The 288,358-nt window shown below is 37.2% G+C and overlaps 12 protein-coding genes, 2 long non-coding RNA genes and 1 other non-coding gene across 24 annotated transcripts; 5 read left to right on the top strand and 10 right to left on the bottom strand.

The window, feature by feature from the left end:
* Window positions 1-12,996: 12,996 nt before the first annotated feature.
* On the bottom strand, window positions 12,997-18,520 carry LOC128231198 (vesicular glutamate transporter 2-like). 3 transcript variants are annotated; one of them, XM_052943696.1, is made up of 13 exons: window positions 18,434-18,520; window positions 18,088-18,170; window positions 17,481-17,558; window positions 16,844-17,217; window positions 16,508-16,741; window positions 16,265-16,352; window positions 16,058-16,153; window positions 15,641-15,786; window positions 15,239-15,388; window positions 14,701-14,833; window positions 14,436-14,589; window positions 13,926-14,016; window positions 12,997-13,501 (listed from the first exon to the last, which is right to left on the bottom strand). In XM_052943696.1, the coding sequence occupies exons 5-13, from the start codon at window positions 16,619-16,621 to the stop codon at window positions 13,334-13,336; spliced, it is 1,140 nt and encodes a 379-aa protein (XP_052799656.1). In that variant the 5' UTR covers window positions 16,622-16,741; window positions 16,844-17,217; window positions 17,481-17,558; window positions 18,088-18,170; window positions 18,434-18,520; the 3' UTR covers window positions 12,997-13,333. The 3 variants fall into 3 exon arrangements, with proteins under 3 accessions (XP_052799656.1, XP_052799654.1, XP_052799655.1); XM_052943694.1 differs by having other exon boundaries at window positions 18,088-18,255; window positions 18,434-18,516; XM_052943695.1 differs by having other exon boundaries at window positions 18,088-18,249; window positions 18,434-18,493.
* Window positions 18,521-27,618: 9,098 nt separating this feature from the next.
* On the top strand, window positions 27,619-27,691 carry Trnav-aac (transfer RNA valine (anticodon AAC)). The gene has a single exon. It is a non-coding gene; the product is annotated as a tRNA-Val (tRNA).
* Window positions 27,692-28,373: 682 nt separating this feature from the next.
* On the bottom strand, window positions 28,374-40,139 carry LOC128231197 (uncharacterized transporter slc-17.2-like). Its single transcript, XM_052943693.1, has 12 exons — window positions 40,079-40,139; window positions 37,508-37,595; window positions 36,718-37,034; window positions 36,209-36,442; window positions 35,801-35,888; window positions 35,553-35,648; window positions 33,285-33,430; window positions 32,796-32,945; window positions 32,496-32,628; window positions 32,006-32,159; window positions 31,683-31,773; window positions 28,374-31,493 (listed from the first exon to the last, which is right to left on the bottom strand). Exons 2-12 carry the CDS (start codon window positions 37,575-37,577, stop codon window positions 31,317-31,319), a joined length of 1,656 nt encoding a protein of 551 aa, XP_052799653.1. The 5' UTR covers window positions 37,578-37,595; window positions 40,079-40,139; the 3' UTR covers window positions 28,374-31,316.
* Window positions 40,140-49,766: 9,627 nt separating this feature from the next.
* On the bottom strand, window positions 49,767-57,191 carry LOC128231664 (uncharacterized transporter slc-17.2-like). The gene is made up of 10 exons (XM_052944719.1): window positions 56,867-57,191; window positions 56,531-56,764; window positions 56,287-56,374; window positions 56,072-56,167; window positions 52,003-52,148; window positions 51,595-51,744; window positions 51,349-51,481; window positions 51,083-51,236; window positions 50,664-50,754; window positions 49,767-50,215 (listed from the first exon to the last, which is right to left on the bottom strand). The coding sequence occupies exons 1-10, from the start codon at window positions 57,161-57,163 to the stop codon at window positions 50,048-50,050; spliced, it is 1,557 nt and encodes a 518-aa protein (XP_052800679.1). The 5' UTR covers window positions 57,164-57,191; the 3' UTR covers window positions 49,767-50,047.
* A 9,863-nt stretch (window positions 57,192-67,054) lies between these two features.
* On the top strand, window positions 67,055-68,899 carry LOC128231665 (uncharacterized). The gene is made up of 3 exons (XR_008260413.1): window positions 67,055-67,350; window positions 67,693-68,104; window positions 68,348-68,899. It is a non-coding gene; the product is annotated as an uncharacterized LOC128231665 (long non-coding RNA).
* Window positions 68,198-69,149, bottom strand: LOC128231666 (uncharacterized). Its single transcript, XR_008260414.1, has 2 exons — window positions 69,074-69,149; window positions 68,198-68,444 (listed from the first exon to the last, which is right to left on the bottom strand). It is a non-coding gene; the product is annotated as an uncharacterized LOC128231666 (long non-coding RNA).
* Window positions 69,150-72,280: 3,131 nt separating this feature from the next.
* On the bottom strand, window positions 72,281-89,348 carry LOC128231663 (uncharacterized transporter slc-17.2-like). 3 transcript variants are annotated; one of them, XM_052944716.1, is made up of 13 exons: window positions 89,239-89,348; window positions 86,011-86,098; window positions 85,221-85,537; window positions 84,712-84,945; window positions 84,298-84,385; window positions 84,050-84,145; window positions 77,524-77,669; window positions 77,035-77,184; window positions 76,735-76,867; window positions 76,245-76,398; window positions 75,923-76,013; window positions 75,605-75,731; window positions 72,281-72,351 (listed from the first exon to the last, which is right to left on the bottom strand). In XM_052944716.1, the coding sequence occupies exons 2-13, from the start codon at window positions 86,078-86,080 to the stop codon at window positions 72,314-72,316; spliced, it is 1,644 nt and encodes a 547-aa protein (XP_052800676.1). In that variant the 5' UTR covers window positions 86,081-86,098; window positions 89,239-89,348; the 3' UTR covers window positions 72,281-72,313. The 3 variants fall into 3 exon arrangements, with proteins under 3 accessions (XP_052800676.1, XP_052800677.1, XP_052800678.1); XM_052944717.1 differs by having other exon boundaries at window positions 72,285-72,351; window positions 75,600-75,731; XM_052944718.1 differs by lacking the exons at window positions 72,281-72,351; window positions 77,035-77,184 and having other exon boundaries at window positions 72,497-75,731.
* Window positions 89,349-102,211: 12,863 nt separating this feature from the next.
* Window positions 102,212-114,553, bottom strand: LOC128230162 (uncharacterized transporter slc-17.2-like). 6 transcript variants are annotated; one of them, XM_052942208.1, is made up of 12 exons: window positions 110,768-110,803; window positions 109,911-109,988; window positions 109,249-109,649; window positions 108,913-109,146; window positions 108,669-108,756; window positions 108,454-108,549; window positions 104,573-104,718; window positions 104,165-104,314; window positions 103,918-104,050; window positions 103,652-103,805; window positions 103,233-103,323; window positions 102,212-102,791 (listed from the first exon to the last, which is right to left on the bottom strand). In XM_052942208.1, the coding sequence occupies exons 2-12, from the start codon at window positions 109,951-109,953 to the stop codon at window positions 102,624-102,626; spliced, it is 1,704 nt and encodes a 567-aa protein (XP_052798168.1). In that variant the 5' UTR covers window positions 109,954-109,988; window positions 110,768-110,803; the 3' UTR covers window positions 102,212-102,623. The 6 variants fall into 6 exon arrangements, with proteins under 6 accessions (XP_052798168.1, XP_052798171.1, XP_052798170.1 ...); XM_052942213.1 differs by having other exon boundaries at window positions 102,650-102,791; window positions 103,274-103,323; XM_052942211.1 differs by lacking the exons at window positions 109,911-109,988; window positions 110,768-110,803 and adding an exon at window positions 114,428-114,553.
* Window positions 114,554-118,998: 4,445 nt separating this feature from the next.
* On the top strand, window positions 118,999-173,655 carry LOC128232593 (uncharacterized). The gene is made up of 12 exons (XM_052946248.1): window positions 118,999-119,099; window positions 119,288-119,323; window positions 122,415-122,451; window positions 127,356-127,491; window positions 133,700-133,838; window positions 137,502-137,677; window positions 143,530-143,684; window positions 154,358-154,454; window positions 163,434-163,521; window positions 170,322-170,483; window positions 171,058-171,145; window positions 173,022-173,655. Exons 1-12 carry the CDS (start codon window positions 119,094-119,096, stop codon window positions 173,252-173,254), a joined length of 1,353 nt encoding a protein of 450 aa, XP_052802208.1. The 5' UTR covers window positions 118,999-119,093; the 3' UTR covers window positions 173,255-173,655.
* A 4,832-nt stretch (window positions 173,656-178,487) lies between these two features.
* LOC128229718 (uncharacterized) lies at window positions 178,488-183,386 on the bottom strand. The gene is made up of 2 exons (XM_052941523.1): window positions 182,980-183,386; window positions 178,488-182,850 (listed from the first exon to the last, which is right to left on the bottom strand). The coding sequence occupies exons 1-2, from the start codon at window positions 183,309-183,311 to the stop codon at window positions 181,533-181,535; spliced, it is 1,650 nt and encodes a 549-aa protein (XP_052797483.1). The 5' UTR covers window positions 183,312-183,386; the 3' UTR covers window positions 178,488-181,532.
* Window positions 183,387-185,856: 2,470 nt separating this feature from the next.
* On the bottom strand, window positions 185,857-222,655 carry LOC128231582 (clustered mitochondria protein homolog). Its single transcript, XM_052944595.1, has 34 exons — window positions 222,499-222,655; window positions 216,799-216,977; window positions 214,553-214,724; window positions 213,958-214,101; window positions 212,954-213,066; window positions 212,556-212,710; window positions 212,177-212,255; window positions 211,826-211,976; window positions 211,492-211,628; window positions 210,878-210,969; window positions 210,558-210,660; window positions 210,296-210,416; window positions 209,280-209,371; window positions 209,016-209,056; window positions 208,727-208,781; window positions 206,836-206,914; window positions 205,637-205,742; window positions 205,361-205,466; window positions 204,991-205,099; window positions 203,023-203,150; window positions 202,552-202,629; window positions 202,114-202,257; window positions 201,779-201,940; window positions 198,185-198,239; window positions 197,841-197,931; window positions 197,334-197,520; window positions 196,944-197,135; window positions 196,634-196,714; window positions 196,110-196,235; window positions 195,842-195,927; window positions 194,907-195,036; window positions 191,456-191,590; window positions 189,054-189,127; window positions 185,857-188,869 (listed from the first exon to the last, which is right to left on the bottom strand). Exons 1-34 carry the CDS (start codon window positions 222,611-222,613, stop codon window positions 188,668-188,670), a joined length of 4,020 nt encoding a protein of 1,339 aa, XP_052800555.1. The 5' UTR covers window positions 222,614-222,655; the 3' UTR covers window positions 185,857-188,667.
* Window positions 222,656-225,870: 3,215 nt separating this feature from the next.
* On the top strand, window positions 225,871-241,939 carry LOC128232876 (AH receptor-interacting protein-like). The gene is made up of 6 exons (XM_052946657.1): window positions 225,871-226,006; window positions 234,175-234,354; window positions 234,687-234,861; window positions 235,542-235,728; window positions 239,811-239,953; window positions 240,451-241,939. Exons 1-6 carry the CDS (start codon window positions 225,908-225,910, stop codon window positions 240,657-240,659), a joined length of 993 nt encoding a protein of 330 aa, XP_052802617.1. The 5' UTR covers window positions 225,871-225,907; the 3' UTR covers window positions 240,660-241,939.
* Window positions 241,940-252,617: 10,678 nt separating this feature from the next.
* Window positions 252,618-254,042, bottom strand: LOC128231101 (uncharacterized). The gene is made up of 2 exons (XM_052943521.1): window positions 253,352-254,042; window positions 252,618-253,210 (listed from the first exon to the last, which is right to left on the bottom strand). Exons 1-2 carry the CDS (start codon window positions 254,040-254,042, stop codon window positions 252,618-252,620), a joined length of 1,284 nt encoding a protein of 427 aa, XP_052799481.1.
* A 2,201-nt stretch (window positions 254,043-256,243) lies between these two features.
* On the bottom strand, window positions 256,244-269,793 carry LOC128231729 (ras-related protein Rab-35-like). Its single transcript, XM_052944864.1, has 6 exons — window positions 269,657-269,793; window positions 266,567-266,617; window positions 266,083-266,206; window positions 263,778-263,902; window positions 259,709-259,833; window positions 256,244-259,549 (listed from the first exon to the last, which is right to left on the bottom strand). Exons 1-6 carry the CDS (start codon window positions 269,706-269,708, stop codon window positions 259,415-259,417), a joined length of 612 nt encoding a protein of 203 aa, XP_052800824.1. The 5' UTR covers window positions 269,709-269,793; the 3' UTR covers window positions 256,244-259,414.
* Window positions 269,794-271,203: 1,410 nt separating this feature from the next.
* On the top strand, window positions 271,204-285,401 carry LOC128233021 (retinol dehydrogenase 12-like). The gene is made up of 5 exons (XM_052946874.1): window positions 271,204-271,752; window positions 282,785-283,027; window positions 283,288-283,441; window positions 283,667-283,818; window positions 283,957-285,401. Exons 1-5 carry the CDS (start codon window positions 271,398-271,400, stop codon window positions 284,313-284,315), a joined length of 1,263 nt encoding a protein of 420 aa, XP_052802834.1. The 5' UTR covers window positions 271,204-271,397; the 3' UTR covers window positions 284,316-285,401.
* The last annotated feature ends 2,957 nt before the right edge of the window (window positions 285,402-288,358 follow it).

Here is a 288,358-nt window from a genome sequence, read left to right as displayed (position 1 = left end):
GTGTAACGTAATCAGGTTCATAGCAGGAAGATTCCGTCTGTAAACGTACACTTGTAATTAAGTTTTGATGCTTTCAATGATTTAACGCAAATCGACTTCCCTATGTCAACATGGATAAGCATGAGCTATTTAAGAAAAACAGGTAGACCGATAAACTAACCTCTGGTGGGACTCGGACCCGCAATCCCCGGCTTAGGAGGCCAATCCCTTATCCATTAGGCCACGGAGGCGGTTTTTGTCGTGTATGTTAGTGTGTTTTAAATATGGCAAAACCATTCCGCTTATTAAATGAACGAAAGGTTCTTGCTATAATAAAAGTTATGTACTTGGCTGTGACCTTTCTGTCAACAATAAATGCCGTTTCCCGGTATAGTGGTTATCACATCTGCTTTACATGTGAAAGGTCCTGTGTTCAATCCATAGTGGAATCTTAATATTTTGAGGACTCTTTTTCTTTGATTTTGAAGAAACTATCTAATTTAAAATCAAACAACTTTCAAATAAAGATATACAATGAGTAGCGCATATGATGGAAATCAAATATTTAAGGATTAAAATTCGATTTTTTTTGCATCTTATTGGGGTATGGTATGCAATGGGGTTGTTCAAAATGGGTGAAGTCCGAAGGACAGCTGGAGTTATGAAAAATTACAATAAAACAAAAAAAATATCGCCAACTACAAAGTTCTCATTTTATATCGCGATAATACGCGATACTAGCGTTTGTTAGTCTCGAGTTTTCAAATTGGAGGGAAATTCCAGTCAATTTACTTGTTGAGCGTTATGTTGAAGGATCAGTTGGTATATGAACCATGTTGGAATTGCATTGTCATTTCTTTGGAAGTTAACATCGGATGAAACCACAGTGGCGGTGGTTGGGGTAACGTGTTTAGCAATAGGAACTTTCGCGGAAGGAAAGCCAGAGGACGCGAGAAGACTTAGGGTAGAACTGAGCTCTTTCTTCTGGACGTTGCTTGGTGCACTACAATATGTTACTGTTTCATTTCCTCGATTTCATGTTTTGTCAGATGCTTTATTTTTACCAAATGTCAATTCCAAATTCCAAATAAGTCGTCATCATTGTGATTTAATATTTCTTCAACTGTACCATCCATCATGGATTCAAAATCTACATTAAAATCAATCAAATTATCGTTGCTCATTTTGTTTTAACTGCTTTACTGCAGATTTTAGTTTTGCAGGTTGCCGATAATTAAATTATCACGATTTCATTGAAAAAAAATAGTTCCATAGTAAATATGCCTCGCACATTAGTATTATTGCGCCCAATGACATGACAGAAGTATCGAACAAATGCACGCGATTTCGATGGGAAATGCCATTGCACTTTATACAGAAATAATGTGAAATTGATAAACAACAACCATCGTGAAGTAATGAAGTGTAAATGTACATATTTAAGTATAGTAGGAAGAACACAAAGTACATTTGGATGCTTTGAGAAATCCGATCATGAGTTGTGGCACGTTTGCATTGTTTGTCAATTATTTTAGCAAAGTTGCAGAGATGGAAAGCTATGTCTTTAATTTCAGACAATGTCGTCGTTTGTTTAGCCTGCACTTGATTTCTCTTTAATCTTGGTCATTCTTGTAGGTCCCGTTTGAACCAAAACATCCGCCCTCTATTCTGCCCCAACGGCCCCCACTCGCCCAGGGTGATTCCCCAGTACCAGAGCCCCTTCCATCCCAACTTATGGGATGCATTTCCTGAACCGTCGTCTCATCTCTTCTGAAAATATAATAATTCAATTATAAATGCTGTATTTGGTTCCGAATACTGTGGTGGCTGCTGCCATATAAACAATTATAGCTATCATCGGAACAGTAACAACGTCAATGACGGTAAAATTACAGCTAGCCAGCAGGCAGATGAAATCGCTCTCTCGATATAAACCGCCAAAAGTTTAAACTATGTCAGTAACATGGTAATACAATTTTCGAGAAAACATACAACGATAACAGTTTACCCTCCAGTGCCAGCTGCGCACAATACCTCCATATGACTTTGTTGTTTTGTTGTTGTTTTCTACTTTCATCCACTGGTGTGACTACTCCATCACCATCAATAGACCAAAACTCTTTAATATGTCGATGACTTGATTTTATTTATTTTGAATTGCAATTGTCAAATCTTTCTTTCAATTTTCTATCAAGTATGTAATATCCTGTGCTTTTTAATATGACATTTGTAGAAGTACTGCTTTGGTAAAGTAAATATGCAATAATTAAGCAACATCATTCTTTTAAAATGCTTAGTAGGTATCTATGATATTTTTTATACCAGTTAACTTGCACTTTTATTATGTTATTTTTATGGAATTTTATGTTAAATAATTTGAAAGGGTTATTGTAAGTATCTGTAACGCATTTTATGTTACATTTAAAATATCATAAACACAGGTATAATTCTTTGTTTTAAATAATGTTTAAAATAGTTAAATATTTAAAGTCATACACAATGCAGGAAAGATAGTCAGCGAACTAAATATGTCGCCTGCTTCGAGCGTACTTTTGTATTTGAATTATAATTGACAGAATGGCAACAATAACACAATACATCATTGTTACATTTGTTGACTGAGACTATGTATGTTAAATGATTAAGGTAAATATGACAGGTTGCGGATTTGCTTCATGCTCAGGCTATTTATTCAAATTATATTGGAATTAGCAGTGAACTATTCAAGGTTCAAAAATCATTTTGGTATGTGGCATTCAAAAAAGAAAGCATTTTGTTAATAACGGATGTGCGGGGCAGCTTCACTCGTGTGTGTAGCGATCATTAGCACGCGCGGGGCCTGAGGCCGTCGCGCCGGGGCTTCCCTTTTATATTTCTACAAGAGGCGGGTTCACAGCTGCGTAGCCGCCGTTTGTGCCGAGGTGCATGGAAAACTGGCAATTTTCGCCAAGTATAAAGATAGCGACAGACTTTCGTGCAGCCAAAATTATTTTACAAAGTACCAACACCTCGTCGCCACCGCATTATACATGATATATGACCACGAGACGACGAGCACTCGAATATCTTTCTACTCGGTCTGATCTCAGTCATCAAAACGCTTGCTTTATCAGCCGTGATTTACAATTCTCATTGCAGGGGGTATAGGTTTCAGAAAAGTCCAGAATATTACCACTGTGTATCAAATGCCGAACATTCTGAAACTTTTATCAATCCTAACACGTGTATTGATGGGAAACTCTTTTATGGGATTCAAATGTTTAGTGTATTATCTTTTTAATTTCAATATAATTGGTAGTGAAGGTATTTTAGGAGAATGTATTAGTGATAACGTTACTGACCAATTAGACTCCTAAGTCAGGCAAGGGAGCTACATTAACATCGCATTTTAATTTGGAAGTTTTGTAGTCGGACGGATCTCTGGATTTATTGCCACTAGGTGCATTGCCATCCGATTGATAATTCTGGATTAGACAGGCAGTGTGTTTATAGTTGTGGTTCCCTTGCACATCTTTACTATGCACAACACGTTGGATCTGTAGATCTTGATTCAGCTACTTGGCCTGTTCGACGCGCCGCGCTTCCCCTCCAGGATAGGATGGGCCGACTTTCATATGCAGATGAGCGGCATGATCATCAACTTCCTCCTGCTCGGTCGCTCATGTGTCTTCAATGTATTACCGTTTTTGAATCATTAAAATGGTACTTTCTCGTTTAGATATATCCGTACAATTTGTAAAAGTTTAAAAGGTTTAGTTATGAAGACCTTCTCAAACCCCAAAAGGTGTTAAAAAGCCACATTGCACTCTAAATTTTGAAATGGCACAGTACACTTACTTTTTGTTTTCGCTGAATGCTATTTTAGCTTAAAACAACGTTTGTATTGGAAAATATGCTATAAAACAGTTATTTGTTGATATCATAATTGAAGCTAGCTTAGTATTTAACATTATATAAGAGAAATCGTTTTGCATTCTATTTTTATACATGGTGGAGTTTCAATAATTCTGATTTCGGTTTTAATCAGAATACCAATTAAGTGATGTCGGATTCATACTTCTGACAAACTTGTTGAAGAATGAACGACGTTTAAAACCAAATGTATCATTACACAAGAAACACACAACGAGGGGCTATATAGGATTCGTGGTGGATGCATCACGTAGCAAAACTAATGTGTACATCTACCTCCAAAACTCACACATACACTCATGAAACCTAATTCGAATGCTGCTTCGCGCAATCGATTTGTTTGGCATTTCACTCTGTAACGTTTGGATAGCATGTCCCTTTAACTATTATCGTTTTGGCATAATAGTACATAATCTACTTTTACTATCATTAAACAATTGTTTAGCAGCTTTAATATTGTAGAAGTACGTCTAAAAATGTGAAATTGGTAAAATTGCAGAAGCACAATTAAACTTTGCACAATATGTCCTTCAGTTACGAGTATAGAAAAAAGTATAACATTTATAGTGAAAGTGGTTCAAGCGGTAAAACTACGAAATAAATCTTGAAAAGTTATACATTTTATTGGCTCACTTACTCATGATAACTGATGGTTCTTTAATGCAACCTTATACATGTGAAAATCATGCACTCGTCTCCAAAAACAGTTTACTGTCTGTGGGTTCTATCTCACTTTCAACATATTCGTGTCCGGACCAAGGGACGAGATCGCTGGAAGAGAACATCCCATAGACGAAGGCTCCTAGCACTGATATCACAGACGCTACGACCAAAACGACACGCCATTCCTCGCTTGTTTACTGAAACATATTGTATAGCGAAAATGAGCCTATGCCTGTCAAGCATGTGTTTAAATATACTTGTGACAAGATTGAATGCGAAAATCGTATTATTTTTTTAAAACAACAGCAAAACAGTAACAAACTGGAAATAAATTCATAGGAATTAAAATGAGGAGTCTCACATTTTCGGTCAATTCAGAAACGATAACCGGAACTACGATCCCCTGAATGCTGGTAACTGTGTTGGACACAGCAAATAGCAACGAAGCGAACCTTTGTGGAAACGAAATTCTGGTTAAAAAGTGTAAAAGTAGTTGTAATTGAATTGTTGGATTAAACACGAGATGAATCTAAATATTTTCATCCGTTACTTTATCTGATGAAAGAGACTCCTTTTAAGCAATCGTTAACCGTAACGTATAATAACAGTTTTGAGTTTTACTCTTTTTGTTTCAAACTTATAACAAAGACTTTTTAATTCGCAAAGAATGGAATGCTAATTACCTTGGCGACATGTCGACCCAGTTGCACGTATATCCGGCGCCAAATTCAAGGCCTTCCAGCATGGTACACGCACACAGACAAGCGTTCAACAGGCCTCGTTGGTTACACGTGAGAAATCCAGGTACACACAGAAACACCGCAATGCCGATCGAAGCTGAAAAAAAAGTTGGCTGAACTATGCGGGGACGACCTTTACATTTCGCGCCATATTTCACAATTAGAAAATTCGATCGACGGTGAAAAAAACTCCTTAAAAGGTAAGGATGTTTGTCGAAATCTGACACTTACAAAAGTTGAAATATTTTGCCTGACGTACAATAAAATACATTTCTTTAAATAAATGGCGCCACAACTACTATTGAATTCTTATTCTGATATTAAGAGTCGCGGACTACGAAGGTATTAACTAGTGACGCTATTGAACGTTTCATTTCACATCGTATTCCGGAAATGCATTGTGTCGGAATATAAGAATGTGTAAAATAGGTAATTACCTGAGACCTGAAGGAGTTTTCGCACATTCGTTACGGAAATCCAGCCTTTTGCGTGTAAACTGTCTGCTCCGATACCGGCGAGAATAACTCCGACCAGCATGGAAATCCACGGCAGGGCAGAGTACAGGCCATTCTGAAACAGTATGATTCATTACAGATAAGCTAAAGTGACATAAAAAGAAGCTTTGATAACAACAAAGCAAAAGCAAAACATGTGATATAATGCAGACGTGCTCTTACTGTATGAATGTCAAATTTGAGCACCTCCTTGAGGTACTGTGGCAAGCAAGTGAGTATGAGGTAGTATGTGCATTTATCACAGGCATGCGTGTATGTTTATCAGACATTATATCAGTATAGTTATATACTCACGTTTTTCTTTCTTCTCTTGTTTTTTAATCCTAAATGGCACCTGGGCTTGAAGGGCAACAACATAAATCGTTATGCGAATAAGATTCATTACAATTTTGGCTTAATTTTACACAGTAAGTATGTGTTAATTTCTTGACTACCACCTTATTCACTTACTTTCATTGACAAAATTACATTGCCAGACAACACTATGAACTAAATCTAATTATAATGCTTCTTTTAGTTTCATAAATAAACAAAACACTTACTCTACTTGATAAAGCGTCTGGACAGGCAACTGAATACATGTAATAATACATGCATTCAAGACTCTATTCTATAACACGAAATATATTCTATCGAAAAAGAGCATATTAACTCACAAATCATAGCCATATTATGCACCAGTCAATTGTAACCACCCTCCCCCCACCCCAGGTCCGGGGGTATACCGCGGATAGCCGGGCCGTGTTATTACATTACAGGTAGTCCCGCAGTGCCGGGTGAATGCGGTGGCTTTGTCTTGGCGCCAAAAATAGCGGGGAATGGGCCTTACCTAGGGTCCCTGGGGTGAGGGGGCATTTGGCGGGGATTTGACCAGCAGTTCGTCCCCGCAGTTCGGGGATTTTGCCCGGGCTTGGCTGGACCGAAAGTCAAAGTCCCCGCTATTCCCCGGACCAGGGGGGGGGGGGTCGTGGTTGCAATTGACTGGTGCATTACAACAATCGTTCATATATACAAATATTTGTCATATTGTATTTGAATATCAAACAAGTTTTCATGCGCCCAAGCCCAATCTCCTTCAGTAAGCAAAATTAGTTGACTCGTCAATTTGACTGTCCTTAGCTTAATGCCCAGTTTGACAAAAACATGATTTCCTCTTGCAAAACTCAATATCACCATTTAGTGGTTAATCGTTATAACTTTTACCAAGGAAATTATTTTAAATTTTATTCGTTAGACCGAAATAAGAAATTTACAGATCCACAGGTCTAAACGCGGGCGAAAATTAAATTACACGTCGGTCAGACGAATATATGTGTACACCAGTAAATGCTTGACTTAATCTAGGACCAATAATATACTTCAAGATTAAACCTACCGTGAATATAAAATATCGACGCCCACCCATTGTCGAATCCATGTAAACAAAGAAAACCTAGTATATCCTGCAACCGTTCTATGGTTTGTCCTGTAATGTCATTCAGGTATATTAATGTAACACACGTTGTTGAGATTTAAAAAAAAAGATTTAAAAGTGTTATGTTTTGTCAGGAAACAACCTACAATAAACAATAAATTAGATGTTTATAAAACCTAATTGTTGCATTTTAAGTACATAAACCTATCCACTGTGTACTGATAAAGCGAGTTCTTTCATTAGGCAGCGCCCACGCTCCGGTTAAGGCGTACCATCCTGCTTTGGCAATGCCCTGAACATAGATGAAACAATAAATTATCATCATCATCATCATCATCATCATCATCATCATCATCATCGCAACCGCCACCACCACTACCACCACCACAACCACCACCATCATCATCATCATCATCATCATCATCATCATCATCAATATCGCACTTCCAGTTGTAGTAATGTTACTCATTCTTGCTTTTCAAAATGTAACATTTAATCCAAACACTAAGGTAGATGAAGTGATATAAACCAACGCATGAAATTCCAATCGCGATTCTGTCGACGAAAACAGCATATGGGCTTGCCCTTGCTATCATCGGTATCAGCAGAGTGCCCAGGGACGCTAGGGCCATTGACAAGCCAATCACTATCTTGCCACCAAACCGAGTGGCCATCCAGCCGCCGGGGATCTGCGTCACCACGTAGCCGTAAAAGAAACCGGACAGAATCAGAGACTGGGTCTTTTTACTCCATGATTCCAAAGTAAAAATGCCTGTTAAACGCAGTGGCTAATTGCTAATATGAGTATTTTATAAACCTTTTTAAACAATAATCATATATTAACAAAAAAATAAATATTTCTTGAATTTAAAAACAGTATAAGTTTAATTGAGACTTTTCTTTGATAAGTGCAATAGTAATTTCAAATCAAGCTATTATCATTATACATTATAATTCAATAATCAGAAGATATACGGTGATGACCTCTGATGAAAATTGCTCGGCATCTACTGACTCACACGATGACAGGTGACTGTTTGCAATGCTAATATTTGTCTGAATCTGATACACAGAGGTTACACGCTGTATTCGATCCGTCCAGTTGATATTTATTGTTTGATTTTGACTGAATAAGGCGTGTCCATTAGGGAGCTTGGCCATACACACGATTGCGACACTCATGTTTGTGCTGAGCCCATATCCAAGATCCCCGTACCGGAAGCCCATACAAGCTAGAATGAGTCGACTCGGACAGCAAACGCCATTTACCGGTACCTTGTCTGTCGGTAGGTGAGAACTGTCTGAAATTAAGTCGATCAATGCAGTATGTAAGAAACATTCAAAACGGATATTAACGGATAGAAGAAGTTTATTAAGGTACATTACATTCTGAAGATCAGTCAATGCCCAAGGATAACAAAATGTCTAGAATCATAAGAAAGCATATAATATAATAATGAAATAAATATCATAGGGACTAGCAAAGTAGTTATTAAAACCAGAAATCCTTGTCATGTGTAAAATTCTTATTTCATAATTTTGACCTTTTGACTTAATATTTCATGTAGTAAAAAACATCCATCTTTGTGTTGATATATGTATACATCTATAAATTACTAATCCTTTTTACGTTTTTTGATTGTATCCTAAACCTCATATTGTATCATGAATCGAGAAACATATCTATTTTTAAGCTACTCGAATAAATGGTTTGAAATTTATGTTGAAATCAGTCTAAAATACCGAGAACAGCAAAAAGTAATACCATCTTTGCTATCGTCCTGTTTTTTTCTTAACGATTTCGTATCCGGTACCATCGATGGTGTTCTTTGTTATTTGGCTTATATTGCAGACCTGAAATACAATAACAAAATAACTTTCCACGCTTGATGAAAATAACTGTCCAGTGAATATAATGCTTCTTAACGCATATCAAAACCACAGAATATTTCATTGAAAAGATTCACATGACCATGACTTTCGACTTATTTTATTTGAAATCAATAGTGGTCATGCACAGACAATGAAAAATGTGTATTAACTAATTTTGAAGACTTTATACCAAGTCGTTCGAAGTTATTAATCGGAAACGCCTATAATTTGTATAGTAATAGTAGTATATTTGTACGGTTACCATGATATTTGACAAAATATATTTGACCAATGTGGTAACCAAGTTTGAAAATTCTACACCATATCGATTAAAAAAATATTGATAGGAAACGAAAGTGTGACGTCGACGACGATAAGGACGAAAACGACTTCGAACAAAGTAATCCCGATGTTTCAGCCACATGCGACACACAACTTTATACTTCTCCTTGCAAATGAAATGATTGGCAATCAGTCACACAAATCATGTTCATATTGCAAGTTTGCACCGAGGACGAAATAAGGCAATACTGTCCAAACTAGTTACTGCGCTGCGTTGTTATTTGCATGTTACCCTGGTGTTGAATATAAATCATATTTGTTTGCGTTATAAGGATGCACTTACACGCACAAATCGAACATTTTACGAAAATGAACGGAACTAAACGTGTGTAATTCAGAATATGAACATGCCATTGGATGGGAGTTCACACGTTTCACACAAAAATTGACCTCGGGAGTTATTAGAAGGACTTAATGTTGATAGCAGCCGTAAAACACATGCACATGACATTTATTGTATAAGGATTAACCATATTATTTTCGTTTTCAATGGATTGTTTGATGTATAAGTATAATTCATCAGGAGTTATATCTAATATTTTATGGCTTTACAAAGCTGAAATCAAATAAAACAGATTCGAACCGCAAATATCTTAAGCGCAAACGACATAATAATAACTAGGGCCTGTGAAGATCCTGTACGTAATTTTTCGAACAATTGGCAATGGCTTCAAATTTAAACATTCGCTTTCCTGATACCCGTCTTAAACGTGATCTATCTGAGGCTTATGTATAAACGTTTTGCTTCTGAGCTTGTTTCGGTAGTTTTTCACATGAGTAATGAATAAAAATTGAACTGCTGTCGCTTTTTCAAGATGATTATTATTCATTTACAAATAAAAGATTGCAGATGCGGTTCCAGATTTTGACGTTAGAGGTGGCTCAACGTCGGACGAGCACCACCTTCCCGTGGAATCTACAAAACTAGTGTTACTGGGGATTTGCGGGAAGTCGTGCATTGTAGTGCAATTTATACCTATTTGTTTTACCTTATTGACATGACCTGAACATTTGGACAATACAAGGCACTCCGCGGGTGCGACCCGACCTCCAATGGATCCGTTAGTCCATTGTGGAAGTGTGACAAACTAGTGACGAGACTAACAACCACAGCACCAACGGGTGCATTTATTTTCATGAGTAAACTTTTCAATGATAGATTTTAACAAATTGATTAAAATCTAATGAAGCTTTTAAATAAAATAAATCACAATCTTGCATTCTCAAGAACCGATCAAATAACATCCATCAAGTCAGAATAATGCTGACATAAGTATATTGTTTTGTCGTCATCATCGAAAAACTTTATAGAAGTTCTTGCTTTAGTGTATAACAATACTTATTTGCGCTACTTCCAGTTTTTTTTAAAGAATATATCATATCAAAACAAACATTCTCAACTTTTCCGAAGGTGTTTGCCTATGTGTATAACAGGCTATACAATCAATAAGACAATTTTGTCAGTTTTGTCTCAATTATGCTAAAAGTCACACTGGGATACGTTAATGTTCATTTGTCAAGCAAATTGTCAACAGAAAATAGATACAAGAAACTGCAAGTGTCACCTCGATCTCTTACTCTAAGAGTGTCTTTGTGACTTCTGGCACTACCGAAGGAGCAAATTTAAACGATATAGAGATTGTAAATCATCTTCAAGAGAGGAATCAACCTTACAAATCATTCAGGCACTACCACCTGAACTATGAATACATGAATACAATTATTGTATCTTGTTAGATATGTCGATTCAAGTCTTTTTATTAAGATTAAATTGCTTATCCTGAATATTCATCAAACCAGCGTAATTGATTAAACATATCAATTATATAGTATTTCAAATCTTCTTTTACATCGACAAGTTTATTTAAAAGACCATTAATGCGAATTTGACATCACGTCTATGTCCACTGTACTTACAGTATGTTGTTCACCGTTGGTAATCAATCTAATCATGGTTGGACAATGACTTATTTAGAAAGTATAATTTAAAGCATAAACTGTGTAAGCATGTTAAGACAAAATGGTATAACATACCTGTGCCAGCGGATCCACTTTCTTATTAATTATTCCATTAAATGAAAACGACATGTTTGAGTGTTCCTTTACAACACATACAACTGTACTTAGGAAGCAAGGATGGACTATATACATAAAACTACCTGTTATATCATACCTCGTGTAATGAATCAGAAACTACATGTACACACACTTATTGTGTATTTGAAGTTTTAATATATATGAAAAAAGCTACAGAAAGCTTAAGCCAACTGTCGGAGTTATTAAAATTGGTACTGAGGCTTTGTTTCATGTTTTATACGTTTGTAAGTAAACGTATGGAAGTAGTTTACAATGAATACGCTATTAAAATGAACATGCCCTAGTGGAATGTCAGAAGAATACGATCCATTAAACAAAAATACTGTCTGCAATACAGGCACTGATCGGGAGAAAAGCAGATCAATAACATACTGAATGACATAGTTTCAAACATATCAATCGCGTTTTACCTACCGAGCTCAGGATCTATGAAATAGTTTAGTTTCAAACGTATCAGTCGCGTTTTACATACTGAGATCAGGATATATGACAAAGTTTCAAACGTATCAATCGCGTTTTACATACTGAGATCAGGATATATGACATAGTTTCAAACGTATCAATCGCGTTTTACACACTGAGATCAGGATATATGACATAGGTTCAAACGTATCAATCATGACTGTTTTATCCGAAAGAAATAATAGTCATTTTTACCATGACATACGTACCTACTATGTTTGAAGAAAAGTTGTAAAAATTCACTGCTCTTAGACGAATTGTTCAAGTAAAAGTTACCATGCCATTGACCTTTGATATTATGACCAGGAATGGTCATCTACTGACTTTTACCAATGTGTATACCAATATTCTACAGCAAGTCGTTTAAAAGTTATTATCGAAAATGACGTGTACATAGTTTTCCGTTTGTTTAAGCCACGGTTTACAAGCCACACAAACATGATACATCTGCTTGCTTGTTTTTCACATACGTATTGAAAAAGACTTATTGTCAATCGAACAAAGCACTGTTACATTGCAAGTGTGTACCAAAGACAAAGACATCTTATATTATCAAAACTAGAGCATTTAGACGAGTGATAATTAGGGTATACACGTGTTAATAGGAATTTGATGGTCACCTTTGGCTACAGTGTAATTGATGCATAAGTCTTCTTCAAAATCGTCATGTCCATAAATCTTGAACAATAACATGTTCTCACCCGCACTTAGATCCGTTTGCAGTATTTGTAAGTTTGACGAGCATACGTCAAAAGTCGAAGTAAAACAACGGCCTAACGGGTCTCCATGTGCATTTATTTTTATGAGAAGATATGTGTTTATCTTGTTAGATAAAATAAATCACATTTTTGAACATCCAATCAGATGACAGTCACAACGTCAAAAAATGCCGCGGACTTAAGTCACGTCATCATCAAACAAGGCCATTAAAGTTCGTCATTCATGAATAAAAAAGGTTTTGGTGCTTCAATTTTAATAACTTGTTATTTGTCTTTCGCTTTTATTTTTTTCTGATATTATAATAGTCAAGAACACTTTCTCACTTATAATCACACAAAGAAGACCTAAGAATGCCTTTATTACCCGAAAGGAATATAAAGAGCCCATGCAACTAGTTACGACCTAAAACATGTTTTATCCGGAGCTCATAATAGCCACATAGTGTTATTTTATAAGGAAATCCACCTCACAATATCGTTTCATAATATATAATATCAAAACGAACCATTCTCACCTTTTCAAAGGTTTTTTGTCTTAATTGGCCAAAACAAGATATATAAGACACTTTTCAAGAACCATGCAAATGTATGTGTAGATCACGCTGATACACTTCATTGTCATAATTCAGACATTTGGTCTTTGTCCAGACTAATTTCGATTTCAAACTCCATTCTATCCGACCATGGAGCGAGTTCACTGGAAGCCAAGAGGTCATACACGATTGTACCAAATACAGAAACCCCAGCAGCAGTCAACAGGACAATACGCCACTCCTCACTGCTTTGCTGAAAGAAAATAAATTAATACGATTTATGTTCTCTTCACTATGTTGAAAGTCTCATATCATAATGGTTCACTTCAAAGCAAATTTTCTATTAAAAACCTGTAATTTTCAGTGGTTAGTGAGCTCGCTTCTCATCTAAGCGACCCGGGTTCGATTCGCGTTCTGGGCGCTTGCTAGTTTGGTTTGTGGTCACCAAGTCGGAAAAGTAGGTTTTCTGCGGGTATTCCTGTTTCCCCACAGTACAAGACCACACTCCCAAGTAGCAACGTGCCATCGAGAGTGATTAATTTAAGTTACAACAACATGTTTCACAGTGGGTGTAAAAAAGTTAAACTAAGTTTCAAGTCATACGATATCTTTATTCCAAGAGTGTAATGATTAATATAAACTATTTTAGTATTATAAACATGAATTAAATAACTCACATTTTTTGTGACTTCTGCCACTACCAATGGAACAAATATACCAGGAATGGATGCAATTGTGTTGGAGATCCCGAATAAAATTGGTGAAAACCTGAAATACAGTAAAACTTGGACAAGTCAGCTTTTGCATATATATCAAAGTCGATATCAAGGTCTTACTTAACGATGGAGAGAATGAACATCATCCACCGGAGTGGAAAACAACTTTACAAATCATAAAGGCTATACCGGCAAAACAATGAAAAATGAATAAAATAAAAATAAATAGAAAGACCAACAACAACAGAAAGCAAAAGAACTCAAGAAAACAAAAGACAATGAAAACACAAATTCTTTTTAAACCATAATTCAACACATGTAAGGATTTTCGTCTTAAAACGCTTAACAAAATAGAACTGGGACATCCGATCGTTTATTATGTACTTAATATCAACTGTTGACATTTTAAAGAAAAAATACATGCATATTAAAAGGAACTACAAAACGCAATGAGGACAACGTTGACGATACCTGGGCGACATATCGACGTATGTACTTAGGTATCCACTTGCTGCTCCAAGACCTCCGAAGAACGTGCACAGACACAGGAGTACAATCACGAGATACCTTTTCTCGCAGGTAAGGAAACCAGGGACGGATATACATGTTGCAACGCCTAGAAATGCTGTAATATGCAAACAGAGCAAAACTCTTATGTGACTGATTCATAGTCAATAAGATATGGAAAACATGCAATGCTTTATAGATGTTGACAATAAAAGGTCGCACTTCTTACAGACAGTCTGTAGAAGTTTCCTTATTTTGGTGATAGAAAGTAGTTTCCTCGTCCTGATTTGGTCAGCAAGAAGTCCCGAAAGAGCTATTCCCACCATCATACTGAGGAAGGGCAGCGACGAGAAGACCCCATTCTACAAAGAAAATGTAACCTTTCTTCACATCCATTCTGCAGAGAAAATGTAACCTTCTTCACATTCACTCTACATAGAAAATGTGACCATTCAGAGAAAATGTAACCCTTCCCCACATCCATTCTACACGGAATATGTAACCATATAGAAACAACTGTAACCGTTCAGAGAAAATGTTACCGTTTAGAGAAAATGTAACCATTCAGAGAAAATGTAACCATTTAGAAAAAATGTATCCATTTGGAGAACATGTAACACTTCTACATATCAATTATACAGAGACAATGTTACACTTTAGAGAAAATGTAGCCCTTCTTCACATTAATTCTTCAGAGAAAATGTTACCCTTCAGAAAAAATACATTTCTGTTCTGACTTAAGACAAGCATATCGGTTGTGTACTTACGCTCTGAATGTCAAATTTTAGAACTTCTTTGATATATTGAGGGAGACACGATAAAATGAGGTAAAAGGTCCACGTGTCACAAATATGTGCGACCAGAGGTCCATATATTGGTGTATACGTGACGATATCCAGCCAAGGCACTGGGGAAATCTGGCAAAAATGAAAAATTTAGCTTGATTGTTAAGGCATTTTAAGCAGCGCTAAATCTCAATCGATTTCATTTTCCGACATGTGTTAAGGTTATGGTTTTAATGTAAAAAGAGTGGATGATCCAAGTGACCCAAAACTAACGTTATAAACAAGTTCATGCCATCAAGACAATATGGCCATCATAACTGAGAACCAAGGAACAAAACTATACTACAACACATTACTACTAATGAATATAACTAAAAGCGATACGCCTGATTTTGCTGGGGTTCTGTTAACGGATTCATCTAAAGTCTTTCTCAAAAGCTGTATTTCTGTTTCATTGTCTTTGAGGTCACTTCTTGGAGTTTCTTGCACGATAAACCACCAACAAACAACAAAAAGTACACCGAACGCACCTGCAATTCATAAATAGGAACGGCATGAATAGCTAAGAACATACATGCAGCTGAATGAGATATAATAAAGTAATGTATATTGAAATAAGTTTCTATATTCTAAATTTGTTTGTGTAAAGGGAGTCAAACGTGTAAATGTTTCATGAATTATGTAATTTCGTTTTTTCTGTGAAGCAAAAGACATTAATATTTTGAATCTATTTGGAACTTCAACATTATCATATTTGTCACACAATCGTGTCATGATCAAAGGTGAACATAAACAACTTGCCGTATATATAGAATATAGACCCCCATCCGTTGTCGAATCCATACACACAGAGAAGACCCGATGACGTGTAACCAATAATTGCACCAAGAATCTGACCTGCAATGTAGAAACAAACTCTGTGGTGAAACATATCGACGTTCAACTAGCTAGCAATTATTTAAAAAAAAATGCAACCGAAGAGTCAGACTGTCTAGTAGAAGTACTCACCGAACCATACTATCGAGATGAATCTCGTTCTTTCATTCTCACGCGCCCAAACAGCCGTCAATTTGAACCAACCCGGTAGCGCTAGACCCTGCATTAATATTACACCAAATTAATTATTGTAGCTTGGTTTCAAAGCATGTGGCCAATATATCATTTATCCTGTATGTATAAAATTTCTTTCCTTTCGATAAATGAAATACAGAACACTTACTTTTAAGAACATAGAGACGACAAATAATTTACCACACTTATTCCGATTACGACCCTTGCAGCAACCAATGTGTACGGGCTGGTCCTCGCAAGGGATGGGATGAGTAATGTGACGAGAGACCCCAACCCCATAAACGCACCAATCATCAACTTCCCACCGAATCGCCCCGCTGCCCATCCACCGACGATCTGGACAAAGATGTAACCGTAGAAAAATCCTGATAGTATAAACGATTGTGTTCTTTTGTCTCATGAGAATTCCGCATTCTGAAATAAGAAGTAAGCCAGTTTTAATGTGCAAATATTCGTAAAAATATATTGGAAAAATACAAAGCAAAATCAGACACGCAGGTAAAAATAAAAACCAACCTCTTTATAAGATTCTGATCCGATCTCAGCGCATTGCAACATGTCGACATTGACAGTGATTGTAAGAAGATTTTTTTCATTCCCTTTTTCGGTTAATTGGTCAACGTTATCCTTAAGTTGAGTTTCATTGTGTATTTCTGCGTGCCCTATGTCATAGTTGCCACTTTTGAGAAAAGAAAGATCGGTTGCATTCCCTTCACTGAGCGGCGATGTAACATCACTGGAGGACGTATTGTGGGTAGTGCTGGCCATGCACACTATCGCAACACTCATGTTAGTGTTGAGCCCGTATCCCAGGACACCAAACCACATACCCATATACGCAATTGTCCATCTCTTTGAAAGACACGCGGCCTTCTTTGGTTTCTTAGATTCTTCAACAGAAGTACTTACTAATGACACATATATAACATTTAAATGCACATGTAATTATGCTTACCAAAGAGCATAAAAACTCTTGCAAAACAGTTCACCGTCACGTTTTATAATTATTTTTAAGATTTAAAATCACTAACAAACACAAGATGATGCGATGTTATGTTTAACTAAAGTAATGTATATAAATCGTGGAAAAGAGGTACAACACTGACAAAATAAAGACGAAACTGATACTCGCAATTCTGACATATGATCTCACCATTCAACAACCCCTTTTCAGTTTCAAGGGCCCCTTCTGCCATACGGGATATGTACAGGCTTTATACGACTGAAGAAACTGCAAGACAACGGAGAATGTCAAATCAAGCACGTGCTGCAGTGCAACTGTTACCATTTGAATAGTTTACTACTTGAATGCACGCGGTGGAAAAACATATCTTGATAAGGAATAGGATAAATCAGCTGATGAACAGCTTGTACGTTGATATATATTGTGATATCAGCATGACAACTTTTGGGCATAAATATGTTAAATTCACCGCAAAACTCTAAAATTCCTTATTTGGAATATTCAAATAACAAACATTACTTGTTAAAATATACTATTCATATCTTATTTCAGATCTTTGATTTCCACTACAGGTGTGTTTTTTGAAACTACCAAACCACAAATGCAACTTTAAAACAACGTTAACATCAACATTCCTTATAATAAAAACCTTCGCCGTTTGTAATCAATCGAATCATCTTGTTTGGAGTTCAACTACTAGTATGCAATTACTAAAATCCAGATTCTCTAAAAAGGAAGCATAAAAGTTCTTCTGTCAACCGTAAACTATATGAGAAAATAAAAGGATATAACATACCTGTTTCAAATGATCCACATCCTTCTTCGTTCTTCCGTTGAATGATCACGACGCGTTTATATGTTCTCCAATGAAGCATACGTCTGTATTTATATGTTATAATGTAGAAACAAAGATGGGTTGTGTACATCTACCATGTATCTTATACCTCATGTAACGGATCTAAAACTACATATATGTACATAAATTATTGTGCAACTTTTATATAATTTAAGTTTTAAGCCAGTGTTTCTGGAAGAAGATTTAGAAATGATATCGGTATTCTGGCTTTGTTCGTGTTTTATACATTTCAACTTAAATGTGCTGATACATTTTACAATTAAAACAATAAATATAATACACATACCCTAGAGGAATGCCAGTAGTATACGATCCGTTAAATGGCAATGCATAAAATACAAATATTTATGAGTTCAGTGTACATCAATGCTTACTATTGAATAACAGGAGAGTAAACATCATATCCCATACAAACATTGAGAAAGAAAGTGGTATCGGAAGAAAACCAGATCAATAACATATTAAGGTCAGGATCAATGATGAGCCGAAAACAATAGATATGACAGCTGCTTATGAACTGAATGTATCAATTAACATCCAATAAAAGAATGCAGTGTTTTCAACGTATACAAAAAACGGAATAAATCTGAATAAATAATACAAAACATGGTCAGTGAAACAAGAGTTCATTGGAACTCGAGTCTAGTGTTGGCTTAATCTTCTAAGCATGGCCAAAACCTCACACTTGAAAACAAAGAAGGATAACGCAACAAAATAACTTATAAACTGATCTATTTATTACAAATTCTCAACAACCGCATATCAACATTACCTGAACACGAAGGAACAAAGCCGGAGCAACAGTGTTAGCTTTTAAGGGGTATAATAAAGTAATTCAAAGACAACTATTAGACAAAGCTTAACAAGGTTTAAAATTATGTCTTCATTTAGTCTAATAAAGAACTTATCATTGTACAAACCAGAAGAAAAAACAATGACAATATTATGAAAAAATGAAAATAATATATAAATGCTGTGTAATATTCTTCGGGATGTAAAACCGAAATGAATCAAACGTTAAGATTTGCAACGCAAGCACAATATCAAACGTGTCCTGTTCGGCGTCATGGTAAAAATGTCCTTCTGGAGTTAATAATCAGTGACGACTTTTAATTATTTTTTTTAATGCGATTAAGCCTATAGAGTGACCTACTCAATTAAATTGTATTCGGTAAATGCGTACCATGCTCTTTGCAATGTTTTGCAAACTCTTAGACATATATTTATATGTTTTCGAATGGGTACGGTACACGCACGTTTGGTAAACCTTGACGTTTAACGTATAATTCTTAAATCAAATGTTTGCTATAGTAACATAGCAACATTCTTTACAATATGTTATAGTTCAGTAGCTTTTCAAACACTTTCGTATAGCTGAATTAAATTTGAATAAAATTAACGAACACGTTTGGAATAGAAAACAATCTTCACTCATGCAACTTCAAATGAATGTTGATTAGCATAGCCATTTTAATTTCGAAACAGGGCATAACAAATCAGTTGAAAAGTAACCCTATATGTCTTCTAATTCAATTCAATAAGCAAATACTACTTGCTATCACAAATTGACACACATATTAACAAAGATGATAACCTTAAATAATCCTAACAATCTACCATATTAAATTACTAAATAATATAATTTATAAGACCATTTAATAGGTTAGGTCCGTTCAGTCCAACCATCCGAATCTGAACGACTATTTAGCGCCTAAAAGCACCCTTGTAGAAGTAATAACATGCGAACTTCTGGACATTACATTAGGTCAGAGTAAATAATTTACCTTTAATTAATAAATTTAAATGTAGAAAATTATATTTCAGTTGAAGGGACGCCCACTTTTACCGTATTGGGCGTTACATTTCAGTAGAAGGGACGCCCACTTTGACCGTATTGGGCGTTATATTTCAGTTGAAGAGACGCCCACTTTGACCGTGTTGGGCGTTATATTTCAGTTGAAGCGACGCCCACTTTGACCGTATTGGGCGTTACATTTCAGTTGAAGGGACGCCCACTTTGACCATATTGGGCGTTACATTTCAGTTGAAGGGACGCCAACATTGACCGTATTGGGCGTTACATTTCACACCCACTTTGACCGTATTGGGCGCTACATTTCACACCCACTTTGACCGTATTGGGCGTTACATTTCACACCCACTTTGACCGTATTGGGCGTTACATTTCACACCCACTTTGACCGTATTTGGCGTTACATTTCAGTTGAAGGTACGCCCACTTTGACCGTATTGGGCGTTACATTTCAGTTGAAGGGACGCCCACATTGACCGTATTGGGCGTTACATTTCAGTTGAAGGGACGCCCACTTTGACCGTATTGGGCGTTACATTTCACACCCACTTTGACCGTATTGGGCGTTACATTTCACACCCCCTTTGACCGTATTGGGCGTTACATTTCACATCCACTTTGACCGTATGGGCGTTACATTTCACACCCACTTTAACCGTATTGGGCGTTACATTTCAGTTGAAGGTACGCCCACTTTGACCGTATTGGGCGTTACATTTCAGTTGAAGGGACGCCCACATTGACCATATTGGGCGTTATATTTCAGTTGAAGGGACGCCCACTTTGACCGTATTGGGCGTTACATTTCAGTTGAAGGAACGCCCACACTGACCGTATTGGACGTTACATTTCATTTGAAGGGACGCCCACTTTGACCATATTGGGCGTTACATTTCATTTGAAGGGACGCCCACTTTGACCGTATTGGGCGTTAAATTTCAGTTGAAGGGACGCCCACTTTGACCGTATTGGGCGTTATATTTCAGTTGAAAGGACGCCCACTTTGACCGTATTGGGCGTTAAATTTCACACCCACTTTGACCGTATTGGGCGTTACATTTCACACCCACTTTGACCGTATTGGGCGTTACATTTCACACCCACTTTGACCGTATTGGGCGTTACATTTCACACCCACTTTGACCGTATTGGGCGTTACATTTAACACCCACTTTGACCGTATGGGCGTTACATTTCACACCGTTTTAAGGCTTGAGACCACAAAACTCTAATTGAGTACACGTGGAGTTGATAATCATACCAAAATGTACTAGATTTCAATGAAAATCACTTTGTGAAACATACCTGGAAACATGTTTGATTTACAAAAACAGTTTCATGTTTAGTTAACAGTAAGAGTGCGTAATATGTTGCGTATATTAACAGTAAACACACTTATAAAACACGGATATGAAAGGAAAAACTCATATAAACTGCAAATCTCCTGGCAGTTCTGTGTTTGACTTAATTGGAATAAGATTGCATAATAATTCTTAAAATAAGCTTCTACAGGGAAGGGAGCACAATTATACAATGCATAATCAATTCACTTTTCTCCCTTCGGTACTGCCCCAGCAGTGAAAATAGCTCAATTGTGAATGAATGAGCGAGCGAGGGAGTGAGTGATTGAGTTAGTGAGTGAGTTATTGAGTCAGTCAGTAAGTGAATGAGTGATTGAGTGAATGAATGAAAAGAAAGTTTTGTCGGCAAGCGAGTAACCAATAGAAGGATTAGTCGCTCAAGCCCTTCAGCACTATCAGAGCTTTCATTAGAAAATGCAATTTGCCGGACGGACACACTGTGTATAGAAAACCCGTATTAACCTAAGACCCGAAAGAGTTTTTGCATTTTCGTTACTGAAAAATCAGCCTTTCGTGCAAAAACTGTCTGCTCCGAAATCGGCAAAAATATCTACGGCCAGCACGGAAATCCATGGCAGGGCAGAGTACAGGTGAGTCTATACCAGTAAGACTACATCAATGACAAGTATATAAAAGGGACACAAATAAGTGAGTAACTATTCAGAGAAAATGTAACCCATCTTCGCATAAATATGTTAATCACAAAGGCTTACACTATGAAATATAATTTTGCTTCGACCGAAAGACAAACACATCGGTTGTGTACTTACGCTAGCAATGTCAAATTTGAGCACTACTTTGATATCTTGGGGCAAACGAGTCAAAATGAGGTCAATCCAATCCATATCCATCCAAGGCACTGTGAAATTCTAAAAGCGTGAAACAAAGTAGTTATAAATCACGCTCGATTCCGTTTTATCATACATTCGTTTAAGTTGAAAGTTTTAATAAAAGGACAGTGATGATCAAAGTGACACAAAACTCAACTTTGTACAGTTTAATGCCAGCAAGGTAAAATGGTCCTCCGAAAAAACTAGATCAAAGTTTTACTGCAAACATAATCAGTTAAGAATACAACTTAAAGCAATACCCCTGCTTTTGCCGAGGTATTGTTGACGGATTCAACTAAAGTCATTTTCAATAGCCGAATAGCTGTTTCTTTGTTCGTTAAAGTCTTGCCGGGAGTTTCTTGCAAGATAAACCACCAACAAACGACTAAAAACAGACCAAACACACCTGCAGGTTATAGATATGAACGAGATATCTCTTCATACGACATACATCGAATTTGAATGAGTAACGATTGTTGAAATATATATTCAAATTAGTCACAATATTTAAATAAGAGTAAGTAAAGGAAGTTAATTGTGTGAATGCGTCATAAATTTTAAGTTCGTATTTTTCTATGAAGCAAAAAACATTGATCATTTGAATGTTCAGACATCGCCAACCACTATGTCGGATGGTTGAGACGTCAGCAAATACTTCGATATAAAAAGCATTCGATTTAACGGAATTACAAAGCATATCTAACTTAACCATACTCATTTAAAAAATATCGACATAACTAAAACATCGAGATAGCAGAATACGACATAGCGAGTCTCGATTGTATGTTAAATTAAACAGTATCATATATGTCACACGATCGTGTTACGACAAAACATGAACATAAAAACTTATATATATATATAGAATATAGCCCCCCCCCCATCCGTTGTCAAATCCATATACGCAGAGAAGACCCGATGATGTGTAACTGAGAATTGCACCAAGAATCTGACCTTCAATGTTGAAACAAAACTCTCATTTAAAACAATTGCAAGCAAACTGTGCGAGTTAATGCTCGTCTAGTAAAAATACTCACCGAACCAAACTATTGAGATGAATCCGGTATGTATAGTATGTATGCACTGTGCTGTTTGTGGAGTTTTGTGCTGTTCTTCCATGTTTCTTGTTTGTGATTTTTTGCCTTTGTGTTCTAGTCTTTGCCGTTGACCCAGTGCCATTAAACCGGGTTAATGTTTTAACTTTTTGCCACTGAGCTTGTTTCTGTAGTTTTTAACATAAGTACTGGTTCTTTCATCCTCAAGCGCCCTTTGTGTCAATTGAACCATCCCGGTAGTGCTGGTCCCTACAATCAATATTGCACCAAATTGATTGCTGTAGCTTGATACTAAAGCATGTGGCATTTTGGATATCTCATATATCCTGTATGTATTATCTTTTATCCTGCCACATGCATACAAATCGGTCCAATAACAATATGCCATTTATTTTTTTGTTAATTAGTATGGTTGACCATGTGATGTTTTCTACAGTCAGTTAGACCGCGAAAACGGACTTCTGTTATGAATGGATTCTCACTTACAACAAAAATTAAATATCTCTTAGCCGGTGCAGTCTTTACACAAATGTGCAGCCTTCAACTATAGTTAATTCCATTCCTGTGGCGAATGGCAAATACAACAGAAATGAATTCCTAGTTTGTCGGTGCAGTCTAAAAACCCAAAACTTTACTTCTTAAGGCCAAGTTTAAAGAATGGTTGGTATGATAATCCCCTGCTACTCAGGCTCATTTAGGGTTGACACTTTTAGAGAAGATAATATCATTGTATCACTAATTCATATAAATAATATGCATAGCGAATGTAATAGTGTAGAGCAAAATCACCCCGGAAAAACTACCTTCTACTCATTTTTGTATAGGTGGATATAATCCCCCCTAGTTTTCAAAATTTCACATTTTTTATTTTATAACACATATCTAATTTACACTGAATGTATTTATTATCTAACATACAACATAGTATTAACAGTTAGTTCTCACGGTTTTTAATTTATTGCCAAATTAAAGGTAACACTTTAGTTTTTAATTACTATTCAATGTTTGCAAGTGTAACAAAGTAATGCCACCTAAATTTTAAATTTACATTAACATTAGTATTTAATAACAAATTGTACATATAAAAATATGAAAATAGCACATTACTATACATAATGAATTGCAGATTTTATGTTTGTCCGCCTTGATAAATTGTTGGAGGGGATTATGTCCACCTATACAAAAAGCGGGAGGGATTTTGTCCGGGGGGATTTAGTCCGCCTCCAGCGAATATATTGATTAAATAAACCGATTGGAAATAAGTAATTGACAAATAAGACCGATAAGTTTTTAAATAATAATATAACATATACATTTAAATCCATTTCAAATGAATTGTCACCATTGTTATATCCAAATTGTGATTCATATTAATTGGCTATTATATATAACATGTCCCTTATTCTTATTCAAAGGCATTGTAATGATAATATTATTATCATTTGAAAACAACAACAACAAAAAGAAAATATAAATTGTCCATTTCAATAATAAAACCTCTATAACTGCAAAGCTGGACACTAAGATCGAAGATTTGATAAGCAGCACAAGGCAATTAAGATAAAGATCACTACGCAGAAGTTGTGTACTATATACGATTTTTTTATCTATTTATTTATTTATTTATTTGTTTTTTTTTTTGGGGGGGTGGGTGGGGTGGGGGTATGACTTATAGAAGGCATTAACTAGGCATTTAATATCAACATGAATCAAATCCAATGAACATGTGCTGACGGTTTGTAAACACTCTTGATTTTGAGCCATGACCTGTGTAGTTTGTGAATAATTGTTACATGATAAGAAAATGTTTTAATTGCAAAAGTGTTAAATATTTATTTAGTAATGGTTAAAGTCGCAGAATCATTTATTTTGTGTAAGTACATACTAACAATCTTAATAAAAAGGTCAAGAAAGAGTCGATTGTAGGCTACTTAAAACATAGAAATATACAAATGAATGGTCTACAATCATACAGACTGATAATAGGATAGTATAATATATTACTTCAATTTAAAAAATGTGGTTTGATATCTTACGTCAAATGTGTATTAAATTGCATCTTTAAATCGATCCATTTTTATCCGGGGTTTACCGAGTTTTTCTGGTTAATTTCAAAGGAATAAACCTTTCTGAATCTGAAGACCTAGATTCTATTTTAAACCGATAGTGTATAGATCCCCAGCTACGGCCAACATGTCAATTCAGACATATACATGTATCAATTTTGAATTCATTTTGATAATGTTTGCGTATTCTGCTTTTTATATTCGTTTTGTTACTCGTCGATATTAAAACAACTGCGTTTCTTTTATTTCAATTGCGTTATTACACAAAAATGCAGCGGATTTGCACTATATTGACCGCTCAACAGACCATGAATACTCAATACAGCGATGCTTATAGCAAGCTACTTAATATGCAGAACGCAGCTCCGTAACTAGATAATGAAAGCAGATTGATAATGTTTAGTAGGCCATTGAACACTGCAGTACCAACAGCACTTTGGTCGATACGCCTGTGCGCGCATTAATTTGTCGAATGTCAAAAATCTTATGTTGATCTTCAGATGGCAAAAAATACCATAACTCCTGATTGTAATATTCTTCTGTGCATTTATACATATTGTTCTAATGCGTCTGTGTACTTTATCTCAAATGCATAATAACTCTATCAAGATGAAATGAGAAGGACAGCTCAAATTTTAGTATAATGTATAATATATAATGTATACAATATTATTGTAGATGTTTGCTATATTGAGATTTGAAGAATAGAGATTTGTCATTGGCTTTCTGCGGAATATGCATTGCCGTAAATCATTACAATAATAATTCCAAACAAATGTTTTAACAAAATACATAAATATTAAATAATCAGAATATATATGATGATGACCTCTGACGAAAACGCAACTACAGACTCACAAGATGGCAGGTCATTATTTGCAATGCTTATGTCAGTCTGAATTCGATACATAGGGGTTATTCGCTGTATTTGATCCGTCCATTCAATATTACATGATTGACTGTGACTGAAAGATGACTTTGCATTCGACGGTTTAGCCATACACATGATGGCGACACTCGTATTTTTTCTGAGTCCATGGCCAATAAACCCGAGCCAGAAGCCCAGAATGAGTTTACTCGGACTACAAACCCCACTTACCGAAACATTGCGAGTGGCGTCTCTGAAACCGGGATTCATTATGTTAAACCCAGGTCGGTGGATTAATATGCATCTAAATTCCGCGATGAAAAACCGGTCGAGGAAGCTTTTGGTTCGAGCTCAGGTTCGGTATTAATATTACGTGTACAGAAGCTTACCAGTAAGTTGTCTTCTACGCTTCTATATGCGATATATAAGAAAAAACAGGTGCCTTCATAAACGAACCACCGGCGAGACTCGAAACCGCGGTCCCGGACCTTTGAGGCCGATGCTATATTCCCTTGGACACAGAGGCAATGATGGCAGGAATGATTGCTTTAATACAACTATTGTACTTGGCTTTAACGAGTACTGTGTCCGAGGTTAAGCTTAACACGCGGAAAGTACTGAGTTCATTTCTTAGCGGTAACAAACTATTTTGAAGTCATATTTTTCTTTGACTTTTAAACAACAGTATATCAAAGTTGCTTCGGTTTTTGGCTATCACAAAAATGGTTATACTGCGAGTAAGAAAGTTTGTGCATGTCCTAACTATTTTGAAAAAGCATCGCTTGCGCTTTTGGTTTGAATTTCCTTACGCGTAAAGTGGAATGTTTTTGCGAACGTAATCAGGATCATAGCAGGAAGTTTACGTCTGTAAACTTACACTTGGAACTAAGTCTTGATGTTTACAATGGTGTAACGCCTATCGACTTCCCTATGTCAACATGGACAAGTATGAGGTATTCAGAAAAATAGATAAACCAACAAATGAACCTCCAACGGGACTCGAACCCGCAATCCCCGGCATAGGAGACCGATGCCTTATCCATTGGGCCACGGTGTGTTGGGTAGTTAATGAGTAAAATGGTATTGCTATAATAAAAGGTATGTACTTGGCTTTGAACTTTTTGTCAACACTGATTGTGGTTTCCGTGGTATATTGGTTATCACTTCCGCTTAACACGCGGAAGGTGTTGAGTTTAATCTTCAGCTGTAACATGATATTTTGCACCGCTCTTTTTCTTTGATTTTTAATGGACAAGCGAACCTCCAGAGGGATTCGAGTATTAAATATATAATCCCCAGCTTAAGAGGCCGATGCCTTATCCATTAGGGCCACGGAGGCGGTTGTCGTGTATTTTAGTATGTATTAAATACATAAATAAATTGTAGAAAAAACTTTTCGCTTATTAAATGAGCGATATTTTCTTGCTATATCAAAAGTTATACACTTGGCTGTGACTTTTCTGTCAACAATAAATGCCGTTTCCGTGATATAATGGTTATCACATCCGCTTAACACGCGGAGGGTCCTGAGTTCAATCCTCAGCGGAAACATACTATTTTGATGGGCTCCTTTTTAAGATACTATTTATCATTCAAAATCAAACGACTTTCAAATAAAGATAATCAATAAGTAACGCATATGATGGAAAGCAAATATTTAAGTATAGTACGAAGAACACAAAGTTCATTTGGACATCCGATGCTTTATAGCGATCAAACTTGTCTGCTATTTAAAAATTCGATTATGAGTGTGACACGTTTGCATTGTTTGTCAATTATTTTGGCAAAGTTGCATAGATGAAATGCTACGACTTTAATTTTAGACAATGCCATCGTTTGTTTAACCTGCACTTGATTTCCCTTAACCGTGACCATCCTTGTAGGTTCCGTGGGAACCAAAACATACGCCCTCTATTCTGCAACCCCCGCCCCCCCCCCAGCCGCCCAGGGTCTTTCCACAATACCAGAGCCCCTTCCACCTAACTTATGAGATGCATTTCCTGACCCGTCGTCTCATCTCTTCTGAAATAAAACGACTTCATTTATAAATGTTGTAATTTGTGGTGTCGAATATTGTGGTGGCTGCTGCCACATTGTTGTGGGCTAGCTCTGGCCCTACGTGTATTACAGTCCTGGGGCGGACCTTAGGCTGATAAGTCACAAACGATAATAACCGTTAAATATTTATTCTGTTTACTATGTAAACATCAACATGAAAACATGTATAGTAAAATCGACGTTTTGAAATGTTAAAATGTTGTAATTATATATGATTAAAGCAGTTATATTTCCATGTCAACCAAATGCTAAAACAGTCAGCCATCAACCGCCTTAAATTGATAAAATGTTTATAAATCTTTAGAAAAATCTGACAAATTACTAAAACGCTGTAAACCAGTTCCACTTATTATTTAACTTATGTTCTTTAATATTTCTTGATTCTTTTATGTTATAATTACTTTGAAAAAATGCCGAGATGTAAAACGCCGGCTTCCTCCACGAAAGAAAACTGGAGAACTCATGAGCAAAAATCTACGCTCCTTATATATGTCTGATGCAGACTACTGCATCGACTCGTAGATCGACACCATAAAAGCGCATCGACTACAGCTGATCGATCTAGGAAAATGCGATCGATCGCCTAAAATTGAATCGACTAGTAAAACTTTGATCGGTCTAAAAATAGAACCGCTGAAAATATATGCTAGAATATACATTTTTGCCGTAAGTTTTCAGGGCTTAAGCAAAGCAAAATTACAATACAAGGTAAAAATTAACAACCTCTAGAGTTTAAACTTCGCGGTTATAGCAACCTTGGTAAAAGGATGTGACATAAATGTCAAAAATCAATGAAACAAGATGGCTGACTGACTGACTATGATATTGCAATAAGTTGCTATGAAACAGACACAATTACGTGAAATTCCTCATGTTTTTAAAAGTTAGAAACGAAGTAATATAAGTCTGTTACACAATATAGCTAAGTTGCTTGCATGTTCTAAATCGGAATATACGTTGAATTAGCAGGAAACAGTAGATGAAATGCCGGGTGGAGTAATTCTACAAAGTAAACTCGTGTCTATAATTGGGTTTAAAATTAAGTTACCCCATGGCGGACAACAACAAATTTGACATGGCAACTGTGAGTACTTTAATAATAACACTTTCACTTAATATATCTGTACAGTCAGTGTCACAACACCGGGGCACATCAATATAAACAATCTTAGCTATCCACGGAACATTAACAACGTCAATGACGGTAAAACTACAGCTAGCCAGCAGGCACATGAAATCGCTCTCGCGATATAAACCGCCAAAAGTTATGTCAGTAACATTGTTATAAGATTTTCGAGAAAATATACAACGATAACAATTGACCTTCCAGTGCCAGCTGCGCACAATACCTTCATATTACTTCGTTCTTTTGTTGTTCTTTTCTACTTTCATCCACTGGTGTGTCAAGTCCATCATCATGAATAGACCAAAAATCTTAAATATGTTGATTTAATCTATTTTGAATTGCAATTGTCAAATCTTGCTTTCAATTTTCCATCAAGTATGTAATAGCCTGTGATGTGCATATTTATATGGCATTTGTAGAAGTACAGCTTTGGTAAAGTAAACATGCAGAAAAACGCAAATCATTGATTTAAAATGCGAAGTAGGTATTTATGATGGTTTTTTTATACCAGTTAACTTGCACTTATGTTGTTTTTAGATCTCAGTCATCAAAACGCTTGCTTAATCAGCCGTGATTTACGAATATCATTGCAGGGGATACAGATTTCAGAAAAGTCCAGGATATTAACACTGTGTAACAAACTGTGCAAGTTTGCCAAACATTCTTAAACTAATATCAATCCTAACACGTGTACTGGTGGGAAAGTCTTTTATGGGTTTCATATATTTAGTGTATTATTATTATTTCAATATAATTGGTAGTGATTGTATTCTAGCAAAATGTATTAGTGTTTACGTTATTGAACTGTTCGACTCCTAAGTCAGGCAAGGGAGCTACATTAACATCGCATTAACATCGCATTTGAATTTGGAAGTTTTGTAGTCGGACGTATCTCTGGATTTATTGCCATTAGGTGCATTGCCATCCGATTGATAATTCTGGATTAGACAGGCAGTGTGTTTATAGTTTTGGTTCCCTTGCTCATCTTTACAATGCACAACACGCTGGAGCTGTAGATCCTGATTCAGCCACTGGGTTGATTCAGGATGGGCCGACTTTCATATGCAGATGAGCGGCATGATCCTCAACTTCCTCATGTGTCTTCAATGTATTACCGTTTTTGAATCATAAAAGGGTACTTTTTCTTTTAGATGTATCCGTACAATTTGTAAAAGTAAAGAAGCTTCAGTTAGTAAGACCTTCTTCTCAAACGGTGTTAAAAAGCCACATTGCACTCTTAATTTTGAAATGGTACAGTACATTTACTTTTTGTTGTCGCTAAACGCTATTTCAGCTTAAAACAACGTTTGTATTGGAAAATAGGCTATAAAACAGTAACTTGTTGATATCATAATTGAACCTAACTTAGTTTTTAACATGATATAAGAGAAAACGTTTTGCATTCTATTTTTATACATGATGAAGTTTCAATAATTCTGATTTTAGAATAACAATTAAGTGATGTCGGATTCGTATTCCTGACAAACTTGTTAAAGAATGAACGACGTTTAAAACTACATGTATCATTATACCTGAAGAAAAACACAACGAGGGGCTATATAGGATTCGTGGTGGATGCATCACGTTGCAAAACTAATGTGTACATCTACCTCCAAAACTCACACATACACTCATTAAACCTTATTCGAATGCTGTTTCGCGCAATCGATTTGTTTGGTATTTTACACTGTAACGTTTTGGGTACCATGTCCCTTTAACTATTATCGTTTTGGCGTAATAATACATACTCAACTTTTACTATCATTAATCAATAAAATTCTAAAACTGTGAAATTGGTGAAATTGCTGAAGCACGATTAATCTTTGCACAATGTGTCCTTCAGTTACGAGTAGAGAAAAAAGTATAACATTTATAGTAAAAATGGTTACGGCGGTAAAACTACGAACCAAATCTTGAAAAGTTATACTTATTTTTGGCTCACTTACTCATGATAACTGTTGGTTCTTTAACACAACCTTATATATGTGAAAATCATGCACTCGTCTCCAAAAACAGTTTACTGTCTGTGGGTTCTACCTCACTTTCATCATATTCATGTTCGGACCAGGGGGCGAGATCACTGGAAGAGAACATCCCATAGACGAGGGCTCCTAGCACGGATATCACAGACGCTCCGACCAAAACGACACGCCAGTCCTCGCTTGTTTGCTGAAACCGTACATATTGTAAAGCGAAAATGAGCCTAGGCCTGTCCAGCATGTGTTTAAATATACTGAAGACAAGATTGAATGCGAAAATCTTTTTTTCTTTCCATTTAAAGAAACACAAACAAAAACACACAAAAACACAGTAATATACAGGGAAGTAATCCATAGGAATTTAAATAAGGAGTCTCACATTTTCGGTCAATTCAGCAACGATAACCGGAACTACGATCCCCGGAATGCTGGCGACTGTGTTGGACACAGCAAATAGCAACGAAGCGAACCTTAGTGGAAACGAAATACTGGATAAAAAGTTTAAGTTAAAGTAGTTGTAATTGTTGGATTAAACAAGAGATGAAGCTAAATATTTTCATCCGTTACTTTATCTGATGAAACAGACTCCTTTTGAAGCAATCGTTAACCGTAACGTGTTATAACAGTTTTGGAGTTTTACTCTTCTTATTTCAAACTTATTACAAAGACCTTTTATTTCGCAAAGAATGGAACGCTAGTTACCTAGGCGACATGTCGACCCAGTTGCACGTATATCCAGCGCCAAATCCAAGGCCTTCCAGCATAGTACACGCACACAGACAAGCGATCACCAGGCCTCGTTGATCGCACGTGAGAAATCCAGGTACACAGAGAAACACCGCCACGCCGATCGAAGCTGAAAAAGATGGGTGAACTATGCGGGGACGACCTTTACATTTCGCGCCATATTTCGCAATTAGAAAATCCGATCGACGGTGAAAAATATCTTTAAAAGGTAAGGATGCTTTTCAAAATCTGACGCTTAAAAAATTGGAAGTATTTTACCTGACGTACAATAAAATACATTTCTTTAAATAAATGGCGGCGTAACTACTATTGAATTCTCATCATTATGTTAAGAGTCGCGGACTACGAAGGAAATAACTAATGACGCTTTTGAGCGTTTCATTTCACATCGTATTCCGGAAATTTATTGTGTCGGAATATAAGAATGTGTAAAGAAGGTAATTACCTGAGACCTGAAAGAGTTTTCGCACATTTGTTACGGAAATCCAGCCTTTCGCGCGTAAACTGTCTGCTCCGATACCGGCGAGAATAACTCCGATCAGCATGGAAATCCACGGCAGGGCAGAGTACAGGCCATTCTGAAACAGTATGACTCATTACAGGGATAAGTTAATGTCAGACTGTTAGTTAAAGGAAAACTGCTAATAAACAAAAGTAGTCGTATTAGTCAAAGTGACATTAATGGAAGCTTTGGATACTACAAAGCAAAACTAAAAAAATATATATAATGCAGACGTGCACTTACTGTTTGAATGTCAAATTTGAGCACCTCCTTGAGATACTGTGGCAGGCATGTGAGTATGAGGTAGTATGTGCATGTATCACATGCATGCGTGACCACTACAGCAATGGCTGGAGTGTACGTGCAAATATCCCGCCAAGGACTGGACATTTTCTGAACAATACACAATGTGAAACTTTTATCCAAGTTACCGACAAAAACGAATAAACTCTGTTTACAGTTAATGCATGTAATGTTAACAGATAACGAAAACAAAACTAGAGTGGGACCGACAGGTTCTAAATAATACATTGACACCTTATAAATCCATTGTTTACATTTTTTGTTCTATATGCGAAAAGATATATAAGAGGTGCAACAATATATTGTTCTGAATTGACAGTGATGCTAACTGGAAATTATTCAATAGGTCACCATTAGGAAATATCTAAATCGGGGTTCTAAATAAACTATGAACTCGTCACAATCGAGATGTAATATATTGGTTCAAACCTTGGTGTCAGACACAGCACGTTCCATTGTCCGTTTCAAATTGGATCTGATAAGCACATATTCAATTTGGCTTATCCTGGGATGATTTTCTGGTCTGTCGAACACGAGGGAGCTCCAAGCCGCAACGAATAGAACTCCAAATGCTCCTTAAAGTTCCATTATGTTTAAGTGATGTAAACTTATTTATTTGTATGCATATGTAAATGATATCTCTTAACATTTTGAGCTTTTTACCCCGGAAGTCTATTTTTTAGCACTTATCGCAATAACAAAATGCAACAAAACCGAATGTATAATATAAATTTAGCGCGCACAACGTCATTACGAAGTATGCATATCACATGACTTTCTGAATACCTGAAATTTTATGTGGCATCATGCACTAATAATTGGCGTTTTTCAACTAAGACTTTTTTGGTTTAAATAGTTTTCTCGGAAATGCATCTGAAAACTTTTATTTTATCATTATTTAAATAATTGACATCGAAAGTCACAAAAAAGATAAGTCATACGAGAAAAAATATTTTTGTTTTAGTAGGATGCGAAGTTCCCACGCCGGTATAGTCAAGACAAAATAGTAAAACATCACCTGATCCACTAATATCAATCGAGGTCCTATTATTATTATCATTATTTAAATATATGACATCGAAATTGCACAAGAAATGTCATAGAATAAAAATATTTTTGTTTAAGTAGGATGCGAACCCACGCCGGTAAAGCCAAGAAATAAATTGTAAATGACATCACGTGATTATGTCAATCAACCAATCACGCAACAATAAGGCTGTTGACGATAATATGGAAACTGTGGTATTTAAAAACAATATTTGAGCAAATATCAACATTTGTCGAAGGGTTCCAGCTTTTAGTACCCTCCGTATGATTTGCCACACTTTTTTTCGCCATACACAAAAAAGCGATTTTTTAATGAAAAACATTGATAATTTTTCATATGAAAATAATTGCATCACGTTTATTTTAGAGACAGGAGCTTTATTTTCTATATGTGAAATTCATTTGAAAATGTTCAATATTCGTCTAGTTTCTCCTGTCTTATCCGGCAACTGCTTAGCGCTATGCTCCGCCCATAATCCACCTCAGTATTTAGTGAGTCAGTAATCCAGTTCGTTGGTATTTCCCACTCATTTCTTTTTAATAAGGAATCGCATGGACCTCGGGATTTTATCAGACATTATATCAGTATAGTTATATACTCACGTTTTTTTTCTTCTCTTGTTTTTCAATCCTAAATGGCACCTGGGCTTTAAGGGCAACAATATAAATCGTTATGCGAATAAGATTCAGTACTATTTTGGGTAAATTTAACACAGTCAGTATGTGTTAATTTCTTAACTACCACCTTATTCACTCACTTTCATTGTCAAAGTTGCATTGCCAGACAACACTATAATCTATATCTAATTATAATGCTTCTTTTAGTTTCATAAATAAAATAAGACTTTGAAAATACAATTACGCTACTCGATAAAGCGTCTGGACAGGCAACTGAATACATGTAATAATACATGCATACAAGACTCTATTCTATAACACGAAATATATTCTAACAAAAAAGAGCATATTAACTCACAAATCATAGCCGTATTATGCACCAGTCAATTGTAACCACCCCACCCCAGGTCCGGGGGTATACCGCGGATAGCCGGGGAAATAGGCCGCGTTTTTACATTCCAGGTAGTCCCGTAGTGCCGGGTGAATGCGGTGGCTTTGTCTTGGCGCCAAAAATAGCGGGGAATGGGCCTTAACAAGGGTCCCTGGGGTGAGGGGCATTTGGCGGGGATTTGACCGGCAGTTCGTCCCCGCAGTTCGGGGATTTTACCCGGGCTTGGCTGGACCGAAAGTCAAAGTCCCCGCTATTCCCCGGACCGGGGGGGGGAGGATCGTAGTTGCAATTGACTGGTGCATAAGAACAATTGTTAATATATGCAAATATTTGTCATATTGTTTTTTAATATCAAACAAGTTTTCATGCGCCAAAGCACAATCTCCTTCAGTAAGCAAAATTAGTTATGACTCGTCAATTTGACTGTTCTTAGCTGAATGCCCAGTTTGACAAAAACACGATATCCTCTTGCAAAACTCAATATCACCATTTAGTGGTTAATCATTATTACTTTTACCAAGGAAATTATTTTAAATTTTATTCGTTAAACTGAAATAAGAAATTTCCGACGAATGAATGTGTACACCAGTGAATGCTTGACTTAATCTAGAACCAATAATATGCTACAAGACTAAACCTACCGTGAATATAAAATATCGACGCCCACCCATTGTCGAATCCGTGTAAACAAAGGAAACCAGAGCTAGCATATCCTGCAACCGTTCCTATGGTTTGTCCTGTAATGTCATGCAGGTATATTAATGTAACACACGTTGTTGAGATTTAAAAAAAGGATTTAAAAGTGTTATGTTTTGTCAGGAAACAACCACCAATAAATAATAAAGTAGACGTTTATAAAACCTTAATGTTGCATTTTAAGTACATTTACCTATCCACAGTGTACTGATAAAGCGAGTTCTTTCATTAGACAGCGCCCACGCTCCGGTTAAGGCGTACCATCCTGGTTTGGCAATGCCCTGAACATAGATGAAACAATAATTCATCATCATCATCATCATCATCATCATCATCGCCACCGCCACCACCACCACCACCACCAACACCACAACCACCACCACCACCACCACCAGCCACCACCATCATCATCATCATCACCATCATCATCATCATCATTGCCACCACAACTACCATCACCACCGCCACCACCACCACCACCACCACCACCATCATCATCATCAATATCGCACACACAGTTGTAATAATGTTACTCATTCTTGCTATTCAAAATGTATCATTTAATCCAAACACTCAGGTAAATGAAGTGATATTAACCCACGCATGAAATTCCAATCGCGATTCTGTTGACGAAAACAGCATATGGGCTTGCCCTTGCTATCATTGGCATCATCAGAGTGAACAGGGACGCTAGAGCCATTGACAAGCCAATCACTATCTTGCCACCAAACCGAGTGGCCATCCAGCCGCCGGGGATCTGCGTCACCACGTAGCCGTAAAAGAAACCGGACAGAATCAGGGACTGGGTCTTTTTACTCCATTCAAACTCCGCCGTCTGAAATCGGAATTATATAGTTAACTTTCGCTCGTTTATATTGTTGTATCAGAGTATCAAAATAAAAGTCAAAAACGCCTGTTAAACGCAGTGGCTGATTGCTAATTTGAGTATTTTATAAACTTATTTAAAAAATAATCATATATTAACAAAAACATTAAAAAACAGTATTAGTTTAATTGAGACTTTTCTTTGATAAGTGCAATAGTAATTTCAAATCAAGCTGTTATCCTTATACATTATAATTCAATAATTAGAAAATATACGGTGATGACCTCTGATGAAAATTGCTCGGCATCTACTGACTCACACGATGACAGGTGACTGTTTGCAATGCTAATATTTGTCTGAATCTGATACACAGAGGTTACACGCTGTATTCGATCCGTCCAGTTGATATTAATTGTTTGATTTCGACTGAAAGAGGCGTTTCCATTAGGGAGCTTGGCCATACACACGATTGCGACACTCATGTTTGTGCTGAGCCCATATCCAAGAACCCCGTACCAGAAGCCCATACCAGCTAGAATGAGTCGACTCGGACAGCAAACGCCATTTACCGGTACCTTGTCTGTCGGTAGGTGAGAACTCTCTGAAATAAAGTCGATCAATGCAGTATGTAAGAAACATTCAAAAAGGATATTAACAGATAAAAGAAGTTTATTAAGCTACATTACATTCTGAAGATCAGTCAATGCCCAAGGGTAAAAATATGTCTAGAATCATAATCAAAAGAAAGCATATACTATAATAATGAAATGAAAACCATAGGGACTAGCAAAGTAGTTAACATAACCAGAAATCCGGGTCAAGTGTAAAATTCATATTTCATATTTTGACCTTATTGTTACTTAATACCTGCATGTAGTGATGAGCATCTATCTTTGTGTTGATATATGTATACATCTATAAATTAGTAAACCTTTTTACGTTTTTTGTTTGTATGCTAAATCTTTCTTTGTATCATGAAGCGAGAAACATATCTATTGTTAAGCTACTTGAATAAATAATTTGAACTTAATGTTGAAAATCAGTCTAAAATACCGAGAACAGCAAAAGTAATACCATCTTTGCTGTCATCCTGTTTTTTCTTAACGATTTCGTATCCGGTACCATCGATGACTTTCTGTTTCATTTGGCTTTTATTGCAGACCTGAAAAACAATAACAAAATGACTTTCTACGCTTTATGAAAATATCTGTCAAGTGAATATAATGCTTCTTAACGTTATTCATATCAAAACCACAGAATATTTCATTAAAAACATTAAATATGACCATGACCTTCGACTGTTTTATTTGAAGTCAATAGTGGTCATGTGCAGACAATGAAAAATGTTTATTAACTAATTTTGAAGACTTTATACCAAGTCGTTCAAAGTTATTGATCCGTAATTTGTATAGTAAAGGTTTCTATGATATTTGACAAAATAACTAATGACTACTGCGGTTACCAAGTTTGAACACTCAACACCATATCGGTAAAACATATTGATAGGAAAAAAAGGTGACGTCCACGACGACAAGGACGAAAACGACTCCGGAAAAAGTCATCCTTATGTTTCAGCCACATGCGACACACAACTTGATACTTCTCCTTGCAAATGAACTGATTGTCACACAACTCACGTTCACATTGTAAGTTTGCACCGAGGACGAAGTCAGGCAATAATGTCCAAACTAGCTCACTTAGACGAGTGAAGTCACTGCGCTGCGTTGTTATTTGCATGTTACCCTGGTGTTGAATGTAAATCATATATGATTCCGTTATAAGGATGCGCTTACACGCACAAATCGAACATTTTAGGAAAATTAACGGAACTAAACGTGTGTAATTCAGAATATGCACATGCCATTGGGTGGGAATTCACACGTATCACACAAAATATTGACCTCGGAAGTTATTTAAAGGACTTTATGTTGACAGCAGCCCGTTAAACACAAGCCCATGACATTTATTGTATAAGGATTAACCATATTATTTCCGTCTTCGATGGATTGTTTGATGTAAAATTATTATTCATGTCTAAAGTTTTATGGCCTTACAAAGCTGAAATCAAATATAACAGATTCGAGCTGCAAATATCTTAAGCGCAAACGGCATAACCATAGGAAGGGCCTTGGTACATCCTTTACTGAAATTTTCGAACAATCGGCGATGTCTTTAAGTTTAAACATTCGCTATTATCATACCGTCATAAATAGGATCTATCTGCGGCTTGAATAAAGATTTGTAGTCTGTAGTTGTGCATTGTAGTGAAATTTATACCTATTCGTTTAACCTTATTGACAAGATCTGAACATTTTGACAATTCAAGACGCTCAACGGGTGCGCCATGACCTCCCATGGATCCGTTAGTCCATTGTGTAAGTGTGACGAACTAGTGACGAAACTAACAACATCTGCACCAACGGGTGCATTTATCTTAATGAGTATACTTTTCGATTCATTTATTAAAATCTAATGAAGCTTTTAGATAAAATTAACCACAATCTTGCATTCTAAAAAAACGATCAAACGACATCCACCATGTCAATATAATAAGTAAAATGTTTTGTCGTCATCATCAAAAAATTTCATGGAAGTTCTTGCTTTATAGGATAACAATACTTTTTTACACTACTTTCAGTTTATCGTTAATGAAAATATCATATCAAAACAAGACCTTCTCAACTTTTCCTAAGTGTTTTTGTCTCCCAGTGGGTATAATAGGCTATACATAACACTTTACGAAAGACGCGCACACGTATGTGTAAACCAAGCTGTAAAAGTTCACTCTCAAAGTTCAGTCATTTGGGGTTTATTTGGGACTAATAACGATTTACAACTCCATTCTATCCGACCGTGGAGCAAGTTCACTTGAAGCCAAAGGGTCAATACGACAGTCCCGAATAAGGAAACCCCAGCAACAGTCAATAGTCAATAGGGCAATTCGCCAACCCGCATTACATTGCTGAAACCAAATAAACTCATACGACTAGTTTTGTCTCAATCATGCTAAAAGTTTCACTGGGATATGTTAATGTTCCATTTTAAAGCAAATTGTCACACGAAATATATACAAGAAACTGCAAGATCTCTTACTCTAAGAGTGTTATGATTAATGTAATCTATTTTGGAGTATTATATACATCAATTTAATAATTCACATTCTTTGTGACTTCTGTCGCTACCACTGGAGCAAATTTAAACGATAGAGAGATTGTAAATCATCCTCGAAAGAGGGAACAACCTTACAAATCATACAGGCACTACCACCAGAACTATGAATGCATGAATACAATCATTGTATGTTGATAGATATGTCAATTCTAGCATGACATCTTACGTGACTATGTTTATTAAAAATTTTATTAAGGTTAAATTGCTTATCTTGAATATTCATCAAACAAGCGTAATTTATTAAACATATCATTTATCTAGTAATTAAGATATTCTTTTACAATGACAAGTCTATTTAAAAAAAAAACATTAATGCAAATTTGACATCACGTCTATGTCCACTGCACTTACAGTATGTCGTTCACCGTTTGTAATCAATCTAATCATGGTTGGACAATGACTTATTTAGAAAGTATAATTTAAAGCATAAACTATGTAAGCATGTTAAGACAAAATGGTATAACATACTAGTACCTGTGCCAGCGGATCCACTTTCTTATTAATTATTCCATTAAATGAAAACGACACGTTTGAGTGTTCCTTTACAACACATACAACTGTACTTAGGAAGCAAGGTTTGACTATATACATAAAACAACCTGTTATATCATACCTCATGTAACGAAACAGAAACTACATATACTCGCATTTAGTGCGTAAAGTTGAAGTCTTTGAAGTTTTAAGCCGACTGTAGGAAGGATTTAATATCGGTACTCAGGCGTTGTTTCATGTTTTATACGTTTGTAAGTAAACCTATGGAAGCGTTTTACAATGAAAACAATAAATAAATGAACAAACCCTAGTAAACTGTCAGAAAAATACATCCATTAAACACAAATACTGTCGGCAATACAAGCACTGATCGAGAGAAAAGCAGATCAATAAAATACTGAATGGCATAGTTTCAAACATATCAATCGCGTTTTACATACAGAGCTCAGGATAGATGAATAGTTTCAATCGCGTTTGATATAAAGAATTTGGAAATTATCTGACAATCTAGATCAATACATGAACACATGCACTTCAATTCAAATGTCACACAATGGAAAATGAAGAATTTGAGATTTGGTAATTCCAATAAAGGAATATTTACACATCAACTTCCATTCCTTAAATGAACTGCCTTTCGGCAATTGCGGTTATCATCCGATGAACGCAACATCTTCGGATATGTTCGGATCGCAATTCATCGCATAACAATATACATGAAAATTATTGATCTTGTTATTGTTTGTATTGTGTCAGCAGATCCCGTAAAATATAAATCAACACTTAAGAAAGTGTTAACTTATGATATTTCAATTGTATTATGTCATCTGTGTTTCAATTTTACGTTTAAAAGTGATTTCAAGTGGTCTTTTCTCGCATTATTGTGACGTCATCTGATAAATGTTTTCGGTTACAGTCGGGTCGTTCTATTAACGGAATGGATAAGAATGGATTACTGAAAGGTTTTCTTAAATGAAATAAGGTATTTTTTAACAATTCTTGAATGAAATAATGAACTATTTGTGTATATATAAGCGAGGAATTGCGGGATATGAACGCAATTAGGCAGGTAAATATACGAGTGGAGTCCTTCGGACTCCACACACTTTGACTAGACCAATTGCGTTCATATCCCGATAATGACATGAAGAAATTGCGGGATTGATGTCATTATCGGGGTATGAACTCAATTGGGCTCGTCAAAATGTATGGGGTCCCAAAGGCCTCTTCCTCCATACGGGAAATGTACATGCTTTCTGCGACTAAAGAAGATAAACATAGGTCTGGTTTAAGCCTTCTATACGTACCCCCCCCCCCCTTAAATCATTGTATAGTTCACATCTTATAAGCAGCACATGTCAATTAAGTTAAAGATCTATACATAGAAGTTGTGTACGTTTTTTTGTGTGTGTTTTTTTTGTTGTTTTTTTTGTTGTTTTTTTTTTTTTTTTTTTTTTTTTGGGGGGGGGTGGAGTGGGGGGTCACTTATTGAAAGCTTAAACTAAGCCTTTAACTACATGTATGTGGTAAATTTACTACTAGACACTTATGTTTCTTATTGTAGCATTATTTCTTATCTGGAATATGCGTAATAAATTAAACAGCTCATTATATCTTATTTCATGTCTATTTTTACCTCGACAGGTTTATTATTCTAAAGAAATAAACAATTAATGCGACATTATGTCCATGTCCATGGTACTTACAATCAGATCGTTAATCATATGCAATCAATCGAATCAAGGTTTGATTTTATCTACAAGTATGCAATTACTTATTTGCAAATTCCCCCCCCCCCAAAAAAAAAGAAAAGAAAAGAAATAATTAATGATGATGCAAAGCGTAAAATATGTGAGAATATCAAGACTAAAATCATACCTGTGTCAATGGATCCACATTTTTATTTATTCTTTCAGTGAATGTAAACGACACTTGGGTTGTTCCCCCAATAAAACAAATGTCCTTTTGATATAATATCGTTGATAAAATGCATGCCATAATTAAGAAGCAAAAAGGATTGTACTCAGCTACCTTGTATACCATACCTTATGAAACGGATTCAAAACAACATACAATTATTCGTGTGCTTTGATATCAATATTTGCCCTAATTCCTGCTTTATATATTTTAGGATAAATATACGGACGAATTTTCCACTGAAAACAATATATATGATAAACATACCCTAGAAGAATGCCAGTAGTATACAATCCGTTTAACACAAATACTGTCTAAACTAAACGCCCTGAAATGCAGACATTGAGTGGTATCGTGCGATAAGCGGGCCATCAAAGCGCTTAAAGCGTCGAAAGGATTTCGGCCTGTCACGTTTTGTGATTATAGTTATGTTATGGTAAAACAAATAAATAAAAAAACAACTAAAGATAGAATATGCACACTAATTAATTCCCTCGAAGATACTTTTAGATTTTAATGCCGATACTCAATTAAATAAAAACCCTGGAATATCAGTCACTTGAAATAAGCATTTAATATGTTGAATTCCCAGATAATTACTAAAGTGTGGAGTAATATGCAATTGAATAGAAACCTTTTTCTGGAACTTTATTTTCATAAACAATGCACTTACTTACTTAACAAAACTTACTGAGTCGTATTTAATTTTGTACCAGGGTATGACCGCTAAACCAAATGCATCCATCAAATTGCGTTGGACGTTTTAATAAAGTTAATGTTTTATGTTTCTTTGTACAATAACATGATCCGGGCGCAAAGTTCATCTGGATCAAATCACCCACATACTATTTTTTTGCTGTATATACTGATGTATCTTAATATTGCTCTCAACCTATGTCACTCGTGGACAAAATGAACAGATTTATATCAGTGGTCTATAAATATGCATTTGCAGCATGCTCAAGTCTCTTTGCTGTAATTCCTGAGACAAACCAAGAATTCTTTACACACTTTCCATTCCATTCGGTATTACATATCTATACTCACAAATTGCAGCTGGCCGAAACCTGTCAACGCTTTAAGGACTTTCATTTTAATTGCAAAAGTGTTTAATATGCAATAAGTAATGGCTAATGGTTGCTAGTATGTTCTTTCGGAAGTAAATATTTCGATGCGACACAGTATAGCATAGCCATTCACTTTTGCTGTAAGTTCATAATAACAATCTTAATGAAAACAAATGCCAAGAAAGAGTCTATTGTTTTTCACATAAAAATTAATGTATGCTATTTTAAACATAGAAATACACTAATGAATGAATTACAATCATAAAAAAACTGATTATAGGATAAAATAATATATTGTTATACTATTACTATTAAATTATTTAAAACATTTTGGTTTGATATCTTACGCCAAATAATTATTTAATTTCATCTTCAAATCGATTATTTTTCCGCGTTTTACAGTGTTTCGGGTAATTTCCGGGGAATAAACCTTTCCGAATCTGATAACCTAGACTCTATTTTTGACTGATTGTATCTAGATCCCCGGCCACGGCCACGGCCAAAATGTAAACACAGACATATACATATTTTTATTTTTGTTCAGCACGCGTTCATTTTGAATCGTTTTGCTCATTCTCTTTTATATTCTGTTTTGTAACTCGTCGATATTGAAATTATAGCGTTTCTATGATTTTGATTGATTTATTACGCAATCACGCCGCGTATTTGCACTGTATTGATGGCCCAACATGTCATGAATGTTCAATACAGCGCTACTTTTAACAAGATACTTAATATGCAGAACGCAGCTCCGTAGCTAGCTAATGAGAGCAGATTGGTAATGTAAAGTAGATCATTGAACAACGCTGTACTAACAGCACTTCGATTGATACGCCTGTGAGCGCATTAATTTGGCAAATGTTAAAAATCTTATGTTGATCTTCCGATGTTCGATTTCGATGTACTGTTATTAAAGTCTACAGGCCTAGCCGCGTACAGACTAATTGCATACTGCGGTCAGGATCAAGTATAAACAGCTATAAGCCGAAAACAATATATAAGCTATTTGCTTTTTACTTTACTGGTAACTGAAGGACATATTGTACAAAAGGATCCTTTTGTTTCACTATTATTAGACTATATTTGGTATTACTTTAGAAAAATTCCAACTAAGGGACTAGTTCATAAAAAGTTTCCACGTTGCATGATAAAATATGAAGTTTAGTGTGTTTTATAAAACTTAACACTTTAATTGATAATGAAACCTTAAACTATAAAAGCTCTGCTTATCATTTTGAAAATTTTGATTTTAAATACCAACTCAATCATAACAACTCGGCCATCTCCGGCAAGCTTCGAGATAGATACAGGCAGAGGTGTTCCGATTGATACCAACTTCCGCCCAAATAGATGGAGGTTACACGGTACTATTACAATATCCTCTATGTTTGTAAACCTCCTACGCCGTAAGCTCCCTTGGCGACAGCAAAAATGGCGAATTTTGAAAAATTAACATTGAGATTAATTGTTTGTTTTGAAAATGTCATTCGAAAGAATGAACCCCGAATAATTCCCTCTTAATGTATAGTATATTTTATCCCTGTTTTATATACTCATATGAGTGAAATGTGTTATAAAAACTTATACACTATATAAAGCAAGGAATTCACATAACATGCCGGTACAAATAAAAGGTGAATTTAATGCTATTGAAATCTATGTATTAGACCATTGACTCTTATTTGCTCCAAAGAAACGTATGTATATTTTTGGTATAATTTAGTTTTAACCGGAGGATTAGCTTAGAAAAAACAGAGCATCTATAATTCCGGGCTTAAACTATTGTAACAATATTATTGACCATTATGTCCTTCGAACATATGTACACCCAACATAAAAAATATTATCATTGAAATAATAACCATTTTTTGGTTATCTACATGCACGTTTTTCTTCTAATTTCATTGCGCCGACTTGATGCTATGCATCAACTTTTTTCTTGTTAGTAATTGACTAAATGTTTCTTTTTCATTTACCCTTTGCCATTAAACGGGGGTTATTTTTAAACTTTCGACTACTGAGCTTGTTTCTGTAGTTTTTCATATAAAAATTGTCATGATGAACCATCATATTTGAATTGATTTTTGTCCATTCAATTCTAGCAAAAATACAATTACTCCTGATTGTAATATTCTTCTGTGCAATCATTATTGTCATGTGCTTTATTATTTTTTATATATTTGTTATATTTTTGTTACATATTCTTCTAATACGTTTGTGTACTTCAGCTCAAATGCATAGAGGCTCCATTAAGTTAAAATGAGAAGCACAGCTCAAATTTTAGCAAAATGTATATTATATACAATATTATTGTAGATGTTGTTGTATATATTAAATAGATATTCAACAGCAGCAGAACTGCTTGTTATTTAAAATGAGGTGAAAGACTTTCAAGTTGCTTTAACATATATGAAAAACAATATCCAAGAACCTCGTACCAGAAGCCCAAACCAGCAAGAATGGGTCAATTTAGGTATTTCATTAAATCGTTCAAAACTTATTTTAAATTTATACTTAATTTATAACAAAATAACCGGAACATCAATAAGCACTACCATCTTTGTATCGTCCTGTTATTTCATAAAAAAATCGCGTTTAAGGTACCTTCGCTGATTTTCTTTATAACTGACCATATATTGTGGACCTGAAAAAATACCAAAAACCTATCTAGGCCTCATAAAAAAGTTTAAAAGATAAATGCTTTTTAACGCGTATCATATCAAAACAACATTATATTTCCTTTAAAAGTTTGATTTCTTTTTTACCTTTTGGAAGCATATCATGCTTTTGATTAAAATTGTTTCTGTATAACTTTATAGACGAGAGCTCCGCTAATCTAAAATGTCGCACGAATGGTGCGCCTATACGCATACTAGTAAGTCACCATGACCATGAACTTCGACTGTTTTACCCGAAAGAAATAAAAGTCATTTTACCATGACATATGTTCCTATTATGTTTGAAGAAAAGTTGTTGAAAGTCATTGCTCTTAGAAGGATTGTCCCAGTAAAGGTTACCATTCAATTGACCTTTAATATAATGGATTAGTCTCTTAGCTTGCATTAGTAAACTGTACACCTCATTTCTGAATAAGCGCTTGACTGGATACCTTGAAAATAATGACATTTTAGCCGACAAAATGGGTTTCGAACCGATAGGTCGTGCGAGGACCATGTGTTTACTTTAAACAGCATTATTAAAAACAACACTCAAGTATATACTGCATTCATCGATTTGAAACGCTGTTTTGACTATATTAACAGGGACATGCTCTTATACAAGTTACTTATTAACGGAATAGATGACAAACTGTATAATTCAATAAAGAACATTTATACAAGTTCGGTTTCAACGGTCCGTATAAATAACAAACTGACAGAGTGGTTCAGCTGTTTTACTGGCGTCAAACAGGGCTGCAATTTGTCCCCGACATTATTTGCAATATTCGCAAACGACCTTGTCCGCGAGGTCAATGACCTTGACCTTGGGTTCCAGAAAGGCGACCGGAAACTCGCCATGCTTCTATACGCTGATGATATAGTCCTAATGACCAAATCGGAGGAGGATCCTCAAACCATGCTGAATCAAGTCCATGACTGGAGTAAGCGATGGCGCGTGCTAATCAATGCCAGCAAATCAAAGTGCATGCACTTCCGGAAGGGCAGAAGTCAGCGCAGTAACTTTGTGTTCAGGATCGGAATTGATGTTCTAGAAACTATGGATCGGTATAGGTACCTTGGTGTGATTTTTCATGAAAAATGTGACTACGCATTTAATAGTGAAGCATTGGGGAAAGGGGCCGGCCGCGCACTAGGGTCCATTATTAGCAAAATACATAATCTTAAAGACTTTGGTTTCAAATCTTTTGAAAAGTTGTTTAACTCATGTGTCACGCCAGTCATGGACTACTGTTCTTCAGTATGGGGCTTTAGAAAGTACCAACATTTAGACAACGTACAGCACAGGGCAATGCGGTACTTCCTCGGCGTCCATAGGTTCACCCCCATCCTTGCCATGGCAGGAGACACGGGCTGGCTACCGAGCACCTATCGGCGATGGCGGTCTATGATTCGAATGTGGAACAGACTTAACCTGATGAGCGACGACAGAATTACTAAAACGTTGAATATGCTACACACAATACTAACAATAACTGGTCAAATGAAGTTAAACAAGTGATGGACGTCTTAGGCCTTAATGACTACTTCGAATCTAAGTCTACGGTTCATTTATCTAAGGTTGATGATCTTCTGAATGACTTTTACGGTAGAAAATGGCAAACGGATATACAACAGGTTCCCAAACTAAGAACATACAGATTATTGGTATACTTATGATCGGAAGTAGATCAGCAACTAGGGCAAGCCCGTAGTGGATATCCTATTACCCATCATTTCAATCAAGGAAAACATAGCCTTTTCAATATTTATTTCATTTTCATTGTCTTTATCTTATGTTTGGAAAATAATGGGCAAGGCTCGGACGAAGAGTAGATAAAACATCAACGGTTCTGTCATGGTATATCTATGATCAGATCCGACCAATCTATTTAAATACTACAAATTGTCCATAAACAGTTCTTTGAGAGTTGCCAATCGCCGAGCAAAAGAATATGCTGATGAAGCGGTATACTACTCCCTCTGAATAATCAGCTGCTAGGTGTGATTGAAATTTAAATCGTCAGAGCCTTACCAGAGAAGAAGAAAAATACAAAGCAAAAAACAAACAAAAAAACCCGAACAAAGCAACATCAAAATATTGTAATGGCAAATAGCAAAGGAAACACAATAGGAGCAGCACATCTTGAATTGGAATCAGTCAGCTGGAATTCGGCATGAGGTAGAAAGCCGAGAGGTCAGCCCGATGTACACATGTATCGAAAAAAGTATCATTCATAACATATATGCATGTACGTAGGCGAAGCTTGGGGTTTTGGGAGGGTGGGAAAAATAAATCAGAATTTAATATAAGAGCTGCCACAGACTGACCTTTCTCTCACGATAGTCAGAGCAAAAGAGGCCTGAATAACCATGTGCTTTGTAGGGGGCGCGCACTGCGGCCAATCAGAACAGTGTACTAAATTACGTCATGTAATTGCTGGCGATATGGTTGTAGAGCACTATTAATTAGATGTATTACCATGATACCAATAACGAAAGCTATCCTTAAAGGGATAACTTGAAGTATTTAAGGACACATTTAATGTTGAAATGTATATCAGCTTAAATTTGTGCAAAAATAAACGATCTGTATTGTGTCAGTTCAGGTGTGGAATTCTACCACTTAGGATAGAAACAGGTCGGTTTGTCGGTGAACCTGTAAAACAAAGACTTTGTAGGCACTGTGAACGTTCGTCCATTGAAGACGAAAAGCATTTTCTGTTTGACTGCAGTCTTTATAGTGAATTGAGAAATACGCACTACAGCGATATTTTTAACCAGGACATCAACCTAAATGTGAATGAAAAACTAGTTCATGTGATGTCAAATTATCCACGTAGGCTTGCCAAATTCCTGGTACATGCCTTTTTTATAAGAAGAAATACTTTGTATAGATAGACTTATATAATGCATGACGTAGAATGTTGCTATATATTTTATAATACATCTCCATGATAAGTACTAGCGTTATCGCATTGATGTCTTATTTATTACTATCTCTGACATCATAATTATTTTATATTCAATTAGCTAATTTCCACGGCTAAACTATACTGAAATTCCAATATTTGCTATTGTTATAATAGTGCACATCATATACTCATGATATCTGAATGTTTAATATTCATATATGTCTGTTTTGTATTAGTATGCATTCTCTGAATTATTGTAACCTTTTTCTAATTGGTGACCTATATGCCCATTGGGCCGGGTGTTATCTGTTTGATACTTAACTAATGAATTTGTATTATGTTTATACACATGTCACGGTAATAAACAATTTACCTACTTACTTACTTACTTACTTACTTACTTACTTACTTACTTATAATTACTAAGAATGGTCATCTACTGACTTTTACCAATGTGTTAACCAATACTCTACACCAAGTCGTTCAAAAGCTATTATCGAAAAAGACGTGGACGCCGTACAAAGTTTTTCGTTAAAGCCACACTTTAGAAGCGACACAAACATGATACTTTTGCGTCACTTATTGTCAACTCAAGAAAGCATTGATGCATTGCAAGTGGGCACCGAGGACAAAGTCATCTTAAACTATCAAAACTAGAGCATTTAGACGAGTGATAATTAGGCTCTACACGTGTTAATGGGAATTTGATGGTCACCTCTGGCTACTGTGTAATTGATGCATTAGTCTTCTTCGAAATCGCCATGACCAGAAATCTTGAAAAATAACTTGTTCCCCTCCGAACTTGGATCCGTTTGTAGTTTGCGTAAGTTTAATGAGCAAATGTCAAAAGTCGAAAAAAAATATTGGCCTAATGGTTCACCAGGTGCATACATTTTCATGAGAAGACATTTATATGCGATGATAAAATTTAATCAAACTAATTAAAAATTGTATAAGATGGGTGTCTTATAAGATAAAATAAATAACATTTTGAACATCTAATCACATGACAACTACAACGTCAAAAATACTGCGGACCGTAGTAGCGTCATCATCTAACAACCTCTTTCGCATTATATTTTGTTTCTGATATTATTACAGTCAAATACACTTTCTCACTTATAACCACAAATAGAATACCTTAGAACGCTTTTTTATTCGAACAGAATATAAAAAGTCTATGTAAATAGTATCGACCGAAAACATGATTTATCCGGAGGCAACATAGTCTTATTTTCAAAAGAAAATTCACCTCAGAATATAATTATTATATCAAAACGAGCCATTCTCGACTTTTCGAAGGTTTTTGTTTTCCTTTGGGTAAAACAAGGTATGTATTATACTTTTCGAGACCCAATCAAATGTATGTGTTCATCACGATGTTACACTTCATTGTCATAATTCAGACTTTTGGTCTTTGTCCAGACTAATTTCGATTTCAAACTCCATTCTATCCGACCATGGAGCGAGTTCACTGGAAGCCAAGAGGTCATACACGAATGTCCCGAATACAGAAACACCAGCAGCAGTCAACAGGACAATACGCCACTCCTCACTGCTTTGCTGAAAGAAAATAAATTAATACGACTAATGTTGTCTCAATTATGTTGAAAGTCTGCTATATGTCAATGGTTCACTTCAAAGTTCATTTTTTCTGTAAAGAAAACTGTAATTTTCAGTGGTTAGTGCAATCGCTTCTCACCTAAGCGACCCGGGTTGGATTCGCGTCCTGGGCGCTTGTTAGTTTAGTTTGTGGTCACCAAGTCGGAAAAGTGGATTTGCCCCGGGTATTCCGGGTTGCCCACAACACAAGACCACACTACCGCGTAACAACGTGCCAACGAGAGTGATTACTTGCAATTAAGTTGCAATTATTATAACATTTTTCATAATCGTTGTAGAAATAAAAAAAGTTAAACTAAGTTTCAACTCATAAGATATTTTTATTCCAATAGCGTTATTATTAATATAAACTAATTTTAATATTATATACATTAAATAAATCACGCACATTCTTTGTGACTTCTGCCACTACCAATGGAGCAAATATACCAGGAATGGATGCAACTGTGTTGGAGATCCCGAATAAAATTGGTGAAAACCTGAAATACAGTGAAACTTAAAACACCGGAGTGGTAACAAATCATAAAGGCTATACCGGCCAAAAAAATGAATACATGAATAAAATAAAAAAAATAAAAAAAGAAACAACACCAACAAAAAGCAAAACAAAGGACAACGGACAAGCTCATACTATTTAAATCATTACACAACAAATGTAAAGATTTCCGTCTTTAAACGCTTAAGAGAATAGAACTAGGACATCAGACCGTTTATCATGTTATGAATATTAAATGTTGTCATTTAAATAAATAATGCATGCTTATTCAAAACAATTACAAAACGCTATAAAGACAACGTTGACGATACCTGGGCGACATATCGACGTATGTACAGGTGTATCCACTTGCTACTCCAATACCTCCGAAGAACGTACACAGACACAGGAGTACTATCACAAGATACCTTTCCTCGCAGGTAAGGAAACCAGGGACGGATATACATGTAGCAACGCCTATAAATGCTGTAATTTGCAAACAGAGGCAAAACTCTTATGTTACTGATTCATAGTCAATAAGATATGGAAAACACGCAATGCTTTATAGATGTTGACAATAACAGGTCGAACTACTTACAGACAGTTTGTAGAAGTTTCCTTATTTTTGTGATAGAAAGTAGTTTCCTCGTCCTGATTTGGTCAGCTAGAAGTCCTGAGAGAGCTATTCCCACCATCATACTGAGGAAGGGCAGCGACGAGAAGACACCATTCTACAGAGAAAATATAACCCTTCTTCACATCCAGTCTTCATAGAAAATGTAAACATACAGAAAAAATACATTTCTGTTTTGACTAAAGACAAACATATCGGTTGTGAACTTACGCTCTGAATGTCAAATTTGAGCACTTCTTTGATATATTGAGGTAGACACGTTAAAATGAGGTAAAAGGTCCACGTGTCACAAATATGTGCGACCAGCGGTCCATATATTGGTGTATACGTGACCATATCCAACCAAGGCACTGTGGGAATCTGGCAAAAATGAAAAAGTTAATTTAGCTTGATTGTTAAGGCATTTTAAGCAGCGCCAAATCACAATAGATTTCATTTTCCGACATGCGTTTAAGCTTATAGTTTTAATGACAAAGGAGTGGATGATCCAAGTGACCCAAAACTAACGTTATGTACAATTTAATGACATCAGGACAATATGGCCCTAAGACCAGAAACCCAAGGAACAAAACTATACTACAACACATAACTACTAATGAATACAACTTAAAGCAATACCACTGTTTTAGCTGGGGTTCTGTTGACGGATTCATCTAAAGTCTTTTTCATAAGCTGTATTTCTGTTTCATGGTTCTTCAGGTCACTGCTTGGAGTTTCTTGCACGATAAACCACCAACAAGCAACAAAAAGTACACCGAACGCACCTGTAGGTTATAAACAGTAACGGCATAAATCGCTCAGAACATAGAACAGAACAGAACAGAACATTTATTTCCAAGAAGGTCATAGACCCATCTGGCAAAACATGTACATATACAATGGCGACAAAAGCAGCAATAACACAATAAACACAAATTTATGAAATAGAATTCATATAGATAAATAATATAAATAAATATATAATTATACACGTATAGAGAGGTACACTAACACTGTGTACTTCTTAACAAACAAATAGACGACAATTACAACAAACCTTTACTCATTACATGGAATACAACGTAGTGTTTCATTATATGTTTCTGCCCAATCAGTCAATTTATTATTTAATATTCTCGTAAAAAGTTTACCAACAGTACTCAGCAATGTGATTCCTCGGTAGTTATTCTCATCATTGATATTACCCTTTATATGCAACGGTATAACAAAACCCTCAGACCATGCCGGTGGAAAATACCCTATTTCAAAAAGCTTATTAAACAAAGTAAGAAGATGTGGCAACAAGACGGATTTCCCATGAATGAAAAATTCATTTATATGCATATCTGGGCCCCCACTTTTGTTAGTGTTCAATTGTGTTAAAGCATTCAGTAAACAATCAGAGCTGATGGGCGTATTCAATCCTGCAAACATAACATCAAACTCATTTTTCTCATATCTATCTATAAAATCAACAACAGCCTCGTCTACGCAGAAAAAAGGATCAGTAGGATTATTCACACTCTTAATATAGCGTTCAAATGTATCTATTGAAATATTAGTACTCTTGATATTAGCACAACCTTTTAACATATTCAAGTATGTTTTTTACATTTTTAAATCTTGACTCGTTTAACGTCTTTGTTTGTAATTGATGATTTAACATTTTTTGACGAACACATATTTTATATTGAGATCTAGCAATTACCATATTTTTTCGATTTTCCTCTGATTTATCTAATCTATACAGACTTAACATGCTATAGAAACTCCTTCTTTTTATATAACAATCCTCATCAAACCATGGCTTGTCAGAAGTAATAGTGGCATATTCATTATAACTTGTATCTGAATGCACTTTACGTTTGCGCTTAAAGGGTTTTGCTGAATCATATAAAGGACGAAAAGTCAGAAATACATAAATCAATTTCATTTGCCGAGTTAGCCTCTTGTATCCTTTGATTACACGATTGTAATTTATCTAGTGTTTCCTGGTTTGATAAATTTTGCAAGAATGCATCTTTTTTATCACAATCCCAAACGCATTTACTATTTACTGAGCTACGAGTTCTATCTTCAATGATGTTAACTGAGAAAGGTTCGTTAAATAACAAAGCAAATTTAACAGCACAATGATCAGAGAGTATATTCGGTGATTCAACTACAAAACTCAATACATGCTTAAATAAATTCTGTGTAGTCAAAACATAGTCTACAACACTTGAACCCCGACTTCCTACGTGCGTAAAATTGCCCTCTTTATCTCTATCAAATCGACCATTTAAAATACGTAATCCGGTTTCTTTACATAAATCTAACAGCATTAATCCATAATTATTTAGCCTCCCTTTATCTTTTGAACATCGTGTTAACGGTACATCAGTTATATAATTATTTGGTAATAAATCATTAAAGTGAATATAATTATCGCCTGTGACAAAATCCGGCCTATCTGAAGTATGAGCATTTAAATCACCACAAAGCACAAAATAAAAAGAGTTGACATTCTTAGCTTTAAGATCCGTTATAAATGAAAGTAACCGATCGAATGTGTGAGTTTCAATCAAACTCTGGCGACTACTATTTTCTGGTACAACATATGATAAACAGAAATATAGATCCTTATCTACACCCAACGACACACTACTGATTTTTATACATAAAATATCGTCAATACTCGTAAATATTAATGTTTCATTTGTAACATTAGTGTTTCTCAAATAAACAATTATGCCCCCTGAAGAACGTTTACTATTTTGCTTATGTTCATGCCTATTTAAAACATAACATTCAAAATTGTCAATATGTAAATCAGAAAAGTCATTAGTCCAGGTTTCCGTCAAAAGAATTATATCATTTGATTGAAAAATATTTATCAACTCAGTAGAGTGTAACTTATTCGTTCGTCTGCTAGTGAGACCCTGTACATTTAACAGCGTACATCTCAGCGTGACCTTCTCGTCAGTACACTATGCGGTGATCGGCTGATCACGTTCCGCTGGTTGACCACCGCTGTCACCACCGGGTGTATTTTTAGAAGTGGGTAAAACCTGGCTATTGTCATTATCTCGAGTTCTACTGACACTTAGCTTTTTATAAGGTTTCGCAGATTGAGACTGTTTTTCGGACCTAGCTACAGCACGGGGGGTACGGGATCTGCCCCGCGTAGGGGTGTCTTTGTCACTATTTAATAATGGATTTCCTTCGTCACAATCCACAGTTTTTAGTTCAGTTTCACAAGTGGATTTCCTTACCGGTGCTGGAATCTGTGGTGCGGCCATGCCATGACTAACAAGCTTTGGTACAACGAACTTAGCTGGTGTGATGACGGTCTCCTTGGGTACCCTGAGCTGCTGTCTGGGGGCCACACTCGCCTGTGGGTCCGTGATGATGGTGTCTGTCTGCTGTGAATCGCACGATTGGGAGCTGTCTTGAGACGTAATTATCATGGGTTCGACACTAGAAGGTTCGTGCGTAGATACCGGAAGTAGAGACCCAACTTGAGCGGGGGTATCACTATCAACAGGATGGGCCGCCACCGGACAGTCGAAAGTGTCATTTAGTGCCGACCGATTTATGCGCGGGTTACTTATGTGACCAATATCGTTCAATGACACTATCCGGTTTGCCCCAACTAAGCGATTCCAATCAGGAAACTCGTCACGTACGATCTGCCCATCATGAATTAGTTTTGCAGGATATACGATATGCGCCCTAGATCTTGGATATTCTCTCTTGATATCTTTAAGATGAGGCCACAGGCGGCTGCACGCTTCCTGTATCTCGCGGGGAAAATCCATGTCTATGGAAAAGGGAGTGCCTTTAAGAAGACGAACATTGCCCATCACATGGTCAATATCCCCATAGTCTCGGAAGTTTGCTATAACGGGCCTACTCTGGAAACGCCTATTTTGGTTTGGCCTGCCCAGCCTATGGGCGCGTGCGATATAAATATTCCTCGCGTCTATAGACAGTCTATTGTGAAGAAAATCTCGGACGATTTGGACACAATTCTCACCAGGATTTTCTACAAAGCCACGGAATATAAGATTATTTCTCCTAGACCTTGCCTCTAGGTCGATAGATTTGTAGGCTAAAGTTTTCAAAACGTCCGTTTGTGAATTTGTCGCACGAATCACTTGATTAAGTTTATCATTTACACCTGTAATGTTTTGTTGGAAGGAATGTAGTGTTATACTAGTGTGTACTTGCTCGTTCCAGATGAACCTCAGCTCATCGAACATATGTAACAACTTGTTGTCCAATGACCCATGAACAAAGTCTTCCCTTGAAGTGCTTGAACTTATTGATGTCTCTTTGTTTGGACATTCCCGCGTATCTAATACTTCAAACCAGTTATGAGTGACAATGTTCTCCATTTTTAAAGATCCAAAAACAATAAAACACTCCAAAATACTAGCTCTAGTTACTTAATAAATTGTAAATCCGTTTTATCCTCAAATAATGAGCAAACTGTTAAGATTATCACTAAATCTTGAATTTTTTAGCCCAGGTAAAAAAAAGTCTGACCACCTGCCGCCATTTTTAATCCCAGTCTCAGTGAGTCAAATGTGTAAATGTGTCATAAAAAACTATTCAAGTTTCTGTGAAGCAAATACATTAATATTTTGAATCTATTTGGAACTTCAACATTATCATATATGTCACACAAACGTGTCACGATAAAAGGTGACCATAAAAAACTTGCCGTATATATAGAATATAGACCCCCATCCGTTGTCGAATCCATACACACAGAGAAGACCCGATGATGTGTAACCGAGAATTGCACCAAGAATCTGACCTTCAATGTAGAAACAAAACTCTACTGTGCACCATATCGATGTTCAACTAGCTAGCATACATTTAAACCAATTGCAACCGAATAGTTAGACTTAGTTCATGTCTAGTAGAAGTACTCACCGAACCATACTATCGAGATGAATCTCGTTCTTTCATTCTCACGCGCCCAGACAGCCGTCAATTTGAACCAACCCGGTAGCGCTAGACCCTGCATCAATATTACACCAAATCAATTTCTGTAGCTTGGTTTCAAAGCATGTGGCCAATATATCATCTATCCTGTATGTATAAAACTTAGTTCCCTTTCGATAAATGAATCACAGCACTCTTACTTTTAAGAACATAGAGACGGTAAATTAGTTACCGCACTCATTCCAATTACGACCCTTGCAGCAACCAAGGCGTACGGGCTGGTCCTCGCAAGGGATGGGATGAGTAATGTGACGAGAGAGCCCAACCCCATAAACGCGCCAATCATCAACTTTCCACCGAACCGCCCCGCTGCCCATCCGCCGACGATCTGGACAAAGATGTAACCGTAGAAAAATCCTGATAGTATAAACGATTGTGTTCTTTTGTCCCATGAGAATTCCGCATTCTGAAATAATAAGTAAGCCAGTTTTATTGTGCAAATATTCGTAAAAATATATTGGACAAATACAAAGCAAAATCAGACACGCAGGTAGAAAGTAAAACCAACCTGTTTATAAGATTCTGATCCGATCTCAACGCATTGCAATATGTCAACATTGACAGTGTTTCTTTCATTTCCTTTTTCGGTTATTTGGTTATCATCGTCAATATATGTGATAGAGTCATGATCATCAATGTTATCCTTAAGTTGAGTTTCATTGTGTTTTTCTGCGTGTCCTATGTCATATGTGCCATTTTTGAGAAAAGAAAGATCAGTTGCATTCCCTTCACTGAGCGGCGATGTAACATCACTGGAGGACGTATTGTGGGTAGTGCTGGCCATGCACACAATGGCCACACTCATGTTAGTGTTGAGCCCGTATCCCAGGACACCAAACCACATCCCCATGTATGCAATTGTCCATCTCTTTGGAAGACACGCGGCCTTCTTTGGTTTCTTAGATTCTTCAGAAGTACTTACTAATGACACATATATAACATTTAAATACACATGTAATTATGCTTACCAAAGAGCATAAAAACTCTTGCAAAACAGTTCACTATCACGTTTTATAATTATTTTTAAGATTTTAAAATCAGTAACAAACACAAGATGATGCCATTATGTTTAACTAAAGTAATGTATATAAATCGTGGAAAAGAGGTACAACACTGACAAAATAAAGACGAAACTGATACTCGCAATTCTGACATATGATCTCACCATTCAACAACCCCTTTTCAGTTTCAAGGGCCCCTTCTGCCATACGGGATATGTACAGGCGACTGAAGAAACTGCAAGACAACGGAGAATGTCAAATCAAGCACGTGCTGTAGTGCAACTGTTACCATTTGAATAGTTTACTGCTTGAATGCATGCTGTGCAAAAACATATCTGGATAAGGAATAGGATAAATCAACTGATGAACTTTTAGTACTTTATAAACAGCTTGTACGTTGATAGATATTGTGATGTCAGGCTGACAACTTTTGAGCATAAATATGTTAAATTCACCGCAAAACTCTAAAATTCCTTATTTGGAATATTCAAATAACAAACATTACTTGTTAAAATATACTATTCATATCTTATTTCAGATCTTTGATTTCCACTACAGGTGTGTTTTTGAAACTACCAAACCACTAATGCAACTTTAAAACAACGTTAACATCAACATTCCTTATAATAAAAACCTTCGCCGTTTGTAATCAATCGAATCATCTTGTTTGGATTTCAGCTACTAGTATGCACTTACTAAAATCCAGATTCTCTAAAAAAGGAAGCATACAAGTTCTTCTGTCAACCGTAAACTATATGAGAAAATAAAAGGATATAACATACCTGTTTCAAATGATCCACATCCTTCTTCGTTCTTCCGTTGAATGAACACGACGCGTTTATGTGTTCTCCAATGAAGCATACGTCTGTATTTATAATTATGTTATAATGTAGAAACAAATATGGGTTGTGTACATCTACCATGTATCTTATACCTCATGTAACGGATCTAAAACTACATATATGTACATAAATTATTGTGCAACTTTTATATACTTTAAGTTTTAAGCCATTGTTTCTGGAAGAAGATTTAGAAATGATATCGGTATTCTGGCTTTGTTCATGTTTTATACATTTCAACTTAAATGTGCTGATACATTTTACAATTAAAACAATAAATATAATACACATACCCTAGAGGAATGCCACTAGTATACGATCCGTTAAATGACAAAGCATAAAATACAAATATTTATGAGTTCAGTGTACATCAATGCTTACTATTGAATAACAGGAGAGTGAAACATCATATCCCATACAAACATTGAGAAAGAAAGTGGTATCGGAAGAAAACCAGATCAATAACATATTAAGGTCAGAATCAATGATGAGCCGAAAACAATAGATATGACAGCTGCTTATGAACTGAATGTATCAATTAACATCCAATAAAAGAATGCAGTGTTTTCAACGTATACAAAACACGGAATAAATCTGAATAAATAATACAAAACATGGTTTTAACGGTCAGTGAAACAAGAGTTCATTGGAACTCTAGTCTAGTGTTTGCTTAATCTTCTAAGCATGGCCAAAATCTCACACTTGTCCCATCATTTATCAATAATTACTCACCAGAGCACGCATCAACTTGAAAACAAAGACGGATAACGCAACAAAATAACTTATAAACTGATCTTTTTAGTACTCAACAACCGCATATCAACATTACCTGAACACGAAGAAACAAAGCCGGAGCAACAGTGTTAGCTTTTAAGGGGTATGATAAAGTAATTCAAATACAACTATTAGACAAAGCTTAACAAGGTTTCAAATTATTTCTTCATTTAGTCTAATAATGAACGTATCAGTGTACAAACCAGGAGAAAAAACAATGACAATATTATGAAAAAATGAAAATAATATATAAATGCTGTGTAATATTCTTCGGGATGTAAAACCGAAATGAATCAAACGTTAAGATTTGCAACGCAAGCACAATGTCAAACGTGTCCTGTTCGGCGTCATGCTAAAAATGTCCTTCTGGAGTTAATAATCAGTGACGACTTTTAATTATTTTTTTTAAATGCGATTAAGCCTATAGAGTGACCTGTTCAATTAAATTGTATCCGATAAATGCGTACCATGCTCTTTGCAATGTTTTGCAAACTCTTAGACATATATTTATATATGTTTTCGAATGGGTACGGTACACGCACGTTTGGCAAACCTTGACGTTTAACGTATAATTCTTAAATCAAATGTTTTCTATAGTTACATAGCAACATTATTTACAATATGTTATAGTTCAGAAGCTTTTCTAACACTTTCGTATAGCTAAATTAAATTTGAATAAAATTAACGAACACGTTTGGAATAGAAAACAAAGCTATATTTGTTATTTGTCGTTATCATCATTCAGGCTAGCTAAATATTCAACATTTTATAAAAGCTAACGCTCTCCATTCTGCTTTAATACATGGTTCCGTATCAATAATTCTGCATTCGTTATTAAGCTCGATACAGATAAAGTGAGGTAGGATTCGTATTTCGGTCAAACTAATTTAAGAGTAAAAGAAGTATTGAATTAGTATTTTACCCATGAATAATATTACTAGTGGTTATAAAGGATATGAGTTTGACGCGTCACGTTGCGAAACCATTATGTACACATTTAGCTCCTGAAACTATTCAATCTTCACTCATGCGACTTCAAATGAATGTTGATTAGCATAGCCATTTTAATTTCGAAACAGGACATAACCAGTCAGTTGAATAGTAACCGTATCTGTCTTCTAATTCAATTTAATAAGCAAATACTACTTGCTATCACAAATTGACACACATATTAACAAAGATGATAACCTTAAATAATCCTAACAATCTACCATATCAAAATTACCTAAATAATAAAATTTATAAGACCATTTAATAGGTTAGGTCCGTTCAGTCCAACCATCCGAATCTGAATGACTATTTAGCGCCTAAAAGCACCCTTGTAGAAGTAATTACATGCGAACCTTTGGACATTACATTAAATTAAAGAAAATAATTTACACTTAATTAATAAATTTCAATGAAGAAATATATAGTAGAAGTATATTTCCGTTTAAGGGACGCCCACTTTGACCGTATTGGGCGTTACATTTCAAACCCACTTTGACCGTATTGGGCGTTACATTTCACACCCACTTTGACCGTATTGCGCGTTACATTTCACACCCACTTTGACCGTATTGGGCGTTACATTTCACACCCACTTTGACCGTATTGGGCGTTACATTTTACACCCACTTTGACCGTATTGGGCGTTACATTTCACACCCACTTTGACCGTATTGGGCGTTACATTTCACACCCACTTTGACCGTATTGGACGTTACATTTTACACCGTTTTTAGGCTTTAGACCACAAAACTTCAACTGAGTCCACGTGGAGTTGATAATCATACCAAAATGTACCAGATTTCAATGAAAATCAGTTTGTGAAACATACCCGCAAAAATGTTTGATTTACAAAAACAGTTCATGTTTAGTTAAAAGTAAGAGTGCGTAATATTTTGCGTATATTAATAGTAAACACACTTATAAAACACGAATATGAAAGGAAAAACTCCTTTAAACTGCAAATCCCCTGGCAGTTCTGTGTTTGACTGAATTGGAATGAGATTGCATAATAATTCTAAAATAAGCTTCTACAGGGGAGGGAGCTCAATTACACAATGCATAAAAAATTCGATTTGCTCCCTTCGGTACTGCCCCAGCAGTGAAAATAGGTCATTTGTGAATGAGTGAGTGAATGAGTGAGTGAGTGAGTGAGTGAGTGAGTGAGTGAGTGAGTGAGTGAGTGAGTGAGTGAGTGAGTGAGTGAGTGAGTGAGTGAGTGAGTGAGTGAGTGAGTGAGTGAGTGAGTGAGTGAGTGAGTGAGTGAGTGAGTGAGTGAGTGAGTGAGTGAGTGAGTGAGTGAGTGAGTGAGTGAGTGAGTGAGTGAGTGAGTGAGTGAGTGAGTGAGTGAGTGAGTGAGTGAGTGAGTGAGTGAGTGAGTGAGTGAGGGAGGGAGGGAGGGAGGGAGGGAGGGAGGGAGGGAGGGAGGGAGGGAAGGAGTGAGTGAGTGAGTGAGTGAGTGAGTGAGTGAGTGAGTGAGTGAGTGAGTGAGAGAGTGAGTGAGTGAGTGAGTGAGTGAGTGAGTGAGTGAGTGAGTGAGTGAGTGAGTGAGTGAGTGAGTGAGTGAGTGAGTGAGTGAGTGAGTGAGTGAGTGAGTGAGTGAGTGAGTGAGTGAGTGAGTCAGTGAGTCAGTGAGTCAGTGAGTGAGTGAGTGAGTGAGTGAGTGAATGAATGAATGAATGAATGAATGAATGAATGAATGAATGAATGAAAAGTGAGTTTTGTCGGCAAGCGAGTAACCAATAGAAGGATTAGTCGCTCAAGCCCATCAGCACTATCAGAGCTTTCATCAGAAAATGCAATTTGCCGGAAGGGAGCACTGGTTAAAGGAAAACCGTATTAACTTAAGACCCGAAAGAGTTTTCGCACTTTCGTTACGGAAAAAACAGCCTTTCTTGCAAAAACTGTCTGCTCCGAAATCGGCGAGAATTACAACGGCCAGCACGGAAATCCTTGGCAGGGCAGAGTACAGGTGAGTCTAAACCAGTAAGACTACATACAATGACAAGTTTATAAAAGGGACACAAATAAGTGACGGAATTAGGACGTGCACTTACAGTTTCAATGTCGGATTTGAGAACCTCCTTGTGATTCTGTGGCAGGCATGTAAGTATGAGGAAGTATGTGCATGTATCACATGCATGAGTGACCATAACTGCAATAGCGTATGTGTAAATAACTCGCCAGGAAATTATTATTTTCTGAACAAACAAAATGTAGGAATACTTGTACCCAATACACTGACAATAACGAATATGCTCTGTTTACAGTTGTTTCCTTTCATGTTAACAAAGAACAACGGCAACAAAAAACTAAAGTTGAGCGAGAGGTTCTCAATAAGTAATTGACTTCTTTTGAGTCCGATGTATACATTTTCGTGAAATATGCAAATAATGTCTATAAGAGATGACAGGAGTACTATCACGAGATACCTTTTCTCGCAGGTAAGAAAACCAAGAATGGATATACATGTAGCAAAGCATAGGAATGCTGAAATAGAGAAAGCGTGGAAAGTGTCTTATGGCACTGACTCATAGTCAATGCGATATACACAGAAAGCTACAGTTTTCCCGACAATTCTTTATAGATGTTTACAGATCGCACTACTTACAGACAGTCTGTAGAAGTTTCCTAATATTTGTGACCGAAAATATTTTATTCGGCATGAATTAGTCAGTAAGAAATCCTGAGAGAGTTATTCCAATCATCATACTGAGGAAGGGCAGTGACGAGAAGACCCCATTTTATAGAGAAAATGTAACCATTCTTCACATCCAGTCTTCAGAGAAAATGTAACCCTTCTTCACATCCATTCTACAGAGAAAATGTAATCATTCAGAGAAAATGTAACCCATCTTCACATCAATTCTACAGAGAAAATGTAACCATTCAGAGAAAATGTAACCCTTCTTCACATCCATTCTACAGAGAAAATGTAACCATACAGAGAAAATGTAACCCATCTTTACATCATGTTAATTACAAAGGCTTAGACTATGAAATATATTTTTGCTTCGACCGAAAGACAAACACATCGGTTGTGTACTTACGATAGCAATGTCAAATTTGAGCACTTCTTTGATATATTGAGGCAGACGAGTCAAAATGAGGTCCATCCAATCCATATCCATCCAAGGCACTGTGAAATTCTAAAAGAACGAAACAAAGTAGTTATAAATCACGCTCGATTCCGTTTTATCATACATTCGTTTAAGTTGAAAGTTTTAATAAAAGGACAGTGATGATCAAAGTGACACAAAACTCAACTTTGTACAGTTTAATGCCAGCAAGGTAAAATGGTCCTCCGAAAAACTAGATCAAAGTTTTACTGCAAACATAATCAGTTAAGAATACAACTTAAAGCGATACCCCTGCTTTTGCCGGTATTGTTGACGGATTCAACTTAAGTCTTTTAAAATAGCTGAATAGCTGTTTCTTTGTTCGTCAAAGTCTTTCCGGGAGTTTCTTGCAAGATAAACCACCAACAAACAACTAAAAACAGACCAAACACACCTGCAGGTTATAGATATGAACGAGATATCTCTTCATACGACATACATCGAATTTGAATGAGTAACGATTGTTGAAATATATATTCAAATTAGTCACAATATTTAAATAAGAGTAAGTAAAGGAAGTAAATTGTGTGAATGCGTCATAAATTTTAAGTTCGTATTTTTCTATGAAGCAAAAAACATTGATCATTTGAATGTTCAGACATCGCCAACCACTATGTCGGATGGTTGTGACGTCAGCAAATACTTCGATATAAAGAGCATTCGATTAAACGGAATTACAAAACAAAAAGAATTGCACCAAGAATCTGACCTTCAATGTTGAAACAAAAATCTCATTTAAAACAATTGCAAGCCGACTGTGCGACTTAATGCTCGTCCAGGAAAAATACTCACCGAACCAAACTTTTGAGATGAATCCGGTAGTTTTTTTTTATATATTGTATGTATTCACTGTGCTGTTTGTGGAGTTTTGTCTGTTCTTTCATGTTTCTTGTTTTTGATTTTTTGCTTTTGTTTTCTGCTCTTTGGCGTTTACCCATTAAACCGGGTAATGTTTTAACGTTTTGCTACTGAGCGTGTTTCTGTAGTTTTTAACATAAGTACTGATTCTTTCATTCTCAAGCGCCCTTTGTGTCAGTTTGAACCATCCCGGTAGTGCTGGTCCCTACAATCAATATTGCACCAAATTGATTGCTGTAGCTTGATACTAAGCATGTGGCATTTTGGATATATCATATATCCTGTATGAATTGTCTTTTATTCTGCCACATGCATACAAATCGGTCCAATAACAATATGCCATTTTTTTTTTTTGTTAATTAGTATAGTTGACCATGTGATGTTTTCTACAGTCAGTTAGACCGCGAAAACGGACTTCTGTTATGAATGGATTCTCACTTGCAACAAAAATTAATTATCTCTTAGCCGGTGCAGTCTTTACACAAATGTGCAGCCTTCAACTATAGTTAATTCCATTCCTGTGGCGAATGGCAAATACAACAGAAATGAATTCCTTCTTTGTCGGTGCAGTCTAAAAACCCAAAACTTTACTTCTTAAGGCCTAGTTTCAGGAATGTTTGGTATGATAATCCCCTGCTACTCAGGCTCATTTAGGGTTGACACTTTTAGAGTAGATAACATCATTGTATCACTTATACATATAAATAATATGCATAGCGAATGTAATAGTGTAGAGCAAAATCACCCCGGACAAACTCCCTTCTACTCATTTTTGTATAGGTGGATATAATCCCCACATCAATTTGTTAATACGGACATAATCCCTCCCATCATTTTTACAAGGCGGATATAATACCCCTCATCAATTTTACAGAACACTCCTCAACAAGGTTAGAATAAATAAATGTTTTCAAAATTTCACATTTTTTATTTTATAACACATATCTAATTTACACTGAATGTATTTATTATCTAACATACAACATAGTATTAACAGTTAGTTCTCACAGTTTTTAATTTATTGTCAAATTAAAGGTAACACTTTAGTTTTTAATTACTATTCAATGTTTGCAAGTGTTACAAAATAATGCCACCTAAATTTTAAATTTACATTAACATTAGTATTTAATAAGTTAATTTATTTTGCTTAAAAATAAATTTTATTATTTTCGCGAGATTGAATTTAAGGTCTGTTGTTCCGTTGCTAAGCAATCGGAACACTCTCGGCCTCTATCGGTCAAGTCAATGCAGACTGGTTCTCGATATTTGACACTAGTTTAAAGTGCACTTTTCAATTAAATTAAACCGGTCTATTAACGGGGAATCTTTCTTTGCTAGCGAAATCTCGTGCGGAGAGGACCGAAATTAAAAAGCTCTTGAATAAATAGGAAAATAAAGAAGTTTAGTACTTTAATATCTGACACTCGCGGCTTTATACGCCTGTTACAACAATGCCGGGTAGAGGACGCCCTCAAGGGAGGAAAAGGAAGGTGGCGGAAGCAGCAGAATTAAGGGAAGAGGAACAGCCACGTGCACGGCGGCTAAGGCAACCGCCTCGTGTCAATTTGGAAGCACAACTCCTACAGGCGCCACAGATACCCTTGCCAGACGCGGAGCTGGGAAACAACAATGAGGGTAATGTAATTGACTTCCATGATATCATTACTAGGTCTCATATTTTGCACCCTTTAACCACAGAAACTGTGGTTCCTACGGGTAATAGGCAAAGTCCTTCAGATACTGGGTGTGGCTTGGCGGGGTCTGGCCAAGGTGGAGAGTTCCAAATGGGTGCAAATTTTGATGGTAGCATAGACATGTATAGGTTAGCGAAAGATGATCTTTCATCACATGTACCAACGCAATTGAAGCAACAAATAATGTGGGGAGAATACATAAATTTGGCTATTTTGTTAAAAGGGGCAATTGAATTGAACGATATGTGTAAAAGTTCCACACTGTCAATATCACTAGATGGCTCCCTTGAGGCCAAACCAAAACTGTGCAAGGAAAAGGTACAATCCGTCGAAAAGTGGACTGATGCATTTTTGATTTACAGTCCATCTATCTGGCTTAGTAAACCCCATAAAACAAATGAAATGTTACAATAAATGTACAATGATAGAGAGGGTGCTTCACGCCAAGGCGGCTTTGCATGGCGCTCATATGATAAGCAGTTCAGGCTACGCCAGGCCATAACTCCGTCACCATGGTCCAAAATTAATAATGATCTGCGGTGGCGTTGTATGATTGTTCGTGACACGCCCCAGGGAACTCGAACGGTCCCGGTAAACTATAGCCAAACACGATCGTCTACAAGTTTTGCGTGCATTGATTTTAATAAAGGGAATTGCTCATGGGCCATGTTTGTTCACGGTGTGGTGCAAGGCATGCTGAGATTAATTGCAGTCATTCCCCGCCATACCCAAATGCAAATGTACCCCCTGCAAATTTCTCTCGAAATAATCAAGCCGCACGGAGGCCTATGGGTTACTCAACGTAGATATTTCACACGAGGATCGGGGTTTCCCGCCCGGATAGAGTACATCTCGGCTGCCTGGGGGATTGGATTTTATATTGACACTTTAATGGATTCGATAATGCATTACGTATAATTTTATAAACATATTTTTGGGGGGAAATTGTTTAACAATTTTGTGGCGGGAAAAAAATCGCAAGCCGAGAGCTGGCTAGGCTGTCATCCATTTCAATTTAAAAATGCATACATATACAATTTATGATTTAGATGTATTTGGCTTGTTGAGACCTTTAACCTTGGTCGAGCACCTCGGTGCTAGTTATCACTCGGTATGGGAATCAACAAGAGGGCTATACATGTGAAATTGGGAATTATATACTAAAATCAATTAATTAGGAATATAGATATAAATAACGTTTATTATCCCGTTGATGGAATAACAAGTTCTTCAGGAGTCTGTTGCATGTCTGTTGCTCAAGGCCGGGAACGTCCTAGTACTTGGCGTCCCGGTTGTTGAATTGCATTGCGTTGCCGTGAGATTGCGTAGATATATTGCGGATGTTGCATTGGCTGTTCGCAATTGACCTTACGACAGCGGCTTCTAAGCCACGCCCCCTGATTTCAAGGGAGCGAACTCTGTCTATGTCCGTCAAACAAACGAGGAAGTAATGGCGTCTCGCGTCGTTTCGCTTTCCGATATTCCTGACAAATTATCATAAATGTGACATTACAATGCGAAAAAAATAGAAGTCAAAGGAATTTGTAACTGGCTGCTACATCGGAAGGCTCGATATATCTTTAGAAAATGACGATATCTAACATTGACGGGGTGAAATCTATCCAAGTAAGAGAAAATCGGATAGCCGCCATGTTGTCAACATTGACATCGATACAAAGGAAAAGCGTGTGTGTGACGCATACTGTAAATGCAAACAAGGGTAAGTTTAACTTTTAATAACTCCGGTCCTTCTTACAGTATTGTTGAATTAAAGATTAAATCATCGCACAATATGAGTAAATCATAAATGGCCCGAATGGGGAACCCGGAAGTGACATTAAATAACAGTTACATGCCAGCTATACAGTATAACCTTGTATTCTATAGTATGAGCAGAAATGGTTTATTGGAGTTATGCATAAAAAGTTTCAGTTCTAAGCGATTGAACACTCCCCCTTATGAATAATAATGTAATAGTTGACAAGTGACAATCGTGGGTGATACCAATCTGTAACTTTTGCATTGCTCAAACATTCACATGCTTTGATTTTTGTTCTTACAGAAATTGTGGAACATGTTCACACACTCTGGCTGTAAAAGTAGACCTGGGAGGAAAATTGCCCCCGGTGTGGGGCTCGAACTCACAACCACCAGAACACTAGCCCGGCGCTCTAACCAACTAAGCTGACCGGGCAGCTGGTTCTAACCCACACACACACTACCCTCCCCCCATTTACCGGTTAAGGCTGGTGGAGGGTCTCCTGCTATTTACCGTTGACACCATTAAAGTATTCTGATTGATGGAGATAAGGAAGTCCCCTTATTATTGTCTTCAACAAGCCTACCGCAACAGGGGACCTAGCATAAGACCGGAAACCGCCCCCACCCCACACACACACACACATGATATTTGCCAGTCCAGGGAATGTCAACCGCAAGAGAAAACCAGTGATGACAAGTTTTACAAATAATCGGTAGGACCTATTTTAAAGCTTTTTATAACATTTAGTTTTACTTTGCTGTACAAAAGTAATGGACTATTTGTCCAGAGAAAAACAACAACCACAAAACATTAGCTATTATCTTGTCAATATTTCATTATGATATACATGTAGGAAGCAAACATCAAAGGCAGTAGCATTTACAGCTAGTATTAAAATATTTAACAATACATGTAACTGATTTATTTTAATATTGGCATCTTTTATTTATTTCAGGAAAGTGTGGTCTTTTGAAGAGAGTTCTTGAAGTTGTTCAGCATGTTGTTTTGATGGATTCTTGGAAGGATGTACCTCTATGATGTTAGCTTCAGTTCTGGAGTATAACACCAGTTGTTGCATATTCAATATCAGATTTATTAAATACATTGTTGTTTTGCAAACATTACTTAAACTTTGATATTTCTTTGGTGTTTATGTATGATATTGTAGGTGAATATCTCTTTATTGCAATGGCAAATATATTTTAAAATATATAGCATTAGCAGAAGTTATTTTTCACTGTTAAAGCTGCACTTTCACAGATTGATCACTTTGACAACTTACACAGGATTTGATTGCATTTATCATATTTTGGCTCGGAGAAGTTTGCTTTGTGATTTATATATTAGGTCTTAATTTAAAGAATGCCAAAATAAGACGATTCTGAGACAAAAAGTGTCAAGCTAGAATTCTGTGAGAGTGCAACTTTAAGAATACTATTAATCGAGTGTGCATGTGATCCGGACTCTGAACATTGGATGAACTATCAATAAATATTGTAGATTTACGTAAATGGCCCAAAATATAAGAATAACAATGAAAATATGTACATGTTTGACTTGTTCTTTATTCATAATAAGTCTAAGTCTTTACAGCACATGTTTGGCCGAATCAAGTTCTAATGAACATAATAATTGATTTAAATGTACAGTGAAATAAATTGTTTTATACAGAAAATAATACCTTAACGATTCAGACCGATCTGTTCTCGTTTTTTTTTTTTGGTGGCTCAAATATTTATCTGAGTTTTGGAGGAGGCCTAGCTGGTGTGAGCTGGACAAATACAGTAGCTGCTTGAGGGTCAGGGTTTTAAATGGCCATTAATGCCGATTTGACAACACAAGCCAAAGCATAAATGTACGATGTTTATAGTTTAAAAATAGTAACACTTATTTAGGTCATGCACGGACAATTTCAGTATTAAATAAATTTTGAGCGGATTGAAATAAGTAGTTTTGTTCAAAAAAATACTTTTGTACAGACGTATAGATGTTTCGCCTTTGAACGATCTTTCAAAATTTCCAAGTTCAGCTGTTGATGAGGTCTTCCACAGAGTCTGATACAGCACTTGTATTTTTCTAAATAACTCGCTGGTTTCGAATACGGAACGAATTGGAAGCCATCTTTAGTCGGCCTGGCTACCTTGTATCGGAATTACAAGTACCATGACAACAGCTTTTTACCATAATACTTAAAAAGGCGAGGAATTGCCAGCGCATGTATATGACGGACTCTGGTCAGTTTGACGGACAAAATGGCGGATAGCAACACGGCTTATCAGCCCTGCATTCTGATTGGCTGATAGGACCTGTCAATCAAATCCTGTCGTAAGGTCAATTGTGGGTTGCATTGTTGCGTTGCGTTGCTAGGAGATTGCGGGTATATTGCGGGTTTTGCAGTTGCTTTTGGTAAGGAGCATTTGCACGTAGACTGTAGTTGCTGGGTTGTCGCATTTTGCCAATCAGTCTATTCCAGCACGGGCATATCATAGGACACTATAGTATTTATAGATTACACTTTGAATATACATTTAATACAACGGCTCAGCCTAGCCTCTCTCGGCTTGCGTGGTTCTTTTCCATTCGGACTTCCAGGCGTGTGTCACTATGACCTATCATGGAGTCCGTTCGTTTTCACGGCCATATTTTGCCAATCCTTTTATTTTTGTTTGTTAAGCTGTTGTACCAATTGCAATATGACTTATAGAAGGCATTAACTAGGCATTTAATATCAACATGAATTAAATCCAATGAACATGTGCTGACTGTTTGTAAAGTGTTAAATATTTATTTAGTAATGGTTAAAGTCGAAGAATTATTTTTTTGTGTAAGTACATACTAACAATCTTAATAAAAAAGGTCAAGAAAGAGTCGATTGTAAGCTACTTAAAACATAGAAATATACGAATGGTCTACAATCATAGAGTTTATAGAGTTTATTTCAGAATACAATGCGTACACAATCAATAAAATACGTTAATGTTTATAACATAGTCAATGGTCACTCAATCTTCCAATCATACAGTTACAAATTGGTTAAACAATCACAGTTCCATTCAACAACATAAACACAGCGAGAGGAATAACCAAATATTATCCGTAATAACTATAGTAGGCATTTCTCAACTCGAAAGCTTTGAAAACAAACATAGATAATTTTCTATTTACATTAATATTTTTAGAGGTGAATAATTCTATAAATAGAAGCATATTAGGTCTTGCATAATAATATTTATCTGTGTAAGCTTTTCTTATATCAGTATACAATTTACATTCAAGAACAAAATGATATTCATCTTCCAGTGAATCACATAAATGACATTTTCTTTCCGAATAAGGTATAGAAGCTGGTTTATGCCATCTACCAGCATCTACCTGTAATCTGTGTGCAGACATCCTTAATCTTGACAATGCAATTCTATTCTTATCAATGTTAACATCCTTTAAATTTATTGGTATGTTAAAATCTGCAAAAAGAACATAGGTTCTAGCTCTGGTAGACTCTGTTAATTTTGAGCTACTTCTAAATACATTTTATCATATACAATTCTGACATATTTTATGGTTTGCATATTTACTATTTTAAGCCAATATCTAATCACATTTACAGAACGTTTACTAAAAAAAAAATCCTACCTAGTTCACCATAAACAAAATTATTTTGCGTTTGTTTTCTTACTCCTAATATTTCTTTACCAAAAATTAATGTACTCTTTCTATTTGCGGACTATTAAAAAGACCCCACACTTCAGAGCCGTAACTTAAAACTGGATATATAAGTTTATCAAAAATATCTAATCTATGCTTCACAGAAAACGTCGGAAATTTGGATAAGCACTGTCTAAGTTTATATATACCCTTCCTAGCCTGTCCTGACAATGTTTCAAAGTACTAGTAAAGGAACCCCCTGGTGTAAACACAATTCCAAGATATGTAAACACTTTCTAATTTAAATTCCTCCTTAATCTACCGCCTTTCCTAAATATCATGACCTTTGTCTTTTGTGAGTTAGCACTTAACTTCCATCTATTACAATATCTCTCTAGTAATAAAAGACCTTCTTGTAAACCAGCCTCTGATTCTGACAACAAAACAATATCATCGGCATACAATAATATAAATAGTTTAAACACATCTTAATCTATACCCTGATGGTTATTAGTCATGAAATACTCTTCTATATCATTTAAATACATTGAAAATAAAAATGGAGATACGGATTCTCCTTGACGAACACCTAACAAATATGTAAAACTATCACTTAAAACATTGTCACATTTTACTCTAGACTTAACATTCCTGTACATTGAACGTATAATATCTAACATTTTACCTCTTTCCCCAAGTTTAATAAGATTATACCATATAATATCCCGTACAACATAATCGAATGCCTTGGTAAAGTCCACGAATGCAGTAAATAACTTCTTTTTTGTATTTGTGAAATAGTTTATAGATGAGTTCAATCCTCAGCGGGAACATACTATTTTGATGGGCTCCTTTTCTTTGATTTTTAAGAAACTATTTATCATTCGAAATCAAACGACTTTCAAATAAAGATAATCAATATGTAACGCATATGATGGAAAGCAAATATCTAAGTATAGTAGGAAGAACACAAAGTACATTTGGACATCCGATGCCTTATAGCGATCAAACTTGTATGCTATTTAAAAATTAAGTGTGACACGTTTGAATTGCTTGTCAATTATTTTGGCAAAGTTGCAGAGATGAAATGCTACGACTTCAATTTTAGACAATGCCATCGTTTGTTTAACCTGCACTTGATTTCCCTTAACCGTGACCATCCTTGTAGGTTCCGTGGGAACCAAAACATACGCCCTCTATTCTGCATTCTGCACACCCGCCCCCCCCCCCCACTCGCCAGGGTCTTTCCACAATACCAGAGCCCCTTCCACCTTACTTATGAGATGCATTTCCTGACCCGTCGTCTCATCTCTTCTGAAATAAAACGACTTCATTTATAAATGTTGTATTTGTGGTGTCGAATATTGTGGTGGCTGCTGCCACATTGTTGTGGGCTAGCTCTGGCCCTACGTGTATTACAGTCCTGGGGCGGACCTTAGGCTGATAAGTCACAAACGATAATAACCGTTAACATATTTATTCAGTTTACTATGTAAACATCAACATGAAAACATGTATAGTAAAATCGACGTTTTGAGAAATGTTAAAATGTTGTAATTATATATGATTAAAGCAGTTATATTTCCATGTCAACCAAATGCTAAAACAGTCAGCCATCAACCGCCTTTAATTGATAAAATGTTTATAAATCTTTAGAAAAATCTGACAAATTACTAAAACGCTGTAAAACAGTTCCGCTTATTATTTAACTAATGTTCTTTAATATTTCTTGATTCTTTTATGTTACAATTACTTTGAAAAAATGCCGAGATGTTAAACGCAGGCTTCCGCCACGAAAGAAAACTGGAGAACTCATGAGCAAAAATCTACGCTCCTTATATATGCCTGATGCAGACTACTGCATCGACTCGTAGATCGACACCATAAAAGCGCATCGACTACAGCTGATCGATCTAGGAAAATGCGATCGATCGCCTAAAATGGAATCGACTAGTAAAACTTTGATCGGTCTAAAAATAGAACCGCTGAAAATATGGCGATTAAGATAGATATGCTAGAATATACATTTTTGCCTTAAGTTTTGAGGGCTTAAGCAGAGCAAAATTACAATACAAGGTAAAAATTAACAACCTCTAGAGTTTAAACTTCGCGGTTATAGCAACCTTGGTAAAAAGGATGTGACATAAATGTCAAAAATCAATGAAACAAGATGGCTGACTGACTATGATATTGCAATAAGTTGCTATGAAACAGACACAATTACGTGAAATTCCTCATGTTTTTAAAAGTTAGAAGCTTATGAAACGAAGTAATATAAGTCTGTTACACAATATAGCTAAGTTGCTTGCATGTTCTAAATCGGAATATACGTTGAATTAGCAGGAAACAGTAGATGAAATGCCGGGTGGGGTAATTCTACAAAGTAAACTCGTGTCTATAATTGGGTTTAAATTTAGTTACCCCATCGCGGTCAACAACAAATTTGACATGGCAACTGTGAGTACTTTGATAATAACACTTTCACTTAATATATCTGTACAGTCAGTGTCACAACACCGGGGCACATCAATATAAACAATCTTAGCTATCCACGGAACAGTAACAACGTCAATGACGGTAAAACTACAGCTAGCCAGCAGGCACATGAAATCGCTCTCGCGATATGAACCGCCAAAAGTTTAAACTATGTCAGTAACATTGTTATAAGATTTTCGAGAAAATATACAACGACAACAATTGACCTTCCAGTGCCAGCTGCGCACAATACCTTCATATTACTTTGTAGTTTTGTTGTTGTTTTCTACTTTCATCCACTGGTGTGTCAAGTCCATCATCATCAATAGACCAAAAATCTTAAATATGTTGATTTTATCCATTTTGAATTGCAATTGTCAAATCTTGCTTTCACCTTTCCATCAAGTATGTAATAGCCTGTGATGTGCATATTTATATGGCATTTGTAGAAGTACAGCTTTGGTAAAGTAAACATGCAATAAAAACGCAAATCATTGATATGAAATGCGAAGTAGGTATTTATGATGTTTTTTATACCAGTTTACTTGCACTTATGTTGTTTTTAGATCTCAGTCATTAAAACGCTTGCTTAATCAGCCGTGATTTACGAATATCATTGCAGGGGATACAGGTTTCAGAAAAGTCCAGGATATTAACACTGTGTAACAAAATGCGCATGTTTGCTAAACATTCTTAAACTAATATCAATCCTAACACGTGTACTGGTGGGAAAGTCTTTTATGGGTTTCAAATGTTTAGTGTATTATTATTTTTCAATATAATTGGTAGTTTTTGTATTCTAGGAAAATGTATAAGTGCTTACGTCATTGAGCTGTTCGACTCCTAAGTCAGGCAAGGGAGCTAAGTCAGGCAAGGGAGCTACATTAACATCGCATTTTAATTTGGAAGTTTTGTAGTCGGACGCATCTCTCGATTTATTGCCACTAGGTGCATTGCCATCCGATTGATGATTCTGGATTAGACAGGCAGTGTGTTTACAATTTGGGTTCCCTTGCTCATCTTTACAATGCACAACACGCTGGAGCTGTGAATCCTGATTCAGCCACTGGGTTGATTCAGGATGGGCCGACTTTCATATGCAGATGAGCGGCATGATCATCAACTTCCTCCTGCTTGGTCGCTCATGTGTCTTCAATGTATTACCGTTTTTGAATCATTAAAAGGGTACTTTTTCTTTTAGATGTATCCGTACAATTTGTAAAAGTAAAGAAGCTTTAGTTAGTAAGACCTTCTTCTCAAACGGTGTTAAAAAGCCACATTGCACTATTAATTTTGAAATGGTACAGTACATTTACTTTTTGTTGTCGCTAAATGCTATTTCAGCTTAAAACAACGTTTGTATTGGAAAATAGGCTATAAAACAGTAATTTGTTGATATCATAATTGAACCTAGCTTAGTTTTTAACATTATATAAGAGAAAACGTTTTGCATTCTATTTTTATACATGATGAAGTTTCAATAATTCTGATTTCAGAATAACAATTAAGTGATGTCGGATTCGTATTCCTGACAAACTTGTTAAAGATTGAACGACGTTTAAAACTACATGTATCATTATACCTCAAGAAAAACACAACGAGGGGCTATATAGGATTCGTGGTGGATGCATCACGTAGCAAAACTAATGTGTACATCTACCTCCAAAACTCACACATACACTCATGAAACCTAATTCGAATGCTGTTTCGCGCAATCGATTTGTTTGGTATTTTACACTGTAACGTTTTGGGTACCATGTCCCTTTAACTATTATCGTTTTGGCGTAATAATACATACTCAACTTTTACTATCATTAATCAATATAATTCTAAAGCTGTGAAATTGGTGAAATTGCTGAAGAACAATTAATCTTTGCACAATGTGTCCTTCAGTTACGAGTAGAGAAAAAAGTATAACATTTATAGTAAAAATGGTTACGGCGGTAAAACTACGAACCAAATCTTGAAAAGTTATACTTATTTTTGGCTCACTTACTCATGATAACTGTTGGTTCTTTAACACAACCTTATACATGTGAAAATCATGCACTCGTCTACAAAAACAGTTTACTGTCTGTGGGTTCTACCTCACTTTCATCATATTCATGTTCGGACCAGGGGGCGAGATCACTGGAAGAGAACATCCCATAGACGAGGGCTCCTAGCACGGATATCACAGACGCTCCGACCAAAACGACACGCCAGTCCTCGCTTGTTTGCTGAAACCGTACATATTGTAAAGCGAAAATGAGCCTAGGCCTGTCCAGCATGTGTTTAAATATACTGAAGACAAGATTGAATGCGAAATTCTTTTTTTTTCTTTCCATTTAAAGAAACACAAACAAAAACACACACAAACACAGTAATATACAGGGAAGTAATCCATAGGAATTTAAATAAGGAGTCTCACATTTTCGGTCAATTCAGCAACGATAACCGGAACTACGATCCCCGGAATGCTGGCGACTGTGTTGGACACAGCAAATAGCAACGAAGCGAACCTTAGTGGAAACGAAATACTGGTTAAAAAGTTTAAGTTAAAGTAGTTGTAATTGTTGGATTAAACAAGAGATGAGCTAAATATTTTCATCCGTTACTTTATCTGATGAAACAGACTCCTTTTGAAGCAATCGTTAACCGTAACGTGTTATAACAGTTTTGGAGTTTTACTCTTCTTATTTCAAACTTATTACAAAGACCTTTTAATTCTCAAAGAATGGAACGCTAGTTACCTAGGCGACATGTCGACCCAGTTGCACGTATATCCAGCGCCAAATCCAAGGCCTTCCAGCATAGTACACGCACACAGACAAGCGATCACCAGGCCTCGTTGATCGCACGTGAGAAATCCAGGTACACAGAGAAACACCGCCACGCCGATCGAAGCTGAAAAAGTTGGGTGAACTATGCGGGGACGACCTTTACATTTCGCGCCATATTTCGCAATTAGAAACTCCGATCGACGGTGAAAAATATATTTAAAAGGTAAGGATGTTTTTCAAAATCTGACGCTTAAAAAATTGGAAGTATTTTACCTGACGTACAATAAAATACATTTCTTTAAATTAATGGCGGCGTAACTACTATTGAATTCTCATCCTTATGTTAAGAGTCGCGGACTACGAAGGAAATAACTAATGACGCTTTTGAGCATTTCATTTCACATCGTATTCCGGAAATTTATTGTGTCGGAATATAAGAATGTGTAAAAAAGGTAATTACCTGAGACCTGAAAGAATTTTCGCACATTCGTTACGGAAATCCAGCCTTTCGCGCGTAAACTGTCTGCTCCGATACCGGCGAGAATAACTCCGATCAGCATGGAAATCCACGGCAGGGCAGAGTACAGGCCATTCTGAAACAGAATGACTCATTACAGGGATAAGTTAATGTCAGACTGTTAGTTAAAGGAAAACTGCTAATAAACAAAAGTAGTCGTATTAGCCAAAGTGACATTAATAGAAGCTTTGGATACTACATAGCAAAACTAAAAATATATATATAATGCAGACGTGCACTTACTGTTTGAATGTCAAATTTGAGCACCTCCTTGAGATACTGTGGCAGGCATGTGAGTATGAGGTAGTATGTGCATGTATCACATGCATGCGTGACCACTACAGCAATGGCTGGAGTGTACGTGCAAATATCCCGCCAAGGAATGGACATTTTCTGAACAATACACAATGTGAAACTTTTATCCAAGTTACCGACAAAAACGAATAAACTCTGTTTACCGTTAATGCATTTAATGTTAACAAATAACGAAAACAAAACTAGAGTGGGACCGACAGGTTCTAAATAATACATTGACACCTTATAAATCCATTGTTTACATTTTTTGTTCTATATGCGAAAAGATATATAAGAGGTGCAACAATATATTGTTCTGAATTGACAGTGATGCTAACTGGAAATTATTCAATAGGTCACCATTAGGAAATATCTAAATCGGGGTTCTAAATAAACTATGAACTCGTCACAATCGAGATGTAATATATTGGTTCAAACATTGGTGTCAGACACAGCACGTTCCGTTGTCCGTTTCAAATTGGATCTGATAAGCACATATTCAATTTGGCTTATCCTGGGATGATTTTCTGGTCTGTCGAACACGAGGAAGCTCCAACCCGCAACGAATAGAACTCCAAATGCTCCTTAAAGTTCCATTATGTTAAAGTGATGTAAACTTATTTATTTGTATGCATATGTAAATGATATCTCTTAACATTTTGAGCTTTTTACCCCGGAAGTCTATTTTTTAGCACTTATCGCAATAACAAAATGCAACAAAACCGAATGTATAATATAAATTTAGCGCGCACAACGTCATTACGAAATATGCATATCACATGACTTTCTGAATACCTGAAATTTTATGTGGCATCATGCACTAATAATTGGCGTTTTTCAACTAAGACTTTTTTGGTTTAAATAGTTTTCTCGGAAATGCATCTGAAAACACTTATTTTATCATTATTTAAATAATTGACATCGAAAGTCACAAAAGAGATAAGTCATACGAGAAAAAATATTTTTGTTTTAGTAGGATGCGAAGTTCCCACGCCGGTATAGTCAAGACAAAATAGTAAAACATCACCTGATCCACTAATATCAATCGAGGTTCTATTATTATTATCATTATTTAAATATATGACATCGAAATTGCACAAGAAATGTCATAGAATAAAAATATTTTTGTTTTAGTAGGATGCGAACCCACGCCGGTAAAGCCAAGAAATAAATTGTAAATGACATCACGTGATTATGTCAATCAACCAATCACGCAACAATAAGGCTGTTGACGCTAATATGGAAACTGTGGTATTTAAAAACAATATTTGAGCAAATATCAACATTTGTCGAAGGGTTCCAGCTTTTAGTACCCTCCGTATGATTTGCCACACTTTTTTTCGCCATACACAAAAAAGCGATTTTTTAATGAAAAACATTGATAATTTTTCATATAAAAATAATTGCATCACGTTTATTTTAGAGACAGGAGGTTTATTTTCTATATGTGAAATTCATTTGAAAATGTTCAATATTCGTCTAGTTTCTCCTATCTTATCCGGCAACTGCTTAGCACTATGCTCCGCCCATAATCCACGTCAGTATTTAGTGAGTCAGTAATCCAGTTCGTTGATATTTCCCACTCATTTCTTTAATAAGGAATCGCATGGACCTCGGGATTTTATCAGACATTATATCAGTATAGTTATGTACTCACGTTTTTTTCTTCTCTTGTTATTTAATCCTAAATGGCACCTGGGCTTTAAGGGCAACAATATAAATCGTTATGCGAATAAGATTCAGTACTATTTTGGCTTAATTTTACACAGTAAGTTTGTGTTAATTTCTTGACTACCACCTTATTCACTTACTTTCATTGACAAAATTACATTGCCAGACAACACTATAATCTATATCTAATTATAATGCTTCTTTTAGTTTCATAAATAAAATAAGACTTTGAAAATACAATTACTCTACTCGATAAAGCGTCTGGACAGGTAACTGAATACATGTAATAATACATGCATACAAGACTCTATTCTATAACACGAAATATATTCTAACAAAAAAGAGCATATCGTCCCATTAGAGCAAAAAGGTACCAACTAACATTTTGGTCAAAATTGACTTTTTGGCATTTTCTGAACCGTTTTTAATCAATCTTTAATATATATAAAAATCTAGTTTGTACCTAGATGATTAAAAACGATATTGCATCGGGTACAAAGGTACCAAGTGAAAATCAAGCTTTAAGTTTCTGCAAAAAGGTACCATGTGCACAGTGTTTCAGGCAAAAAGGTACCATATGTCAAATGGTACCTTTTTGTTCCAACGCTTTTTGTAACTTTGCTATAGTTGTATGCAAAAAGGAACCAAGTGACACATGGCTCCTTTTTGCACTTACTATTTTGTAAACTTGAGTGGCATTTATACATACAAAACAGTTCATATGGTACCTTTAGGCACAGAGTTGAATACACAAACCAGATGCTGGTTTACTGATAAGGTGTCGGACAATGTCCATTGTATTGCAGATAAGAGGGTGTGTATACAATGAAATTGTGATAATCAAGCTTAAAACCTTGCATTTTATGAGAGCCTTCCTCGAAAGTAAGATGGAAATAGACTGAGAATACAATCATGGAAAATATGGAAAATGTGAGTACATATTTATAATATTTCATACACATAAGACTATTAAAATTCAAATAATATCAGTAATGAGTAATAATATTGCTAATACTAGCTTTTTATGAAATACATGATAAATAATATTGAATGGTATCAACTTTTGTATGTATATACATGTACTCGTAGGTATATAAATACTTAGGCGAAAAACGATGTCTGGCAAAATAGTATGCCAACTGCTTTAAATTTATTATAATATTATTCATCTACATTTCAGGACGAGGCCACGGTGTGGTCAGATGAAGAGTTCTACCATTCCATTGATATAGACACAAAAGGCGACGGAAACACCAGTACAGATTCTGAAAATGTTCCATTGTCAAAGCTTGCAAGACAAAGGAGACCAGTGAAGAGAAAGTTGATACATTCAAGTGACAGTGAGTCGGAGAAGGATGACAGCTTTGATGACGAAACATACAATCCATCAAAAGCAGATATAAACTCAAGTGATTCAGAACAAGATGTGATTCCTGAGTTAGGTAAAAGACGCTCTGCTAAAGTGAAAGGACAAAGAATGAAAGGTTGGAAAAAGAAGCCAACCCGGATAAAAACTAGAAAAGTGCCTAAATTAAAAGAAAGGGGTAAATCAGAGGTTGCAAAAAGACTAAGTGAAACACTTAAGCTTTTAAGACAACGAAGGAAACGACACTGTGGAAGTGACTTAGAAAGGGCCAAAGAGAAAAGCAAGAGAATGCAGTCTGTTAGAGATTTTGTACGGCGGTCACATCTTGCAAGGTTGGATGCAATGTTAGCCAGCAATGAACTAAAAAGAGTCGGTGTATATGGTGACGGCAATTGTATTTTTGCGGCAATGAAGAAAAGTGGACAAATCAATGACAGCATTGACAACATACGGACAGCGGTGTGTGACCTTATGACAGAACAGGTAGAAAAATATGCTCCTTTCTGTCAGAGTGACAATCCAGCCAATGTTCAACCATTTCTGGATAAAATAGAGGTGCTCAAGTCAAGTGGAACATGGAATATGGACATAGCAGACGTGATACCGATGGCTCTATCAAATAAGTTTACATGCAACATTCGGATATACTCAAGTTCAATATCTGCTCCAGTTATTGATATAAAACCCGACCAACCAGCAGAAAACCTTGTGAACTTAGCATACCTTTCTGTTCAAGGACATGAACACTATGACGCCATTGTTAATATTGGGACTGACGACGACGAAGTCATTGATTTATCAAGGAATGAAAGACAAGATGAACTGCAAGAACAAGCATCTTTTGACAAAAGTAAAGAGTCAAATCAGGACCCCGTCCAAACAACGCCACATAAGAGGGCATCGTACCAAAGCCCTCAAAAGAAACACTCCAGCCGAAAAAGGAAACGTGATCCAGGGTCTTGGAAAAAAAATATCAGAAAGGCAAAACGAAGTAGTGGCAAGGCGTATACGTCTGCAACAGGTCGAACTGTTGATGCAAAACAAGTTCAACCTCATACTTGTTCAAAATGTAAATTCAAGTGTGGACAAAACTTTACAGAAGAGCAGAGGCAGAGTATATTTACGTGTTATTATGGTTTGGGGAATTATGAGCGCCAGAGGCAGTTCATTTGTGAAATGGTGGAGAGAAAAGAGCCATCCAGAAAAGGCAAATGCAAGAAAAAAGTATCCCAAAAGTTCCACCTGGTGAATGAAGAAAAGAAAGTGCGTGTGTGCAGAGATTTCTTTTTGAAAACACTGGACATAGGGAGAAAGACTGTGGATTACTCTTTACAAAGAAAAACACATGGAACTTACGGTAGAAAAGATATGCGAGGGACAAGCTCTTCTGCAAACAAATTAGACCAAAGCCTTGTTGATTCTGTGAAGCGACACATAGAATCATTTCCCAAAATGGAGTCGCATTACGCAAGGAAACAATCTACAAAGGAATATCTTTCCCTCGAGTTAAATATAAAGAAAATGTGGCAGCTTTACAAAACAGAATGTGAGAAGAAAGACATTCCATATGTTACGCTATCAATGTACCGCACAATATTTTGTGAATGTTATAACCTTTCCTTCTACAAGCCCAAGAAAGACCAATGTTCTTTATGCACACTGTACATGCGAAAACGAGAAGCAGGATCACTGGATGAAACACTACAGAAACAATATGACGAGCATCAGATCAAGAAAGAACAAGCAAGGAAGGAAAAGGAAAGCGACAAACTAAGGTCAAAAACTGACAAAAGTGTATATGTAGCTACATTTGATTTACAGGCCGTTCTGTCAACTCCCTGTACTTTAGTAAGTGAGCTATACTATTCAAGGAAGTTGTGCTGTTACAACCTAACAATCTACTCACTCGGCGACAAGAACGTAGTTTGTCATGTGTGGGATGAAAGTCAGGCTAAAAGAGGTTCATGTGAAATTGCTACTTGTTTAATGAAGAACACACTGTCGGTTTGTAAAACAAGCACTGTAAAAGAAATTGTGTACTTTTCGGACTCTTGTGGCGGGCAAAACAGGAATCAGTATGTTACAGCGTCACTGTTGTACACTTTGTCACAAGCGCCGCAACTGGAAAGAATAAGCCACAAATTCCTTGTGTCTGGACATTCACAGATGGAGTGTGACAGTGTCCATTCTACCATTGAAGGAGCAAAGAAGATAACACCAGTGTACGTACCGTCTCAGTGGTGTACACTTATTTCAATGGCTAGAAAAACACAACCTTATATCACAGTGCCTTTGAAATATAACCATGTAGTTGATTTCAAGGACTTTGTTTCCAAACATTGTAAAAATCTCAAAACAACCACTGATGGTCAAAAAGTCAATTGGCTGCAGGTGAAATGGATACAAGTGAGAAGAGAAAGCCCCAAATCCGTCTTTGTGAACTATTCGTTTGACACAAGTGCATTTTTGGAGATTCAGGTTCAGAAAGCAACGAGGGTGAAAGGCAGAGACTCAAAATGGCCAGAAAATGAAAAAGACTTGAACTTCTGCTACAGTGAAAAGCTTCCAATATCAATTCTAAAAAAGAATGATTTGGTGAACTTGTGTAAGAAAGACATTATCCCGGAAGAATTTCACAGTTATTTCAGTTCCCTGCCAACTGACAGAAAACAGAAGGACTATGTACCATTGGATTCCGAGGAGGAGGACACGGATTAATTCTTAAACTCTGTAACAGTAGTCGAATGAACTCAAAATGAGAAAAGATGCTTATAGTTTACATTTAAGCAACAGGAATGTTTGATATTTGCTTATTATTATGCATAGTTTATTAATTTTCTTTTTAACGGTATTACAAATGGTACCTTTTTACTTTGTTTATGATAGATATTTCATTTATTAAGTCGTGCAAAAAGGTACCAAGTGATCAAATGGTACCTTTTTGCATTTTAAAATTCTAAAAAAGCTATCGTGCAAAAAGGGACCATGAACAAAATCAATAAAATATCAATAACTATTGGACATTTTGACTTCATTTTTTCTTAAAATCTAATTGGGTATACAACAAGTTTAACAAAGTATGTGTGATAATTTGATCATCAAAAGCTGATTTTATATGCAGGTTCAAACCTTTAAAGCCGTTTTTCTCAAAACTTGCAAAATGTCACTTGGTACCTTTTTGCTCTAATGGGACGATATTAACTCACAAATCATAGCCGTATTATGCACCAGTCAATTGTAACCACCCCACCCCAGGTCCGGGGGTATACCGCGGATAGCCGGGGAAATAGGACGCGTTTTTACATTCCAGGTAGTCCCGTAGTGCCGGGTGAATGCGGTGGCTTTGTCTTGGCACCAAAAATAGCGGGGAATGGGCCTTAACAAGGGTCCCTGGGGTGAGGGGCATTTGGCGGGGATTTGACCAGCAGTTCGTCCCCGCAGTTCGGGGATTTTATCCTGGCTTGGCTGGACCGAAAGTCAAAGTCCCCGGTATTCCCCGGACTGGGGGGGGGGGTCGTGGTTGCAATTGACTGGTGCATAAGAACAATTGTTTATATATGCAAATATTTGTCATATTGTTTTTTTAATATCAAACAAGTTTTCATGCGCCAAAGCACAATCTCCTTCAGTAAGCAAAATTAGTTATGACTCGTCAATTTGACTGTTCTTAGCTGAATGCCCAGTTTGACAAAAACACGATTTCCTCTTGCAAAACTCAATATCACCATTTAGTGGTTAATCATTATTACTTTTACCAAGGAAATTATTTTAAATTTTATTCGTTAAACTGAAATAAGAAATTTACAGATCCACAGGTCTAAACGCGGGCGAAAATTAAATTACACGTCGGTCAGACGAATGAATGTGTACACCAGTGAATGCTTGACTTAATCTAGAACCAATAATATGCTACAAGACTAAACCTACCGTGAATATAAAATATCGACGCCCACCCATTGTCGAATCCGTGTAAACAAAGGAAACCAGAGCTAGCATATCCTGCAACCGTTCCTATGGTTTGTCCTGTAATGTCATGCAGGTATATTAATGTAACACACGTTGTTGAGATTTAAAAAAAGGATTTAAAAGTGTTATGTTTTGTCAGGAAACAACCACCAATAAATAATAAAGTAGACGTTTATAAAACCTTAATGTTGCATTTTAAGTACATTTACCTATCCACAGTGTACTGATAAAGCGAGTTCTTTCATTAGACAGCGCCCACGCTCCGGTTAAGGCGTACCATCCTGGTTTGGCAATGCCCTGAACATAGATGAAACAATAATTCATCATCATCATCATCATCATCATCATCATCATCATCATCGCCACCGCCACCACCACCACCAACACCACAACCACCACCACCACCACCGCCAGCCACCACCATCCTCATCATCATCATCATCATCATCATCATCATCATCATCGCCACCACCACTACCATCACCACCGCCACCACCACCACCACCACCACCATCATCATCATCAATATCGCACACACAGTTGTAATAATGTTAGTCATTCTTGCTATTCAAAATGTATCATTTAATCCAAACACTCAGGTAAATGAAGTGATATTAACCCACGCATGAAATTCCAATCGCGATTCTGTTAACGAAAACAGCATATGGGCTTGCCCTTGCTATCATTGGCATCAGCAGAGTGAACAGGGACGCTAGAGCCATTGACAAGCCAATCACTATCTTGCCACCAAACCGAGTGGCCATCCAGCCGCCGGGGATCTGCGTCACCACGTAGCCGTAAAAGAAACCGGACAGAATCAGGGACTGGGTCTTTTTACTCCATTCGAACTCCGCCGTCTGAAATCGGAATTATATAGTTAACTTTCGCTCGTTTATATTGTTGTATCAGAGTATCAAAACAAAAGTCAAAAACGCCTGTTAAACGCAGTGGCTGATTGCTAATTTGAGTATTTTATAAACTTATTTAAAAAATAATCATATATTAACAAAAACATTAAAAATCAGTATTAGTTTAATTGAGACTTTTCTTTGATAAGTGCAATAGTAATTTCAAATCAAGCTGTTATCCTTATACATTATAATTCAATAATTAGAAAATATACGGTGATGACCTCTGATGAAAATTGCTCGGCATCTACTGACTCACACGATGACAGGTGACTGTTTGCAATGCTAATATTTGTCTGAATCTGATACACAGAGGTTACACGCTGTATTCGATCCGTCCAGTTGATATTAATTGTTTGATTTTGACTGAAAGAGGCGTTTCCATTAGGGAGCTTGGCCATACACACGATTGCGACACTCATGTTTGTGCTGAGCCCATATCCAAGAACCCCGTACCAGAAGCCCATACCAGCTAGAATGAGTCGACTCGGACAGCAAACGCCATTTACCGGTACCTTGTCTGTCGGTAGGTGAGAACTCTCTGAAATAAAGTCGATCAATGCAGTATGTAAGAAACATTCAAAAAGGATATTAACAGATAAAAGAAGTTTATCAAGCTACATTACATTCTGAAGATCAGTCAATGCCCAAGGGTAAAAATATGTCTAGAATCATAATCAAAAGAAAGCATATACTATAATAATGAAATGAAAACCATAGGGACTAGCAAAGTAGTTAATATAACCAGAAATCCGGGTCAAGTGTAAAATTCATATTTCATATTTTGACCTTATTGTTACTTAATACCTGCATGTAGTGATGAGCATCTATCTTTGTGTTGATATATGTATACATCTATAATTTAGTAAACCTTTTTACGTTTTTTGTTTGTATGCTAAACCTTTCTTTGTATCATGAAGCGAGAAACATATCTATTGTTAAGCTACTTGAATAAATAATTTGAACTTTATGTTGAAAATCAGTCTAAAATACCGAGAACAGCAAAAGTAATACCATTTTTGCTGTCATCCTGTTTTTTCTTAACGATTTCGTATCCGGTACCATCGAAGACTTTCTGTTTCATTTGGCTTTTATTGCAGACCTGAAAAACAATAACACAATGACTTTCTACGCTTTATGAAAATATATGTCAAGTGAATATGATGCTTCTTAACGTTATTCATATCAAAACCACAGAATATTTCATTAAAAACATGAATATGACCATGACCTTCGACTGTTTTATTTGAAGTCAATAGTGGTCATGTGCAGACAATGAAAAATGTTTATTAACTAATTTTGAAGACTTTATACCAAGTCGTTCAAAGTTATTGATCCGTAATTTGTATAGTAAAGGTTTCTATGATATTTGACAAAATAACTAATGACTTATGCGGTTACCAAGTTTGAACACTCAACACCATATCGGTAATATTGATAGGAAAAAAAGGTGACGTCCACGACGACAAGGACGAAAACGACTCCGGAAAAAGTCATCCTTATGTTTCAGCCACATGCGACACACAACTTGATACTTCTCCTTGCAAATGAACTGATTGTCACACAACTCACGTTCACATTGTAAGTTTGCACCGAGGACGAAGTCAGGCAATATTGTCCAAACTAGCTCACTTAGACGAGTGAAGTCACTGCCCTGCGTTGTTATTTGCATGTTACCCTGGTGTTGAATGTAAATCATATATGATTCCGTTATAAGGATGCACTTACACGCACAAATCGAACATTTTAGGAAAATTAACGGAACTAAACGTGTGTAATTCAGAATATGCACATGCCATTGGGTGGGAATTCACACGTATCACACAAAATATTGACCTCGGAAGTTATTTAAAGGACTTTATGTTGACAGCAGCCCGTTAAACACAAGCCCATGACATTTATTGTATAACGATTAACCATATTATTTCCGTCTTCGATGGATTGTTTGATGTAAAATTATTATTCATGTCTAATGTTTTATGGCTTTACAAAGCTGATATCAAATATAACAGATTCGAGCTGTAAATATCTTAAGCGCAAACGGCATAACCGTAACTAGGGCCTTGGTACATCCTTTACTGAAATTCTCGAACAATTGGCGATTTCTTTAAGTTTAAACATTCGCTATCATCATACCGTCTTAAACGGGATCTATCTGCGGCTTGAATAAACATTTAACTGATGTTCCTTTCTCCAGATGATTATTATTCATTACAAATACAAGTTTGCAGATGCCGTTCCAGGTTTTGATGTTAGAGGTTGCTCAACGTCGGGCGTGCACCACCATCCCACGGAATCTACATAATTAGTGTTAAACGCTTATAAAACCTTGGGGATAAGAGTGAGGTTTGTGCACTTAAACTGGTTTAAACCCCAAGTAAATTTACATTTTACTGACCGTTCAAAGGCCGTACCTAACAATCCTTGATAAACTTACCTAGTTTATATATATATACATGGAAGATATATATATATATATCTTCCATGTTTCTTGTTTGTGATATTTTGTTTTTATATTCTATGTCTTTGGCGTTTACCCAGTGCCATTAAAGCGTGATTATGTTTAAACTTTTTGCTACTGAGATTGTTTCTGTAGTTTCTCGCATAAATATTTGCGATATTTGCAGGATCTCGCCTTACAGATCTAAGTGTAGTCTGTTGTTGTGCATTGTAGTGTAATTTATACCTATTCGTTCAACCTTATTGACAAGACCTGAACATTTTGACAATTCAAGACGCTCAACGGGTGCGCCCCGACCTCCCATGGATCCGTTAGTCCATTGTGTAAGTGTGACGAACTGGGTGCATTTATTTTAATGAGTATACTTTTCGATTCATTTATTAAAATCTAATGAAGCTTTTAGATAAAATTAACCACAATCTTGCATTCTAAAAAACGATCAAACGACATCCACCATGTCAATATAATGCAGACATAAGTAAATTGTTTTGTCATCATCATCGAAAAACTCCATGGAAGTTCTTGCTTTATAGGATAACAATACTTTTTTTGCGCTACTTTCAGTTTATCGTTAATGAAAATATCATATCAAAACAAGACCTTCTCAACTTTTCCTAAGTGTTTTTGTCTCCCAGTGGGTATAATAGGCTATACATAACACTTTACGAAAGACGCGCACATTTATGTGTACACCAAGCTGTAAAAGTTCACTCTCAAAGTTCAGTCATTTGGGGTTTATTTGGGACTAATAACGATTTACAACTCCATTCTATCCGACCATGGAGCAAGTTCACTTGAAGCCAAAGAGTCAATACGACAGTCCCGAATAAGGAAACCCCAGCAAAAGTCAATAGTCAATAGGGCAATTCGCCAACCCGCATTGCATTGCTGAAACCAAATAAACTCATACGACTAGTTTTGTCTCAATCATGCTTAAAGTTTCACTGGGATATGTTAATGTTCCATTTTAAAGAAAATTGTCTACACGAAATATATACAAGAAACTGCAAGCGTCAACTCGATCTCTTACTCTAAGAGTGTTATGATTAATGTAATCTATTTTGGAGTATTATATACATCAATTTAATAATTCACATTCTCTGTGATATGTCAATTCTAGCATGACATCTTACGTGACTATGCAATATCAGTCTCTTGAAATAAAAAAAAAATATTAAGGTTAAATTGCTTATCTTGAATATTCATCAAACAAGCCTAATTTATTAAACATATCATTTATCTAGTAAGTCAGATATTCTTTTACAACGACAAGTCTATTTAAAAAAATATCCAAACCATTAATGCAAATTTGACATCACGTCTATGTCCACTGCACTTACAGTATGTCGTTCACCGTTTGTAATCAATCTAATCATGGTTGGACAATGACTTATTTAGAAAGTATAATTTAAAGCATAAACTATGTAAGCATGTTAAGACAAAATGGTATAGCATACCTGTGCCAGCGGATCCACTTTCTTATTAATTATTCCAATAAATGAAAACGACACGTTTGAGTGTTCCTTTACAACACATACAACTGTACTTAGGAAGCAAGGATGGACTATATACATAAAACAACTTATTATATCATACCTCATGTAACGAAACAGAAACTACATATACACACATTTAGTGCGTAAAGTTGAAGTCTTTGAAGTTTTAAGCCGACTGTAGGAAGGATTTAATATCGGTACTCAGGCGTTGTTTCATGTTTTATACGTTTGTAAGTAAACCTATGGAAGCGTTTTACAATGAAAACAATAATTAAATGAACAAACCCTAGTAAACTGTCAGAAAAATACATCCATTAAACACAAATACTGTCGGCAATACAAGCACTGATCGAGAGAAAAGCAGATCAATAAAATACTGAATGGCATAGTTTCAAACATATCAATCGCGTTTTACATACAGAGCTCAGGATAGTTGACATAGTTTCAATCGCGTTTGATATAAAGAATTTGGAAATTATCTGACAATCTAGATCAATACATGAACACATGCACTTCAATTCAAATGTCACACAATAGAAAATGAAGAAGCTAAGATTTGGCAATTTCAATAAAGGAATATTTACACCTCAACTTCCATTCCTTAAATGAACTGCCTTTCGGCAATTGCGGTTATCATCCGATGAACGCAACATCTTCGGATATGTTCGGATCGCAATTCATCGCATAACAATATACATGAAAATTATTGATCTTGTTATTGATTGTATTGTGTCAGCAGATCCCGTAAAATATAAATCAACACTTAAGAAAGTGTTAACTTATGATATTTCAATTGTATTGTGTCATCAGTGTTTCAATTTGACGTTTAAAAGTGATTTCAAGCGGTTGATCTTTTCTCGCATTATTGTGACGTCATCTGATAAATGTTTCCGGTTACAGTCGGGTCGTTCTATTAACGGAATGGATAAGAATGGATTACTGAAAGGTTTTCTTAAATGAAATAAGGTATTTTTTAACAATTCTTGAATGAAATAATGAACTATTTGTGTATATATAAGCGAGGAATTGCGGGATATGAACGCAATTAGGCAGGTAAATATACGAGTGGAGTCCTTCGGACTCCACACACTTTGACTAGCCCAATTGCGTTCATATTCCGATAATAACATGAAGAAATTGCGGGATTGATGTCATTATCGGGGTATGAACTCAATTGGGCTCGTCAAAATGTATGGGGTCCCAAAGGCCTCTTCCTCCATGCGGGAAATGTACATGCTTTCTGCGACTAAAGAAGATGCATACAATAGTGAATGTAAAAACACGTTCGCGCTGCAGTGCAACACTAACCATTTGCAAAGGTAAAGATATGAAGAAAACCTGACGTGGTATAAATTATCTGGATAATAAGGCATACATAAACGGATAAACATAGTGTACTTAAAGGCCTGGTTTAAGCCTTCTATACGTACCCCCCCCCCCCCCCCCCCCCCTTAAATCCGTGTATAGTTCACATCTTATAAGCGCAGCACATGGCAATTAAGATAAATATCTATACATAGAAGTTGTGTACTATACACGTTTTTTGTGTGTGTGTTTTCTTTTTTTTTTTTTTGGGGGGGGGGTCACTTATTGAAGGCTTAAACTAAGCCTTTAACTACATGTATGTGGTAAATTTACTACTAGACACTTATGATTCTTATTGTAGCATTATTTCTTATCTGCAATATTCATATAACAAGCGTAATAAATTAAACAGCTCATTATATCTTATTTCATGTCTATTTTTACCTCGACAGGTTTATTATTCCAAAGAAATAAACAATTAATGCGACATTATGTCAATGTCCATGGTACTTATGTAACCGGGGGTATAATATAACGCCTTTGTAGGTCTTGAATATATATTTATTGTAGATGTTGAAGATGAAGCCTGCAATATAAAAAATGATTCATCAACTTTTTTGCAGTAGTATTTAATAATAACACAATAATTAATGCTAATTACACAATATATGCATATATATAATGAATAAAAGTAAAACAATACACTCGATCTAATATGAATAACAATCTAACCTACCAGCAGCAAAATACTCTTTTGCAAGAATATTAAACACTTTACGTAAACAATGAATAGTGGTCCGTTGGTTGCGGTGTTCAGTACAGGAATGAGTGACCGGGAAAGTTAGCACGGGTAAATTGATTAGTAAAAGCGCCCTATATAAATCTATAAATAGGTAAATCACTCATACTGAACCAACTACTTTCATAAGTCACAAACATAAACATTTACATACATGTAACATACATAACAAGACACTGACAGAACATTAACTACGGGCAGAACATGATCGCGCTTTATTAATAAATATAATGAATTTATGAAATGATCAGGTTGTTACACTTACAATCAGATCGTTAATCATATGCAATCAATCGAGTCAAGGTTTGATTTTATCTACAAGTATGCAATTACTTAATTGCAAATCCCCCCCCCACCAAAAAAAAATAAATAAATAAAAATAATGATGATGCAAAGAGTAAAATATGTGAGAATATCAAGACAAAATGGTAAAGCATACATGTGTCAATGGATCCACATTATCATTTATTCTTCCAGTGAATGTAAACGACACTTGGGTTGTTCCCCCAATAAAACAAAATTTTATATATTATAAGTACGTATTCGTTAAAGGGAAATGTTATATTAATGGGTGACATAAATACTCAACTACCAAGTAGAAACTATGACCCGAAATTCATGCTGACGCGCGAGGAAAGATGTTTTCTGAATTATTAGTAAACTATGACTTAGTGCCCGTTAACTCATTGCCATTATGTATAGGTGCAGAATATTCAAATGTATCGTATACGTCAAAACGTGAAACATTGTTAGATTACATTTTCATTGCAAAAGACTGTATCCCCAATGTATTTTCATGTACAATTGTTGATGACAGTGCTTTAAACGTCTCGTCCCATAGACCTATAATTTGCACAATACGATATTGTTCCCCAGGGAATGTTAACGATACAGGTTACAGGTAAAAATGCATGCATGTTCATAAACTGGAAGGGTAATAAAACGCCATGTTGATCGGTATACTCGTTATATGGAAAATAACATGTCTTTAAAAAGCCTTTTAAATTTGGATGTTTCAAATACGCGTGAAGTAGATGTTTTGTACGATAGTATTGTTAATGTTATTCAGACGGCCAATTCCACTATAATACCAACGCCAACATTTAACGCAGCACACCGTGAATGTGTGTTAGATTATATCAAAACAGTTGAAATTGAACTAAATGAGACTGCAGAAATTGATAATGATGCATTTTGGAAATTAATAAACAGACGAAAGAAAAAACCGACGGAAAAAAACCTTTGAAATGGTTTTTGATGGTATAGAATGCAAAAGCCCTGAGGATATTAACGATGGTTGGAAGATGTACTTTGAAAACTTGTATACTCCTTCAAACTCCAATACGTTTAATGATAATCATCTTTCAATTATTCAGGAAAAACTTAAAACGATAAACGAAGCGATTAAATCGTCAGACAGCAGTGATATTATTATAATAGAAAATGACATAATAACAGCACTTAAAACATGCAAAAATAATAAGGCATGTGGGTATGACGGTATATATTATGAAAACATTAAGTACGGAGGCTCTATCTTACTCCATCTCTTAAACAAACTGTTTTCAAGCATGGCCAAATTAGGCTATTGTCCATTCGAAATGAAAACGGGGATAATTACGACCTTTTTCAAAGGCGGAAATAAAAAAAATCGGATCCTAACAATTACAGAGCGATATCATTATGCTCCACAATTCTAAAGCTATATGAAAAGATTATAATCAACAAAATCAACATATATAACAACATACATATACACGGATTACAGGGTGGGTTCCAAAAAGGCTTAAACTGTATGTCTACTGCTTTTATGGCTAAAGAATGCATACATTTCACACGCGAAAACAACTATAAACTGTATGCTTGCTATTTAGATGCCAAAAAGCGTTCGACAACTTAAACTTTGAAATACTTGTCTACAAGCTTTATGACATTGGGATCTCAACTAAGTTTCTCAAAATACTGAGAAATATGCTTTCAGATATATACAGCTGTGTCCGAACAAACAATATCGTGTCAACATGGTTTCAAATACGAAAAGGGGCGAGGCAAGGCCAATGTCTAAGTTCATTTTATTATGTCATCTACATAAATAGTTTAATAGAAAAACTGGACTGCCATGACAGTGCTCTTAAAATACATGACACCTCTTTTGCTTGTCCTACAGTGGCGGATGATATGATGTTGCTCTCGTTAACCCCGAAAGGCCTTCAATCGATGATGGATGTCTGTTCCGAAAACTCGAAAAATGATCGTTATGAATATAATCAAAATAAATGCACTGTTATTGTATATGATGAAAAACCGAGCGATTTTAAAAAGTGTAAAAGGCATTGATCAATTTGTAACGGAGAAGTAACGGAATCCATAAGCTACAAATACCTTGGAGTATTTTCCGATAAATTTAACGACATAAGCACATCGGTTGACCTTTGTTGTAAAAGATTACGTCGCACGTATTTTAGCTTAAATGATTATGGCTTAAATGACAATGCAATGCATCCGCTTGCTTTAAAAAAAATTATACCTTAGCACTGTGATCCCGAAGGCCCTCTACGGTTGCGAGTTGTGGAGTGACCTACATGATCATCATATATTGGCTCTAGAACGAGCCCACAGAATATGTGTGAAACATGCAAAATATGCCAGTATATACAAGAACAGTGATTGCGTTAAGTTGTGCTTGAATCTACTCATTAGAAACATATATAGACAAAAAGAAAATTACTATTTTTTCGGACAATTGTGCCGTACTGATTACACAAAAAGGTTAAAAAAAACTTATTCCTATTAAGACTATGCAAATTCGAAAGCGAGCCAAGTGCAGTAACAGGATTTATTCCAGACATTTACAGAATCTTAGGCAAATATAATCTAATACATGTATTCTGCCACTTCCAGATGCAATTTTTCCGAGTCATGATAGCTGGAGATCTACTGTAAATAAATCTATAAATAATCGTGTTGTAACCAAATACAAAATATCACAGGAAAACGATGTGAACCTACGATTATTTAAGTCTATCCATTGTGAATATGAACCTTGTTTAATGTGGCAGTTTAGTAACATGTATAGAGACCAGCTGAAAAATTGTAGGACTGCTATGCTGATTATTAGTAAATAATTTTCACGAAGTTTTGTGTCCAAATGCCAAGAATGTGAAATAATAACAGAACAAATGGTTTTGCCCAAAATAATGTTTTGTAAAATCTCGAGCGCTTCTAGAGACGATGTATGGGTAGCGTTATGTAAATGTCTTAGTGCCAAAGTTTTCCTTGAGTTCAGTCATCTTAAACCCGATGAGTAATTAATCGAACTTTTAACTGGTTTTCCGCAGCTATCTATAGAGGACACAGTTAGAGTCAATGCTTTTTATAATATATGTAAACAAATTAATAACAATAAGACGTCGTAGAATGGGGAAAGGTAAATGAAATTACAAAACTATGTCTCATTCACTGTATTAGTACATAGTTATCATACAGTATTACTAGATGTATTATTTATAGTTATCCTTCCTATCTTATATATTTGTTTGTTGTATATAATTCATGTAAATTTTTGTTCAATATGTTTCTTTGTATTATGTTCTATTTATAATGTGTCATGTCTCTTTATATCGGAGGATATAAAGAATCTCTCTCTCTCTCTCTACCTTGTATACCATACCTTATGAAACGGATTCAAAACAACATACAATTATTCGTGAGCTTTGATATCAATATTTAGCCTATTTCCTGCTTTATATATTTTAGGATAAATATACGGACGAATTTTCCACTGAAAACAATAAATATGATAAACATACCCTAGAAGAATGCCAGTAGTATACAATCCGTTTAACACAAATACTGTCTAAACTGAACGCCCTGAAATGCAGACATTGAGTGGTATCGTGCGATAAATGGGCCATCAAAGCGCTTAAAGCGTCGAAAGGATTTCGGCCTGTCACGTTTAGTGATTATAGTTATGTTATGGTAAAACAAATAAATAAAAAAAAAACTAAATATAGAATATGCACACTAATGAATTCCCTCGAAGATACTTTTAGATTTTAATGCCGATACTCAATTAAATAAAAACCCTGGAATATCAGTCACTTGAAATAAGCATTTAATATGTTGAATTCCCAGATAATTACTAAAGTGTGGAGTAATATGCAATTGAATAGAAACCTTTTTCTGGAACTTAATTTTCATAAACAATGCACTTACTTTCTTAACAAAACTTACTGAGTCGTATTTAATTTTGTACCAGGGTATGACCGCTAAACCAAATGCATCCATCAAATTGCGTTGGACGTTTTAATAAAGTTAATGTTAAATGTTTCTTTGTACAATAACATGATCCGGGCGCAAAGTTCATCTGGATCGAATCACCCACATACTATTTTTTTGCTGTATATACTGATGTATCTTAATATTGCTCTCAACCTATGTCACTCGTGGACAAAATGAACAGATTTATATCAGTGGTCTATAAATATGCATTTGCAGCATGCTCAAGACTCTTTGCTGTAATTCCTGAGACAAACCAAGAATTCTTTACACACTTTCCATTCCATTCGGTATTACATATCTATACTCACAAATTGCAGCTGGCCGAAACCTGTCAACGCTTTAAGGACTTTCATCTTAATTGCAAAAGTGTTTAATATGCAATAAGTATTGGCTAATGGTTGCTAGTATGTTCTTTCGGAAGTAAATATTTCGATGCGACACAGTCGCATAGCCATTCATTTTTGCTGTAAGTTCATAATAACAATCTTAATGAAAACAAATGTCAAGAAAGAGTCTATTGTTTTTCACATACAAATTAATGTATGCTATTTTAAACATAGAAATACACTAATGAATGAATTACAATCATAAAAAAACTGATTATAGGATCAAATAATATATTGTTATATTATTACTATTAAATTATTTAAAACATTTTGGTTTGATATCTTACGCAAAATAATTATTTAATTTCATCTTCAAATCGATTATTTTTCCGGGTTTTACAGTGTTTCGGGTAATTTCCGGGGAATAAACCTTTCCGAATCTGATAACCTAGACTCTATTTTTGACTGATTGTATCTAGATCCCCGGCCACGGCCACGGCCAAAATGTAAACACAGACATATACATATTTTTATTTTTATTCAGCACGCGTTCATTTTGAATCGTTTTGCTCATTCTCTTTTATATTCTGTTTTGTAACTCGTCGATATTGAAATTAGAGCGTTTCTATGATTTTGATGGATTTATTACGCAATCACGCCGCGTATTTGCACTATATTGATGGCCCAACATGTCATGAATGTTCAATACAGCGCTACTTTTAACAAGATACTTAATATGCAGAACGCAGCTCCGTAGCTAGCTAATGAGAGCAGATTGGTAATGTAAAGTAGGTCATTGAACAACGCAGTACTAACAGCACTTCGATTGATACGCCTGTGAGCGCATTAATTTGGCAAATGTTAAAAATCTTATGTTGATCTTCCGATGTTCGATTTCGATGTACTGTTATAAAAGTCTACAGGCCTAGCCGCGTACAGACTAATTGCATACTGCGGTCAGGATCAAGTATAAACAGCTATAAGCCGAAAACAATATATAAGCTATTTGCTTTTTACTTTACTGGTAACTGAAGGACATATTGTACAAAAGGATCCTTTTGTTTCACTATTATTAGACTATATTTGGTATTACTTTAGAAAAATTCCAACTAAGGGACTAGTCCATAAAAAGTTTCCACGTTGCATGATAAAATATGAAGTTTAGTGTGTTTTATAAAACTTAACACTTTAATTGATAATGAAACCTTAAATTATAAAAGCTCTGCTTATCATTTTGAAAATTTTGATTTTAAATACCAACTCAATCATAACAACTCGGCCATCTCCGGCAAGCTTCGAGATAGATACAGGCAGAGGTGTTCCGATTGATACCAACTTCCGCCCAAATAGATGAAGGTTACACGGTACTATTACAATATCCTCTATGTTTGTAAACCTCCTACGCCGTAAGCTCCCTTGGCGACAGCAAAAATGGCGAATTTTGAAAAATTAACATTGAGCTTAATTGTTTGTTTTGAAAATGTCATTCGAAAGAATGAACCCCGAATAATTCCCTCTTAATGTATAGTATATTTTATCCCCGTTTTATATACTCATATGAGTGAAATGTGTTACAAAAACTTATACACTATATAAAGCAAGGAATTCACATAACATGCCGGTACAAATAAAAGGTGAATTTAATGCTATTGAAATCTATGTATTAGACCATTGACTCTTATTTGCTCCAAAGAAACGTATGTATATTTTTGGTATAATTTAGTTTTAAACGGAGGATTAGCTTAGAAAAAACAGAGCATCTATAATTCCGGGCTTAAACTATTGTAACAATATTATTTACCATTATGTCCTTCGAACATATGTACACCCAACATAGAAAATATTATCATTGAAATAATAACCATTTTTTGGTTATCTACATGCACGTTTTTCTTCTTATTTCATTGCGCCGACTTGATGCTATGCATCAACTTTTTTCTTTTCTTGTTAGTAATTGACTAAATGTTTCTTTTTCATTTACCCTATGCCATTAAACGGGGGTTATTTTTAAACTTTAAATTGTCATGATGAACCATCATATTTGAATTGATTTTTGTCCATTCAATTCTAGCAAAAAATACAATTACTCCTGATTGTAACATTCTTCTGTGCAATCATTATTGTCATGTGCTTTATTATTTTTTATATATTTTTTTTATATTTTTGTTACATATTCTTCTAATACGTTTGTGTACTTCAGCTCAAATGCATAGAGGCTCCATTAAGTTAAAATAAGAAGCACAGCTCAAATTTTAGCAAAATGTATATTATATACAATATTATTATAGATGTTGTTGTATATATTAAATAGATATTCAACAGGAGCAGAACTGCTTGTTATTTAAAATGAGGTGAAAGACTTCCAAGTTGCTTTAACATATATGAAAAACAATATCCAAGAACCTCGTACCAGAAGCCCAAACCAGCAAGAATGGGTCAATTTAGGTATTTCATTAAATCGTTCAAAACTTATTTTAAATTTATACAAACAAAATAACCGGAACATCAATAAGCACTACCATCTTTGTATCGTCCTGTTATTTTAAAAAAAAAAATCGCGTTTAAGGTACCATCGCTGATTTTCTTTATAACTGACCATATATTGTGGACCTGAAAAAATACCAAAAACCTATCTAGGCCTCATAAAAAAGTTTAAAAGATAAATGCTTTTTAACGCGTATCATATCAAAACAACATAATATTTCCTTTAAAAGTTTAATTTCTTTTTTACCTTTTGGAAGCATATCATGCTTTTGATTAAAATTGTTTCTGTATAACTTTATAGACGAGAGCTCCGCTAATCTAAAATGTCGCACGAATGGTGCGCCTATACGCATACTAGTAAGTCACCATGACCATGAACATCGACTGTTTTACCCGAAAGAAATAAAAGTCATTTTACCATGACATATGTTCCTATTATGTTTGAAGAAAAGTTGTTGAAAGTCATTGCTCTTAGAAGGATTGTCCCAGTAAAGGTTACCATTCAATTGACCTTTAATATAATGGATTAGTCTCTTAGCTTGCATTAGTAAACTGTACACCTCATTTCTGAATAAGCGGTTGACTGGATACCTTGAAAATAATGACATTTTAGCCGACAAAATGGGTTTCGAACCGATAGGTCGTGCGAGGACCATGTGTTTACTTTAAACAGCATTATTAAAAACAACACTCAAGTATATACTGCATTCATCGATTTGAAACGCTGTTTTGACTATATTAACAGGGACATGCTCTTATACAAGTTACTTATTAACGGAATAGATGGCTAGCTGTATAATTCAATAAAGAACATTTATACAAGTTCGGTTTCAACGGTCCGTATAAATAACAAACTGACAGAGTGGTTCAGCGGTTTTCCTGGCGTCAAACAGGGCTGCAATTTGTCCCCGACATTATTTGCAATATTCGCAAACGACCTTGTCCTCGAGGTCAATGACCTTGACCTTGGGTTCCAGAAAGGCGACCGGAAACTCTCCATGCTTCTATACGCTGATGATATAGTCCTAATGGCCAAATCGGAGGAGGATCTTCAAACCATGCTGAATCAAGTCCATGACTGGAGTAAGCGATGGCGCGTGCTAATCAATGCCAGCAAATCAAAGTGCATGCACTTCCGGAAGGGCAGAAGTCAGCGCAGTAACTTTGTGTTCAGGATCGGAATTGATGTTCTAGAAACTATGGATCGTTAAAGGTACCTTGGTGTGATTTTTCATGAAAAATGTGACTACGCATTTAATAGTGAAGCATTGAGGAAAGGGGCCGGCCGCGCACTAGGGTCCATTATTAGCAAAATACACAATCTTAAAGACTTTGGTTTCAAATCTTTTGAAAAGTTGTTTAACTCATGTGTCACGCCAGTCATGGACTACTGTTCTTCAGTATGGGGCTTTAGAAAGTACCAACATTTAGACAACGTACAGCACAGGGCAATGCGGTACTTCCTGGGCGTCCATAGGTTCACCCCCATCCTTGCCATGGCAGGAGACACGGGCTGGCTACCGAGCACCTATCGGCGATGGCGGTCTATGATTCGAATGTGGAACAGACTTAACCTGATGAGCGACGACAGAATTACTAAAAAAGTGTTTAACGTTGAATATGCTACACACAATACTAACAATAACTGGTCAAATGAAGTTAAACAAGTGATGGACGTCTTAGGCCTTAATGACTACTTCGAATCTAAGTCTACGGTTCATTTATCTAAGGTTGATGATCTTCTGAATGACTTTTACGGTAGAAAATGGCAAACGGATATACAACATGTTCCCAAACTAAGAACATACAGATTATTGGTATACTTATGATCGGAAGTAGATCAGCAACTAGGGCAAGCCCGTAGTGGATATCCTATTACCCATCATTTCAATCAAGGAAAACATAGCCTTTTCAATATTTATTTCATTTTCATTGTCTTTATCTTATGTTTGGAAAATAATGGACAAGGCTCGGACGAAGAGTAGATAAAACATCAACGGTTCTGTCATGGTATATCTATGATCAGATCCGACCAATCTATTTAAATACTACAAATTGTCCATAAACAGTTCTTTGAGAGTTGCCAATCGCCGAGCAAAAGAATATGCTGAGGAAGCGGTATACTACTCCCTCTGAATACTCAGCTGCTAGGTGTGATTGAAATTTAAATCGTCAGAGCCTTACCAGAGAAGAAGAAAAATGCAAAGCAAAAAAAAACAAAAAAAAAAAACGAACAAAGCAACATCAAAATATTGTAATGGCAAATAGCAAAGGAAACACAATAGGAGCAGCACATCTTGCATTGGAATCAGTCAGCTGGAATTCGGCATGAGGTAGAAAGCCGAGAGGTCAGCCCGATGTGCAGTACGATTTCGTTTGTAACTTCGAGTCAATTTCCGAATTTACTGAAAATATATATAGCAAGCAAGCAGAACACATGTATCGAAAAAAGTATCATTCATAACATATATGCATGTACGTAGGCGAAGCTTGGGGTTTTGGGAGGGTGGGAAAAATAAATCAGAATTTAATATAAGAGCTGCCACAGACTGACCTTTCTCTCACGATAGTCAGAGCAAAAGAGGCCTGAATAACCATGTGCTTTGTAGGGGGCGCGCACTGCGGCCAATCAGAACAGTGTACTAAATTACGTCATGTAATTGCTGGCGATATGGTTGTAGAGCACTATTAATTAGATGTATTACCATGATACCAATAACGAAAACTATCTTTTAAGGGATAACTTGAAGTATTTAAGGACACATTTAATGTTGAAATGTATATCAGCTTAAATTTGTGCAAAAATAAACGATCTGTATTGTGTCAGTTCAGGTGTGGAATTCTACCACTTAGGATAGAAACAGGTCGGTTTGTCGGTGAACCTGTGAAACAAAGACTTTGTAGGCACTGTGAACGTTCGTCCATTGATGACGAAAAGCATTTTCTGTTTGACTGCAGTCTTTATAGTGAATTGAGAAATACGCACTACAGCGATATTTTTAACGATTTTTAGCGATATCAACCTAAATGTGAATGAAAAACTAGTTCATGTGATGTCAAATTATCCACGTAGGCTTGCCAAATTCCTGGTACATGCCTTTTTGATAATAAGAAATACTTTGTATAGATAGACTTATATAATGCATGACGTAGAATGTTGCTATATATTTTATAATACATCTCCATGATAAGTACTAGCGTTATCGCATTGATGTCTTATTTATTACTATCTCTGACATCATAATTATTTTATTTTCAATTAGCTAATTTCCACGGCTAAACTATACTGAAATTCCAATATTTGCTATTGTTATAATAGTGCACATCATATACTCATGATATCTGAATGTTTAATATTCATATATGTCTGTTTTGTATTAGTATGCATTCTCTGAATTATTGTAACCTTTTTCGAATTGGTGACCTATATGCCCATTGGGCCGGGTGTTATCTGTTTGATACTTAACTAATGAATTTGTATTATGTTAATACACATGTCACGGTAATAAACAATTTACTTACGCCGTACAAAGTTTTTCGTTAAAGCCACACTTTAGAAGCGACACAAACATGATACTTTTGCGTCACTTATTGTCAACTCAAGAAAGCATTGATGCATTGCAAGTGGGCACCGAGGACTAAGTCATCTTAAACTATCAAAACTAGAGCATTTAGACGAGTGATAATTAGGCTCTACACGTGTTAATGGGAATTTGATGGTCACCTCTGGCTACTGTGTAATTGATGCATTAGTCTTCTTCGAAATCGCCATGACCAGAAATCTTGAAAAATAACTTGTTCCCCTCCGAACTTGGATCCGTTTGTAGTTTGCGTAAGTTTGATGAGCAAATGTCAAAAGTCGAAAATAAAATATTGGCCTAATGGTTCACCAGGTGCATTCATTTTCATGAGAAGACATTTATATGCGATGATAAAATTTAATCAAACTAATTAAAAATTGTATAAGATGGGTGGCTTATAAGATAAAATAAAATAACATTTTGAACATCTAATCACATGAAAACTACAACGTCAAAAATACTGCGGACCGTAGTAACGTCATCATCTAACAACCTCTTTCGCATTGTATTTATTTTCTGATATTATTACAGTCAAATACACTTTCTCACTTATAACCACAAATAGAATACCTTAGAACGCTTTTTTATTCGAACAGAATATAAAAAGTCTATGTAAATAGTATCGACCGAAAACATGATTTATCCGGAGGCCACATAGTCTTATTTTCAAAAGAAATATGTTATAATTTGTCTGCATTATGACGTGCCATATAATGTTCATGTCTTTTTACCGAATAAACCTACTATTCACCTAAGAATATAATTATTATATCAAAACGAGCCATTCTCGACTTTTCGAAGGTTTTTGTCTTCCTTTGGGTACAACAAGGTATGTATTACACTTTTCGAGACCCAATCAAATGTATGTGTTCATCACGATGTTACACTTCATTGTCATAATTCAGACTTTTGGTCTTTGTCCAAACTAATTTCGATTTCAAACTCCATTCTATCCGACCATGGAGCGAGTTCACTGGAAGCCAAGAGGTCATACACGATTGTCCCGAATACAGAAACACCAGCAGCAGTCAACAGGACAATACGCCACTCCTCACTGCTTTGCTGAAAGAAAATAAATTAATACGACTTATGTTGTCTCAATTATGTTGAAAGTCTGCTATATGTCAATGGTTCACTTCAAAGTTCATTTTTCTGTAAAGAAAACTGTTATTTTCTGTGGTTAGTGCAATCGCTTCTCACCAAAGCGACCCGGGTTGGATTCGCGTCCTGGGCGCTTGTTAGTTTAGTTTGTGGTCACCAAGTCGGAAAAGTGGATTTGCCCCGGGTATTCCGGGTTGCCCACAACACAAGACCACACTACCGCGGAACAACGTGCCAACGAGAGTGATTACTTTAAGTTGCAATTATTATAACATTTTTCATAATCGTTGTAGAAATAAAAAAGTTAACCTAAGTTTCAACTCATAAGATATTTTTATTCCAATAGCGTTATTATTAATATAAACTAATTTTAATATTATATACATCAAATAAATCACGCACATTCTTTGTGACTTCTGCAACTACCAATGGAGCAAATATACCAGGAATGGATGCAACTGTGTTGGAGATCCCGAATAAAATTGGTGAAAACCTGAAATACAGTGAAACTTAAAACACCGGAGTGGAAACAAATCATAAAGGCTATACCGGCAAAAAAATGAATACATGAATAAAATAAAAAAAAATAAAAAAATAAACAACACCGACAAAAAGCAAAACAAAGGACAACGGACATGCTCATACTATTTAAATCATTACACAACAAATGTAAAGATTTCCGTCTTTAAACGCTTAAGAGAATAGAACTAGGACATCAGACCGTTTATCATGTTATGAATATTAAATGTTGTCATTTATATAAATAATGCATGCTTATTCAAAACAACTACAAAACGCTATAAAGACAACGTTGACGATACCTGGGCGACATATCGACGTATGTACAGGTGTATCCACTTGCTACTCCAATACCTCCGAAGAACGTACACAGACACAGGAGTACTATCACAAGATACCTTTCCTCGCAGGTAAGGAAACCAGGGACGGATATACATGTAGCAACGCCTAGGAATGCTGTAATATGCAAACAGAGGCAAAACTCTTATGTGACTGATTCATAGTCAATAAGATATGGAAAACACGCAATGCTTTATAGATGTTGACAATAACAGGTCGCACTACTTACAGACAGTTTGTAGAAGTTTCCTTATTTTTGTGATAGAAAGTAGTTTCCTCGTCCTGATTTGGTCAGCTAGAAGTCCTGAGAGAGCTATTCCCACCATCATACTGAGGAAGGGCAGCGACGAGAAGACACCATTCTACAGAGAAAATATAACCCTTCTTCACATCCAGTCTTCAGAGAAAATGTAAACCTACAGAAAAAAATACATTTCTGTTTTGACTAAAGACAAACATATCGGTTGTGAACTTACGCTCTGAATGTCAAATTTGAGCACTTCTTTGATATATTGAGGTAGACACGTTAAAATGAGGTAAAAGGTCCACGTGTCACAAATATGTGCGACCAGCGGTCCATATATTGGTGTATACGTGACCATATCCAACCAAGGCACTGTGGGAATCTGGCAAAAATGAAAAAGTTAATTTAGCTTGATTGTTAAGGCATTTTAAGCAGCGCCAAATCACAATAGATTTCATTTTCCGACATGCGTTTAAGCTTATAGTTTTAATGACAAAGGAGTGGATGATCCAAGTGACCCAAAACTAACGTTATGTACAATTTAATGACATCAGGACAATATGGCCCTAAGACCAGAAACCCAAGGAACAAAACTATACTACAACACATAACTACTAATGAATACAACTTAAAGCAATACCACTGTTTTAGCTGGGGTTCTGTTGACGGATTCATCTAAAGTCTTTTTCAAAAGCTGTATTTCTGTTTCATTGTTCTTCAGGTCACTGCTTGGAGTTTCTTGCACGATAAACCACCAACAAGCAACAAAAAGTACACCGAACGCACCTGTAGGTTATAAACAGTAACGGCATAAATCGCTCAGAACATAGAACAGAACAGAACAGAACATTTATTTCCAAGAAGGTCATAGACCCATCTGGCAAAACATGTACATATACAATGGCGACAAAAGCAGCAATAACACAATAAACACAAATTTATGAAATAGAATTCATATAGATAAATAATATAAATAAATACATCATTATACACGTATAGAGAGGTACACTAACACTGTGTACTTCTTAACAAACAAATAGACGACAATTTCAACAAACCTTTACATATTACATGGAATACAACGTAGTGTTTCATTATATGTTTCTGCCCAATCAGTCAATTTATTATTTAATATTCTCGTAAAAAGTTTACCAACAGTACTCAGCAATGTGATTCCTCGGTAGTTATTCTCATCATTGATATTACCCTTTTTATGCAACGGTATAACAAAACCCTCAGACCATGCCGGTGGAAAATACCCTATTTCAAAAAGCTTATTAAACAAAGTAAGAAGATATGGCAACAAGACGGATTTCCCATGAATGAAAACTTCATTTATATGCATATCTGGGCCCCCACTTTTGTTAGTGTTCAATTGTGTTAAAGCATTCAGTAAACAATCAGAGCTGATGGGCGTATTCAATCCTGCAAACATGACATCAAACTCATTTTTCTCATATATATCTATAAAATCAACAACATCCTCGTCTACGCAGAAAAAGGGATCAGTAGGATTATTCACACTCTTAAAATAGCGTTCAAATGTATCTATTGAAATATTAGTACTCTTGATATTAGCACAACCTTTAAACACATTCCAGTATGTTTTTTGCATTTTTAAATCTTGACTCGTTTAATCTCTTTGTTTGTAATTGATGATTTAACATTTTTTGACGAACACATATTTTATATTGAGATCTAGCAATTACCATATTTTTTCGATTTTCCTCTGATTTATCTAATCTATACAGACTTAACATGCTATAGAAACTCCTTCTTTTTGTATAACAATCCTCATCAAACCATGGCTTGTCAGAAGTAATAGTGGCATATTCATTATGACTTGTATTTGAATGCACTTTACGTTTGCGCTTAAAGGGTTTTGCTGAATCATATAAAAAAGGACGAAAAGTCAGAAATACATAAATCAATTTCATTTGCCGAGTTAGCCTCTTGTATCCTTTGATTACACGATTGTAATTTATCTAGTGTTTCCTGGTTTGATAAATTTTGCAAGAATGCATCTTTTTTATCACAATCCCAAACGAATTTACTATTTACTGAGCTACGAGTTCTATCTTCAATGATGTTAACTGAAATAGGTTCGTTAAATAACAAAGCAAATTTAACAGCACAATGATCAGAGAGTATATTCGGTGATTCAACTACAAATCCGGTTTCTTTACATAAATCTAACAGCATTAATCCATAATTATTTAGCCTCCCTTTATCTTTTGAACATCGTGCTAACGGTACATCAGTTATATTATTATTTGGTAATAAATCATTAAAGTGAATATAATTATCGCCTGTGACAAAATCCGGCCTATCTGAAGTATGAGCATTTAAATCACCACAAAGCACAAATAAAAAGAGTTGACATTCTTAGCTTCAAGATCCGTTATAAATGAAAGTAACCGATCGAATGTGTGAGTTTCAATCAAACTCTGGCGACTTCTATTTTCTGGTACAACATATGATAAACAGAAATACATATCCTTATCTAAACCCAACGACACACTACTGATTTTTATACATAAAATATCGTCAATACTGGCTGAAGATCGTTTACTATTTTGCTTATGTTCATGCCTATTTAAAACATAACATTCAAAATTGTCAATATGTAAAACAGAAAAGTCATTAGTCCAGGTTTCCGTCAAAAGAATTATATCATTTGATTGAAAAATATTTATCAACTCAGTAGAGTGTAACTTATTCGTTCGTCTGCTAGTGAGACCCTGTACATTTAACAGCGTACATCTCAGCGTGACCTTCTCATCAGTACACTATGCGGTGATCGGCTGATCACGTTCCGCTGGTTGACCACCGCTGTCACCACCGGGTGTATTTTTAGAAGTGGGTAAAACCTGGCTATTGTCATTATCTCGAATTCTACTGACACTTAGCTTTTTATAAGGTTTCGCAGATTGAGACCGTTTTTCGGACCTAGCTACAGCACGGGGGGTACGGGATCTGCCCCGCGTAGGGGTGTCTTTGTCACTATTTAATAATGGATTTCCTTCGTCACAATGCACAGTTTTTAGTTCAGTTTCGCAAGTGGATTTCCTTACCGGTGCTGGTATCTGTGGTGCGGCCATGCCATGACTAACAGGCTTTGGTACAACGAACTTAGCTGGTGTGATGACGGTCTCCTTGGGTACCCTGAGCTGCTGTCTGGGGGCCACACTCGCCTGTGGGTCCGTGATGATGGTGTCTGTCTGCTGTGAATCGAACGATTGGGAGCTGTCTTGAGACGTTATTATCATGGGTTCGACACTAGAAGGTTCGTGCGTAGATACCGGAAGTAGAGACCCAACTTGAGCGGGGGTATCACTATCAACAGGATGGGCCGCCACCGGACAGTCGGAAGTGTCATTTAGTGCCGACCGATTTATGCGCGGGTTACTTATGGGACCAATATCGTTCAATGACACTATCCGGTTTGCCCCAACTAAGCGATTCCAATCAGGAAACTCGTCACGTACGATCTGCCCATCATGAATTAGTTTTGCAGGATATACGATCTGCGCCCTAGATCTTGGATATTCTCTCTTGATATCTTTAAGATGAGGCCACAGGCGGCTGCGCGCTTCCTGTATCTCGCGGGGAAAATCCATGTCTATGGAAAAGGGAGTGCCTTTAAGAAGACGAACATTGCCCATCACATGGTCAATATCCCCATAGTCTCGGAAATTTGCTATAACGGGCCTACTCTGGAAACGCCTGTTTTGGTTTGGCCTGCCCAGCCGATGGGCGCGTGCGATGTAGATATTCCTCGCGTCTATAGACAGTCTATTGTGAAGAAAATCTCGGACGATTTGGACACAATTCTCACCAGGATTTTCTACAAAGCCACGGAATATAAGATTATTTCTCCTAGACCTTGCCTCTAGGTCGATAGATTTGTAGGCTAAAGTTTTCAAAATGTCCGTTTGTGAATTTGTCGCACGAATCACTTGATTAAGTTTATCATTTACACCTGTAATGTTTTGTTGGAAGGAATCTAGTGTTATACTAGTGTGTACTTGCTCGTTCCTGATGAACCTCAGCTCATCGAACATATGTAACAACTTGCTGTCCAATGACCCATTAACAAAGTCTTCCCTTGAAGTGCTTGAACTTATTGATGTCTCTTTGTTTGGACATTCCCGCGTATCTAATACTTCAAACCGCTTTTGGGTGACAATGTTCTCCATTTTTAAAGATCCAAAAACAATAAAACACTCCAAAATACTAGCTCTAGTTACTTAATAAATTGTAAATCCGTTTTATCCTCAAATAATGAGCAAACTGTTAAGATTATCACTAAAACTTGAATTTTTCAGCCCAAGTAAAAAAAAGTCTGACCACCTGCCGCCATTTTTAATCCCAGTCTCAGGGAGTCAAATGTGTCATAAAAAACTATTCAAGTTTCTGTGAAGCAAAATACATTAATATTTTGAATCTATTTGGAACTTCAACATTATCATATATGTCACACAAACGTGTCACGATAAAAGGTGACCATAAAAAACTTGCCGTATATATAGAATATAGACCCCCATCCGTTGTCGAATCCATACACACAGAGAAGACCCGATGATGTGTAACCGAGAATTGCACCAAGAATCTGACCTTCAATGTAGAAACAAAACTCTACTGTGCACCATATCGATGTTCAACTAGCTAGCATACATTTAAACCAATTGCAACCGAATAGTTAGACTTAGTTCATGTCTAGTAGAAGTACTCACCGAACCATACTATCGAGATGAATCTCGTTCTTTCATTCTCACGCGCCCAGACAGCCGTCAATTTGAACCAACCCGGTAGCGCTAGACCCTGCATCAATATTACACCAAATCAATTTCTGTAGCTTGGTTTCAAAGCATGTGGCCAATATATCATCTATCCTGTATGTATAAAACTTAGTTCCCTTTCGATAAATGAATCACAGCACTCTTACTTTTAAGAACATAGAGACGGCAAATTAGTTACCGCACTCATTCCAATTACGACCCTTGCAGCAACCAAGGCGTACGGGCTGGTCCTCGCAAGGGATGGGATGAGTAATGTGACGAGAGAGCCCAACCCCATAAACGCGCCAATCATCAACTTTCCACCGAACCGCCCCGCTGCCCATCCGCCGACGATCTGGACAAAGATGTAACCGTAGAAAAATCCTGATAGTATAAACGATTGTGTTCTTTTGTCCCATGAGAATTCCGCATTCTGAAATAATAAGTAAGCCAGTTTTATTGTGCAAATATTCGTAAAAATATATTGGACAAATACAAAGCAAAATCAGACACGCAGGTAGAAAGTAAAACCAACCTGTTTATAAGATTCTGATCCGATCTCAGCGCATTGCAATATGTCAACATTGACAGTGTTTCTTTCATTCCCTTTTTCGGTTATTTGGTTATCATCGTCAATATATGTGATAGAGTCATGATCATCAATGTTATCCTTAAGTTGAGTTTCATTGTGTTTTTCTGCGTGCCCTATGTCATATGTGCCATTTTTGAGAAAAGAAAGATCAGTTGCATTCCCTTCACTGAGCGGCGATGTAACATCACTGGAGGACGTATTGTGGGTAGTGCTGGCCATGCACACAATGGCCACACTCATGTTAGTGTTGAGCCCGTATCCCAGGACACCAAACCACATCCCCATGTACGCAATTGTCCATCTCTTTGAAAGACACGCGGCTTTCTTTGGTTTCTTTTTGGTTTCTTCAAGAGGAGTACTTATTAATGACACATGTTACATTTAATTACACATGTAATTATGCTAACCAAATAACATCAAAACTTTTGCAAAACAATTCACTGTCGTCTTATATAGTTATTTTATAGATTTTAAATTCACTAACCAACACAAGTTGATACTAATATTTTTAACTGAAGTAATGTATTAATTGTGGCCATGAGTTAAATAAACGCTGACAAAATAAAGAAGAAACTTATAGTCGCAATTCTGACATATGATCTCACCATTTAACAACCCCTTTTCGGTTTCTAGGGCACCTTCCGCCATACGGGATATATACAGGCTTTATGCGCCTGAAGAAACTAGAAGACAACGGAGAATGTCAAACAAAGGTCGATCGGGAGAACAACTGTTACCATTTTAATAGCGTGGTGTAGAGTATCAGGAATATTAAATTTAATTCACTGGTACGCAACAGCTTGTTTGTTAGTAGATATTTCGCTTTAAGGATGACATCCTGGGACATATATGTTACATGTTCAACTTGCTTACTGGGATTTAATTGCTGTTACAGACTATTCATGAAACAATCACCAATTTATTGTTTACAGGTCATTTCTACAGTATTTTCAGGTCTACGTTTACATCGACATGTTTAACATAAAACTATTCAAACCATAAATGCGATATTGATAGTATGTACATGGAACTTATAATAAGGTCGTCTTCCATTTATTATCAATCGAATCATGAATGGACAATACAATTAACTTACTTACATTTTGTATAATTTTAAGCGTAAACTATGTAAGAATATTCAAAACAAATCATGGTATAAAATATCTCTTTCAATAGATTCGCATTATTATGAATTCTTCCATTGAATAAAAACAACTGGTTGGGTTTATTTCCAAATTACATTAACGTCCCTTATTATATCTTATAAATAAGAAGAAAAGAGGGGCTGTATACAACTACCCTGTATATAATACCTCATGTAACGGGTTCAAAACACCATATGATTTTTTTTTATTTCATATCGGTTATCTGGCTGTTTTCCTTGTTTTATACACTGCAACGTAAATGTACGCAAGCTTTTTACACCGAAAGCAATATATATATATATATATAATGAACATACCCTAGTAGAATGCTAGCATTAGTTATTCCGTTGAACACAATAACAAAGATACTGTCTAAATTAAACTCACTGCAGGTGTATAGGTACTGAGAGCGGAGCGTTATCGGGCGTAAAGCAGGTCAATAACATACTGAGGTTAGGATTAAGTATGATTTACGCGAAGGCGAAAACAATAGATTAGCCATTTGCTATTTAACTGAAAATTGCGATTAACATTATATGAAAGAAAACATTGTTTAAAACGTATAAATCACGTTTACTTTAAATGATTTTTGAATAAATCTGAATATCTGGAACATAACATGCATGAACATAATTTATTCAGATGTCGCAGTGGTGAAAAGTTATTAGATGAAAATTTGTTGAATTTAAACGTAGATAGGCGGGCAGTGTTCCTCGATGCAATTATTCCTTTTTTTATAACAATGCAATTGTAGAGCACTGTGAATTGAATCATTATGTAAGGATATCATCAATTCGGGTTAAGAACGAACAAAAATGAAAGTACGACAATAAACAAAACATACAATATATAAGCAATGTCTTGACAAATAATATAAAAACATTAGGAATCACATTCATTCCTGTGACCCTTAATATATAATTAAAACAAACATAGTTTTGAATATAATGTATTAGCATTCATGAATAATATATAAGGTTTGATATATTACTTGTCAGGTAGTCTGTACAACGTATCTTAATTGTTTAAATCTGTTGTGTAAACTTCAAATGCATCAGTCCATAAGGGCTACCAGCCGATGATAGTTCAGAAAACCGAACGTACTGAATTCTGAGACGCGGTTCACCCGCAAAACAAAACAAAAACCTGGTAAGGTTCTTCTTACACGCAGCCAATCATATCGATTCTTTCAACCCATTCACTCTAAAGCAAACGGATGTAACAAATAATAATAGTAAAAATATGTACGTTAAAGCAATGCAAACAATTACACACGTTTTTACAACGTGTCATTACTTCCCTCTTTTTAACAATGATTCGTTGGTTTTTCCCTCTACCATTTACCTTAAAAGCCTGGATGCATGATCCCCAATCTAGTTTATGAAGTCTGCTCAGGTCAGCAGTTTTTGGTTGTAGACATCCAAATGACTTGTGGTGTTATAAGCTACTGATAGAGTAGTACAGAATAATTTGTCCATTTGTTTCACATTTGAAAATAGATAGATAAATTTCAAAAACCATGACCAATACATCACGAATAATTGTGTAATAATAAGCCATTTGATAGTATATATCAGCCCAGATAACGGATGTTTCCCACCACATGTCAGTTAAAATCCCATTCTATGATAGTAAACCTCTGGCAAACAGGAATTGGTATTGAAACTGAGTTAGATGTTAGAACGTCATGAACTTTCAAGATCAGTCAGTCAACATTGTTGAGAAATTTTAATTTGTTTGATAGTTAATATAAAAAATATTTCCAATGTCGTAAGTGAAATTTGTTAATGTCACCTTAGTTTAAGATGACTCCATCGAGCATAAGCTTTATAAAACTAAGTGTGCATTAATGAATGTATCTTTGGAACACTGACCTTGTATTTCTGCTAGCATATGCTGTGATTAAGGATGTTTTATCAGTGGGTTATTTTGTTCAGTCTGAAGCTAATGTCTTCTTTCCCATTAATATGTGTGGAATTGGGGTCGGGGACCCGCAATCAACAGTGCACGACTTTACAACAAGTCTTTCAACATGCAAACGTATGTTGTCAGTTAAATTTCTTTAAGAACAACTACTCCATTGCAAAATATACTGCAAATTTTCAATCGTAATGAATTCATTTTTTAAAATGTAAATATATGAATGGATCGCATTTTCTTGCGTTTAATGCTGTTTGAAGAGAAGAGCACGCGAGCAAATTCCATGAAGCGCATTAGAAAGAAGAAAATCTATTAATCCTTAATAACATTGTTTTACATTTGGATGTAAATAATTGATAAGTTGAGGAATGATCTGAGGTTCTTGTGTTTAAGTGAGTTTGCCATATTGTATGAGTGATAATTGTGTTTATGACTTTGCAATATACCGGATTGTTGAAATACCAAGAAGTACAAAAAACCGGGTCACAAGTAGGCGTATCTTGTTCCTTTCCATTAATACTACATATGCCGTTTAAGTACCGAATAAGACAAATAAATGTTCAAAATGCTTTTATGTCAGAAAACAATGTTGTTTTGCTGTCTGAGAAGCCTGTGAGAGCGAGGGAGAGGAGGGGGCGAGGGAGAGGAAGAGCGAGCGAGAGAGAGAGAGAGAGAGAGAGAGAGAGAGAGGGGGGGGGGAGATAGTTGTAAATCTAAATAACCTGTACATAATCACGTGTTGTTAACCCAGAAATGTGATAAACATAAGTGCTGGGTATTAGGGCCCATCGACCCGTTACATCCATGACATAGGGATCACACATGTTCCCAAGTTAGAAGGTTTGGGTAATATGGACCCACGGTCTTTTGAGTCAGATAAAGGTCGCGAAGACCGTACAATCTCAGGGGTCCACGGAAGCCTTTGTGGTCCGGGAAATGTCTCCAAGTGTTGGGTATACACATACCTGTAACACCCAGATCATAGGGTACCCACAGGTTCCTAAGGTAAAAGAAAATGCATATACTGGGAATACTGAAGATACATCTTTTGATAACAGGCGTAAAGATTCCAGGGTTTTAGTGGTTCACAGGCAGCTTTGGGGTCAAGGTAGGGGTTAAGGGCCCACAGTCCCTTAACACTCAGGCCACAGGGTACCCGCATTTTCATAGGGAATATGAGGCATAGTCTGAGCCTCATTATAACTCTCAAGGTATGGGGTTCCCACACAGATATAATGAGAGTTACATGGGAGTTTGACATAGTGTTTCCAGGTCGCACCGTCCCCATCCGCAACCTGCCTTTATGCTCAAAATGTTTGAAGAGATAACTTTTCCTCCCAGTGGGAAGGGGATAAAGCGCCCACGTTAGATAAGTCTGTCAGTTTTTCGCGAATGACTTCTGGAGGGAGGAATTGGTGGGTTATTTTCTGTTGTCATAAGTACATGAATAGAACGGTCAACTTTGCCAAGACTAACAAGTCCCTGGACACAGGGAGAGGTTCTGAGAATTCTCCAATGGTAGGCATGACCACACAAGACGATTCCGGGGCAAATACCTAACAATGCAGGTCCAAACTAATGTCGGGGTGTTCATAATTGAAACTGGGGGGGGGGGGGCTTGGAATGTTTATGTTTTTTCTGGGGGGGAAGGTCGACCAACCTCAGCTTAGTTGAGGTTATGTTGGGTCGTCTTATATTAGTATGCCTTATAGTACGTTGGCTTCAAGGAATGGCCTATTTGCGTTTGCCAAATTAAAAATCTTCAAAAATAATGACATCAAATAAAACATTCCTACAGCGCAAGACACATCATTAAATAATCCAACGACGTATTTGTAACAATTTGATGGCTAATTAACTTACGTAATCCGTTGCATTTTAACATTGGCTGCGTACGTTTTCATCACAAGACCATATTTATTTCGATGTGATCTGAGAAACCATGCATGTGTGCATGGAGATCAACACACCAATCGAAAGACAAATGCATTATTTTCTGCGCTATGTATTTGTAACAGACTCTTGAATAAAACGAAAAAAATCGATGAAAAACATACCTGGATCGGAGTGGTTTCCGTCAAATGTGCCCTCTGCGTTTGCGATTGTGGTAACGTTTTGTTTATCACCTGTGTTTTAGCAAGCTACACATGCAGAACGCAGCTCTTAGCTCTAACAGCGTTGAGATTGATACCCTCATGCACGCATTTATCCAATGTTCAAAAGGTTATGTCGATCTGCCGATGCTAGATTCCGAATTACGTTTATTAAAGTCTGAGGCCAGGCCAGACCATTTCAGAGAGGAACATGGGAAAGAAACAAGAAAAAATTGATGCATAGCATCAAGTCGGCGCAATTTAATCAGAAGAAAAACGTGCATGTAGATAACTAAATTATTGTTATTATTTCAATGATAACATGTTGGGTATACAAATTGCCGAGGGACATTATGGTTTATAATATTGTTATAATAGTTTAACCCCGAAATTATAGATATTCTTGTTTTCCCAAGCTGATCCTGCGGTACAAACAAAATTATACCAAAAATATCCACACGTAACTTCGGAAACAATAGAGTTAACGGTCTAATATATGAATTTCAATAATTCACCTTTTAATTGTACCGGCATGTTATGTGAATTCCGGGCTTTATTAGTGTTTTTGTGCACACATTTTACTCTTATGAGTAAATAGAAAGGGGATAAAAAATAAAATACATTAAGAGGGAATTATCTGGAATTCATTCTTTCAATGACATTTTTAAAACAAACAATTAGCACAATGTTATTTTTTTTCAAAATTTGCTTTTTTTTGCTGCTCGCCAAGAAAGATTAATGTGTAGGAGTTTTAGAAACATCAAGGATATGTTAATAGTACCATGTAACCTTCATTTATTTGGGGGGAAGTTGGTATTTAAAATCAAAATATTCAAAGAAATGATAATCAGGGCTATTATAATTTAAGGTATCGTTATCAATTAAAGTGTAATTTTTTATAGAACACATTGAACTTTACATTTTATCGTGCAACGTGGAAAATATCGAAAGCATTGTTCTGCAATTTATGAACTGGTCCCCTAGTTGGAGCGATGTCTTGAGAAATATCAAATATAGTCGGCGCCGACTAATAAAAGCATGTGGGCAATTTCAATTGTTATCCGTCATCAAAGAAAGGAACTTGACAAGGTTTCTCCTTTTTTCGTTGTCAAAAGTATGCATTTCTTTCATTCTACCTTTGAACACAGTAATGTTCTAACAGAACTAAGGCGTTGTTTGGATTTTGGTGAAAATAAAAGAAGGTCATGCATTACATATTGTAGAAATCGTGACAGGCCTTCAAAGACAATAAAGTCAAACGTACATGCTTAAATTGGATAAGAAGCCATAGTAAGGGAAATCATATATTTTAATGAATTTGAAAGAATGGCATTGTTAGAAAAGGCGAAAATGACAAATCCTGTATTTTAAAAGTGGTCTGAATGTTGTGTCGAATACTGCAACACCAACACTGTTCTTATCATAACAAAATATAAACGATCTTTGTTGATTTCAGTGTTTTTGAACAATGTTCAAGAAAAATTGTAAAAACGGGATTACCATTTTTCTAATAAACGGTTATTAAAAGTTATTCATTTCCTTGTATATCTTTATTAACACTGAATTTAAACTTCAAATTATTGTTTTTGGCAACTTTTTCTAGTTCAAAAGGGACGATATTAGTTTTGACCGAGGGAAAGTAACTAGAATGTATTTTACAAGTAGATTTTAGGTTGATATTTTACTCCTTAGTTTGCAGTGGAAATATCAAATTGATACTCTAACCTTTGTTTTTCACTGACTCAACTCCATATTCCAACGAAAAGCATGAAATGTTTTATTTACGTAAGTAAGACATTTTTACTTTTATTGCTTTGCTATTTTACGTAAAACTAGAAATTAAATGCTAATAAGTAAACTCCGGTCTGACTGCGGGGTGATACATACCAAAAGCATATATTTTCCTTTGTTATTTTCAGTATTCTCATTCCCTTGTTTGAATTTAGTTTAATACAAAGGTTAGCATTCGCTTCTATTTTCATTTTATATTTATATTCGTTTTATGTACATAACATCATGTTGTATGTACATATATAATTATATATAATGCCATTCGTTTGTTGTAATAGTATTGTTTCGTTCAACTCATAGTTCGAGTGGCAATACATTTCATTGTTATTTCGTCATGAAACGTAAATATGTAAAAATTATGAAAGTTTAATAAACCATGAACCTATTTCTGCATCGCTTATATAAATTGCACGGTTCGCTTCCCAGATTTCGTTTGAACGGCGTAAACAAGATCATGTAAAGAAAACTGGTTTACGCCGCGTTTCAAAGTTGCAGATATTGTGCTCGAGGTTGTGTTGTTACATTTTCTGAATACGACTGACCCAGTCATTGATAACATTCTTATAACACGATGACATTTTCCTTTACTGGTCATGCAAGTCCGGCTACTGAAGAGCAGTGATTCCAACATCTGAAGTTTCTGAAGAAATATTGTATTTAAGATATTTGCACTTTGAGTTAATTGTCTTTAAATAGGCAGCTGAGTTGATATGTATGGCGGTAGCGCCACAGAGATACATATGAATGACTTTAATGTTAAAGCGGCATCACTGAATCATATACAGCTTCGTCAGAGATAAATAGTACAAGTTGGCTTTACCAGTACAGGTAAATTTGTATATATGGTTGTCTTGAGTATAATGCACCAGTCAATTGTAACAACGCCCCCCCCCCCACCCCCCAGGTCCGGGGGTACACCGGGGAGAGCCGGGGAAATTGGCCGTGTTTTAACCTTTCAGTTTGCCCCCGCAGTACCGTGTGAATGCGGTGGTTTTGTCTTCGCGCAAAACAGAGCGGGAAATGGGCCTAACCTTAGGTCCCGTGGGTGCGGGGGCATTTGGCGGGGATTTTACCATCAGTTCATCCCCGCAGGGCGGGGATTTAAGCTGGGGTTGCCTGGATCGAAAGTCAAAGTCCTCGCTATTCCCCGGACCTGGGGGAGCCGTGGTTACAATTGACTGGTGCATTATACAAGTTTTATCATCTTTAAAACAAGAGATATTGTTTATAGTTAAAGCGGCATTGTTGTCTTATAGGCGGTTTTACCAGAGATGAATAATAAGAGTACACGGATGCATCACCAGTTCTGGTAAATATGTCAGTATTAATGTTTTGTTTCATACGAATATAATAGTTCTTAGTCATTGAGCTATTGATTAAACGAATTGACTTTTGTGAATATGTCATAAATTATGTTTTTAAAGATTTTTTTATTTATACACGTATTCTTGCAGACACTGAAGGATGACAAAGAGGCTTGGCGGGTAACGCGGATCTTCTCTCGGAAATTCTTCTGAATGTATCATTCGTCAATACTTATATGATCGTTTCATGTCTGAGCGAATCTTTTTTTTAACACAAACACTTCATTTTTGTTTAAAAATCCAAGTAAGTCGAGTTCATATCAATAACGTTATTTAGATGTAAACATTTGAAATGAAGTTTAGCTGTCACAGAAGTCTGTGATGTTTGTAAACAATATCAAGGAAATTCGCGTGAGGGAGTTTTCATATAAAAAGTTTTGGTTATCTAAAATGAAAAAAATGTTGAATATTATGAAGTTAAAGTTCCGCATACATTGTATTTCAATTCTTTATCGCATGTTTTGAGATTTTTATAGTTGACAGATTAATCGTCATTTATTTGATTGCTGTATAATTAAAATTGCCCCAATTGTCCGTCAGTGGATACTGGTCAGAGATGTAAGTTAAAGCTTTGAATTAGATATTCATAACAATCTCAATTCAAATGTAACTGAGTCCACCATTGATAGCCAGATATGTGATAAAAAGAGTATAACGTAGGTAAGTGATTGGCACGATTCAATAAATAGAAGGGACGGGTATAAGTGGTAGGGGCTAAGACGCATCACCCAATCGGTTGATGTCAAAAAACTGACCACCTCTAGCTGTAGGATGCCCGGAAGCTTGGGTGATGTTAAATAACTGACCACCTTTCCTTTGTTAGATGCACGAATGCTTGAGTGATGTTAAAAACTGACCACCTCTACCTGCAAGATGCCCGAAAGCTTGAGGGATGTTAAAAACTCACCACTTCTACCTGCAAGATGCCCGAAAGCTTGAGTGATGTTAAAAATTGACCACCTCTACCTGCAAGATGCCCGAAAGCTTGAGGGATGTTAACAAACTCACCACTTCTACCTGCAAGATGCCCGAAAGCTTGAGGGATTTTAAAAACTGGCTACCTCTACAATCAAGATGCCCGAAAGCTTGGGTGATTTTAACTAACTTACCACCACTACCAGCACGATATACGAAAGATTGAGCGATGTGTTCAATAACTGATCACCTCGTGTTAAATTATTAGCTAGGACAAGCCCCGGTTGAAGAAAATACTTACGTCCGCCTTTTCACTCAAATGTATGAGCGATTATCATTGCTTATAATATTTTCAGTTTTCATAAGACTATTAGTATTCAGAAAATAAATATATTCTTCGTTTCATGGGCGTGTGTTAAAACTGCGCTATGGATGCGTGACCACAAGGTTATGGACCGCATCGAAAGATAAAATTTGGGTGGATAGCGACAAACTTTAAAGAAGAAGTGATACGGAACGACGCAGTCCACTGAAGCGTATGTTTGGATGTACTAACAAGGATGAAGGTACTGTTCATATATTACATATCATATATTATTTGTATTTATTTAATTATATATGTATATATTCACACCATTTCAAATAGCCTAACTTGGTGCTTGGCAAAATGGAATTTTAAACTTGATTTAACCAATTCTTTACTTTATGCTCGTGGTTTCAAGACTATATTCAACTGAATATATTATTTTTTCAGATAATGGAGAAACCAATGCTAGCCACCTTGCTGACGGTAAGTCCATTTTTATATTACTCACATCTGTATTTCAGGGGGTCCAACGTAACTTATTTTTGCGGAAATTTAAGTGAGGGAAATGTTTGATGCGGTTTGTGAAATAATTTTGGTGTTTATGGAGGATATTTTGACTTGGTAATTAAGTTTGTTTTCACTTTTATCTCAATATAAATACGCCTATACAGAGGCCTCGGTTTTTAACCTATGTTTCTAGAGGCCTAAACGAAAAAGTTATCAAAAGTATACGCTGCACGATTGCTTGTTTACAATGTCAAAATAGAAAATTGCGTGACTTGAAACTGTGTTTTTAGTCAAAGTGTACCATTCTTGTACCTATTTTAGCTATTTTTAATGCGTTTTTTGCATCGTTTTCTTTCCGACGGCTGGTAAAATGCTACACGAGATTTTCAGAAGGTTACAAGCGAAAACATTTAATTTTAAGTGGATCGGAAGTAGAATAGGAAGTGTCCGCGACTTCATTCTAAGGAGTCTCGTGTACTGCTTCAAACGGGCAGAGAATCATAAACCGTACAAACGCGTAGCAATAAGAAAACCGAGAGCGCGATTTATTGTTTTCAGCAAAAATGATGCAATTAAGAAAAGTTCAGATTTTTAGTGGGTCAAATGCCTGTCATTTAAATGTTTTCTGTTCTTTATCTTATGAAATTCAAATAAAATACAACTCGTATTTGTATGCGCTCAATTCAGCACAACCCACGGTTGCTGAAGCTAGACGTGAGCTTTGCAATTATATAACTTATAATTATAAATTACATTTCAACACCGCGTGTGTCTATTCAAAACCAATAAACTCCAAAGTGATGCGTTAGAAACTTGGTTAAGTGTATGTAATAGTGGCTGCATCAACTACCAAATTTATTGAAAACTCGAGCGGGAATCATCCTTCGATCTACTGGTTACAGCTCTGATATGACAATTATTGGCGCCTGGGTCTCTAATATAGAGTCTTGGTACACCGTACCGTATTTACCTCTAGGTGCACCGAAACGTACATAGTGCGCCGTGCACCGTATAAATACCGCACTGGTGCACCGTACCGTACAATTATCGCTAGGTGCACCGTAACGTATATAGTTCACCGTAAAATTACCGCTAGGTACACCGTAACGTACACTTACTGCATCGTGCACCAATCAATCAGTCAATCAATCCAACATATTATACTCTTATAATATTTAATAACTATATGAAGTGATGAATTAAAATAACTCGTATCATACACGTCATACTAACGTTCATATGTTATCAAAAATGTCGATAAAGTAGTCAGCTATTTTAAAACATTAAACATGCCTGTTCTTCAAAATCAACGATATATTTACTGTTTTATGCAAAAATAATCACTCTTAAGCAACTAACTTTTTTTTCAAAATTGTCGATCAAGCAGTTCAGCGGCCTAGCGGCCTAAAATTGGTTTCTAATATAAACCATTTATACATGCCTTTCCTTCTCTAAAAGTGACAAAGTTATGGTTTCTATCACAAATCACCATCCTTTAACGAATGTCTGCATTTCGCCCAAAACTCGACCAAGCTGCCTAAAAAATCCATTACAGCGAATATCAGCATTTTTATTTTTTGTATTTAGCAAAATTGTTAAACCATAGATTTATCATTGTTTTGGAAGGATACGCATGTATACATACCATTTAAGGCTGCTAGGCCGTCATGCCGCTAACTTCACGCCGCTAGGCCGCTGAAGTGCTCGATCGACATTTTTTTAAAAAGGTTTATAATTGTTTAAGAGTGATAATTTGGGCATAAACACAGAAAATATGCATGACGGGAAAATATCCATTAGTTTTAACTTATTTATTTCACAACGATTGTGAAACAAGTAATTACAACATTATATTGATCATTTTTTATGGCACGATGTTACGCGTGAGTGTGGTCTTGTGTTGTGGTTGAAACTGCAGTACACGGGGAAAATTCTACTTGTCCGGCTTGGTGGCCCCAAACCAAACTTATATGCGCCCAGACCGGGAATCAACCCTGATCGCCTAGGTGAGGAGTGAGTGCGCTTACCATTGCGTTAACTAGACAACCCAATTTCCATTGGTCAGTTGAAATCACATGAGAAAGTATCCATTGTTCAGTTGAGATCACGTGAGAATCCAGCGTTTTCCATATAAACAGCATTCCTTTCTAGAGCGGATCCATGGCCCATCCACTTGACTGTCAATCCAGAGGCCGCAGGTTCGATTCCCCGCCGCACCACTAATAGAAATTCTAATCGTTTTCCGGGACGAACGTAAGGTCCCATGTGAAAGCGCTATACACTGGTGAACGTTAAAAAGGCAGGGAAAGAGCTACATTCTGACTGTGTACTATGTTAATAAAACTAAAATGACTAACAATCTTACTCGAATGCGAGTATAAATAAGCTTACATAACACTACCGGATCGTTCAGCAGCTGTAGTGGATCCGTGGTCAAGTGGTAATACACTTGATTGTCAATCCAGGGGTCGCTGGTTAGATTCTCCGCCGCACCACTAAAAATAGGAATCGTCTTCCGGGAGGGAAGCTAATTGGGGGTCCCATGTGACAGTGCTTTACACTAGTGCACCTTAAAGAACAAAGGTAGCTCTAACCAGAGTTACATTCTGGCTGTGCACTATGCTGAAAAAACTTTAAATGACTAACAATCGTGTCGATCTCCTCGGAGTTATCCATTGGACCGGTATGACTAACAATCGTGTCGGATCTTCTCGGAGTTATCCATTGGACCGGTATGACTAACAATCGTGTCGGATCTTCTCGGAGTTATCCATTGGACCGGTTAAAAAAACTCAAAAATGCTTCTCCCTGCATATTGTGTTTTTTTATTAAATAGTTCACCTCTCATTTCTTTGAAATACGCGGAGAGGTACACACAACGTAAAAGTTTGACGTTGATTGATGATACTGTACAACACTACTTCGAGCTCGTTGTCGATTATTTCATTAACTCAGGTAGTGACAGCAATAACTGTTACGTACAGTTGTATTGAGAAAATATATGTTTGTCAACTGGCACAGCTTTTATATGTTTCTTATCATAACCCTTGATTTACGTCATTTTCAGGTTATTCTTTTCGCGTCTCAGACAAGGGCTCGTTTCTGTAAGTATGCAGTTAGTTGGTGATATGTATATATACTGATAGAAATTTCTCAGTTAATAGCCATTTTTACAACTTTAATAATTATGTTCATAAAAAAATATCGTAAAACCGTATTGGTCCGTATAACAGCAATGGTCGACCATAAGCATTGATGGAAATTACTCTACAAGCGTTTCTTTTCTCAACCACTCATGTATAACAAATTTGGACGAAAAGGACATGCTCACGTGGCGCACGAACATATTACAACTTGGTCAATATAATGTTGATTATTTACTTTCTTGGTACTATACATTAGATGGACGCGCGAATGTAGAAAAGACCTTTTGCTGATTTTTCTTGCAATTAATTTTAAAGACAATTGGTTTAAATCCGTCAAATCCACTTAACGATCTTAACTACCTACATTGTGGAAAGATTGTTCAACCTATCACAGATATGTGCTTATGTCTATTCACTTAAGTGCATATTCATATGATGTAACTGCATTTTTTGGTACAGGTTTATTTGTCTCTTATATATTTGCTTTAAGTTATCTTTGCTTTATTTAATATGGTCTTCTATGATTTGTACAATCCGATCTAATCTCTAAAAAAAACCTTGTGCATTTCGACTGCCAAGACAGTTGGTTCTCCTAGCAGACATGCTATTAGTTCTTTTTATTCTCTTAAATTATGATACCGACTGTGTGAAAAAGCCAGCCTGTGAAATATTTTTTTTAAATTTAATCAACTCTTTTTAAGTTTTTAGTGACTCTTAATTCTAATAAATCGTGATGTTTTTATTCTATAACAGCTAGTCCTGTGATTTGATAATTATTTATTTATTATAATCTAAAATACTGTGTTCGTCACATGCATTTTCATGAATTGCTACTGTCTTTCAATGTTTATGTGAATGTGATGACAATCCATTTAATTATTTTTAATATTAAATGCCTCAATATTCGGACCAAATTTGGTGACGGCTTTTAAAGCTGTTGATAAGGCAGAACGGATGTCATGTGATTTTTATTATAAAAGGACGATAACCCATGATTGACTCGAGTAACTTATCTGAGATATTATGTCGATATACATTTTTGTGCCGCGTGGACGACTCTTAGTGACTCCTTCCCGAGATCTAAAAAGGATCAAGAAATGTGTCTATTTCCTCGTTTTATTATGAGATGAAACACTTCGAAGTCAACAGTAAAAGTGAAGTACATATACATGTATCATAAGTATTAACAACATTTCATAATACAGAATAATAATGATTTCAATATTGTCAAATAATAAGTTTCTCTTAAATTACAAATTAATCTTGATTGACAATTAGCAATTAGATGAACCAACAATGCATTGCAAAGTCTCACATCATTTTCTGAGTTAGTTGGTTTCAAAAGTATACAAAGAAGCAATATACATACATGTCAACATCTTTTGCTGTCTTAAAAGAATCAGATAAGCTTAAAACATTTCACTGACAAATGTCTGCTTTTTTTTCTCAATCGCGTCCTGATCATAGAACGACTAAGTTAACTATCTAACGAAAAGCGAACAATGGAGCCAAAAGAATGACCGAAAAGTGTACAGCGCTTAGATGTGACTTGGGTGTATAATGTCACGTTACAGAGTTTAATACTATAGAATGTGACGTAATACGTTATAATTAAGATATAATTAAGATTTAATTAAATGGATATGTGTCTACATACTGCATGTTTAGTAATGTAGGGCATATTTGATTGTCATTTGAATATGAAGATGGTTGACAGCCGACCTGGTACAAATGTACAAAATGGTCATGTTAATTACAAAAACGTGTATTCCTGTGGTTGTAAAGCTGTCATAGGTAGACAACAAATTAGTACAAATTAGTATAAAAGAGATGATTTGGGATGTGAAAAGAGAGTTGGCTTAGGCCAGGCAAGCAACGCGGCCTTGGGTCCTTAATGGACGGCAGTTAGGATGTGAGATTACCTTAATTGTCATGCTGTATTATATACTGATTATTATACTTAGAAAGAACGTGGAACAATAAAGACTTAGAACACTTGAACAGTTGTTGGTTGGTTACTGAACGAACTATCACGAAAGTCAAGTGAGCGTTGGCGTTACGTGACAATAAGCCATAGACAATAATACGCTTCTTACATAAATCAGTTATACCTAATCAGAACACGATAATTATAAGAAATGTATAAATACATTTATAAACATATCAAGACTGATTTTCCATTCTAAATTATCTTTAAATACTTAATACAATATCATTGAAATAACTTTATAGCATGTTTCTAAAACGGAAACATTTAAGTCTCAAATACAACTGTTAATCATTAAAAAAAGATAGAACAACCTTACACAAATAAGCAAAATTCTTACCTAAAAAGGATCAAGAAATGTGTCTATTTCCTCGTTTTATTATGAGATGAAACACTTCGAAGTCAGCAGTAAAAGTGACTCGAGCGAGGAAAGACACAACTTTTAGAGAATTGCCAAAACTATCATCATCCAATGACAAAGGATGTTACAAAAAGTCATGCCAATACATGGCCAATGAAATTGAGACAATTAATCCAGACGCAGGGAACACTAGGGTCTGGGCCCTAAAAATGTCATTGTCTGACTTAATCTCAATTATCAATTAAGCCGGGCATTCTGTTTATATTACAATCTAAAGTTTCGCAACAATCTTTAGCGTAGTGATAGGTTGTCAAGAAAAATAATTCCACAGACTAATTGATAATAAAAATGCTATACGCTGTGTATACTATAATATAAAGTTTGACAACTATGTTTGGATAGAGTAAAAAATGTCATGAAATAATTTGGCTTTTATCAAAATTCACTTTAAGCACCAGGAATGTGTTTCTAACAGACAAAATATTCTAAAATTATGAAACATAAAAAGTATTAATGACATTTCGTAAAACTTCATTACAAAAAAGTACTCGAAATTTTACAGCATAACACATTCTATCAAAATTTGGTGATGATTGGGCAAATGCTTCTTAAGTTATTGACCAGAAAACATACCGGACGCCAAAAATTTCGTTATTGAACGAAATCGGATTTTTAGCTTTAGAGCATCACAACCTTGACTTTTGACCAACTGACATCAAAATAGTTAGGGACCTGGTCATGCTTAAGGGACCTTTACCACGTTCGAGGTCTGTATGCGTAAGCGTTATTTTTCAATTATTGATAGAAAACTGCTTATTATCAACTTACAGTCACAACGACCTTTGACCGACTGACCTCAAACGCAATAGGATTCATCCGTTGGTCATGACCAACCTTCCTACAAAGTTTGAGGTACATTGGCCATAGTGTTCTTCAGATATTTATTGGAAACCTATTTTCAGCTTTATGTAAACGCCAACTTGACCTTCAATGTCTTCAAAATTAATAGGGGTGACGTATAGTTAAACAAAACGCCCGCTCCGTGTAAATAACTTTATTAATAGTCCTAAACAGCGTCACGCTTCCAGCCGGATCATAACACAGGGCGATTCTACCGCCCTCCCTGCTAAAAGGCTCCCACGTCCAAAAGCTTTCCCCGACTAGCAGTCAAACCGACCTGTATATACCACACCGCACTAGACAAGTTATGCAAGTACCAAACGGGTTATGCAATCTAAGTACATACACCTGTCCCTGGGGTGTGGTATCAGTAACACTATGTAATATGTTACAAGGGTTCATCTGCTGGTCATGAATAATCTTACTACCAAGTTTGAGGTCCCTGAGCCAAAGCGTTCTTCAGATATTGAATGTAACCCAATTTGCAACTGAATGTCTACCTGACCTTGACCTTTGACCCACTGATTGCAAAATCAATGGATTCATATCAACCATGATCAACCTGTCGACAAAGTTTAATAACGCGAAAACTGTTGACTGCTACCGTAGCAAAACTCGCGAGAGTGCTCTCCCGTGGATAAGAAGGGTACCAGCATTTGGTTTCCATTCCCATTTAATGTTGCTGACGCAGGATAGCAACATTTACTGGCTCCCTTCTAATTCCATTCGTTAAGTTGCGTTCGTCTAGATGCATTCGTCTATATGCTTATTGACAAATGCATACTGCTATTAATGAATATTAATTTAGCTTTCAATGGTCTTATTACAGTATATAAATACTATTAGTTATTTAGTATTTATAGTTAAATTGTAGTTTTGTACGCAATTTAGTTTTTTTAGTTATTTAAATGTAAGAACTTGACACATGTCATTTGTCGTTTAGACGTTAACACTAAGCAATAAAGTGAAGGAATCTTAAAGTTGTATACATAGACAAATGTTTTTGTCAATAACAAAAAGGCACGCAGCAATTGCACGAAGGCACCTGCCATTTAGACAAATGCAATTGCAATTTAAAATGGGAAATGTCATAAAGCACCATGAATTAACTGGCGGATAATCCCTTTCATAGATAAGACTATACAGTTGCATTCTACAAAAACGAAATCGGAATACGCTTTAAGAGTATTTTTTTTTCTTTTTCCTTTCACAGTCTTATTATGATTTCGAAGGAACGATTCGCTGTCCGACGAAATTAATCACCGACAGCCGGAACGAATCACTGGCCGTTTACCCAAGGAATATTTTACTGAAATAATTGTTCTACGTTTTATCGGCATTTTAAAACGTTAATTGGAGGATATATTCATATTATGCAATTCTTCAATCAAAAAAATGAAAGAAGAAAAAAAATCATAAAATTTAATTGACTTAATTGTAATTATAAATCAATAAGCCCACACATTGGGCACGGTGCCTAAGTAACGCACAAACAAGTGAAATGGTACATTTTATTCATCCAGATTTTTGAGTTCACGCATTACGAATTGAGAAGCTTGACATGTAATCATTAATAAATAACTCGGTACTTTCACATTAATTTGTCAAATCCAGTGTCAATAACTGGAACGGATACCGGCGGTGTGTGGACTCTCACCCTGGACTTTATCAGGGAGACAGCAGATACAGCAGATCTCGCCTTTGTCGCCATCTGGACGCAACTAGACAACTCCTATCCAGCTAACTGCAGGTCAGTCACACCGAAACTCATATATCTTAATGCAATGGATCTTCAGATTTATGTTATATTGATATCAGCATTTTAGGCACAGCAATGTGATTCATGAATTGTTGCAAAATGGCTCCAAGCGCTTATATATAATGCACGAATGTTCAATCATTACTGGTATCTTGCAACACTGAAGCGGCTGTTGAATAGTGCGACTTCCGCTCGACAGCTGTCCAATGTCGTGCCAGTACGACTTTTATTTTTGAATGTTCAATGTCCAAAGCCGTGCTAGCACAACATTCATTTTTGAATGTCGTATGTCAAAAGTCGTGCCAACACGACATTCACTTTTGAATGTCCAATATCCAATGTCGTGCTAGCACGACATTCATTTTTGAAAGGCCAATGTCCAATGTCCAATGTCGAGCAAGTACAACATTGCCCTTTGAATGTCCAATGTCCAATGTCGTGTCAGCACGTCATTCACTTTTGATTGTCCAATGTCGTGCTAGCACGACATTCACTTTTGAATGTCCAATGTCCAATGTCGTGTTAGCACAAAATTTATTTTTAAAAGCCCAATGTCCAATGTCGTACAAGCACGACATTCATTTTTGAAAGGTCAATGTCCAATGTCCAATGTCGTGCACGACATTCATTTTTGAAAGCCCAATGCCATTCATTTTGAATGTCCAATGTCCAATGTCGTGTCAGCACGTCATTCACTTTTGAATGTCCAATGTCCAATGTCGTGCTAGCACGACATTCATTTTTGGAAGGTCAATGTCCAATGTCGTGCACGACATTTATTTCTGAAAGCCCAATGTCCAATGTCGTGCTGGCACGACATTTATTTTTTAAATCCCAATGTCCAATGTCAAATGTAGCTAACTTCACACAGCTTATTTGTTCACATGTGATATGTCTGTAACTGATTTGAAAAGCACTATATTCACGATTAGAATGACAATTTTCGTTCTAGTACTATACATATATTTTGAATGTCATTTTATGCTAGTGCTACATATATGTTTCGAATGTCATTTTTCGTGCTAGTACTACATACATGTATCGAAGGGAAATTTCGTGCTAGTACTACATACATGTTTCGAATGTCAATTTTCGTGCTACTACAACATACATGTTTCGAATGGCAATTTTCGTGCTTGTACTACATACATGTTCCGACTGGCATTTTTCGTGCTAGTACTACATACATGTTTCGACTGGCATTTTTCGTGCTAGTACTACATACATGTTTCGACTGGCATTTTTTGTGCTAGTACTACAAACATGTTTCGAAGGGCAATTTTCGTGCTAGTACTACATACATGTTTCGACTGGCATTTTTCGTGCTAGTACTACATACATGTTTCGACTGGCATTTTTTGTGCTAGTACTACATACATGTTTCGAAGGGCAATTGTCGTGCTAGTACTACATACATGTTTCGAAGGGCAATTGTCGTGCTAGTACTACATACATGTTTCGACTGGCATTTTTCGTGCTAGTACTACATACATGTTTCGACTGGCATTTTTCGTGCTAGTACTACATACATGTTTCGACTGGCATTTTTTGTGCTAGTACTACATACATGTTTCGAAGGGCAATTTTCGTGCTAGTACTACATACATGTTTCGAATGGCAATTTTCGTGCTAGTACTACAAACATGTTTCGACTGGCATTTTTCGTGCTAGTACTACAAACATGTTTCGACTGGCATTTTTCGTGCTAGTACTACAAACATGTTTCGAAGGGCAATTTTCGTGCTAGTACTACATACATGTTTCGACTGGCAATTTTCGTGCTAGTACTACATACATGTTTCGACTGGCAATTTTCGTGCTAGTACTACATACATGTTTCGACTGGCAATTTTCGTGCTAGTACTACAAACATGTTTCGAAGGACAATTTTCGTGCTAGTACTACAAACATATTTCGAATGGCAATTGTCGTGCTAGCACTACATACATGTTTCGAAGGGCATTTTTCGTGCTAGTACTACATACATGTTTCGAAGGGCATTTTTCGTGCTAGTACTACATACATGTTTCGACTGGCATTTTTTTGTGCTAGTACTACATTCATGTTTCGACTGGCAATTGTCGTGCTAGTACTACATACATGTTTCGACTGGCAATTGTCGTGCTAGTACTACATACATGTTTCGACTGGCAATTGTCGTGCTAGTACTACATACATGTTTCGACTGGCAATTGTCGTGCTAGTACTACATACATGTTTCGAATGGCAATTGTCGTGCTTGTACTACAAACATGTTTCGAAGGCAATTGTCGTGCTAGAACTACATACATGTTTCGAATGGCAATTGTCGTGCTAGTACTACAAACATGTTTCGAATGGCAATTGTCGTGCTAGTACTACATTCATATTTCAAAGGGCAATTTTCGTGCTAGTACTACAAACATGTTTCGACTTGCAATTTTCGTGCTAGCACTACAAACATGTTTCGAATGGCAATTGTCGTGCTAGCACTACAAACATATTTCGAATGGCAATTGTCGTGCTAGCACTACAAACATGTTTCGACTGGCAATTGTCGTGCTAGCACTACATACATGTTTCGACTGGCAATTTTCGTGCTAGCACTACATACATGTTTCGAAGGGCAATGGTCGTGCTAGTACTACAAACATGTTTCGAAGGGCAATTGTCGTGCTAGTACTACAAACATGTTTCGACTGGCAATTGTCGTGCTAGCACTACATACATGTTTCGAATGGCAATCGTCGTGCTAGCACTACATACATGTTTCGAATGGCAATTGTCGTGCTAGCACTACATACATGTTTCGAATGGCAATTGTCGTGCTAGCACTACATACATGTTTCGAATGGCAATTGTCGTGCTTGTACTACAAACATGTTTCGAAGGGCAATTGTTGTGCTAGTACTACATACATGTTTCGAATGGCAATTGTCGTGCTAGTACTACAAACATGTTTCGAATGGCAATTTTCGTGCTAGTACTACATACATGTTTCGACTGGCAATTGTCGTGCTTGTACTACAAACATGTTTCGACTGGCAATTGTCGTGCTTGTACTACAAACATGTTTCGAAGGGCAATTGCCGTGCTAGTACTACATACATGTTTCGAAGGGCAATTGTCGTGCTAGTACTACATACATGTTTCGAAGGGCAATCGTCGTGCTAGTACTACATACATGTTTCGAAGGGCAAGTTTCGTGCTAGTACTACAAACATATTTCGAAGGGCAATTGTCGTGCTAGCACTACAAACATGTTTCGAAGGGCAATTGTCGTGCTAGCTCTACAAACATGTTTCGAAGGGCAATTGTCGTGCTTGTACTACAAACATGTTTCGAAGGGCAATCGTCGTGCTAGTACTACATACATGTTTCGAAGGGCAATTCTCGTGCTTGTACTACAAACATGTTTCGAAGGGCAATTGTCGTGCTTGTACTACAAACATGTTTCAAATGGCAATTGTCGTGCTAGTACTACAAACATGTTTCGAAGGGCAATTTTCGTGCTAGTACTACAAACATGTTTCGAAGGGCAATTTTCGTGCTAGCACTACAAACATGTTTCGAATGGCAATTTTCGTGCTAGCACTACAAACATATTTCGAATGGCAATTGTCGTGCTAGCACTACAAACATGTTTCGACTGGCAATTTTCGTGCTAGTACTACATACATGTTTCGACTGGCAATTTTCGTGCTAGTACTACATACATGTTTCGAAGGGCAATGGTCGTGCTAATACTACAAACATGTTTCGACTGGCAATTGTCGTGCTAGCACTACATACATGTTTCGAATGGCAATTGTCGTGCTAGCACTACATACATGTTTCGAATGGCAATCGTCGTGCTAGCACTACATACATGTTTCGAATGGCAATTGTCGTGCTAGCACTACATGCATGTTTCGAATGGCAATTGTCGTGCTAGTACTACAAACATGTTTCGAAGGGCAATTGTTGTGCTAGTACTACATACATGTTTCGAATCGCAATTGTCGTGCTAGTACTACAAACATGTTTCGAATGGCAATTGTCGTGCTAGTACTACATACATGTTTCGACTGGCAATTGTCGTGCTTGTACTACAAACATGTTTCGAAGGGCAATTGCCGTGCTAGTACTACATACATGTTTCGAAGGGCAATTGTCATGCTAGTACTACATACATGTTTCGAAGGGCAATCGTCGTGCTAGTACTACATACATGTTTCGAAGGGCAAGTTTCGTGCTAGTACTACAAACATATTTCGAAGGGCAATTGTCGTGCTAGCACTACAAACATGTTTCGAAGGGCAATTGTCGTGCTAGCACTACAAACATGTTTCGAAGGGCAATTGTCGTGCTTGTACTACAAACATGTTTCGAAGGGCAATTGTCGTGCTAGTACTACATACATGTTTCGAAGGGCAATCGTCGTGCTAGTACTACATACATGTTTCGAAGGGCAAGTTTCGTGCTAGTACTACAAACATATTTCGAAGGGCAATTGTCGTGCTAGCACTACAAACATGTTTCGAAGGGCAATTGTCGTGCTAGCACTACAAACATGTTTCGAAGGGCAATTGTCGTGCTTGTACTACAAACATGTTTCGAAGGGCAATCGTCGTGCTAGTACTACAAACATGTTTCGAAGGGCAATTGTCGTGCTTGTACTACAAACATGTTTCAAATGGCAATTGTCGTGCTAGTACTACAAACATGTTTCGACTGGCAATTGTCGTGCTAGTACTACATACATGTTTCGACTGGCAATTGTCGTGCTTGTACTACATACATGTTTCGATGGGCAATTGTCGTGCTTGTACTACAAACATGTTTCGAAGGTCAATTGTTGTGCTAGAACTACAAACATGTTTCGAAGGTCATTTTTGTGCTAGTACTACATACATGTTTCGAAGGGCAATTTTCGTGCTAGTACTACATACATGTTTCGAATGGCAATTTTCGTGCTAGTACTACATACATGTTTCGAATGGCAATTTTCGTGCTAGTATTACATACATGTTTCGAATGTCATTTTTCGTGCTAGTACTACAGACATGTTCCGAATGTCATTTTTCGTGCTAGTACTACAGACATGTTTCGAATGTCATTTTTCGTGCTAGTACTACAGACATGTTTCGAATGGCAATTTTCGTGCTAGTACTACATACATGTTTCGACTGGCATTTTTCGTGCTAGTACTACATACATGTTTCGACTGGCATTTTTCGTGCTAGTACTACATACATGTTTCGACTGGCATTTTTCGTGCTAGTACTACATACATGTTTCGACTGGCATTTTTCGTGCTAGTACTACATACATATTTCGACTGGCAATTGTCGTCCTAGTACTACATACATATTTCGAATGGCAATTGTCGTGCTAGTACTACATACATATTTCGAAGGGCAATTGTCGTGCTAGTACTACATACATATTTTGAAGGGCAATCGTCGTGCTAGTACTACATACATGTTCCGAAGGGCAATCGTCGTGCTAGTACTACATACATGTTCCAACTGGCAATCGTCGTGCTAGTACTACATACATATTTCGAATGGCAATTGTCGTGCTAGTACTACATACATGTTTCGAATGGCAATTGTCGTGCTAGTACTACATACATGTTTCGAATGGCAATTGTCGTGCTAGTACTACATACATGTTTCGAATGGCAATTGTCGTGCTAGTACTACATACATGTTTCGAATGGCAATTGTCGTGCTAGTACTACAAACATGTTTCGACTGGCAATTGTCGTGCTAGTACTACATACATGTTTCGACTGGCAATTGTCGTGCTAGTACTACATACATGTTTCGAATGGCAATTGTCGTGCTTGTACGACATACATGTTTCGACTGGCAATTTTCGTGCTAGTACTACGGCAATTTTCGTGCTAGTACTACATACATGTTTCGAAGGGCAATTTTTCGAAGGGCAATTTTCGTGCTAGTACTACAGACATGTTTCGAAGGGCAATTTTTCGAAGGGCAATTTTCGTGCTAGTACTACATACGTGTTTCGAAGGGCAATTTTTCGAAGGGCAATTTTCGTGCTAGTACTACATACATGTTTCGAAAGTCAAATGTCGTGCCAATTGATTAAACCTCTCACGATCATGACATAAAACCTCAATCAAGCCCTTTGTTTAATTGTGTTGATATATTTTAGTAGCAAAGAGTGAGACAAAACACACAACTTTTGAACTTCTGTTTATAATATTCAGGACCGACGGCGGGACGGGAATTACGTTAACGTCCCCAGTCGCTGGCACACAGAGAACTATACTTCAGATAGACGTCTCGACCCCCGGCACCCCGGTCTTCAAAGACGCCAATGGTGTTGACATCGGCTGCAGTTTTATGGTGAGGCCTTAGACACTCTTTATCCCAGAATTATATACAAAATTGAATATTTTGAAAGAAATATATTTTACCGATTAAAATGTCAGATAACGCAGCAGCACTGAGTTTCAGATATTTGATCAAATGAAAGGGACTTTTTTTCCTTATAAAATAAAAATGAATAAAGTCATACATGCACGCAAGTGGCAAACGGGCTCAGGAATCCTTCATGAAAAGGTTCATCAAGTGCGATTTATTTCAAACAAAACACCATTTTCAGTCCTAGTTTAATGAAAATAAACACTCAACTGCCCTAGAATATACAAGCTACATGATACAATAATCTTTATTTAGAATCGGGCACATGATAACAAGTGATGTTAACACAATGAGCGATTTTCCGACATGAATAATAAACATACATACCATAACAAAACACAACAATAAACTGATGACCTTGAAATAAAAAATATAGCATGCTTTTGTAAATATAAGATCTTTGGAACGGCCCTTAAAAGTTCAAATTTTGCTTCAAAAACCTTAATTATAAGGGAGTTAACTTTTGTACCTCTAATACCTTTTCGGTAATACTACGCTTGATTACCTGTATTTGGCGCTCACAGTCATTGTTAGAATTTAAGTCGCGGGGACGGTCGTTCAAATTTTTACCCTCCCTCCCGCCCTTCATGTCCTGTATTAATATTGTAATTTATTTAATTTATTTGTAATTACATGTATTGTGTTTATTCATGTTTCCCCGATCTTACATGCACTAATTCAGAATACTATTCTAAGCAAACATAAACTATATTGTGCATTTGTTGATTACGAAAAAGCTTTCGATACTGTTATCCATGATGCATTGTGGGTAAAATTAGTAGAATCGGGAGTTAGCTCCAAGATGATAAATATGATAAAATTTATATATAGAAGTGTTAAGGCTTGTATTAAGGATGCTAGTAATATGTCCTACTCTGATATGTTTGATATATCACTTGGTGTTAAACAAGGGGAGCCATTATCACCCCTTTTATTTATTTTGTTTATCAATGATGTTAAAGACTCTGTTGACTTTCACAATTTAACTGAGTCAGACATTGATACACTATCTATTTTTATGCTGTTGTTTGCGGATGATATCGCATTATTTACCACTGATCCTGTAAGTTTACAGCATCAGCTAAATTCTCTGTACATGTATTCATGTAACTGGGGTTTAAAAATCAACAATAAAAAAAACTGAAATATGTGTGTTTGAAAGCAGGAAAACCCAGGTAATTTTAAATGGACAATTAATGACGAAATTGTTGAAGTGGTGGATAACTTTGTTACTTAGGTATTAACTTTTCTTATACTGGGAATATGAATAATGCTGGAAAATGCTGAATGAACAGGCTTTAAAGGCATACAACCATCTACTATCTGTTTTTAGTAGACTAACACTAGATATCAAAACTAAACTATTGTTGTTTGATGCTCTAATTGTACCAATTATTTTATATGGATCTGAGATTTGGGGAGCGTATGATCATAACGAGCTAGATAAACTCCATTTAAAGTTCTGCAAACATATTCTTGGTGTTAAACAAAGACATCTAATGCCGCCGTTTTAGGCGAGCTAGGACGGTTTCCACTGTCAGTTATATGTAAAGAAAGGGCATTGAAATATTGGATAAAAATTAATATGAATCCGAATTCATTAATGCATCATGTGTTAACAAAACAATCCAATATTTATCATTATAATAGCATACGTCCTGCTAGTAAAAAAATATGGCACTTAGCTATGTCTGATTTGTTAAACAGAATGGGTTATGGTAACTTGTTAGTTGATTTTAATACAGATTACAATTATTCTCCTTTGTTAATCCAAAGAGTACGGGATCAATATATTCAAACGTGGTATGATAACTTAACATCCCAACCAAAAATGGAATACTATTGTAGATTTAAAAATGATTTTTTATTTGAAGAATATTTAACGTGTATCAAAAATGATAAACACCGAAAAGAATTATCAAGATTTAGACTGTCATCTCATTCACTGGAAATAGAGACTGGTCGATATACGAATATTAACAGAGAAAACAGAAAATGTAAACTCTGTTCACATGACACTGTGGAGTCTGAATACCATTTTCTGCTTTGTTGTTCAGCCTATTCAGATCTTAAAAAAAATATCATATTAAATTTAATTGGCCAAATATGGCTTAATTTAAATATTTGATGTCAGTAAAGAGGGACTTATTTTTACAAAACTTAGCTAAGTTTATATATAGTGCTATGAAATTAAGACAAGAAAAGCTAGAAGTTTAGCTGCTTCTATTGGTTATATTTTCGTATATATTATTAGGATATTGCTTTTGTGAATATATATGTAATGTTATCACATAATTGCTTTAAAAATCAATATACTTTTGTGTCTTGGTCATAATAAGATAGTTTGTAAATGGCCAAAGGCAAACATGCCGATTCGCCAATAAACTCTTGAAACTCTTGAAACTATCAAATACGTCATTTAAATAAACAGTTGTGTTTATGTTGTGAATGAACCTCGTACATGTCAATCGGAAAAAGTTCGGCAAATTTTAGAAACTTGAGTCAAGATATATTTTCATATAAATATTTTATATGCTGTGAACTCATATTTCATGACGTAAAACACTTAACAGTTACACATATTTTGAGACCTGATCACGTCGTATTCGGCTCACTAGTACGACCATGAATCAACCAAATGAGCGATCAGGGGTCCTTTTTTATTATTTTGACATTTCTTATGTATCCCTGTACGAGTCTGCCATAGTAAAAAAACGTCAAAAGACTCGTTGACGGCCAATTAGGTGGACTGGACAAAATGGCATTCTATACTAGACACAATTAGCGTTCTGAAATAACATAGTCTTGTTATTATTCATTGGCATACTTCAGAAAACTTTTTTGGTATATTTTACTACGTCATCAAAATGACGCCTCTTGCCTATTAACTCAATGTAAAATTTTACCGCAGCTGATGCTTTGCACGTGTATTCAGTGTGTTGTTTGGAAGACATACTTTTTTGAAATTCATAACGAACCTGGCATTATGGTGCAGCAGAAATTGCGCTCATACAAACTATTTCTATTATAAAGTCAAACATAATGCCATCATGTTCAAGGGGGCAAATGTGATCAAATATAATCTTCATGACGAAGGCAAGAACAACCGACAATGCTCATGTTGTGTCTAGTTGAAATACTGTCTTCGCTGACAAAGTGCATTTCATATATTGTCTAAGTTTGAACGTTAAGTTATTAATGTGCCTGTCATTTCTTGTCGAAAGTGTATCATAGCTGTCAGATCTTGTTTAAAGTTGAAGGTAGTTGACATTAATATCTTGTGTTAAAGTTGAAAATAGTGAGCACTGCCCATTGCCCATACTAGAAGTCAGAATGTGAGCGAACAGCAAATTTGTATTTGCAGAGGCCTTCTGCAACTTTGGCCATTACCGGTTGAAATCTCTGAAGATAATTTTAATGTAATAACTAAATATTTAACTGGATATTGAAAGAAGTTATAGAGTCTTTAAAAATGTTACATATCAGCCAACACAAGTACATGTATATCAGTGAACCCACACCGCAGTCACACATTCACTGCTAACAATAGCCAACGTTGATAAAGATGCACTTGATTGTTGCCAGTACGATGACGGAACTATGGTGGTCGATTTCATCGTGCGGACATTCGTGACTGCCGTGTCAGGTGTAGGCGCGCCATCTCCAGTTGACGACGACCTTGAATTCCGTGTCTCCATCGACGGGACCGGTGGTGTTACCGATCAGACTGTGCTGCCTCTCCGAACATTGTTCGGAGATGGGTATGTCAAAAAATGTCCTCTTGTAGTGTACCTTATAATTAACTTAAGTTTCGTTTCCATTCAATTTAAATCAAGTTTGTTCGATTTAGCCCGAATAAGGAGGGCTTTTCTACTCGCGTGTTTGTAGAAAATCATTAATGCATTTATACACCAGTCAATTGTAGCCACGCCCACTCAGGTCCGAGGGTATACCGGGTATAGCGGGGGGTATGGGACTTGTTTTACCTACCATGTGGCTCTGCAGTGCCGAGTGAATGCGGTGGTTTTGTTTTCGCGCCAAAAATAGCGGGGAATGCTGGGTGCGTGGTTATTTGGCGGGGATTTTATCAGCAGTTTGTTCCCGCAGGGCGGGGATTTTACCCGGGATTGGCTGGACAGAAATTCAAAGTCCCCGCTATTTCCGGACCGGGTGGGGGCGTGTTTACAATTGACTGGTGCATTATTTCTAAGATAAAGCAGCGTATTGTTGAGCGGCTCTGTCCTGCGACAGCTCTTGTAATCTTGTAATCTTTGGCATGTACGAGACAAACGTCATTTCTTAGAACTTGTCGCTCGAGGATCGTAGGTAATTGTTTAGTTTAGTCTCAGTCGAGGTGCTCAAACACTGAAAATCTTTGCTCTGTTGGATGTGCTCACATATTAACAAATCTCAAACCCTTTTGGAAATACTGCAGATCATAAGAATATCCATTAAACCTTTAACGTAACGATCTTAAACTTAACAACGATGACGTTAACAATGCTGTTAACTTTAACAAAGCTCTGAAAGATCGGCCCCTGTTGCACAATGTTTCTACACGTACACGTTGTATATAGGTTGAAAGTAAAATATGTTAATGCATAATATATATATACATCAGCATTAGCTATCATGGCGATAAAATAATTAGATTAACGTTTTTTTTTTTTCATTTGTTTTTGGTAAATAAAGTATACATAATCACATGAGTCATTCAATATGCATTTCTATAGATGTATTATCTATGAAACGAACGTTTATAATTATAGTAAAGGAGTTTAGTACATTTCGTTTTGAAAGAAAACGAATAGGATATTATATGTATCATAAATAATATATAGGCGATATAGCGCTGTTAAACCGTATTGTTTACCAATTTGAATAAAATATTCGTACGAATTCCTCACACGTGTGTAACACATTTGTACGAACTTGTCACTAGCAATTGTTGTGAAATGTTCATACCCGCTTTCTCATCACGTTTAAGTACCAACGCATTTTTCACATTTCGTTTATCGCTCGTTTATTGATTTAAGCTACCAGCCGCCATATTTTTGAGTGAAAATCAATTCGCAAGTTTATTCTAAATTAAAAGGTACACCTCTATCATTTTTTTAATTTTTTTTTAAAAATTTAATAGAGGTATACTTCTATATTAAGAGCTGCGTTCATATCTTTTAGGTGTAGATTGAACATGTTTTTGATTACCTAAAATAAAAAGATGCACCTGAACATTACGGCCGGCACCTTTAAATACAGAGGTGCACCTCACCTTTGGAGGATAGGTTTAGGTGAACACTTCTTTATATAAATGCTATCTAACAATATCATAGTATAGATGACATGACTCTGTTTTGTAAATTAACTAACACGATTAATTAATAAGTACAACTTTATGGCAAATAATACGCAGCGGAATGTATTATACCAATTATGATATTATATAAATTTACTTAAATCTAGCTTAATAATCGTATTGGATAAGCTTTAAATAAAAACCTATGTAAACATATTGTACTTTTTTGGCTTCTGTTATGCTTATAAACGCAATTTAAATTCAAGATTTCAACTTCATGAAATCACGTTTTTATACATATAACTCCACGACTTCATTACTTCAGCATAAAATTTCATGGTTTCGTGAAGTTCGATCGTGAAATCTTGAAATATAATTGAACTTGGAATATGATCACAGGTCTTTCGTAGTATTAGCATGCAATACAAAATCCACTACCGGCTAATATAATCATCTGAAAATCAATGTCATGGTCTCATATTTTAACCATAGGACATGGGTTTTGAATGTTGTCGCAATAAGCTTTAAATTTGATCCAAGATTCATGGAAATTCCTTTATTGGTAGAACATATGGAACGGAAACGAACCTTCAATGCTCAAACCCAGTAAACATTGACGTTGTGTGGACGTTGTGCACACTAAGGACCCAACATTAAAATAACGTTGGATTATAGTTGGATTTGAAAGTGTTTAAGACGTCATATCTAAACGTCGGGGTACGATCAAAATCAAATAAAAATATATTTTATATCCAACGTGGGTCTAATACAATTCAATCCAAAAAGACAATTGTATGATATTTTAACGATATGAAGAAACAATTTGGTTTGTTTTATTATCAAATTTTAATATCTTAAAGATGCACTCTTACTCCCAGACAAGATTTACCCCAATAATAATATTGTTTCAATATTCCAAAAATGATGAATAAATGTCGAAAACAATGATTCTTACGAAGTCTGTGAAAATTGTATCCGAAAATTTGAAAAACATGTTGATTGTCATTGCCCCAAACAAAAATGCAAACACCAAGTATACGGAAAGTTTTACTATTGATTAACTTCCTTAAATAATATAACTAGTTTGTGCCACTGTAGAACTGACTCTAATGGTGTTAGACGTCGTGTTCTATAGATGTGAACATATATCGACTAAATAGCACAATTTGAATTAGAAAATTTATGTATGTGTTAATGACAACATAGGGACTTTGGCGTCGGGAGTTATGCCCAAAGTTTAAAATAAAAAGCACTGTTTTGCACCATCCAAAATAAATGACGTGTCTCACATTCGCAAATAAACGAAGCTAAGACCAGTTCATATAACGCAGATTTTCCTTTTGATACATTTTGTTAATAGCTCATAATGATAATATGATAGAAACTACAGGGACATGCCAGCATTTATAAACGTTTTTAAAGTTGGAAAATAACAGAAATTGTAATCTATAACATATTGAAGTTTATAAATATTTGTTCCAATATCTATCATAAACGAGCTTCAGTACTACATGCTCATCGTACAAAACCTACCGAAATCCCCTCGTAATTCTATTACCGACTATTCCTCATATAAAACATGACGATTGTTCCTCGTACCAAATGCCCCTCGTATATTACATACTAAATGCCCCTCGTAAATTACATACGAAATGCCCCTCGTATATTACATACCAAATGCCTCGTATATTACATACTAAATGCCCCTCGTATATTACATACCAAATACCCCTCGTATATTACATACTAAATGCCCCTCGTATATTACATACCAAATGCCACTCGTATATTACATACCAAATGCCTCTCGTATATTACATACCAATTGCCCTTCGTATATTACATACCAAATGCCACCCGTATATTACATACCAAATGCCCCTCGTATATTACATACCAAATGCCACCCGTATATTACATACCAAATGCCCCTCGTATATTACATACCAAATGCCACCCGTATATTACATACCAAATGCCCTTCGTATATTACATACCAAATGCCACCAGTATATTACATACCAAATGCCCCTCGTATATTACATACCAAATGCCACTCGTATATTACATACCAATTGCCCTTCGTATATTACATACCAAATGCCACCCGTATATTACATACCAATTGCCCCTCGTATATTACATACCAAATGCCACCCGTATATTACATACCAAATGCCCCTCGTATATTACATACCAAATGCCACTCGTATATTACATACCAATTGCCCCTCGTATATTACATACCAAATGCCACTCGTATATTACATACCAAATGCCACTCGTATATTACATACTAAATGCCACTCGTATATTACATACCAAATGCCCCTCGTGTATTACATATCAAATGCCCCTCGTATATAACATACCAAATGCCTCTCGTATATTACATACCAAATGCCCCTCGTATATTACAAATCAAATGCCCCTCGTATATTATATACCACATTCCCCTCGTATATTACATACCAAATGCCCCTCGTATATAACATACCAAATGCCACTCGTATATTACATACCAAATGCCACTCGTATATAACATACTAAAATGCCACTCGTATATTACATACTAAAATGCCACTCGTATATTACATACCAAATGCACCTCGTATATTACATATCAAATGCCCCTCGTATATTACATACCAAATGCCCCTCGTATATTACATACCAAATGCCCCTCGTATATAACATACCAAATGCCACTCGTATATTACATACCAAATGCCCCTCGTATAATTCATACCAAATGCCTCTCGTATATTACATACTAAATGCCCCTCGTATATTACATACTTAATGCCCCTCGTATATTACATACTAAATGCCCCTCGTATATTACATACTAAATGCCCCTCGTATATTACATACCAAATGCCCCTCGTATATTACATACTAAATGCCCCTCGTATATTACATACTAAATGCCCCTCGTATATTACATACCAAATGCCCCTCGTATATAACATACCAAATGCCACTCGTATATTACATACCAAATGCCACTCGTATATAAACTAAATTCATAATATATGCCCCTCGAAATAACATACTAATTGTACCTAGTATATTACATACTACATGCAACTCGTACACTTCATTCTAAACGTCCCTAGTACATTGCATACTGATTGTTCCTCGTATATTACATACCGGATGTCCCTCGCATATTACATACTCAATGTCACTCGAACATTCCATTCTGAATTCCCCATGTACATAAAATATTGAATGCTATCGTATATTAAATGCCGGACGTCCCTCGTACATTACATACGGAATAGCCCGCGTACATTACATACTGAATGCCCATCGGATATTACATTCTAAATATCCCTCGGACATAATTTACTAAATCCCCCTGATACAATACATACTTAATGCCCCTCAAACAAGACATATTGGATTACCCTCGTACATAACATACTAAATGCCTCTCGTACATTACATACTGAATGCCCCTGGTACATTACATACTGAATGCCCCTGGTACATTACATACTGAATGCCCCTGGTACATTACATACTGAATGCCCCTGGTACATTACATACTGAATGCCCCTGGTACATTACAGACTGAATGCCTCTGGTACATTACATACTGAATGCCCCTGGTACATTATATACCGAATGTCCCTCGTACATTACATACTGAATGCCCATCGTACATTACATACTGAATGCCCCTCGTACAATACATACTGAATGCCCCTCGTGCATTACATACTGAATGCCCCTCGTGCATTACATACTGAATGCCCCTCGTACAATACATACTGAATGCCCCTCGTACAATACATACTGAATGCCCCTCGTGCATTACATACTGAATGCCCCTCGTACATAAAATACTGAATGCCCCTCGTATATTACATATTGAATGCCCCTCGTACATTAAATACTGAATCCCCATCGCACATTACATACTGAATGCCCCTGGTACATTACATACTGAATGACCCTGGTACATTACATACTGAATGCCCCTCGTACATAAGATACGTAATGCCCCTCTTACTTACTACTGTAAATTCGTGCTCATTACCCAATGAAACATCCTTACACATATCGTTTCCACTGGGTTAACAGACCATTTAACTGTAGCTTAGAATAACGCTTGCAAAATAACGCACTGACAAACAAAACTTTCAAATATTTGAAACCGCTATTTTGGCGGTAAAATTTGACCTTCGCTTGAAAATAGTTTGAACTCGTGTTTGTTTAACTGATGAACGAGCACGTGTTATTTGCAGACACTATTATGATTTGTTTATATCAACATTCTTGCACAATGCGTAACATCTACTCGCTTAGATGGACAGACTCTGTAGTGATGAACACAGTTACTGAGGACACCGTTACCCTGGTGCTAGAGGTGGTGGACCAGGCGACAAAGTCCGTCCAAACCAACATGGAGCTCGGCAAGGCTGCGCAGCTCAAATTCACGCTCACAACAGACCCGTACAAATGTAAGTAATGATCTTGTTGTTTTTTTTGCAACAAGAGGGTTCAGATGTTACTTGTGATCAAGTTCACACTTATAACTCACAGGTTCAAATGTAAAAATATTGTGTGTATAAATATGTAATTTCACGCATATAAACTACCAATCCATCTTTACGATATGTTCAGGTTAACGCATATAAACACCCTGTCCAGCTGTAAAATAAATTTAATTTCACGCACATAACCACCTTGTCCAGCTGTGTAAGATATGTTCAGGTTAACGCATATAACCACCCCGTCCAGCTGTAAGATATGCTCAGGTAAACGCATAACACCACCCCGTCCAGCTGTAAGATATGTTCGGGTTAACGCATATAACCACCACGTTCAGCTGTAAGATATGCTCAGGTTAACGCATAATACCACCCCGTCCAGCTGTAAGATATGTTCAGGTTAACGCATAACACCACCCCGTCCAGCTGTAAAATATGTTCGGGTTAACGCATATAACCACCACGTCCAGCTGTAAGATATGTTCAGGTTAACGCATAACTTCACCCCGTCCAGCTGTAAGATATGCTCAGTTTAACGCATAACACCACCTCGTCCAGCTGTAAGATATGTTCGGGTAAACGCATATAACCACCCCGTTCAGCTGTAAAATATGCTCAGGTTAACGCATAACTTCACCCCGTCCAGCTGTAAGATATGTTCGGGTTAACGCGTATAACCAACACGTCCAGCTGTAAAATATGTTCAGGTTAACGCATAACTCCACCCCCTCCGCTGTAAGATATGCTCGGGTTAACGCATATAACCAGCCCGTCCAGCTGTAAGATATTTTCAGGTTAACGCATATAACCACCACGTCCAGCTGTAAGATATGTACAGGTTAACGCATATAACCACCCCGTTCAGCTGTAAGATATGCTCAGGTTAACGCATAACTTCACCCCGTCCAGCTGTAAGATATGTTCGGGTTAACGCGTATAACCAACACGTCCAGCTGTAAGATATGTTCGGGTTAACGCATATAACCACCACGTCCAGCTGTAAAATATGTTCAGGTTAACGCATAACACCCCCCCCCCCTCCGCTGAAAGATATGCTCGGGTTAACACATATAACCAGCCCGTCCAGCTGTAAGATATGTTCCGGTTAACGCATATAACCACCACGTCCAGCTGTAAGATATGTACAGGTTAACGCATATAACCACCCCGTTCAGCTGTAAGATATGTACAGGTTAACGCATATAACCACCCCGTTCAGCTGTAAGATATGCTCGGGTTAACGCATATAACCAGCCCGTCCAGCTGTAAGATATGTTCAGGTTAACGCATATAACCACCACGTCCAGCTGTAAGATATGTACAGGTTAACGCATATAACCACCCCGTTCAGCTGTAAGATATGCTCAGGTTAACGCATAACTTCACCCCGTCCAGCTGTAAGATATGTTCGGGTTAACGCGTATAACCAACACGTCCAGCTGTAAGATATGTACAGGTTAACGCATATAGCCACCCCGTCCAGCTGTACGATATGCTCGGGTAAACCCATATAACCACCCCGTCCAGCTGTAAGATATGCTCGGGTTAACGCATATAACCACCCCGTCCAGCGGTAAGATATGTTCGGGTTAACGCATATAATCACCCCGTCCAGCTGTAAGATATGCTCGGGTTAACACATATAACCAGCCCGTCCAGCTGTAAGATATGTTCGGTTAAACCCATATAACCACCCCGTCCAGCTGTAAGATATGTTCGGGTTAACGCATATAATCACCCCGTCCAGCTGTAAGATATGTTCGGGTTAACGCACATAATCACCCCGTCCAGCTGTAAGATATGCTCGGGTTAACACATATAACCAGCCCGTCCAGCTGTAAGATATGTTCGGGTAAACCCATATAACCACCCCGTCCAGCTGTAAGATATGTACAGGTTAACGCATATAACCACCCCGTCCAGCTGTAAGAAATGTTAAGGTCAAAACATATAACCACCCCGTCCAGCTGTAAGATATGTTCAGGTTAATGCATTAAACCATTTCGTTCAGCATCTAGTTATGCCAAAGTTCAGACCATCCCGTTTAACTGAAAGTCATACTCAAGTTAAAACTTATAACGACTCCGTTCATCTTTAGGTTCAACTTATGTTCACGCATTGAACCATTCACTCTTTGTTTCATCCGAAAGTGATTGAAGAATTGTAAGAATGAACAAACTATATACAACACATGCAGAAAATACGAAAAAAACTATACGAATAAGCAAGCTTGAAAGCAATAAATTTATGCAAACATCAAAATACAAATTAATAAAGTTTATTTATAATTTAAAGAAAATCTTCATGTAAAAACATTTTCACTTATGTTCGAAATGTAAATTAAACACTGAGAGCAGTGACAACACATTTTCGTACAACAATGCGAGGGCCTAGTTTGCACGGTTAAGGCGCATATAGGGTAAGCTCTACCTTAAGCCCCAGATCGCCCATGACCATCCCGTTTAACTGCAAGTCATTCCCCAGAGTATGGCCATAACAATCCCGTTTAACTGCAAGTTATTCCCCAGAGTATGGCAATAACCATCCCGTTTAACTGCAAGTCATTCCCCAGAGTATGGCCTTAACCATCCCATTTTACTGAAAGTTATTCCCCAGATCATTGCCATAACGATCCCGTTTAACTGCAAGTCATTCCCCAGAGTATGGCCATAACCATCCCATTTTACTGAAAGTTATTCCCCAGATCATTGCCATAACGATCCCGTTTAACTGCAAGTCATTCCCCAGAGTATGGCTATAACCATCCCGTTTAACTGCAAGTCATTCCCCAGAGTATGGCCATAACCATCCCGTTTAACTGCAAGTCATTCCCCAGAGTATGGCCATAACCATCCCGTTTAACTGCAAGTCATTCCCCAGAGTATGGCAATAACCATCCCGTTTAACTACAAGTCATATCCCAGAGTATGGCCATAACCATCCCATTTAACTGCAAGTCATTCCCCAGAGTATGGCCATAACCATCCCGTTTAACTGCAAGTCATTCCCCAGAGTATGGCCATAACCATCCCGTTTAACTGCAAGTCATTCCCCAGAGTATGGCCATAACCATCCCGTTTAACTGCAAGTCATTCCCCAGAGTATGGCCATAACCATCCCGTTTTACTGAAAGTCATTCCCCAGAGTATGGCCATAACCATTCCGTTTAACTGCAAGTCATTCCCCAGAGTATGGCCATAACCATCCCGTTTAACTGCAAGTCATTCCCCAGAGTATGGCAATAACCATCCCGTTTAACTACAAGTCATTTCCCAGAGTATGGCCATACCATCCCATTTAACTGCAAGTCATTCCCCAGAGTATGGCCATAACCATCCCGTTTAACTGCAAGTCATTCCCCAGAGTATGGCCATAACCATCCCATTTTACTAAAAGTTATTCCCCAGATCATTGCCATAACGATCCCGTTTAACTGCAAGTCATTCCCCAGAGTATGGCTATAACCATCCCGTTTAACTGCAAGTCATTTCCCAGAGTATGGCCATAACCATCCCGTTTAACTGCAAGTCATTCCCCAGAGTATGGCAATAACCATCCCGTTTAACTGCAAGTCATTCCCCAGAGTATGGCCATAACCATCCCGTTTAACTGCAAGTCATTCCCCAGAGTATGGCCATAACCATCCCGTTTTACTGAAAGTCATTCCCCAGAGTATGGCCATAACCATCCCGTTTAACTGCAAGTCATTCCCCAGAGTATGGCCATAGCCATCCCGTTTAACTGCAAGTCATTCCCCAGAGTATGGCCATAACCATCCCGTTTAACTGCAAGTCATTCCCCAGAGTATGGCCATAACCATCCCGTTTAACTGCAAGTCATTCCCCAGAGTATGGCCATAACCATCCCGTTTAACTGCAAGTCATTCCCCAGAGTATGGCCATAACCATCCCGTTTAACTGCAAGTCATTCCCCAGAGTATGGCCATAACCATCCCGTTTAACTGCAAGTCATTCCCCAGAGTATGGCCATAACCATCCCGTTTTACTGCAAGTCATTCCCCAGAGTATGGCCATAACCATCCCGTTTAACTGCAAGTCATTCCCCAAGTCATTCCCCAGAGTATGGCCATAACCATCCCGTTTAACTGCAAGTCATTCCCCAGAGTATGACCATAACTATCCCGTTTAACTACAAGTCATTCCCCAGAGTATGGCCATAACCATCCCGTTTAACTGCAAGTCATTCCCCAGAGTATGGCCATAACCATCCCATTTTACTGAAAGTTATTCCCGAGATCATTGCCATAACGATCCCGTTTAACTGCAAGTCATTCCCCAGAGTATGGCCATAACCATCCCGTTCAACTGCAAGTCATTCCCCAGAGTATGGCCATAACCATCCCGTTTTACTGAAAGTCATTCCCCAGAGTATGGCCATAACCATTCCGTTTAACTGCAAGTCATTCCCCAGAGTATGGCCATAACCATCCCGTTTAACTGCAAGTCATTCCCCAGAGTATGGCAATAACCATCTCGTTTAACTACAAGTCATTTCCCAGAGTATGGCCATACCATCCCATTTAACTGCAAGTCATTCCCCAGAGTATTGCCATAACCATCCCGTTTAACTGCAAGTCATTCCCCAGAGTATGGCCATAACCATCCCATTTTACTAAAAGTTATTCCCCAGATCATTGCCATAACGATCCCGTTTAACTGCAAGTCATTCCCCAGAGTATGGCTATAACCATCCCGTTTTACTGAAAGTCATTCCCCAGAGTATGGCCATAACCATCCCGTTTAACTGCAAGTCATTCCCCAGAGTATGGCAATAACCATCCCGTTTAACTGCAAGTCATTCCCCAGAGTATGGCCATAACCATCCCGTTTAACTGCAAGTCATTCCCCAGAGTATGGCCATAACCATCCCGTTTAACTGCAAGTCATTCCCCAGAGTATGGCCATAACCATCCCGTTTAACTGCAAGTCATTCCCCAGAGTATGGCCATAACCATCCCGTTTAACTGCAAGTCATTCCCCAGAGTATGGCCATAACCATCCCGTTTAACTGCAAGTCATTCCCCAGAGTATGGCCATAACCATCCCGTTTAACTGCAAGTCATTCCCCAGAGTATGGCCATAACCATCCCGTTTAACTGCAAGTCATTCCCCAAGTCATTCCCCAGAGTATGGCCATAACCATCCCGTTTTACTGAAAGTCATTCCCCAGAGTATGGCCATAACCATCCCGTTTAACTGCAAGTCATTCCCCAAGTCATTCCCCAGAGTATGGCCATAACCATCCCGTTTAACTGCAAGTCATTCCCCAGAGTATGACCATAACTATCCCGTTTAACTACAAGTCATTCCCCAGAGTATGGCCATAACCATCCCGTTTAACTGCAAGTCATTCCCCAGAGTATGACCATAACCATCCCATTTTACTGAAAGTTATTCCCCAGATCATTGCCATAACGACCCCGTTTAACTGCAAGTCATTCCCCAGAGTATGGCCATAACCATCCCGTTTAACTGCAAGTCATTCCCCAGAGTATGGCCATAACCATCCCGTTTAACTGCAAGTCATTCCCCAGAGTATGGCCATAACCATCCCGTTTAACTACAAGTCATTCCCCAGAGTATGACCATAACCATCCCGTTTAACGGCAAGTCATTCCCCAGAGTATGGCCATAACCATCCCGTTTAACTGCAAGTCATTCCCCAGATCATTGCCATAACCATCCCGTTTAACTGCAAGTCATTCCCCAGAGTATGGCCATAACCATCCCGTTTAACTGTAAGTCATTCCCCAGAGTATGGCCATAACCATCCCGTTTTACTGAAAGTTATTCCCCAGATCATTGCCATAACCATCCCGTTTAACTGAAAGTCATTCCCCAGAGTATGGCCATAACCATCCCGCTTAACTGCAAGTCATTCCCCAGAGTATGGCCATAACCATCCCATTTTACTGAAAGTTATTCCCCAGAGTATGGCCATAACCATCCCATTTTACTGAAAGTTATTCCCCAGAGTATGGCCATAACCATCCCGTTTAACTGAAAGTTATTCCCCAGATCATGCCCATAACCATCCCGTTTAACTGAAAGTCATTCCCCATATCATGCCCATAACCATCCCTTTCAATTGTCAGTTATTCCCCCGTTCATGCGCATAACAATCCCGTTTTACTGAAAGGTATTCCCCATATCATGCCCATAATCATCCCGTTCAACTGTCAGTTATTCCCCAGATCATGCCCATTATCATCCCGTTTAACTGAAAGTCATTCCCCATATCATGCCCATAACCATCCCTTTCAATTGTCAGTTATTCCCCCGTTCATGCGCATAACAATCCCGTTTTACTGAAAGGTATTCCCCATATCATGCCCATAATCATCCCGTTCAACTGTCAGTTATTCCCCAGATCATGCCCATTATCATCCCGTTTAACTGTAAGTTATTCCCCAGATCATGCCCATAACCATCCCGTTTAACTGTAAGTTATTCCCCAGATCATGCCTATAACCATCCCGTTTAACTGTAAGTTATCCCCCAGAGTATGGCCATAACCATCCCGTTTAACTGTAAGTTATTCCCCTGATCATGACCATAACCATCCCGTTTAACTGCAAGTCATTCCCCAGAGTATGGCCATAACAATCCCATTTTACTGAAAGTTATTCCCCAGATCATGCCCATTATCATCCGTTTAACTGAAAGTCATTCCCCATATCATGCCCATAACCATCCCTTTCAATTGTCAGTTATTCCCCAGTTCATGCGCATATCAATCCCATTTTACTGAAAGGTATTCCCCATATCATGCCCATAATCATCCCGTTCACCTGTCAGTTATTCCCCAGATCATGCCCATTATCATCCGTTTAACTGTAAGTTATTCCCCAGATCATGCCCATAACCATCCCGTTTAACTTTAAGTTATTCCCCAGATCATGCCTATAACCATCCCGTTTAACTGTAAGTTATCCCCCAGATCATGCCTATAACCATCCCGTTTAACTGTAAGTTATCCCCCAGATCATGCCCATAACCATCCCGTTTTACTTTAAGTTATTCCCCAGATCATGCCTATAACCATCCCGTTTAACTGTAAGTTATTCCCCAGATCATGCCCATAACCATCCCGTTTTACTTTAAGTTATTCCCCAGATCATGCCTATAACCATCCCGTTTAACTGTAAGTTATCCCCCAGATCATGCCCATTACCATCCCGTCTAACTGTAAGTAATTCCCCATATCATGTTCAAATATAACATATACGCTTATAAACATCCCGTTGAACGAAGTATAAAATGTGCTCAAATGCACTCCCACAATCATACTGACCAATTATAAGTTGTGCTCAAGTTAATTACCCCCCCCCCCCCCCCCCCCACACACACACACACACACTTTCATTCTGACCGACCAATTATAAGGAGTGCTCAAAATCCCGCCCTTTACAATTCCTTTAGTTGTGTTAAAATTATCCCGATCAACTAAAAGATACTTTCACGTCCACGCCAATAACCACCCCGTTCATCCCATTCAACTGTAAGTTTAACTTTTGTTCGCGTTCAAAACTGCCTCTCTCATCTGCAAATTGTTATTAAGTTCACAGATTTGATCGACTAATTCATCTGAACATTGTACTTAGGTCTTTTCCCATTACCTGACCATGCAATTGTATATTGTGTCTTTCTTTAAGTTGACAATCACCATGTTCGACTGCAAATAGTGCTAACCATTTCGTTCAAGTTGTACTGAATTCAACGCCCATAACTACCCTGGACAAATTGTTCTTAAGTTCATGCCAATAACCAACACGTTCACCAGTAAGTTCTTTTAAAGTCACTACCTATAGCCTACCCAACCAACTGTAAACTGTCGTCATGTTCAGGCCCATTGCCACCCAACAAACTGTAAACTGTCGTCATGTTCAGGCCCATTGCCACCCAACAAACTGTAAACTGTCGTCATGTTCAGGCCCATTGCCACCCAACAAACTGTAAACTGTCGTCATGTTCAGGCCCATTGCCACCCAACAAACTGTAAACTGTCGTCATGTTCAGGCCCATTGCCACCCAACAAACTGTAAACTGTCGTCATGTTCAGGCCCATAACCACCCGAGAAACTGTCAATTGTGCTTATATTCACACCCGGCCAACTCTTAGCTGTACTTACGTTAACGCCAATGACCACATTGATCAAAGGTAACCACAACCAGTACTTTCAACGTTAGTTGGGCCCTAGCTCACGCTCAAAACAAACCATACAATAGCTATGACGGAGTCATAGTCCAATACCCCCATTCTGTTACTCGGCATCCATCCGATAAAATAACGGAAATGGTCGGTCGTTCGTATCCGAAGATGCGACGGAGTACTTGATCTCAGGTTTTGAGAACACTTAAACCATGTACAACTGACATGTGATCCAATGGTAAATCATAATTAGCTTTTCAGATATTTCAAAATATATTTAAGATGACAATCATGTTCCATTATGTAAACTGCATATTCAATAATTTAATATGTGCTTTATACGATTAATATATTCGAATAAACAATTAAAATACTATAACTTAAAATTTTAATGCAATCAAATATAACTTACATTTTTTCAAAACGTATTTATGGCATAAAATGTCGAACTCATTTCATAAAAGTATTTACAACAAATACACAGGTCAAAAAGTACATTAAGTGTTTTTGTCTCTCAAAACCGCGAGGTTATGAATTGCAATTATATAAACACTTAGAGATCATAGTTCAAATAATAATGTTTACACAGAACCTTTATAGAAAGTTTTATATTTGTAACGTTTGTAAGTTTTCCATTGTACTACACATAAAACGTCGTTCTTAAAATGTTCCGAAGATTTCTTTTCGCATTGTGTGTACGAAATGCATATTTGGTATAATAAATGTGTTATATAAATTTTTAACTGATTACTAGTCTAAAAATAATGCTGGTTGGCAAATAAGTAAATATTAGTTCCGTAAATTACAATCAATCAATCAATCAAAAATTTATTTCCTTCTATATAGAAGATATGCAAATATATTTACAACTTATAAATTGCTCTAACATTGAGCAATATAGAACAAGTTAACACAATAAACCAAGTGAACGTATCTAACATGATTATATATATATAGTAACACATATGAACATTGGATGCTTTTGTTTTTAGATTTTGTATTCTAATTTTCTATTTTATCTTATAACGGGCCCACTTTATTATTTAAACTAGCGATTTAATTACTGATTATAAACATAGCTGTGATGAGTATAATAACAGGCCGAACACGAGGTTTTTACGGCAACAGGTTTATATGCTGTTCGGTTTAACCGTATACATAGATTAGTTTAGGTAAAAATTATTATGCATGCTTATGGTTATAATTGGTAGTTGATAAGCAACCCAACTACAGTTATTATGTTAAGCGCTATTAAATGTCGCTTAAGCAAACTCTAGTCAAAGTATGCACGTATACACCGTAATGTATAGTTGTATGAACATTGCAGAAGTAGTGCGTTGTTGTCGGTGTCTATAAAAGGTTCTAAAGGTGCTCCGAGAAGTCGCAGAGTCCATTGTATATGTTCTAAGTTATTTCAGCTTTCATAATCGTGTCCATTCAAAGGAGTATTCATTTGGGTAGTAAAGTTTTCCCTTATTGCCAATGTGTGATATCAATCGCTTAATATATGTACAAGCTCTTCTGTCGGTTAAATTACACTTAGCACAATGTCTGTTTCTTAAAATCGAAGGTCTGCACCACAATTTTGCTATAATCCTTGCTGTGTGACGAAAACTACTTTTTCTGGAAATAGTATACATAATAGCAGGTTGTATACATGGTTGAAGAATACGAAATAGCATAAAATCGCAATCATTCGAAGTACGGGAATCCCAGCATAACTTGCATATATATATTACACCATTGTTAACCATGCGTTTCCTAGTTTGTTTATCAGGGCTCTTTCTACGGAGAAGTAGCTATTTAGCACAAATTGCATGTCAACAGCTTACATATATCTGGTATAAATCCTCGTTTGATTGAGTTGTTATCAAGAATGTAAGAAATATATTTTCTCACAAAAATTTGTTTGCTAATACACTTGTTTGGAAGCATTAACAGCTTGTGTAAGAACATCAGTTTTCTTTTTTCGACTTGGGTGTCTAGCTTAGTTAATCTTAGAAAAGATTCCGACCTATCCGATCTGGTAGAGATATGCAGTCCTTGTATCTTGTTGGCTACGAAGTGTTGGGGACGGTTGATGGCTAATGTGTCAACGTTAGTCATAGAGTTCCAGAGTTCGGAGCCGTAGAGAGCAATGGGAATAACTTTTTGTAAAGACTTGTGGCTACTAAGGGGTTCACACCGAGAGGATGGACACCCTGGCCCACCATTGAAAAGAAAGCATTTCTAGCTTTATGTAAACGTTCTGAAATGCGTGTACGTATTTTAAGACTGTCCTCATGGGAAATGCATAGGTGCGTTATTAATTTAACCTGTTTTATTTCTTGGTCCCCATAGAATATGCATATTTTTCCGTTAATTTCGTTATCATACATATCTGATCGCCGTATGTTAGCGTTGATGCCGTCATTGCAAGTTTGAAACTGCAGGAGGCGCCTGTGTAATAGCTTGTGTTGTTTCCCTTGCAGCCGATACCAGTATTGCTGGGGCGAGGATGAAAACGTGTGAAGTATCTAGTGAGAGCGACTTCAGCGCACCCTCCGTCACGTTCATCGATACTGATGGGTAATGTTCATAGTTGATGTACAATTACTCGCGCGTTAACCACTCGTGCCATACATAGGAATAATTTAGTTTAGCGTTTATGCCAATATGATCGCCGGATGATACTGCGTTCAAACATACTGGTAGTTTTATACTGAAATAGTCAAAACGAGCTGGTAAGAATTAAAGGATATAACAAATACTTAAATTCTAAAAAACCTAGTACGATATGCCAATGGTCTGACGTATTTGTCTCATGGCATCTCAACTATGGTTGTGAAATATGGGGTTTCTGAAAAAAGAATGAAAGAGCTCATGCTTTTTTGTGTAAACAAACCTCATTAAAACAGTCCATATCGACAATGTTAGTATATTGTGAATTTTGATATCAATTATAATTAACAAGGTATATATAATAATTATCAAAAAAATGGTTTGTAACATATAGTGATCGTTGTATAACAATCTTGAGACAGACTGTACTAAAGGAAAGCCTAAATGTGCTAGTTATGTGAAAACGTTACTTGAAACAGCTGTTTGGATAAAACCTAACTGTGTCGACTAAAAGTCGTTCAATTTGTTGATCCGTTCACTCAATCTTGGTGTACCTCGATACATAGCAGACCAGTTTTCACCTCGATACATAGCAGCCCAGTTTTCACCTCGATACATAGCAGCCCAGTTTTCACCTCGATACATAACAAACCAGTTTTTACCGCGATACATAGCAGCCCAGTTTTCACCTCGATACATAGCAGCCCAGTTTTCACCACGATACATAGCAGCCCAGTTTTCACCGCGATACATAGCAGACCAGTTTTCACCTCGATACATGGCAGCCCAGTTTTTACCTCGATACATAGCAGGCCAGTTTTCACCTCGATACATAGCAGCCCAGTTTCTACCTCGATACATAGCAACCCAGTTTTCACCGCTATACATAGCAGGCCAGTTTTCACCTCGATACATAGCAGCCCAGTTTTTTCCCTCGACACATAGCAGCCCAGTTTCTACCTCGATATATAGCAGCCCAGTTTTCACCTCGATGCATAGCAGCCCAGTTTTCACCGCGATACATAGCAGCCCAGTTTTAACCTCGATACATAGCAGCCCAGTTTTAACCTCGATACATAGCAGCCCAGTTTTCACCTCGATACATAGCAGCCCACTTTTCACCGCGATACATAGCAGCCCAGTTTTCACCGCGATACATAGCAGACCAGTTTTTACCTCGATACATAGCAGCCCAGATTCTACCTCGATACATAGCAGCCCAGTTTCTACCTCGATACATAGCAGCCCAGTTTTCACCGCGATACATAGCAGCCCAGTTTTCACCGCGATACATAGCAGCCCAGTTTTCACCTCGATACATAGCAGGCCAGTTTCTACCTCGATACATAGCAGCCCAGTTTTCACCTCGATACATAGCAGACCAGTTTTTACCTCGATACATAGCAGGCCAGTTTTCACCTCGATATATAGCAGCACCGTTTTCACCTCGATAAATAGCAGCCCAGTTTTCACCTCGATACATAGCAGCCCAGTTTTCACCTCGATACATAGCAGCCCAGTTTTCACCTCGATACATAGCAGGCCAGTTTCTACCTCGATACATAGCAGCCCAGTTTTCACCTCGATACATAGCAGACGAGTTGTTACCTCGATACATAGCAGACCAGTTTTTACCTCGATACATAGCAGACCAGTTTTCACCTCGATACATAGCTGGCCAGTTTTCACCTCGATACATAGCAGGCCAGTTTTCACCTCGATACATAGCAGGCCAGTGTTTACTGCGAAACATAGCAGCCCAGTTTTCACCTCGATACATAGCAGCCCAGTTTTTACCTCGATACATAGCAGACCAGTTTTCACCTCGATACATAGCTGGCCAGTTTTCACCTCGATACATAGCAGACCAGTTTTTACCTCGATACATAGCAGCCTAGTTTTCACCGTGATACATAGCAGCCCAGTTTTTACCTCGATACATAGCAGCCCAGTTTTCACCTCGATATATAGCAGCCCATTTAGCAGCCCAGTTTTCACCGTGATACATAGCAGCCCAGGTTACACCGTGATACATAGCAGCCCAGTTTTCACCTCGATACATAGCAGGCCAGTTTTCACCGCGATAAATAGCAGCCCAGTTTTCACCGCGATACATAGCAGCCCAGTTTTCACCGCGATACATAGCAGCCCAGTTTTCACCGCGATACATAGCAGGCTAGTTTTCACCTCGATACAAAGCAGCCCAGTTTTCACCTCGATACATAGCAGGCCAGTTTTCACCTCGATACATAGCTGGCCAGTTTTCACCTCGATACATAGCAGGCCAGTTTTCACCTCGATACATAGTAGGCCAGTGTTTACTGCGATACATTGCAGCCCAGTTTTCACCTCGATACATAGCAGCCCAGTTTTTACCTCGATACATAGCAGCCCAGTTTTCACCGTGATACATAGCAGCCTAGTTTTCACCTCGATACATAGCAGCCCAGTTTTTACCTCGATACATAGCAGCCCAATTTTAACCTCGATATATAGCATCCCATCTAGCAGCCCAGTTTTTTCCCTCGATACATAGCAGCCCAGTTTTCACCGTGATACATAGCAGCCCAGTTTTTACCTCGATACATAGCAGCCCAGTTTTCACCTCGATACATAGCAGCCCAGTTTTCACCGTGATACATAGCAGCCCAGCTTTTACCTCGATACATAGCAGCCCAGTTTTCATCTCGATACATAGCCAGTTTTAGGTCGACAAATAATGAAATAAAGAGCTAATTAGGATAATCAATAGTATAGTAATATACCTCTGACTTTATACAATGTGTTGATCTCAGCAATCAACAAATACTCTTTATAGATGTCGTTATAGTTCCAACTGTTTACCTATCTTGTTATCGTTGTATATGTGCTTTTTTAACCACTTCTTCTACCATGTAATGTATGACACATATGTGTTCGAATTAATTAGTTAATGAGTTGAATCTTAGTATTGAACAATAGAGTTGTGGGCAAAATTATTATTAATTATTAAAATATTATCTTTACCGCCGGTCACTACAAGCCAGCTCATTTCTATAGTATCTTTACCTCCGGTCACTACAAGCCAGCTGGTCTTCATAGTATCTTTACCGCCGGTCACTACTAGCCAGCTGGTCTTCATAGTATCTTTACCTCCGGTCACTACAAGCCAGCTGGTCTTCATAGTATCTTTACCGCCGGTCACTACAAACCAGCTCATCTCTTTAGTATCTTTACCTCCGGTCACTACAAGCCAGCTCATCTCTTTAGTATCTTTACCGCCGGTCACTACAAGCCAGCTCATCTCTATAGTATCTTTACCTCCGGTCACTACAAGCCAGCTCATCTCTTTAGTATCTTTACCTCCGGTCACTACAAGCCAGCTCATCTCCATAGTATCTTTACCTCCGGTCACTACAAGCCAGCTCATCTCTTTAGTATCTTTACCTCCGGTCACTACAAGCCAGCTCATCTCTTTAGTATCTTTACCTCCGGTCACTACAAGCCACCTCATCTCTTTAGTATCTTTACCGCCGATTACTATACGACAGCTCATCTCTATAGTATCTTTACCTCCGGTCACCACAAGCCAGCTCATCTCTTAAGTATTTTTACCTCCGGTCACTACAAGCCAGCTCATCTCTTTAGTATCTTTACCTCCGGTCACTACAAGCCACCTCATCTCTTTAGTATCTTTACCGTTGGTCACCACAAACCAGCTCATCTCTATAGTATCTTTACCGCCGGTCACTATACGACAGCTGGTCTCTATAGTATCTTTACCGCCGGTCACTATACGACAGCTGGTCTCTATAGTATCTTTACCGCCGGTCACCATACGACAGCTCATCTCTTTAGTATCTTTACCGCCGGTCACTATACGACAGCTGGTCTCTATAGTATCTTTACCGCCGGTCACTATACGACAGCTCATCTCTATAGTATCTTTACCGCCGGTCACTATACGACAGCTGGTCTCAATAGTATCTTTACCGCCGGTCACTATACGACAGCTGGTCTCTATAGTATCTTTACCGCCGGTCACCATACGACAGCTGGTCTCTATAGTATCTTTACCGCCGGTCACTATACGACAGCTGGTCTCAATAGTATCTTTACCGCCGGTCACTATACGACAGCTGGTCTCTATAGTATCTTTACCGCCGGTCACCATACGACAGCTGGTCTCTATAGTATCTTTACCGCCGGTCACTATACGACAGCTGGTCTCTATAGTATCTTTACCGCCGGTCACCATACGACAGCTCATCTCTTTAGTATCTTTACCGCCGGTCACTATACGACAGCTGGTCTCTATAGTATCTTTACCGCCGGTCACTATACGACAGCTCATCTCTATAGTATCTTTACCGCCGGTCACTATACGACAGCTGGTCTCAATAGTATCTTTACCGCCGGTCACTATACGACAGCTGGTCTCTATAGTATCTTTACCGCCGGTCACCATACGACAGCTGGTCTCTATAGTATCTTTACCGCCGGTTTCTATACGACAGCTGGTCTCAATAGTATCTTTACCGCCGGTCACTATACGACAGCTGGTCTCTATAGTATCTTTACCGCCGGTCACCATACGACAGCTGGTCTCTATAGTATCTTTACCGCCGGTCATCATACGACAGCTGGTCTCTATAGTATCTTTACCGCCGGTCACTATACGACAGCTGGTCTCTATAGTATCTTTACCGCCGGTCACTATACGACAGCTGGTCTCTATAGTATCTTTACCGCCGGTCACCATACGACAGCTGGTCTCTATAGTATCTTTACCGCCGGTTTCTATACGACAGCTGGTCTCAATAGTATCTTTACCGCCGGTCACTATACGACAGCTGGTCTCTATAGTATCTTTACCGCCGGTCACCATACGACAGCTGGTCTCTATAGTATCTTTACCGCCGGTCATCATACGACAGCTGGTCTCTATAGTATCTTTACCGCCGGTCACTATACGACAGCTGGTCTCTATAGTATCTTTACCGCCGGTCACTATACGACAGCTGGTCTCTATAGTATCTTTACCGCCGGTCACCATACGACAGCTGGTCTCAATGGTATCTTTACCGTCGGTCACCATACGACAGCTGGTCTCTGTAGTATTTTAACCGCTGGTATACACAAGCCAGCTGGTACCTTTAGTATCTTTACCGCCAGTCACTATGAGCCATCTCTATAGTATATATTTACAGCCGATCACCATACGTCAGCTCATCTCTATAGTATCTTTACCTCCGGTCACTACACGCCAGCTCATCTCTATAGTATCTTTACCTCCGGTCACTACACGCCAGCTCATCTCTATAGTATCTTTACCTCCGGTCACTACACGCCAGCTCATCTCTATAGTATCTTTACCTCCGGTCACTACACGCCAGCTCATCTCTATAGTATCTTTACCTCCGGTCACTACACGCCAGCTCATCTCTATAACATCTTTACAGCCGGTCACCATACGCCAGCTCATCTCTATAGTATCTTTACCTCCGGTCACTACACGCCAGCTCATCTCTATAGTATCTTTACCGCCGGTCACTACAAGCCAGCTCATCTCTATAACATCTTTACAGCCGGCCACTACAAGCCAGCTCATCTCTATAACATCTTTACAGCCGGCCACTACAAGCCAGCTCATCTCTATAACATCTTTACAGCCGGCCACTACAAGCCAGCTCATCTCTATAACATCTTTACAGCCGGCCACTACAAGCCAGCTCATCTCTATAACATCTTTACAGTCGGCCACTACAAGCCAGCTCATCTCTATAGTATCTTTACCGCCGGCCACTACAAGCCAGCTCATCTCTATAGTATCTTGACCGCCGGCCACTACAAGCCAGCTGGTCTTTATAGTATTTTTACCGCCCGGGTCACCATACGCCAGCAGATATGTATACTATAGCTTTAACGATGGGCCATTGTTGGCGTAATGGGTATGATGGAGGTAAGCAGGTTTTACTTCATTTTCCTATTATCTATTAATATGCCTCATAATTTGTAATATACATGTATTTGATACCCCATTTACCTATTTTAAGTTAAATTAAACTTAAACTTTCTAGGAAAGATCAATCAGATGGATAGATAGATACTTTTTATTCCTCCATAAGTGAAGATATTAACATATATACAGATGAATACAAAGAATATATACACACATCGATGATATGATATACACGAACATCAAAAGAACATTATGATATTATATAGATGGATATTACGAACATTAAACATTTCGAATGATCATTAACATAAAGAAAGATCAATCAACTAGCTTGTTCTGCTCATTAAACAAAATATGTATTTTCATCTTCAAAAGAGCAGCGCTTCAAGGCACGTCTAGTCTGTAGGAAACACATGACGCTTCAAGACACGTCTGGTCTGTAGGGAACACATAGCGCTTCAAGACCCGTCTGGTCTGTAGGAAACACAAAGCGCTTCAAGGCACGTCTAGTCTGTAGGAAACACATGGGGCTTCAGGGCAGGTCTGGTCTGTAGGGAACACATAGCGCTTCAAGGCACGTCTAGTCTGTTGGGAACACATAGCGCTTCAGGACCCGTCTAGTCTGTAGGGAACACATAGCGCTTCAAGGCACGTCTAGTCTGTAGGGAACACATAGCGCTTCAGGACCCGTCTAGTCTGTAGGGAACACATAGCGCTTCAGGACCCGTCTGGTCTGTAGGGAACACATAGCGCTTCAAGGCACGTCTAGTCTGTAGGGAACACATAGCGCTTCAGGACCCGTCTAGTCTGTAGGGAACACATAGCGCTTCAAGGCACGTCTGGTCTGTAGGGAACACATAGCGCTTCAGGACCCGTCTAGTCTGTAGGGAACACATAGCGCTTCAGGACCCGTCTAGTCTGTAGGGAACACATAGCGCTTCAGGACCCGTCTGGTCTGTAGGAAACACAAAGCGCTTCAAGGCACGTCTAGTCTGTAGGAAACACATGACGCTTCAAGACACGTCTGGTCTGTAGGGAACACATAGCGCTTCAGGACCCGTCTGGTCTGTAGGAAACACAAAGCGCTTCAAGGCACGTCTGGTCTGTAGGGAACACATAGCGCTTCAGGACCCGTCTGGTCTGTAGGAAACACAAAGCGCTTCAAGGCACGTCTGGTCTGTAGGAAACACGTAGCGCTTCAAGGCACGTCTGGTCTGTAGGGAACACATAGCGCTTCAGGACCCGTCTGGTCTGTAGGAAACACAAAGCGCTTCAAGGCACGTCTGGTCTGTAGGGAACACATTGCGCTTCAGGACCCGTCTGGTCTGTAGGAAACACATAGCGCTTCAAGACCCGTCTGGTCTGTAGGAACTGGTCTGTTGGAAACACATAGCGCTTCAGGACCCGTCTGGTCTGTAGGGAACACATTTAGCGCTTCAAGGCACGTCTGGTTTGTAGGAAACACATGACGCTTCAAGACACGTCTGGTCTGTAGGGAACACATAGCGCTTCAGGACCCGTCTGGTCTGTAGGAAACACAAAGCGCTTCAAGGCACGTCTGGTCTGTAGGAAACACATGACGCTTCAAGACACGTCTGGTCTGTAGGGAACACATAGCGTTTCAAGACACAGCGCTTCAGGACCCGTCTGGTCTGTAGGAAACACAAAGCGCTTCAAGGCACGTTTAGTCTGTAGGAAACACATGACGCTTCAAGACACGTCTGGTCTGTAGGAAACACATAGCGTTTCAAGAGACATAGCGCTTCAAGACAGGTCTGGTCTGTAGGGAACACATAGCGCTTCAAGACACGTCTGGTCTGTAGGGAACACATAGCGCTTCAAGACACGTCTTGGTCTTTAGGAAACAAACACACCAGTATTGCAACACTTTATTGTAGGCACATTAAGGCAAATTTGAGACCTTACAGTGTCCTTACATAGACCTTACACATCTCCATTTTGCCATTTTTTTAAATTATTAACTTGACTGTGGAATGTTGGAATGGGTGTACTTGTTATAAATGTATTGCGACTTTCCCGATATATCTTTTCCATATCCAACCATCTCGTTCTATAAACATGCATCCGTCTCGACCATTATGCCGTCTCGACGGATACGCGTTTGTTAACAAACCAAACTCGACGTGATACAAAACGACGGAAAAGACTCATATAATCATATCCCCTATGTTTCACTTCTGTTTCATATCGCAATCAATTTAAGGAATGAATTGCTGGATTGATGTCATTATCGGGGTATGAACGCAGTTGGGCTAGTTAAAGTGTATGGAGACCGAATAATTCCGCGCGTACTTGAACCAGCCCAACTGCGTTCATATCCCCGATCATAACACTATTCATGCAATTAATTAATTAAATTTACACCAATAGTTCATTAATTCATTCAAGGATTGGAAAAGAAATACTTCATTTCATTAAAAGCAGTAATTCTTTCTCATCCATTCCGTAAATATAAAGACCCAACCGTAACCTGAAACAGTTTATCAAATTACGTCTCAATAACGTCGCAATAGCGTGGGAAAACAATCACTTTTAAAATATCTTTCAAACGTAAAATTGCAAAACTTATGACAACGATACATTTAACAGATCATAAGTCACTTCATCCCTTAAAGTGGTTAACATTTCCTAAAATGATGATTTCAGTTTTTCGGGGCCTGCTGACTCAATACAAACAATAACAAGATAAACAAGTTTTAATTTACATCTATATTGTGATGCTATGATTCGCGATCCGAACTCATTCGAAGATGTTGAGTTCATCTGAATATATTCGCAATTGCCGAAAGGCAGTTCATTTAAGGAATGGAAGTAAGGTGTATAAATATGTTATTGTATAAATCTAGACTCAACTGTTCAACTAGAAAGATTTTCACACAGAAAGTATTTATCCTTCCATGCATTTAAATGGCGAAACGGGTCGTGTTCCATTGGGTGAGAGTTTTGCACATGGTGATGTTTAATATATTTATTGTTTTTTTCAGATGTTTTCTTCCATTTGATGCCGATACCCAGTATATGTTCTACAACGCCAGAACGAATAAGGGATTCGACTATTCCTCCTCTACCCTGGTACAGTGCATATTCATCCTCAACCCTAGTACAGTGTACATTTGTATATTCCTCATCTACCCTGGTGCAGTGTATATTCCTCATCTACCCTGGTACAGTGGATATTCCTCCTCTACCCTGGTACAGTGAATATCCCTCCTCTACCCTGGTACAGTGTATATCCCTCCTCTACCCTGGTACAGTGTATATCCCTCCTCTACCCTGGTACAGTGTATATTCATCCTCTACCCTGGTACAGCAACATTCATCCTCTACCCTGGTACATTGTATATTCCTCCTCTACCCTGGTACAGTGTATATTCATCCTGTATCCTGGTCATTGCATATTCCTCCTCTACCATAGTACAGTAACATTCATCCTCTACCCTGGTACATTGCATATTCCTCCTTTACCCTAGTACAGTAACATTCATCCTCTACCCTGGTACAATGTATATTCCTCCTCTACCCTGGTACAGTGTATATTCCTCATCTACCCTGGTACAGTGTGTATTACTCCTCTACCTGGTACAGTGTATATTCCTCATCTACCCTGGTACAGTGTATATTCCTCCTCTACCCTGGTACAGTGTATATTCACCCTCTACCCTGGTACAGTGTATATTCCTCCTCTACCCTGGTACAGTGTATATTCCTCCTTTACCCTGGCACAGTGTATATTCCACCTCTACCCTGGTACAGTGTATATTCCTCCTCTACCCTGGTACAGTGTATATTCCACATCTACCCTGGCACAGTGTTTATTCATCCTCTACACTGATACAGTGTATATTCCTCCTCTACCCTGGCACAGTGTATATTCCTCCTCTACCCTGGTACAGTGTATATTCCTCCTCTACCCTGGCACAGTGTATATTCCTCCTCTACCCTGGTACAGTGTATATTCCTCCGCTACCCTGGTACAGTGTATATTCCTCCTATACCCTGGTACATTGTATATTCATCCGCTACCCTGGTACAGTGTATATTCATCCTCTACCCTGGTACAGTGTATATTCATCCGCTACCCTGGTACAGTGTACATGCATCCTCTATCCTGGTATATTGTATATTCCTCCTCTACCCTGGTAAAGTGTATATTCCTCCTATATCCTAGTACAGTGTATATTCCTCAACTACCCTGGCACAGTGTATCTTCACCCTCTACCCTGGTACAGTGTATATTCCTCCTCTACCCTGGTACATTGTATATTCCTCCTCTACCCTGGTACAGCGTATATTCCTCCTCTACCCTGGTACATTGTATATTCCTCCTCTACCCTGGCATAGTGTATATTCCTCCACTACCCTGGCATAGTGTATATTCCACCTCTACCCTGGTACATTGTATATTCATCCTCTACCCTGGTACAGTGTATATTCCTCCTCTACTCTGACACAGTGTATATTCATCCTCTACACTGGTACAGTGTATATTCCTCAACTACCCTGGCACAGTGTATCTTCACCCTCTACCCTGGTACAGTGTATATTCCTCCTCTACCCTGGTACATTGTATATTCCTCCTCTACCCTGGTACAGCGTATATTCCTCCTCTACCCTGGTACATTGTATATTCCTCCTCTACCCTGGCATAGTGTATATTCCTCCACTACCCTGGCATAGTGTATATTACACCTCTACCCTGGTACATTGTATATTCATCCTCTACCCTGGTACAGTGTATATTCCTCCTCTACTCTGACACAGTGTATATTCATCCTCTACACTGGTACAGTGTATATTCCTCCTCTACCCTGGTACAGTGTGTATTCCTCCTCTTCCCTGGTACATTGTATATTCCTCCTCTACCCTGGTACAGTGTATATTCATCCTCTACCCTGGTACAGTGTATATTCCTCCTCTACCCTGGTACAGTGTATATTCCTCCGCTACCCTGGTACAGTGTATATTCATCCTCTACCCTGGTACAGTGTATATTCATCCTCTACCCTGGTACAGTGTTTATTCATCCTCTACCCTGGTAGAGTGTATATTCATCCTCTACACTGGTACAGTGTATATTCATCCTCTACCCTGGTAAAGTGTATATTCCTCAACCACCCTGGTACATTGTATATTCCTCCTCTACCCTGGTACAGTGTATATTCCTCCTCTATCCTAGTACAGTGTATATTCCTCCTCTACCCTGGTACATTGTATATTCCTCCTCTTTCCTGGTACAGTGTATATTCCTCATCTACCCTGGTACAGTGTATATTCCTCCTCTACCCTGGCACAGTGTATATTCCTCCTCTACCCTGGTACAGTGTATATTCCTCCTCTACCCTGGTACAGTGTATATTCCTCCTCTACCCTGGTACAGTGTATATTCCTCCTCTACCCTGGTACAGTGTATATTCATCCTCTACCCTGGTACAAAATTGTATATTCCTCCTCTACCCTGGTACAGTGTATATTCCTCCTATACCCTGGCACAGTGTATATTCCTCCTCTACCCTGGTACATTGTATATTCCTCCTCTACCCTGGTACAGTGCATATTCCTCCTCTACCCCGGTACAGTGAATATTCATCCTCTATCCTGGTACATTATATATTCCTCCTCTATCCCGGTACATTGTATATTCCTCCTCTACCCTGGTACAGTGTATATTCCTCCCCTATCCTAGTACATTGTATATTCCTCAACTACCCTGGTACAGTGTATATTCCTCCTATTTCCTAGTACAGTGTATATTCGTCCTCTACCCTGGTACATTGTATATTCCTCCTCTACCCAGGTACAGTGTATATTCCTCCTCTACCCTGGCACAGTGTATATTACTCCTCTACCCTGGTACAGTGTATATTCCTCCTCTACCCTGTCACAGTGTATATTCCACCTCTACCCTGGTACAGTGTATATTCCTCCTCTACCCTGGTACAGTGTATATTCCTCCTCTACCGTGGCATAGTATATATTCATCCTCTACACTGGTACAGTGTATATTCCTCCTCTACCCTGGCAAATTGTATATTCCTCCTCTACCCTAGTACAGTGTATATTCCTCCTCTACCCTGGTACAGTGTATATTCCTCCTCTACCCTGGTACAGTGTATATTCCTCCTCTACCCTGGTACAGTGTATATTCCTCCTCTATCCTGGTACAGTGTATATTCCTCCTCTTTCCTGGTACATTGTATATTCCTCCTCTACCCTGGTACAGTGTATATTCATCCGCTACCCTGGTACAGTGTATATTCATCCTCTATCCTGGTACATAGTATATTCCTCCTCTACCCTGGTACAGTGTATATCCCTCCTATATCCTAGTACACTGTATATTCCTCAACTACCCTGGCACAGTGTATATTCACCCTCTACCCTGGTACAGTGTATATTCCTCCTCTACCCTGGTACATTGTATATTCCTCCTCTACCCTGGTACAGTGTATATTCCTCCTCTACCCTGGCACAGTGTATATTCCTCCTCTACCCTGGTACAGTGTATATTCCTCCTCTACCCTGCCACAGTGTATATTCCTCCTATTTTCTGGTACAGTGTATATTCATCCTCTACCCTGGTACAGTGTATATTCCTCCTCTACCCTGGTACAGTGTATATTCCTCCTCTACCCTGGTACAGTGTATATTCCTCGTCTACCCTGGTACAGTGTATATTCCTCCTCTACCCTGGTACAGTGTATATTCATCCTCTACACTGGTACAGTGTATATTCCTCAACTACCCTGGTACAGTGTATATTCCTCCTATATCCTAGTACAGTGTATATTCCTCCTCTACCCTGGTACATTGTATTTTCCTCCTCTACCCTGGTACATTGTATATTCCTCCTCTACCATGGCACAATGTATATTCCTCCTCTACCCTGTAACAGTGTATATTCCTCCTCTACCCTGGCACAGTGTATATGCCACCTCTACCCTGGTACAGTGTATATTCATCCTCTACCCTGGTACAGTGTATATTCCTCCTCTACCCTGGCACAGTGTATATTCATCCTCTACACTGGTACAGTGTATATTCCTCCTCTACCCTGGTACAGTGTATATTCCTCCTCTACCCTGGTACAGTGTATATTCCTCCTCTACCCTGGTACAGTGTATATTCCTCCCCTACCCTGGTACAGTGTTTATTCCTCCTCTACCCTGGTACAGTGTATATTCCTCCTATATCCTAGTACAGTGTATTTTCCTCAACTACCCTGGCACAGTGTATCTTCACCCTCTACCCTGGTACAGTGTATATTCCTCCTCTACCCTGGTACATTGTATATTCCTCCTCTACCCTGGTACATTGTATTTTCCTCCTCTACCCTGGTACAGTGTATATTCCTCCTCTACCATGGCACAATGTATATTCCTCCTCTACCCTGTAACAGTGTATATTCCTCCTCTACCCTGGCACTGTGTATATGCCACCTCTACCCTGGTACAGTGTATATTCATCCTCTACCCTGGTACAGTGTATATTCCTCCTCTACCCTGGCACAGTGTATATTCATCCTCTACACTGGTACAGTGTATATTCCTCCTCTACCCTGGTACAGTGTATATTCCTCCTCTGCCCTGGTACAGTGTATATTCCTCCTCTACCCTGGTACAGTGTATATTCCTCCTCTACCCTGGTACAGTGTTTATTCCTCCTCTACCCTGGTACAGTGTATATTCCTCCTCTACCCTGGTACAGTGTATATTCCGCCTCTTTCCTGGTACAGTGTATATTCATCCTCTATGCTGGTACAGTGTATATTCCTCCTCTACCCTGGTACAGTGTATATTCCTCCTATATCCTTCTCTGGCACAGTGTATATTCATCCTCTACACTGGTACAGTGTATATTCCTCCTCTACCCTGGCACAGTGTATATTCCTCCTCTACCCTGGCACAGTGGATATATCTCCTCTACCCTGGTACAGTGTATATTTCTCCTCTAGCCTGGTACAGTGTATATTCCTCCTCTACCCTGGTACAGTGTATATTCCTCCTCTTTCCTGGTACAGTGTATATTCCTCCTCTACCCTGGTACAGTGTATATTCCTCCGCTACCCTGGTACAGTGTATATTCCTCCTCTACCCTGGTACAGTGTATATTCCTCATCTACCCTGGTACAGTGTATATTCCTCCTCTACCCTGGTACAGTGTATATTCCTCCTCTATCCTGGTACAGTGTATATTCCTCCTCTACCCTGGTACAGTGTATATTCCTCCTCTACCCTGGTACAGTGTATATTCCTCCTCTACCCTGGTACAGTGTATATTCCTCCTCTACCCTGGTACAGTGTATATCCCTCCTCTACCCTGGTACAGTTTATATTCCTCCTCTACCCTGGTACAGTGTATATTCCTCCTCTTTCCTGGTACTGTGTATATCCCTCATCTACCCTGGTAGATTGTATATTCCTCAACTACCCTGGTACATTGTATATTCCTCCTCTACCCTGGCACAGTTTATATCCCTCGACAATCCTGGCACAGTGTTTATTCATCCTCTATCCTGGTACAGTGTTTATTCCTCCTCTACTCTGGTACTCTTTTTATTCCTCCTCTACCCTGGTACAGTGTTTATTCCTCCTCTACCCTGGTACGGTGAATATTACTCCTCTACCCTGGTACGGTGAATATTACTTGTCCACCCTGGTACGGTGAATATTACTCGTCTACCCAGGTACAGTGTATATTCCTCCTCTACCCTGGTACAGTGTATATTCCTCCTCTACCCTGGTACATTGTTTATTCCTCCTCTACCCTGGTACGGTGAATATTACTCGTCTACCCTGGTACGGTGAATATTACTCCTCTACCCTGGTACGGTGAATATTGCTCGTCTACCCTGGTACGGTGAATATTACTCGTCTACCCTGGTACGGTGAATATTGCTCCTCTACCCTGGTACGGTGAATATTGCTCGTCTACCCTGGTACGGTGAATATTACTCGTCTACCCTGGTACGGTGAATATTACTCCTCTACCCTGGTACGGTGAATATTGCTCGTCTACCCTGGTACGGTGAATATTACTCGTCTACCCTGGTACGGTGAATATTACTCCTCTACCCTGGTACGGTGAATATTGCTCGTCTACCCTGGTACGGTGAATATTACTCGTCTACCCAGGTACAGTGGACTTGATATTTACTCTGTGTAAGCTTTTACCACGAAATGATTGTGACCTAGTACAAAGGGTTTTGAGGAGCAGGACCAATATAACCTCAGGTGGTCAAATAACCTCAGCCTGGTTAATATAGTATCGTGTGGTCAATATTGCCTCTGTGGTCAATCTAGCCTTATGTGGTCATTATAGCCTCAGTGGTCAATATAGCCTTATGTGTTCGATATAGCCTCTGTGGTCGATATAGCCTCTTTGGTCAATATAGCCTTAGTGGTCAACCCAGCCCCATGTAGTCGATTTATCCTCTGTGGTCAAAATAGCGTCATGTGGTCAATATAGCCTTAGTGGTCAACCCAGCCTCATGTAGTCGATTTATCCTCTGTGGTCAAAATAGCGTCATGTGGTCAATATAACATCATGTGGTTAATATAGCCTCTTTGGTCAAAATAGCGTCAGGTGGTCAAATGAGCCTAAGGGGGCCCATTAAAGTTGAAGGCAGTCTTCTATATGGCAACGTCTCTCAATGTTACCTGTTCCAAAATGTTAAAGAGAAAATGACAATTTATATTGAATGACGTTGCAATATACACTGTCTGTCATTTATTAACAGACATATTACTTTTTTGTTTTGTTGCACATATCATAACAGTTTAGATGTGTTTAAATAACATTTCATGAAATGAGAGAAATAATTACCCTCTTATGAATAAGTGGTCGATTGACAGATTGTTTGAATTTTTCCTCAGACGGACACCACGTGGACGTTTATCGCCTACTCCGACCCTTTCGAGATGGCCGGTTTCCCACAAATAGATGTGAGCAGCGGCAGTACCAGTAGTCTGTATTTTCGGTGTGAGCTCGATCCCTGCTACGACGTCTCTGACACCGCAAGTGGGGAGTGTGGAGGGGTAACAACTTATTTCTCTGTCACTGTGTACAGCACAAACATATATCGTAAATAATTGATAGAAACAAATGCAGCTTTTCTTATGCTGTGTCGCCTTAGTCCGTTTCCTCACGTATTATAAGATTGCGTTAAATGAGACGACCCTTGGTAAAAATAATTTAAAAAATATAAATGATAATTCATTCCAAATAGAATAATAGTACAGGTGTATGTCGACGCACATTCACTTGGTATGCGAATTTCATAAGATAAAACCAATAGTATATATTTCAGCCTACAACGAGCATTTTAAAATATATATATGAAAACCCGAAGAAACAAGCCCAGTAGCCGAAAGTATAAGCATAAACGCCGTTTAATGGCACAGGGTAAACGCCAAAGACAAAGAACACAAAAATAAAAAATCACAAGCCAAAAACATGGAACAACAGTTAAAATCCACAAACAACACAGTACATATATACTTTATAAAATAACATTTACCAAGGTACCGCCTTGGAACGGTCTGTAAAAAGTAAATGCACATGTAAAACTTTAAGCACCGGTGTTTATATAACCATGGAACTTATTTGCAGAACCATTGCGATGGTACAAGGCGTAAACGACGATCCGAGAGAAGACCGGGTGCGATAGTGTACGCAAACGTGACCGTCATTCACAGTGGTACGTTAAGGTTTTCATTCACAAACTTCTGCAGTCTCTCTTGGGGTACTTAAAATTGCGTCACCGTCCTACACAGATTTTTAGTCGTTGTTGTTCACAAACGTCAATATCAAACCACATAGTGCGTAGTCGTTGTTGTTCGCAAACGTCACTGTATAATACAAGGATACATAAACGCTGTTTTTCGCAAACGTCACTTATTAGCACAAGGATACGTAGTCGTTGTTGTTTACAACCGTCACTGTTCGGCACAAGGATACATAAACGCTGTTCGAATTCGTTGTTGTTCACAAACGTATCTGTTGGGCATAAAGGTACGAATTCGTTGCTGTTAGCAACCGCCACTGTTCGGCACACGGGTACATAGTCGTTGTTGTTCGCAAACGTCACTGTTTGGCACAATGGTACGTAGTCGTTGTTGTTCGCAAACGTCACTGTTCGGCACAAGGGTACGTAGTCGTTGTTGATCGCAAACGGCACTGTCCGTAACAAGGGTACGTAGTCGTTGTTGTTCGCAAACGTCACTGTTCGGCACAAGGGTACGTAGTCGTTGTTGATCGCAAACGGCACTGTCCGTAACAAGGGTACGTAGTCGTTGTTGTTCGCAAACGTCACTGTTCGGCACAAGGGTACGTAGTCGTTGTTGATCGCAAACGGCACTGTCCGTAACAAGGGTACGTAGTCGTTGTTGTTCGCAAACGGCACTGTTCGGCGTAAGGGTACGTAGTCGCTGTTGTTCGCTTACGTCACTTTTCGGCACACGGGTATGTAGTCGTTGTGGTTCGCAAACATCACTGTCCGGCACAAGGGTACGTAGTCGTTGTTTGCAATCGTCACTGTTCAGCACACGGGTACTTAGTTATTATTGTCCACAAACGGCAGTGTCCGGCACAAGGATACGTAGTCGTTGTTGTTCACAAACGTCACTGTTTGGCACAAGGGTACTTAGTCGTTGTGGTTCACAAACGTCACTGTTCGGCACAAGGGTACTTAGTCGTTGTGGTTCACAAACGTCACTGTTTGGCACAAGGGTACTTAGTCGTTGTGGTTCACAAACGTCACTGTTTGGCACAAGGGTACTTAGTCGTTGTGGTTCACAAACGTCACTGTTCGGCGCAAGGGTACGTAGTCGTTGTTCGCAGTTGTCACTGTTCTTCACAAGCGTACGTAGTCGTTGTTGTTCGCAAACGCCACTGTTCGGTGTAAGGGTACGTAGTCATTTTGTCAGCAAAGGTCACTATGCGGCATAAGGTTATAAAGTCGTTGTCAACACAATCATTTGGGGCTATCTTTGATAACGTTCACAAAAATGCTGTTCTTTCCAAGTATACGTAGTCGCTGTTGTCAACTATTACGTTTCCATCCTATCATTGAGTAGTTTGTCCTTGTTGTCAACACAAACTTCAACATTATAACCAGGATGACTTAGTCGTTGTTTTCAACACAAACGACCTGGATACGTAGTTCGTTGCTGCTCGCTACCTGATCTCCCAACCGTAGATACCAGTCTGCGTGTTTCCTCTAAATTATTAAATTAACACAATAAGTGGGTTCATTGGCCAGCACCTTTGAGATGGAAGGATGTTGTTTACTGTTCCTACATGACTGTTCACTACATTGTAAGCGCTGCGTTGCCATAGATGCTAAATGCTGTGGTGTGTGTTCGTAAAAGTGCTACAACTCTCCCTCAAGGTTCCATGTTATCGTTGTAAGTTGGTGGTTTGGGGGAACACAACACGCAAAGAAAGTGGAGAACTTTGTGATATGTATAAACCTATTATCCATTTTTTTTTTTATCGAATACAATTAGTATCATTAATTTTCAAATGTTAACGAACATTGAGTATTATAATTTTAATTGTATTCACTTCCTCAGCTAACAACACGGAGCTTAATCGACAGACTCCGAACCAGAAGAGGTCGTGCGACAACTGTGTAGAAAACTCCCTAGGAACGGGTACTATGGCGACCCTGTGGAGCCTCTCTGCTGTGGTGTTCGCCGCCATGGTCTACGTGTACATGGACGTCAGCAGCACCTTTGTCCGTCTCCGGCGTGAGGGCGCGGGGCACGTAACACCATATCAGAAGAAGCTTGTTGTCAGAGGTTAATGAAGGACCCATTTGATACCGAAAACAGCTTGTAACACCACATGTACTTGTTCTGCCTAAGGCGTAGTTAGCCGCACAAAAAACGTTCCACTTGGACTTGAATCTAATATGTGAATCTCTCCTTTAACTTATGGGCCCACCCCACACAAAAACGAGTTCCTCGTGATTTTTACCTTTCTGTTATAATTGTGTGTAAACATGATACAAGTACTTAAAGCATATCACACAAGTACATGTACAAGCGGTGTTTTGCAATATATTTAAAGGAGATCAACTTTGACATTGTGTTACTTTTGTTTTTCGATGAAATATCATGTTATTTTCACTGCTATTCTCACTGCTCTAATCAATGTTGGTTCCTGTGTTTAAAACGAATTATAAAAATAAAAAATCCACTTTGCGATTTTCCAATTAACAACAATTAAAGACATTTCTATTTCTTTCTAGTAAAAAAAAAGGAAAATGTGTGTACACGTGAAAATATTGCTTTCTGTCATCATATCGTTTTTGCACCGAAAATAAAATAAAATGCCGTAATAATAATAATATATAGTTCTTCTTTTTGATCATGTTTTTTATCATGTGTCGTATATTAAAGACATATTTTATCAATATAAGCTCTGAATTAACATTTGTCTTTTTGTTTTATTTAATACGAATGAAATTTATGATATACTGTACGAATTGTATTAAAATGTATGCATTGTATTTGACAGTGTGTGTGTGTGTGTGTGTGCGTGTGTGCGTGCGTGAGCGCGTGTGCGTGTGTGCGTGTGTGCGCGTGTGCGTGTGTGCGTGCGTGAGCGCGTGTGCGTGTGTGCGTGTGTGCGCGTGTGCGTGTGTGCGTGTGTGCGTGTGTATGTACACATACCACCTGATAAATTACATCATAAATGCTACGTCGGAGGGAATTCTGGGAATGATTTAAACATATTTTATTGCCTTTTTTCTTTCAACATGATCGGTATTTACAGCAATGATATAGAGTATACAAAAAGCAAATGGGTTGGACACAAATTCTAACAACATTAGTAACGTCTTCCCCATGAGCACATAAACTTGATAGGTATTTGGCGATAAATATAAATAAGAAAACGGTAAGGAAATGGATAAGTAAAAGAAATGTTGGTAAAAGACAGGAAGTAAAAAAGAAGAAGAATTCTGACTTACTGCTACACAGGTGATATGTGGTAAACTGTTCAATAGATTTGATCATCCTCATTGAGTTCAATACCTTTGATGCTGATTTCGTAAGTGTAAGACCTAAGTGCTTGTGGTGCTTAACAAATTTTATTTCGACGTTGTTGAATTGTATATTTGGTAATCTTGGAAAACAGTTGGAAAATATCATTCCTTCAGTTTTACTTGCATTAAAGTTTACAAGCCATTGTTTAGACCAATTTGTTATAACTTCCATATCATTGTTTAGGACACGTTCAGTTTTATTTAAATTAGTAGACGTAACTGACAGTGAACTGTCGTCCGAAAATAGATGTGTTATGCTTCCAATATGTTCAGCAATATCATTTAGACATTTACATATATAAAAAATGATAAGGGACCCAGTACTGACCCTTGATGTACACCTGCATTTGTTCGCAATAATGACGAAGCGGTATTTCCAACTCTAACTTGTTGTTTTCTAAGACTTAGATAATTTTCTAACCACATTAAAAGTGTTTCTGTTATACCACATTGTCGCAATTTGAATACTAGACAAGCGTGCCAAACTCTATCTTTAAAAATATCACAGAATATTATACATGTTGTTTCCTTATTGTCAGCTGCATAACAAATTTGATGATATATGTCTATGAGTTGATACACGGTAGAATGCCCTGGATGAAATCCCGATTGATTTTTAAATATAAGTTCGTTTCTTACTAAATGGTTATAAATATAGTCAAAACCTTTCCCAAACAGCTTAATAATGATATTGGTCTGTAGTTAGATGCCTTTGATTTGTCCCTTTTTTATAGAGTGGAATAATATTTGCTAATTTCCATTTGCTTGGGAACTGACTATTTGACAGTGATTGATTAAAAAGTTAGCATAATGGTTTTGCAGATTGAACTCGTAAGTATTTCTTAGTAGGAAGTGGCTTATTTCATCTGATCCAGTGGCCTTTTTTTACGTCTAAATTACTAAGTATATCGGTTATTTCTAATTCTGTTACTTCAAAATTACTAATAGTTTCGGCAGACCTTAATTTAAATGGAGGTAACTCCACTCCATTATTGTCAATTGTAGATTTAGATGCAAAATATTCATTAAGTGCGTCTGCCTTATCTTTATCAGTAAATATATAATTGTTGGAATTTTTTCGCAGTCCTTATTTTCTGTTTTTATTGTTTTCCAGTATTTTCTCGAATTATTTTGAGATATATTCCAGTCGCTAGGTAACTTTGATCTTATAGCTTTACGTTTTTGTCGGTCTCTATCTCGAGAAAAGTTCCGTACTATAGAGTCGTACCACGGTTTATCATTTGGCCTAATAGTTACTTCTTTTCGTGGAAAATGTTTTTCAGCTAACTCAAGAAAAGCTTTTGTGAAAGCACAACATGCATCATCCACAGGATTTTAATCTATAAATGACCAGTTATATTCATTAATTTCATTATTAAGATGATCATAATTTCCATTTTTATATAACCAAACTTTTCTCTTGTAACAATTATTTCTTAGAGATTTAAATTTAATGTAAATATAATGAGAAAATGTATCAGATGTATAGCTTTATAGCTTGACTAAAAACGGAATGTGCATATCAATCCGAACTCCAGTTTAATACAGGCAGATATATACATGTATAAACGTATTACATATGAATAATAATAAACAACTGTACAATGTGTATGTACATTGATAGTGAAACAGTGTCGGATTATTTACATAATTGTTTACAACAAGAATGATACAATGAATAATAATTACGAGAATAAACCTGTCCGAATCCGATGATCCTGATTTTACTTTCAACCGAAGGTTTCTAGATTCCTGGTCGCATACAGATATATACGGCATGTATTTATTTTCATTTAGACGCGTTCATTTGAAACTTTTTGAGTATTCTGATTTTTATATTGCGTTTTGTAACTTGTCAATATTAAAATATTTGCGTTTTCTATGGTTTGTATAGCGTAATTACGCAAACACGCACCTTATTCGCACTAAAGTAACATATTATAACATAACATATTATAGATACTCAGTACAGCGCTACTTATAGAAAACTTATAAATGCAGAATTCAGCTCCGAAGCATTAAGAGCAGGTTATGTACATTAGATCGTTGACCTCTGTAGTTCTAACAGCGCTAGGATTGAAACGCCCGTGCGCGCATCAAAATAGCTCGTCGATTAACCGATGGTCAATATCGATCTACGATTACAAAATGCTACAGGCATGGCGGCCTACAGCCTAAAAACTGTGCTGAGTACAGAGTAATAACAAAATAGATGCTGTAACCGTTTCGAAAAAAGAAGAGGGTTAAATAGACAAAGTTTAATACACGGTAAAGTATAATTTTAGATGCTATATTATCCAATAATATAAAAAACTAGAAATGTGTCCATAGGACACGGATGCCCCCACTTCGTTTTTTTGTCACAGAAAATAAGCCATAATGATTTTTGAAGTATTTTTGGCAAAAAAGGGCCGTAACTCCTAAATGACTTAAGCGATTTCCATGACTATCGAACTTGATCAAGATATTATGGTCACAAACATGTGTTTAAAGTTTGGTGAGGATTGGACAAACAGTTTTCAAGAATTAGATCGGAAACAATCTTCGGGACGTATTTTTCAAGTCTTTTTTTGCAAATAAAGGGCCGTAACTCCTAAATGACAAAAGCGATTTCCATGGCTATCGAACTTGATCAAGATATTATGGTCACAATCATGTATGTAAAGTTTGGTGAGGATTGGACACATACTTTTCAAGAATTAGATTGGAAACATATATTTTTGAAGTATTTTTGGCAAAAAAGGGCCGTAACTCCTAAATGACTAAAGCGATTTCCATGACTATCGAACTTGATCAAGATATTATGGTCACAAACATGTGTTTAAAGTTTGGTGAGGATTGGACAAACGGTTTTCAAGAATTAGATCGGAAACAATCTTCGGGACGTACGGACGTACGGACAGACGTACGTACGGACAAGGGCAACCCTATATGCCGCCACTTTGTGGGGGCATAAAAACGAAATTCCATTTACCTTTACCTTTAAATACATAAAAACGTATTTCATTTGATACTAAGGTAACATCTACTGTACTTTGTTAATTATGTCATGGATGTTGACAATGGTGTTTGTAGGTTTCGGTCCAAAACCTTTAACTTTTGGGGTAGATCCATTTTCGCTAAACCTAGTTTTATGAGAATGAATTGAATCTGTGCTGACAACGTTCTCTCCCATAAAATCAGGGGCTTAACCGTATTTTTAATAAAAACATGACCTGCAAGGTGATTCGTTCAACTCACTGATGAACTGGAACTTAGTAAAGTGGTTTATAATGTTCAATATCAATATGTGACCTATTTGTTCCAACATATCAACTTGTGTTGCGTTATTTCAAGTTTATATTTCTATATATTGGCTAAAACATTGTTCCAGAAAGAACAGGAGTGGTCAAAATGACACTGAACTAGGGTCATAACCAACAGCTATTTGGAATGTTGAGAAAGGTAACCACGTTTCCTATAAATAAAATTTAACCTTACATTTCCTCCCTATATAAACGTACGGGTCATGGACTCATGTGATAAATTTTGACCTAAAGTAGCACCTAGGTATTTGACAGATGAATTTTGCTCAATGACAGTGCCATTACAATTAATATTTAGAACAGGATCAGATGTAAGTGTATATGTTGTAAACATAAATGGATGGGTGAGCCCCAAAGGATTTTTGCGCCAGAGTTTGTGGCATATCTGGTCGTACTCCATACAAATCGGGCGAATGTGCTAGTGAGTTCGTTAGAATTCATATATGATAAAATAGTTTTAATGCAGGAATATTCCGGAACTGACAACAGCACAGAAGTGCAGAATTTCACGGAATTCTGCATCTCCATTGCTCCATAGGCGTCTACTACTTCCGCCCTGTCGCGCAAGGTTCGTTCATCGACATGCAAAAATAAGACAAAGGACACAGGGTCGTATTGTTCCTTTGAAGCATGGCCCATAAAAAATGAAACACAGTTGGCCATATTATAAACAAAAACAATCGTAGAGCTTTATCTTATACCAATATTCTTCATTTTGAATACATGAGCATGTTACTTGGACATCGATCGTTTGAACATCATACAAACGTGTGTATAATTGCATGTGTGTGAGTGCGTGTATGAACATGTGTATGAGTGCGTGTATGAACATGTTTATGAGTGCGTGTATGAACATGTATATGAGTGCGTGTATGGACATGTATATGAGTGCGTGTATGGACATGTCATGTATATTATTGCGTGTATGAACGTGTTTATGAGTGCATGTATGAACATGTATATGAGTGCGTGTATGAACATGTATATGAGTGCGTGTATGAACATGTTTATGAGTGCGTGTATGAACATGTTTATGAGTGCGTGTATGAACATGTATATGAGTGCGTGTATGAACATGTATATGAGTGCGTGTATGAACATGTATATCAGGGCGTGTATGGACATGTCATGTATATTATTGCGTGTATAAACGTGTTTATGAGTGCGTGTATGAACATGTGTATGAGTGCACGTATTTGCGTGTATATGAGTGCATGTATAAACATGTGTATGGATGCATGTATGAACATGTGTATAAGTGCGTGTATGAACATGTGTATGAATGCGTGTATGAACATGTGTATGAGTGCGTGTATGAACATGTGTATGAGTGTGTGTATGAACATGTGTATAAGTGCGCGTATGAACATGTGTATGAGTTCTTGTATGAGCATGTTTATAAGTGCGCGTATGAACATGTGTATGAATGCGTGTATGAACATGTGTATGAATGCATGTATAAACATGAGTATGAATGTGTGTATGAACATGTGTATAAGTGCACGTATGAACATGTGTATGAGTTCTTGTATGAACATGTTTATGAGTGCGTGTATGAACATGTGTATGAATGCATGTATGAACATGTGTATGAATGTGTGTATGAACATGTGTATGAATGTGTGTATGAACATGTGTATGAATCTGTGTATGAACATGTGTATAAGTGTGCGTACGAACATGTGTATGAGTTCGTGTATGAACATGTTTATGAGTGCGCGTATGAACATGTGTATGAGTGCATGTACGAACATGTGTATGAATGTGTGTATGAACATCTGTATGAATGTATGTATGAACATGTGTATGAATGTGTGTATGAACATGTGTATAAGTGCGCGTATGAACATGTATATGAGTTCGTGTATGAACATGTTTATGAGTGCGCGTATGAACATGTGTATGAGTGCGTGTATGGACATGTGTATGAATGCGTGTATGAACATGTGTATAAGTGCGTGTATGAACATGTGTATGAATGCGTGTTTGAACATGTGCATGAGTGCGTGTATAAACATGTGCATGAGTGCGTGTATGAACATGTGCATGAGTGCGTGTATAAACATGTGCATGAGTGCGTGTATAAACATGTGCATGAGTGCGTGTATAAACATGTGCATGAGTGCGTGTATGAACATGTGCATGAGTGTGAGTATAAACATGTGCATGAGTGCGTGTATGAACATGTGCATGAGTGCGTGTATAAACATGTGCATGAGTGCGTGTATGAACATGTGCATGAGTGCGTGTATGAACATGTGTATGAGTGCGTATATAAACATGTGTATAAGTGCTTGTATGGACATGTGAACGAGTGCGTGTATGAACAACGCGCTTGTGGTCGCGAGGTTATTTTGGGTGTTTGTTTTATGCGTGCGATTGGGTGTGCGAATGTATTAGTATGTTTGTGTGCGTTAGCACTATTGTTTTTGTATACATGTTTATTCTTACAAAATGGATAGAATTGTTAAATAGTTTGAGCATTTAAAACTGCATGCTGATATATACTATTTGTGAATTTAAATGAGAAAAAAAGAACATGAAATGAAAATGAACAATCTAAAACTTGAAATGAAGTGCTTGTACTCAAGAAAAGGAAGTTAAAGAGTGAATTGGAACAGCTGAATTCAAACAAAACTAAGCTTTTTAAATCATCTTGTTTAACAGAAATACTAAAGCATTAAATGTTATGATATTTTTCATATCAAATGATTTGCAAGTAGCATGAAAATTATATATAAATTGCTTTAATGTATTTTGCCCAGACACATATGAAATTTATGCATTTGTTTTTTCAATCATTACTTATTAAATTAAAGGTTAATTTATTTTATATCATATCCTATTGTTTTATTTTTACATGGTCACTCGATTTGCTATGAAAAATGCATGGTTTTGAATAACAAAGTAAACAATTAAAAACTATTAAGTTAGAAAAAAAATGTTTGTCGAACATCATTTTCATTCTAGACGTCACGCGAACCCATTTATCAGAATATCGCGAATAGCTCAGCCACCGTTTGATAGCGTTGTCCGGCACATCGGATCTCACAGTTCAGGTGCTACCAGCTCGACGTCGGGCATGGGCAGATTTCTCTTCTTGATGTAGTTTAGAAGCACTGCAAACGCTTAACAATAGTTATAAGTTCGAGTCTAAGGTCGACACTTGAACATGGAAAGCTACGCTTCATAATTTCAAACACGTTTTCCATTGAAACCCGTGCAATGCGACAATGCTGAGTTAACACGTCGTTCTGCGATGGTTCTTTGGGACGATTGAGACCATTGTGTTAGCTGCACAACAAATAAGACAAATGACTGCAGGTGAATTTACGTGTGAAATCATAAATAAAACAAGGCGTTTTGATACAAAGCATCAATGACGCCGCGAATGTTTTTGAAACATGACTTAAAGAAAGCCGGAGTGACATCTTCTAAGTTCGAGGTCTCTATGCCTAAGCGTTGTTTTTTTTCCAGCCATTATTAGGAAACTTCGTATTTCCAGCTTACGGTCACAACGACCTTGACCTTTGACCCACTGACTTCAAAAGCAATAGGATTCATCTGCTGCTCAGGGCCAACCAGTCGTTTTGTATAAAATTGCAAAATTAATACAGTTATAAAACAGCGATATAGCTGTTTACCAATTTAGTACGTAAAGTCTGCTGTGTTTTGAAGCGTTGAGAATGCCTCCAAAAGACTTGGAAATTCATTTTATGAATATCAGATTATATCAGACGAATGATAATAAGAAAGTCATTGTTTCCGCATCCAACAAGTATTTCAGACCTTTCTTGTCTCCAACACACGGCCACCGGAGACAGCAGGCCGTCTCTCTGTGTGGCGAGTACTGCAAGTTTTCGGCCGCCTCTGTCTACGTGTAGCAGTGTGTCGGAGTCAAGGCCGCACACTAAGACCGTGCCACCCGGCCCCACACAAAGACCCCGGGGGTCGTGGAGGGTAGGGTCCTGTAGTATGGCCAAAATTGTCCCCGTACCGTCTAGCGTCACAAGCACCCCGTCGTTGGCATTTGTCACGAAGATCCTTCGTCCATCTTCACTCACGGCCACATAATTAACGGTGAAATATAGGGCATTATTTTTTCCTTGATAGAGTTTCTTCTCCAGTTTACCATTTAGTGTGTACGTATAGAGAGCCGTTCCCGATGTCACAAAGAGCTTGCCGCCGTGGTAAGTCAGTCGCAGACAGTCATGATCAACGGAGAAGCGTTTCAAGAGCGTGAGCCTCTGGTCGTGGACGGAGACGTACTGGATCGCCCTGACCTCCAGGCACACCGCCGCTTCGCGCTCCGACACGCAACAAACGCCGCAAGGGCAGCTCGAAAGTTCATATGAATGCACAATTGAGTACTTGTCATTGAGTAATTTTATCTTTCTGTTTGTCTCATCAGCAAGAAGGATGGCATTGTCGCTTACTTGACAGCAACCAACGATACTGCACTTTTTATCGTCTGATTTAAGTTTGATATAAGAACATTTCGTGCTATTTATCGTCATTGTTTTGAATTCACCAAAACTTTTCAAAGAATTAAGAAACTCCTCAATCGTGCTATCGACTTCGAACGAAACATCGAACTTTGCGTTTCTGCTGCTTTTAACGAAAGACGTTGCTTCTGTCACACAATCCAGACAGTGCATGTAGCATGTGAAGCAACCAGCCTCACTTTTACTACAGGTAGATTGCATCGCCTTCATGTACTTCTCAAACCTTTCCAGGAACACATTGCAGGTTTGCACATCTGTTCTAATGCCGTCATAACTTGCCCCCGTTAAACCTGCCATCGATTCTATTGTGTTTACTTTCAGCCGTTCAATTGTTAGGTTTATTCGTACTTGAAACTCCTCTATAGAAGACAGGATCCTCCCCTCAGTGGCTCCAATATCATCGCTGCTTTTCACCCTGTCTTGTTTAATCTCCTCCAGTGCCACCATCAGCTCGTTGACCCGTTGCGGCATGCTTTTAAAGCCTTCCTTCTCTCGAATGCCCTTCGCCGCAATGGGAAGGTATTTGACGTTCTTGCATGACCTGTAAGATATTGAGTGAAAAGAAATATTTTCCTTATTGCTTCAAAATTTCCAAGGTATCGTAATTTAAAAATAACTGTGCAAAATGAAGGGTTTTTAAAAAAAAGAAGAGAGAGAGTTAAACATGTACCTGTGAGCCACAGTCACGCACACTGCACAGCACAGGGCCTCATGATCGACACAGAACATTTCCACCTCCCGTCCCATGTGCTCTGTACACGTCTCAATGCCAACGCGGGATCTGACCACACCCCAACGGTCCAGGGCGGTTCGGTCGAGGACCTCGTGCTTGGCAAACAGGTGTGCGTGGTGTTGGTTGCAGGGCCCGCAATACCTTGTAAGGCACTTTGCACAGTATATCCGGGCCTCCGCGTTCAGTTCTCTCTCCTCACATACCGTGCACGTGTAATCATGCACAACGTCGGATGTCGTATCAGTCGAGTCGTAAAATTCAGTCATCATTTCCGCTATCGTATGGCAATTTTCCTTAAGTATCTTCGACCGCTTTCAAATGTTAGTAAATCGTATGTACGTGAATTGTAAAACAACTGTGAATACATCTATTTATAACAAACAAGGAAAGTGTGTAATTGTTTTCTTCCGGTATGAATACTACTTATTACAATAAACATGTACAGCAAATTTGTCAATTGTTGCACAAAATACTCAGAAAACATGATGTTTCTACAGCCACGTGTGAATGAAAATTACAATAATTAGAATGAAATGAAAGCTTAAAACATTCCCATGACCGCTTTCTTATCTCATTATTAAAATTAATATCGAGTTCGTGAACAAATCGTCTACTTTACATGTAGATTTACCTGCTAGACCAGCTATTGTTGTTTCACGTTTTTCCCAACGTGGAAACAAAGTCAAGAGAGCCAACGTGACCCTACAACGCTCACCTGAGCACCATTGCTCTTTTTTGGTGCATATCGGGTAGAAAATATGGATGCTAAAGTGTTAGTAATAATTTTCAAATATGTGACTCAATTTTTACTGACACATGACCCAGTATTAAACTTCAACAATATAAACAATGGGGGCTAAATTGCTCACCTGAGTGAAGTGTTAAACCGTTTTACGGGAATGAATCAGTTTATTAAAATGGTTTATGACAAACTATGAACGAGTGTTGTCAAATGTTCAAGTGGTTAAGATCATCCACGCACAACATTGATTATTAATTCAAAATTGTACACATAGTCTCAATTCATTGCTGTAGCTTCAAAATTAAGAAAGTATGTCAAAGGGTAATAGTAAAGCTCATCCAAGGACAACATTCAATGATATATGTTTTCAAAACTGCGCACATGGTCTTGCTGTAGCTTCAAAAATAAGAAAGTGTGACAAAAGGTCACGGTGAAGGTCATCAAAGCACAACATTGATATTTATTTTAAAAACTGTTCAAATGGTCCAAATCTGATTGCTGTCGCTTCAAAAATAAGGACGTAGGTCAAAATGTCACGCTATAGGTAATCCGAGGACAACTTTGATATGTGTTTACAAAATCTTACACATGGTCTAAATTTCATTTCTGTAGTTTCAAAAATATAAAAATAGTTCAAAAAGTCACAGCCAAAGACAACATTGATATTTGTTTTTAAAACTGTACACATCGCTTAAATTACATAGCTGTAGCTTCAAAAATTAGAAAACAGCTCAAAAGAGGCGGGCCAGCTTAAACCAAAGGGGCATTTTTTAATAACAAACCTAAAGGATCATCATACGATGTTCTTAACTAATACCAAAGGTCTGTGCCATGTGATTTGGGAGACAAAATACCAACGGTCTTGGCCTGGCGGTTTCAGGCAAGAAGTTTTTCTTATATACATGTAAGTCTATCAGAAACGTGGAACACCTGGGGCGGGGCCAGTTTTGACCCCAGGGGCATGCCAAACATCATGGGTCTGACCCTATCGGTTTAAGATGATTCGAACAACCGTGATAAAAGACCACAATATGATGATACATGTACACTATGTACACACACAATATCAAGAGTCTGGGCTTAGTGGTTTCAGACAAGAAGATTTCCTTCAAGAAGTCAGGGAAACTTGTGAACCCCAGGGTGTGGCCAGTTTTGTCTCCAAGGGCATGAAAACCATCATGTATCTGGCCATATCGGTTTAAGATGATTGATGGGCTCTTTTAATTCTTCAACACTGTATGCTTAAGGAATTTGAGGCAAAAACCGCTTTACTGTGTGTTTTTTACTAAAATTCACAGGAGATAAGGGTTTGTCGAGAATCAACAAAATCCTACAGTATATCCATTCTGGATATTCAGCGTAATGCTAAACCAGATAATATATAACGTTTAAGGCCATTTAGATTTTTTAAATGTCATTATTTCGATATATTTTTCATTAAAAAGTATGTTTACATTTTGATGTTCAACGGGAGATTTCAATGACCATGACCAATGTGCATACCAAGTTTGAAGACTATAACTAGGAGAAGTTCATGATCGAAAACGACCTTTAAGTTCTCTCACTGAAGGTCACTAGGACCTATAAGCCCCAAAACACAAAGTGGTCATCTACTGACAATGAAAAATATACATACCAAGTTTGTAATACATATATGCAAGACACCAATCAAAAACGCCATTAATGTTACAGTTTATGGTAACATGACCTTGACCGGTCATCTACTGACCATGAACGATGTGATACCAAGTTTGAAAACAATTAAACCACATATTTCAAAATGTATTGATAAGAAAGGAGTGTGACGCCGACGAAGCCAACCAATGTAAATTCTAATACAAGTGTCAGCCAGGCTTTGCAAACATCCTAAAATGTTCTAGGTGTTTTATTGCCATTTACATCACAAAATAATGCTTTTGTTCCAATGAATGCCCGAGTTGTTCTGTAACTATGTAGTTTGACAATGTTTTGTTCCGAGATGGGCAGAGACATTTGGAATGTAATTGGCAATTCAGTACCTGGACGGGGATTCTGAGAACTGGCAGCAGACGCAAGCAATCAATCAACAAAAATAACTTTTAAATTTAATTGTACACAATGTATTATATTTAGACAAATCCACACTCTTCACAATCCATCCACCAACTTCATGTATCAGTTACACATTATAAACACAGTGCTCTAATTACTATGACCAATAAAACGGCAACTTATAAAGAAGTTTGCCTTAATCCTGAACTATTTCCACTAGTTATCATCAAGAGATCCTTGTTCACATGTATTGTTCCTTATGCCAAATGCATTGTACATCACAAAAAGATTGCATCACTTTCACAACCAAAATAACGACACCGAAAATGCCATGTTTGTCATATGTCTTAAAGTCAATGCTCTATAATATTGTTGGTCTACACTGTTTTCAAATAAACATAGAGAAAGGTGCTTGGTCAATCAGGTAAGCATCGCAATTGAGGTAGACCGTAACAGTCACACCCAACATTTTTGAACAAGCGAGGAGTTGCATTTGAAGTCGTGGCAACGCGTCCGTAGTTCTGCCTGTTGTTGCTGTCAGTCATGTAAGGGGTAAAACCAATTGCACCCATTTTCAGTTCAGCTCAGACTGACAATAAAAATTTAGCGATGTTGTCAGGTTATACTTTTACATCCATTACTCGCGGACGTTTGATGTTCCCTAGAACCAATAAACACAGTCTTTCAGATGTTTCCCAAACTTAATTCATTCTGAAGGCAATCTGGGATTTTAGGGAGCATAAGCATCAAGACTCAGTAAGCTTATTCTATTTGCATACAGTTGTAGAGCTGCTGAAAAATGTATTGCCATTATAATTAAGTATAACCTTTGAAATACCATCAGAATATTCTAACGATTATTTTCAGTGCAGAATGTCCAGATTTATATCAAAAGATATCAACGAAGAGGTCAAAGTGATCCAAATATTACCACGTGCACCATATACATGTACTTGTATATGCGAGTGTACACAAATGACATAAAAATAACACGTGATACACACATAACAAACTTTCAGAATCAATATGTGGAGATGTAGCCCTGTAGACTTGCAACCTTCGATATAGATAAAGCCTTATGTCAATTAACGATACAACTGAACATCAATCTAATCAAACAAACTACAGGTCAGTGCAGCTTAAATTCTGCACATACATGTACAAAATCCAATTCATTCAAACTCTTAAAATGCACAAGGATACAAACAGAAAGCATATAAAATGCATTTGTTTTCACTCTTGATAAATGCTGTACATCAAAATTCATATGAAACAAGATACAGCTTCTGAATAACCATACAATACAATTACATTTATCAAACTTTAAACGCATTTCTTTGAGAAATACTATATCTATTGTTTATATTATTATTATTGGTACGTAATAACAAGTGAAATTGCAGAATGATCACTGATAATGGTAAAATTTTATCACAGCACACGGGTCTATATACATTTAGCTATGGGTTACATTACTCACAACTTACCAGTACGCACTGTATCTATAGGTCACTGCAGGTAACATTTCTCACAGCTTACCAGTACGCACTGTATCTAAAGGTTTCTGCAGGTTACAGTACTCACAGCTTACCAGTACGCACTGTATCTACACATTACACAGAGTACTCAACTGTACCTACGGGTAACTGCAGGTTACAGTAGTCACGTTATACTGGTAATCACTGTAGCTACAGGTCACTGCAGGTTACAGTACTCACAGCTTACCAGTACGCACTGTATCTACACATTACACAGAGTACTCAACTGTACCTACGGGAAACTGCAGGTTACAGTAGTTACGTTATACTGGTAATCACTGTAGCTACAGGTTACAGTAATTGCATTTCACTTTAATTTACTTCATGTTAGTACTCATTTTAAATTATTAAGATAGTACACATGTAACCATGGTAACAAAACTACAACTATGTACAGAATTTGTTCAAACTATTCACTATTTACTAACACACATGACCTAGAAATATTTACATTTAATGGCATCATATGGTTAATATTGTACATGTAACACGAGCATGCAAACAGTTTTACACTAGCAGAACAAAAGCCAACTCTGACATTGACAGCTATATTCTAAAGTAATCAGATAATCAACTTGAAAAAAATACTTGTTGCACTTAAACACTTGATGATGGCAAGAATTTGAGTAAATGTTCATACATATCCTATACCCTGCACACAATAATAAAACATATACCTGATGGTTATGTTTCATGCAAATATGAACCTTTCCTTAAAAGTAAAATTGTTATTGGTATCTACCATTGGTCTTGTAAGAGTGTGGGGACTGCCTAATCCTACAGTGATATGACTATGCCATAAGTCAAGCAAAAAATGCATGCAAACAAGTGGAAGCTTCATACAAAACAATTACAGCTAACATGATTGGTGTGGAATGGTCCTAAGTAATGATATCTAACCAATGGTATCATGGGGTCCAATACTTCACAGCTCAACTAACATGAAACCAGAAAATGACTGAACTAAACATCAAGCCAGTCAGCGGCGCCTCAACCACGGCCTTCTCTCATTTTTCAACAGTAATTCATGTCGATGAACAATGATAAATTCAGACTGATGAATCACGCTTTGCATAACACACAATAGATTTGACATAGAGCTATGTATAACGTTGTATTATAATATTGTGTTGTAAGAATTATGCAAATGTTTATTCAATAAGAAATCTGCTATACAGCTATTGTCAATTTGTGTGGCTACAATGCTTATGAGAAGACCAGGTCCACTGGCACAGCACACATTGTTTAATGGGTTTTCGAGCACCTTTGTACTTGGCATGAGACACAATAATCCTTTAACAAAGGTGTGTCCAGTCAGTTTGCCAGGATCTCCTCAGGGTGGGCAGATCCATTCACCATTCCTGCAGGGTTGACAACCGGCGCTGTTTCCTTATCTGGAGAGCTTAGTCCGTCGTTTGATTCGTTTCCGCTATCAGAGTCCTTACTCTCAGCGTCTTTATTTTTGACTTCCTGATTTTTCCCAACCTCCCGGCGTATCCGCTCAATCTCTTCTGGACTGGAAATGTCAGAAAATGGACTTTATTAAAGACCAACATTTGTGTTGAAACAAAACACCCATTGACATGCTTTTATCAAATTTATCACTCTGGTTGCATATCATGCCAACATACATACAAGAAACGTCAATTGGCTGCAGCATTAAGACAACATATTTCAATTACATAACATAATTAACAGACCTGATTTGAACAAAGACAATGCCGTTGATGACATTCAACATTTCCAGTACACTCTGCATGGATGGCGTCTGAATCTGAAAGCAAACAAACACATGTTTGTAAAAAGGCAGTTGGCTGAGACAACATGTTAGCAAACAAAGGCAGTTGGCTTAGACATTATGTTAGCCAACATAGGCAGTTGGCTTAGACAATATATTAGCCAACATAGGCAGTTGGCTTAGACAATATATTAGCCAACATAGGCAGTTGGCTTAGACAACATATTAGCCAACATAGGCAGTTGGCTTAGACAACATGTTAGCCAACATTAGCAGTTGGCTTAGACAACATGTAAGCCAACAAAGGCAGTTGGCTTAGACAACATGTTAGCCAACATATGCAGTTGGCTTAGGCCACATGTTAGCCAACATAGGCAGTTGGCTTAGGCCAAATATTAACCAACATAGGCAGTTGGCTTAGGCCACATGTTAGCTCATCCTCGGCACCCCTGCGTAACATAACCTATACGATACCCTGGGCAAATTGGCTAGGGAAACTTCCTAAATCTTGGATATTCAGAAGCATTTTCTGACCAATGAAATAGCCGATAAAAAGGAAAGAATCTCCTTTGCGAAGATCTATCGGCAAATTTAACAACATCCTGCCTAAAACGATTAGTAAGCCGTGGTCTCATTGGATTATTTCGAACTGAGATTACATCCGTAACTTCTCGGCCATTTCCGCACCGCATGAGGTGTGTCTAATGCAACCAATCAAGCGACAGGATTTCACCTTATTAGTTATTCATGAGTACGAGATTTTTAGAGCTGATTTGATCAGGGTATCATATAGGTTATGATACGCTGTGGTACCGAGGATGATGTTAGCTGAAATATGCTCATGTCGGAAAATAGATCATTGAGCTAATGTTTCTTGTTAACACATACCCGACTTTAACTGAAGATTCTTGTATCTTGATTGACTTAAATTTCCCTACCTTCTTGCAACATTAAACTTTATTCTTTAACCCTTTAGCGCATGTATACGAGATAGGCCGACATAGCTCATTACCAGATGTATACGCATTTGGCCGACCGTATCCATTACTGGATGTAAACGCATGGCCCGCATATTTCAATAGGGTCATTTCAATATTTCAATTTTGCATCTTTCTTTTTGTAAACAATATCCCGGATGTTTATAAAATTAAAGTTTAACCTTTTGTGTATTGATTTTCCCTTGAAAATATCGTCTGCTAAATTGAGAAGGTGTTTATACTCCCAATCGCAGGTGTGATATCCCATTGTGACGTAATAAGACCACGAGCTAAGTACTGTATGGAATTTCCCCCAAATTCATTGATGCGTAAATCATTAAATATATTACGTCAGTTCAGTTTACCATTAAAATCAATTGAGATTATATTTACTTAAAGGTAATATTTTGTTTACAAACAAAAGAAACAATTAGTAAATGAGAAAATAATGGGTAAATTTTCTGTGAAGCTTATATAATGTCCATCATAGTTTTGGCTGTAAAATAGGTCATGTGCAAGCGTTTTGTTTGATCTAGATCTTTTTATTCATACCGGAAAATCATTTATCGGCTTTCTTTTTTTGTAAACAATTTTATGAGGGGGTAATAAAGTTAAACAGACACCTTGGACTGGATCTCTCAGCTGGATGACACCGGATATTCCTGACATATTTCTGTTTATTAATACACAAGAACATAAATTGTCGGCTTTTTAATCCAGATGGGTCTTTTTTATGATCGGGGTAATAAAAATTAGATCGATCCCAGCATTTTATTACCCTTTGATTTAATGCAATTATGACATTTCAAAGAAATGTTACAAATCCATCTTGAAAATACATTCACAGCTGAAATAAAATAATTTAATATTTCATCATTGACACCATTTATTAGATAATTTAATTATCTATAAAAAATGAATTCACATAAAAAAGATTTGGACACAATTATTTGGAGTAACATTGATTTTAAGGTCATACTGCTGTATTCATTTTCTCATTTTCAAATATCCAGAAAAGTACCTATGCAGATAAGGACTGCTTATCAGTAAGATGGCTATTGACTGGGATGTGTAATCTGGCCACTTGTCTATGTGTTAAAGGGTTAAACCAGTCATAAAAAGCAATTTTCATACTTGACAATAAGCAATTTGTGATCATTTAGGACATATTATAGATATATATACAGCTCTGATCATGTTACAGTTGTTTGTTTGCTAGAAACATACTGGTTATATGCTTCATTTTTGACATGCCAAAGAAACTAACAATCAATGAAATGTTAGTGATGTCTTTCTTGTGGTGATTTTGGCCCATTTCCAGCCACAACAATATCTGAATGTATTTATTATTGTATGGAGATTTATAAAACAAACTATCGCCATATACCTGTAGTGGAGCAAGAGATGTGACCTTTTCGCCCTTGACAATCTCATTCATCTTCTTCTGGAAGGTGACAGCCTGCTGCGTCAAGTGCTTTAGACACTCACTACTTTCCCGCGTCCTCTCATGCTCCTCACCAAGCTGAAATCATTACAACAATGCATGTCACATACACTGAACAATACATCTAAAACAGATCAAAGGCCATCTGTATAATTGCCAGGGAAACGCCAGAATAAAAAAACAAGAGGGCCATGATGGCCCTAAATCGCTCACCTGAGTAAAAGAGTTAACCTTTGTTATCAATATAGCTTGTTTCTCAAAGAATATTGAACAAGAGCTGTCACAGTATGAGACGAATGCCCCCGAATGTGTCATTGACCTATGAACAAGTACATGAAAAGTTGATCTTGCCTTTATGTGTCAAATTGTTATGGCAAGTTATTATAAATTGCCTCTGAAATACCACCCATACTTGACAGCCTACACTCTTATGTCCTCATATTCAGCATTCCATTGTGAATAAACACTTAGTGTATCTTTCACCTTAGAGGTAGGGACATGGGTCTTGCACACGACATGTCGTCTTGGTATGTCGAAAATATGTGGCTAGTCATTTTAAAATCTGTCCATTCAAGAGAAAGTTACAGCCCGGTTACGACAGCCTAACCTCCATGTACTTATATGCAGCATACCATTGTGAATAAACACTAAGTGTGACCTTCAACTTAGAGGTAACCGCCCTCAAAAAAGGGGCTCGCTGGAGCACTGTACTAAGGTTTTAGATTATTTTAGGAACAGTTTGTTGTTCTTCTTGATACTAGAGCATTGTGTTAACAATAAATTGTGAAATTCAAGACATGAAAAAAGAGTATCAGTGATTTGTAAAGAACAAATTCCTGGATTATTCATTCAAAGAATGGAAATGATGGAAAAACAAATTTGCAGCATATGTTGTTTTCTTTTTTTTGACTTGGCTGAAAGGTACTGTATTATATCATGTATAGGACGCTAGCATAGATAGGACACAGGCAAAAAAATAGTTGAAAAAACGGGGTAAAAACCCTTAATATATAAGATAGGACGCAGCGGAAAAATGTAAAAATCGGAGCCGAAAAATTGAGGTTGGTAAAGTATTTACTAGTGATGTTCCGATGATCGATTATAATCGAAAATCGATTGGTTGGGTCTGAAATCGGTGACAATCGATAGTATTTAGTAATAATCGATTATCGAAAAAAAATTTTTTAGTAAGTGTTAAGATGTTATCTTTAACAAAATGGCTGATGAAAGCCACAATGAGCAAGGAAATGAACTATTTTTTATACAACAACACTTAATAACTTCAATCATAGACATAAGGTATATGCATATAATGATTAAGAGTTTAATACTCTACATGAATAAAATTACAACTCAGGTACTATCTAGTATTTTAAAAACCGATTGTACTATCGATAATCGGTTACTTGAGTGGAACCGATCATCGATAGTAAAATTGCAACCGATTCCCAACACTAGTATTTGCAACATATATTGAAGTAAAAATCAAACAAAAAATTGTATATAAGGCATAATTCGATAACTGTCTTGTGTATTTCGATAATTATCGTCGTATTTCAGTAATTTAGCGTACACAGCAATGATTTAAGTCTTGACATTTTGAGAACATTCATGCATATTATAAGAAATATGAAAATAAAAGAGACCAAACAAAATTATTTTAATACATTTGAGAGAAGTTTATGCAAGGGTGCTTCAGACCAAATTTGGTAAATATCCATCAAGAGGTTTACAAGAATAAATCGTTTTTTACTCTATTTTTAGCTAAAAGGGGCCAAACAAAATTATGAGAACAAATTTAAGAGAGGTCCATGCAAGGACACTTCAAACCAAATTTGCTGAAGAGCGAAGAAAATGTTAAGTTTTTTTTTACTAATTTTAGCTCTGGTGGCCCTTAAAAGGGGCCAAACAAAATTATTTGAAAAGACCTGAAAGAGGCCCATGCTAGGATGCTTCAGACTTGAAGATCCATCAAGCAGTTAATAAGATCAAGTTGTTTAAAGGTTTTTCTATTTTTTGCTCTGGTGACCCCTAAAAGGGGCCAAACAAAACCATTTAAACAAAGTTGAGAGAGGGCCATGTAAGGATGCTACATATAAAGTATGGAGTCATTCTGACCTTTACTTTCAGAGGAAAAGATGTTTAAGTGACAAGACAATGTAAAAACAAATGACCCCTGAGCAAGGCCAATTTGACCCCGGGACAATAATTTGAATACCTTTGGTGTAGGTCCACTAGGTAACACTATATACCAAATATGAAAGCTCTAGGTCTTATATTTTGGAGAAGAGGATTTTTAAAGTTTTATTATATAAGACTATATAAAAACAAATAACTTTCAGGGCAGGGCCAATTTTGACCCTGTGGCAATACCAAATATCTAAGCTCCTGGCCTTACGGTTCTGGAGAAGAATATTTTTAAAGATTTACTATATAACACTACGTAAAAACAAGGACCCCCTAGGCGGGGTCAATTTTGACCCTGTGGCAATAATTTGAACAAATCTGGTAGAGGTCCACTAGATGATGCTGTATACCAAATATCTAAGCCCTGGGCCTTATAGTTTCGGAGAAGAAGATTTTTAAAGATTTACTATATAACACTATGTAATAAAACTAGTGACCCCTGGGGCGGGGCCATTTTTGACCCCAGGAGAATAATTTGAACAAATTTTGTAGAGGACCACTACATGATGACACATACCAATTTTCAAGGTTCTAGGCCTTGTGGTTTTTGAGAAGAAGATTTTTAAAGTTTTCCCTATATAAGTCTATGTAAAACAAGTGACCCCCGGGGCGGGGCCATTTTTGACCCCAGGGGGACAGTTTTAACAATTTTAGTAGAGGACCACTAGATGATGCTATATACCAAATATTAAGGCTCTAGGCCTTGTGGTTTTGGAGAAGAAGATTTTTAAAGTTTTTCCTTTCCGTTGCCATAGCAACCAGAGTTCTGCATGGAATTCAATTCTTTGAACAATTTTCAAAGGGGACCACCCAAGGAACATTCCTGTGAAGTTTGGATGAAATTGGCTAAGCGGTTTATGAGGAGATGTCGTTTAAAGTAAAAGTTTACGGACGGACGGACGCCGGACGGACGCCGGACAAATTGTGATCACAAAAGCTCACCTTGTCACTATGTGACAGGTGAGCTAAAAAACCCATAGATCTCCAAGACTCACTTTCTCCACAGAGAAGAACCTGACTGACATACACAAAGATGAGCTTAGCAGTTTACCAAACAAGCAGCAGTTTACCGAGCAAGCAGCAGTCTACCGAACAAGCAACCTTTTACATTTCGTAACAAAGTTTAAGATTGACAATTGGAACTGTCCTCAAAAAAGTAGAAACTTCATTGAGAAAATAATGATTACACTAGAATGTGTACACTCACAGTTTGTCTGTAGATGGTGTATGCCTCCTTTTCACTAGCGAGTGCAGCTCTGAAGTCCCCACGACAAGAATGGGTTCTCGCCACCAGGTGGTAGCTCATGGCAACCTTCAGGCTCCTCCCTCCATAGTACCTTAAATATACAGACAGTGGGAGCTCGTTCAGTGGCAACCAACAACACTGGGAACACAGTTTATAAACTAACAGGTGAAACATATCTTGGAAAAATGATAAATGGTAGTTTGTTTGCATATGCTTTACATGATTTTAATTTTTAACTTGACTGCTCATACATGTTTAAACATTATGAATACTACAAAAGAATGCTAAGAAGGATACCTTACAAAAAAGAAACTACTCAGTATTTGCTACAGATCACCCCAAACAACTAGAAAAAGCATTTTAGTAGAGAAGATGGATTATCAATACTGATTAACAAGTTTCAAAAGAATATATACAGAATGAAATTGATGTCACTGATAATGCAAACAGCTTTTACTCAATAACGACTAACTTTTAGACAAAACAATAATTTTATGTAACAATGGTATTATTACTTTTGATGGTTTATAAACTAGCAATCATTTTGATGGTACAGAACTTTGTTAAAGATAACTTGTTTAATGACATAGTTGATTAGTTGTTAACCTGAAATAATTGATGCGCTCACATATTTAAATATAAAGAAATGAAGCTGAAACATTTGCCTCAAATCATGTTAGAAACACAGCCGATCAAGTGTATATTTTAGACTTCAATATCAGTAACAATTTGGAAGTTAACAACGATGATGTTAACAGTGTTGTTAACTTTAACAAAGTTCTGAACAATCTGCCCAATATTTCCTATAACAGCTCTATATTGTAAAGCAAAAGTATTTACAGGTGATCCTTAGCAGAGATTCAGAAGTTTATATATCAGACATTCATGTGACCCACCTGTTGTAAATATTGAGAGCATTTTCCAGAAAGGTGAGTGACCGTTCATACTCCTCCACAGCGTGCAGGATCAAACCAATGTTGCTCTGAAATGATATGATATCAAGCGGTCAAGTACTGACAAAAACAGACACCCTCCGTTCAGACAATTACTGACAGGGCAAACATATTAGGCTTTATAAATGATTTCAAACATAGTGAAATGCTTCACTTTAATTGAATTGATGGTATTGTTATTTCTATGTTGAATTAAAACTTTGAAACTTACATCGATAAGGCCGATTTCTGGGTGGTTCTCGCCATGACAGAGAAGGGCGAGGTAGCGGGTGCGATACATCAGCCGCAGGGCACTCGACACCTGGTTGTTCGCGAAGCAGTACAGTGCTAGGTGAGACTGGAATACATAGGTGAATGGTTGTATAATAGTCATATTAGACCTCAATTAGAGCAAATTTTAAGGGTGAGAGCAGTGTAGCAGTGAAAGTGTCAACCTTTCACCCAAGAGGCTGACGGTTCAATCCTCACCAAAAGTACCTTTTCATGGCCTTTCAAAAAGAACACAGTACTAGTATCTGCCCAGGAAACAGACTTGGGAGTGATTCATATGAGCTTTCAGCTGTCTTCACAGTCCAGCTAAATAAAATATGTATTATATGCTGATGAATAAATTGGTAAAAAACAAGAGCAAACAGACATAGCAGGCTCGTTCATGCATTAACGGACACCTTACAGATATATAACCAATCAAACAATTCTCCCTTCTTGTCTAACCATGCTACGTTCAAGGCTTACATATTCTGTGATGGTGTTGGGGTGGTCAATGCCAAGGACTCTCTCACTCATCAAAACTGCCCGCTGCTGATAACTCATAGCCTGCAAAACAAACAATCATGTCACAACACATTTAATCTACAGTCCCTTGAAAGAAAGATGACAACCTTGCTGTAAAACAAAAAAAAATACTTGTTTTATAAGTATGTTAGTAGTTAATACAAATATAGTGTTTTATTACCTACAACATTAAAATGCAGCTTGATTAAAATACCAAAAACTACAATTCTCCAGTTGAAAAATATACAATACATAGCTTAAAGATCTGCACCTCTCCATAGTCTCCCATGATGTAGTTGAGGCGGGCGAGGAGCCGTAGACAGGCAGCTATCTCAGGGTGCATAGCCCCATACACGTTATTGAGCAGGTTCAATGCCTCCTGGATCAGGTCATACCCTTCCTTGATCAAACCCTGCTGGATCTTGGCCTGCCCACTGGTGAAGAAGTGGTACGCATCACTGGCCTGTTTAGGATAATTATACATCATACAGTAGGCAAATAAAACATTCAATTGATATTGAATTTTCATATCACATGTTAATAATATTTCTATCCAATACTAGCTTCGTTAAAAGATCTGTTTGTGAGATGAGCAAGAAATTTGATTCAAAAAGCAGAACTTTTATTTACAAACTGTTCTTCAAAGAAAAAAAATGTATACCCTTGGCTGGATGTGTTTGACGATGGGGAAGACATTGATGAGGTCATCCTCGTTAAAGACAGCGCGGTTTCTACAGTCTAGGTTGTAGTCTCGCAGCAGGATCTGGATGCCAACACGTTGACAGAAGGCACGCAGCAGCGACACACGCTGGACTCCGTACTTCTCAATGGCAGAGTCTATCGAGTCACTGTGAATACACGTATACCGAATAACATCCATCATAAATTTACAAATATACATGAAAAATTACTCGCATGAAATACTGCCACCTTTTAAAAAAAATATTGGTCTAAATCAGTATCATCATTAATACTCATGTTCCAGTCCATACCATTTTCCCATCGGTTGACAGATTTTTTAATTTTTTTTTTCATTAACAACAACTTCCAACCCTAAAAAATTCTTATCAAGTATGCAATGTTCTACTACATTTTTTGTTCATCTTTATATTTGCATGGTTATACACAGTCTTATAGCCATTACTTTGTACACCAGACTTAAACATACCATTCAAGTGTGTAGTGAAAATAGTCCTCCACCTCATCCGCAATCTTCCGCCACAGTGACCGAGGCGTTTCATTTACCCAGTCTACATTGTCTGCAGATATACACAGATGGGAATCTAAGGATCTTCTTAAGAAAAAAACATTCTACTTCCATTTCAAGAATGCTTCTCTTTCTGATGTAAACATCCCTTTAATTTTGAAACTTTAATACATCAAATTGATTTCTTTTGAAATATTTAACAGAAATATGTTCATGTGTTCTAAATAAAATCAATGCTATTTAAGATATTAAGGTATTTTGAGAAGTACATAAATGAAAGAGACTAAAAGTTGGGCAACACTCACCTATGTTGACAGCAATGCCCTGCTTGTTCCTCCTTTTCTTTTTCTTTGTCTTACCCTGAAGGTAACATGATGCAAGACGTTAGCACAAAAACAATCTCACAGCAAACCCCGGCCATATCATGTGCAGACTATCCCACCATAATAAGGTCACAGCAAACCCCGGTCATATCATGTGCAGACTATCCCACCATAATAAGGTCACAGCAAACCCCGGCCATATCATGTGCAGGCTATCCCACCATAATAAGGTCACAGCAAACCCCGGTCATATCATGTGCAGACTATCCCACCATAATAAGGCCACAGCAAACCCCGGCCATATCATGTGCAGGCTATCCCACCATAATAAGGCCACAGCAAAGCCCGGCCATATCATGTGCAGGCTATCCCACCATAATAAGGCCACAGCAAACCCCGGCCATATCATGTGCAGACTATCCCACCATAATAAGGCCACAGCAAAGCCCGGCCATATCATGTGCAGACTATCCCACCATAATAAGGCCACAGCAAAGCCCGGCCATATCATGTGCAGGCTATCCCACCATAATAAGGTCACAGCAAACCCCGGCCATATCATGTGCAGACTATCCCACCATAATAAGGCCACAGCAAACCCCAGCCATATCATGTGCAGACTGTCCCACCATAATAAGGCCACAGCAAAGCCCGGCCATATCATGTGCAGGCTATCCCACCATAATAAGGTCACAGCAAACCCCGGTCATATCATGTGCAGACTATCCCACCATAACAAGGCCACAGCAAACCCCAGCCATATCATGTGCAGACTATCCCACCATAATAAGGCCACAGCAAAGCCCGGCCATATCATGTGCAGGCTATCCCACCATAATAAGGTCACAGCAAACCCCGGTCATATCATGTGCAGACTATCCCACCATAACAAGGCCACAGCAAACCCCGGCCATATCATGTGCAGACTGTCCCACCATAATAAGGCCACAGCAAACCCCGGCCATATTATGTGCAGGCTATCCCACCATAATAAGGCCACAGCAAAGCCCGGCCATATCATGTGCAGGCTATCCCACCATAATAAGGCCACAGCAAACCCCGGCCATATCATGTGCAGACTATCCCACCATAATAAGGCCACAGCAAACCCCGGCCATATCATGTGCAGGCTATCCCACCATAATAAGGCCACAGCAAACCCCGGCCATATCATGTGCAGGCTATCCCACCATAATAAGGCCACAGCAAACCCCAGCCATATCATGTGCAGGCTATCCCACCATAATAAGGCCACAGCAAACCCCGGTCATATCATGTGCAGACTATCCCACCATAATAAGGCCACAGCAAACCCCAGCCATATCATGTGCAGGCTATCCCACCATAATAAGGCCACAGCAAACCCCGGCCATATCATGTGCAGGCTATCCCACCATAATAAGGCCACAGCAAACCCCGGCCATATCATGTGCAGGCTATCCCACCATAATAAGGTCACAGCAAACCCCGGCCATATCATGTGCAGACTGTCCCACCATAATAAGGTCACAGCAAACCCCGGCCATATCATGTGCAGGCTATCCCACCATAATAAGGTCACAGCAAACCCCGGCCATATCATGTGCAGGCTATCCCACCATAATAAGGTCACAGCAAACCCCGGCCATATCATGTGCAGACTATCCCACCATAATAAGGCCACAGCAAACCCCGGCCATATCATGTGCAGACTGTCCCACCATAATAAGGCCACAGCAAACCCCGGCCATATCATGTGCAGACTATCCCACCATAATAAGGCCACAGCAAACCCCGGCCATATCATGTGCAGACTGTCCCACCATAATAAGGCCACAGCAAACCCCAGCCATATCATGTGCAGACTATCCCACCATAACAAGGCCACAGCAAACCCCGGCCATATCATGTGCAGACTATCCCACCATAACAAGGCCACAGCAAACCCCAGCCATATCATGTGCAGACTATCCCACCATAATAAGGCCACAGCAAACCCCAGCCATATCATGTGCAGACTATCCCACCATAATAAGGCCACAGCAAACCCCGGCCATATCATGTGCAGACTATCCCACCATAACAAGGCCACAGCAAACCCCAGCCATATCATGTGCAGGCTATCCCACCATAACAAGGCCACAGCAAACCCCAGCCATATCATGTGCAGACTATCCCACCATAACAAGGCCACAGCAAACCCCGGCCATATCATGTGCAGACTATCCCACCATAACAAGGTCACAGCAAACCCCGGCCATATCATGTGCAGACTGTCCCACCATAATAAGGCCACAGCAAACCCCGGCCATATCATGTGCAGGCTATCCCACCATAACAAGGCCACAGCAAACCCCAGCCATATCATGTGCAGACTATCCCACCATAACAAGGCCACAGCAAACCCCGGCCATATCATGTGCAGACTATCCCACCATAATAAGGTCACAGCAAACCCCGGCCATATCATGTGCAGACTATCTCACCATAATAAGGCCACAGCAAACCCCGGCCATATCATGTGCAGGCTATCCCACCATAACAAGGCCACAGCAAACCCCAGCCATATCATGTGCAGACTATCCCACCATAACAAGGCCACAGCAAACCCCGGCCATATCATGTGCAGACTATCCCACCATAATAAGGTCACAGCAAACCCCGGCCATATCATGTGCAGGCTATCCCACCATAATAAGGTCACAGCAAACCCAGGCCATATCATGTGCAGACTATCCCACAAAAACAAGGTCGCAGCAAACCCCAGCCATATCATGAGTAGACTATCCCACAAGAACAAGGTTGCAGCAAACCCCGGCTATTTCATTTGTAGACTATCCAACAAGAAAAAGGTCACAGCAAACTCTTCACTTGTAAACTAACTCACAAGAACAAGGTCGCAGCAAGCCTAGACATGTCATATAAACACTACCTCAGTAAAACATATGACAACATCTCATTCCAGAGAGTTCAATTCTCATCATTAACAGGCTGGTGTGACCTACCATGGTGTTGTATTAAAACACACAGTTCCTCACCAATAACCATGTAATATTGGATGTTAGTGCAAGATAAGACCTGCCATAAAAGAAAGCAAGACACATTAACTCTGCTGTGCAATATAACATCCCTACAAGTAGTTCACATAAAAGTTTCCCCTACCAGTAGTCCAAATAAAGCATCCACCTACCAGTAGTTGAAATGTAATGTCCCCTACCACTGTCAAGTATACTTGTCTAAATATAGCTTCCTCTTACAGTAATCTTCATAAAAAGTCCCCTACCAGTAGTCTAAATATAGCTTCCCCACCAGTAGACTAAATATAGCTTCCCCACCAGTAGTCTAAATATAGCTTCCTCTACCAGTAGTCTAAATATAGCTTCCTCTACCAGTAGTCTAAATATAGCTTCCCCACCAGTAGACTAAATATAGCTTCCCCACCAGTAGTCTAAATATAGCTTCCTCTACCAGTAGTCTAAATATAGCTTCCTCTACCAGTAGTCTAAATATAGCTTCCTCTACCAGTAGTCTACATAAAAAAAAACTACAAGTAGTCAACATTCTGCAAGTCTATTCCATAGACCAGCATTTGCTCACCTCATCGACAGTGACACCAGGGCTCGGATTCGGGAAGGAACCAAGCAGACAGTTCAGGAAATGAGATATTGCAGTGGCAACAGTCCGACTGTCCACACCCTGCATGTGTGTCTTGTACAGGTGCTTCGCTGCACGCGTGATTAGCTCTGAGATACAAATCGTCTGAAAAAAATGGCACATATTATTAAAATATCTGGTTTCAGTCAAGATTAACAGCTCATTACTGTGAAATGCGATACACTTTCAAGATTGACACATTGCAGCCATTACAGATGGCACATACAACTACCAATGTATTCCCACTGAACAATTAAAGAACTCTAAAAATCACTTACATAAACATAGGACACAGATTTGTACTTTGCGAATGTCTCGGTGACTTTCCCGAGGTAGCGCATGTTGATACCCCGTGTGTGCATCGTCTCGGTGAGGGTGGCGCCATCAATGGGCGATGAGGAGTGATCCAGGCAGTCATTCACCTGTAGAATATAACGGGGAGCAATAAATGCCTGTCAGGTTTTCTTAATTGTAAATCACCTCAATTAATTAGTGATTGCTATCTAGTTCTGATATTTACTCAAGCAACAAATAACATTTATTATTATTATTATTTTCCATTTTACAACACTGGTATCATTCCAAAAAACAATAAACAGTCATAGTAGTTTTTGGTCAGTGTAATGTTTAACTTTGAATACTTATATTTTGAATAAACTATTGTGATTAGGTTCCGCACAGATTCCTCTACTTATGTGACAACAAGAGTCTGGTACCAGTGTGGGGATCTGGTGAAGCACAAGAAACTCGGCCGCATCCTTCACAATCTGCTCCTCCCGCCTCAACATCGCAGACTGCAACATACAAGCAATGACACATTCAGTTCCAGCACTTTTTTACCAGACAAAATTGATTCACAGACAACATGTTACAAAAGTAAACACTCAAGGAGGTTCTTGTAGGAATGGCCAGGTTATTTATTTCTATTATTATACTGGTCGTTGAATACCATAGAGTAGAATTCAAACACCCTAGTGTAATGCATGACAGCATAAGAACTAGTATAATAGATCATCATGTTAATTTTAAGAGTTTTTATCTTTTGGCCAAGATCAGGTGACAGCACATGGACAAATATTGATAAACTTAAGTCAATGGAAATCTTAAATTCAAGACTCTATCATTTTGCCATAAATATTGAACACATGAAATTAATCAAACTTCATGTTTGGCAAATATTGCCTCACCTCAGGCTGTGCATGTTTCACATGGGCCTGATAGACATCAGGGTTAAAGGTGATGTTGAACTCAGTGTCACTGAGGGACCCCACAGCCAGAGCAGCCTTCTTCACAATGTCACGACTGCTCTCCTCAACTGAAACACAAATTTTAGAAATCTAAGATATCTAGATTATGTCAATACTCTGATCGAATTTTGTCTACAGAACCTTTTTGATGGAGCACAATGCAATTTTATACCATTTTTCTTATATGCTCAGAAGAAGAAGTTTAGTCAGTACTTCTACTTTGTCAAATAATTTTCGGAAATAAGATTATAAAGTAAAAACATTTGACTTAACACATAAATTATTTAATATCCAACATTTGTTAACAATTTAAACACACAATACCAGCTGATTCCAGTATTTTACACGTCATATTAAGCATAGGGGTCCAAATGAAAAATTCTGTCAATGTCTAGTGTGGCCAACCCTCCCTTCAATAACAGCAACACACCGACGTCTCATGCTGTTTATTAGTGTCCTAATAACGTGCAGTGGTATTCTCGCCCATTCCTCCTGTAAAGCCCGCTCAAGGTCCGCAACGTTATTGACGTCATCTCTGCTACGTACTTCACGTCCAAGGTAATCCCACATATGCTCGATTAGTGAGATCAGGTGATTTTGCAGGCCAATCAAGGGTGTCGATGTTGTGTCCAGCCGGAACGTTTTGTGTGTAACGTGCAGTGTGCCAGCGAGCGTTATCCTGCTGTAGAATGTCAGCATGCCGGTTGAATATGTAAGGTGCAACAACGGAAACAATGATTTCATCACAATAGCGAACAGCATTTAGATTTCCACGTATTGTTTTAAGTTCTGTTTTCCCTCTGTACGAAATCCCGCCCCATATCATAACACTTCCACCACCGTATCGATCACGTTGGATGACGTTAGCAGGATCCAGCCGTTCACCTTTGCGTCTCCATACACGCACCCTGCAATCTGCCCCTTGCAGATTAAATTTGGATTTGTCTAAAAACGATCCTGTTCCATTGCCGTCTTAACCAGCCAAGATGTTGGCGAGCCCAATTTAGACGTGCTATATGGCGACGCGCATTCAGCGGAGTGCCAACGAAAGGGCGACGAGCGTGAAGTCGTGTGGCCTTCAAACGATTACTTGCAGTGAAAACCGATATTCTGGTTCCTGTGGCAATTCTCAATGATTTGCCATCTTCCGGGCAACCATGAAACGATGACGTCACTATGTACCGATCTTCGCGTGGGGTCGTTTTACGAGGTCTGCATGACCGCGGCCTGTCCGTAACGCTGCCTGTTTGAATGAATTGTTCTTGCAGACGAAAGATAGTCCGTTCGTGAACACCAAAAAATTACGTACGACGTCAGCTACGCATATACCGGCTTCCAGCAATCCTAAAGCGATATTTCTGTTATCTAATGATAAGCCTGGGCGACGTCCCATGACTGTTGTCGATATTTTGTGTCCAGATTATTTCAATGTGACCATTACACTATTCATTTGATAAAATTGCCGACAAAATAACCATGCCGATTAAAATGTGCACGTTCACCACGTGAATTTCGAAAAAAATAGCAAAACTACTTTATACAGTGGCAAATTAGGGATTAACCAAGTATTGATAATAAATAGGTCAAGCACATGTTGTTAAGATGTATTTACTTAAACTATTTTCAAAATTGTTGACTTAGTTCAAAAATGAAAATACTGACTAAACTTTTTCTTCTGAGTATATAACCAAAATTAAACAGACTGTTTTTAAAAGGTTATAATATCAACTATTAATTTGGTAACAAATACTGCGCATGCTACGTTTCTCTTTAATTAGGTTTCAATGTGACTAAAATCAGAATTTTTTTATCAAGAGAAGTATAAAACTTGAATTCATTTCATACACTGGAAGCAATTATATGGAGCCATACTACAGCTGCACATTGGACAAGATCCTACAAGTTTACCTGTCTGGTTCTCACTGCCGGTGAGGGCCTCCACAATCTTTTTGGCCTCGTCTGTCTCAATGGAGTCCTTCTTCTCTCCAGTAACCACCACATCGTCTATCGCCAGGTCCTGAAACACATCTTCTATATGGATACCAGGAACCAGTGTGAGCATGTAAAACATTTGTGCCAGTCTATCAACAACTTTTTCACAAGAAATATAGTTTAAGAAAAAACCTCTTTTCCATTATTGGTATCTTCTCGAGAACAAACAAAAAGCAGATCCAGAATGCACCATCTTATGTTAATCTGTGGGTCTTGAAAAATTCTGCCTATTTTGTGGCAATTCAATTCTTATATTGATGAGATTTGAGGGGGGCCAGTTAAGAACCTTTATTTTTGGTTCAACATCTCCCTTCTCCTGGGCTTTTTTCTTGTTGAGCTGCATCTGCTGGAAGTGGTATGCAGCTGTCCGCACAAACACAACATACCGGTTCCTGCAACATAGCATTGCCGCAAGTTAAAACTAATGCTTTTTAGAAATATTAGTCCATAACTATATAAATAGATTAAATTGCTTTTCCATTACATTCATGGATCTACAAAGACAAATCTTTATAACAGTTCCTAACACAAGATTTAATCTTGATGTAAAAAGAAAACTCACTCAACAAATGCTTCCACAAGTTCCTGTCTAAGGCAGCACAGTTTGTGACGGTGGGACAGAGGGTAACCATGGTTACGCATATCATTACTCAGCTCCTCCTTATCAACTGAAAACAAAGAAAATATGTGTTGGTATGGCTCAACTAGAACTCCGCGAGTCGGATGTGTCGCCTGACAAATTATTTACTGTCGACATTATAGCTATTAGATTGGCATTTTATTCATTTATAGACAATGATGTTGCCATTTAACTTTCAATTGTAGGTGGCATTTGAACCCTCAATCAGATATACCTACGGAGTAAGTTTCAGGTTGAAACCTCCTATAATTTACGAGATATGCCACGGACAAAACCTAAGCAAGAAAATTAACAAAGGGCAATAACTCTAAAAATATGGCAGCAAGAGTAACGGTTCTTATGCACTGCACTTGCCCTCAATGAGATCTATCTAGCTATGAAGTTTCAAGTTGATACCTCTTATATTCTTCAAGATATGCCCCGGACAAAACTTTAAGCATGAAAATTAACAAAGGGCAAGAACTTTAAAACTAAGAAAGCAAAAGTTACTGTTATTGTGCACTGCACATGCCCTCAATGAGATCTATCTAGCTATGAAGTTTCAAGTTGATACCTCTTATATTCTTCAAGATATGCCCCGGACAAATCTTTAAGCATGAAAATTAACAAAGGGCAATAATTTTAAAACTAAGAAAGCAAGAGTTACTGTTTTTGTGCACTGCACTTGCCCTCCATGAGATCTATCTAGCTATGAAGTTTCAAGTTGATAACTCTTATATTCTACAAGATATGCCCCGGACAAAACTTTAAGCATGAAAAATAACAAAGGGCAATAACTTTAAAACTATGGAAGCAAGAGTAACAGTTCTTGTGCACTGCACTTGCCCTCAATTATATCTATCTACATATGAAGTTTCAAGTTGATACCACTAATAGTTTAGGAGATATACCCCGGACAAGCGAAAATGGGACGCGGACGCCGCCGCCACCGCCGACAACAAAAGTAACCCCTATATGTCGTCTTTTCAGGCGACACAATAACATGATCAAACTTATTTTAAACAATCTAGACTACCAGATGTGCTCTTACAATAAAACCATTTTTAATTTAAATGAAAGATGCAAACGCAGACTAATTTATAAAATCTTTAACAAGACATTTCTGTTCACTGATCACATACTTGGTAAGAAGTTGACGTCTGGCGGGGTAGTCCGGAGAAGGTCAAGCACATAGTGACGCTGGTCATTACCCACAATGCCCTGTGGACAGAGGTCAGTTATCATATGTTGACAGGTAAGACATATTCTGCATGTATAAATTGTTGACAGGTAAGACATATTCTGCATGTATAAATACAAGGCAGTCCAAAGGATAGCTATATCCCCTGCCATTGTGTTTTTAGAACATTGTTTTCTCTGAACTGGTGAGTTGAATCTGACCAAAATTGTACACAACCACTGGTCAAGAGTGGGAAAATAGGAAATACAAGTTGTCTGATCAGTAGCCTAAATATTGTTGGATATATGAACATGTTATAAAATGGTATTTGTTATTCAGATTGTGTGTAGTGTAGGTAAGATCAATCTCTAGCTTAATTGGCCAAAAATAAGTAGTGTAGGTATAAAGATCAATCTCTAGCTTAATTGGCCAAAAATAAGTAGTGTAGGTATAAAGATCAATCTCTAGCTTAATTGGCCAAAAATAAGTAGTGTAGGTAAGATCAATCTCTAGGTTACTTGGCCAAAAATGTGTAGTGTAGGTAAGATCAATCTCTAGGTTACTTGGCCGAAAATGTGCAGTGTAGGTAAGATCAATCTCTTGGTTATTTGGCCAAAAATAAGTAGTGTAGGTAAGATCAATCTCTAGGTTACTTGGCCAAAAATATGTAGTGTAGGTAAGATCAATCTGTAGGTTATTTGGCCAAAAATAAGTAGTGTAGGTAAGATCAATCTCTAGGTTATTTGGCCAAAAATATGTAGTGTAGGTACGATCAATCTCTAGGTTATTTGGCCAAAAATAAGTAGTGTAGGTAAGATCAATCTCTAGGTTACTTGGCCAAAAATGTGTAGTGTAGGTAAGATCAATCTCTTGGTTATTTGGCCAAAAATGTGTAGTGTAGGAACGATCAATCTCTAGGTTACTTGGCCAAAAATGTGTAGTGTAGGTAAGATCAATCTCTAGGTTACTTGGCCAAAAATAAGTAGTGTAGGTAAGATCAATCTCTAGGTTACTTGGCCAAAAATGTGTAGTGTAGGTAAGATCAATCTCTAGGTTACTTAGCCAAAAATGTGCAGTGTAGGTAAGATCAATCTGTAGGTTATTTGGCCAAAAATGTGTAGTGTAGGTAAGATCAATCTCTAGGTTACTTGGCCAAAAATGTGTAGTGTAGGTAAGATCAATCTCTAGGTTATTTGGCAAAAAAAAGAAGGAAAATAAGCCGTTCATTTATAACATCAATGAAATAGCAAGTCTCAAGTATTTTTGATAAAGTGATAAATATCAAACTGTGCAATTTGTTTAACACTTTCAATAAACAAACACTTTTAATTGTGTACTCTGATCTTAAATGTCTCGCGTGACCTTGACTTTTGAGGTATGGACCCAGGTCAAGGTCACTGCACATCGTCTCAATGAAGACATTTGTACCAAGTAATATGGTAATCCATCAATGCATAAGTAAGTCATGGCCTGGACACGAAATGTTACAGACAGACAAATGGACAAGACATGACAGACTGACGGACGGACAAAGTGCATTCCTATAATCCCCTCCCCACTCAGTGGTGGGGGATTAAAACCAAGAGCGACATGAAGTGAATGCCGACACTCATCTCCTCTATTGTTTTCCAGTTATGGACATAACTCTACAAGTATAAAGCCAGAGTGTTGTCTGATATGGTTTCATAAACATAGAGGCTAAAACAATAGTACAACTGTTTTCAGTAAAAAACAGACAGCAAAAATGAAAATAGAACAGAAACAAACTAAAAGTATCAAAAGTAATGTCTAAGATGTTATTGTAAGGAAAATAAAACATGCATAAAATTAACCAATTCATTTCCTTATCTTACCTTGCATTCTATAGAGGAAATCAGCTCGATCTCTTCTCCTTTCTCATTCAATACTCTGAAGGAAAGTGAATACTTAATAAATATCAGTGCTGATTTGATCTGCCTGAGAATAGTTCTGCTTCTGCCGGTGTATAGCATGTCACCGCCCTGAACTAACATACATGTTATTTTGCATCTCAGGAAGTATGAAGCCAGAAACACTTGCACCTTAAGATCTTTTAACATAATCATGAAGTTACATTATTCAAAATCTAACCTTAACAAAAATAGAAATTAATAATATTCTTACTTGTGTGGTCTGATCTTCAACTGAGTAGCTGATTTTTGTAACTGAAACACATTATAGACAGTTAAAGCAAAGAACAGGAAAGAATCATATTAGACAAATTAATCAGGTGACCAAAAAAAAAAGTGACAGGAAAAAATTCTCATGTTAGTCGCGAGATTTTGACACTTATGCTTTGTGACTCGTATTTCATTTGATAATGTACTTTGTATAGGGGACATAGTATGATACAGGTGCTACTGTGTATGAAGTCTACTATGAACATACCAGTTCCTTGTATTTGTCATTGGACACAACAGTTTTTCCAAAGTCGATGGAGCCGTACACAACGGACTGCTCCTGCTCCCTCTCCAGAATCCCTGCAAACGTCAAACACAGTTGTTCCTAGTCATTTCATACATTTTTTGCTATTACAAGCATTGTAAGTGTTATAATCCAACATGGAACAAACGTGTAACAAACAAGATCTGTATAACAAACTGATTCGTGTAACAAACCTGCATGCGTAACAAAGATCTTTGCGAAAAAAGGGCTGGCCAGGCACGTTGGAAGTTTTAGCCTTTACAAAAAAATATTAGCCTGTCCGAACAAACAAAAAATTAACATGTCATTAAATAGCATACATAGAGAAAAACAATGAATATCAACTGGTTTTAATGTTTTTCTGATTTAATTCACTTAAACAACCATATAAACATTCCATGGACATGTCGTTTCTTAAAAATAAATGCACTTAGTCTTGCAAAAAATATTTCAACATCGCAGTCATTTGGACACAGAAGCCAAAGCATATTGAGTGCCGAGGCTTTTGATTGTCCCTTGTGGCGAACAAAGAACCAATCAAAACAGTTGCAATAAAATACTGTTACGGATGCATTATATTTACTTGTTTATCTCCGACAATAAACATGATTCCATATTGGAAATGACAGACTATTGGCGATGTTATGTGATGTCAAATATCAATTTGGATCATCTTACTACCGCTAAGGCAAATAATCAGCAAACAGTTTTTACAGGCATTTCACTTTTAAGTACCTTTTTGCTATAAAGTTGTCCAAAAATATGTTGGTAATACGGACTGTCATTTACGAAAGAGCTACCAGACTCATACAAAATTTGCCGGCAGACCGGCACATTTTCGGAAAGACCAATAGAGAAACCTGTTAACTCACAGTTAACAAGCCTATAAACTTACCTTCAACAGACAAGATTGCAATAAGGTAATGATCTATTTTCATATGCAAAAATCTATACAATTCCAGACTGGTTAAGTAATTTACCAGGGATGATGGACTGTGCGGTGATTCTGTATCCTCGGTAGTCTACGACCACTGTGCCGAGTGTATACATCCCTTCCACATCGGTGTTAAAGTACGCCCTCACACCTTGAAGGTCGTTGCCCTGGGATACAAGCAAAAAGTGAATTATATGAACTTGTTTTAGATAAATAAATCTTGTTCAGAATGATCTTCATGCAATCACTCTTATATAGACTCATGTGAAGATAAATTTCGAACATATAATTTCATTTAGTAGACTTACAGGGGCATTATAAGCTGCATAGTCACCACCAAAATCTTTATAATGGTCACGCACATCAAAGCCTAGGCTAAAGAATATGTTGTTCCATATGTACATCTGATTCCTGAAATAAAACATGTTCATGTACATTCACAGTGGCAAACTAGCTTCTTAATTTCGTAAAAGAGAATTTTAACAACCAAACAGAAATGCTATTCACTTCAAAAACCTGTCACAATCGAATTGCTGTCTAAACTGACCACAAAGTGATCAGACTTATAAACAGTAAGTAACAACTTTCAGATTTGTAAATGCTTAAATGTAAAACATGACAATCTTACTTTGCCTCATCTCCCGGATTAATGGCCATTACGTTGCCGTCGATCACCGCCTGGGCACCACGTGATGCAGCCGCAACAAAGTCACTGTGCACCTGTAAACATGCCATCACAGATCAACTAAACATCTAAACACAATTTTCATAAACAAGACGATCAGAAACCTGAAAATGTCACACTACATACTTATCTTAATCACCTCCTTGCAGTTCACACAGTTAAATGAACAAGGTAGAGAACTTCCATATAAAATTATGGCCTCCTTTTCAGCCCTATATCTTCTTTATGTATTATGTATTAGTGAGATGACATGAAGTAAAATCTAAATGGTTAAAAAGTTAGTCCAGGTCATTTAACTGACTTAGAGAACAACCTCATTTTTCAACACATGTCAAAGTAATATCTGGCACAGGGAGTGTGTTTTGAATGAGCGGCAGTAGGAGGACGTATAAACATCAGCAAAAGTTGAAATTCTAAATGATTAGCTAAGTAAGTAATGAATTCCTATCTGCCATTTCATTGGTTGAACATATATGTTGTGTTCTAAGTCCCATTATCTATATCTGTGTGAATACTATTTCAACAGTACAAGTTAGCAAGCTTGCACATATTCTCACCTTGAAGATGGCCCTCTCTCTTATAAGTCTCTCTGGAAGGGTTTTGTGAGGCAGCTCTCGTGTCGTCTGGATCTCCTCGTTCCAGTCACGCGTCTGGCCTGGAATGTGTTCTTCGTAGCCCAGACGAGTTGTAAAGGCTGTGGAAACGTTCCAGACATTGCATTAGCAATAACAATAACATTATACATGGTTATAGTCGATGCATGCAATAATGTTATTTCATAAAAAATAAAAATAAGAACTAGTTTTGAGGGTCTCAAACAGATGCATATAAATACAACAACATTTACTAGTTATTAACAATTCAGATGACAGAATGCGCATGTTGCCTCACCATCCTCTGCACGTATGTAGTCGACTGTGTGGTCAGTCTGTGGCACCATCCAGGTGTAGATCTGGTACGGTGTAGGCACACGTTCGAACGGGTGCTTCTGGCCACGCTTCTTCAATAACTGGGCGAAATTCCTCTTGAAGGCAGGACTTAACTGAAACACAAAGAAGATATAAGTTTAGGTTTTCCTATAATGTTAACAAGTACATGTTAACCAAATACAACACAATATTTAAACATTGTCAGCATTCTCTAAAAACCTACGATCCATGTAAGATCAGTAAAATAATGATTAAAACATATTTATAAGTTTCCCCAATTATGCTGAAAAAGGTCAACTGTTCCTGTTGGTACCTGGTTGAGAAGCTCTACTAGTGTGTGGGAGAGACATTTCTGGGCCGCAGCTCTTGGGTTAAACACATCCTCAGTACACCTACAATACGAGGAATGGAAAATCATGTATATGAATAATGTATAATGCTATGTATGACACATGTTTGAAATCATTTTCTAAAGGACAAACCATTTGGTTTAATTATTTATATAACTAATTTATTCAAAGCTAAACATCAAACAAATGAAATTATAATTATATTTCAAATAAGTCTATAAATTCTATCTCTAGTTACTGTAAGACTTTTCATATTGCTTCAGCACTTCATAAATGTTCATTTACAGTACTGCAACACTTCTTAATGTAAGTACACAAGACTAGCCCCTGATCTAAGCTTACATGTTTACGTAGAAGCCTCGTGTGGATGCTGTGATGTGATACTTCTTGTCCTCAAGGGTGACGGCGTACAGGTAGATCAGGTCACCGTGGAGTTTCCGGTTGCCCGGTGGGGGGTTCCACCCACTCAGTGTGAGCACCTTAACACACTGGGGTGACTACAATACACACAAAAAACTAAGATGACGGCTTCTTACAGTATATAGTTATATTCACCCCATCCAATTGTTAATAAAATGTGACAATAAGTTGGTAATGACCAAACACAATTTATTCTTTACAAATTTACCTTGGAGCTGGTTTGAGATTTATTTAGATACCAATAATGATTATTTGCAAGCAATATGGAAAATAAAATATCATCGCAAGCCTAACACTCAGACATGAGAAAAAGGACCCACCTTAAGGTCCGCAACGCTAGGGTGCATGGGCAGTAGAGGTCTCTCCTTGGCTCCGGGAATGATGAACTCTGGCGGAGTACAGTCCATCGAGTCAGGCTTGTACACCTTCTTCTCTGTATATGGATATAGCATTATATAATCATTCACCTAGCATTCCATTGCCTTATATGAAACGGAAGTATCTGACAATAACAGAAAGACAAACAAACTGGAGATTATGTCAATTCCCTGACAGGGTATGAATACAGAAAAGTGCAAATGAGAAAATAGAATGTTTGAAGTTTGTTTGTTTTTTAAATAACAGCTGTACATATGGCAAAGGAGTTGGTTGTGGACAGAAACACTATCACAGGCACTTGAGAGCATTTGAGTTGAGTTTTCTTATATCATTTGTGAAATAAATAAACAGACAAACAATTAGTAGAAGTGCAAATTGGACAAAAAATCTCTTCAGTTAGTTTTTAGAATATTCTCTGGACAAGGGTGTGTGGCGGACTGAAGAACAGACAAAGCAGCGACTATATGCTCTTCCTTCAGGCAGCATAAAATAACTCATTTTTCTTTTAACTTTCTATATTTCTAAATAATGGTTTTATTTTATCAAAACTTCATTTTGAATGACCAAAACTAAATCATGTTTGTAATATTGTGCAGTTTCTCGCCATTTCACTTTATTTTCCTCTGTTGGCCAGCTGGATACTTGAAAGAGACAGCAGAATTTCCAAAATAAAAGACTGCCAGTTAAACATTCAGAGACGGTTATGAAATTAAGACTTTTAGATGATCAAGCCCAAATACTTTAATGCTTGGCATCAAACAATTTAACAAGCCCTACTATATAAAATACAGAATTTCAGCAAGCCTCGAAAGTGTTATTGGGTGCAGTAGTTGCAGGCTTGTGCTAATTCAGCCGCTACAGAGATATGAACCATTTTAGGAATTTCTTTCATAAGTCTTTAAAGCATTACAGAATTATCTTATCTTTAGTCAGTAAGAAAACTGACCAAGTATGTCTCCAGCAGTAATGATATTGAGGAAAGACAGAGAGTTGCAGTCAATGCCGTTGTACGCATCAGCTGGGTCCACAGACTTGAGGAGGTCACGAATGTGCCGCAGGTGAATACGAGCCTCCCGAATTGTGTATGGCTCTGAAACAAAGAATACCATGTCTATGTAAAATCAAGCTTATTGTACAGAAGGCTACAGCCCAATTCATATGTTAACACTGCTAAAAGACGTTTACTCTGTTCTTTTTATACCAATTTGATATGCCACAAATTACAAAACATGTTTTTTCTTCAAATTTTTTTTAGGCATAAAGGTAAAAATTCAAAAGTTTAATATCACTATTTTGGTGTCTCTGGTCACAGATCCTTGTGATCTGGTGAATAAACACCCATTCCTGATCTGTTTTATGGAGATGCTTGTCGAAGAGCAAAATTGTGGTGTTCAAATTATTGTAACTGGAAACACAGGCTTGGGTTTTTTTTGCCTGTCAGAGTGACCAATCATTTTTTTACATTATCATTCATTTAAATATTGGAACTTGATTTTCTCCTTAAGTTACTTCATAAAAGAGATTTTCACAATCAGACCAACCTTCAACAACCTTGATGACAGAGCCCTCCGCGAGACCCTCAATGGTTTTGAGCTCGGCGAAGTTGTCGAGGGTCTGTCCCTCAAGCTGGAGGGAGAAGCAGGTGCGATGACAGGTGTCCTCCCGGTCCATCAACACCTGATGAATCTCTTGCACAAGCTCCATGGAACTTACCTGGAGAACACAAGATGCCTCTAATAAACTATGGTGCTATTTACATTACTTGATAACCATCTTTAGCTTCATTATCAATTAAACTTTATGGCTTAACAGCAATAATTGTACTAGTTAACAGCTATAATTGTACTAGTTAATGAACATAGTTGTACTAGTTAATGGCCATAGCTGTACTAATAATTGTACTAGTTAACAGCTATAATTGTACTAGTTAATGAACATAGTTGTACTAGTTAATGGCCATAGCTGTACTAATTATTGTACTAGTTAACAGCTATAATTGTACTAGTTAATGAACATAGTTGTACTAGTTAATGGCCATAGCTGTACTAATTATTGTACTAGTTAACAGCTATAATTGTACTAGTTAATGAACATAGTTGTACTAGTTAATGGCCATAGCTGTACTAATTATTGTACTAGTTAACAGCTATAATTGTACTAGTTAATGAACATAGTTGTACTAGTTAATGGCCATAGCTGTACTAATTATTGTACTAGTTAACAGCTATAATTGTACTAGTTAATGAACATAGTTGTACTAGTTAATGGCCATAGCTGTACTAATTATTGTACTAGTTAACAGCTATAATTGTACTAATAATTGAACTAGTTAACAGCTACAATTGTACTTAGTTAACGGCCATTATTGTACTAGTTAACTGCTGTAATTGTACTTAGTTAACGTCTATAATTGTTATAGTTAATGGCCATAGTTGTACTAATTATTGTACTAGTTAACAGCTATAATTGTACTAGTTAATGAACATAGTTGTACTAGTTAATGGCCATAGCTGTACTAATTATTGTACTAGTTAACAGCTATAATTGTACTAGTTAATGAACATAGTTGTACTAGTTAATGGCCATAGCTGTACTAATTATTGTACTAGTTAACAGCTATAATTGTACTAATAATTGAACTAGTTAACAGCTATAATTGTACTTAGTTAACGGCCATTATTGTACTAGTTAACTGCTGTAATTGTACTTAGTTAACGTCTATAATTGTTATAGTTAATGGCCATAGCTGTACTAATTATTGTACTAGTTAACAGCTATAATTGTACTAGTTAATGAACATAGTTGTACTAGTTAATGGCCATAGCTGTACTAATTATTGTACTAGTTAACAGCTATAATTGTACTAATAATTGAACTAGTTAACAGCTATAATTGTACTTAGTTAACGGCCATTATTGTACTAGTTAACTGCTGTAATTGTACTTAGTTAACGTCTATAATTGTTATAGTTAATGGCCATAGCTGTACTAATTATTGTACTAGTTAACAGCTATAATTGTACTAGTTAATGAACATAGTTGTACTAGTTAATGGCCATAGCTGTACTAATTATTGTACTAGTTAACAGCTATAATTGTACTAGTTAATGAACATAGTTGTACTAGTTAATGGCCATAGCTGTACTAATTATTGTACTAGTTAACAGCTATAATTGTACTAGTTAATGAACATAGTTGTACTAGTTAATGGCCATAGCTGTACTAATTATTGTACTAGTTAACAGCTATAATTGTACTAGTTAATGAACATAGTTGTACTAGTTAATGGCCATAGCTGTACTAATTATTGTACTAGTTAACAGCTATAATTGTACTAGTTAATGAACATAGTTGTACTAGTTAATGGCCATAGCTGTACTAATTATTGTACTAGTTAACAGCTATAATTGTACTAATAATTGAACTAGTTAACAGCTATAATTGTACTTAGTTAACGGCCATTATTGTACTAGTTAACTGCTGTAATTGTACTTAGTTAACGTCTATAATTGTTATAGTTAATGGCCATAGTTGTACTAGTAAACGGCCATAAATGTACTAGTTTAATGTAAGGCCATCATTAATAAATAATTTGTTTTGCCTTTCCTGACCAACTCTAGCAACCCACATGTTTCTTTACCTTCTCATTTTATTTTTTATTAACAAATTAAGGGATAAGCAAGTACAAAAGAGCAAACCTACCTACCTACAAAACCCCAACCCACCCAATGCCATTAGGTATTTATGTTGAACCGTTCTCTACAGTTAAGAATAGCCAAATCAGTTACCGGCAGTTCAAACTCTTCAACGCCTGGGCAAACAATTTTCACATTGAAGCCTGTGTCCTGTATGAGAACAACCTCCTGCTCCTTGTCTTTTTCCACACCCTCCTCATCGCTTGGCCCCGCCCCCTTTTCGTCACCACCATTCTTCTCAGTACCATCTGATGTCATTCTCACAACCTCAACTGGAAAACAAGTGTCAATAAATTCCAACAATTGCACCTAAATAAATTATACACTTCTTTGAAAATATTGTTCTTTAACTTTCTCTCAGGTTCTTGAATGTACACATAATATTAACAGTTATCATAACAAAATTCTCTCCATATATTATGTATACATTTATATATACTGTGAAATCATTAATGTTCGTGGGGCATTAATGTTTGTGGTTTTCGTGGGTTGGGTGATCCATGAATTCAAGATCCCACGAAATATAAACCCTTTATTCACTTTTTCAATTGCCATGTTGTGTACATAGTGATTGAATTTGTAGATATTAGCAATCTTTAGAGATTGTTTACTCAAATATACGGACCTTCTCAGTGTTTTCAGTTTGCAAGATTCTTAATTGGTATTCAATGGCTTCGCCTATCTGTATTTATGATCAGAGTACATCTTCTTTTATGACATTAATTTCCAATTAAATGGATAATTGACATGGGTATGTGCACTAATTGGCATCTCGTACCACTTTATCGAGTGTCATAAACCGAGTGATGTAGAAGACGGAAATCACGGGCCAGCGCGTGGAGATAATGTAGACGATCTAGAACAATCTCAGTTTCGATTATTATTTTTTTCAAAAACGAAAAACCACGAATTCAAGTACCCACGAAAATGTAATTTTTCCGGAAACTACGAAATTTCATGCCAACGAATATAAATGATTTCACAGTATTAGATTCCATTTACTGACTTCTCTGATGAAATAAGACACAAGTGAATCACAATCTGCCATTCAAACAACACAGCAGCATCACAGTCAGCTGCAATGGTCTAAGCTGATTTATATACTAAAAAACATAATTCCTTCTTCTATAATTCTTTTCAAAGCCTCTAAACTGTAGCCATATATTTGTTTCAAAAGTGCAAAGCCATTGATTACTAAATATGCTCATGCTGAGAGAAAAGGCCAACATGTCTTAAGTCTTCTTAACAATATAACTTGTTAAATATCAACATGAAATGTTAAGCATTTAGACTGAGGGAAGTATTATCAGAAATCTATAAACCGCCAACTGTGAACCCTGATTTAATCTGGCGGATCTTTTCATAAACCATGTTTTCAAAAGGGACCAGATTTGGGTCCTGATAAAACCTGATATCTTTAAATCTGATGACAATGAGGGTGACTGTACAAATAAACTGCTGCATGGAAATTTAAGTTAGCCGTTATCATACCTACAAGAAAGAAGAACTTCTGCAAAAAAATCAGGAGACTATTTCATGTTAATTGGTCAAATTGTCAAATTGTTCTGTGGTTTAGAATTATAATTAAACAAGAGCTGTCACAGTATGTGACGAATGCCCCCGAATGTGACATTGACCTATGAACAAGGTCAGTACATGAAAAGTTAAAGAACAAACAAATACATATGGCAAGTTATTTTAAATTGCCTCTGAACATAAAAAAATACCACCCATACTTGACAACCTACATTCTTATGTCCTTATATTCAGCATTCCATTGTGAATAAACACTTAGTGTATCTTTCACCTTAGAGGTAGGGACATGGGTCTTGCACATGACACGTCGTCTTGGTATGTCGAACACATGTGGCAAGTTATTTTAAAATCTGTCCATACAAGAAAAAGTTACAGCCCGAACATAACAACTAATACTCTGTATCCTTATATGCAGCACTCCATTGTGAATAAACACCTAAGTGTGACCTTGACCTTAGAGGTAGGGACACGGTTCTTGCACACGACACGTCGTCTTGGTATGCCGAACACATGTGGCAAGATATTTTAAATTCTGTCCATACAAGGAAAAGTTACAGCCCGGACACAACAACCTATACTCTATGTCCTTATATGCAGCATTCCATTGTGAATAAACATTAAGTGTGACCTTGACCTAAGAGGTAGGGACACGGGTCTTGCACCCGACACGTCGTCTTGGTATGTCAAACACATGTGGCAAGTAATTTTATTATCTGTCCATACAAGGGAAAGTTACAGCCCAGACACAACAACCTATACTCTTTGTCGTTATATGCAGCATTCCATTGTGAATAAACACTAAGTGTGACCTTGATCTAAGAAATAGAGACACGGGTCTTGCACGCGACACGTCGTCTTGGTATGCTGAACACATATGGCAAGTTATTTTAAAATCTGTCCATACAAGGGAAAGTTACAGCCCGGACACGATAATCTATACTGTATGTCATTATATGCAGCACTCCATTGTGAATAAACACTAAGTGTGACCTTGACCTTAGAGGTAGGGACACGGTTCTTGCACGCGACACGTCGTCTTGGTATGTCAAACACATGTGGCAAGTTATTTTAAATTCTGTCCATACAAGGGAAAGTTACAGCCAGGACACGACAACCTATACTCTATGTCCTTATATGCAGCATTCCATTGTGAATAAACACTAAGTGTGACCTTGACCTTAGAGGTAGGGACACAATTCTTGCATGCGACACGTCGTCTTGGTATGTCAAACATATGTGGCAAGTTATTTTAAAATCTGTCCATACAAGGGAAAGTTACAGCCCGAACACGACAACCTATACTCTATGTCCTTATATGCAGCACTCCATTGTGAATAAACACTAAGTGTGACCTTGACCTAAGAGGTAGGGACAGGGGTCTTGCACGCGACACGTCGTTTTGGTAAGCCGAACACATGTGGCAAGTTATTTTAAAATCTGTCCATACAAGGGAAAGTTACAGCCCGAACACGACAACCTATACTCTATGTCTTTATATGCAGCATTCCATTGTGAATAAACACCTAAGTGTGACCTTGACCTAAGAGGTAGGGACACGTTTTTTGCATGCGACACTTCGTCCTGGTATGCCGAACACATGTGGCAAGTTATTTTAAAATCTGTCCACACAAGGGAAAGCTACTGCCCGGACACGAGTTATTGAGCCGGACACACGGACGGACGAAAGGACGGATGGACGGACGGTGCGATTCTAATATGCCCACCTTCGGGGGCATAAAATATTTCTTTTACAAGATAACCCTATTTTCACATTTCTAAAATTATTTGCATCTTCAGTGAAGTCAGAATGAGGCATGGAATAGCCTTATATAATGTTTGGCGGTTGCACCATGTTAGAGGGTGTTAATTTTTTTTTCCATCTACGTATGGACTGTGGTTGTAATAACTATTACTTATATTTATTAACAACAGTTAAGACATACATGTGTAACGTGTGTGGAGTGTACCGAGCGGCTGTACACTATTTTTTCAAACTTATGGCAGAACTCTTAAATAAATAACAAAAGATGAAACTATAGAATAATTTTCCTAAAGGTTTCTTAACCTTTTGATCTTATACGGCTGTGGTAAAATTCGTCACACATGTAAGAAAAAAGTGTAAAAATATTTCAAGTAGGCCAATCCTGATGATTGAGGCAGGCTTATTTTTGCTCCTAAGCTTAACCATTTCAAAAAAGAATATAGCTGATGAAGCTCCATCCAGTCATGGCCTGTACCAGCAGTCTGCGAACTAGCTACACGCCCAATGCCCGTGGCGTATAAAAAATATGTCGGGCCTGTCAAAATTGGCAGACAGTATGCCCAGCAGACCTATGATTTTTTATGGACAAATACTTGCTTTATTTCATAAATAATCAATTTTCATTTTTTGGTGAAAAGGACACAAAGTTGATATTTTTTAGCTGAAATAATTCATGTGTAACAATCAATAATTTTAAGAACTTTCACATATTTTACCAGGTGATTCCATCGCCACCTTTCGGTAGCATCAATCAGATATCATGGTATGTTTGTACATATATAATATATATATATATATATATATATATACATATTATATTAAATAATCGTTAATCCAGGTGCATTGACCTTCACAATCACTACAACTGGGCCATCTTCGGTTAACTTCGATATATTTATCTGGATAATGGCTGAGATGTTCCGATTACACTACGTTGTGCACTGATTGGCTAACGGGTTTTCCGTAATTACTTGATAGATGCTCGTTTTGTCTCATCTTATCTTTGGAATTTGCTAAGATGCTTAGCCCGGAGTTGCGCCAAAGCAAAAGGCAATAGATAGTATTTTTATGAAATAACTTAAATACTTGAACGTTATATGGTACTAAAATCATTGAATTGTCCAATATAATAAATATTTATGCTGATGATGATGTGAAGATGGCTGAGGACCATGTGTTTTCTTTGTTGTCCTTTTTTACAAGAGAATAGCATTAAATACTCTATGAAGTGGTCAAACTTGTTATTTTTCTTCATTTTTTTACCAGTCTTTTTTGGGCCTATGAAATATGATTTGGGCCTATGGATTTGTTAAGGTTATAGGCCCGAATGGCCTATGCTTATTTTTTATATATCCTCTGCAATGGCATGTTACAAGATCCAAGAAGTTGATTTCCATCTTGAAATTATAGTTGATATTTGGAAAATACTTTATGACAGCTGCATAAAAAATCTCCATCTACAGGCTCCAGGATTAAATGTTAGAGTGTAAATTAGGGGTGTAACCTTTTGACTTGCCCCCCTCCCTCAGATCCAAAATTAATTTGGTTAAACGTGTTGATAGGGAGTTTGGGGGTACTACCCCTAGAAAATTTTAACGATTTCTAGTCCAATATGGTGCATTTGGGACATATTTCTTTACTCTTTTTCACCTATATTGAAATAAAAAGTAAACTTTTTAGGCGACTTTACCCACTTTAGGTGAGCGCCAGGTGTCACCCCCAGGATCCGCTTGTGATCTCGCAGTAAAAAACCTATTGGACTTCCTGGATAGGAAGATCCTAGTTTCAATTCACTTGATTAGCAAATTTCAAACACGATCAATAGGTTTTTAAAAAAATATATGTCATTAGCTGCTCAATTCACTCCATGCACTGCACCAGGAGTGTTTATTTTCTCAAAATTCCTTGTGGTTCTCTACATAGACTACATTATAAGAGTGCACAGTGCAAAATGTACCATATAAATAAAAAAAATGGGCTATTGCTGGAAAATCTAATTATCTTTATGACTATTTCCACATGTACACACATCTACATGAGAGCAACCTACTTGCTGACCCCAAATGACCTTGGATGCACATTTCATTGATTATACAAAAGATGCGTGCTGTGTTGCCATCAGATATTATTGTTTTCTTCATTTAGACTATATGCCAGTAAATATCTAAGAATGTGTGAATGAAGATGCATTAATGATTAAGAAATTTGATTCGCCGGTTGCATAATTCGCATAAACATGTTTCGAGCTTCGGATGACCTTGCCAATGTTTTCATCAGGTTATTTGTTTTTTTCTTGTTGACAAAAACATGAAAGTTAACTAATTGCTGACAATTACGATATACAAACAGCAAACCGCTGAAATGTCTGATTGTCATGAAAACTTTCATTAATGAAATGTAAGAATTGTCAACAAACCCATGTGCAGCAATCAGCTGACACACACAATTGCCGACCTTCAAAATATGTGACAGCGAAATAAAGAAGTCGTACTTACTGTCTCCCTTCGATTCTTGTGAAACGGAGTCTCCTATATTGTTTTCACTCTCATTACTCTTTGAAGCAGCTGCATTTTCTTTGCAATCGCTATCTTTTTCAGAAACTCCTGCCATGACATTCGAGCTTATGAAACCACGTGTGTATTGTGCCAAATACAAATTCCCGTTTCTATTTTTAGGTACAATATTCTCTACTCTCACGTGACCGCCTGACACGATTGAGGGAATTCTTTTTTTTTAAACATAATTATATGTGTATACTACATATTCTGCTTCTAATTGACCCGATTTAGGTTGACATATAAGTATGTTGCCTTTATTTTACAAAAATATCTTTATTTAAAATCGATAATAACTTTTAAAAAGAAATCATCGGATAAGAGAATATTCTGATGAAAGAGGGTCGTTCAAAACCATACATTCAAGGAATGAATTGCATGATTGATGTCATTATCGGGGTATGAACGCAGCTGGGCTGGCTTCAGTGCGTGGACTCCACGCGTACTTTAACCAGCCCAACTGCGTTCATATCCCCGATAATGACATCATCAAATTTAATATTTATAATTACAATCTCAATAGTTTATTATTTCATTCAAGAAATGCTAAAAATTCATTTCGTACTTAAGAAGACCGTATACGTGATTCATTTTCACATATTCTGTAAATCGAACGACCCAACTGTAACCGGAAACAGTTTATCAAATTGCGTAACAATCACGCAGGAAAAATAAATCACTTTTAAACGTAAAATTGAAACAACAATACATTTTACATATCAAAAATTAACACTTTCAGATATATTTGATTTAAGTTTTCCGGGCCATTTTGACACAATATAAACAATAACAATATTGTTATGCGATTATTCGTGAACCGAGCATATACCGAAGATGTTGCGTTGTGTATTATAATATCATGCTCTTCTCATGTATGTAAATAAATGTTACCGCCAGAAGTAAAGGCGATGAACTTGAATGTTTGTGCTAATGAACTATTGAATTGAATTGAAATCCGAAAATATTTGCAAGTGCCGAGCATTAATTGGAGTATAAACGCAGTTTGGCTGGTTAAATGGTCCACGGGTACAAAATAACCAGCCCAACTGCATTCGTGTCCCCAATTATGACATCAATCACGCAATTCATTACTTATATTTACACCATGATCGAAGCTCTTGTTATTAGAAATTATTATGGTGAAAGATAAATGTGAAGTTCAGCCTCCAATTTTTGTTACACAAAGGATGTTGATTTTGTTGCACAAAGTATGTTGTTTTATAAAAATTGTATTATATGAAAATGATGTATGTATATACATGTATACAATGTTCAGTCTTAATAAAAAAATGTATGTCTGTTTATAATTATGCATCATGTTATGTGTAGTCGTATACAGTTGTACGTATTAGCTGTTACATTGTTTGTAATTCCAATGGACATATTTGTTATCTGTGAATTGCGGATTTGTTTTCGGTCATTTGTTAAAAAATGTATAAGTTATATGCATTTTATGGCACGACAAGAGAGTAATAAAAGATACACGTTAAAACACTTCAATTAACTATTACTGTTATTCAAAAGTTTACGTACTTCTTCTTCGTCGAACCAAGGTTGTTTTATATGGAAAATGGCCGAGGCATTCCGAATGTAAACATCATATGCATGTACGTAACACATTTGGACTACGGTTGTAAACGTTGTAATATTGAAGTATACTTTATTAATGAATCAATAATGAATCAATAATTATAAGCCTTGATACACATTTTTATCTCAAGCAGTGGTATGCTTTGTTAACATTTGTAACCATTGGTTACTATTTATGTTGATATATACTATGTGAGTCTGTTTTATTGTTAGAAATTGATCAATTGTATCATTTGTTCCAACATATACTAGTATATAAAAAGCAAACTATTGGTTATTGTATTGTATACTATTATAGTTTGATTAATTCGTGTTTTCTATTCCAGTTCATCCTTAAAAATAGATTAATTATAATATTTATTTAATATTTCACACTACATTGTATAATTGTAATTGTGATTTATAAAATATGTATATGAAACACAAAAAACTGTATAGTTTACGTGTAATAAAAATTCTGTTCTGTTCTATAATATTGTCCACGGTGCGTTTTGCTCGTCAGCTCACAGAGCTTGATCAGTATACGGTATGACTACAATACGAAAATAGCATTTTTGACTAAAATGCGAAAATAAGGTTATATTTTGATGTAAGTAAAGTTATTTTCGCGAAAATAAGATATTGATATAAATCTGAAAATATGCTTATAGTTTTGGTGAAAATAAAGTTATTTTCGCGAAAATAACCTTTTTGACAAAAATATAGGTAATTTTTGGCGAAAATAGTTTGTTTGGCGAAAATAAGATTTTGATAAAAATCTGTAAATATGGTTAGTTTGGGCGAAAATAAAGTTATTTTCGCGAAAATAACATTTTTGACAAAAATATAGTTAAAGGAAGATTACTTACTTTTGTTGTCGTAAATGACAATTTTAAATCCAAGATGATAAAATATTTTTATTTGGTCTACATAACACATATGACAGGAGCATTAATTTTTCGAAACAATAATGGTTTTGTAAGTTTGAGTAAATTTAACAATGATAATTGAAAGTACTTTAACATGTTTCTGTTGATCACACCTTAATTGGAAATGTGCAGCATCAAACGGTTATACACCCCTGTTTGTCATTAACCGGATTAAGTTTATGATAATGACCCATAATAATAGACCGTTATTGCTACTGATCGAAACAGGTACTTGATAAAACTAAAGCGGAAACAAAGATACATCCGTATATGGGCCTGGATGAAAGCTTTCCTCTAAAACCGGACACAGAGAGGTGTAGTTGACGGTGCCATTTCCAGCATGAGCTCTCAATGTAACATCCTAGGCCCAATATCAATTATTAGGTTCCAGGCCCCAATTTCTCGAAACTTCTTAAGCTTAACAGGCTTAAGTCGCTTATTTCTATTAGCCAAAAAACATACTGAAATTTTTTTTGGTAAATAAAAAATGGTTTATTCTGATAATCATACAGATTATTCCTACATAATTTCTAAAAATTCTTGAAGAAGTAAATATAACACATTTTATAGAATAACAAAAATAGTGAGATTAGCTTAATCCTGTTATAAGGGACTTAAGAAGTTTCGAGAAATTGGGGCCAGGCGTTCACATGGATAAACTGACCTCGACTGTAAATGAGTATTTCAGCAAAATGACCTCAAACACACTAAAGCATAGGAAATGAGGGGCATGTTCTTACATCCTGAAATAATGAAAGGGAATTCATCCGAAGAAAATGGGCCAATTTTGAAACGACCCTCTTTCCAAAACGACGTTTTCATTCGCATGATGAAAATAATTGTAAACAAACATGGCGGATATTTTTGCTGCTTTAGAAAAATTAGGAATTTACAAGAAAGTTCTTCATGCAGGTGTTGGTGACAATCCTGATTACGAAGATGGAACAAAGGTTAAATTAGACTGCATTGTTCTACCATTTGAGGTGTCAGTTATCCCTGTTAGCGTTTTGCATTAGCCTGATTAGGTTTAGTTTTTCGGACTAATCTGATTTCGTATTACTCAGATTTACTTGACAATACCTGGTATATTTTACTTTCATGATACTATGGCATCAAATCGTACACATGTGACAGATTTACAATGAGAGCGTCAGCTTTCTCATGTGAGGAATTATCCGCTTCTTAGTCAAATAGCCCCAAGTCAAAAAGCCCCCATTTTGGTCAAATAGCCCCCACTCACATTTTAAAATTGGTCAAATAGCCCCCAAAAAACGCCTCCACATTTTTATTTTTTTTATATGTATGTGTGCATACTTATGTTATTCCAAAACACTTTTTAACCTTTATTTTTACAAAATGAAGTGCTATTAACATTATTTCTATATTAATAAATTTGAAAATTTTACCAAGTAAAAATAACAAACGTTTTAAAATATATCTTATAAATAATATATCGTCCTAGTCCCTAAAATCAGGACCAACCTTGATTCGCGGCCATCTTTGTTTTTACCTGGTTATCACGTGAAATGCACGTATCTGCAAAGCTATGATGTCATTTTTACTACGAACTAATTACAAGAGTAGATGCTTTCAAACTCGTGAAAAAATGTCTTTAAAACAGGTAAATTCACTTAAAACAATGGTTAACACTGCAAACAACGTAGTTTTACTAATCCCAAATTAATTGCCATAGAAACCAACCATATTTGCCACATAACATCCTTAAAAATTCGCTGGTTATTTCGTCTGCTTTGTATACATTTTACCAAAGACGGTCACGTGACCTAAATTCTTGTAAGAAGGCAAAGCAAAATTATAATATGTGTTTTCATGACCCATACTCTTAGTGTCAAAATAAAGAAATTAGTGAATGTTAATTTCTGTTTAAGGTGCATCCCTAAGCAGTGATAAAGCAGTGCATATAGAGGATCTGACATGAGTTGTCATTTAAAACCAATTTTTATTAAACGAGCCTTTGGCGAGCTTACTAACAGTTTTCCTGGACAAGTTTAATAAAAATTGGTATTAAATGACAACGAGTGTCAGATTCTTTTTATCACATGCTTTTTCCGGTATAAAATGGCAAAAAAAAACCTACCTGTTTTACCTGCGAGGCTGATGAGCCGAATATCACCAAGTGTTGTCATTTCCCGCGCTACATGCATTGCAGGAATGTAGTACCAGGATTTATTTAAAACAGCATATATACCCGATCATTTTAATTCCGTTTATTTAAGAATGCATTCTCAGATGATATCCAGTAAAAATCACACTCTAAACACTATAATTTTAACGAAATCTTTCTTTCTGTTATACCGGAAGTGAACATAAACATCATGAGGTCATCTAGTAGATGTGACATCATAATGTTTATGTTCATTTTCGGTTAAAATAAACTAAATTTTGGACGCTTTTAAATTTGCTTTTTCAAGATATCAAGACGACATACTTTGTTATCCTCTTAATATTTAGAAAGAAATTCAACTACTCTAACCAAACAAATATTTATTATAGAAATAAAATAAGAATTGAAGGTTTGGTATACAGGAATATTACCAATTAGCAGGGGTTTTTTGCCAATTAACTTTTTATATAAATGCGGAGCGATATATTTTCTGACCAATAGATGAAGAGCACTGTTATATTACACATGTGTAATATAAAAAAATACGTGATGGTTATATTAAACTGGAAACAAGGTTTAGCATGTGATAAAATTTATTTCCAACTGCCCTTAAACATGCTTATGTACAAAATGATCAGAGAGGAAGGCACTTATGTCCTTAAGTCATCTAGAATGTTCAGTGTCCCTGATTATTTTGAAATAATTTTCACATTACATTTCACGTCTTTTAAATACACATTTACAATGTATGGTAAAATGCATTATGCATTCTCATTGCACAATACAATATACATTAACATAGATGGAGAATGTATATCATATGTTAATACATAGTAATAAGGTCCTTAAGCAGCTGTCATTAATCTTCTGTTTCATTTGTTTTGGGGACGGTGTGCACATATATAGAGGAAATCTTTTTTAGCAGGCCGGTGTCGGTCAGATCACAAGATCTGTACATGTCCCATGCAGCGAACACACGTCCATGCAGGGACCTGTACGCTGCCTTCTAGTTATGCTTGAAGCATTGTTCTGAGACCAGAGATATATATATACACATATCTTAAAAATATTACCACTTACATTCAAAATTAATATACATTCAAATATCTTAAAAATATAACAACTTACATTCAAATATCTTAAAAATATTACAACTTACCTTTAAATATATTTTAAAATTAAAAAAGAAGTGGGGGCTATTTGACCAAATTCGGGGCATTTTGACCAAATTCAGGGCGTTTTGACCAATTTTTTCGCAGTGGGGGCTATTTGACCAAAAGTGTGGGGGCTATTTGACCAAAATGGGGGCTATTTGACTTGGGGACTATTTGACTTGGGGGCTATTTGACCAGGTTCCAATTATCCAATATAAACTTCACCTCTTCTTTAAATGGATGCATATCAAACTAGCTGATTTTACTCACAGGTGCTTGACACAAACTTTTTTTAATGTTCTATATGGGCTATATTCTACATGTTTAACTACCCACTTATGGTAAAAAACAATTTGTACGTGAAGGATTTGCCATATCAAAAATCGTAAAAAAATCTGTCAACGTACAATTATTTGGACTACCACAAAGAGATAACCGTGATCTGGTCATTTCTTGCAGCAGTGTTCGTGTTTGTTCAGCATGATGTTTTTGTTCTGTTTGAGACCTTATACATGTATCTAATTATAGTATATAGCCCATATAGAACATTAAAAAAAGTTTGTGTCAAGCACCTGTGGTTTTACTAAACTGTTTAACTGTATGTAGTGTGTGTGTGTTTGAACCAGCGGCCCGGTTAGCTCAGTTGGTTAGAGCACTGCTAGTGTTCCGGCGGTCGAGGTTTACTTAAATGTGCGAAAATTCTATGATTTGCATTTTTTCACTAGGAAGTTAATCACGCCACAACAAAGCTGTTGAGCTAGATAATAAAATTGTTTTTTGGGGGTACTTTGAGCCATAATTATTATAGGATGTCGTTGTTAATCTGTGAAAGCAATAAAATTCTATCCATCTATCTTCCATTAATGTGTAACCCTTACTGGGGACCTAGACATTTGCATGTCAAGCTGCAAGAATGTAAGTAAAGGTTGTGATTTGTGAAAGAACCAGTACTTTTAAAAGAAAAGTTAAAATAAGAAGGTACAGATAAGGTTAAAAAGTAAAATGAAGTTCGATTATGACGAGACATGTTCAATCTGACAGACAGCTTGATTGAACTGCTCCAGGGTAGGGCAGGCCACTATGTTGGGTGGGAGGTTGTTCAAATGGAAGACAGCTCTTGGGAAGAAGGAGAATTTGTAGTTGGTGGTCATGGGAGATCTTAATCTATAAGAAGAGCTGTGATAATGTCAAGATGGTCTTGTCGGTGGGATAAGGTAGCCAGAGATAGTCATTATCATTATTGCCATTAATTAGCGGTTTAGACAGGTTTTAAAAAGAGAGGGTGCTGCAGAAAAAGGAAACATGTTGCTAAGGGCACCATTGTATTGGGCTGTGAAGATCTTTGACCCAAAAAGTTTGGTAGCAATTGGGGCTACAGACTTTCTGTAGCCCGAGCCAGATTTCCATAGCCCACGGGTTAACAGAAAAACGCATCTTGAGTACCTTATATGGTTAATAACAAGGAATAATATGACAACTGTACAATTTCTTGTTTTATTTTGTATGAATATAAGTATGGTGATGGTGTGGTCCTGTATTGCCAGGGGGCTGGGAGGCTGGTGGTGTTCCATTGGGATGGGGGGATCTGTCAAGGCAGTAGGATTGTAGTTGGATTGTTGATGAAAGCGAGAATTGATCCTGTGAACATGGGCTGCTTGTGGCATAAATGACAAGATTTTACTAACATCTATTTATATTTATTGGTAACTACCTAATTCCACAGGCGGCAGTTGCATTGACATCAACCAAAAATTCAAAGCATTTTTTCCCCAAAAAAATACTAATATCCTTATTAGAATATTAGTATTTTGGGGAATATTTTACTTTGAATTTTTGGTTCAAGACCAAAATTATTTGGAACATGATCATCTATCACAAAACCCTAAATATCAACCAAAAAATCAAAGCATTTTTTCCCAAAAAAATACTAATACTCTAATTAGAATATAAGTATTATGGAGATTTTTTTCCTTTGAATTTTTGGTTGATAGATGATCATGTTCCAAATGATTTTGGTCCTAAAAAAAATAAGTTTGACTGATTTTATTTTTTGGAAGGGGGTGTGGCCATAGGGTGGGTCATGTCAATGCAACTGCTGCCTGTGAATAATCCAAGTTTATTTGAAAAAAATAACACAACAACATCCAGACTTCAGTATCTCACTATATCAAACAAGAAATGACTTTCTGAAATTGGATTTCTTAAAGATGCACTATTACTCCCAAATAAAATTTACTGCAATTAATACAAATATTTTGATATACTAAAAAAGATGAATAAATGTCGAAAACAATGATTCTTATGAAGGATACTGAGTTTATTTGAAAGAAAGGTGCAGAAAACATGGTATATATATCTACCTTATGAGACTATAGTAGATCACAGTAAATCTTTTAGCATTCACCAATCATTTAATATTTTTGCGTTTTCAGCTATTAAATACAATTAAAATATTGTAATAAGTAATTAATATTTTCCATAAATGCATAATTTAGTAAGTAGTTCAAGGTTTATCACTCAAAATATATGTTTGTTATGGATGTGTTTGTATTGATTTTGAATAAGAGTGTCACTTTAACCAACAAGCCAGATGATTTCATCGCCAGTCGGGCTATCTTGAAGAAATGTTCGTAGCCCGAGTCATTTTTTTGTCGCCATGGCAATCAGGCTACGGTTAATGTCGCACACTGATACTATCTTGTCTCAATAGGCGGTAAAGGTATCATATTGTTATCAAGCAGGAATCTGGGTAAAAGAAAATGCCCATGCTTTTTGTTATTTGAAAACTCCCTTTAAGCATTCTCAGGGATGTGATTTGTCCGCGGATTCGCGGAATTCCGCGGATCTAATGGCCCCAGAGCCCCCCACCCCACCCCGAAAAAAAAAAAAAATATTTTTTTTACCTGAAAAAAAATATTTGGTTGCTTTCAGTTGTTTAAGCTAATATTCCAGTTGGCTTCAAATTTGAAGTCAGGAGAGGCCTCAAAAGGGCTTCTAAAAAGCCATTTTTTCTTCTGCAGTTTGCTTTAGACCCCAAGAGCGCCCCATAATCCCATGGCCGAAAATGTTTCAGCCCTCCAGCTGCCAGGTCAATCACATCCCTGAATTCTTGATACTGCAATTTAGTGATGGTTTTAAATACGCATTGTCTTGTGTGCATGAGCTTATCTATAATTTTAATAAAAAGTTTGTAACTTTGTATGCATATTAATTCACATTTATCAGATTATATTATTTATATTGTTTTTGTTTAGGCTGTAACTCCCACCCCACCCCCACCACCCAGACCATTCATGTCCCCAATTTTATATCCTTTATATCAGCCATTATTCACAGAGATAGAAGGTTTTGAGCATACAACTAAACAGTCATAGAATTCGCTTTGTACATACAATTAAATACTGATGCTTTAAGCGAGTTTTGCCATATATTTCATTTTGAGATATAAAATAAAGTATTTGGTGTTTGCTTTTTTAGTGTAGTTTGGTATGACAATTAACACAATACACTTACAAAATTTATTGTACAAAACATGATTCTATATAATAAATAAATAGTAGGCTAAACTGAACAGGCTAAAATAGTAACTGAGCAGAATTGACCAGATACAATCCAGAAGACAATAAACATCTATTTTATATTTATTTTCTGTTGATGTAAAACCCATTCTTGACATATACATAGACAATCGTATTTGATTATCACAGAATATGAGTTGAATTATAAAGATGTAAGCACAAGACGTTAGGCCTTGGCTTGCTTAAAGTCTTGATATTATAATTCTGTCTTTTTCATCCAAAAGTCTAGTTTTGATGACTGCATTTAGAATAACTATTTGATATGCTGATTGGAGGCTATTTATTTCCGTGAACATTATATTTTTATTCAAAGGGAGTCTATGAGACTTTAACTTATAAGCTCACCTGATCACAAGGTGCTCTCTGTCGTCCTTCCACCATCAGCATCTTCCTTCAAACAACTTCTCTCCCTAAAGCACTAGGTCAATTGGAACTTAATTTCATAGGAATGTTCCTTGGATGACCATCTTTTAGATTCCTTAAAAACCAATGATTGACTCTGGTTGCCATTGCAACCAAAAGGAAAGCTTTGAAAATCTTCTCCTCAGAAACTGCTGGCCAGATTTCAAAATAATTTCCCAGAAATTCATTCAGGCCCTGTTGGTTCATTTAAAACTTTGCCGCCAGGGGGCACTACTTATTTTTTACTACATATATGCCATAGGGCAATACTAATTTTTTACTACATATATGACTATATAGTGAAAATGTTGAAAAAAAAATTAATTTAAAACTCGAGCCGGATTTCAAAATAATTTCACAGAATTGTTCCTAAGGTTGCCTTTTATCAAATGCCTTCAATCCATGTTGGTCTGTTTAAAACTCTGAAGACAGGAGGCGAAAGTGTTTTCACAATATGACTATATTCTATTGTGTATGAGGCAAGGTGCAGTTTTAGTAAGAAAGAAAGAGAGACAACTCTGGTTGTCATAGTCGGTTGGTTTGTCAGGCAACCTTACCAAGTTTGATCAAATCATTGCCCTGTAGTCAAAGCTGGCCCTGCCCCGAAGGTCACAGGTTATCCATATACTTACAAACTAAAATACCTAGATATTTGGTATGTAGCCTGATGTAGTGGTTGTTTACCAAGTTGGTTCAAATTACGTTCCTAGGGTTAAAGCTGGCCCCGCCCCTGGTGGTCACAGGTTTTCTTTTAGTAAAATCTTCATTGCAACTGCAAGGCTCTTGTTATTTGGTATGTAGCCTCATGAAAAAGTAAGCAACTACCTACATATATAGCAAGTTTTGACAGCCTTAGCAACCAATGACTACCTTATCAACCGCTTACTTTTTAAGAAACCAATAATTTTCTTAGCAAACGATGACTTCCATAGCAACCTTTTTCTTTTCTAGCAATCAGCAATCTCCTTAGCAACCATGATTTCCTTTGCAGCTAATGACTTCCTTATCATCCACTTACTTACTTAGCAACCAATGACTTCCTCAGGTACCTCTATCTTCCTTAGCAACCAATGACCTGTCCTCCATACCAATCAATGTTCTGCATGGCAACCACTTACTTCCTTAGCAACCAATGACTTCCTTAGCGATCACTTACACTTTAAGCAATTACCTACATCCATAGCTACCAATGACTTCATAAGCAACCTATTACTTTCTTAGGAGCCAATGACTTCCTAAGTTACAAATGAAACCCTTACCAACTACCTTCATCCATATCAACCAATGACTTCCTTAGGAAATAATGACTATCTAAGCAAACGATAACTTCCTTAGCAACCAATGGCTCCTTTTTTTCAATCAATGATTACCTTAGCAATTATCTTGATCTATAGCAACTAATTACTACTTTTTCAATCAATGATTTCCTTAGCAACCATTGATCACCTTAGTAGCCAACCTTCAACTTCAATAGCCACCAATGACTTCCTTATGAACCCAACACTTGCTTAGCAACCACTTTCTTCCTTATCACCTACCTATATCCATATCAAGAAATGACTTCCTTAGCAACCATTGACTTCCATAGCAACATAAGTAGGCTTCATTTGCCATCACATCCATTGTCCCTGGAAACAACCAGCTGACACTGTCTTGCCTTCCTCATATATTCTATTGAATTCCCTTATTAAACCTCCTTATCAACCGTCAAATTGCTGCGCAACCACTTCCTAGACAAGCATCAACATTCTTAATAACCACTGACTTGTTGGTCATTTGAATCAGTTAAAAGATATATCTTGTTTAGAAATTGGTTTTGAAAATTATGACACTCATATCATTATTTATAAATCTTCCAGATTTACTTCCACTACAAGACGACTAAGTGTGATGATGAACGGACAGTAATCGATGACAGCCACAGGTATGATAAGCCCATGGAGATCATTCTGGGCAAGAAATTCAAGTTAGAGGTTTGGGAAGCGCTGCTGAAAACAATGAGGCCTAAGGAAGTGGCTGAGTTTACTGTTGATAAAAAGGTATAGGATTATTTTTGTTGTGTCAAAAGAGCTAAATTTCTATAATTAAATTTACTTGTAACAATAAATATTATTTTAACTGTATTGCATTCTTACAGCAGCTGGACAATGAGAAAAATATTGTAAGCAATAAGTGCAAAACCTAGGAATGTATCAGCCAAAAATAGCATATGGTACACAGATTTAAAGATGAAGCTTATAATGGCCATTATGGGTGAATATATGGAAATTGGTTGCAGATATTTCATTGGAACATTTAACACTGATGCTTTCCATTTCAATACTTGAATCAGCATGACTGATGTTGAGGGATGTATTTTCTGTATTGACAGCACCTGGAGCAATATGCATTGGTGTCAAAGCAGCTTCGTGAAATATTTGGTAAGGAGAAAGGTGAGGTGAAGGAGAGCCACTGTTGCGGGATGATGGCGATGTCTGAGCAAGGCCTCGGCCACCCTGATCTTGATGATCTCGTGAAAAGCCCACAGCCTCTCATCTTCACCTTAGGTAACACTGTCCACGTAAACACTTGACAAATGGGTGATTTTTAAGAAATTGCAAGCTTTTCTATCACAATATTGCAATAAAAATCTTATGATGTTGTATGTTTACAGTTATCATATTTCCCAAATGTTATACTAGCAATCTAACAGTGACCTTCACTTTCAAATGAATACAAAGATCTCTGTAGTTATGTCTTAAAAGAGAGTTTTTGAACTGCAACCTGGGTTCTTCTGTACTGTTTCATTTCAAACCAATTTTGACAGCTGCTGATTGTCCTTAACATGTGAAGTGTTCAAAAAATAGTCATCTATAGGTCTGTTAATAAGTTGAAGCCACTCAACGTAGCAAATTAACAACTAGGGACAGGTGACGTTGATTGACGTTGCCAAAGAGACTGTCATCCATGTATTGATAGACCTGTGGCTATAAGTTTTGTTGCTTATACATTATATTCTGATCTACATACCGCAAGTGACTTAGTGGGTTTCATTTTTATGTGAAATAATTCAGAGTACCTTTCCGCAGATGTTTTAAACCCCTTATATAGTCATGACTTGTTTATTAGTAACAGTAATTCTTGTTAATTTCCATTAATTTTCAATGTTAAACAATTGATTATATCATCACTTTAATACATACACTTGTAAAAGCTTTTAGATAACTTATGTACCTTATGTTAATAGAAGCCATCAATGTTGAGAGAGCTGGATCTTTTGAGAAGGAAGTGTGGACGTTGTCGGACGAGGAGAAGCTGGGAAAACTGCCGCGGCTCCGTGAGACTGGAAATGAACTCTTCAAGCAGAAGAAATACGCTCAGGCCGCAGATAAATACGCTGAAGCTATAGGGATTTTAGAACAACTTTCTATGAAGTAAGATACAATCAGACATCAATCCAGGATACATGAACTCTCCAGCCTGTTAACCGGGTTTTCCCGGATTTTGAGGTTATTAGAATTTAAGAAATATTACACACCACTGGCAATTTAGCCCCTTGAAGTGATTATGGACCTGGTGGTTAGCTAAGGTTCATTCACCTTAGGGGATGACTCCAATGTCCTTATAATGTCCTGTGTGTTGTATTTTTTATATTTTATCTAACATTTATATCACCATTCAATATTTTTAAAGCGCTTTTTAAAGCGCTTTTGATGTGTTTTATTGAAAAAAGCAAATAATGTTGACTAGCAATAACTTTTCGCAGTTGTTTGAAAATCGCAAGCTACACTTCAACAGTTTTGTGACTTCAGCGGTCCATATAATAAATAATTTACAGACTGATTGACTTTATATATTCAAAGAAGAGACACATTTATTTAACTTAAAGGTATAATATGAGTTTATAGTTGATATCAAAATCATGGTTGGCAATGAGTAAGTAACTGAAGGTGTTTTTTTTTTACATTTTATAAAAGGGGCTGATATTAGGCTACTCCCCATTTGCAAAGAATTATTTGTTATGTGGTCAAAATAGCTGATTTCAAATGATAGATTAAGAACACAAGAAGATAACTAGGAAACTACAATTTTTATCTCATTTCTGCTTTCATCATTATTTGTTGGACTTTTTCCAAATTTTAAAATAAAAATTTCCCTCTAAAGAAAGGCTAGGGTTCTTCTCAATTATTGCTGGAAAGGCTTTGGGGTTAACATATGGTGATGGAACATGGTGTATAGCATTTAGAGACTAGGCCATTATTCATATAAAATCTCATGTCATTGTGAGACAAGGCCACTATTCATAAAACATCTCGCCATTTGGAGACTAGGCCAGTATTCATAAAACATCTCGCCATTTGGAGACTAGGCCGGTATTCATAAAACATATCATGTCATTTGGAGACTAGGCCGGTATTCATAAAACATCTCATGTCATTTGGAGACTAGGCCGGTATTCATAAAACATATCATGTCCTTTGGAGACTAGGCCGGTATTCATAAAACATCTCATGCCATTTGGAGACTAGGCCAGTATTCATAAAACATCTCATGCCATTTGGAGACTAGGCCAGTATTCATAAAACATATCATGTCATTTGGAGACTAGGCCAGTATTCATAAAACATCTCATGCCATTTGGAGACTAGGCCGGTATTCATAAAACATCTCATGCCATTTGGAGACTAGGCCGGTATTCATAAAACATGTCATGGCATTTGGAGACTAGGCCGGTATTCATAAAACATCTCATGCCATTTGGAGACTAGGCCTGAATTCATAAAACATGTCATGGCATTTGGAGACTAGGCCTGAATTCATAAAACATCTCCTGTCATTTGGAGACTAGGCCAGTATTCATAAAACATGTCATGTCATTTGGAGACTAGGCCTGAATTCATAAAACATATCATGTCATTTGGAGACTAGGCCTGAATTCATAAAACATCTCATGCCATTTGGAGACTAGGCCTGAATTCATAAAACATCTCATGTCATTTGGAGACAAGGCCTGAATTCATAAAACATGTCATGTCATTTGGAGAATAGGCCAGTATTCATAAAACATGTCATGTCATTTGGAGACTAGGCCTGAATTCATAAAACATATCATGTCATTTGGAGACTAGGCCCGCATTCATAAAACATATCATGTCATTTGGAGACTAGGCCTGAATTCATAAAACATCTCATGTCATTTGGAGACTAGGCCAGTATTCATAAAACATGTCATGTCATTTGGAGACTAGGCCTGAATTCATAAAACATATCATGTCATTTGGAGACTAGGCCTGAATTCATAAAACATATCATGTCATTTGGAGACTAGGCCTGCATTCATAAAACATCTCATGTCATTTAGAGACAAGGCCTGAATTCATAAAACATCTCATGCCGTTTGGAGACTAGGCCAGTATTTATAAAACATCTCATGCCATTTGGAGACTAGGCCTGAATTCATAAAACATGTCATGGCATTTGGAGACTAGACCTGAATTTATAAAACATCTCATTTCATTTGGAGACTAGGCCAGTATTCATAAAACATGTCATGTCATTTGGAGACTAGGCCTGCATTCATAAAACATATCATGTCATTTAGAGACTAGGCCTGCATTCATAAAACATATCATGTCATTTGGAGACTAGGCCTGCATTCATAAAACCTATCATGTCATTTGGAGACTAGGCCTGCATTCATAAAACCTATCATGTCATTTGGAGACTAGACCTGAATTCATAAAACATCTCATGTCATTTTGAGACTAGGCCTGAATTCATAAAACATATCATGTCATTTGGAGACTAGGCCTGCATTCATAAAACATCTCATGTCATTTGGAGACTAGGCCTGAATTCATAAAACATCTCATGTCATTTGGAGACTATGCCTGAATTCATAAAACATCTCATGTCAATTGGAGACTAGGCCAGTATTCATAAAACATCTCATGTCATTTGGAGACTAGGCCTGAATTCATAAAACATCTCATGTCATTTGGAGACTAGGCCTGCATTCATAAAACATCTCATGTCATTTGGAGACTAGACCAGTATTCATAAAACATCTCATGTCATTTGGAGACTAGGCCTGCAATCATAAAACATCTCATGTCATTTGGAGAGTAGGCCTGCGATCATAAAACATCTCATGTCATTTGGTGACTAGGCCTGCAATCATAAAACATCTCATATCATTTGGAGACTAGGCCAGTTATCATAAAACATCTCATGTCATTTGGAGACTAGGCCTTCAATCATAAAACATCTCATGTCATTTGGAGACTAGGCCTGCAATAATAAAAGATCTCATGTCATTTGGAGACTAGGCCTGCAATCATAAAACATCTCATGTCATTTCCTTACTTTTGTTTTTTTTCTTAAATAAAGTATCATACTTATCATGTGATATAGTAACCTATTAATATCATAAATACATGTACTTTATTTTCATTGATTTGATTGGAAATGCGTTCTTTCATGTTTAAAAGGCTTAGATTCTTCACTTAATTTGACTATGAAAAAATTACGAAAACAACTTTTAAGTTAAGAAATGGTTTGAGATGTTTTATGATCATTTACAGCCTCAGGGTTCTTTAATGTGACTCCCAAGAACAAATGCAGAAAAAGAATGAGTCCCTCTGAGGATCTGGCAAATGTAAGTGAGAACCTTGAGATAGCATATGAGGTTGAGAGTCAGTTTCTAAAAGTCAATTTAATAACTGAAGTTAGGAATGATGGCTAGTTATGAAACTCAGTAAACAGGAAGTTCACATGGAGACATACTTTGAGATAGCATTTAAGGTTGATGGCATAAAGATCAACATGGATACCCAAAACTTGGACTTGCCCAAATTTCCTGATAGTACATATATTTAAAACATGTTTAGTCTTTTTTGTCACAGTTATCATTTCTAGCTCTGTACTGGTATATTGTCACATTATAGCATTTCTAGCTCGGTACTGGTATATCTAGCTATGTCCTGGTATATTGTCACAGTACAGCATTCCTAGCTCTGTACTGGTATATTGTCACAGTACAGCATTCCTAGCTCGGTACTGGTATATTGTCACAGTACAGCATTTCTAGCTCGGTACTGGTATATTGTCACAGTACAGCATTCCTAGCTCTGTGCTGGTATATTGTCACAGTACAGCATTCCTAGCTCTGTGCTGGTATATTGTCACAGTACAGCATTCCTAGCTCTGTACTGGTATATTTTCACAGTACAGCATTCCTAGCTCTGTACTGTTATATATTTTCACAGTACAGCATTCCTAGCTCTGTACTGGTATATTTTCACAGTACAGCATTCCTAGCTCTGTACTGTTATATATTTTCACAGTACAGCATTCCTAGCTCTGTACTGGTATATTTTCACAGCACAGCATTTCTAGCTCTGTACTGGTATATTGTCACAGTACAGCATTCCTAGCTCTGTACTGGTATATTGTCACAGTACAGCATTTCTACCTCTGTTTCTTGTTTAACACACGCCTGTTTGTGTGTCCCTAGAGAGAAGCCAGGTGATCCGGAGTGGCAGGAGCTGGAAGACCAGAAAACCCCGTTCCTGCTGAACTTTGCCCAGTGTAAGCTCAGTCTGGGAGACTTCTACCCTGTCATTGAACACACAACTACCGTCCTCAAACGAGATGCTGGTGAGATGACTTATACCAGTCCAGTACCATTTCAAAAATACATTCATGTACAGTAATTATTTAAAACCATTACAACTCGAGGCTTATTTTTCTTGTTTAATTAATAAGAAAATAATCAGTACAAAATAAATTCATTTTACGTGGTACCTTTAGTTACTGCAAGTTCTAATTATTTAAAACCATTACAACTCCAGATGGAGTTTCTATATGACAGGCTGTGGTCATACATACAAGTTAACCGAGTTTGCAGGCTTGATGCTACTTATGGATTACTATAAAACAAAAATGATGAATGTTTTAATCTGTCAATTTCAAATAGATTCGAGGCTTAGGGTAATTAAATTATTTTTGTTGTTTAATTAATAAGAAAATAATCAGTATAAAATAAATTCATTTCACATGGTACCTTTAGTTACTACAAGTTCTTTACTGAGCCGTAGTTCACATGTTGACAACTTGATACTCTTCACTAGCCTAAAGACTAGTTGATGTTGCAGATAATGTAAAGGCCCTGTTCCGACGGGCAAAGGCTCACGTTGGTGCCTGGAACCCGGAGGAAGCACGGAACGACTATGAGAGAGTTGCGCAACTTGACTCCTCTCTAGCTAACACTGTGAAGAAGGAGCTGGCCCATATAGACAGACTACAGAAGGAGAGGAACTTGGAGGACAAAAAGAAACTTCAGGGACTGTTCATCAACACCTGATAATGGCATGGTTACAGATTATTGTTGTCTCCACCTATATTCCATGCCAGGTGTAACATTAAAAAGTACAAAGCAGTAATTAACTTGAAGCCATAGATGTCATAGATTTCTAATTCAGATACCATCAATGTGTAGACAAAATTGAAATTGGGCCCAAAATCTGGCTCTAACATTCAACAAGTGAGACAATACACTGACATTGTAAAATTAAAATTTTATGTTTACTTCTAAACATTGTGATTATTGAATCTGTTTTCCCAGGTGACCTACATCTTATAGACTACGGTATATGACATGTGTATAAAAGGTCATTTGCAAAGCCTTCATGTATGTACTTGCCCAAATGTTAACCATTAACTTGAGAATTTGGTGGTTTCTTTCATATAAATAATGAAATACCGTAACAGTCTGGGATGAATATTCTCCTCTCATAATCCTTGTGAAGCCCCACATGTAGTAAGGCTGATGTTTTAGACCATCAGAGAAACATGTTCAGTGATCAGTGGAAGAATTGTGTGCTAAGGTCTCATCATGTGTCGCTAAAAAGTATTTACTTTATTGTGATATTATATTTATGTTGAATATTGTGTTGAATGCCGAGATGCTTGAAACAATTTTCTTTCTGGTATATTGTCAAATTTGTATATGAATTTCAAGTAAACTAGAACATTTGTATTTCATTGTATTGTGCTGTTTTTTAAACAAAGAAAATTTAGCTGATAATTATTATTGTGCTCTTAATATTTCAGCCAATCTTACAATTATTTGACTTAGAATACTCATTATGTGGCAGGATACAAGTTATTTGAGCTATGTTGTTGGTTTTGTTTGTTTAAAATGCATGACATAGAACAAAAAAATGATAGAATGGCTGCTGCCGTTACCTACCTTTAAACAAAATAAAGGATCAGAATTGGAACTTGGATTCCTTTAAATGGCTTAAATTATATTGAATATTTTTACAATCATATTTGCTATGGCATTTTAGGGCATACTTAATTTTTCAGGTAGAAAGTTCGGACCTTAAAGAAATAAGTATGCCCTGGAAGAGGAAACAGTTAGTTTATATAGGTTACGATTATGTGATGTGAAGGTAGATTTACCAGTAATGGGTGATTCATATATAGGTGTCAATCTATAAGAGTCTGTTTAATGAACCAATTAGAAGTTTTGTTCAGTGTGTTTTTTCACTGCGCATATATATATATATATATTTATATTGTAGATCTGTTTTGAAATGTTATCATTGTTTAACTTGTCTGGAATAAATATGTTGAAGATTATTTTACACTGATAGTGAAGATGTGACCTTGAACTTGTAGTTAGTGTCCTGGCTCTTGCAGATACTCTATTGATGTGCATGTATGCAGCATTCCATAATGATAAACCTTCCCTTGTCATTTGAGGTAGGGACATGGGTCTTGCAAGCAACATGTCATCTTTATTATACTGATCACATGTGCCATTTTATTTTAAAATGCCTTTTCATGACATATTACAGTACAGACATGACCAGCAATATCTTTGTGCATTTATGCAGCATTCCATAATAATTAAAATGTGGCCTTGAATTTTGAGGTAGGGATGTGGGTCTTGCAAACAACACATAGCCTTTATGTACACAACAATTGTGCCAATTGATTTTAAAAATCCCTCTGTGCATGATAACTCAACTCAACTCTACTCAATTTGTTTGTAAATAAAGGCCGACGGCCCAGAATACATCAACAAACGTTTACAATAATATCATCTGTGCCATCCTCAATTACTGACTGTTTAATGTTTATCTATTATCTACTGCAGTCATAATATGATGGATTAAATATGCAACATGTTTAACGACAAAGCTATCGTAACTGCACATTAAACAATTACCGGTAAATGGATTTGATTTTGACAGCCTGGTCACAACCACCTATTGTGTAGATGCATATAATAATTATAAACCTGTAAGTGTGACCTTGACCTTTTAGGTAGTGGGCCTTGCACACCACACATTGCCCTTATGTACTTTACACATGTGCAAAGCAATTTCAAAATCCCTCCACCAATGGCAAAGTTACAGCCTGGACATGACCAACTATACTCTTATGTACTTATATGCATCATTCCATAATGATTAAACTATTCGTGTGACCTTAAACTTTGAGGAAGGAATGTACCAAACACATGTGCCAAGTAAAAATCCCTCCCTGTATCACAAAGTTGCAGCCTGGACACAGAAATATATTCCATAATTATTATTCAACTGTAAGTGTGGCCTTTGAGTTAGGGATGAGGGTCTTGCATGCGACATATAGTCTTAATGTATCAAGTATTTAAATCCCTCCCTGCAGGAAAAAATAACACCCCAGACACAAAAAAAAGAGACGAACAGTGCAATTTTAATATGCGCACCTTTGTGGACTTAAAAAATAGCTCATCAGTGTGATAAGTGGTTCCATGCTTGTTTGATACATGGCCCCCACAACTCATTCTATGATGTTAAACACCAATATGGCATGAAATCTTAAAATTATTTTACCGTTTGAGTTTTTTTAAACTGTCATTTACATAAGTAATTAATTAAACATTTGAAGCTGTACTGAACTGTTCTTTGCATATTTGATTGGTAATGAGAAAGAACAGATTTTGGTTTAACAAATATTTTGAAATATATAAGAATATGATTAACAAGAAATTATTTTTTTTCCTTTGACATTAACACATGATTAATACGACCTTTCACTGTAAGTTATGAATGCCCATAAGAGGAACTCGAGTGTTATTCAAAGCTCATTTAGAAAGGGAAAGAAATAGTAATAAAATGTGTGGATAAGAAAGGAATATTTATGAACAAGCGGAATACTAGTATATAAAACCATTTATTACCTCTCATTGATGTTTTAAGACAGCACATGAGACCCATGCATGGTCACTGTTAAATGACCTTGTTCTTGAAGGTAAGGACAGGACTTGTGCACACACCACATTGTCCAGATATGTCACATACGGAAATATATTTAAAGTGTGACCTTGACCTTAGAGGTAGGGACTAGGGGTCTTGCACATGGCGTGTCCTCTTGATATGTCAAACGCTACAAGCCATGTTGATATGTCAACACATGTAGCAAGTAATTATAAAATTTGTCCATACATGAGAAAACCCGGACAAAACGACCTATACTTACTCTATGTCCTTTTATACAATATTCCATAGTAAACAAACACTAAGTGTGACCTTCACTATAGAGGTAGGGACACAGATCTCACACGCAGCAAGTCATCTAGGTATGTCAAAAACATGTGGCAAGCTATTAATATTATAAATTCTTTCAATTCAAGAGTAAATTTCAGCCTGGACATCATAATCTATACTCTATGCAACACCCCATAGTAAACAAGCAAATTCGTTGAATTGATATCCCCCGCCTGATTGGGCTAAGTCAAGAAATGGAAATCAATTGTTGATGAAATATATATACATGAGTTTGAGTTTGATTGCAACTGTTTGAAATAAAATGATATTGTATACAATGTAACATTTAGAATTGAACAAGAAACCTAGTTTATGACTCCATGTTACCCAGATCCAAACTAATCTAAGATTGCATCAAGGCAAACATTCTGATCAAGTTTCATGAAGATTGGTCCAGATATATGCAAAAAATATAGCCTCTAGAGTGTCAACAAAGTTTTTATAAGATTTGACTCGAGTGACTTCATTTTGACCCCACATGACCTACTAGTTTCAAACTATTCCAAGATTTCATCGAGGCATTCTGATTAAGTTTCATGGAAATTAGAGCAGATGTATTGCCTCTAGAGTGTTCCCAAGATTTCTGTAAGATATGACCTAGTGACCTAGTTTTTGACCCATATGATCCACTTTTAAAATGCAGTCAAAATTTAACCTAAGAGAACATTCTGACCATGTGTTTTAACTCAATCAGACCAATCACCACCATAAAATAGTTTCAAACAAGATTTTCATGTCCAAGAGTTCATCAAGGAAAACATTCTGATCAAGTTTCATGAATATAAGATCATACATATTGCCTCTAATGTGTTTCAAAGAATTTTCTAAAATTTCGTCCCATTGGTGCAAAAAGGTACCAAACAACATTTTGACCAAAATTGACTTTTCACTATTTTTAGTTAGAAATAACTTTTTTCTACCTTGTCTAAAAAAATCTCACCTGAATACTGAATATTGACTGAGATATGTGTTCGTGCCATTTAGTACCAAGTGAAATTGGTGCTTTTGATTGGTGGAAAAAGGTACCATATAATTATATGCCATCTGGTGTATGCAAGAAGGTGCTATAAGACACATGGTACCTTTCTGCATTGAAATATTTTAACACATTAGATATATTTTTTACGCAAAAGAGAGCCTTATGGCATGTGGTACCTTATTGCATGAGATGATTCTAAAGCATTAGATACATATTGGGATGTAAAAGGGAGCCATACGACTTGTGGTACCTTCTTGCATAAAATGATTTTTACTAAATAAGTTGACAAAGTGTGCAATAAGTGACCTAGTGGCATATGGTTCTTTTTTGCATAAATGATTAAGACTAAAATGTTAACATTTTACAATATAATAGATGTTTATATGGTACCTTTATGTACTGATAGCAATACAGTATTTTATATTGGTAACAAGTGTCCGTAGGTTATTGTCACTTTTTGTGGGATAAGAAACAGCAGATGTTGTTGATTTCACATTCGAGAAGTTGAAATTTGTTCATAAGGACAGAAGATTAAGAAGGGAGATATGGATACCATGGCAAATGTAAGTATTGTTTTCTGTCATCTACAAAACAAAATTAAGTAATAATGATTATAACTTTATTTGGGGTGCGTTGAATATAACTGAATATATTACTTGTCTGTAAAGTAATGGTATTTTGGATTTATCCGTTCTAATTTGCATTGCAATATGTATTATGGAATGTGTATTTAGCATAATATACATCTAAATATTTTTTTTAATAAATTTAGTAAGGTAGTTATAACAAAATTATGTTTCAGTAAGATTACATGGTAAGATGCAGATATCTACGTGGCGACGCCAATAGCTGATTAAAGTGGTATTACACAGAATTCAATATGTGGAGATACTATAGCATCAAACAGAACTATTCATGGCGGGCCTGCTATACAGAGTTCCAATTCTAAAGATGGTTTTTCATTAACAGATATACAAAGGTGTGAAGGACTGAGGTAACATGTCAAATTAAAATTAATAGATCCAAGTGAAGAAGGTTACTATGACATTGATCTTGATGAAACTTACAAACCAAGCAAGGATCATTTTACTTCCAATGATACAGAAAATGAGACTGTATAAGGAAACAATAAACAGAAAACATACAGAAAATGAGACTGTATAAGGAAACAATAAACAGAAAACAGAGGTTTTAGCGAGGAAATTCATGGAAGAAAATTCCGAAACAAATCAAGACCTAGCAAATGAAGACTCGAATAAAAGAGAAGCGGGAAAGCACAGAGAGATGTCCATCAAAAACTAATGAACAATATAACACTCTTACAAAATAGGGGATGACAATAAAATTAATAATAAGAGCTACTTGGAAAGAGCAAAGTGATGAGTATAAAGTTAAATACAGTGCAAACAATTGTACAACAGTCACACATATCACGACTGGATAACTTTCTTGTCAGCAATGAACTTAAGCGAGCTAACATCCATGCATATGGAAACTGCCTTTTCAGAGCACCAAAAGAACGATAAAATGAATTTATAACTGCTGATGTATCAAAAAGAAGTAATAACCTGTGTAACATTATGCTGAAAACCAGTGAACATTCTGTTCAAACAAGCCCATAGGGTACCGCAGTTTACCAGAGAAATCAAAAAGTTAAGAACAATCATTATTTCTACAAACCAAAACAGGACCAATGTTTCGTGTGTGGATTATATAGAAGGTAGCAAGCAGATGGTAGTACTAATGAAAACTTGACCAAAGAATACGAAGACTTTCAGTTAAATAAAGGAAAAGAAATAGAAGAGAAGGAAAAGGTCAAAGAGTGAGCAAAAGCTTTCAGTAGTATTTACGTTGAAACGTTGGACTCACAGGCAGTGTTTAGGCCTTACAACTCTCTTTTCATAAGTCAGTGAGCTAAGCTACCGTATAAAACTATGTGACCATTTGACCATTTATTTGTTGCGAAATAAACAAGTATTTTGTCACCTTTGGAACAAGACCCAGTGCAAACGGGGCTCCTCCGAGGTACCTACATGTCTCATAAAAACACTATGTAAGTTTGTTAAAAAAATTATGTGGAAGAGATTGTGTACATCTCTGACAAAACAGAAAGCGGTATGTAATATTATCCTTTCTGTTCACACTTTCAAGTACCACAACTCAAACCCCTAAGTCACAAGTTCTATTATATTGATGAAATATTTCATTTTCTGTTCAAAATACCGACAAGCAATACCAAACTTTCGTAACTTTGAAAGGTACTTGCAAATACGTATAAATATCGAACTCAAAATAGCCGTCAACCAAACATGAAATACCAGTATGTCTCTCAGAAACCCCCCTTTTTACCCCCCCCCCCCCTCCCCTTTTTATATATACAAGAGCGGTCACAGACAGCTATATCCCCCGCCTCATGGGGACATTTTTTGTAACGAAAGCCAATCAATGGTAAGGGTAGTTTCTCAGGAACATAAGAAATGCGTAAAATTAAGAAAGGGCAATAACTCTTTCAAAAAAGGTCAAATTGCAAAAGGCAATATGCGCTGTGGTACTATATAGTTATAAACGTAAGAGGATTTGCGAAGAAACCAATTTTAAATGTAAAATAAGCAAAGGGCAATAACTCTTTCAAATATGTTCGAATCGGGAAAGTCCGACAATATGCGCTGCTTCACTTTATGATCATCAATCTGTGAAAGTTTGGTAGAAATCGCATGAAAAACGTAAGAGGAGTTGCAAAGAAACCAATTTTAAATGAAAAATAAGCAAAAGGCAATAACTCTTTCAAAAATGGTCAAATCAGGAAAGCCCGACAATATGCGCTGCTTCCCTTAATGATCATCAATCTGTGAAAGTTTGGTAGAAATCGCTTGAAAAACGTAAGAGGGGTTGCAAAGAAACCAATTTTAAATGTAAAATAAGCATAGGGCAATAACTCTTTTAATCAAAGTGCTGAAAGCACTGATGGACTAGGGCTTCATTTAGGGGGATGATGATAACCATGTTCTAAGCATTAAACAGATCGGCTCACATAACAAGGGGTCACTGTTTAATGGGCTAGCTTAAACTTTAGACTAAAACTGCTTGCAAGCTGCAAAGGAAATTTGAAAAGTCTTGTTAAGTGTGGGTAGAGGGAGTGGAGGGGGGGGGGGGGCTAAAGAGTTTAATCAGATAAAGGCATAGTTCTTTTGAAAATCTCATTGTCGTTAAATCAGACCTATACAAATTAATTTACGTGGTTGGCGTATGTTAACCAAAGTACACATACTTCTTTAATTTGATCAAATCATTTTATATCAAAGGTCTGTTATTTGCAGTTTCAGAAAAGATTTTCAATGATGTAATTATATCCTATATAGAAAACCTGTCACCTCTTTTTCAGGGGAGCTTTAAACCACAGGTCCATACTTTGGACGATATTTGTAAAAGACATCAATAAATGCAACAGTTGGCCATTCTTGTATTGTCCTCTGTCTCTGTCCTGATAGCTCCCTATCTCAATAGTTGCAAATGGTTGTAGGTTCATGATTCTTCTGGTCATTGGTCATACGGAAAGAAGATGTTGAATGTAGAATCAAGAAGCTTTCATTTCAGGCACTCCGAATTGAATAGAACTGTAACATTGGAGTGCCTAGAATTTGTTGGATTCCTAGGCAACATGTATCAGGCGTTGCAGTAAATTTACTTTACTACAAATACTTTTACCCGTCCTTGTAAATCTAAAAAAGCTTTCATTTCGCAAAAGTAGTTCATATATTAAACTATAATGAAGTTGCTAAATCAGAGTTTGAATAATTCTGATATCTAGATGTGCCTTTAATTGCAGCAATTTAAAGTCCAACTCATGATGTCAATTGAGCTGGTTAAGCAATACTGCATTTCCTTGGTGTGGGGATTGCTTTATTTACTTGAATAAACAAACAGTTCTTGCGTTGGAAAGTACAGTGTATTAACAATGTTACATTAAATGTTCTTGCCCTGACTCCATCCAAGCCTTAAATCTTAGATCAACATGTACTTGGGGCTATGTGTTTTATCAATGAGAACTATAAATTATGTTCAATTTAGTGCCACTTATGATATATCATTCCACATGCAAAAACACTAGCATTTTCTTTAAAACCAATAGCATTAATATCCTATTTTTTGATAAAATCATTGTCAAGTTGGTAATTTGAAAACACTAGAAATTTTATCTGGTAAGGGTTTGACATAGTCTTTCTAGACAGCTGGACTTGTTTTGCAGTTACTTTGAAAGTCTTCAAAAGCTAAACTGATCAAGACTGGAGCAAAAAACTCACAATACCAAAAGGGGTTTTAAAGACTTAAGAGATCATTCTCACATCACCTATACCATTAGTTTTTATCTACAAACTTAAGTCAACATAAAAATGTTTTACATTAATATTGCAATGAATAAAACATTTTGCAATAACATAGCAATCAAGTATGATCACTATAAGCCTAAACATGAGATTTCAACATTTTCCAGATAAACAATAAATAATTTTACTTAATAATTTTCTCAATATTTACACAAGCTGAAAAATGGTCTCTTTTTTAATACTTCACATATTTCATGGCTTTCATCATTCAAACTAACATTTCGCTTGTTATTTCAATTTACAACGATTTTGTAAACATTCATAAATGATGGTTAAAATTAAGATTCATGCTAATCATGCCTACCAAAAACACCTGACTGACCAATCAGTATCCAATTTCGGCAGGGCTTATTGGTGGTTCAGTGAAATCAACCATGACCTAGCACAATCTGCACTGATCAACAGTAGTAAATGCCTTGTTTCCATTGTTCTTATTTTCATAAAGTTAGAAAACAACTGCAGTGTATAAAATTTATTCCTTATCACTGAGAGAAAGTTTAGAATGAACGAAGCCGACGGTTCAATTTAGTGGGATATCGAATCCTACAAATGTGTTCATCATTTTATGTAACCGTATTTAGTTAATGTTAAAGTTTTGAAAGTCTAAAAAGTTTCATTTTTTGTATATCAAAGATATTTTGTGCTTCATTTAATTTCATTCTTTGAAATTTGTTTTCCTTAGTGTTCAATCCCAAGCATACTTGTTCACATTTAAGTGCAAGGAAAGTCACTAAATTAAAATCTGAATAAATTCTTATATATATAATGTTAGGTCACATAAAAGATATACAATGTATTGTGCTTTTTAAAAATAACAGTTTTTCATCTGTTTAAAATTATTTCAAATGCTGTGCATTGAAATTTGATTTTAAACTATGACAGGAATAATTCAAGGGAATGTTTTTTTTTGTGATTTCTAGCATTAAATTTGTCTGAATCGCATGAAAATTTATAAATTACGTAAGGTATTCTCAAATTGGTCACACTTTTTGAACTTTGTACTGTATTCTTTTTGTTTGTCTCAAATTTAATACAGCATTGCTTCACTTGTTGTATATTAAAGGGACTGTATACCAGATTGGCACAAAAAAAGTTGTTTTTTTTTCTTTAAATAATCTAAGGACAATTTTTTAATAAACTATTTTACTCTTTGATATCGTTATTGTAAATAAAATATCAAAATGTAAAAAAATGCAGTGCAGTGTCAAATCCACTATGCTATGAAGACTTACTGTTACTGGGTGGAATTTCCAGATATATACCTAACTCGCTTAAATCACGTAATAACATCAACGGCAGATTACGCATAAATTTACGCATGTACTCAGTTAATAATGAAAAAGAAAAAACTTTTTTTAATAGCAACCTGACATTAACTTGGTATCAATGTGTACAATTAATGCATTGAAACTTACTAACTGATGATCCACATAGTTTACAAATGATTTATTAATAGCAGTTATTTCGTGTTTTTCCATTAAAAAAAGATTACTAGGTACATTGTATGTGTACCGAGTAGAATTCATTGAGTACCCACAAGACATTTCGAATGCGCGACGGGCACCGTGTTTAGCTGATACTGGTCACTTTACGGATAAAAGAGAAAGCGGCTACCAGTCTATCAATAAAGAGCATTGAACGGAAAAATGTCGATGAGTACTTTTCCAATATGTTCATATTCTTAGTGCATTTAATCTGTAGTTATTCATGTAGTTAACCCGATTAACTCACTCGCTACGTATCCATTTATTGTGCTTCATTAAAAGAACAAACAATTAGCTTGTCTTGTTAGGAGAACTATTTTTATTGGATGTTTTCATTGTAATCAGTTCTGGTACTACTTTGATTATTCAAATTCGCTAACGGCAATCCAATCAAAATACAGCGAATGAATACATTACGTCAGTGAACCCCCAGATGCGGCTTGAGAATGCAGATCGCGTGTTTACGGCTATGAACTAGGCCACAAGTGCCCTAGTCCAAAAATGGTCAAATCAGGAAAGCCCGACAATATGCTCTGCTTCAGGTTATGGTCATCAATCTGTGAAAGTTTGGTAGAAATTGCATGAAAAACGTAAGATGAGTTGCGAAGAAACCAAATTTAAATGTTAAATAAGCAAAGGGCAATAACTCTTTCAAAAATGGTCAAATCAGGAAAGCCCGACAATATGCGCTGCTTCACTTTATGATCATCAATCTGTGAAAGTTTGGTAGAAATCACATGAAAAACGTAAGAGGAGTTGCGAAGAAACCAATTTTGAATGTAAAATAAACAAATGGCTATAACTCTTTCAAAAATGGTCGAATCGCAAAAGCCCGACAATATGTGCTGCTTCACTTTATGATCATCAATCTGTGAAAGTTTGGTAGAAATCGCTTGAGAAATGTAAGAGCAGATGCAAAGAAATGAATGTGGGACGGACGGACGCACACACGCACGGAATCGCGCCTTTTCAAGGCGGGGGATAACAAAAACATTAAAATTTTAGCTCAGCAATTCAATATCTAACATGGCAAGGTGTGACAAGAAATAATCTTATTAACATAGATGAAACATCATATGTTAATTGAAAATATCCTGTGTATCTGATGTACCGTGTTTTGTATTGATATTGCTGTTGTATAGATATTAATAAAAAAAATATATTCATAATTTTATGAGAGGCCAGACCCATCATAATATATTACATTTCAAAAAAAAAAATGAATATAATTCATAAAAAAAAAGAAAAAAGTCACAAGTTCCTTGTGTGAGGACAACCTCAAATGGAATGTGATTCTGTTCACTCAACTAAAAAAAAAACAGCAAAAAAACGTCTGTGTGTGTTCGTCGCAATGGATTACACGAAAGACAAACCTGTATGTTGTGGTTCCAAACGAATTCAACCATTTGGTAGACTACCAGAAATTGTGAAAATACTGTCCAAACTTAAGTGTCAACTTCTGGTATGCGCAGAAAGTGGCTACATGTTAAATTGAGTTAGGTAAGAAAATCCTCACCCAAAAGTGTATTTATGAACTATTCACTTGAAATGGACTCATTTCTAGAGATAGCTATACCAACCATAACAAGGTAGACGGAAATGTTGGCCTTTGCACAAAGGAGATCGTTTCTTCACCTCTCACTTAATGTCAGCATAACAAACATACATGTTGTGCCAGTCATCAGACGATGAAGATATTGATGATGAATAAACATGAGTATTTCAATATGAACAGATTCATTTTTCATACTGGAAAATGCTTTCCGTTTGCAGTAGAAATATTTACGGTATAAGCTCCATGTATAATTTCTGTGCGGAAAACAGTGAACACTGTAGATTGATAACATATTCTTCAAACACTACACTCACTTTTTAAAGCTGAAATTTTCGTCCAACACTGTGGACATCATCAGAGTAACTGGCCTGACTATCGCTCACTCGCAGCTCTGACACTCGGGACTTCCCGCCGAATTTCCGTAATCCGGCGAAAAGTGGGTTGTAAATCCCAGAAAGGAAGGCCCCCTCGTCCCGGTTCATAACTGCCCCCTCAGTTTTGATGCAAATAGCCTCCTTCGTTTTTCGCACTCTCCAGTCTGATTCTCTCTCTATTACGCGTGCCCCCTCCCAGTTTATTTCATGATTATTTATGTTCTGGTGATCTGTGATTGCACTTTTTTCTATTGTCGATTCTGATTGTTTTCTAGTTGATCTAGTAAATGCCTTATTTGAGTTTGTTTCACAATCTTTTTTGTGTTCATTCAGTCTTATTCCAAATTTTCGCCCCGATTCTCCCACGTAGACTTTATCACAATTTTTACAAGGTATTTTGTAAATTACTTCTGCTTTCTCTGTTGTTTCCTGTTTGTCCTTGGGGTGCACTAAGATGTTGCGTAGTGTCTGATGTGGGCGCATGGCCGTGGCGACTCGATGTTTATTAAACACCCGGCTCACTGCTTCAGATAGCCCTTTCACATACGGAATAACCACCATCCCTTTAGATTTATTGTCTCTATCTGTATGTTTCACTTTTTTCTTGTCCTTGTTTTCATTTTTTCTTTTCAAAATCTCGGTCTTAACCCTCTTTATTGTCCAATCAGGGTACCCACACTGGCCTAAAGCTTGTTTTACATGTTCTTCCTCTATATCTCTATCTTCAGTTTCGGTGACGAGGTTGTAGCACCTGTCTAATAGAGTTCTGACCACGCTCAGCTTGTGCTGTAATGGGTGGTGGGATGAAAAATTCAGGTATTGGTCCGTGTGGGTTTTCTTTCTATATACTAGCAGTTTGATACTACCATCTTCCTTCCTGGTGATGAGAGTATCCAAGAATGGAATGGCCCCGTTGCTTTCTTCTTCGTGGGTAAACTTGATGTTATTGGTAACGTCTACAGTGTTGAGGTGGTCAGTGAGGTTCTGTAGTTGTCCTCTCTGAATCTTCTCTAATATGTCATCTACGTAGCGTTTCCACAAGGTTGGTTTACATGTCACCGGAGCAGTTGCAATGGCTTCTCTTTCCAAAAACTCCATATACAGGTTAGCCACTATCGGAGATACTGGACTTCCCATAGCGGTGCCAAACTTTTGTTGGTATATGTCACCTCTGAACTGAAAGTATGTTGTAGTCAAAATAAAGTCTGTTAGATTCATGATGTCATCCACACTCAGCTTGGTTCTATTTTTTAGGGTCTTGTCTTTCTCTAGGCGGTCTCTTATGACTGATAGGGCCTTGTCGATGGGGGTGTTGGTGAAAAGTGACACCACGTCATGTGAGGCAAACACTTCGTTGTCTTCAATCATCACTGTACTCAACGAGTCTGACAAATGTTTAGAGTTTTTCACATGGTACGAAAATTTCAGCTTTAAAAAGTGAGTGTAGTGTTTGAAGAATATGTTATCAATCTATTGGATTTACCTACACAATGAACTCATTCAAGAATATTAGTGAACACTGTCTTGTGTATACATATAATCAGTGTGCAATGCAAAATTGTTTACATGTGTAATAATTATGATAAACGTTAGTACATTTACACTTAACTAGGATTAATAATCATGGTACATAGCCTTGTTCTTTGTAATTTAGTTCAAATTTTTGCACCATAAATGAATTATTATAACTTTTACTATAATATAATGCTATAAATATAATCACTTAAAATATAATCACTTATATTTGACATATTGTACCAAATGTTGCAATATTAAAGATCAATGGACATTTCTTATGTTTTGTGTTTGACATTTATGCCTAAAACATCAAGCAATAAGGTACCACATGACATAAGGCCCCTTAAAGCATGCAGTTTTATCTGATTATTCCAACTGAGGTTTATGCAACAAGGTACTAGTTGCCATATGGCTCCTTTTCACATTATTTGTTTTACCTTATCACTTTATGCAAGAAGGTACCATTATACAAAATTAACTAATTAACCTTAATTATCCATTGTATTGATATTGAATTCAAGTAACAATTTAAATAAACCATTTCAGATAAGTGATAAAAGATTCAAAGTCGCAAAATAGTTTTCTGATTTTTTAGGAACCGCCAAACCTTTAAACTCAATTTACTCGAAAGTATGAAAATGTCGCTTGGTACCTTTTTGCACCAATGGGACAATTTGACCTACTGACCTCATTTTTTACCCCATATTCCCCACTTTTACAAGCGGTCCATATTTCATCAAGGGGTACATCATGACCAAGTTGAAAACATAATCCGACCAATCATTTCCATTCCGGACAAAAAATTTCTAAGATTTGACCTTTTGACCAACTTTTCGATCATATGTGCAGTTTTAAATAAGTCCAAGATTTCATCAAGGAAAACATTCTGATTAAGTTTTATGAATATTTGACCATGTATAATGCCTCTAATATGTTCCAAAGATTTTTCTAAGATTTGACCTACTGACCTAGTTTTTGACCCCATGTGACCCACTTTTTTAAGTGTTCCATATTTCTTCAAGGGGTACATCATGACCAATTTTGAACATAACTTGACCAATCATTACCATGATATGGTTCTGGACAAGATTTTTCTAAGATTTGACCTAGTGACCAAATTTTCGATCATATGTGACCTAGTTTTATTTATGACCAACAGTTCTTCAAGGAAAACATTCTGATAAAGTGTCATGAATATTTGACCATGTATAATGCCTCTAGTATGTTCCAAAGATTTTTCTAAAATTTGACCTAATGACCTAGTTTTTGACCACATGTGACCCACTTTTAAAAGTGGTCCAGATATGATCAAGAGGAACATTCTAACCAAGTTTGAACATTTTCTGATCAATGCCTACCAAGATATGGTACCGGATGGAAGGACAACGCCAAAACAATATCCCCCTCCCGAAATCTTTGATTTGGCGGGGGATAACAAACACTAAGGCCTAAAAAAATAATACATTTGGTTCGGGTTACCCGACCCTACCTACGAAATAGGCGCCGACCCTACCTTTTTTATAGTCAGTTTGAAAAAAAAAAATGAAAAACTAAAAAAAAAAATATGTATATTTTTTTCAATTGCTTTTCAATATGTAGTTTAAAACCTTAAATGCTTACTCAGAAGATAACTTAAGCACCATTCCGCTATGATGAAAATGACAGTCTTATATAAACCTAACAAAAAGCCTACCTACTCTACCTATTTTTGAAAAGGATGTAACCCTAACCAAACAATTTTTTTTTTTAGGCCTAAGTGTGATCTTGACTTTTGAGGTAGGCACACCACATTTCATCTTGGTATGTCAAACACATGTGGCAAGTTATCTTAAAATAGGTTTATATAAGAGAGAGTTACAGTACAGACAAGAGTAATTAAGCGAGACACACTAACAGATGTCTGTAGTGTTTTAATGCGCCCGCCTTTGGAGCGTAAAAGAATGAGAAACTAGGGCCAGTTCTAACACGATGCTTTGCTGCAAACAACAGCACACACTCTCAAAGGCTACGATAAGCTGTCGAAGCAAGTGAGTTAAAACTGAATTAAAGTGTTGATTTGTTCATTTGTTTATTTCTATGAAACATAATTGGAATTTCTACACTGATTTCCATATTATACATTAACATACATGTCAAGTAAGAATCATACAAATTTGCACCATTTATGATCAATGATAAATAATACATACTGAATAAGCATACAAAATAGAAAGCTAGAAACTCATTTCATCCATATCTAGCGCTATAAATACTGCTACATTATAATCAATAACACTGTTTTACATTAAAATCGACAAGCATGACCACCTCAGCTTCCTATCTTGCTGTTTAAACAATGGAATATTGTGAAGCAACCAAACTATACATACTTCATTAGTGCTGATCATTTATTTCAAGGTGTTTACACAATGATACATGTACATCATGACATGTATTATACTTTTAATCAAAATAATGTATAAAGTCACCAAGACGCATGTTGACGACCAAAGATCTCAACAGCAAATCCTATTAATGTAGTTTTTCCTTCACTGTGGAGGCCTGTTGTATGTATTGCCATTCAACCAGGTCACTATCAGACAGATTGGATTCAATCGAATTAGAATGTTTTTTTAACATTTTAATTAGTTTATGTGTCCGACTTTAAAACTTCTGTAACCATGGGTCATGAAGTTCACTCAATAAAACATAGTGAATAACATAGCACTAAATAGAACATGTCAAGTATTATAGAAAAAGATGTATCTTAGCTCATAAAGTATGTAGCAGAAGAACGCCGTGAATTATCTTGTTTCTAATTAATTAATTGATAAAATTGAAGGAGATTGTTTTCACGATAGAAGAAAACTAGAGAAACAAGATGAAAATGCAGAAAAAGAGAGCCATTATTTGGTTTGATGACAACAACAGATTCAAACGTTTGAAATCCATTATTTGGCTAACTGAAAGCATGTTCCCTACATAGCTGCTGGTTAATCATATGACCACAGAAACACATGACAATCGAAATAACAATGATCGAAATTTGTATAAGCCACATTAAAAACCTAGTAAAACCATAAAAAATCTTTCTACATAACATTACCGTATATAGATTTATTGGCCAGTTCTTAAATATCTGAATTTCTAAGGCTGAAATAACAGAATTTTACCTTTTTCCCTTAAAATTTCAATGGACTGAAAATCGAGAGCAAAACTAAAACAATGAAGACAATGAACAGCGAAGACAATGAACAACGAAGAGTACGAGACATATATGTGAGCATTGTACAGGAGATAGGTGGTGAGTAACAAGGTGTACGGGACCCTAGTGTTGTCAGCAGTATGTGGAGGGTATATAGGCCAATAGCTCATGTTTCGTCATGGGAACTAACTGTTAAACAGCAGACAATTGCTTGTTTGGAAATGTTAATCTAAAATGAATAAACTGACCACAAAAAATGCAAACTAGCTTGAAAGATTTCAATGCAAGAGATTTCCCTGATCCTGCAGAGTGAAAATAAAATGTCAGCAGTAAATTGACACTACTAAACTAATCCTAAATACCAAAAACCACGTAACATCTATATGTGTGTAACAGCTAAATGTGTGTAACAGCTATATGTGTGTAACAGCTATATGTGTGCGTCTAAATGTTCATTCTCAAGTCATGAGAACATCTAAATGACCATGTTCACATGTTGACAACACTTTTCAGTTGCAGTTGTCAGTTGCCTGGTGGAACTATGATGTTAAATCATCAAGTGCACATTTTCAACAAATCCTACAATAGAACTAAACAATATAACATCCATGTACAAATGAAGAACGTATAACATTTTGGCCTACACAGATAAGTTAGGACATTGCATCAGTAATCACACAGCATGCTAGGAATGTGCAATCATAAGCTCATAATAATACATAAATCTTCACACATAAAATATAACAATCAGTACTAGGCAGTGCCCCATTATCAGAATAGTTAAAATCCATAATGTAGATGTTCATGTGTTATTAACAACAATAACAAACATGTAATAGGTCAACACATCTGATTATGTGAAGTGGAAGTTACACATGTGCATCAAGAATACATTGTTATAACAATAAATCAAGTATCAATTCACATACAGTGATACACATGAACATAATGACATATACGTATCTTTCAAATCACTGATTTTTAACCGCAAGCAAACTCAATGATCAACATTAAGTTTAAACTCAACCTCAATATATTATGTCGGCTTCTGATGTTCACATTTATACAGTATAATTATCTTCTTGTGTGAATGTAAATAGACCCCATAATGACATTGAGAAAGCAATTAAAAATAAAGCCCATAACAAAGGAATGTGAGTTAACAATGCATGTACCTGGTTGGTGCCCAGCTTATCAACTATAACAACTTGAAACATAGGATCCATCATAAATAATGCAGCCTTTCTTATATCATAATTAACAACAAGATGTAGAGTGAATAATACAAAACGAGATGTAGTGTGTATAATACATCTTGGTTAGAAGTACTAAACCTGCCATCACAATGTCAAGTTTCTAATGTAAATATAGATAAAGTGCTAAGGAGGCCATTGTATGTAAGGATTGTGACTAAAATGCCGAACATTTGGAACAGAGAGCTATTGGCCATTCTTCGCTAAAGCAACACAGTAGTAAATATACAATGACCAAAATAATCATAAATGTTTGTGTCTTCATTATATAATATGTACTTTCATAATTAGAAATGTTATACTCATTAATGAATAGGAGAGAAGAAAAGATACGTTTTAAGCACATTATAGTAACAGTACAAAATCTTGTTCATATAAAGACCCAGGTAATACTGGATCCTTTTTCTTCTTTAACCCTCCCCCCCACCACCCCAGTTTTCTTGCATTTGTCAAACAGCATCAATTTCATTCACAACTAAAAAGGGACAATTTGATTAAAAAGGGATTCACGTGCTTATTACTAATAACAATAATATATGATGCATGTTTAAGTTATCAAAAAAATATACTTTACTGGACTTTAAAACTCACTATTTCTGTGTTTACTGACCCTGTAATACATACAGTATCTACAAAGACCATAATTCAAACTGGAGCTGATTTACCAATATAGGCCGACAGCAATCTAGATGGGGAATCTTGTCACTAGACAGCCTATTCGTATGTTCACTTGATTGACAGAAGAGTAACAAAGGGAAGTAACCATGGTCACACATAAAACAGTGTCAGCAGCAGCTCTTTCCCTTTTTAGACTTGCTGCCTTTACTGTCCAGTCGTATTCTGTCCTGTGGCTGGTCGGCCACACGCTTCTGTTGTTCTTTCTTCGTTTGTAAGACCAGCTTCGTTATGGCAACAAACATCTGAAACACAAGTGTATTCTATTTGCATTTCGCTCCAGAGAAGTATTGCATAATAGCTTGTATAATTACTGTTAATGCTTTACAGAGCGTATGTAACATTATTAATGCCACGCGACCATCCGCGTGTCATACCAGGGTGTGAGATAGATGACAACATACCTCCTCCACATTTTTGTTTTCCTTGGCACTCGTTTCAAACAGCTGTATGCCCATCTGCTCGGCAAACCTCTGAGCGTCCTGGGTCAGTACCACCTTCCTGTCCGGGTCATCGTCCTTATTACCCACTGAAATATGGCAATGTTTTCCCTCAACCCACATGACCAGCACAATATTCCAGTTGACAGCAAACATATTTTTTAACAAAAGCATAACTGCAAAAGGTTTATATTCAATTTACCATTTCAAATCATTCATATCACAGATGCTTCTCGAAGTATTACAAAATAAAACAAGAGCTGTCGCAGAGACAGAGCGCTCGACTATTCCCCCGCTTTTCAGTGTAAGGATCTGATAGTTTTGGCGAAACATGCATGGATCACTGTATTTAGTCTCAATTCAATAAATCAAGTAGCTGGTGAAATATTAACCTATATATGTGATTACATGCAAAACCTTGACCAGAATTTCTAAGTTGAATAATAAAGGGGCAAAATTTATATGATATGCAAGATAGAGTTATCTAACTTGATTAATTAAGAAGGTTGAATGGCTGAGAGCCCTTGTATAAAGTCTCAATGCAATACATCAAGTAGTTGCTAAGATCATAATCTATGTGTCCTTACATGCAAAGCCTTAACCAGAATTTCTAAGTCAAATAATAAAGGCCCATAATTTGCATTATATTCTAAAAAGTGTTATCTAACTTCATTAATTTAGTAGGTTAGATAGTTAGGAATACATATCTAAAGTTTCAATGCAATACATGATGTATTTGCTGAGATATTGGCTTAAATGTGGTTACATGCAAAACCTTAACCAAAATTTCTAAGTCAAATAATAAAAGGCAATTATTTTGCATTAAATGCAAACTAGAGTTATCTAACTTGCTTAATTAAGTAGGTTGGATGGTTAACTACCATTGTACATGTATAAAGTCTCAATGCAATACATCAAGAAGTTGCTGAGATATTAACCTATGTGTTCTAACATGCAAAACCTTAACCAGAATTTCGAATAAAGAAGGGCAATTATTTGCATTAAATGCAAACTAGAGTTATCAGACTTGGTTAATTAAGTAGGTTGGATGGTTAAGTAACATTGTATAAATTCTCAATGCTATACATCAAGTAGTTGCTGAGATATTAACCTATTTGTGCTTACATGCAAAACCTTAACCATAATTTATTAAGTCAAATAATAAAGGCCCATAATATGCATTAACGCCTCCTCACATAGGCCAATCCATCAAACGCAGCCTGACGAACTGGATAATTTTGTCAATTCTTTTTGACCAAAACTGTTTGAAAATTTGTTACACAATTTGAAATATAACGAAAGGTAAATGTAGGGGAACTATTTGTTGTGAATGATTAACGAAGTGTGACGGTTACTGTTGTTTGCTAAAATGCCTTGGATCGCGCGAACAAATTTTGTTCTTTCCGTTAGGGATTACAAACACAATCATGCAAACCAAAGCGCAACACTGCGCAATCTTCCAAAGCCATCCGAAGCTTTCCGAAAGTGGATTTCTGCATCCGGCCGTTACTTGACGCTGTACCCGACTGGCGAAAACCAGGTGGGGTCAATTTGCCTTCTAACTTTGTCCGACTCGACACCACATGGTATTGCTGTTTGATTTTCAACTTTTTTGAAGTTTAGTAAGTGCACAAGTATATCCCTATGACCCCTGTGGCCAGAATGGCCTCCCCTCTAACTCAGGTTCTGCTGTCCTCATGTCAACCTGTCCGTTATGACCAGGAACCCCGATGTTCTCGGTCAAGAAGGAAACAGCATAGATAGTAGTCTTCGTGGTACCACCCGTCCCCTATCTGCTCCAGTTCTGTTGTCTGCTCCAGATGCTTCATCCAGTCCACGGGCCATCACACCGCGTAGTCGGTGAAGCACCAGAGACTTTGTCAGTGATTATATGATCACTGTATTTGCTGCTTTTGTATCATTGTATGCATGTTGATTACATCTGAAGTCCTTTTACATCAAAGAAATTTTGCATATAGAATTTCTTGTCTCAGTATAATTACTTCTCTTGTACTCTTGTCCCAATATTGTAGTGTCTTCAATCACTTTATTCAGAATTGTCGAAGACCTGATCTGGGTCTACACTTTTGCAACACCATAAGACCCATTTCCCCTTGATATGGCTCAAATTAATTAATATTGCAAAGTTTTGATGATATTTACAATTGACTGCCATACCATTTTGAAGTTAAATATTTATTTTCCTTTCTTTATCAATTTTTTGAAATTTATAATTTGATTCATTTTTATTTTTAAATAGACTGAGTTCACAATAATATTTTCGAAACCAAAAATACATTATTATTTTCAATTTTATTTCCTCTTAATTTTAACCTCTAGTTTGGCACCCTCCTGTCTTGCCACAGCAAACTTCCCGCTGAAGAGTTGATCCAATGCTTCATAGTTGATCCAATGCTTCATAGTATTTCTCACAATCTTTTCTGCTTGCTGTGTTGTAGCCCCTGATATTGACAGTCTTGGTATCCTCCAAGTTGCGATCTCTCCTCCATTCCCCCAGGAACCAGGTCGCCTCTTCAGTCCTATTCATTCTGCATAGTGGGATACCTCATCCTCATCAAGTTGTGGAGAATGCAGCATGGCTTGACAATCAGCCCCACTATGGATGGACTGTGGTTCATCTTTGAGAGGAGTATCTGAAATGACCGAAGACAAATATTGCCATGCGTAAAAAATTAACGTGAAAGATTTTCTATAAATAAAATTCCAATCGAACTTTGTTAGGTTGGATGACTTCGGTTGGTTCGAATTGATGCTTATCAAACTAATTATTTATGGACCAAAACATAAATGTTTTTGTTGTGTAAGCAGTTCTACTGTATGTTTGGCAAAAAAAAGAGATAATTACCTGGAATCGGTTTGCCAAAATGCCAAAGGCGTTTTTTGAGCCTTCCTAGCCCTGGATAACCGGTAGTTTAGAATGATTTCCTCTCCGGTTAGGGCTCTCTGTCCATAGGGTTTCTGCATGTGCTCACTGAGGCTTAAGGCGTCACCCCCCCCCCCAAACCACCACCAAGAAAAAGGGCATGTCGACGGTGTCATTGGAAAAGGGCTGTGGGTCTGGAAATCCAATGGAACCTTCCTGCACCCTTTCCATGAATTCTTATGCATTATAGATCCTGGCATCTACACTTGAATCATGCTCTGGCTCCTCATCTCCCCCTAAATCGGCCTCTGATGAACTGGTTGATGTTAAGTTATTGTTGGAAAACTTCTTGGTAGGCCATAGCAGCCACATACTGCCAGCATCAGGCGTTGTGTATCTTCCATTTTGACAAAGGAATAACTAATCCTTAATATTTCGGCTCCTCTTTTTATATACAAAATTCAAGAAATACACAAAACTGTTGAGATACTAAAAACTACTCAAGAAATTTAGATGCGTTATGATTCGCGTGGATTCGAATGTCGTATTTACCCTTTGTAATGATTCGTATGCAAGCGTCTGCCGTTCCTTTGTGAAAGTCAACCAATCGTTACAATTCGCTTTAAATGGTCATGAAATTTCGGATTCAGTTAGCTACGTAATTATTCACTATAGTTCGTAAACTATCGCAAAGATTCGTCATGGGATCGTCCTCGATCGCTTGATATGCAAATTAGCTGATGGCGAGCTCCCAAACGCATTCATACGAACACCATCAACGATGAACAACATACATAAACTAATGGGAACAAATTTAACTCAAGTCCTATTTGCCAGTACACGCGAGTTGACGTCGGGGGGTTTTCAGGAGGCTTTAAAATGCAAAGTAGAATTATCTAACTTGATTAATTAAGTAGGTTGGATAGCTGAAAACACATATCTAAAGTTTCAATGCAATACATGATGTATTTGCTGAGATAATGACCTAAAGGTGCTTACATGCAAAACCTTAACCAAGGTGTGACGCCGATTCTAGGGTGAGTAGTATAGCTCTCCTTATTCTTCGAATAGTCGAGCTAAAAATAACGCTTTGAGCAATGCATACCATGTTTCAGCAAACCTAAATTTTAAACAAAAAACGCTGTATACCTAAAATTCTGTTAACAACATCACAGTTTGTGTCTATTTCGTGAAGCCATCTCTTCACATTAGCAAATGACTCGCCACTGCTGACATCATACACCACAACCACCCCGTGTGTGCCCCGGTAGTATCTGCAGCAAGGAGACAATGCAATGATACAACATACCTAACATGTTGGACAACATTTTGAGAAACAAGAGGGCCAAGTCCGCCCTATATTGCTCAACTGCTTGGATAAGGGGTTCTTAAGTTATTGATCGGACAACATAGTGGACGCCGCCCACCCAAATGCTTGCACTTATAAAAACTAAATATGTATTTGCTTATAAAATTACAAAGGGTCATAACCCTTACAATATTAAAATTGGATTTAAATAACTTATCTCAAAAGAGCACATTGTAACTGTGAATAAGTTCATGAAGTTTGAAATTGATATTTTCATTGACTGTAAAACAAAGAAATAATTTAAAAGAAAAGGACAAGTTCTCCATATAAACATATAGTGAAAACTAGCCCCGCCTCTGGCAGCCATTTTTTATGTATCACAATGTGGTGAAGGAATTTGATATATGGTCACCTAAGGAACATTTCTGTGAAATTATTTTGACATCAGGTCAATGGTTTCAGAAGAGAAGATTTTCAAAGTTTTGCATACTGTGAAAAGTAGCCCCTCCCCTGGCAGCCATGTTTTTTTATAAATTAACATGGGGTGAAGGAATTTGATAGAGGGTTACCAAAGGAACATTTCTGTGGAATTAAAATCGGCCAAGCAGATTCCAAGGAAAAGATTTTAAAAGTTTTCCATATAGACATATAATGAAAAGTAGCCCCACCCCCAGGCAGACATTTTTCTTTACGAATCAACATCCGGAGAACAAAATTGAGAGGGTCACCTAAGGAACATTTTTGTAAATTTATTTTTAAATGAAGTTTTCCATATAGACATATAGTGAAAAGTAGCCCCCCCCAAACACCTCTGGTGGCCATGACAGGGTTCCCCCTGGGTTCTAACACATTAATAACACAACAACAAAGCTGTTGAGCTAAATCTTAAAATAGTTTGCTAATAAGCGACATAATAGTTAAAGGCTGCCATTGTTAATCTGTGAAAGCAATAAAATGCTGCAATAATTAGCGAGGTGTTGACTGGGCCATGACTGCTTGCCCCTAATTACCGGATTTGATGTCGCACCAGCAAATACGCTTGATTTATGACAGTGACCGAATCGATTATCATGCAGGCAGCATGGGCACTGCTTACATCATTTTAAGATAATTTAAAAAAAAAATTGTTGTCTCCATAAATTCGCCAAATTTAAAAAGTTCTCCACTTTTGTCGATGCCAGCGGGAACCCTGCACGTTTTTTTTACATATCAACATGTGTTGAAGGAATTTGATACAGGGTCACCTAAATAAGGAGCATATCAGTCAAATTATGTTGAAATCAGACCAGCAGTGACTGAGAAAAAGATTTTCCAAGTTTCTTCTTCCCGTTGATGGCAACCAGAGTTCTGCATGGAACAACTTTTATTGAAAGAATCTGGAAGTTGTTATGCCAAACATTGCTTGGTCAACGGATAAAATTAAGTCATGATTCTGACTGTATGACGTTGTCTACTGAACAGGAAGTTTTGACAATTTCATGGGTTAAAACTCTGGAAAATATTATGTGATACTGATAGGCTTGTTTTATCAAAACACAAGAGTTGTCACAGTAAATGCCTCTTATGTGCCATCCAGTTCAATACATTATGCAATTATTTATATGTAGACAGTAGATTGAATTCAGTCCAGGTATTACACACAGTTACAATAAAACCAAGTTTGGTGAAGATTGAATAAAAATTGCTTGAGTTAGAGAGTGGACAAAGTGAACGGTCAAATTTTGGCATTCAATTGACATTCTAGGGCCATAACTGCAAGATTCAATATTGCAATATAGTTATTTTTATGATTTTTATTCTAATTATTTGTTTTGTAGGTTATATTTTTAATTTGCCCACTTGGTCCATTTATTAAACAAAAGAACTGTTGATCAAAAAAATAATATTGGCGGGCCTTTAAGTTATTTTATAATATATATGTAACAAGCTACAATATTTCTAGTTAGTCAAAAGTGATTTCACTGATACCAAAGTTTTGATTACATATAAAATTAAACATGTAGTATAGTAATCTATGATCAGCACTCAGCAATGGACATTCATGTATATCCCCAAATATATGAACAAAACCAAGCAAAGCCAAGCCAAAACAGTAACAAGCCAAGGGTTGATTTGGGCGTGTGGTAACATCGACAACTGGCTTACGTGGAGGTGATTGTCCGGAAGCGTTCCTGGCCAGCAGTGTCCCAGATCTGGAGTTTCACCTTTTCACCATTCACATCAATCGTTCGGATCTTAAAGTCAACCCCAATTGTTGTGATGTATGTACCTACAAAAGATGCACCTTTGTAAAAACATGCTTGTAAAATCGATCTGAAACTCTTCTTATTTAGTCTATTTGCAGCATTTCTTAAACCTTTTTATCTAAAATGTGCACTTACAGTCAATCTACACATACATGTAGCAACATTTTACAATCACAAACCTAAATCTAATGCATTCTAAAACCACACATTCACACAATACAATTATCCTAACAGACCAATACAAACATTTTTTTTTTAATTTAATCAAAATACAAGGAATGAAAAGACAAGTTCAAAATAAAATAAACAAGATTTTAATCTTCAAAGAGTACCATTACCGGTACATTAGTAAAAATCCAAAGAGTATCAGGTGCTCACAGTACCTGAGAAAGTGTTGTCGGAAAATCGCAGGAGTAGGCTACTTTTACCAACACCTGAAATTGAGAATTGTTTTAACTTTGATCATTTCATATGATGTCAGTTCTGATGGTTTTATATATGTTACTCTTTTACCAAGTTGTGGTACATGTACTCTTTTACCAAGTTTTGTTGCTCTTTTACATGTACCAAGTTGTGGTACTCTTTTACCAAGTTTTGTTACTCTTATACCTAGTTTTTTTATTCTTATATCAAGTTTTGTTTTTCTTATATCAAGTTTTGTTTCTCTTGTAATTGTAGGTATCTATTAGGGCTGAGTACTGGTTCTTGTATCAATCGGGATACCGGTATCTGATTTTCAGATGAAATAAAATATCAAACGTGTGTATCGGTCAAAGATCAAATAGAAGCTTGAAAAAACTGTTTTTTTCTTTGTTTATTTTGTATCATTTTCATCCATGGGTGCCAGCATATTGGTATTTCAAACTATTGTGCCATACCAGTAACCTATGATGTACATAGTGTGGTATTCCTGGTGGATTTGTCACCCAACATGGTTGTGAAAATGAAAGTTTATAATGTACCCGGTACCTCAACTTCAGAACTTCATACAACAAACTTGAAACTACAACACTGGTTGATTTAAAACTTTAAGTCTCTATTCATCGGTTTATTTTTATTAACTATCGTCGTCCAACTTCATTTAGTATTTAATTATTGAAAATTGTGACATACAATATAACAAGGTCAACACAGTGACAATCACTAAAATTCACTTTGCAATTACTCAAGATGTAATTATCAATAAAGTGGGATTGACTTTCAGCATGTAGGATTTCTATATTGTACAGCTAACTTAAAGTCCTTTTCAACCAATTGCAATGATGGGAACACTGCATTGGGGGAAAAATTCATTAAAGCAAGCATGACCTGATCAAGACGCGTTGGATGCCATGGTATTTGAATTTCTTAAGAAAAATGCAATAAATGGCCCTAAATGGCACTGATGTTTAAAATATGATTGTATCTTCACCTGTGTTGTGAAAAAAAGGTTAAGCAGTTGATTGTTAATCATTTAATCTTTCTCAATTTCTACAAAAATATCATATGATATACCGTATAACGGTAATTCTGTATCTATACATGTACAAGATGGAAGGTGGGGAGACAAGAGAGAAGCATGGACCTACCCTACCTGTTTTTGAATAGAATGTAACCCTAACATAAACAATTTTATTTTTTTGGCTTTACAAAAAACAAGGACATTTCACGAAAAATAAAATACATGCCAACAGTCGGTTACATTCATTTTTAACTGGAGTCATTTTGCACCCTCCAGATTTTGGTCACTTCATACTTGTAAGATCAATTTTGTACCAAACAGAAAGTCATTTTTATAATATCTGACAAAAAGTGAAACAAAGGTTTAGAGTTCTATTTTCTATATAATTCCTTGATTTTAATATATTTGTTTTAATCAATTTGATGGTAAGTTATTTTGTACCCTGTTGCTGGTTGAATACCAAATTCACTGATACTGATACACGAGTTAACTGTCTGTAAAAAGCTATACATAGCTTGTGTTTATGTTATATGATATCCGACAATAAACAAATATTGACCTGACTTGAATTTAGTGAAAAAATCTTCTACAAAGTTATAATTCAAAGAAGTAGTTGTTTTTGAGCATTTGAAACAAAACAAAATGAATTGTAGCAATGCATTGTAACGGCAAATAAAGTATTTAGACTTCCATGTTTACACGTGTAAACAGCTTCATGTCATTTTCCAGCCGTAAATGTCGACTAATAAAAAGAGCATGAAAATATTTCCAGTATTTTATGTGTCATGTATAGTTAGGAAGGGCTGATTCGTCAGGCAAACGATTGACTGCACTTCCTGCATTTTTCTGCAAATGTTCTATAGTTGTTGATTATTCTAGTGTTTGAAGATTAACATTTAGTTATGTTATTGTGAATTTCATTAAGATATTTATGTAAAATCAGCTGAAGCAAAATAGCTCTACCGACTAGTCTAAAATAATAGACGTGTTATACGGGATTCTTCCAATCCCTAACGTCTAAACGGGAATGTGCAAAAAACGGGGGTGTTTTAAAAATATTGAAATTGTTTTAAGTGAAGTATTTTATGGTTGAAATTGATCATAAAGAGTTATATTCATATTTTACCATGTAAGTGAAATGTTATTTTGCACTAAACAAGCATTTAATGCATTGAAACAAGTTGTTTACCTTTCCAATAAAACGAAAGTTGACTGACACAGACAACAATTATGCGAAGGGGAACAACTCGATACACTCGTAATAACTCGGCCTCCTCCGACAAAGCTTCGAGATAGACCTCGTTATACAAGCGTAACAACTCGGCCATGGCCGAAATGTTCCGAGCGATTTAAAACTGTGCCCTGAAGCCTTGCAGGTGCCCTTCATGTATATATCGTTATGTTTTGACAGAATGAAATGAAGAAAAGCCGTCAAACTCATAATTATAAGTTAGATGTTTATTTTTTGTGTACGGAACTAATATAAAATAACATTATCTGGTAATATTTCTTGTTTTTATGATATTTTATAGACGCTATATGCTTTAACCCGGAATCCTGATCGGAACAACTACCCACTTTTGATACTTAACAATTTGTACGTGAAGGATTTGCCATATCAAAAATCTAAAAAAAAATCCGTCAACGTACAATAATTTGGACTACTCTACCGACCAGTCTATAAGTATTTATTTTTATAAACAGTCACTCATCCAGGGTTCTCAAAATGATTTGGCATTCAATATGTTCCCTTAACATGGTATCCAGTCGGGAAATTAAAAAATCGTCAGACCCTGAAGTGGCTGTTTATAAGAACTACACATCAGGTATAAATTTTTCTATTGCATAAATAATGATAATTTTGTGGATGGAATTATGAACAACGACTTTGAGCATGGTCACAACACAATTAATGTCAATAATAACATTTAATTTCCAAAATCTAGCCACTGTGGGTCCCAACCAGTAAATGGGAGTGTCAAACTGTCAAAGGATAAAACTATCTTTAGAATGGAAATAAAAATGTTTTTACCACTATCGCCTATTATTAACAACTTAAACAGATGGTCATATTCTCTTGCCATTTTCACGGTGATTTCTCATAAAAGTTAGATTAATTATTGTCGAAAATAAACTATCACAAATTCCGGAAGTAAGGCGGTATAGCCTATGCGCATGCGATATATATTTTTTTTATTTTCAATCGTTATAAAATCGAGGTTAAACACAACTGAATTAATTTCTACCAAATTTCCGAACAGTGGACTCGATTATGAACAGCTCTCTTCCTGTGTTTTTCTCGGCATGGACGTCAAGGCCAATGTCAAATTAAAGTTTGACCCCGTTGAAAATTGAGCACAATGGTAATTTTTTAAGGTTTGAAATTGAACCTTATAACATTTCAACAATAAATGTTATTACAATGCAAGCAAATATTCGTGCAAATGTTACGGTGGTAGTGGCAAAGAGCCTCGAACAAGACGCACGTTTTTAATTTGCTGATATCAATATTAGAATCAGCATAAACGATTAATGAGTAGAGCACTGTAGTTTCCGTGCTTCTGATCTGCTCAAAGCTCCGTACTGGTCCGGCGGCCGTGGTTGCAAGCCCGGACCGGGCGCACTAGCATTTACTCGAAGGTTTACTGGACTGGTATCAGGAGAAAACGAGTGCCTTGATCGACCCTAAAAGTAATTATAAATGAGGGGTGAAAAGTTGGAACGACGAAAAAAGCATCTTTATGATATCATCCGAATAAAAGAATGAATGGTTGGGCGGATGCTTTGAATTATTAATATATATAATTTACATGTAAGGTTTACTAGAAATTTGGGCCATTTCGACAATCTGTCCCCGAGGCCGATATTTTTTCGAATAAAGGCATTGGGGTGGCGAGAGACGAGCAGGGATGCGGGAATCGTTCAATGTTTCTTTGTCCGAGGCGTTTCTTTCGCCTTATGTTATTTTAATTGTTACAATACTTAGCATGTACGTGAAAGACACCTGTAACGGAGACGTGCTTTCTAGTGCGGTGTTACCACTTATGCAGGTTCTGAACTGGACCAAATACTTGTTTCAGATATTTGAAACCAGAATATATACAGAATTTAATATATAAAAGGAATATAGATCTACTGTGTGTCGAAAAAACCCCTGATCAATTCAGCGTCATAGCCGCAAAAAATGGATCGTACCATATATTTAAATTAAACACTATAGCTATAAATGCAAATCTGTCCAATAAGTAGAAGTTTGTTAGTATACGGGGTAAATGCCCTCGATAGTAGCATTCTTTCAGCACTTTGGTGGCTTACTGTATCACACTTCAACAAATGCATATAAAACAGGTAGCACTTTGATCCGAGTATATGAAACGAATTAAATTCAAATACGTAATTAAAAGTGTTTTCTTGCTACCAAAAGTGTTGATACATTCGGATTAAGTGGGTGTGGTGGTTTGTGCATCCGTTGCAAATAGTGCGATGTACGATGTTTCTGATGGCGGCAAATAATCTCAGGAACTTACATTACAAATGAAGCATGAACGAAGAAACTGCCACTATGTATATGAGGAAAACAGATGAACAGCAGGCGGGTCACGTGACGCGAACCAATTTCGGAGTACCTGTGGTACCTGTGCTGTGGCGCTCGAACATTGCCATTTCCTGCTAGGGTTTCTCATCCTCAACAACCTCCGCGGAACATCGTGAACATTTTCGGAATAACGCTGAAATAAATCAATCACGGATACCATTTTTTTGTTGTGACAAACATGGGACACGGGACAGTCAAACAACCACAGGCGAAGGTGAATAAACAAGTCCCGACGACGGGATCAACACATAAACACACAGGGTCTTCCCAAAAGCAGCATGGCGGTAAGCCAGGAGGGAGTGGGGAGAAGCCAGCTCCTCCCCCAAAGGTGGCCCCGGGGCGTACGATGGGACGAGAGAAGGCGATTATCTGGGAGGACGACAACGATGTGGACTTCGAGGACATCACGTTCGTAGTGCCTATAGTCATCTCCGTCATCATCCTGCTTGTCTTCTTTCTCCGGAAGTACATACGCTGGACCGTCCCCTGCCAGAGCTCCAACCGCATCGACGGCAAGACTGTTGTTATTACTGGTAAGGAGCTTTAGGAGAAAATAAACATGGGGTTCAAACTTTTTTTATGATAGTGTATCCCGATATAAGCTATCTTGCTTAAGCGCTGCATTTACAGAAATAGTATACTTTATCAAACTTTTGTGTCACGTTTGAGAGGATTTTCTTTGTTTTTGTTTACATATTAACTCCAACATCGGAACGGTTTCAAGTAAATTGGGCAAACCCGTTCAATAATAAGCGTTTGGATACATTATGGCGCTATACACTAATACCTAGCGCATGTTATTGAAAGTTGTCTTTGCCACATGATTCAGCACAATTACGTCGACCACATGCTTTGTGATTGCATTGATACACTCGCGCTGAATCCATCGTGCACAATTTCAACATCTCAGTTTGTGGGTGCAGTCATTATAGCAAAATAAGCTCAAAGTACGTGTGTTCTTTTTTATCCTTATATAAAAGGTTATATCAGGTCGATGATCGCTGGTGCTTACAGCTTCTCTAATTTGATTATTCCACGCGGTGTGGTCGTATCGAAGGGATACTATCTGCTTGTTTACATTGTTAACAGGCAAATTATACTTTTCTGAGAGCAGTTTCATGGCCAAGTGACCGACCTGTTTGTTTCCTATTCATTACTGATGTTTGGATGATAATCCTATACAAATACACATCCTTGGGTAATGGTTCCGTTCTGGTGGATTAAACTCTAACCTTCGAGACAAAAAACATAGGATAAAAATGTATGTAATTCATTTTTGGCAACCAAATTTATTAAACTAATTGATGTGCTGTCACGGGGCGAAGTATAGAGGTGTGCACGTGTAAACACATATGTTTTATTGAACTCAATTTTGAAGCAGTGAGCTCTCTTCTCTCTGGTGTCACTCTAACGGTATAAAATAAGACGTAACCGCGGCGTCATTGTTGGTCGTGATTGGTGGCTGTCCAACGGTATTAAATAAGACGTAACGCGTCGTTTTTTGTCGCCGCTTGGCGGCACTCTAACGGTGGTAAATAAGCCGTAACCGTAATGGTTCGTTATTGGTATCCGCTTGGTGGAAGTCTAACGCTGTTAAATAAGTCGTAGCGGCATCGTTATTGGTATCCGCTTGGTGAAAGTCTAACGAAGCCGATGGTAAATCAGTCGTAGCGCGTCGTGATTGATCGCTGCTAGGTGGCTCTCCAATGGTATTAAATAAGACGTAACGCATCGTTTGTGGTCGCCGCTTGGCGGCACTCTAACAGTGGTAAATCGGTCGGCAAGCGTCGCTTTTGGTCCCTGCTTGGTGGCACTTTACGGTGGTAGATTAGTCGCGCATCGTCGTTTTTGGTCGCTGGTTGGTTGCACTTTAACGATGTTGAATTGGATGTGAAGCGTTCTCGGCTTGGCCTCTAAAGGGGCCACCAGTACTGAATACTACTTCATGACGCATTATCGAGCTACTGTCACAGTGAAAATAAAATTGATTTAGAAACGGAATCAGAAACCATTTTTAAACAAATAGTTTATCATCAATACACATGTCATTATAACAAATGGGGTATGAAATCTTTAGCCTAACAGTCGCTCACGTAATCTGTTTTGTTATGTATCCCTGTGGCATGGCAGCGCATATACTGCAAGCGGGTAACCATATCGCAACGTTAGCCGCAAATACCTATAGTAAGGCTCATCAGGTCATGTGATGTCAGTGCATGCAGGACCACCAGGACTAATACATGAACAGGTGCGTAGCTAGGCATACGCCAGTACGCCCGGTCTTTCAAAGCAAATAAGACTCCATCGAAATGACAAATGCTTAAAACTCGAAATCCAAAGTTATAAAAGAAGGCTAAGGGGTGTTTACTGTGTAAAGATTATACTTCTTATATATTATTTCACTAGTGAAAGTTGATCGTCAGTTGACTTAATTTTAGGATTCGGAATATTTGACTTGAATGGTTTCTTTGTAACTGTATTTTTCAAAAACAATTTAGGGGACACCCCTTTCACTTCCATCCCATATACAAGAGTATGACCTAAGGAAAGAAAGGTTTTTTTATATTGACACTTAGCACAAGAGTGTATTGGCGTACAGTTCAAAATACCACGGGTACGCCCCTGATGAATATAACATTCACGTTTATCACAGACTCCGACAGTAGCCGTACCTGTTTAATTATTGATGTTCAACGTCAAATAAACTTCGCACATGTTTAGTTTAAATTTATTCAACAAAGAGTGTGAGTCTTTCAGCAGTATCTTAATTTCATTAGTTAGGGCGTTGGGCTGCAGCGAAACCCTCGATGGGACCCACTTTCCAGGCTTGCAAGGGGGAAACCAAACAAACAATCATATGTATGAAAAAAATCGAACCCGCCTTGATGAAAATGCGCGATTACCACATCACATCACTTCCCAAATTGTGTTCAACATTCATGTACACTTACAAAACATAAAAAATAACGGAGTCCACAACATTCTGTACCTTTAATTACAATGAACATTGGAGTTCCTGTTTGCTTCTGACTTTCATTGTATATATTCGTGTACAGAGCCAACGTTCTATTCCGGGCCTTATCTCAGTAACCTTCATGTTTGTACAATAACAGATATGTTGCAGAGCCGGGCTTATCATGAAGTCTACCGTTTATGTTGTAAAAGGCACCTTGAGATTCCAACAAAAATCGTTCAGAATTGCGAATTGTTTTTGCTACTCAGGCCATTAACATTAACGTTGTCCGTTGCTGAACGGGTGCTACTTGGAATTTGTTTATAATTGAAATGATGATCACAGCTTTATGCTTTCATCTGTGTAGAATATTTGCCAAGCCACTTATTACGCAACAAAAGTAAGCTGCCAGATTGCACAATCACGCTCGAAAACATTTTTCAGCTGTTGTATAGGTAGGGCTTTGGTTTATTAAGAATATTTGAGTTGGGTTTTTTCACAAATCTCCGAAATACAATGCTTCTACAAGTACGATGGTGCGAACCATGTGTGTCACTTGAGCTCATCATCATTTGTAAAAAAAAATCACCGATGAAGCACTTTTAAGTATTTCGTGTTTCTTAGTCGATTCAGTAAATTCTATCAGAAGCAGATTTCGGTTGTGAACTGTGAAATCATGTATATAATGTTTCAGCTGGCGTAGAATGAAGTTAACTGAATCCCATTACATTAAAATTGTTAAGTGGAGTACTCGAGAAGTCTTCGTAGGGACATTTTGGTTCCTCAAACCCTTACTATTCACCGCCGTTCCAAAACATACGTTCATTATGTTCAATTAAACATTCAAAACAAGCCACCCATAACGCTAACAGACACGTCTACATATCTAAACATTCATTTTCTTCTCATATAGACTCATACTAGTTTAACATGACTTAAAATTTGGCTTAGAGAGACGTTCACAGGATAAAAGAGAAAACTATTATATTTTATGTTCTGCTTAACTCTGCAATTATCCCTTTAGCCCGAGGAACGTTCATTGCAAATATGATGATGTTCACCTTAAAAACACATTGTTAAAATGTTACTAAAATATCATATAATAATAATATTATATATATGCATTCTCGACGGTATCATTAAAATGTCCTTGTTTATATTTTGTTAATAGGAAACATATGCATTGCCGTTGGATACCTTTATTCATATTACAAGACAATACTTTAAATGACAGCGTGTTGCAGTTTTGACAAACTAGGGTTACTTTAAGGGACAGCGTGTTACAGCTATGACAAAATAGGGTGACTTTAAGGGGCAGCGTGTTACAGCTATGACAAACTAGGGTGACTTTAAGGGACAGCGTGTTACAGTTATGGCAAAATAGGGTGACTTTAAGGGAGAGCGTGTTACAGTTATGACAAAATAGGGTTACTTTAAGGGACAGCGTGTTACAGTCATGACAAAATAGGGTTACTTTAAGGGACAGCGTGTTACAGCTATGACAAAATAGGGTGACTTTAAGGGAGAGCGTGTTACAGTTATGACAAAATAGGGTGACTTTAAGGGACAGCGTGTTACAGCTATGACAAAATAGGGTGACTTTAAGGGAGAGCGTGTTACAGTTATGACAAAATAGGGTGACTTTAAGGGACAGCGTGTTACAGATATGACAAACTAGGGTGACTTTAAGGGACAGCGTGTTACAGATATGACAAACTAGGGTGACTTTAAGGGACAGCGTGTTACAGCTATGACAAAATAGGGTGACTTTAAGGGACAGCGTGTTACAGTTATGACAAACTAGGGTGACTTTAAGGGACAGCGTGTTACAGCTATGACAAAATAGGGTGACTTTAAGGGACAGCGTGTTACAGTTATGACAAAATAGGGTGACTTTAAGGGACAGCGTGTTACAGTTATGACAAACTAGGGTTACTTTAAGGGACAGCGTGTTACAGTTATGACAAAATAGGGTGACTTTAACGGACAGCGTGTTACAGCTATGACAAAATAAGGTTACTTTAACGGACAGCGTGTTACAGTTATGACAAAATAGGGTGACTTTAAGGGACAGCGTGTTACAGTTATGACAAAATAGGGTGACTTTAACGGACAGCGTGTTACAGCTATGACAAAATAGGGTTACTTTAAGGGACAGCGTGTTACAGTTATGACAAACTAGGGTTACTTTAAGGGACAGCGTGTTACAGTTATGACAAAATAAGGTTACTTTAACGGACAGCGTGTTACAGTTATGACAAAATAAGGTTACTTTAACGGACAGCGTGTTACAGTTATGACAAAATAGGGTGACTTTAAGGGACAGCGTGTTACAGTTATGACAAAATAAGGTTACTTTAAGGGAGAGCGTGTTACAGTTATGACAAAATAGGGTGACTTTAAGGGACAGCGTGTTACAGCTATGACAAAATAAGGTTACTTTAACGGACAGCGTGTTACAGTTATGACAAACTAGGGTTACTTTAAGGGACAGCGTGTTACAGCTATGACAAAATAAGGTTACTTTAACGGACAGCGTGTTACAGTTATGACAAAATAGGGTGACTTTAAGGGACAGCGTGTTACAGATTTGACAAAATAGGGTTACTTTAAGGGACAGCGTGTTACAGATATGACAAACTAGGGTGACTTTAAGGGACAGCGTGTTACAGCTATGACAAACTAGGGTTACTTTAAGGGACAGCGTGTTACAGCTATGACAAAATAGGGTTACGGCAAGGACAATGAAAAATGCAACTAAAACATCATTTATTCCGTATGAAGTATAAGCTATTGTTTCCAACACATAGCTAAACCGTCTTTATTCATGACACTTTACTCTCTGCATAGCTAATAACCATAGTGCTAATAGCACCAAGCAGTATGCTGATATAGTTGTTACATTAAGGACACAAATTATAGTTATTCCATTACTCAAAATACCACGTTTCTTTCAAATATATTTTACCCGAATTTTTATGGTAATCCCTTTTACTTTAGTGGATCCTCATCATTTTCGTTAAAATAACTGTATAGTCCGCTAATGCACCACTGAGCAATAATCTATATGCATGAGTTATGGCCCCTCTAACATCAACCCTCGCATTGCTCCCGCTAATGCACCACTGAGCAATAATCTATATGCATGAGTTATGGCCCCTCTAACATCAACCCTCGCATTGCTTCCGCTAATGCACCACTGAGCAATATTACAAACTACACGCCTGAGTTATGGCCACTCTAACATCAACCCTCGCAATGCTCCCGCTAATGCACCACTGAGCAATAATATAAACTACACGCCTGAGTTATGGCCCCTCTAACATCAACCCTCGCATTGCTCCCGCTAATGCACCACTGAGCAATAATATAAACTATATGCATACTATTTTGCCTTAAAAACATATAAACTTTTTTTCAAAAACTTCTGGATATATTTTGTTCTTAATGACAAATGATTTCTGGAATGCCGGTTATCCCATGAGCGGATGCCGGTACATTGTACGCACGTACGGTATGTCAGGTGTGACGGCCCCTGTTGTAACGCCGCACATCACTGTGAGTTACAGTTAACCCTCCAGTAGCGTTATTGGAGGCTCCATGAAGCGGGTTCGCAGGAACATAAATCACTAGAAACAGTCATGACATAAGCAGTTTGTGACATGCATTCCCGCGGATTCCGCGATCGGTTCATGCAAAATGGCAGTCGATCATTTAGTTGCCTACTAACGTTTTATTGACTTAAATTGAATTGCTTTTGATTGAATACATGTATAATTGGATACATAACATTTTGATTTTGCGTTAGGTTTTAGTTGTTAGTTAGCATGAATCTGCAAAACATTAAATGATCAAATTTGATAATTTGGTTGTTGTTGTCTACACATTTACTTGTTAAAAGTGGAATAGGCGTAACTAAGCGTCCTATAACTTTTGTACGGATAAATTACAACTCAATGTACGTATACCGCACGCTATAAGGTCAGCCGCAGCCCTCGCGATTGAAATCATACACTCCCGCTGAAGCGCTTGTGTATGATACTTAACTATTACTTGTACATACAAACGCATACGTACTTACATACACATCCACTTAATTCGCGCGTCTTCAATGAAAGGTTATTATGTGAACAGACAGGTGTTACCATGGCGCGTCAAGAACTCGGAAAGAATCAGGAAGCGTGTTCCAGAGATAGCAGACGGCTTTTTCAGGAAGCGTGTTTCAGAGAAAGCAGACGGCTGTGTCAGGAAGCGTGTTCCAGAGATAGCAGACGGCTGTATCAGCAAGCGTGTTCCAGAGATAGCAGACGGCTGTTTCAGGAAGCGTGTTCCAGAGATAGCAGACGGCTGTTTCAGGAAGCGTATTCCAGGGGTTGCAGACGGCTGTGTCAGGAAGCGTGTTCCAGAGATAGCAGACGGCTGTTTCAGGGAGCGTGTTCCAGGGGTTGCAGACGGCTATGTCAGGAAGCGTGTTCCAGGGGTTGCAGACGGCTGTTTCAGGGAGCGTGTTCGAGGGGCTACAGACGGCTGTTTCAGGGAGCTTGTGTGAGGGGTTGCAGACGGCTGTTTCAGGAAGCCTCTTACATGGGTTGCAGACGGCTGTTTAAGAAAGCCTGTTCCAGGGGTTGCAGATGGCTGTGTCAGGGAGCGTGTTCCAGGGGTTGCAGACGGCTGTTTCAGGGAGCGCGTTCGATGGGTTGGAGACGGCTGTTTCAGGGAGCGTGTTCGAGGGGTTGCAGACGGCTGTTTCAGGGAGCGTGTTCCAGGGGTTGCAGACGGCTTTTTCAGGGAGTGTGTTCCAGGGGTTGCAGACGACTGTTTCAGGGAGCGTGTTCGACGGGTTGCAGACGGCTGTTTCAGGGAGCGCGTTCGAGGGGTTGCAGACGGCTGTTTCAGGGAGCGTGTTCGACGGGTTGCAGACGGCTGTTTCAGGGAGCGCGTTCCATGGGTTGTAGAAGGCTGTCGTAAAGGTCAAACACTTCATCATAAAAGCTGGAATTAATTTACTTAATAATAAAAGATCCATACATAAAAACGTTACTTTCTGAGAATACCAACGAAAGGCATTGGTGTTTCTCCGACCCTTTGTCCAACAGTCACCAATTTAGGGACACCGAAGGATTAATTTACATTATCGTTATATATTAAAGGGATTAGACACCAGATGATACAATTGCAAGAAAAAAAAAAGAAAATTGTCAAAAACATTCATAAAATTGTGTAAAACGCAATGATGTACTTACTTACTGATGTATCACATCGCTTTCAACACATGCATCTTTCGCAGTTTTTGCGCATTTTTCCAATTCGAAACTAACTGGGTCTGTTTACCACGTAAATCCCAGTAAGTTTAAAAATAGCGTCGGTAAATTAATCTGTACTCAACATGATTGTTGCATTTATTGTTTTGATCATGTAAAATGATGTACTTTCGGCCTTCTACTAGCTCGCTCTGACATTTCTATGCTTGTTTTGAGGAAATACATTATTTACCGATTTTTGGACCACCTGCATGGTGTCTAGTCCCTTTAATTATTTGCAGCATTATTCTCAAGTATCTTTCCATATCGTAATGAAGATCGGGGCTTACATTTATTTTGTATGCACATGCAAACGGTTTACCTAGTCGAAAACAGTATTGGGCTTAATCTTTTTCTTATACACACGTCTACATAGTAGAACACGTATTATGATTACTTTCTGTCTGTAAAAGCACGTCCACCTACCAAGCTACCACCTATCCTTGGGCTTGATCCTCGTCTGTATTCAAACGTTGTCTACCTAAAAATGAAAGTGGGGTTGAACTCGTCTGCATTCACACGATGTCCACCTGAATACATATAATAACGCATAAATGCATGCTGTATGCACATTGTTGAGACTTGTATGCACCCTTTGCATGTTTCGTGCAAAATATTGCACGGCTTATATTTGTACCCCTTGTCCCAATAAACGATACCATATGCAAGGCAGATTTATTCAGTTAATAAGAAAACACACGCAGTAATGTGTTTACTTGCGTATTTTTTTCACGCATGATATTTTACCCGCAAAAACAGTATACACATAGTTGCGGTTCCAGGAATTGACGTTAGATAGGGCGCACTTTAAGGGCGCAACTTTGGGTCTGTGCCCGGCGTTGCAAAGGAACCAAAACGACAGAGGGGGTATTTTGCATGTTGGTGTAAATTGCATATTCTTTCGTATATTGATTTGAAAAGATTACTTGGACAATTTTATGTGTGCGAGGGTGTCCGCCTGTGATACATGCTAAAGAAACAATACGTGTTGGCAAAACTCTCGAAACAAACAAGTTCAAGTACACAAATAATGAGACTCTTGATGCAAATATATTTCGTCGAAAGGTGCGAATTCTCAATAACGTTAGAGAACGGAAGGGAAATAAATAATATTTAGTACCTCTGAAATTCACAGGAACTGAGTTTTACAGGCGGCCGTGGGTTATAAATCATCTAGCAAATTCCTCGCGATGCATGTAGCTCGTGATTAATTTTGCACGTGTGCCCGTCAGTTTTATAGTGTTCCATGTACTTCTACCAAAAACAAATACTCTTTTATGTATGCTCTTTTCAAAGGGACCCATTTACGTTTAATGAGGTCAAACATCGATTTTGGGGCTCGTTTGCCATAAGTTTTTAAAACAGTGACAGAAAGTGCTCTACTTTGCCGAAAATCGTTGCAAACGCTATGATTGAAGATTCGATCATTATGGTCCTTGATTCAGTCCATGCTCAGGCCACCTAGGCACTGAAAGGTTCGGGCTTAGAACTGGGCTCAGGCAACCTAGGCACTGAAAGATTCGGGCTAAGATACGGGCTTAGGCCACCTAGGCACTGACAGGTTCGGGCTCAGATCCGGGCTTAGGCCACCTAGGCACTGAAAGGGTCGGGCTCAGATCCGGGCTCAGGTCACATAGGCACTGGAAGGTCCGGGCTCAGATCCGGGCTCAAGCCAACTAGGCACTGAAAGATCCGGACTCAGGTCCGGGGTAAGGCCACATAGACACTGAAGGTCCGGGCTAAAGCCACATCTAGGCACTGAAGGTCAGAACTAAGGCCACCTAGACACTGAAGGTCAGAACTAAGGCCACCTAGGCACTGAAGGTCCGGGCTAAGGCCACATCTAAGCACTGAATGTCAGGACTAAGGCCACATCTAAGCACTGAAGGTCAGGGCTAAGGCCACATCTAAGCACTGAAGGTCAGGGCTAAGGCCACATCTAAGCACTGAAGGTCAGGGCTAAGGCCACATCTAGGCACTGAAGGTCAGGGCTAAGGCCACATCTAAGCACTGAAGGTCCGGTCTAAGGCCACATCTAAGCACTGAAGGTCCGGGCTAAGGCCACATCTAAGCACTGAAGGTCAGGGCTAAGGCCACATCTAGACACTAAAGGTCAGGGCTAAGGCCACATCTAAGCACTGAAGGTCAGGGCTAAGGCCACATCTAAGCACTGAAGGTCAGGGCTAAGGCCACATCTAAGCACTGAAGGTCCGGGCTAAGGCCACATCTAAGCACTGAAGGTCAGGGCTAAGGCCACATCTAAGCACTGAAGGTCCGGGCTAAGGCCACATCTAAGCACTGAAGGTCAGGGCTAAGGCCACATCTAAGCACTGAAGGTCAGGGCTAAGGCCACATCTAGGCACTGAAGGTCAGGGCTAAGGCCACATCTAAGCACTGAAGGTCAGGGCTAAGGCCACATCTAGGCACTGAAGGTCCGGGCTAAGGCCACATCTAAGCACTGAAGGTCCGGGGTAAGGCCACATCTAAGCACTGAAGTTCCGGGCTAAGGCCACATCTAAGCACTGAATGTCAGGACTAAGGCCACATCTAAGCACTGAAGGTCCGGGCTAAGGCCACATCTAAGCACTGAAGGTCAGGGCTAAGGCCACATATAAGCACTGAAGGTCAGGGCTAAGGCCACATAGACACTGAAGGTCCGGGCTAAGGCCACATCTAAGCACTGACTGTCAGGGCTAAGGCCACATCTAAGCACTGAATGTCAGGGCTAAGGCCACATCTAAGCACTGAACGTCCGGGCTAAGGCCACATCTAAGCACTGAATGTCAGGGCTAAGGCCACATCTAAGCACTGAATGTCAGGGCTAAGGCCACATCTAAGCACTGAAGGGCAGGACTAAGGCCACCTAGGCACTGAAGGTCCGGGCTAAGGCCACATCTAGGCACTGAAGGTTCGTGCAAAGGCCACAGCTAGACACTTAAGGTCCGGGCTAAGGCCACATCTAGACAATAAAGGTCCGTGCTAAGGCCACATCTAGACAATAAAGGTCCGTGCTAAGGCCACATCTAGGCACTGAAGGTCCGGCTAAGGCCACCTAGACATTGAAGGTCAGGGCTAAGGTCACTTCATTGGCATTGCCTTCCTAGAATGTTGTTAACAAAGCAAATCATTGAATAAACGTATTACGTAAAAGAAATGATTTTCTTCGAATAGTATATATTTCAAGCTTTATATATTATGAATTAAAAAGATAACTTTCTGCATTTAAATAATTGAATGATTTTTAAAAACGCATTGAGTAGTTTTCCTTGGTCCAGTGAATCAAAATTATTCATGAAACAATCTTATCCACAGGAGCTAACACAGGGATTGGGCGGGCAACGGCGACAGAGCTTGCGCGGCGGGGTGGCCGGGTGGTTATGGGCTGCCGGGACAGGAAAAAGGGGGAGGCGGTGGCCATCCAAATACGGACCAAGACGCACAACCCGGATGTATACTGTTATGAGTTGGACCTGGCCAGCCTAACCTCCATCAAGGAGTTCGTGGATGACTTCAACAACCGGGAACCCACACTGCACGTGCTCATCAACAACGCCGGTGAGGAAAAACATTATACATGATTATGGGCTAATATTATCGGAGCCAGTTGGTATGTTTTACATACATATAAAGTTATAAATACAGACCTGTTAAAATATAAATTGATTAAATTAAATAAAATGCATGTAATGCCCATAATAATAGTAATGCCCATTACGTAGAGAAAACGTACATGCATTTAATGATTAACAGCCTAGCGTGAGTTTATAAGTTGGATGAACACGTGTCCCATGTGTCCATACGTCTACGTGTTTCAGCGTACATGGGCCCACAGTCGACGACGATGGACGGGTACGAGCGGTGTTTCGGCGTCAACTATCTGGGCCACTTCTACCTGACGTACTTACTCAAAGACAAGCTGCGACGTGGTGCTCCAAGCAGAGTTATCAACCTGATCTCAGACACATACAGGTACTACACATTTACCCGGTACATATTAGTTATATGCGTTTTGTAAGCTGATAATAAAAGAAGAACACTTATATCCATTTTATGGAGTAAGACTTAGCTTCACGTTTGAATGTTATCGTTTAACCATTATTTCCAAGGCCTTCATTTTATGGACCTTTTCTTTCGAACAGGTGTTGAATACGTACCCTGATTTCCAATGGTTACCTGTGATCTTTACCATTTCAGCAAGGCGCGTCTCAACTTCGACGACCTGCCGCTAACCCCGTACGACATCAAACAGGCCTATGCGCGCTCCAAGCTGTGCATGGTCATGTTTACGTCTGAGCTCCACCGCCGCCTCGCAGGCGATATCATACACGTATACGGCGTACATCCAGGTACATAGCCATAATAATTTCATATTAAGTATAGGAAGTGAAAACAATTGTTGTTCTAAAATAGGTTCTTGAAAATCATGCGGCTTACTAGTGGCGTTTCTAATATTTATCTAATGTTAATAATAATAAATTTTACAGGCTGGGTGTGCACGGACATCCTGCGGAATTGGCCGGGCGTGGCGGGCAATATTCTGCGGACGGTGTCCCGGGTGCTGTTCAAGTCACCGGAGGACGGCAGCCAGACCGTGTTGTTCTGTGCGGTCGGCGAGAAGATGCGAGAGATGTCTGGCAAGGTGTTAGAGAACTGTAACATTTTCAAGGTGAAGAATTACGCCAAGGACCGCGAGCAGTGTGAGAGGCTGTGGAACCTATCCTTGAACCTGTGTGGCCTCGAAAGTGATATCCCCGCGGACAAACGTGACCCGGGAGAGAAAGGGCCACCAGCCGCCGTCCAGGATGTCGGACCAAGGGAGGCTGAACCCAAAAAGGAGAAATAGAAGTTGACGGAGTCAGTGCTGTGTTTGCTGTGGAACAGTGGCTATAGGAAGTATGCGTGTCCTAGAATCAGTAACAATATCAACCTAATCATCTGTGATAAAAATACAACGATAAGGAATAGTTAAGATGTGTACATGTAGCTGAGAGCCCGCGTCTGCCCGGCGAAGTGGTACTTCTTGTACGTGACCAGCGGAAGCTACATGTATGAAACCGAATGAATTTCAGCATTTATCTAATAATTCTCATGCTACTATTTAGTTAACAAGTTTAGCTACCCATGGCCTATAGGATGTAGATTATGCTTGCCTCGTTGGGCAAATTTCACCAATTCGGAAGTGCCTACTCATTGTTACATGCCTTCTGGGAGTACGATTTGTTATTGGTGAAAGTGGCATTATTTCTTTTAATTTAACACATGATAGTGATTCAACATGATTATACCGTCTAAGACCATTGGCTACGTTCTATACTTATTCCTTATGAGAAACGATACTGTTTTTCTAATGTTGTTTAATGTTTAGTAGCCAAGCGAAAGTCCCCCTCCCCTATACATGGCGTTGCGGTTCGGGAAGCCGACTAGAAATCAGGGTTATTTTGGCTGCAAATTGGTCATTTGACTATCGAATTATAGGAACTTCATTTAGTGCATGGTCTTCGACCTTGTAGCACAACGTCTGTTAACTGTCCTTAATGGAAAATTATTATTTGTCTGAAAAAAAAAACACAAAAAGAAATAAAACAGCACCTGAAAGGGATACGACACAGGAGTTAAATCAGAGTGCAGACTGTATGTGTTAGTTACGTTATCATGTTCAATGAATTGTCGTTTAATGTAATTTAAGGCACTTAAAACACAGTGACTGATATAATATCATGTATAAGACTCGTTTTCAGCTAGTAGTCTGGCGGACGCTTGTAGTTTGGTCAGGATGAAAATGCTCCTTGGATATGTAGCGTGTGATCAATGTATTCCATATCTATGCAATAGAATATTATCTTAAAATGATACCGATCTTTTGTAATGTTTTAATGTTAATTTTAACTGTTTTATGTAAATTGCTTTTAAATAAAATTATTAATTGAAATATTTCAAATTTCAATTATATTGTGTCGTGTTCGTGTCTGCTGTGGTGTACGGTTCACACGGAAATCTGCTCGACATACTGGTATTCTTTTATATTACCTAGTGTGATCAATTAAGTGTTCTTTTGTTGGTCTTTTCATCTAAATATATGCGCGCCTGATTACCAAATAATCTCAATGTATGTGCGCCTGTGTAATGATTCAGACTCTCTAAAATCCCGAGCACAGGTACCAAGCAGCCGTGTTTGTTTTCAAAACAGATCCTTCCCCCGCTATCTCCCTGTAATCTCCGTAACAAGCCCATCTCATAATCTACAAACAAACCACTGTGAAGGCTTCCAGGATAAGAATTCTAAATTGAAAAACTGAACATAACAAATATCTTGAAAACAGCAGGTGATCGCTCTTGAAATCACTTTATCGCCTGTAAATAGAGGTGTATCATAACCTATCACCCCAGTGTATCATAACCTATCACCCTAGCGTATCATAACCTATCACCACAGCATATCATAACCCATCACCCCAGCGTATCATAACCTATCACCCCAGTGTATCATAACCTATCACCCTTGCGTATCATAACCTATCACCCCAGTGTATCATAACCTATCATCCCAGTGTATCATAACCTATCATCCCAGTGTATCATAACCTATCACCCCAGCTTATCATAACCTATCACACCAGTGTATTATAGTCTAGCACCCTAGCGTATCATAACCTATCACCCCAGTGTATCATAACCTATAACCTATCACCCCAGTGTATCATAACCTATAACCTATCACCCCATCGTATCATAATCTACCACAGCGTATCATAACCTGTCACCCCAGCGTATCATAGCCTATCACCCCAGCGTATCATAACCTATCACCCCAGCGTATCATAACCTACCACCCCAGCGTATCATAACCTATCACACCAGTGTATCATTACCTACCACCCCTGTGTACCATAACCTATCACCCCAGCGTATCATAACCTATCACCCCAGTGTATCAACACCTATCACCCCAGCGTATCATAACCTATCACCCTAGCGTATCATAACCTATCACCCTAGCGTATCATAACCTATCACCCCAGCGTATCATAACATATCACCCCCAGTGTATCATAACCTATCACCCCGGTGTATCATAACCTATCACCCCAGTGTATCATAACATTTCACCCTAGCGTATCATTACTTATCACCCCAGCGTATCATAACCTATCACCCTAGCGTATCATAACCTATCACCCCAGCGTATCATAACCTATCACCCTAGCGTATCATAACCTATCACCCCAGTGTATCATAACCTATCATCCCAGTGTATCATAACCTATAACCTATCACCCCAGTGTATCATAACCTATAACCTATCACCCCAGTGTATCATAACCTATAACCTATCACCCCATCGTATCATAATCTACCACCACAGCGTATCATAACCTATCACCCCAGCGTATCATAGCCTATCACCCCAGCGTATTATAACCTATCACCCCAGCGTATCATAACCTATCACACCAGTGTATCATTACCTACCACCCCAGTGTACCATAACCTATCACCCCAGCGTATAATAACCTATCACCCCAGTGTATCATAACCTATCACCCCAGCGTATCATAACCTATCACCCTAGCGTATCATAACCTATCACCACAGCGTATCATAACCTATCATCCCAGCGTATCATAACCTATCACCCCAGCGTATCATCACCCATCACCCCAGTGTATCATAACATTTCACCCTAGCGTATCATTACTTATCACCCCAGCGTATCATAACCTATCACCCCAGTGTATCATAACCTATCATCCCAGTATATCATAACCTATCATCCCAGTGTATCATAACCTATCACCACAGCGTAGCATAACCTATCACCCCAGTGTATTATAGCCTATCACTCTAGCGTATCATAACCTATCACCCCAGTGTATCATAACCTATAGCCTATCACACCAGTGTATCATAACCTATAACCTATCACCCCAGTGTATCATTACCTATCACCCCAGCGTACAGTTATTGAGTGACGAGCAGCCGGCAAAGAAAAAACACATAAGATAATATGTAAAAACAATCCCACTATAGCACTTAAGTACGGCCCTGAACTGTGCCACCGACTGGCCAGGAAAACCAAAGACGGTTAACTCTGGAAACCTGTGCTCATTTGCTAAGTGTAGGCTCACATAGTATGAATGATAAACCTGTCTGCATGCATTTTATGATTCACAAGCGGCATCATGTTCAATGCAAAATATATTAACGACGAATATAGTGTGAAGACGACTGGTAGCAACTTAACACCTATATTATGAAATCCTCGTGCAAGACTGACCAATCAATAACTTAGTAATGTAATTGTATAAAAAATGCACATATAAAAATTGAAAATGCATGTTCATGAATTCCTTCGCAAATATCTATAGATTTTGATGCTGATATTCAATTAAATCAAAACCATGATGTATCAGTCACTTGAAATATTCATTTAGTACGTGGAATACCCAAATGATTTCTAAAGTATGCTCCACTCTAATGCATGGAACTTTATATGAAACTGGTTTCTTAAACAATGCACTGCCGGGAATAAAGCATTCAGGCAATTTACTCTACACTTTAACCATGACTGAGTCGTATTTAATTTACTACCTAAACTAAACTGATCCAACAAAAGGCATTGGACATGTCAATTAAGTTTATGTTTAAGGATGTTTAAGGTATTTTTCTACAAGGACAGGATCTTCGCGTAAAATTCCCTGTGTATATTGATGTACACAATGTATCTTAATACAATGTATTGCTAGGTAACTGCGTAATTTAGATGTAAATGTAATATAAATTAAGTCGTTGACCAACGCAGTTCTAACAATTCTTGGTAATCAGCCTGAGTGCGCATTAATTTGTCAAATGTTTAAAATGTTTTGTCGATCTGCCGATGGTTGATTC

The sequence above is a fragment of the Mya arenaria genome, chromosome 4 (assembly GCF_026914265.1).
Source record: "Mya arenaria isolate MELC-2E11 chromosome 4, ASM2691426v1".
NCBI classification, from domain to species: domain Eukaryota; kingdom Metazoa; phylum Mollusca; class Bivalvia; order Myida; family Myidae; genus Mya; species Mya arenaria.
This window is presented reverse-complemented; position numbering and strand designations above follow the sequence as displayed.

Coding starts and splice junctions, on each gene's coding strand:
- LOC128232593 (XM_052946248.1), top strand. Junction 127,492..133,699: donor TCCTATCCAGCTAACTGCAG/GTCAGTCACACC, acceptor TATAATATTCAG/GACCGACGGCGGGACGGGAA. Junction 143,685..154,357: donor CACAACAGACCCGTACAAAT/GTAAGTAATGAT, acceptor TTTCCCTTGCAG/CCGATACCAGTATTGCTGGG.
- LOC128232876 (XM_052946657.1), top strand. CDS start 225,908: ATGGCGGATATTTTTGCTGCTTTAGAAAAATTAGGAATTTACAAGAAA. Junction 234,355..234,686: donor AGTTTACTGTTGATAAAAAG/GTATAGGATTAT, acceptor CTGTATTGACAG/CACCTGGAGCAATATGCATT. Junction 235,729..239,810: donor TTAGAACAACTTTCTATGAA/GTAAGATACAAT, acceptor GTGTGTCCCTAG/AGAGAAGCCAGGTGATCCGG.
- LOC128231582 (XM_052944595.1), bottom strand. CDS start 222,613: ATGGCAGGAGTTTCTGAAAAAGATAGCGATTGCAAAGAAAATGCAGCT. Junction 211,629..211,825: donor CTACATACGTGCAGAGGATG/GTGAGGCAACAT, acceptor ACGTTTCCACAG/CCTTTACAACTCGTCTGGGC. Junction 205,100..205,360: donor ATGTTGAACCAAAAATAAAG/GTTCTTAACTGG, acceptor GATGTGTTTCAG/GACCTGGCGATAGACGATGT.
- LOC128231198 (XM_052943696.1), bottom strand. CDS start 16,621: ATGATTGGTGCGTTTATGGGGTTGGGGTCTCTCGTCACATTACTCATC. Junction 15,389..15,640: donor GAACCCCAGCAAAATCAGGC/GTATCGCTTTTA, acceptor CATTTTTGCCAG/ATTTCCCCAGTGCCTTGGCT. Junction 14,017..14,435: donor TACGTCGATATGTCGCCCAG/GTATCGTCAACG, acceptor ACTGTATTTCAG/GTTTTCACCAATTTTATTCG.
- LOC128231197 (XM_052943693.1), bottom strand. CDS start 37,577: ATGAAACAGAAAGTCATCGATGGTACCGGATACGAAATCGTTAAGAAA. Junction 35,649..35,800: donor TATCAGTACACTGTGGATAG/GTAAATGTACTT, acceptor ATGACATTACAG/GACAAACCATAGGAACGGTT. Junction 32,946..33,284: donor GTGCTGTGTCTGACACCAAG/GTTTGAACCAAT, acceptor TGTATTGTTCAG/AAAATGTCCAGTCCTTGGCG.
- LOC128231101 (XM_052943521.1), bottom strand. CDS start 254,042: ATGATTGAAGACAACGAAGTGTTTGCCTCACATGACGTGGTGTCACTT. Junction 253,211..253,351: donor AAAACAAGCTTTAGGCCAGT/GTGGGTACCCTG, acceptor CGTATGTGAAAG/GGCTATCTGAAGCAGTGAGC.
- LOC128230162 (XM_052942208.1), bottom strand. CDS start 109,953: ATGGCGGAAGGTGCCCTAGAAACCGAAAAGGGGTTGTTAAATG. Junction 108,550..108,668: donor CATCTCGATAGTATGGTTCG/GTGAGTACTTCT, acceptor TCTACATTGAAG/GTCAGATTCTTGGTGCAATT. Junction 103,806..103,917: donor GAAACTTCTACAAACTGTCT/GTAAGTAGTGCG, acceptor TGCATATTACAG/CATTCCTAGGCGTTGCTACA.
- LOC128231729 (XM_052944864.1), bottom strand. CDS start 269,708: ATGGCAAGAGAATATGACCATCTGTTTAAGTTGTTAATAATAGGCGAT. Junction 266,618..269,656: donor GTTAATAATAGGCGATAGTG/GTAAAAACATTT, acceptor TCTCAATTTCAG/GTGTTGGTAAAAGTAGCCTA. Junction 266,207..266,566: donor TTCCGACAACACTTTCTCAG/GTACTGTGAGCA, acceptor CATCTTTTGTAG/GTACATACATCACAACAATT.
- LOC128229718 (XM_052941523.1), bottom strand. CDS start 183,311: ATGATGACTGAATTTTACGACTCGACTGATACGACATCCGACGTTGTG. Junction 182,851..182,979: donor TGCGTGACTGTGGCTCACAG/GTACATGTTTAA, acceptor AATATCTTACAG/GTCATGCAAGAACGTCAAAT.
- LOC128231663 (XM_052944716.1), bottom strand. CDS start 86,080: ATGAAACAGAAAGTCTTCGATGGTACCGGATACGAAATCGTTAAGAAA. Junction 84,946..85,220: donor CCGAGCAATTTTCATCAGAG/GTCATCACCGTA, acceptor TTCCGATTTCAG/ACGGCGGAGTTCGAATGGAG. Junction 76,014..76,244: donor TGGGTCGACATGTCGCCTAG/GTAACTAGCGTT, acceptor GTTTCCACTAAG/GTTCGCTTCGTTGCTATTTG.
- LOC128231664 (XM_052944719.1), bottom strand. CDS start 57,163: ATGAGTGTGGCCATTGTGTGCATGGCCAGCACTACCCACAATACGTCC. Junction 51,745..52,002: donor GAACCCCAGCTAAAACAGTG/GTATTGCTTTAA, acceptor CATTTTTGCCAG/ATTCCCACAGTGCCTTGGTT. Junction 51,237..51,348: donor GAAACTTCTACAAACTGTCT/GTAAGTAGTTCG, acceptor TGCAAATTACAG/CATTTATAGGCGTTGCTACA.
- LOC128233021 (XM_052946874.1), top strand. CDS start 271,398: ATGGGACACGGGACAGTCAAACAACCACAGGCGAAGGTGAATAAACAA. Junction 271,753..282,784: donor CAAGACTGTTGTTATTACTG/GTAAGGAGCTTT, acceptor TCTTATCCACAG/GAGCTAACACAGGGATTGGG. Junction 283,819..283,956: donor CGTATACGGCGTACATCCAG/GTACATAGCCAT, acceptor TAAATTTTACAG/GCTGGGTGTGCACGGACATC.